Raw genomic sequence first — 288358 nt, 5'->3', positions numbered from 1 at the left:
AAATGATGGGTATGCATCAATTGAACATCACAGTATATTTTCTTCCTAACCAGCCTCTGTGTCAGCATTATGCACTTAGCAGGGTGAAACTTAGATAGGACTTTGAAGTTGGACACCAACAACAGCACAGGAAAGAGAGAATGAGGGAGGGAGAAAGAACGAGTGATAAGTGGGGTGGGCTAAAAGTAGAAGCTCCTGTTCTTTTATTTATTTTCCTTCGCCTTTCAATTTAGGTTATTTGGATGTCTTTGGCTGATGCATTGACTTTTTAATGTTTCTCCTAGTGACTTGAAATTGTCATAGGAAGAGAATATGTTTCCTGTCTTAAGTCTCTAAGAAGATTGAGTAAGGACTTAGGTGCAAAATAGTCACCAGTTTTGTTATTAATGTTGTCAGCGAGGGGAAACGTGTGGAAAAAAAGACAGCCCTGGTGTTCTCTACCATTGTCAATTGGTACTACAAGTAGAGGAGAAAAGGATAGAGAGGGCCAGGAGCAGTGGCTTACACCTGTAATCCCAGCACTTTGGGAGGCTGAGGCAGACAGATCATTTGAGGTCAGTGTTTGAGACCAGCCTGGCCAACACAGTGAAACTCCCTCTCTACTAAAAGTACACTCTAGCATGGATGACAAGAGCGACGATCTGTTTCAAAAAAAAAAAAAAAAGAATAGACAGGAAATAGTGGGAAATCCTATGCATCGTGCATGTGTTTCTGTGAGTGTTGGTGTGTGTGTGTGTGAGCCCATGTGTGCATTTTAGTAAACTCTGTATTTTTTCCTTTCTCAGAGTCTCAGTGATTTTGCGTTTTCTCTTTGAGGCCTGGCCCCTTATATTCCTATGTACAAATTCCTATCTATATTTTCTTGTTTTATGCATGTCAATCTTTTTCTCTTTATGTCTTGTACAATGTCTGGAACTCATGACAAAATAGGGGGAGAGGAAAATTATTGCACAAATAAATGCATTTTTTTTAAGATGAAGTCTTGTTTTGTTGCCCAGGGATCAAGCAATTCTCCTGCCTCAACCTCCTGAGTATCTGGGATTATAGGCACATACCACCACACTGGGCTAATTTTCGTATTTTTAGTAGTGACAGAGTTTCACCATGTTGGTCAGGCTGGTCTCAAACTCCTGACCTCGTGATCCATCTTTCTTGGCCTTCCGAAGTGCTGCGATTACAGGCATGAGCCACTGTCCCCAGCCTTGTCTTATCTATTGTATTCTTCCAATGAAACTTTTATATTTCTATCCTTTATTCATCTATTTTAGTGTTGTAAAAATGATGGGTGCTGCAACTCACTCTGTTATCTCTCATTTAAGGAGATGTTAGTGATATATTAATAAAAAGCTAGGATTCTTTTCTCTTCATAAAATCAATCATCATTATGACTTCTCCCAGGGACAATAAGAGATTTGTGGTTTCATTGAAAATGACTACACTGCCTGAAAGTGTGAGTCAGAGTGTGGACTAAGTGCTCTTATAGAATACAGTGTCAGTAATGCAAGCATGCCCTCAAACAGGAAGGTCCAGCTTGGAACACTAGATGCACGTATTGATTGTATTGCCAAGCGTCTAAATTTATATATGTTAAATTTAAATAGACTTACTATTATTTCAATATTTAATGACAAAATAAAATATTTTGCTCTATTATTTGAATTGGCAGCAAAAGAAATCTTTGTCTCACTAAATCTGTTCTCAATGAAGAAATATACATCCATTGTATATTTCAAGAATAAATAAAAAACAAAGCAGCTTAAAAGAAAATTGTTATCCATAACTCCATGGAAATACTTGTCATCCCTATAATCTTATCTTCTGCTTCATACATTTCAAGCACAGTTGCCCCTCCTAAAATATATACCTTGATGTTCAGTTTTGTAAATATGATAATATAAAAGACAGATAAACTTTTTTCCAATATTTGTGTCAAAATATTTTACAATGAATTCTGTTTTCTCTGGAGGAGTACATTAAATTATAATGTCTTGGCATACTTTGAGGGAAGAAAAATCCTGGCACAAATCTTATTTCTGAAACAAAGAAATATAAAATAACAGGCACATACTTAATATTTGAGACACCACAGTACACCACCCACCAGTGATAGTTAATACATAAGAGCATTACATATTGCACTAGGATTATTGTCTTTGTAGTATAAAGTATCAAAATTTCTCCCTTGCCTTTTAAGGCTATAATGAAAATAGAAGCTATCTGTAGTAGGTAGTAGTTTTAACCTCAAAATCTTTAATTTGTAAAACTTAATCACATTGCTAAATTCAATTCAGCTGATAATTCCTTATTCTTTCAGCTACTGTTGACAATAGCAATTTCATGGTTACCTAATCTAGTTTACAATTACATGCATTCTATGTGAAGGCTTTTCAGACAGGTTATATAGAATCTATTACAAAATTCTCCAACAGCAAGAAAGTATAAATAATCTTTCAGTCTGGTAATAAGAAATTTACTTATTCTATAAGTAGTAATTTGTCAATTTGAAGAAAAAACACATAAAATTTGAAATCAGCTTGTAAAAAGTATTTAATGATGTGTTCCCAAAAAAAAGTTGGCAATATTAAAACATGAGTAAAGCAGATTACAAAACTAATTTACCTCAATTTGTGGATATGATAAAAGGATATATGAACAGAGAAAGACTGTAAGAATAAATATTATCAGTATAACTGTAATAATTTCTGAAAGCTACTATTGTGGTTCATTTTAATAATTATTTATAATTTTCATTGTTTTCAACCTGTATGTAATGAGTATGTATATATTGTGAAATCAAAAAGGAATAACATTACTTTAAAAGCTATTTATAAATGTTGAGTTTGAGCTAAATTTGTCCTTTTAATTTGAAAATTCTTAGAAGTAATAAAAAGTCCACTATCCCTTTACTTTCCTAAATGTAAAATTGAGTTTATTTTGTCTTCATTTATTCTTCACTAAAAAGGCAAGGGAAAAGTAAAAAGAATCCAAATCCATAAGCATTAAATTGCACAGCAAATTATTTACTACTTTTTATACCTTTATTCTTTGTACTTTGTAGTCAGACTTATTCAAGGAAGGCTTAAATGCTTTAAAATATCAAATGAAAGATTGCCTTCTGGAATTATTCAAATTACTTTCAAACTTCCTTTAATATAACAATATGATACCATTTTTTTCTAACCATTTAATAGAGATTTAAGAGATTTCATTCCTACAATCCATGTGAATGAGAATGTTTACATAGCCTTTATTATTATGAACAGAATTTCAAAATTTCTTAAAATAGAAACTCAAATGAAAGTACAGTCTTTAAATAAATCTTAAAGGTACTGCTAGTATTTTTGCAGTTGTAAAATCAATTATTTTCTTGTGGGTTAAAACTAAAGCCACATTATTATCACTAGCTGTGCTATGTGAGGTAAAAATAAAGCTATAGTATAAATATAAATATTTTACTATAATTGTAAGCTTAATTTCTATGTTTGTGTTCGAAATCAAAAGCTAAGAATACATTTAGAATAAGCAGTTAACACTTCATAATTTGAAAAAATATTCGAGTAGGGAAGATGATTATGGTTTTGAATGTATTCTTTTAAACTTACTGAGTGTATTCCAATTCAAAATAGACTTTGAAAATATTAACTAATGCATGGTTTAAAAATCTGAAACATAATGACTTTTATTTTAAACTGTTATAAATATATGTACTAATAGAGAAAAAGTAAGCAAACCTTTTTTTTCTCATTAGAAGTGATTTTGTTTTCTTAAAATCCAGGAAATACTGAACATTGTTTACATTTTAGAAATAATTTAAACTTAAATATCTTAATCCATGCAATCTTGTAAAGAATTACATCAATCACTTTGATTATTTAATCACAGGATATGTTATGTTTAGATTACTTTGACAACATAACTTCATTTACTCTTTTCTACATCTAGAGTAATGACAAAATATGCAATCCAAATTCATTATATTTTGGGTGGTTCACCTCTGGATTTCTGATTCTCAAATTATGCACAGCAAATGTCAAGCATTCCATAAATAGCTGAATTATTGAGTAAATATAATTTATAAAATTTTCATTAAACATAAACTTTGTATATAATCCAATAATTAAATCACTATAACTCACCAAAGGCTTTGAAATAGTTTGCTCACTGAACAAAGTTTTTTTTGTACCTTAAACAATAACTTATTTATCATAAAAACATTAAAAATACTATTTTTGATAAACATTCATTGTCATTTTGGCACAGTCCTTCCAATTTCTGTCCTGTGTAGTATCTAACACAGAGGTTGCAAGTAGACTCTGAATCTGACTTCCTCAGCCTGAATTTTGTTCCTGTTATTTACTAGCTGCGAGAACAAAGATCAGTAAAATGATTTGGTATCTTAAATTTTTTGTCTCTAAAATGGAGATAAAACTTTTGACTACATTACAGGACTCTTAAAGGATTAAAGAGTTAACTCACATTATGAGTATATAGTTGAGAGTCTGTCACAAACTAAGTGATCAATATATAAGTTCTGCATAATTAAGATGATTATGGTGATAATGATGATATTGATATCTATATATCCTCAAAGAACCTGGCTATAAAAGGCATTGGAAAATAGATTGAATCTGAAAACATTAAATACAAGTTTTTAATTTGCCTGAAGAACAAGAACCAAGTTTTAACGTGTAGTTCATACAAGGTACTATCTAAATTCTTCTGAGGATCACAACAAAGGCTGTACTCTGTACTCAGGAAAATGTTTATGTCCATAACAAAAGATACATAAAACTTGTGCTTGTTCACACTATCTCAGTTCAGCCCAACGAACTTTTTCAATTCCTGTTCAAAACCAGTGATCAAATAATTCTGAAGCAATATTCAGGAAGAAGACTGGTATACATTCTCCAGTGCCACATTTGCATTAGGAAGCTGCAACATTTTTCAATCTCAATTTCTCAATTTAAATTATCCATAACTGTATTTTTCTTATGTTTTGAAGGTATGGAAGAATAGATGATAAGACATGTAAAACTAGCCTAGAAAGTTTTAAAAAATATATTAATAGCCTATTGTAATAGACTATATTAATACGCAGTTTAAGAGTTACAGACAACTTGAGCATAAAGTACAGAGATCTCATGTGCTTTTCTGCTCAGTTTCTAGTCATTAACATTTTCCCTTCGTGAGGTACAACTATTACAATTAATAAACCAACATTGATATTATTACAGTTGAACTTTGAACAATTTGAGTTAGAACTGTGCAGGGTCAGTTCTATGAAGATGTTTTTCAACCAAACATGGATCAAAAATATAGTGTTTGTGGGATGTGAAACCCATACATATGGGAGGGCTGAATTTTCCTATAGGTTGCTTCTAAAGGACTGTCTGCAGGACTTCAGTTTATGTGGATTTGAGTATTAGTGCAGGTGGGCCTGCAACCAAACCATGTGTCAAATGAGGGACAACTATATTAACTAAAGTCCATAATTAATTTTGATTTCCCTAGTTTTTACCTAATGTCCTTCTGTGTTCCCGTATTTCATCCAAAATACCATTTGAAACTTAGTTGTTTGTGCCCTTAAGCTCTTCCTGGCATTCTTGTTTTTGATGATGTAGGCAGTTTTGAGGCATCCTATCCAGATATATTAGATATATTACAGCATGCCTCTAAACTGATATTTGTCTCATGTATTACTCCTGAAAATAATTTATGGGTTTGGGAAAGTCTAGAAGAGTTAATTGTAAGATATCAATTACTTCTTCCCTGCTGTTTTGAGAAAGTCAATATTCCTATCATTAATAAAATAATTTTCTATTTTGAAGACATTTTAAAATGATATATTAAGACAATCTTTGGGATCATAGATGATATTTCTAAACTAATTAAAATTAATACTAGCAACTACTATTTTAAGAGATTATGATGAATGTTTCTAATCCACTTAATCCTCACAATGATAAAAAAAAGATAGATGAGCTTATCCCGATCTTCAAAGAAGATGAGAAAATCGGCTTTTCAATTACATAATTTTTCCTTGCTCATAAAGCTCATCAGTAGAGCTGAACCCTAAAGCTCCTTACTTCTTTCAACTACATCACCCAGCACTTTCAATATAAGAAAGGCTTTTTTATTTTCTTTCAAAGTTCTTCTGCTTCTCCAATATTCAAAACTTCATTTAACCCTGCATTTATAAGGATATCCTTCACAGATAATGGGCAATGGTTATCTGATGTAGTTTTCCTCCTAGATAAATGTTTTATTACTCTCTAGAGATGCCCCTCCTCAATTTTTCACTTATGAAGGAGAAAAAAGTAAGTGAAGCCCACTTGTTTGACATCGACTAAAATTAAAATTCATTATTAAGGAGAAATGTAAATATAAGTGTTGAAAATATCCTATCATTGAACTTCTGCAATCTTTGAATGACAGGTTGGAAGTAATGAGGGTGCTTAGTGGATTTTTTTCCTTTCAGCTGATTTTAAAGGATGTAGTCTAAAATGTAGATGCATAGAAAATGAATAAAAATAATATGAAGAATGTCAAAGAATCTACCATACAGTTGATGAATAAAATTACTAAAAAGATATATTTCAATGGCTCTCTACAGCTGCATTATTTTTCCACCCCACAATTTGCCTTACATCATCCAAAGAAATCACTTCCAGTGTTTGTTATCATTTAGATACCTTTATTACTAATTTTGCTTTATACTTAACATATCTTAAAATATTTATTTTTGCATATTTTAAACTTCATAGAACTTTAAATGTTCTAAGTCTGGCACCTTTTCTCTCTTTTCCTCTCTCTCCATATATTCACACACTATAGCTCTAGATTATTAATTTTTATTTGTTGTTTATAACTACATCATAATCTATTTATTGCTCTTTTGGTGAACATTTAGGTTCTTCCAAATTTTTTATATCCTAGACATGTTATAATGAAAAATATTACACGTGTCATCTTGTTTTCAAAGGAGACAGTTGCTCTGGGCCCTAAGATTTACATTAAAGAATGGAATTCCTGGGATATCAATTGCTACATATCTTTGTCTCCAACATATGTAGTGAACCTGCTCTTCAAAATGCTTATGCCAAATCATGCTGCCAATGGAAGTGGAAATTCCTGTTAGTTTCTGATACTATATGCTTTTCCCCAAACATGTAATTATGATATTGTTTTAATCTTATTTTTTATAGACTTGGTTAAAAGTTATTTAAATTAGGCTGGGAGTGGTAGTTCACGCTTATAATCCCAGGACTTTGAAAGGCTGGGTATGAGTTTCATTTGCCTTCATGTCTGCAGCTACAACTTCTATCCAAGACCTTCAGAGTGCTTGAGCTACTGAACAAGATCCTGAACAATACTGCATTACCTTAAGGACGTCGTTTTGTATCTAATTTTTATTGTGTATAAAAACAATCCACAAGCAATTGTTTTAAAACAACTGCAGAATATTTTATTTATAAAAATAATGTGTAATGCCTATGCATACAATTAACATACATTACCAAACTATTTATTTATTAGCATTATACAACTTTTAAGTCAAACACTATAATGACATTATCTAGCATTGCCATAAGTTTGTTTTTAACTTGTTAAAATTACATAGAATATAACTCAAATGACCTAGTAATATCATGTGTTTCTATTCTCAGAATTTCTTTTTCACCAATTCTTAAAATTTTTTTCCATTTTACCTACCTTGAAGAGAAATCGTATTTTAGTATGGATTATAAGGTATTTGTTAGTTTTGTTGTTAACATTTTAATTAATGTGTAATATATGTATAGATTTGTGAAAAAATGTTAGTATAAGCAAATCATCACAAAGTAAAAACACTTGCATAATCCACACACAGGTAATAAAGTAAATAATGTTAACAGTTCCCTAGAAGTCTCCCTTATGTCACCTCCCAGTGCCAACTCTCTATCCAGACTCTATAACCATAGATTTCCTATGAGCTTTCAAATGTAATAACTGTATTTCCTCCTGATTATGGCCCTATATCTCCACCTTACACCTTCCACAGCACTTTTTAAGGCACATCACAGGTGATCAAGTAGGACAAATACCACATCCTGAATAGAACCAAATGGACACAGGGAGGGAAGCATCACAAACTGAGGTTTGTGAGGGGGAAATAAGGGAGGGACAGCAGGGGGTAGGGAGTTGGGGAGGGATAACATGGGGAGAAATGCCAGATATAGGCAATGGGGAGGAAGGCAGCAAACCACACTGCCATGTGTATACCTATACAACAATCTTACATGTTCTTGACATGTATCTCAATACCTAAAATGCAATAAAAAGCATAAAAAAGAACCAAATGTATACCAATATAGTCGATGGGCCTATTATTATTGTAGATTAATAATAATTTTCTATAGTTATTCAAACTTTATATTGAATAATAGCTTTTTAAATTTTTAAAAGAAGTGTTTATAACATTAAAAGAAGTGTTACATTAATATAAGCAAAATACAGTGTAGCAGAATTTTATTTTTAAAGAAGAAGAATATGTGGAGACAATGAGAAACTATTTTCAAAAACAAATCCCATGTGGCCATTATGAATGACAAGTACTATAAGGTTAGCTGCAGAATATTAGCATTTCATATACGAGAAACGAATAAAATTATGTTATAGAGAATAGTATCAGAGCATAATTTGCTTTATCACAAGGAGTAAAGGTAATGAATAGTCTTGTTTTTACTAGTTTTAAAGTAGACTACTGATATCCAAATGTAAAAATTGTGTGCCATGTTAATGCAATACAAATAATTCTCAGTAGAATAAAAGCTACGTTGAATTTTTTTTCATGGATAAGGCTAATTGAACCAAAATTTCTTCCAACAGAATTCAGTCTTACGCATGAAGATGTGAAAGCATGCATCTCCTCTAACACAGCTCTCTTCAGTAATGACATAATTTTCCCTAAGAAAAATATTTTTCAACATTCTGTACAGTTCTCTTTATATAATATTTCATAGTGCCATAAGACTCTTATAAACACTGTATTTCCCAGTGATCACTAAAAATGTCTCCAAATGCCATTGTAAGTAAAAAATAAAGGAGGCAATGATTGTACTCCTCGACTCACAGAGCGCTGTAGGCTATTAAGGGCAAACCATTAATATTCCAGTGCATTTAAGTGTTATATTAAAAGACATTCATGTAACCTTTCTACTCGCCTCTTTCAAATGTTTATAAACAAACATGTCCTATCATTTGTATGATGCCCTGCAACATTTTGAAATCTGAATTAAATTTCTGTAATAATTTAGGCTATTGTGACAGACTCTTAGGTACAGGAAAAATGTCATAGTGTTTTTTCCCTCCGCTAGTAGAGGAAATAATGAAGGAAAAAAATGCAGGAAGATGGCCAGAACACAAAGCAGCACTTAATAGACACAATATTTTACAATCCAGTAATTCTTAGATTGGGAATGCTTGATGTTTTCCTCAACATTGTGGATGGACTTCTCTCTCCCAACAACATCCTTCATACATTTGCACATCAATGAATTTGATTATTTTCCTTCTGTTTTGGTTATCTAACAGTGATTGTCTTAACTGATAGTGAATTAAAATTATCTGTGGAGCTTTAAAAATATATTCCTAAGTAACACACTCAAATTCTGATCCATAATTCTACACTGAAGTTTAGAAAATCCCAGATGATATGACACCATATATCCCAAAGTAAGCATTTTGAAAGCAGTAAAACCTTCACCACTTTTCAAAAGGTAGTGAATTGTCATCTGTAAATCAACGCAGTAATGAAAAAGAGTAATGTCGCCATATAATATAATCTTCAAACTTCCCCTTTTGTTGACATTGTATTACTCACATTTCTACTGTCAAGTCTTGTGACATATCTGCCAATTGTATTCCATTGCCATTAATATATCTTTTTTAGCCAATGATGATAGAATTTTGGGCTAATAGATAAATTCTAATACATAAACATAAATGCTAACATATAAATAAGGGAAACATAGGAAAATAAATAGTAACTTTTGCAAATTTCACAAATTATGTTCAATTTCGCACTTTTAAGTATTAAGAAATATGCCTTCTTTGGTAAAAATTATTTTAAAACAAATTCAATAATTCATTTGAGATACTCTGGGAAGATTATTTAGAAATGCTCTGGAAACAAGAGAGAATATATAATATAAAAATAACTCCAATGTTACTTAGGGAGTAACCTGCAAAATACTTTCACAGAACAAAGGTTAAGAAATTAATCTTTAGAAAGAAATTCAGGTAAAAGTACGTGTCTAAAATGACCTTTGCAAACTGGGAAGTTAACAACTTTTCACATCATTAAACATTTTATATAAACTTACTTGATAATAGCCAGGTTAGGAACATACAGACTACAGTTTTCGAAACTAGATTACTATGAAACCCTTTGATTTTTAGGCAAATCAGTCTATGTTTTTCTACTATCATACAAAACAAAATTTTGTCACCATAAGTGCTTAAGAATTAACTGGAGTAGCTAGGATGTGTTTATCCAAAAGCTGTCAGTATTTAAACTTATGAACATGATAGGACAATAAATAATTTCATGAATGTTAATATTTTTTCAAGTGTCTTAACTATAGTCTTTGAAAGAGTACCATTCTGAAATAGTATGATTTGAGAGATGTCAATAAGATGCTCCTGTTCCCAAATATGCCTCTTAATCCACCTAGTACATAAATAAATTACATGAAGAGAGTACACACGTTTGCCTTAAGACAAACATCTTAACAGGTATATTTTAAGGCAAATTACTTCAAGGAAATACAAGAGTAAACTTGTGGTAAGAGGGGAGGAGCCTGTTTTTCCAAGATGCCAATAACTGACACTTTTATACTTCTTGAATTTGGATTCATTTTGGGGAGAATAGAAAAAAGAAAGTAGCATGGTTAGTAAAATAAGAAAAGAACCCAATACTATTATAATCATAACATCTGCTATTAATAGAGATTGCCCCAGTTTAAAATTAATTTTTCAATTAAGATATTAAACATGATTCTATTATTTTTTAGTCTGGGAGGCAATTCAGGAGACTTTTATTAATAGTCATTAATTGACAAAGCTTCTACCGTTGTGCTTTTTATTTAATATTATAGCACATTAACCACAGACATCCTTTGATTTTCTGTCATTTTTTCAGTGCTCTGTTTCCATACTTGTCTCACACTTGTGAGTAGCAACATTTGTGAATTTATTTTAACAATTCATTATTGTGTCAGCATTTTAAGGGCTTACTGTTCCGAGGGGACATGGTAGCAAAGCGTTGAAGAAGACAGAACTTCAGTTTGGCTGGAAATTAGTATCTGAATACCACTGTTGTCCCATTTAATGATTTATACACTGTTCTTCAGTGAAACTGAAATAAGATTAGCTATTTTATACATTTATTATAAGGATTAATTTGAAAATATTAGAAATATATGTATTTGATAGAAAAACTTGCATGTCTTTTAAAAATATTTATTCATAATAATTTTAAAACTTTTGTTAGCCTAATCTAGAAGCCATTTTCCAGAAAATAAATGTGAAGCATCATGTTCAGTAAAATGTGTAGAATCAAATTGACCTGTATTCAAAACCCAGCTTTGCCACTTAATTGAGAAATGGGTCATATGTTTCTAAACTCCAATGTCCACATAGCATACCTGAGCATATCAAGTTGCTGAAATATGTAATTAAAATATATGAAATCAGTGCTTAGGAGAATTTAGGCACCCAAACTCTAGTAATAAACTATTGATGTGATATTTAGAAGTTAAAATTGAAACAATTTCGCGAGAAATGATATGTGTTGGGAAAAGAAAAGGATATATAATTTCTGGTTTACATAACTGGATGGACAGTGATTGTCATTCATGGAAACATTGTGAAAGTGCCTGGTTTAAAGAATTCTGGAAAGATGTTGGAAAAGCAACCACTAGAAATCTCTTTACACAGAAGTAACAATTATACTGGCAGAATCTCTCTGATACAACTACTTTGGAGTTCTTGAATTTAGTGAAGGTTTACAACTTCCAGGAGAAAATGTGGATAATAAATTTTAGTCAATTTCAGTTGTTAGCTCATCAACGGCTATCCATCCCCAACCCCAACCCCAAGACAGGAGGTTGTGCACATATTCCTGCCGTAGCTTGCTTGCAGCTTGCAGAAACTACCATGAGCAAAAACGACCACATCTTTCAATTATCAAGGATCTGTGCTCTGATGGTTGATTGCCACTTATGATCACCATGGTAGAGACAAAGAGATGGTAGTTTTTGTTGCTGCACCCTCTCCTTTTCTAAAACCCACTCTTTCTGGCTAACGTGACTTCCACGGGATTTGAAAGGCTTTTTGTCCCCTAAATTTTTTTTACCCCTTTGAGAAGTCAAACATTGAAGAAAAGTATATTTCCAAAGCAAACTACACACATAAGGGAAATTAGAAAGTTTCAGTGTATCACCAAGAAATGGTATAGGTTCAAAAATACTAATAAAAGACATCAAGTTTCACCTCAGGCTGATCCTCAGCAGAGACAGCCTGCAAAAATATAAACAAAATAATAACAAAAACAGCAATCCCTAGGGAAAATAGAAAATCTGATTTACCATTTAATTAAATTCAAGTGTTGAGTTTTCAACAAATAATCACAAGGCACACACAAGAACAAGAAAGTGTGGCTCATTTAAAGAAAACACATAAAGGAAAATAAAGTCACTAAGAAAGACCTGATGGTAGATATACTAGATAAATACTTTAAAATAACCACTGTAATGATATTCAAAAAACTAAAGGAAGACATAGAGAAAATCAAGGAAATGATGGATCAACAAAATGGAAATATCAATAGGGATAGGATAAAAAGGAACAAAAAAATTCACAAACTAAAAATTACAACTGAATGAAAATTCCATAACCTATCCTCCAGGGAATATATCAGATATATTCATATACAAACTAAGATAGTACATTAACACTAGACCCAAACTGCTATAAATGCTCAAGGGAATTCTGCAGCTTAGAATAAAAGGACATTAGATAGTAACTCAAAGTTATATGACTAAGTCTATATCTTAGTAAAGGCAAATAAATAGACAATTATAAAAGCTAATATTATTGCAACATTGGTTTGTAACTCCACTTTATATTTACTACAGACTTTAAGAGACTAATACATTAAACAATTATTAGTCTAAAGTTCCCATTATTATAACTTTGGTTTGCATCTCTACATTTTGTTTTCTACATAATGGAGGACACTAAGGTACTAAAAATTATTACTTTATGTTTTTGAATGCACAATGTATGCAGATACAATTCTGTGACATAAATAACTGAAAGAAATGTGAATGAAAATGTTACAGGAAGTGAGTTTTGTATATTATGGAACTTTAGCTGATATACATTCTAGTTAGAGTATTATAATTTTAGAGTGTTAACTGTAATACTCATGGTAACCACAAAGAAAATAATTATAGAATATACATAAAAACATGTAAAAGGAATTTAAATTTTTCACTACAAAATGTAAACTTAATACTAAAAAAGACAGAAGAACTGGATAAAAAGCTATAAGGCATCTAGAAAACAAATAACAAAATGACAGTTACAGTTATCTTCTTATCAACGATTACTTTAATTTTAAATGGCTAAACCCTGTCAAACAAAAGACTGATACTGGCAGATGCCTTATGGCCATGATCCAACTACATACTGTCTAAAAGAGATTTACTCTATATATGAATACACAAACAGGTTGAAAGTGAAAGGATGGAAAAAGATACTCCATATAAATGGTAACAATAAGATTGCAGGGGTGTTTACACTAATACCAGACAAAATAGACTTTAAATAACTGTTAAAAGGTTATAAGAGACAAAGGAGGACGTTATATATTAATAATAGGTTTGATATTCCAAGAGGATATAAATATTAACATGTACATAATAATAGACCATTAGAATACATGTAAGAATATTTGATATAATTGAATGAAAAATAAATAGTTCTACAATAATAATCAGAGATTTCAAAATCTACCCCTGATAATGAATAAAACAATCAGAAAGACGATAAGTAAAAAAATAAACAACAATAGAGGACTTAGAAAACACAATAAACCAACAAAATGTAAGAGATATTTACAGAATATTCAACCACACAACAGAATATGCATTCTTCTCAAGTGCACATGGAACATTTTCCACACAGATTATAGGTTAGGCCACAAATTACCTCTCAATATATTTAAAAGATATTATACAAAGGATCTTCTCCAACTACAACAAAATTAAGTTAGAAATTAGTAAGAAAAGGAAAGAGGAAAATTTTTAAAATTTGTGTAAATTAAACATGTATTTTTAAATTATCAATAGATCAACAAGAAATAACAGGGGAAATACACAAGTATTTAGTGATAAATGAAAACTAAAACATAATATGCCAAAATTTATGAGGCATAGAAAAATAGTGCTAAGAGAAAAATGTATAGCTATAAATGCTTACATTAAAAAGTAAGAAATATTTTCTTTTAATTTAAAAAAGATCTCAAGTCAACCACTTTACAACTTAAGAAACTAGAAAAACAAGCTAATTGAAGACTAGCAGAAGAAAGAAAATGATAAAGACTAGAGCAGAGATAGACAAAATAGATGACAGAAAAGCAATGTAACCAAAAGCTGGTTGTTTGAAAAGATCAACATTAGTAAACTTTTAGCTAGAAGGACTAAGAGAAAAAGAGAGAAGACTCAAATTGCTAAAATGAGAAATGAAAATGGTGACTTTGCTATCAATTCTACAGAAATAAAATGAACTGTAAGAAATAGGTCTCATTGACTCACAGTTCCACATGGCTGGGGAGTCCTCACAATCATGTTGGAAGGTGAAGGAGGAGCAAAGCCACATCTTACATGGTGGCAGGCAAAAAAAGATAGTGTGCAGAGGACCTCTCCTTTAGAAAACCCTCAGATCTTGTGAGACTTATTCAGTATCATGACAACAGTATGGGAAAGATCCACCTCTCCCCCATGATTCAATTACCTCCCACCAATTCCCTCCCATAACATGGGAATTCTGGAAGCTATAATACAAGATGAGATTTGGGTGGAGAGACAGCCAAATCATATCAATGTGAAAATAGAAGAATGTGCACAAGCTCTTGATGTTAGTTCTCAATTTTAAAACATGTTTATTTTTTCAAACTTTAGTGATTTTGAAACGGAAGAGAATCCTTAATACTTTTTAATTTAATAACAGAATCCTCTTGTATAGCATATGTGAACTATAAAGAAATTTGTTTATTCTTTTATATCTAGTTACTGAATTTAGAATTTCAATAGAAATGGTAAATTACACAGAAATATCTGATTGTATTAGTATCATAAATCTCCAATTTGAAATACTTATAGATGAACAACAATAACGTAAAAATACTATAAAATGTACTTTAGATGTTTCAGTAGCTAGATGACACAATTTTCATAGAAGGGAGTGTTTTAAATAATTTCAAAAGCATTACAAGTGAGACACTTCAACCATTAGCTCCTTCAGGAAGTAATTCCTGATTAATTCCATACTCTGCCTTGATTCACCCACTTGTTCAACTCATCGCTGTAACTGTCCTTAGCTACTCATCTCTGTAACTGTCCTTAGATCAGATTTTTGCATGATTTCTTTAAATGACTTTCTGTCCCTCAAGGTTCTAACCAGACATCTGTCTTATGTTTTTTTCTAAGCAACTTTTTTGTACGACCTGGCAAAATTGGGTATTATGGGAAGAAGCAAAATACTATGTAGCTAATACAAGTGAATGATTAAGATCTCAAAAAAAAAGGTATCAAAAATCTTTATGATCAGGGCAGCAAACATTATACTAGGAATTGCAATCAATATTAATCAATGTCCCTTTGCCCTTACTCTCCTCTTATTCATCCATTCACTCATAGATTACTTGAACAATGCATATTGGCTTTTTTGTTGATGTTGCTATTGTTTTTTTGTCTGTTTGTTTTGAGACAAGGTTTCACTCTTGTTGCCAAGGCTGGAGTGCAATGGTGTGATCTCAGGTCACTGCAACCTCCGCCTCCCAGGTTCAAGCAATTCTCCTGCCTAAGCCTCCCAAGTAGCCAGGATTACAGGTGCCTGCCATCAAACCTGGCTAATTTTTAGTAGAGTATTCTAGAGTTCAACATGTTGGCCAAGCTGGTCTCAAACTGCTGACCTCAGGTGATCCACCCACCATGCCCTCACAAAGTGTTGAAATTATAGGAGTGAGCCACTGTGCCCGGCCACATATTGTTGTTTTATATGCACACATGCAAACTTATATAAACAGTATTTTATTATATACTTCATTTGGCTAACTATTTTCACTATATGCGCTATGCTTTTAAGACCCATACATTTTTCTGGGTATTCATATAACATTTTTCCTGATGGTTACATAGTCCTCTATGGTATCTTTGCCATCTATGTTCTATCTACTCTTCCAGTGACAGACAACCAAAATGCTTTCAATTCCCTATCATCACAAATGGTACCCTCATGGGTGTCCTATAAATGTCCTTCTTTGACAATATCCAATGGCTTATTACTATGGCTTTTTGTTTTGTTTTGATTTTTTCAAGACAGAGTCTCATTCTATTGCCCAGTCTGGAGTGCAGTGGCAGGATCTTGGCTTGCTGCAAACTCCAGCTCCTGGGTTCAAAGGATTCTTCTGCCTCAGCCTCCTGAGTAGCTGGGATTACAGTTGTGAGCCACCACACCCAGCTAATTTTTGTATTTTTAATACAGAGAGGGTTTCACCATGTTGGCAAGGCTGGTCTTGAACTCCTGGTCTCAAGTGATTTACCTGCCTTGGCTTCCCAAAGTGCTAGGATTACAGGTGTAAGCCACTGTGCCTGGCCATGTAGGGCAATTTTAACATTCAGAGGTTATTGGGCAAGGTCTAGCAACAATTTTAGCTATCCCAACTGGAAGTTGGGGGATGCTACTGGAGTCCAGTGGGTAGAGGTCAAAGACCCTTTAACCCTGTAATGCACAGGAGCCACACTCCCTACCAAAGAGGCATATAGCCCTAAATATAACAATAGGGCAGAGACTGAGAAACTCTGGTATAAAGAGCTTATTTATTTTCAGTGACTAAAATGTGCTACCTCAAACCTCAGACCTAAATTTTATCATCTTTTTTTTTTTTTTTTTTTGAGATGGAGTTTCGCTCTTGTTACCCAGACCAGAGTGCAATGGCGCGATCTCGGCTCACAGCAACCTCTGCCTCCTGGGTTCATGCAATTCTCCTGCCTCAGCCTCCTGAGTAGCTGGGATTACAGGCACATACCACCATGCCCAGCTAATTTGTATTTTTAATAGAGATGGGGTTTAACCATGTTGACCAGGCTGGTCTCGATCTCCTGACCTCGTGATCCCCCCGCCTCGGCCTCCCAAAGTGCTGGGATTACAGGCTTGAGCCACCGTGCCCGGCCAATTTGATCATCTTATAAGCTCATTACTCACTCAATTTCACATGTGACCCAAATCCAGCTTGTTTGTTTTAATGCTTGACAACACATATTCTTTCCTTATGGAGACATTTGGGAGATCCTGATGACTACCTTTAGCATTCTCTGTCCTGTGACTATGCTAATGATGTGGACACAGAAGCCTCCACCACTTCTCATCCGAGTGATTCCTGAGAAAGTTTCCTGGTTCCATGCACAGGGGGCAAGAATGGCTTCCTCCTCAAAGCCATGTCATACTGTGCAACCAACCTTGAATCTCATAAAGTCTCATCCCTGCCAAGAAGCTCATCCATGAACAACAGTTTTTAAATTCTGGTCTTTGCTTTTCCTTCTTTAATCCTAAAAGTGCTGAGAGAAGAATCTACCATACAATTTATCCTCCTGAGCATTCCTAGCATCACCTTCCCCAACAGAAACTGATCCTTTCTTCTTGAGTTATAAAAGAAAGTTCTGCATGAACATTTCTTAATGTAACCAGATATAGTTTTTATCCTGGAAGAGTAAAGAGGAATTGAGATTATTACATGCCTTACCTTGTACATATCTATGATGGCAGATAAAATATAGGGACATATTTATACCAAAAAAAATAGTGGTTGATCTGAAATTCAAACTGGTTATTCTACACTCTTTTTTTGCTATATTTAATAAACCTAGCCTTAATATGTAATGGAGCCACAGGTCAGCCGACCATAAAAATCTTTATTAAATCTGTAATCATTTGAAAATGAGGCTAAGAGGAATTTATTAATTAAATACATAGTCAGTGGTTATCCCAAAATGGTCACGTTATTAATGTGATTTAAACAGAAAGTCATTGATGAATAATTCACTAATGATCAAAAATCGTATTGAAAATTAAATGCGGATGTCAGATTTTTACAGTTTAAACACATAATATCCATTAATATATTCACAAAAACATTATTAGGCATTTAAAACCCTTTTTACTAAGTCATCATGATGAAACTGTCATAAATAAAGCTATGGATAGCAAATTCCTTCTCCATAAATTTTTGACCATCACTTTCATAATATCAAGATTTATTTACATTTTTCCTACAATCAATCTTTACTTCATTATAAAATGGGGTACACTTCTAATTAAAACACGAATCTCCATGACTGATTAAAATGGAATTATAAAATTTTAACATTCACTCTGATTATTTTGCACATTAATCATGATGCAAACATAATGAGCATAATGGATATTAAAATCAAGTACATGTTTATAGTAAAATAAAAATATTGAGGCTGGAGATTAAAGTTTTCACAGGAAGAACTATGCAAGTACAAAATATTTGTATCTTTAACAAATTCCATTAATTTATACAGCCTCAATTGACTATAACCTGGCTTGTAATGCTTCTTGTTTTGTGTAAGTATATGTTCTACTTGATCTTAACTCTATCTTATTATTATTATTATTATTATTTTTAGGTGGAGTCTCACTCTGCTTCCCAGGCTGGAGTGCTGTGGCATGATATCTGCTCACTACAACCCTTGGGTCTCAGGTTCAAGCGATCCTCCTGCCTCAGCTCCACTAGTAGATGGGATTACAAGAATGCACCACCATGCCTGGCTAATTTTTGTATTTTTGAACAGAGACGGGGTTTTGCCATGTTGGTCAGGCTGGTCTCGAACTTCTGACCTCAGGTGATCCACCTGCCTTGGCCTCCCAAAGTCCTGGGATTACAGGCATGAGCCACCGTGCCTGCCAACACTATCTAATTGACACAGAGAATTCCACAACATCATTACATAAATGCAATCTTTCCACCACTTTTATAAAAAGTACAATATGAAAAGATTCAGAAATTTTTAATAAATATATTTTGAAAAACAATGTTTCATATATATATTTTGTTGTTGTTTGAGACAGCTTCTTGCTTTGCCACCCAGGCTGAACTACAGTGGTGTGATCTTGACTTACTACAGTTTCCATCTCCCAGGCTCATGTGATCCTCCCACCTCAGCCTCTCCAGTAACTGGGACTACAGGGCCATGCCACCATGCTTAACTAATTTTCTTTTTTAATTTTTTTTCAGATATGAGGTCTTGCTATATTGTCCAGGTTGGACAAGAGATTCTCCTCCTTCAGCCTCCCAAAGTGGTGGGCTCTACCATACCTACCTTGTATCATTTTTTTCTAAAAATAAATATGTTTTATCATTTTGGAGGGGGCAGTCTGCCTGATTTTATAACTGTTAGATGTCTTGAAAGTCAAGTTTTATCAGATGAGTGGAAGAAAAACCACATAAGCCAAAATAGTAAATGTAAAAAGTGTCAGCATTGAATTTTAATTCTGAAAGTTTCCATTAAAAAAAAATGAACTAAAATCCCAGGGCTTCAGCTTTCTTATCTCTAAAACAGATATAGCTACCTGGATATACATATAGATAGATATAGATACTATATACTTATTAGAATTTTGTATAATATCAGATTTGGATCTATTTGACATTTGGCAAAATATTAGGCTATAAATACAAAAGCAATTATTGTATTAGCACATACATTATATGTAAATGAATAAATCATAGAAACTTTAAAGTAATATTTTGATTAATATGTAGTTTTTTATCCCTGGAAATTTTTAACATTATTAATTTGTTAAGAAAACCCTTTTTGTTTAGCAAAAGTAAAGTTTTTCATGTTCTATTCGGATAATGGAGAATTACAAATTAATCTGTATTAATACTATCTAAAATTTAATCTCTGTTATGTATATTTATGGAATTATTATAGACATTTTTTCTTCCTTCCTGTAAACAGTCATTTGGTAAGAAGAATAACTCTGCAAATAGCCTAAATATCATGATCCTACAGCCTCACAGGATTACTGGGGATGGTTTTGTTCACTATTCCTGGGGGAAACAACTACAAAATCTCAAAAAAAATTAATGCTTTCTTGGCCTTTCAGGAATCAAATTCTCAGCTATCTCTTTTTTTAAAGACTGAGAACACTATACACACTTTTTCAATAGATGACAAACTTCTGTTATGACACTTCAGTTCTCTTGGGAGGCTGAGTCAGGAGAATCACTTGAACCTTGGAGGCGGAGGTTGCAGTGAGCCAAGATCATGCCACTGCACTCCATCCTGGGTGGCAGAGTGAAACTCCATCTCAAAAAAAAAGAAAGCAGGAAAAAGAAAAAGAACTATTTCAAAAAAGACTGTCCTGTTGATTTTAAATATAATGGAAATATCACAACTCAGGATAATTTGCTTGTCAAATTATACACAGTACTACTGTTCTGTCAGGCAGTTATTGATCCTAATCTGCCATTCTCACCATATGGGGTCTCTATAGAAGATAAATTGCAACATTTTTGGTCTAAGTGTAAAAGACTATCCAGCTCTCACTTATGTGTCTGAATTCAGCCTAATGTGTCTGGAAGTCCTCACCATCATCATCATCAAATTTGACAAATGCTTTCTATTTTCTTAGTTTTGGGCAAAAAGGGTCATTTCATTAAATCTGAACAGATGTTTCATGACATAGGTACTATGATTATTCTTGCCTAATAGATACAGAAACAGATGCCAAAGTAGCTTACTCAAGATACATGACTCATAAGTTTTTTTACTCAAAGCTGGTTTTTCAACTCTCATCTAACTTATTACAAACACCAGAATTCAAATATCATTTCAAATTATATTTTAAATAATAGCATTTGAAATATTTATATAATTTGTAGTTTAAATAATTTGATTAAAGACCAAACACCTTGCCTTCTTTTCTAGAATAAATGCAAGCTACCAGTTCCTGGCACTAGCCTAGGTTAGTCTTGTAAGTGGAACCTACTGGATTCAATATCTATTTCGAGCATTTAACTTTCTTCTGAAAATTCCCTCATCTAAAAAATTGAGGATGATGATAACTGCAAAGATGCCAGGAAAATTTATAATCATTACTGAACTAATCCTTTTGAGAATATAAAGCATCATTATATGTTAATATTACTAATCTTTTTAATTAGATGATGTGGCAAATGTCCAAAAATTCTGTAACTAAATTCATTACTCACATTTATGCAGCCTGACTTAAGTTCTACAGAATGTATGTTTTAAGTTAGCTAAAAATATAGTTGGCTACATTTGTAAATATCCATTACTAACATGCTATACTGGTAAATATATTTTTGCTCTTATGACTAGAAAGTGATGTACTTTAGTGGAAAAAAAACTTCAATAATTATTCCTCTCCTTCTATTTTTATTTTATTTGTAATAGATGTATATTTATTCATGCATTTATATTCTCATTGAATGAAGGATATGAAATGACTTGCATTGAGTACACAGGCACCCCTTTTAACAAATAAAATCCAAATCTAAACTACAGAACCAGGTTAAAGTGGGACCAGAAGTACCATTTCAATAAGGCCCAAAGTTTTGCTAGTGTTTTAATTAAAATTTGTTTTTAAGCTTTCTGAATGTTATCTCAAAGGAAAAGACTTAATCATGTACATACCTTTTTTGTATTGATAACAGGGAAGAAACATATGAATAGGAATGGTACCCCATGCATTATACAAGTTATACAAGAGAAGAAAATTATATATTCAGGATAAACATTTATAATTATAATAATACTTCAATTTAAATATGTTCAAAATGGTAAAGATGCAGGTTGTATAATTTGTCAAGCAAATTCTTCTCAATTATGATGTTTGCATTTTATTTAAAATCAACATCAATGTCAACAATATTCATATTTAAGGATTTTTAATTATTTAAATAGGTTCAAATTTGCTGTATTTAGTATTATTAGCAGTAAAAATAGGTTCTGGTACCAAAAATGTATTTTTTAAGCTCCCTTCTGTCAGTGTTTAAATTAAACGCTATGGTCTCGCAGTTTTAAATGCCTCTCACCACCTCACTGCTCTTGTTGCCTATAATATTTTATTAGTTTAATCCTTCTGAAATAATCCTGGTCATTCAAAACCAATACATCAAAATCTTACAGACTGAACAAAAGAAAAAACATTTGTGAAGATTAAAAGAAATAAGGAGACTTCTCAGATATGATAACTTTAAAGAATACATCTCACAATGGTGGTTTGATATAAAGATAATTTAGATCCATCTACTTTGAAAAGATGCTTTCTTGACAGTTGAAAATTTTTACACTATTTTAAGTGTTTTCTTCAAGAATTTCTTGTTAAGAGGTCATTTGTTAGCTTTCAAGTTCCTTGAGGCCTGGGTCTAAGAGAGAACCTGAACAGTGGGTGCAGGTTTGTTGAATTGAACAGAAAAATGTCAGTTATATCAGAAAAAAGAATAAGGGGAAAAAGGAAAGAAAGCAGAGAAAAAGAACAGCTTTGGTTTTGACACCTGTACAAATGCTGAATCAACGGCATACAGCCAGGTATAAGCTAGGGTGTGACTGGGAAGGTAGAATAATCTGGGCTGATCTTTCCTAATGGACAGAGCAACTTTTTTTTTTTTTTAATTTTTTATTGGATTTTACGTTTTGGGGTACATGAGCAGAGCATGCAAGACAGTTGCGTAGGTACACACATGGCAGTGTGCTTTGCTTTTCTTCTCCCCTTCACCCACATTTGGCATTTCTCCCCAGGCTATCCCTCCCCACCTCCCCCTCCCACTGGCCCTCCCCTTTTCCCCTCAATAGACCCCAGTGTTTAGTACTCCCCTTTCTGTGTCCATGTGTTCTCATTTTTCATCACCCACCTAGGAGTGAGAATATGCGGTGTTTCATTTTCTGTTCTTGTGTCAGTTTGCTGAGGACGATGTTCTCCAAATTCATCCATGTCCCTACAAACGACAGAAACTCATCATTTCTGATTGCTGCATAATATTCCATGGTGTATATGTGCCACATTTTTCCAATCCAGTCTATTATCAATGGGCATTTGGGTTGATTCCAGGTCTTTGCTATTGTAAACAGTGCTGCAGTGAACACTCGTGTACATGTGTCCTTATAGTAGAATGATTTATAGTCTTTTGGATATATACCCAGTAATGGGATTGCTGGGTCAAATGGAATTTCTATTTCTAAGGCCTTGAAGAATCGCCACACTGTCTTCCACAATGGTTGAACTAATTTACACTCCCACCAACAGTGTAAAAGTGTTCCTTTTTCTCCACATCCTCTCCAGCATCTGTTGTCTCCAGATATTTTAATGATCGCCATTCTAACTGGCGTGAGATGGTATCTCAATGTGGTTTTGATTTGCATCTCTCTGATGACCAGTGACGATGAGCATTTTTTCATATGATTGTTGGCCTCATATATGTCTTCTTTCGTAAAGTATCTGTTCATATCCTTTGCCCACTTTTGAATGGGCTTGTTTGTTTTTTTCCTGTAGATCCGTTTGAGTTCTTTGTAAATTCTGGATATCAGCCCTTTGTCAGATGGGTAGACTGCGAAAATTTTTCCCATTCTGTTGGTTGGCGATCCACTCTAGTGACTGTTTCTTTTGCCGTGCAGAAGCTGTGGAGTTTGATTAGGTCCCATTTGTCTATTTTGGCTTTTGTTGCCAATGCTTTTGGTGTTTTGTTCATGAAGTCCTTGCCTACTCCCATGTCCTGGATAGTTTTGCCTAGATTTCCTTCTAGGGTTTTTATGGTGCCAGGTCTTATGTTTAAGTCTTTAATCCATCTGGAGTTAATTTTAGTGTAAGGTGTCAGGAAGGGGTCCAGTTTCTGCTTTCTGCACATGACTAGCCAGTTTTCCCAACACCATTTGTTAAACACTGAATCCTTTCCCCATTGCTTATTTTTGTCAGGTTTATCAAAGATGGTATAGTTGTATGTATGTTGTGTTGCCTCCGGTGCCTCTGTTTTGTTCCATTGGTCTATATCTCTGTTTTGGTACCAGTACCATGCTGTTTTGATTACTGTAGCCTTGTAGTATAGTTTGAAATCTGGTAGTGTGATGCCCCCCGCTGTGTTCTTTTTGCTTAGAATTGACTTGGCTATGCAGGCTCTCTTTTGGTTCCATATGAAGTTCATGGTGGTTTTTTCCAGTTCTGTGAAGAAAGTCAATGGTAGCTTGATGGGGATAGCGTTGATTCTGTAAATTACTTTGGGCAGTATAGCCATTTTCACGATGTTAATTCTTCCTAACCATGAACATGGAATGTTTCTCCATCTGTTTGTGTCCTCTCTGATTTCGTTGAGCAGTGGTTTGTAGTTCTCCTTGAAGAGGTCTCTTACGTTCCTTGTGAGTTGTATTCCAAGGTATTTTATTCTTTTTGTAGCAATTGTGAATGGCAGTTCGCTCTTGATTTGGCTTTCATTAAGTCTGTTATTGGTGTAGAGGAATGCTTGTGATATTTGCACATTGATTTTATATCCTGAGACTTTGCTGAAGTTGCTTATCAGTTTCAGGAGTTTTTGGGCTGAGGCGATGGGGTCTTCTAGGTATACTATCATGTCGTCTGCAAATAGAGACAATTTGGCTTCCTCCTTTCCTATTTGAATACCCTTTATTTCTTTTTCTTGCCTGATTGCTCTGGCTAGAACTTCCAGTACTATATTGAATAGGAGTGGTGAAAGAGGGCATCCTTGTCTAGTGCCAGATTTCAAAGGGAATGCTTCCAGTTTTTGCCCATTCAGTATGATATTGGCTGTTGGTTTGTCATAAATAGCTTTTATTACTTTGAGATACGTTCCATCGATACTGAGTTTATTGAGGGTTTTTAGCATAAAGGGCTGTTGAATTTTGTCAAATGCCTTCTCTGCGTCAATTGAGATAATCATGTGGTTTTTGTTTTTGGTTCTGTTTATGTGGTGAATTACGTTGATAGACTTGCGTATGTTGAACCAGCCTTGCATCCCCGGGATGAATCCTACTTGATCATGATGAATAAGTTTTTTGATTTGCTGTTGCAATTGGCTTGCCAATATTTTATTGAAGATTTTTGCATCTATGTTCATCATGGATATTGGCCTGAAGTTTTCTTTTCTCGTTGGGTCTCTGTCGGATTTTGGTATCAGAATGATGTTGGTCTCATAAAATGATTTGGGAAGGCTTCCCTCTTTTTGGATTGTTTGAAATAGTTTTAGAAGGAATGGTACCAGCTCCTCCTTGTGTGTCTGGTAGAATTCGGCTGTGAACCCGTCTGGACCTGGGCTTTTTTTGTGTGGTAGGCTCTTAATTGCTGCCTCGACTTCAGACCTTGTTATTGGTCTATTCATAGTTTCAGCTTCCTCCTGGTTTAGGCTTGGGAGGACACAGGAGTCCAGGAATTTATCCATTTCTTCCAGGTTTACTAGTTTATGCGCATAGAGTTGTTTATAATATTCTCTGATGATGGTTTGAATTTCTGTGGAATCTGTGGTGATTTCCCCTTTATCATTTTTTATTGCATCTATTTGGTTGTTCTCTCTTTTATTTTTAATCAATCTGGCTAGTGGTCTATTTTGTTGATCTTTTCAAAAAACCAGCTCTTGGATTTATTGATTTTTTGAAGGGTTTTTCGTGTCTCAATCTCCTTCAGCTCAGCTCTGATCTTAGTTATTTCTTGTCTTCTGCTGGGTTTTGAGTTTTTTTGATCTTGCTCCTCTAGCTCTTTCAATTTTGACCAACTTTTTAAAGCACTTAAAACTTTGATGTAAGAGGTGTTATTTATTTGGTCTTGACTTGTCATAGGTCTCTGGCACCTTATTAGCAAATGCAAAACTGGGGCTATATTTTTAGACTATCTGATAGATATTTAAGGCAAAGACAGCAATTAAGAATTCCAGAAAAGAAACTGCTGGCAGCTAAGACCCTTTTACTTGTCTGAATGGTACGAAACCCACAAACTCCCAGATTTGTAAGTTGCCTGCTTCTGAAAATTTTTACTGCTGAAAGCTAACATTAATTCGAGCTACCAAGTATTATAACTAACTCACCAAACTACAAATGGATGGTGGTTTGTATGAAAACAAAAACTAAATAATCTTTAAAAAAAAAAAACCCACACACATAAAGAGCCTGCACAAATGCATAAGATGGTGTGTTTTAGTTCTGGTATGATAATAACTGTTTAATGTCAATTGATAGTTTCATTAGGATGGAATTCATGTGATCATGTGCCATGTGAGGCAGAACGAAGAAGAGAAAAAGATAAAACCTCTCCTATTACCAAAACTTTGCTATGTCATCATTTCTGGAAGAAAAAAAAAAAACATTGCAAAGCTAAGAAAAACTGGGGCATTTTGAAGAAAATGAAGTCAAAAAGGTGAATATAAAATTTTGCTCTAGCAACATTATGAAAAACTGTTAGCAATAAAGGAATGATGTTGCAAAATATCACAGAGGTTCAATGGCCTTAATTTATTTCATAACTATATAATAACATTTACTTTGCCATCAAAAACACAGGAGATACTTGTTTGGCACTCTACGTACATTGCTTCATAAAATATTTAAGGTTACGATAGGCAGTCCTGGTGTGTTGGATGACACCAGTAATCCCAGCTCCTGAATCCAGGAGTTTGAGAGTCTATATAACACAGTTATACCCCATCTTTACCAAAATACAAAAAAATTAACCAAGCATAATGGTGTGTACCTATAGTGCCAGCTACTCAGGAAACTGAGATAGGAGGCTTGCTTGAACCCAGGAGGTGAAGGGTGCAGGGAGTGGAGATCACGCAACTGCACTCCAGCCTGGGTGACAGAGTGAGACTCTCTCTCATTAATAAATAAGTGAAGTTATAATAGGTAGAACATTTTCAGTATAAAAAAAGGCAAGTGGTCATCATCCACATTTTTCAATAAAGAAACATACAAGGGGTCAATAATTAAACCTAATAAAATAAAATCCATGATTTAAAGGAATATTCTATTTAACCATTTTTTTTTTTTGGCTTTCTTTTTCTATGAAAATTTCACCTGAAAATATATGCATATCAGGAGAGGGGTAAGGAGGAATAGGTAGAAAAAGCTAACTAGGAGTAGGAGCCATCAAACTAAACTGTGTGTCATTTCCCATTGTAAACAGTCACATAATACACAGCAAAAAAAAATTTTTTTAAAACAAAAGCAATGTATAAATATTTTTAGTTTACATATTGATTGGTTAGAATAATAGATCTTTAAAATACTAAGATTACATAATGTATTAGATGTGTAACACATACATTATGCCTATGACATATATATGAATACATGCTACACTTGTTTTCACAGATGTTGAGTTCTATGCATGTAAATTAAAGTGATTAGGATGTTCAAGATCTCACTGAAAGTAATATCTCTTAGAGTGAAAATCATAAATGAACTTACATAAAGTATTTCTACTAGAAAAATGAATTCCCCTGTCAGTCTAGAAGTAGTCATGAGAAAAAATAGGAGGAGGAAGATATCTATGGAGATTTCTTATTGCACTGGATAGCTTTCATTTCTAGCCCACCTCCCTACCCCAAATCCAAGCCCTATTCAAATCTGCTCTATGCACCCTGGAAGCTGAAATATGCAATGCACTACTTCCAGGGCTCCCTTACTGTCTGATGCCAGTTGGGTTCAGCCAACAAAAAGAAAGAGCTAAGACACTGGAGGAAGAGAGAAGAATCATGCCAGCGGTTACATTCCTGGCTCCCTCCCGCTTCTAGAATGCCAGCATTAACTACTTCCTTAACCAAAAGTCACAGATCCAGCCAGGCAGCCCTGTCCTCACAAGCTTCTCTGTCTACGGATTTTAGTAAATCATTTGCCTCTCCCCTACAGGACTAGGAATGCTACCAGTGCCCCTTAATTACTAACTGAGAGGATTTAGACTGTCCTTGTGTGGCTTCCCTGTGGGGTACCCAAATCTTTATTCCAAGTTTCTCAAGTTACCACATCAGTTATCTTTTGGAAACCTGAATGTACACCTAAAATATCTAGAAATGTGAGAACTTTGTTTTGTGGCTCTTTTTCAAAATTAGTTTAGGTGCTGACATGATAGGAATTTAGCATAGTACATTTTCAAAAATACCCTTAAAACAATGTCAATTTGTTATTAATGATGTAATGTATTTATTGCTTTATCTAATTAGATTTGCATTTCTTATATATACCATGCATATAAATATATTTGACACAAATTATAATACAAGGCATATAAAAACTAGACCATTACAATAATAGAATATTTTCTAAAGAGGTTTTAAAAGTAAATCAAATGCCTTAATGTAATACTAATTATAGAAATGTATTCTAAAGAAATAATATTGCATGTGTGGTTAAATTTAACTACAGAACATTCCTCGTAACCTTTCTTTAGAAGTGAATATTGAAAACTGAAATAAATCTAAATGTCCAACTTTATAATTGCTAGTTATGGAATACTAACAAATAATATCCATGCTTTTAAAACAGGATTTAGTGACCTAAATATATGTTCAAAATACATATAAAGGAAAAAACTGTATGTTATTAAAGCAGATAGAATAACATTTCTTTTTGAAAATGTATGCTAATAAGAGAGTTTTGATATTTAGGAAAACTAAAATGTTGTTTGGTAACATTTTCACTAAAATAAAATAAATTTTCTGTTAGCTGAGATTATAGATGTTTTTAACAATTTTTCCTGTTGTTTATGTATGCTATAGACACTGAACATGTATAATTTAGATATGAAGAAAAAATCTAAGTTCAATTTTTAAAATCAAAATTAAAAGTCACATAGTAGATCAGAGGAGATAAAGATGAATTACACTTTTTTCTTTAACTGACAAAGAAAGTGCATGGTTTATAGAGAGAGACAATTCTTCCTCTGGTTTCAGCTCTAAGATATAAAAGGAATTTATTGTATACATCTGGAAATATGGGTTACTGAATGTATAATGTATATTAAGGTTCTTTACTGTTTTAGCATTTTGTTTTATAGTATAGAAATGCTGTATGGTAACTTACCTTATCAACCATAGAAGAGTCATTTTCAAAGATTGGTTAAAATTGAAGAGTTCCGTAAACAGTTTTCACAGTAGCACTGAAAACTATCATATAAGATCAAGAAAATACTTTTCTAGGAATTGTTATATGGTCATTAGATCCACCTCATATATGGAATTAGGAGAACCCAAAGATCTGGATGATTGAATTGTCCTTTGGGGATTATTACCATCAGACAGCTCAGTTTATGGTTTTCTATGCATGTATTTAGTATTCATTGAAGGAAACTCATAGGAATTGCATGCTAGACATGAGGATTACATAAATATCTTTAGAGTTCTTAGGTCCTAACCTGAAAAAGTTGTTTTAAGAGTCTGGAATATGAAACCACCTTTTCTCTATTCTTGTCAAATCCATGTCTTCTAACTACTGACATAATTTGCACAATATAAATACAAATAATAACAAATTTATGTGAAAATATGTTTCCAGCTTATAGGTAGTTTTAAACATTCTTTTTAGAGGAAATGTGTGTATGTGTGTGTGTGTGTAAATGTCTTAATTGTTGAAATTATTAAGTTATTCACAAATTTGTTAACAATGCTTTTCCATGTAGAGTGATAATAATTTATATTACAATTTAGAATTTTTTGATTTAAATAAATAAGAACTAAGCCAAAATGTTATTAAGGTTAATCTCCAAGAAGATAAAAGGAAAACTAAAATCACAAAGTAAAATATAATTAAAATGTTTCAACTAAGAAAAAAGTAAAAATTTAAGGTATCTAAGATAATGTTTGAGGTTGATGTTGGTTAATTGCAGTGGAAAAACTGCTAATTACCACAAATAATAAGTTAGAGACATAAATATTATACTGGTGGGACTGTAGGAAATTAACATTAATCAACACATTTGGCGTTTTCAATGTTGCAAAAATTGCAATTGTAAACACCTTCCAATTCAATCAAAGGTTATGTGAATGTTATATGATTCTGAGTAAATCATACTGTATACAAACAGAATTTTTACCATAGATTATAATTGTTAAGGTGTTTCATACCCAAGATTGAAATATAAATCAATTCACTATATTATTTGGTTTGGGAATTTAAGAGGACAATTCACATTTCCCTTGATACACGCTATCTCACTGGACTGGTGATGTGACAAGAAACGTCTTCTGTAGAATTGAACTGCAGTAATATGGAGAGCATAACAAAATTATATATGTACATAAGAATATTGACTTTGAAAGCCTTATTCAGATTGCAACATTGATTGCCAGATCTGTTGGGGACCGGCTGCCTCACTTAATGTAACAGTCTTGGCAATGGTATAATAATATATATCACTCATGGATAATTAATTTTTAATCATTGAAATTCACTGACATGTGTTGAACATGAAAATTATACAAACATAATTTTGTATACTGGGGTAACTTTCAGATTATTTGGAATTTTATTCTAACCATCAATAAAGACTGTATAGTATGAGAAAGATAGAACATGTAATTACAGATACAACATTCAGGAAGTTTATTTTTCTCTTCTTTTTAATTATCTTAAAATAATCTTGATTCCTGCAAAGTATTAGTGAGTATTAGTAATCTAGAAAATTACTAATACTAATGTATTCATATCTGGTGAGTCTGTTTCTTTTAAGCTCATCCTATTAAACAGTTTTATATGACAAAATGTCCCCTAGAAGTAAAGCTTTGAAAATAAGGCCTTATATATATACACCTGGTCTCATTTCTAAAGACTAAAGCAGTTGTTCTCAAATTCAGCTGCACATTAAAATAAACTGGAAATCTGTTTAAGCTCCTGATGACAAAACCTTATGTGAGACGAATTCATCTTGAATCACTGAACCAAGGACCCAGGTATCAGTATTTTTTAAACTATAGAGGAGTAGCCAGGGTTGAGAACCATGGCATAAAATGGTAAATGCAATTTTTACTTAACTTAATTTTGTAAAAGGAAATGATCATTGAATTGATACTGATTTTTTCATACATAGAAAATTCATCATTGCGTTGAGATTATTAAAGAAACTAGAAATTTAAGCATTTTTATTTACCTTTTTCCTGTTAATATTACAGCATGCTAGTGCTCATCCTTATTAGATTAATTTTGGAAAATATATGAAAAACATGAGATTGCATATCAAAAATCTCTAAAATAATTTTAGAAATACAATTCTTCTATGAAATAAGTAAGTCCAATCAAGATACATAATATTAGCATGCTGAAATAGCTCAGTTAGGAGAGCGTTAGACTGAAGATATGTAATATTGTGCCCATTTAAGAAATTTTAGTAATAATATTTGCACTGCTTAAAGATTAGGTTGATAAATTAATTATTGTTGATCCTACTTGCATAATCAACAGATACCTAGAAATGGAGTCTTAATTATAGACACAGGAGTTGAATAGTTTTAAGAACTTTTAAATTGATGTCCTGGTCAACTCTTACTCTAAAACTATATTGAATGGTTGTGATTAGTACATGTGTGATTAGAACCATCTTTCTCAGGTTTTTACTACACCACCATATAGACAAAGCAAAATCATAAAATTAAAAATAGAGCAAGAAAAATAAGGAAACATTTTATTGGCTTCAGGTAATTATTTTGAGATCCTAATCCTACCCAAACATTCTGTTTTTCTTAATTTGAAGCTACTTTTTTTTGTTTGTTTGTTCATTTTAATAAAGGATGAACCAAAATCCTCATAAATTTCCAAGGAGGGTTGACTATGATTCAGTCCCTACATCTTACTATATTTTAGAAAATTGTAAAGTATTTCAAATAATTGGTAAAGTTTCAGATCTGCACCATTGCATCTTGGTAATATGGGGAAAGTTGCTTCACTTCTCTTCCTCTCGGTTTTTTGAAAAATGTAAGGCAGAGAAAATATCTATTTCAGCTATCTCATAGATTGTTATAAAATATAAGAGATAGAAAATCACTTTACAATGTTCAATGTATTATCAAAGTAAGGCCTGATTATGTATAGGATTAACAGCAGTTTGTTATTTACCATTTAATGTATTTTTAATATACATGTTTTTGCTATATTTAAAATTTTTAATTTTTTATATTTTGATTTTTAAATAAAAGAGTAATAGTATATTATACCATTTTATAGTTGATGCCATTATGCCAAACAAAAACATTTTAAACTATTTAGAATATGATAGAAATAAATCTTATAACTATCATAATACAGATTTTTGAGGATTTTTGTACAGCAAAAACAGAAGCAATAAAGACAAAAATAAATAAACACGATTACTTAAAACTATAAAGCTTGTGCAGAGCAAAGGAAACAGGAAGGTGGAGAGGCAACCTACAAATTGGGAGAAATACCTGCAATGAACTAGTGACTATCACCCTATTAGCCAGTCATGGAAGCACTGTCATGCATTTGATATTTTTTTAATTTTCGGGGAGCTGTGACTCACCATGGCAGGAGCCTGATCCTTGCCGAATCAATTGTAGCTGGACTTACCTTGAATATTCGGAGCCAACATACCCAGCCATCAGTTGCTAATTTATCCATGCTTAAATGACATAACAGCTAATCAATCTATGTTCACGCACACACGTTTACACACACACCTACGTTCACGCACATGTATGCTCATGCACCATTTCAAGGACTACTTCCGATTAAATTTGCAAAAACCTGCTCTGACAATCTCGAACTTTATTGTAAAATTAGGTATGAGGTATTCTTGCTTAAAGAAAAACTCTTGCCCAAAGCAAAAGACTTAAACGCAACCTAGTCAGAGCCCTAAAAATCATATTTTAACCATGGACATTACAACACTATCCCCTTGATTAACATAATTTTCTAAAAAAAATCCTAATATTATCCAACCAAGTAAGATCTCTTATTTATATGTTAATTAAATTTCTATCCTAATACTTACATAATACTTCAAGAATCCATCTCTGAAAAGCGTGTATCCCAGGTATTACAGTCGTAAATGAAATATAACACAAACCACAAATAGCCCTTCAGCCAAAACCTCTGCTAATTCAACTTTTTTAAATGTCCTAAACTTCCAGGACTGTAAACGACCACTTTAGATTCATACCAGACAAGATCCTACTCTGACATCCCCCTAATGTTTCAAAATTCCACTCAAAGGTTTTTCATTCAGTTAAAATAGCTTATTTAAAGCAACGCACTGAAAATGCATAGATGGATCTGCTGAACCCCATAAACATAGAGGTTGGTCCTGGCCTTTTTATTAACTCTCAGTAAGATTACACATGCAAGCATCCCCACCCCAGTAATAATGTTCTCCACATCACCTGAATCGAAAGGAGCAGATATCAAGCACGTATAAACACAGCTGAAAACACTTTGCTCAATCACACCCCCACGAGAAACAGCAGTGTTAAATTTTAAGTAATAAATGAAAGTATGACTAAGCTATACTAATATTTGGGGTTGGTAAATTTTGTGTCAGTCACCGTGACCATACAATTAACCCAAGCTAATACATTTTGGTGTAAAGAGTGTTTAAGGTCTACAGTCAATAAAGGTAAGCACCATCTAAGTTGTAAAAACCTGCAGCTGAAATAAAATACACTACAAGAGTGACTTAATGTCCCGAGGACACAATAGCTAAGGTCAAAACTGGGATTAGATACCCGACTATGCTTAGAACTAAACCCAGATGGTTATATTAACAAGACTATTTGCTAGAGTACTACAAGCAACAGCTTAAAACTCAAAGGACTTGCAGTGCTTTATATCCTTCTAGAGGAGCCTGTTCTATAACTGATAAACCCTGATATACGCACCATCTCATCACTCAGCCTATATAGCACCCTAAAAAGCCATAAAGAAAGCACAATGCACATAAAAACTTTAGGTCAAGGTGTAACCCATCGGATAAGAAATGGGCTACATTTGCTACATCCAGAAAATCTCATGATAACTTTCATTAAGTCTAAAAGTTTAAGGAGGATTTAGCAGTAAATCGAGAATACAGTGCTTGACTGAATAATGAATAAGGCCATGAGGCATGCACACAACGCCCATCACCCTCCTTGAGTACTGCTCTAGAAATAACTATTACTAATAATTTTATACACATGTATAGAGGATATAAGTTGTAACAATCAGTGTACTGGAAAGTGCACTTGGATAAACCAAAGCGTTGCTTAACCCAAAGCACTCAGCAAGCACCCAGAAGATTTCATGACGACCTGATCACTTTGAGTCAGCTCTAGCTCCAAACTTCTATAAAAAATATTATTAGAACTACTTAAATCAAACCATTTACCCTAGACAAAAATGTAGGTGATAGAAATTACTTATTCTGGCACAATAGATACAGTACCATAAGGGAAGGATGAAAGAACTGTATCAAGCACCAAAAAGCAAAGACAAACCCTTGTATCTTTTGCATGATGAATTACCTAGAATAAACTTCACACAGAGAACTCTAGCCAAGTCCCCCAAACTCATATGAGCTTCTCAAGAACAGCTAGAAGAGTACACCCAACTATGTGGCAAAATAGGAGATTCATGTGTAGCGGTGACAAGGCTAGTGAGCCTGGTGATAGCTGATTGTCAAAACTAGAATTTTAGTTAAACTTTGAGCTTACCCACAGAATTACTTAATACCCCTGTTAAGTTTAACTGTTAATCTAAAGAGGACAGCTCTTTAGATAGTAGACAATAACCATCCTACAGAGAGTAAAAGATTTTACCACTATAGTTGTCCTAAAAGCAGCCACCAACTAATAAATTGTTTAAGCTCAGTATCAGACTACCTTCAATTCTAATCACCCTGTTGAACACCTAGTATTACATTTAACTAATCTATTATTCAATAGAAGGAAGAATGTTAGTATAAGAAACATGAAGACATTCTCCGCTGCATAAGCTTACCTCAGACAGGAATAATCCAATGAGAGTTAACCTAATATTAACAAATGATTAATAGACATATTATCTTTATTGTTAACCTGACACAGGCATGCTCTAAGGAAAGATTACAAAAAGTAAAAGGAACTTGGCAAATTTCACCCCTCCTGTTTATCAAAAACATCATCTCCAGCATTACTAGTATTAGAGGCAGTGCCTGCTCAGTGATACATGTTTAACAGCTGTGGTATCCTGACCTTGCAAAGGTAGCATAACCACTTGTTCCCTAAATAGGGACTTGTATGAATGGCCACATGAGGGTTTAGCTGTCTCTTACTTTCAATCAGTGAAATTGACTGACACGTGAAGAGGCGATTATAGATGAATAAGAAGAGAAGATCCTATGGAGTTTTAATTCATTAAGCAAATTAAGGCTCAAACAAGCCAACAGGCCTCAGCATATCATCCCTCCATTAAAAATTTTGGTTGGGGTGACCTAGGAGCATAATTCAACCTCCGAAATGACTTAAACTAAGGCTGCACAAGTCTAAGTGAGTTATTACACATTGATCCAATAATATGATCAATGGGATAGGTAACCCTAAAGATAACAGCACAATCCTATTTTAGAGTCCATATCAACAATAGAGTTTATGACCTCAATGTTGGATCAGGATATCCTAATGGTGTAGCTGCTATTAAGGGTTCCTTTGTTCAACAATTAAAGTCCTTCGTGATCTGAGTTCAGACCATAGCATTCCAAGTCGGTTTCTATCTATTTAGCATTTCTCCCAGTATAAAAGGATAAGAGAAGTAGGGCCCACTTCACAAAGTGCCCTTACAAGACTAGGACTTTTACACAATATGCCGTTGGTTATTGAGTGCTATTGCAGAACGAGTGCCGAGGTCTCACAAATTTCAAGTTCTTATGTTTTCCACTAAGCTACATTACCCTTTCTCCATTTGGGCTCCATCCTATAGACTGGGAGTTGTGGTAAAGATATTTTCAGGTTTTTGTTTTTTTTTTTTTTTGTTTGTTTGTTTGTTTGGTAATTTCCCATCTTACCTGAGGTCTGTGGGTAACAGAAAAGTTACCTTTTTTTGCCTTTTCCAAGTCCTATCTCTTCACTAAACTGTACTCAATAAGTGATCTAGGAGATTTTACAGTGCTCCATGTACAAGAACTTCACAAAGGAATTATACACAGTTCCTCATTCCAGAGAGCTCTCAGAATATTAGAAGATCAATTTGGCAAACAGAATTACAATAAAATGCAGAAGGACTGTGAGAGAGGTGTGAATGGAATGGTATGGAAACACATAAATCCATATGTTGAATTATATCCTAAGAAGTTAGGAAAGGTTTTCGGTAGGAGTTGGCATTTGAATTGAATTTTATAGGAAGAAAACTGTAGTAAGATAATAAGAGGAGGATATGATAAAAAAAAAACAAGGTAACCAAAGTTACATTGACAGGTATGAATTTGCTGGAAAGTCACTAGTTGTTAAAGGAGAGAAGTAGACAGGAATAATGAAAGAGACAGGAGCCAGGAGAATTAGATCTAAACTAGATTATGCAGACTTATATACAAGATTAGGATTTTTACACAATATGTTATAAACAAGTAGAAGTAAGTGATGTTAATTAGGTGGATTGAAATAGCAATAGTTAAAAGACAGTCAATAGATAAATTATTATAATAATATATAGAATAAAACTGAGTAGAAAACAAGAGTGAGGAAGCTGCTAAACATATCAGAGAAATTATTAAGGTTGAATTAAGGTAGCAGGAATAAAATGAAAGGATTTCTTTTAAGAAAAATCTTCAGATAGTATGAAAAATGTCAATATACTGACTAGCTACAAGGATAAGAGAGCCAGGAGAAAATAACTCTGAGGTTCCCTGAATGAAAGGCAGATGACAAACTGAATAAGTTAGAAAATAGACACACACACATGCACACACACAGTCTCAGAGAGAATATATAATATTTTAGACTTTACAACTTGAGTCATTTATTAAAATATCCAAGCAAAAGCCCCTACTAACTAAATAAAAAACCTGAGTCTAGATCTTAAAAAATCCTTGGGATTATAGATAAAGATGGGAAAGTCTATGAGTATAGAAACAGTAATGGATTACCCACAGAGTATAAGCTGGACTGGCAAGAAAATAAAAACAATTACAAACTTCACAGAAGAGAAACAGCAAGTGAAGGTAATTTGTAAAACAATCTAGTCACTCCAACATTGGGGGAAAGAAAGGGAGGAGAGAAGGGAGGAAGAAGGGAAATGAAGAAGAAGGGGAGGGCAGGGGAGGGTTCGGCAGAGGAATGGAGGGCAGAGGAGGGGAGGGGAGGGCAGGGGAGGGGAGAGGGGAGGAGAAGGGAGAGAGAATTAAAAATAGCAGGGAGCAGAGACAAAAGAATGATGAGTGTAACCAATATAAATGTATTGCATTATATACAAACCACACTACACCAAATGACAAGAGGACAAATTCAGTGGCAGCTCCAGTGTTACAAGTTGTCTGAAGATGGGCATGCACTATACTTTCAAACCTTGGTCTTTATGTTCATAAATAGCTATAAATATGCCTTCCTTTGCATCTAATAGCTCTCATGGTAATCACTTGATGCCAAATACTGAAAAAAATTTAATAATCTGTAAAGTACAGTTAGGTACTGCCAGGTATTACTAAAACTTGTGGCCACTGTTCAGGTATTTATAGATAGATAGGCCCTGTGTACCTATCTATTAGAATCATATGTCAAAATGAAAGGCATCTTCCTTTATATATAAAGATATTGTGTCATCAAATTCCTAAGTTAATATATACTGTTCATAACATAGTATATGCAAGAAAAATACATATCAAAAATCTGAAAAAAATCATAATCATACTATCTCTTTTTTAAAAGTTAGACATGCTCAAGCATATGCATGAAATGAGAAATAATTCATAAAATGGCAACACTTCATATGGTACATAATCTTGCAATTTCATAGATTTCATGTGGGGAATTGCTTTGAAAAGCACTGCTGTAAAGGTAATATTTAGAAAATAAATATCTGATCATATATCATTAACTAATACAAAAGCAAGTAGGAATACCTCTGTAAACAATATTTAAAGTGTCATGATAAGGAGCAAAAATTGAAGCTGTTTTTAAATGATAGGCAAAATAGAATGCGTTCTTCAAGCCTGGTGCATTTTATACTGAAAAATTCTAGAGATATATATTAGGTAATTATAAGACCAAGCACAGCAACAACAACAAAATCCTAACTCGAATCCATCAGTTGGAGATTTCATGGCTGACTACACCAAGGTAAAGTTGCAAGCTCTAAAAGCAGGAAGGCCAGTCAACATCACGGACTCCCCGGAAATGAAGGAAAAGTAGTTTAAATTTGTTTAGCAAAACCATGTTTTCAAACTAACTTTAATTTATGCATGAGGGCCATTAAATTTGTTCTTTTTAAAAGGAAACTTCTTAATTGGAACTAAATCATTCATTACTCACTGTGATACAGGTTATATACCCTTAGGTTCCGTGTGATTATTCGCATGTTCAGCTGACAGAAAGGAGAAAAAGCTATTCTAATGACTTAGCTTCGCTTTGACTCACTGGTTTTTATCTCACTTTAACTTCCAATCTCGGTTACAGAGAGTGTTAAAGCTGGAAGAAATAACATTTTGGTAGATGGTAAAGGATAAGTACAAGGCATTTCAAGTTGTTGAAGTTTTCATTAAAATAAAGCAGGCTATTTGAAATCTTGAAGCTATTTAAATAAAGGGCTAAGACTTTTCTGTTTTATTTACTTAAGAGCTTAAAATATACTGTTGAAGATCTAACAATCTATTGTAGGGTGTGGTTAGACATTTATTTTGACAGTGCTCACTGAAAACACAATTATACCCCTAGAGTCAAACTTGCCTGTCATCAAAATGTCTAAATATCTGAGCATTTATGGGGTAACAACAAACCCCATACTAAACAGTTTGCCAGAATTCTGTCACTACACCTAAATGGAACACTTGGATGGTTGTCTAAGGCACCTAAACTCAATATGATATTTTAGTTAAAAAGAGTAAAATTATACTTAACCACTTGGTGCAAGTTACCAAAAGAGAAGATATTCTTTAATAAAAAAGCACATTTGCAGAATCAAAGAATCTCAGTGTTGGGAGAAATATTTGAGATCATTTAAGTCAGCCTTTTCTTCTTCTTTTTTTTTCAAACCATGTGTTTTAATCCATATTTTGAAGCTAAAAACGTTGCTCTCACAATAGAGTAGACTGATAATTATTAGGGGCTACGAAAAATCGGAGAGCACAAGATAGGGATACACTGTGTACTAGATACAAACTGACAATTTGATAGAAGGAATAAATTCTGTTGTTCCATAACACTGCAGGGTGACTATAGTTAACTATAATTTATTGTATATTTTCAAATAGCTAGAAGAGAGAATTTTGAATGTTCTGAACACAAAGAAATTAAATTTGAAACTGAGGCTGAGATTAAGCAGTTAACAAAAGACAAATCTGATACATGACTTTGGTTTGGGCAATCATTTCTTAGATATGACCAAAAATCTACATGCAACAAATGAGATTGCATCAAACTAAAAAGCTTCTATACAAAAAATAAAACAATTAACAGAGTGAAGACACACAACTCACAGACTGAGAGAAAATAGATGCAAATCATGTATCTGATAAAGAGCAAATATATAAAATACGCAAGAAACTCAATTCAATAACAAGAAAACAACCCTGTTAAAAAAAAAAAATGGGCAAAGGACCTGAACAGATATTTATCCAAAGAAGACATACAAATGGCCAGTAGGGATACTAAAAGGTGTTCAATATCACCACTGATTAGGGAAATGGAAATTAAAATGAGATTTCACCTTACTCATCTTAGAATGCCTATTAAAAAAAAATGAAAGACAAATGTTGGTGAGGATTTGAATAACAATGTAACAACATGGGGGAGAGAATTTGCTTGTGTCTCTCCAGGTACAAATCAACAACCAGTGTGCAAACCATCCAGATATTTAAAGCCTTATCATAAGCAACAGTTATCACCAAAGCAGTAAGTACACCTAGAGTTGGGGTAAAAGTAAAAGAAAATATTATCAAGCTCAAGAAAAAGGTTGAATATCTGTGTCTCTTAACAAAACTTGGAAGGCTTCTCCCTCTCTATATATTGTCACTAAAGTCCTAAAAGGTATTCTAAACAGGACAAAAAAATTATATTTACTTAATAGCAGTAATAATGGGTCTAATTGCAATAGCTGCTGTGGCAGAAGTGGCTCTGCATTTGTCAATACAAACAACTAAGTTCATTAATGATTAACAAAAAAACTCTACCTTACTGTAAAATTCTCAAACAAAAATAAATCAAAGTATAGCCAATCAAATTAATAATCTCCATCAAACAGTAAACTAAATGGAAAATAAAATAAGTTTAAAGCATAAAATTCAAATACAATGTAATTAAAACACTTCTAATTTTTGTATTATTCCTAGTTCTTACAATGCTACTAAACGCCACTGGAAAATAATTAAGCATCACTTACAAGGAAAAGAAAATAATTTAACATTAGATATAGCTAAACTAAAAAAACAAAATTTTAAGGCATCTCAGGCTCATCTTACCTTGCTACCTGGCACAAATGTTCTTACTGGAATTGCTAACAACCTCTCCAACATTAACTCATTAAAATGGATAAAAACTCTCTGTAAATCAACCATTGCAAATTTTGTGTTGGTTTGTGTCTGTTTATGCTGTTTGTTCCTAGTCTGCAGATGTTGGAGCCAACCTCAAAAAAAAAAAAAAATCCAACACTACAAACCAACAATAATAGCAATAGCAGTTTTCGATAAAAACAAAGGAGGATATGTTGGGAAACACTGCAAAGGAGAAAGGACTTACAAAGTGCCTATATAAATTGATTATGAGTAACATATAAACAAGAAACAACAAACTGCGGAAGCCTGCAAGGAAGCCTCTGAAGAGGAAGGCCTCTCCAGGCCTCATATTCCAGTTCAGGGTGACCTCAGCTCTGTTACCACAAACATTGTGCTCAAGGACATAAAACCCCTTCATAGCACTATAATGTAGCCAGGCTTGTAAGCTCCTTATAAGGCCGAAATTCCATCAGCTATACATAAATAATAAGCTAAAGATAATCACATGTTCTTGTTCTTTAAAACTCTCAGACCACCACTATTATCAATCCTTAGAATAACACACCAGTTCTGGCTCACTAATTCACTTCCAGCTCACTAATTCATTCCACCATCACTCCACCCCTATCCTATAAATCAAAGTAACTGTAATCAATAAATAGAGTAAATAATCCCAGCTCAGTGCCTTCACTGTCACCTCCAGAGTAATAAAGTGATGGCCCCCGGTCCCACTTTTAATCTGTCTTTCTATCATTCCTTTGTCGCCACCAAACTTGGGGTACCCACAGGTAATGTAGGGCTGGCTCCCTACATTCTGTTGCCCAATGTGGGGCTCCTAAATCCCTACATTCTCATGCACCAACATGTGGGGCTCATAAATTCCCTACAGGGAGGTTTTTCAAAAACAAAAAAATATAATTACTTTATAACCCAGCAATTCTACTTCTGGGTGTATATTCAAAGGAGTTAAAATCAGTATGTTGACTAGATATCTGCACTCCCATATTCATTGCAGCCTTATTCCCAAGAGCCAAGATATGGAAACAATCTAAGTGTGTATCAAGGGGTGAATGGATAAAGAAAATTATATATATCCATATATATACAAGGAAAAATCCAGAGGATCTTATGCCAAGTGAAATAAGTCAGGCACAGAAAGACAAATACATCATGATCTCACTTACATGTGAAATCTGAAAACTGTCAGATTCATAGAAGTAAAGAGTAGAATGATGGTTACCAGAGGATGGAGGAGGCACGATAGACAGAAAAAGAAGACACATTTGTTAAATGGTACAAGGTTCAGCTAGATAGGAGATATATGTCCTAATGATCTATTGAGCAATAGGGGAATTATAGTTAATAATAATGCATTATATATTTCAAAATTGCTAAAATAGTGTATTTTAAGTGTTCTCACCATAAAGTAATAAGTATGTGAGTTGAAAGATATGTTAATTCACCTGATGTAAATATTCCACAGTGTATACATGTATAACATCATACTGTATGCTATAAATACATACAGTAATTATCAAATAAAAAATTTTTAAAGATGTAGCTGAGTCAAGAATCCAAGAATCTGAATTTAGATTTTTCATTTTCTATTATGCCAACGTGCTTCCTGAAAATTTAATTTGAATATGGCATGTCCAAAAGAATATGTCATAAAAAGACGTAAATGGGAGGCTGCTTCATATAATTTCACATTTTTAGTCAGTTGTGTGTAGAAGAAGAAAATCAGATATTTTAAGAAAATTCTTATAACTCCAGCAATACTGAAATTTTGTATGGCAAACCTAAAACCTTCAAAATATAGGACTTTATTTAAAGTGAATGATATATATGCAAAGTTTTTATTGAGATCATGAAAGCAAAATTTCTCAAAGTAGCAAAGCATAAGTATATATTTTAGACTGTACTATGCAGAATAGCAGAATGGTGCCAATGGCAAAAAGATATGTGAAAAGAAATCAGAAACCTTGAGGTCTTATCCCAGCTCTACTAATCTATGTCTTAGCCACCTAGTGTAATTCCCACAAATTCTAAGCATTGCTTTTAATGTATCTGCATGGTTCCCATATCATTTCATAAACTTCAAATACTCACACTTTATCAGTGAAACAATAGACAAACTTTATTATTAAATAAGCTATGGGATGATAGTCTCAAGCTACCCTGTAAGGATACTGTCCTCCTGTTAGAAAAGCTGAGACTCTCCAACACATATTTCCTCCCCAGATATTAACTGTAGAATCTCCAGACTGTGTCCAGTCAGTAATCCATGAATAGTTTTGCCTCAGTGTCTTAACTACCTTTATTTTTACCTTTTATCATAAGCCCCAAGTAAAAGTTACTATTCTTGGCTCAATTACCCAAATCCTTTGAAGGGAATTGGTAACACTATTTACCTGCCTTTCTTTACCTGCCACCTTGTGATCCAGTCTTCCTAGGTATCTGTGAATATTCACATCAGGTTATCTGGACTCCATAGAGGCAGCACCAACAAAAAACATAATTGGGATATACACTACTTTTAGACTTTCAATACATGCCCCACCTTATATTATGTGAATAAATTATTCATTTCCAGACATTCAACTTTAAAACAGGTATGCTCTGTATTAATATCAACATCCTCCTTCCCTTTCACTCAAAGAACATGGGAATAACAAAATGATGTAATGCAAAATTCACACATAAGCATAGTTACTTGTGATATGGTGACAGTGATCCCTATTTCTTTTTCTACTATTCCAAATTTGCAAGTGTCCTACAAAGGACAGTGTATTAAATGAATTTATTCAAAATACCCTTCCTTCTGAAACTGATTTCCACATACAATTGCAACATTACTGTGATCTAGATTTAAATGAAATTTTCTATGATGTTAAAAGTTATAATACACAGTTTGTTAAAGTGCTTTGGTCAATGTTTGGGTATGATTGATTTCAAACCATAGGTATTTAAATGAACCAAAGTCTTTGGTTTATTGCTAAGAATCCTCTTATAGGAATTGTAAAGCTTGTTGTCTAATTTGATTTAATAACTAGTATACCAGTCATTCATATATAGTCATAACCGGCCAACCAAGGTTACTTGGTAGGAGAGTGACAAGTTATCCTTTAATATCACCTGATTAAAATGCACAAGATGTTCTATACAAATAACAGCAAATTGTTAATATCTAAGAATGTAATTTTCCTTTTATAGAGAGCCCTCAATATTAATTTGCAGCCACATTTTCATTTTATAATGTAATCATTCAGTAAATGGTCATTAGATATTAATTCTTTGGAAAATTGTAAAAAATCAGACTCCTGACAATGTCTTTTAAAATAGTTAACTCAGCTGGAAACATGTAAAATAAGACTTAAAAATAAATATCATAACATAAATATTCAAATGATTGTAGAGTGCAACAATATTATGCAAATAATTAAAAACAGTGACTATAAAAAAATGTTTAATAGTTTTGACATAAACACTTAAAGAATATAACTTACATATATTAAAATAAGCCATCAAAACTAGAATTGAGGCAGTCAAATTGTGAAAACGAGTAGTAAACAATAAAAATCACTTACTCATTGGAAACATTGCAAAATGTCATGAAATCATTTCAGAAATGAAGATACATTAATGAAAAGTAATCATAGTTTTAAACTCAGTCTCACCTCACCTTTAAAATACACACAATGTAAAACAGCAATAAATGGGATAATATATTACTGCAATAAAATGCAAATATATATATTACATACTGGCACCCTCACTTCAGTGTATACTTTAGCCCAATAACTTTCTATCACTAGTAATTTATCATAAGAAAATAATGCTTACACCTATTACCAGCACTTTGGTAGGCTTAGGTAATAAGAACACCAGCTTAGGAGTTCGAGATCAGCCTGGACAACATAGTGAGATTCTGTCTCTAACAAAAAAAAAAGCCAGTCATAGTGGCTGGCACCTGAATCCTAGCTGCTTGGGAGATTCATATGAACCTAGGCTGATGAGCTATGATCATTCCATCACTACAGCCTAGGCGACAGAGCAAGACCCTGCCACCAAGAGAATAAGAAAATAATTCAGAATGTGCACAAAAATATATATTTCTGAAAGCTGCATTTATACTACTGCAAAAATCAACGCCACGTTGAGCCAGGGGTACCAAGATTAAGGTGGAGTCACCAGTGACAATTGAAATCTGGAGTCAGAATGCTGTATCCAAGTGGGACAACAGTTTTCTGCTGCAGCCCACCATGACCATGCAGCATTGCTCTATTACTTCTGAGTTTGTCATATGTTGAAGAAAAACCAAAAAATCCAGTTTCTAAGAAAATTAAGTTACGAGTATTGACAGAAAAATCACTTTTAAATAATTGTAAACAGTAACAACACATTATAACAGTAAATCTTAGCTTGATACCAGGCTGTACCATTAGATACAATAAAACTGCATAACATTGGTAAAACAATTGTATGGTAGAAATATACTGGCATAAAGATGTCGATAGCAAATTCATAAATGACAAAAGTATTCTGTTTCATTTAAATAAAAAGGAGCTGGATGAATTGCAGACAACTATAAATTAAGTTATACCTTTCAACAGTAGAATTAATGATATATTTTTTCTTTATTTTTTGAGTTTTCATTATTATGATGTATTATGTGGAAGTCAGTAAAATAAGAGTAACTCTCTGAGTGATACAGAAATTTGTAATGAGAAGTAAGGTATGTCCTAACAAGCCCACCTATAAGTCAGTTTGGGAGTAGCAAGAAAATTTTTATCACAGTCAGGAAGAATTGGAACCTGTGATATGTGGCAGTGACATATTGATAACACTGTGCACTTAGGTGACTTGAGAAGTATTTGTGTACCTAATGATTTCCAGTGTCATAAAACATAGGTAAGAACACTGAATATTAGCAATGGTTGGTATTTGGCCCCGCAATAGTAAGTATGGTGGTTAATTTTAGGTGTCAACTTGAATGGACTAAGGGTTGTCTAGATAGATAGTAAAACATATTAAAGTATTATTTAATATAGTATTATATAATATACATTAAATACTTTATATTACATGCATTATAATGTAATACATTATATCATGCATCATTGCATTAATACATTATTTAATATAGTATTATTTAATATGTTAAAATGGTAACTAAGCTTAAGGAATCCCTGAGCAGAAAAAGCCAGTTAGACCTCATAAGCAGCCTCTCAACTTTGCTTGCTTTGCAAACATAAGCAAAACTTCATGTATTTCTTGTAAACACATATGAAAGAGAAACAGAATTTTCTTTTTCTTTCCAACTAGGAGTGTTTACTATAGTTTTTCAGTTCCTGTATCACATTACACACTGTGTGTGTGGGAGAGCAGACAGATTTTATTTAGATCAAGAGAGCATACCCACACCCCAGGTTAAGACTTAGCATTACTGAAACACTACAGAATACTAGTAATACTTGTCTTATGAAAAGGTATACTCTTCACTGTAATTACTGCAAATAGTACAATACTCTAATATAATATGCAGTTTGTTCATGAAAGGCCAATAAAGTGCCATATTTTTGCTATTGAGAAACTACACAAAAGCAAATGACTACGTCACTAGATCAATTGGTATCAGCAGAATTATACCATCAAACATTCCACTGAGCTTCAAGGTAAGATCTGACATAACTGATAATTCCATGGCAGGGCAATCCACTGCATTTACATTCTCTATCTAACAATTACTGAAGCATATCCAGATAAATGATATTGATTCCACATTATTTTAGAGTGAAATCACCTAATAACTTATTTAGTACTCTTTCTTTTAATTTTTATCCTAATTTTCTGTCTGATAATGATCATTTAAACTGGGAAAACTCTGATTATATTACATTCTTCAGTTCAGAGTAGGATTAGGTAAGATATTTTGGCTGCAGACAAATCACTCTTTCATAGTAATCAGCTTTTAGAACATTCTAAGACTTCATTTCCATCTAAACTTTTCAGTTAATTTTATTCTAACTTTTAATTGATGTTACTGAGTAGAAAAGGAGCCCGAAGGAAAAAGCTTTGTTTTGAAAATGAAGAAAGAAAAACATGTAAATTCTATAAATGTAATTCTAATGAAATCAAATGTAGTCTATAAAAAAATTATTTCCAATAATTATACTTTGATTTCAAATAATTTTTAACAAGTTAGTGATGTAGGATAAGTATAATTCTCGAAGAATCTAGGATATTTTTTCTATTGTACTGCTTTTTATTAAATTGTAGCCACTCGAAGACTTTGAAAAACTGAACACCAGTAAAACTGCCCCCCGTTTGTTAATGTTTTGTGTTCTTGTTTCATTTTTAATTCAATTAATCATTCACCATAAAAACTTACTTAGGTAAAACTTTTGGTTAGCCTTTCATAGCATTTAAGACAAGTGTTATTTGTTGTAGTCTTTTGTCTATGAATCTATTAATGCTGGATAACTGAACATTCCTAGAAGTGCCCTAATAAGAAAGATAAATTAACAATTTCCGCTGTATTTTTACTTAAACATTCATATAGTTTGCCTTTCAGGATCATGACAAACACTTGAGTATATAAGAAGGTCTTTGTATATACATCAAACTACCAAGAAGTCTTATCTGATTTTATACTTTTCTGCTACTCTTCCCCCAAACACTTGTTCAAAATGTTTACTTTTAAAGGTTCAGAACTGTGTGTCAAGCACTGCCATCAGCATGTTGCCTGAATTATCTCATTAAAGTCTTATGATACTTAATGCAGTATTAGTAGTGAAGAAACTGAAGCACAGAAGCTTTAAGTAAAATGTCCAGAATTTAGAGCAACTAAACAGTAGAGCCTGGAAGCCCGATTACTGACCTTGTACAATTTTTTTTTTTTTTTTTTTGAGACGGAGTTTCGCTCTTGTTACCCAGGCTGGAGTGCAATGGCGCGACCTTGGCTCACCGTTCCTCCGCCTCCTGCCTCAGCTTCCCGAGCAGCTGGGATTACAGGCACGCGCCACCATGCCCAGCTAATTATTTGTATTTTTAGTAGAGACGGGGTTTCACCATGTTGACCAGGATGGTCTCGATCTGTTGACCTCGTGATCCACCTGCCTCGGCCTCCCAAAGCGCTAGGATTACAGGCTCGAGCCACCACACCCGGCCGACCTTGTACAATTATCCAGTATTGTGTACTGACCTATAAAGGCCTACAGGAGATCAACCATTAGGATCCACGACATAAAGAAAAGATCCCAATTTGGATGAAGACACATAACAAGATTATGCTTAACCATGATGACAAAGGAATAAGAAAGATTTTTGAATGCACTTTACAAAACAGAAAGGAACACAAGGAAGTTTGGAACTGAGTTAAAAGTTAAATACATTCATGTGTACACTACAAAAGCATGATCGTAAATAATTTGTGTCAACACTGAACTGTGCAGGTGAAACTTTCTTTGTGGGATTAGCTAAGCCTTGTATAACTTGTAAAAAAAAAAAAAAATGCACTCAACATATGTTGATGTCCCAAACCCAATAATTCTTTTGACTTAAATACTAAAAACAGGAATTTCTTTCTGTAATGAAGAAAAATACACAGGCATCAAGGAGTGTTAACAAAATTAATGTCTTAGAATGTAGAATATAGAATTGCCAATTAAGTCATTTTTTGACATAATACACATGAAAACTGCATCAGAATTTTAAAAAATCAGTATCGAACCCAATATTTCTTTTGACTTAAATACTAAAACAGGAATTTTTTCCTGTAATGAAGAAAAAAACACAGGCATCAAGGAATAACAAAATTAATGTCTTAGAATGTAAAATATAGATTTGCCATTTTTTTTACATCAGAATTTTTTAAAAAGTCTCTAGAGCATAATAGTTTCTGGCAATAAGCAATCACATTCTGCTGGATATAACTTTAGTAATGTCAAGCAAAAGCCTTAACATTATGACGGGTCGTATTCTTTTAAAATACTCTCAAGAGCCCTTAGAAATCAAGAACACAGTATCTGGACCCTTGATTTGAATCCGCACTCAATCTCTTTCTAACTGGGTAACTTTGGACAATGTTTTAAACTTTCCTAAACATATATTGCCTAGCTAGCAATAAGTTTGGAAAATACCAGGAGTTTATAAAGTTACAAGAATCAAGTGAGTTAATAAATGTAATGTACTTAAAGTAATAAATGGCACAAAATAATATTACATAATTCATTACTATTTTGTTAATATATAAATTCTCTAGCTTGTAGCTATTTTAAACAGAGACTATATATAATTAAAATTTCTAATGTGTTTTTGGTTACTTATCATGTAGAAAAATATAGCTTTCCAGATGAAAAAATAGTATCTAATGTAGAAGTCACATATAATATTTATTAAACTGCAATGTATCAGTTTAAATTATTTTAAAGCTCACTAAAGTAAGTCTGCATTGGTCAACTTTTTATTTATTAATTAAATTTTTGCCTAGCACAGTGAGTTTCCTTTCCTAAGACTTAACTCCCAAATCTATAATCTTTCTTTTCCCATTTGGAGATGGGTAGTGGTACTATTCCTTTTTTGCCCATCCCTTACTCTATTTTCATTATAATAACCAATATGCTCTTACCTAAGTATATGCTTGCAGGTAATAATACAGATTCACTGTACTGCTTCACCAAATTTAACCTGTTATTTTGGAAAATAGGATATTTAAAAATGGGTTTGTTATTCCTTAACACATGTCAAATGTCATCAGTATATTCTGGTTCAGATGTATTCTAATTACCAATTGAATTACATTCCTAAAGCTAATCACTCACAATGTATTTCACAGTGTGAATAACTGTGAGAAGCTTGGGAACTGCGGACATTTTTGAAAAACTACTATATTTGGGGGGGGGGCATGTGTGTTACAGGCATTTGCATAGATTATATGTTTTATAGCTCTGGTTATAAAAATAGAGAATTAAATTATATTTCCTCACATCTGTACAAGGTGGTCAGCAAGAATACACATCTAGAGAAGTTTAAAGTATTTACTTTTCTTTTTAGTTAGTACAAGTTTCAGAACCTTAAAGAGAGCAAATAATAATACCCATTGATTATAATGTCACATTTTAGTTATTACATCATTACATTTTCTTATAATATTTAGAATTTCAGGAGGAAAACAATAATTCCAAGTGTGAAATTTGAATATTTGTACCCTAAAACTTTCCAATTCCATTTTCAATAAGTCAGTAGAATGTTTCTTAGAGAAATAAGAAGACAATTGAAAACATGAAGTACTAGGTTGTCAAGTATATTGCAAAGCCATAAATAATAGATTATCTAACAGTGGTACAATAATTAATGTATTAATTTTCAATTATATTTAAGAACTCAATGCTTCTAAAACTTTTTTTTTTTTTTTTGAGACGAAGTTTCGCTCTTGTTACCCAGGCTGGAGTACAATGATGCGATCTCGGCTCACCACATCCTCCGCCTCCTGGGTTCAGGCAATTCTCCTGCCTCAGCCTCCTGAGTAGCTCGCATTACAGGCACGTGCCACCATGCCCAGCTAATTTTTTTTTTTTTTTTTGTATTTTTAGTAAAGATGGGGTTTCACCATGTTGACCAGGATGGTCTTGATCTCTCGACCTCGTGATCCACCCGCCTTGGCCTCCCAAAGTGCTGGGATTACAGACTTGAGCCACCGTGCCTGACCCTTCTAAAACTTTTAAGTGATACTACATAAAATAAAACTCAAATGATATCAGCTCAAATTATGTATACAATTTTGCAGCTAAAGTCTTTTAAAATTAAAAATAATGTAAAATCTTGTGATACATTTATTAACCCATTTTAAAGAACATAACATGTCATGCAAATGTTAATTTAATACATAATGCATTAGTAAAAACTTTTCTGAAAAATATACATGTTTTTGTTAGAAAACTATTTTAAAATAGCAATTAGATTCTACTGATTCATCAAAGAATTAAATCACAACATTGCTAAACTCAATTTTTATTCTCCTAAGCATATTGGAATCTAGGAGAATATACAGTATAAATAATAATTTGAATAACCTTTAATTTATATGTTTTAGCAAAGAAGAAATAAGAACAGGAATATTATGGGTTTCTAACTTATGCCTATTTGATTGTTAGTTGTCCTTTTAAAAATTTCTTTACAGAAGCACTTTGAGTGAAGCCCACACATTATTCAAAAAGGTCTGTCCTTGGTAGCAATGTAGAGAACACCATAGAGCAGGAGTCCCCCACCCCAGGGGTTGCAGACTGGTTACCTTCCCATGGCCTGGTAGGAACTGGAACGCCCAGCAGGAGGTGACCTGCCAGACAGGTAACTCTGTGCAGCACTACCACCTGAGTTCCACCTCCTGTCAGAGCTCAGAGTGGCATTAGAGTCTCATAGAAGCAAACCCTACTGTTAACTGTGCATGTGAGGGATATAGGTTGTGAACTCCTTATGAGAATCTAATAACTAATGCCTGATGATGTGAAGTGAAACAGTTTTATGTACCCCTTCATCCCCACAACCCACTCACTCAGCCACCCATGGTCTATGGAAAAATTTTCTTCCATGTAACTGGTCCCTGGTGCCAAAAAGTTTGGGAACTGCTGCCTTAAGGTGAAAAGGGGTAGATGTGGTACTTATTAAAAAGTTCAATAAATATAGGGAAACACTCAACATACATATGTATATGTGGACATATATACTTGCATATACATGATTTTATCTGAAGTATGTATAAAAATGAGAAAATGACATTGAGAAAATGACATGAGAAAGCCCTTTTTACATACCATTCATAAATATAAATATACTCTATATATGATATATATACACATATATGTATAGGGAGAGTCTATACATATATATATATGCATCATATATATATAGAGAGAGAGAGAGAGACAATATATTTATATTTAACAGGGTCTCACTCTGTTGCCAAGGCTGGTCTTGAACTCTTGAGCTCAAGAAACCTGCCAGCCTTGGCCTCCCCAAGTGATAGGATTACAGGAGTAAGCCACCACGCCTGGCACATATTTAAGTATCTTAGGTCAAAACTGATAGTTGTACTTCCTTTCTCTCTCTTCACTCTTGAAAGAATTCAACACGGAAAAAAAGGTGGAGATTTAACTGAGTTGTTTACAAATAAGAACGTTAGAAAAGTAAAAAAAAAAAAAAAAAAAACAGTTACATAAATCATTTCTAATGCTTTGTTCATCTTTAAAACATAGGCCAATATTTCTATTTTACCCAACTTTACACAGCTGTAGAATGCTGTCCAGAAACATCTCAGTGTAAGAGTATTTTTGCATAAAATGTAAGATATTTTATTTAAATTATATGGCTTATCAATCATAAGCATTCCACTATAAAGTAACCAAAGAAGTTCAATTCTTAGAAGACAATCATGAAATAGTTTTAAGAATTAAAGAAAAAGTAATCACTTTTTACCAGGAATCAAACTTTTAGTTGGCAGAGCATAAAACAATTTCTCACACTGGCAAAAACCTCCAGAAACCTGCAAGCAAATGTCTCTCCACTCCCACTCCTAAAGAATATATGGGCTGGACTGAGGTATCATGATGTCTCTGCCTCTTTGATTTGCTCTCTGTACCACAGATCTGTGTTCTAGTCTGATCCTACTCATAAAACTGGATCAACAAAACTGGATCAAGAAATGGCATAACAAAACAGAGGATCTAATGTGTGTTTGTCCTTTCTGAAGTATCTCAAGCCCCTGGATTCCACCTCCTGTTCTCCATATTTTCAAACATGTTCTCAAACATGTGTTTGACCTTTCTGAAGTATCTCTAGTTCCTCGATTCCTCCTCCTGCTCTCTATATTTTTTTAATGTTAATGTCCTATTCTCATTGTTTAAACGTGAGTTTCTACACAAGTTCTTGTTTTCTGTTTGTACCACAAGACTTTGAATAGACTCTGGCACTCCCAGACATGAGATATCAAACAGACCTTAACCAAGTTGTAGGACTTAACATACAAGTGGCTTTGGTTTGTGAGAATAGGTTGTAGTGGCTCTTGGTTGTTGATTTTTAGTTTTTTGGGTTTTTTCTTTTTTTTTTTTTTTTTAATCTAAGGACTTGAAAACCTTCAGGGGAGACGAGTTAAGATTTGTCTTCTTCTAGTGATCCTCTTTTAAAACACAAATCAATCCTTTTAAGGAATCCATTAAACTACTATTAGTGTGAATGGATTTTTTTTTAGGTAGCATGGATGAATTTAATGCAAATGCAAATGTAGTATGTGAAAGAACCATTCTCATTCTATGAACATAGGACAGGGATGAGAATATATATAACACTATAATGAAAAATACATATTTCTGATTTATATGAAATTACTTTAAGAGATGATATATATATTCTATAGATATAATATGATTTTCATCAGAGCACAGAGGATGAGGAGAGAGGAGAAAAGATAGGAGTGGTGGCTACTAGATCCTCTAGGAGGATTATTTTGAAAAGGCAGTCTTTGGCAATAATGGGCACTAACACTTAATAAATATCCATTGGTTTGGGAAAAAAAAAAGTGTCAGAAAATTTATCAGTGGAGAAAAGTCAATGTTTCCAATGGTATTAATGTAGCTAAAGATGGCTCAAGGGTAAAATTATTTAAAATACTATGCATAAAAATAGTGCCATCCTGTGGACTACTCTCTCTCTCACCCCATGGGGAAAGGGGCAATGTGGAAGGAAAAAGAAATTCTAGAACAGCAAAACAAAATTCTTTATATTTTTTACATAGAAATTGTGTTTTCTATCAGTGGTATAACTATTTTACAGAGAAGCCCTTGGACTTTGGTAGGAATTTCGGATGCTCTGGTACGATGTGTCAATCTCAATATATTAATGGTAACACCTGTGATTTGGAGTTAACATGAAGCAAAACCAAACTTCTCTTAGGTTAAGTTTATTTTCCAAGACTTAAACTAGTTTCATGATTTTCTTCCCAGGTTTTGTGTAACACCAACCAAATATATAGAGATTATTAGAGTTTCAATAAAAACAAAAATAAATATCAAGAATAAGCTTATAATTCACATTATTCGTACCATGTATTATCAGAGAAGACATTTCATTAAAGCATGTAAGCTGCTTTTTTTCTTAATTTCAACATGTGGCTAGTTTAAAATAGAAGCCAGCCAACACTTTGGTATAGTATAAGACAACTGGAAAATGTCAGATGACTAAAGTGATTTTTTAAAGAAAATAAGCAAATATAATAACCTTTTTGTCTATTGATACATGAGGCTGCTCTGTTACTGTGCAAACTTTTTAATTAATAGAAAACTAATGCTCACGATCACAAAAACATGTCTGGTAAAAGTAGCATTATATATGAAAACAGTATAAAAGGAGAAAATAAGAACTCTGACATCATCGTTTCAAAGAGAATCACACAGATTGAAGATCATAGTAATGAATGACAACAATTTTAGGCTGGGAAGAGTGGGAAAAAATCAAGAATTTCATGGAGATATTATTTTCAAAAATAGACTCAATAACATGACCAAACTCACCATTGGGTTCAGAATGTCATCAATCATTTCTTTCACTTGTATGTTACCTTTGTGAAGTTTTATTAATGGAAATGAAGAAATTTACTACAAAACATCATTGTAGGCACTGTTAAATTTACTTTCTTTTTGTATAATTTCATGAAAGTGACCTGAACTGCTCTGCATTAGTAGGGAAAAAGATAAATACATGAAATTAAAGGCAAGAATAAATAAAAAATAGTTTTTCTCTCTCCAGTGAGAAAATGATAATTGTAATGTTTAGTTAAAGCTATCATCTAACCAAACCTATTAGTATACTGATTTTTTTAACTTAAGATTTTAATAATGCTGAAGCATTTCCATAACCTCAATATTAGTGGTTTCTGGTTTAAATCTCAAAGGGTCACCATCCAAGGCTGCAAATATACAAATAATAAAATTTTCATATTTGAGAATATCCATCTTCTATTACACCAGACATGGCATTGATGGAAGAAAACAAGAAAATTTCAAGAAGATAAATACTAGGGAAAGTTTTTAGATTAACAAGCAAGTATGACACCCTCCCTCACAAATGTAGTTCATTAACACTAAGCCTGCAAATTTCATGGAATACTTCTTGAACTAGGAGAATTGGAATAACTCATGGTGTTAGATACGCAATTAATTTTGGATCCTCTTGAACCAGTATCTTCTGTGTTAGGAGTTATAAATCTCAATTGTTTAGCATCTTCAGGCACTGATATTTGAGAAAAACTGTTCTAGAGCCTGGAACTAAACAGTTTATTTGAAAATCAACAGTTAAAATTAGATCTGTTTTCCCCCCTTGGGATTCTCAAGTCTTTTCATAGCATTTACCAAGCAAAGAATCTGCCCTTTGAGATAAACTTGCTCATGCAGATTTAAGATAAGGTTGATTCCTGCAGAAGATAATCCAGCTTCTAAACACACACACATATACACACACACACACACACACAGGCACACTCTCTCCCACACACCCCCCGCAGATTTTTGCTTTATTTCCTCCTTTTCTACAATGTGCTAATTCTCCTTAAGTACATTCCATCTTCCTAATTTAGTCCCACTCTCACCACTTGGGTGGTACTCTGTTCTCCCTATACTCTCCAGGTCCTCCAACACACCTGGCTCAGCAGGAACCCTGGGCACACTCAATATATATCCAGTAACTGTATAAACTATACCATCAGGGGATTAATTTATTTTAATTCAGGGCAACCCAACTGTGAGCTGCCCTGTGAGGAAGAATACGAGTGACAAAGCCATTGCACAGAGGGAGATTTAGGTTCAGACTGGAAGCCACAAGTGTATAAAAGTAAGAGAGAGAGAATAAAAAATAAATAAAATAAGCAAGCAAAAAACAGCAGCAGCAGTTCAAGTTCCAGATACCACTAGTTGCAGTTTAATGTAAAGGGATCCTTGTAGAGGAGAGATGGTAATGTTATTGAGGCCAGATCTTGGACCTTGCCTCTCACTGCTTTATAGGGTATCATGAAATCTACAGCACACATGTGTGAAAAAGTAGATAAAACCATCTAATATTATTTTATTCCCACAAATGAGATCAGAAATAAAATGTACAGTAGTCTCTCTATGGAACCAAATATTGCAAGATCCAAATACTAACTGGTTCATTTAGTTGGCTGATTACCATATGTAGACATGAAATTCCAGGCACTGATTTTTCACTAAACCACTCTCTTAAGGTGAATTTGCCTCCCTCATTTCACCTGTGAATCTATATTATTGCCACCTACATTGTAGTACTGATTTTTAACATTTCCCACAAAATACTGTTTGCCAAAAATCAAGGGCCTTTTCTAACAATTCATGCAACTCCAGTTATTAGCTAATGTGTAAGAGCAGGGATCAATTAAACGCACAATACCCAAAATCTTACCATGCTGAATTTCACCCAAGATATTAGTTCAGTCTTACTCCAAATTAACTCACAACTAAAAAGAATTAGATACTTAAATAAAAACTTCAGACAAGGTAGGAAAGACGTCTTTTATCATCCCTGTAAATTGCAAAACTGTTCCATTCTCTCTAAATTCACATTATATTTATTAATGAGCAGCACAGGGAAAGAAAGAAAAAGAGAGAGAGAAGAAATGAAGAAAGGAAGGAAGGAAGGGAGGGAGGAAGAAAGGAAAGAAAGAGGGAAGGTAGGTAGGTGGGAGGGAAGGGGAGAAGGAAGAGAAGGAAAGAAATCAGGATGGTAGGAAGGTAAGAGACGGAAACAGAGATAGAGATAGTGATGAGAGACATAGAAGAGAGAAATTCTAATGTCTTTTATATTCCAAATTTTAAAAGAAAAGGATGTGACCCCCCCTCCACCTCGCCCCATTTACATATAATGGAACAAGCCAAGTCTCCATTCACTACATGTGGACATTCAGAAAACTTGCATGGTGAAAACTTTTGGGGGGAAATGAAGGTGATTTCTGAGCTGTTACTGCAGTTGTGTATGACACTGACATTTATTTCCCATAATTCTTGCCTACAGGAAACACATCCTTTAAGAAACTGAATAAAATCAAGTTGGACATTCTCAAAATCTGCAAGGTATCAACTTCCCCGGGAAGCTCACATTTCCCCAACACAAACATATACATGTAAGGAGCAAGGTATCCAGGCGATGAGCTGTGAAAGGGACTTCCACCTTGTGAGGTTGGCAAGGATTTGGTTATTCCTGAACCTGAATCCGAAAAAGCGGGGGTGGGGTGTGCGATGACAAATGAGGGTGAGAAGGATGTCTCCATGAAACCAGACACCCTTGTGGAATCTGGGCTGAGAATCAGGATCCCACCCCCTTGCCTACCTCCAGGCTCCAGTAAGCAACTGCTGGCGTCCTCCCGTCTGGTCCTTCCGCAGCCGCGGACGTAGGGATCCCGAGCAGCCAGGGAGCTCAAGTCCCGCAGAGAGCTCCTGCCAAGCGCTTCTCTCTCGACTAGTTACCACTTGAGAAAAAAGGGACAGAGACACAGAACAACGATGGTGATCAAAATCCAGTGTCAAGCACCAGGGTCCCAGAAGGTTCCGACTCCTCTTCTGCGCCCTTACCCAGCTCTTTCGCCTGGCAAAGGATCACCCAGGGAGCCCCCAGCAGCAGATCCTTCCCTTTCGCTCCTCCTGATAGCGCCAATCTTCGCGGCCGCTGCCACACTGCGCGCCCCGCTATCCACTCACCGCACAGAGAGAAGGCTTGGCGGAGACGGCGCAGGGGGAGGAGGGTGGATTAAAAGGATAGATTTTTGGATGGGTAAGGGAGAAAAACTTTGCTGTTGTAACCATACACAGGACTGAGAAGAAACCAAAACAAGTTGTAGCTTTAGGAGCGGGGAGGAGGACGCTTTCACCAGCTCGAAAAAAAAAATCACCCCCTACTAATATCACGGGGAGCAAGCTCCCTGCTCCTTGAGAGATCACCGAGCGCACCTCTCAATCTCAGATCTTCGAACCCACTGAAACAGCACAGGGCAAGGGAAGTCCTGTTGGTTCACGCCCGGGGTGCGAATACCAAAAGCGCCTCCAGCTGGAGAGGCTGCGGCGATCTCCAGGCAAAGATAGAGGCAAACGCAGCGCTGAGAAGAGCCAGGGGAGTCCGAACTGCAGCCTGCAAAAGCAGAGACGCGTCTCCCTTCGGGCAAAGTGACTGTGACTGCTACAAAGTCTGTTTCCTCCTGCGCAGGGACAGAGACATTTAAAGGCCTGAACGGACGTCAGCTCCAGCAGAGCTCGTTGGGTGAGCGCCAGATCTCCCCGCCCCACGATTGTAGCGCGCATAGGACGATCTCCTGCTCGAGAGGTAGAGAGTGGCTCACTTGGGGAGAAAACAGAACTGGTGGCGCTGAGGAGTGTCAAACCCTGGAGCCCATCGTCAAGACGTTATACCCGTGGCAGTTCTGCCGTGAGTGCACTTGCCGAACTGAACAGAGCCAGAGCTGCGTGGAGAGGGGTCTGGCCACTCTGCGCGCGCGCACCCAATATTGGGTTACTAAGGAGTTCAACACCTGCTTTTTATTTAAAACAAAAACACTTTTCTCTTCAGCTCAGGTTTGAGTCATTATTCTGATTCGCTTCTCAAAGTTAGTTGAAATCCACCCAGATGTCTTTTACAAGAAAGGGATTAGACTTTCCCCGTCTTGAAATTCCATTCAAGATAATAATCTTTCCTTAAGCCCCACTGTCTACCTCCTAGTTCAGAGTCACAATGGATAAAAGTATTAGAATATCTTCAATGACCATTACCCTGTATTCTAAGGCAATCTGCATACTTAGACGCCCATTAGTAACTTTAAGAGTCTTTGCACAGAGTTGTATTTCTTAGAGTAATACCTTTCTATAAGTGGAATTTTCTGAGGATTCTGCAACTATTTCCAGATTGGCAGTGAAGAATTAAATTCTAAAACTCAGAAATATAACGGAAAGTGGGTTTTTTTTTTTTTCTGTGTAAAGTGACCAACTACGTTTCCAACTTATTTTTACATTTTTTTTGCATGGTATATCAGCTATTAAAGCTACGATCAAACAGAGCTGGAAAAAACAAACAGAATTCACATTACTGTGGTCCTTTCCTACAATTCCTTTGAGGGTATATGTCTGGGTATTATGTGTATGTTATATGTACTCATTAAATATTGTCTGAGTTACTAGGAGCTCAGGTTCTGTGCTGGGCACCTTAAGACTTGCTGTGTACAAAGGAGAGAAGAAGGGGTAACAGAATGAAGAACCTCAAGACCAAAGAAACCTGTGGTTGTGAAAGGCAGTTGCGGCTATATGTTTTACCTAACCAAGGGTAGGGTCTCCTTGTTTAGTCACTTGAAACCTTTCAAAAGTGACATCGGTTTAATAATTCCACACTGTATACAAATATCAAAACATCAGAATGTATCCCTTAACTATATAACTCTTATGATTTGTCAAATAAAAATAGTATTTTTAGTGACATGAACACAAATTCCGCCAGAGAGCAGGATCTGTATTTATTCCATTTTGCCCAACCGCCTAGCGGCTCTCCCTCTAGCGGCGGTCTAGGAGTCTCTTTCACTGTGTGTGTGTGGGTGTGTGTGTTTGTGTGTGTGGGTGTGCGCGCGCGCGCGCGCGCGGCCGCGTTTGTGTGTTGGGAAGGTTGGTCACTCAGAGAATTTACTGTATCTCTGAGTATCCGTAGGCTCTCCTCTGTAACCTCCCTTCCTTCCTAGCTAGGGCCATTCACCTAGAGACTCTAATGCGCTACTTCTAGAGCTTCCTCTGATGTTGGTCCTGAACTGGGAGGGTCTAACCAAACTTGACTAAGTACTGCCAAAAGGCGTTGGAACTGGAAACTGGCAACAGTGACAGCATTTTTGCTCTACGTAGAATACAGCCAGAAAGATCAAAAAGAAGTCGGGAGTGGGGATGGAGAGCAAAACATTGAAGTGCTATGGAAAAGCGTCAATAATATAAATTGACTTTAGTTTTTCTTTATAGAAATAAGTTTACGGTGAACGTTTCTAAGAAACCGGGGTACAGTTAATTGTTTTGGTTGACGCTTACCCGCCTTGCTCTCACTAGGTCTCCTGTCTTCCAAGCCTAGCACTCTCCCAAAATGCTTTCGGGTCGAAGGGGAGGGCTTCCTCAGAGTATAGAGAGCAGAGAAGGCCCTGCAAGCCAGGACTTCTGTATTCCGCCACCACAACCCCTCACCCAAAACCCCACTTCCAATGTTCTTGATTTTAGAGACTTTCTGGGAGGGCACGACTTCAGGGAACATCACTCGCGGCCAGCTCAAGGGAGCATAGTCGTAAATCTTCGGTCATATTCCTGACTCAGTATGGGTGCGGAGCGAGCGGGGACGGAAACTGAGACGCAAACGCGGACGCAACCAGCGCATCCGCGGACCGCGCGCGGCGAGAACTCTCTTCTAGCCCCGAGCCTGGAGTGCCGGTGGGCTCAGGAGGCCGGTGAGTGATTGGTTATTCGGGATTATTATCAGATTCTCTCAGGCTTCATGGCCAGCCCCGCAAGGCGCCCTTCACACGTTGGGCAGAGAGGGTACTCCTTGGCAGAGTTGACCCCGCCCTACCCCGCAGGGTCATCCCCGCGCCCACACACATATCCAGTCTCTAGGAACAACACTCAGATCTGGATCCGCACTGACCCATTGACGCGCTTTCCCAAAGCAGGAACGACACTGACAAAGGCCGAATCGTCCGTGGGAGATTTTCTACCAAGAACTGTTACCCTTTCCCCGTGCAATCGGTTCCCACTCAAAACGTTGCGGAAAGGACCTTGCCCTCTGCCGTCCCTTTCGATTGGCCCGGGACTGGACGAAGCCCGGAGCAGCAACGGAGTGTAGCCCCGGCGCCCCAGCCTCTGCGCACCCTCCCCCAGCTCGGCGGCCCTCGGTCCTCGTCACCAAGTCCTAGGTAGAAAAGCGCGCAGCCGGAGCGCACAGGTCTCGGCGTCCTGAAACAACTGTTTTCCGCTCAGTCATGGCGGCTTCCCCAATGGAACGGAGTGAAAGGGCGCTTGGGCGACCCCGCGACTTCCACCAGACCGGGAGCCGGGAGCACCGGCAGGAGGGAGGCCAAACGCTGGCCTAGGGCTCCCCCCCGCGCTTCCGGGCGCGCCGGGAACTGCAGCTGGCGCACCACTGCCAGCCCCGCGCTTTACCCAAGAGCGCCAGTGGAAGGAGGAGGTCGGCACACTTGCTGTTCTTGGTTATCCCCGCTCCCATTTCTTTCCTAGAAGGCCGATCCTCTCCATCTCAACCCGCTCCGAGGCTCCTGCTTGCTCTTTTCCCCCCTCCTCCTCCCCAACCCCACCCCTTCCCGGGTAACGGGCGACCTTAGGGTCACAGCAGGGTGGGTACTAACTAGCAAGCAGTTAGCAACGACTGTGACAATCCAGGGCTCATGATCACGTTTCCAAAAGCTCCAAGGAAAGGAACTTCTCTTGACTATGCCCACAAGGTTCAACTTACTACTCTGTGTTTGTGATCAGAGAAGCTGCCTTATGTAACCTAAGCACGTCCTTGCCTTTGTTTTTGATTTTTTTTTGTTTTTTTTTCATGGCTTGAGAAGTCAAAGAAACAAGATTTGTAGCACTGTGTAGACTAACAATTGTTTCTCTTCTTCAAGATAATTAATATATTTTATCTTCTAAAATAGTGAAAATGGTGTAATACATATAATAAAATACATATTAATATTAATTGATGGATTAAATTTACAAGACAGTACATAGTATTGAATTTCTACTTATTATAATCTGCTTTTGTTTTAAAAATAAAACTCCTTTTCTAAGAGAGAGAGAGATATATACACGCACATATATAAACTTATGGAAACAGTACGTTTCAAATTCATAGTACATGGCAAATTCAGTCAATATTTCTAATGTAAGTTTTAAAATAAAAGAAAAATAATGTCCTTTCTCTCTCTTAAAAACTGTGTTGGAAAACAACTACAGCAATTGATTACAAACCATACTCTACTCAACATATTTATTTACAAGTAAACTCAGAAAAAAAAATGTCTTGGTAGCTGAATAATTTATATTTCCTATAAATCTCATATCTTACAACAACTTTTAAAAGGTGCCTTGACAAGCCAAATATGTTCTTGAATATTTGAACAGATTGTCTTAAAATGTAGATTTTTTTCCTGCCATCATTGGTGATTATCATGAAAAACAGATGCAAATAGCATCTGCTTCCGTGGCAGATGCCAGGGTGGTGCTGGCATTCTTAAAATGTCCACAGAGTCTGTCTGGACAGTGATTAGCATTTTTTGGGCACATCCGTGCTATGTCAAGCTCTGCAGCAGTAGTAGAGATATTGTCTTTTGTGATTATTAATTATGGTGACAGTACTAAAATATAACAATGATCTTAATGTCGCTTCAAATTATATTTAAACATTTCCCAATTACCTTTAAACTAACTATAGTCAATGAACAAGTTAAGAAAATTTAGGAGGAATAGATAAAAATATGTACATTTTCAGTGATTTGTCTCATTCCTCTAGTTGTATTTGTCAGAAATAAAAAAAAAACGTTTATTGACTATTTCTTTTTTTTTTTTTAATTGTACTTTAGGTTCTGGGGTACATGTGCAGATCATGCAAGATTGTAACGTAGGTACACACATGGCAATGCTGTTTGCTGCCTCCATCCCCCTGTCACCTACATCTGGCATTTCTTCCGATGTTATCCCTCCCTGACCTCCCCTCTCCCCGCTTTCCCTCTCTTGGCCCCCCACAACAGGGCCCAGTATGTGATGCTCCCCTCCCTGTGTCCATGCATTATCATTGTTCAACAGCTGCCTATGAGTGAGAACATGCGGTGTTTGATTCTCTGTTCTTGTGTCAGTTTGCTGAGAATGCTGGTTTCCGGATTCATTCATGTCCCTACAAAGGACAGGAACTCATCATTTTTTTATGGCTGCATATTCCATGGTATATATGTGCCATATTTTCCTTGTCCAGTCTATTGTCGATGGACATTTGGGTTGGTTCCAGGTCTTTGCTATTGTAAACAGTGCCACTATGAACATACATGTGCATGTGTCTTTATAACAGAATGATTTATAATCCTTTGGGTATATACCCAGTAATGGGATTGCTGGGTCAAGTGGAATTTCTATTTCTAGGTCATTGAGGAAGCACCACACTGTCTTCCACAATGGTTGAAGTAGTTTACACTCCTACCAACAGTGTAAAAGTGTTCCTATTTCTCCACATCCTCTCCAGCATCTGTTGTCTCCAGATTTTTTTAATGATTGCCATTCTAACAGGCATGAGGTGATATCTTAATGTGGTTTTGATTTGCATTTCTCTAATAATAAGTGATGATGAGCATTTTTTCATTTGTTTGTTGGCCTCATATATGTCTTCTTTTGTAAAGTGTCTGTTCATATTCTTCACCCATTTTTGGATGGGTTTGTTTGTTTGTTTTCTTGTAAATCTGTTTTAGTTCTTTGTAGAGTCTGGATATTGGCCCTTTGTCAGATGGGTAGCTGGCAAAATTTTTTTCCCATTTTGTTGGTTGCCAGTTCGCTCTAATGATTGTTTCTTTTGCTGTGCAGAAGCTCTCCAGTTTAATTAGGTCCCATTTGTCTATTTTGGCTTTTGTTACCAGTGCTTTTGATGTTTTAGTCATGAAGCCCTTGCCTATGCCTATGCCCTGAATAGTTTTGCCTAGGTTTTCTTCTAGGGTTTTTATGGTGTTAGGTCTTATGTTTAAGTCACTAATCCATCTGCAGTTAATTTTAATGTAAGGTGTCAGGAAGGGGTCCAGTTTCTGCTTTCTGCACATGGCTAGCCAGTTTTCCCAATACCATTTATTCAACAGGGAATCCTTTCACCATTGCTTGTTTTTGTCAAGTTTGTCAAAGATCAGATGGTTGTAATGTGTAGCATTGCCTCCAGGGCCTCTGTTCTGTTCCATTGGTCTATATTTCTGTTTTTGTAGAAGTATCATGCTGTTTTGATTGCTGTAGCCTTGTAGTATAGTTTGAAATCAGGTAGTGTGATGCCTCTGGTTATTGACTACTTCTTGTTTATTTCTATATAAAATTTTAATGTACATGGCCACATTATTTCCTAACAGCAAATCTGAAAAGTCAGGATGATTATCCCCACTTTGTAAATAAGGAAACTGAAGCTTTCAAAGTTATAATACTATGGACAGATTCTAAGAGCGGCAGAGGCAGTATGCTGATCTAAGTTTGGAGTTCAGGATGTGATTGTGATCAACAAACTGATGGTCCCTCAGAAACATCTACATTTTAATCCCTAAGACTTGTGAATTTTCAAAGTTATGTTGGCAAAAAACAATCAAGGTTGCTAATAGAATTGAGATTCCCAATCAGCTGACCTTAAAATAGGGAGATTATCCTAGATTATTGGAGCAGGCCTAAAATCTGGAAGAGAGAGGCAGAAGAAGAGGTCAGAATGATGCTATGTGAAGAGGAATCAACCTAGTGTTAATATCTCTGGGTTTGAAGATGGAGGGAGGGGGCATGCATGGGCCAAGGAATGTGAGTGGCCTCTAGAAGCTAGAAAAGGGAAGGTAACAGATTCTCCCTAAGAGAGGGTCAGCAGCTTATGGACAGTTTCAACCCAGTGAGATCTGTGTCACACTTCTGATCTACAGACTAAGAGAAAATATGTGTGGTATAAAGACACTACATTTGTGATAATTCGCCACAGCAGGATTAGGAAAGTAATACAATGACACAGGTCTTTTTGAATCAGAACCTACATTTTAATCTCTGTACTTTTCAGTCAACCATCAACATCTGGATAAGAAGAAGATTATCAACAAAGACCAAATAGGAAGCCCTTGGTGGTCAAAAGAAAATAATGTAGGAGCAGTTTGCCACTGATTCTATTTCTCCTACACTAATAAACAAATTTACATCTTGCCAAGAAACTAGGTAAAAAATATGCTTTTATATGACCTCTACTGTCATTTTATGAAAAAATACATATAAATTCAAATGGTTCATTTATATGCTTATTTTTCTACTTAAGTTATCAGTTTGATTTTTTTTTCTTTAAAAATATACTTAAATACATGCCTTAGCAAGCAAAGAAAAAGTTAAAATAACAGAGCAAGGCCGGGCATGGTGACTCATGCCTATAATCCTAGCACTCTGGGAGGCCAAAACAGCTGGATCACCTGAAGTCAGGAGTTTGAAACCAGCCTGGCCAACATAGTGAATCTTATCTTTACTAAAAATACCAAAAATTAGCTGGGTGTCCTAGTGGGTGCCTTAGTCCAGATACTCAGGAGGCTGAGGCAGGAGAATCCCTTCAACCCAGGAGGCAGAGGTTGCAGTGAGCCGAGATCGCGCCAATGCACTCCAGCCTGGGCGACAGAGCAAGACTTAGTCTCAAAAAAAATAAAATAGTGGTCAAGTGAAAATAAGAACTCAATAGTATGGAGTCTAGAGTGATATTAGTAAATAAAGTGCATGCCACTAAACATTTGGTAGCAGTTCACTATAAATTTTATTCAAGTTTTTTTCTATATAGCAACTTGAATATGGAAATGTGATTACAGTATATAACAAGATTTTTTTGGTTTCTGTAACATAAACCTAAGTCTTTTTCTATTGAAAGGGAAGGAACGGAAGCAAAGAAGGAAGAAAAGAAAATAGCACACACTCTCTAACAACAAATTTGAATCTAGTAGGACAAACTTATGTTCCATTAGACGAAAGCCCCTTTGTAACTTCCAATTATTTTATTTTAATTTAGTTTTATTTTTAATTTCATTTTATTGTTTGAGAGAAAGTCTCACTCTTTCACCCAGGCTAGAGTGCAGTGGCAGGGTCACAGCTCATGCAGCCTTGACTTTCCAAGTTCACGTGATCCTCCCACCGCAGCTCCCCAGTAGCTAGCACTGTTAGTATGTGCCACCGTACCCAGATATTTTTTAATTTTTTATAGATGGGGTCTCACTATGTTTCCCAGGCAGGTCTTGAACCCCTGAGATTAAACAATACTTTTGCCTTGGCCTCCAAAAATAATGGGATTACAGTCATGAACCACAATGTCTGGCCTATGATTATTTTAGACGTCAAACCACTGAGCCACAAATTATGAACCCTTCTTTCTCATGAATAACACAAGGCTGAGAAGTAAAAATCAAAGGATGGATTACATACCTACTGCAACCCATCCTGTGTGACCATTTTTTTCTTTGTCTTGTCTTTTTGCTATTGCAATAACAGCATTCTAATTTTAGACTAGATTGGTATCACTGTATCACATAGACCAAATAGGTATTTGAATGATTGATTCTGATCAATGAGGAAAGAGAAAAAGCAGTTTTTTCTTGAGAGTTTTTTACTTCTCCAACTATTATTTTTGCTAAACCTATGCATGTAGTACAAATAATACTTTTCAAATAGTTCCAAGAGTATCTAATAAAGTGTAAGTTTGTTTTTACATTCAGAACCTCTGTCTCATAACTTTTTACTTTACTTCTACTCAAATCATGTAAAGAGAATAGGTCCTACAATTTTTAATAAATGTCATCAGTCTGAGTCTGGGTCAAACATAGTATTGAGGTGAACTAGTCTAATTGGAGACATTCCATAGGGATATTTAATAAGAGCAGTAAGATCAAAGTACTACTTTTGTTTTCATCCTATTGGGAATGTGAAGGCTTGGAGCCACAAACTATTGTGACATGTAGGAGAGTCTTATTTACAGGAGGTGAAAATGGAGGCAATGGTGGAACCCAGGAGAAACATGAGACTCCTAAGGACATTAGACTTTCTTGTTTAATATATCTCTGAGGCATAATAGTGCCACTTTATATTCTGAAGTTTAATTTAATGAGCTAATAGATAGTATCCATTTGTCTATTTATCTTTGTAGTTTTCTATCATCTTTCTTTTACCCAAACCAATTTAAGTTGAATTTCTGTGATTTTCAACTGAAAGAGACATGACTAATAGAAGAATACCAGTTATATAAGTCCATCCTTCTAAGATACTACCTGGCAAACAAAAGGCTGAGCCTACTGAATCTGGAAAGGGCAAATTGAGGACTAAGCAGTAGAAAGGTCTCTTAGCAAACACATATAAGTAGGGGCACAAATATTGGAATGCATCAGATGGACTGAACCCTAATCCTAATGGCCTGATGGGAAATGAGCATTGTATTCAGTGTGTAAATATTATTTGCTAATTTGTCCATTTTCTTTTATGCATATACAGGATACAATCACAAAATATAAAATACTATATTGGGAAAAATAATAACATATATAATAATATATAAACAAGAGAGAAATGTGGTCATTGAAGCAGATATACAAAGGATCCAGATATTGGAATTACTACATAAGGACTTTAGAATAATGCTGATATATTTATTAGAAGATATTGCTAGAAAAGGGGACAAATATGAGAACATTTTGGGGAATTTTCTAGAACACTGGAAACTCTGAAGAGGAAATATTTAAGTATTCTATAGCAGAAAGATAAACAGAAAAAATAAAAATGCCCTTTCATTTGGGTTTAACTATGGACTGAAGTTAGCTGCAGAACTTACTATAAATACTGATCCATAAAAATTAGTGGAGAAACACTGAGGATAAAATAATAAAAGTGTCTCTGATTTATAATATAGTAGTAAAAGCAAAAGGAAAAACATAGTTCTAATTGGATTTCAGGAAGAAGTAGAGGTGGTGAGTAAACAGGAGACATATTAGATAATACCTGAGAATTTCCCAAACGTGGAATAAGTTCAGCAATTCCCAAATAGAACTGATATAAAGAAAACCACACTGAGGTATATAATAGTCACATTGCTGACAGAAGATAGAGGAAAACAAGAGCAACATCAGGGATAACAACAACAACTTAAAAGCACCTACAAAATATAGGAAAAGAAACATCAAAATAAGATCATTGGTTTCTCCTGTGAAACAACAGAAGGCAGAAGACAAGGGAATTTGTCTTTAAAGTGCTGTTAGAAAAAAAGTCTAATACTATTGTATATCTTTTTCACAAATATTTCTTTACAATGCATATAAAATATTTCCAGAAGAGACAAAATGAGAAAAATTATATATTCCACAGACTTGCACTAGAAAAGTGTACTAAAAGCATCGATGTTAAATGACAGCAAAGGAAACCCAAAACATAGGGGAATGTGAAGACTGCTGGAATGGGGAAAGGTGAATGTATAGGTGACTACGAAAGGGCGTTTTACTATATATTCGCTTTATAATTTATTAATATTTATGGAGTATTTAAAGAAAAAATAAAATGTATCATAAATTCATAAACGAGTAAATTCAGGAGTAAATAGGTATACTTTTACCATTGTAAGGTTTTTATATTCTTATAGTGGTAAGCATTTTTGAACAAGGACTGGGGTAAGTTAAATATGCATATCATATTATTTAGTAACCATTAGAAATTAAGCCAAATTTGTATAAACAATAAGTCCGCAAAAAATGTAAATTTAAATGATAAAAGTATTTAACCCAAACTAAGGTAGGACTAAAGAAACAAACTAAAAAGGTACATAAATAGAGGCACAATAAATTGAAAAACAAATAAGACAATAACCTATTTCTTGCTACACTAAATGTTAAATAACTAAACAATTAAATTAAAAATAGAGATTTTCAGCCGGGTGCGTTGGTTCATGCCTGTAATCCCAGCACTTTGGGAGCACAAGGCTGGTGGATCACAAGATCAAGTTTGAGACCAGATGGCTAGCATGTTGAAACCCCGTCTCTATTAAAAATACAAAAATTAGCCAAGTGTGGTGGGGGGCATCTGTAATCCCAGCTACTCAGGAGGCTGAGGCAAGAGAATTGCTTGAATCAAGAGGAGGGGGTTGTAATGAGCCAAGATTGTGCCAGTGCACTCCAGCCTGGGTGACAGAGCAAGACTCCGTTTCAAACTGGATTTCAAAAAATAACTTTATGTATTCTGTATATAAGCAAAATAGCTTAAGTATAAAGATACAGACAAGAAGAGTGCAGAAGATTGGAAAGAATATACTATGCAAACAGTAAACCCAAGAATATCCATGTGACTATATTAATATTAGATAAGGTAGACATCAAGAAAAAGAGTATTTTATGAGATGAAGAGGAACACTAATAAAAATAAAAGGATCAATATATAAACAAGATATAACTCTCCTATATTGTTATGAACCTCATGGCAGAAATTCAAAAATACATAACGCAAAATTTGATAGAAATAATATAATATAACATACTGAAATGTAGCTGGAATTTTAACACCTTTCTCTGTTAGTAATTGTCAAAGGGAGACAAAACATCATAGAGATATAGAAAATTTGAACATGATCAATCAATTTTAGCTAATTGACATTTATAGAATAATATTACAAACCACTGCATAGTTTGAATTTATTTAAGTTTCTTATGAAACATTACCCATGGTAAGTCATATGCAGAGACATAAAATGTCTCAAAAATTTTTTTAAAAATGGACATGACAAAAGTAAATTTTTAACCACAAGCAATTAAATTATAAATAATTTTAATAAGATATCTAAAAGTTCAAGAAGCATGAAACTACCATGAAGATATTTAAAAATTATCTGACACTCTTCTAAAAATCCGTAAGTCAAAGAACTAATTGCAAGGAAAAAAATACACACACACACAGAGTATATTTTTTAAACACAGTAATACTGAAAACATGATAAATTGAATGATCACATATGCGAGTCTGCCAAAAAATAATTAAGGAGAACGTTATTGATTTTCCCAAAGTTTTTATTCTTTTTCTGATCTCTTTTGCAGTTGTAGTTAGGTTATCTATCCTCAGACTCCACTCTTGGTTTTTGCTTGTTTAATCTCAGACATGTTTCCCATCTTTCCCCTAGTTATTCCCTGGTTTGCAGGGGTTGACTACTGCAAATTACACTTTTTCAAGTTCGTTTGCCAACTGGCTTCTGATCAGATTCAGTCAATGAAAGCTAGAGTGTAGGAAACCGGCAGGTGCCTAGAGAGCAACAGTAGGTTGTTCCTTCTTCTTTGCCTCTGCTATGGGTGGCATCTACACCATTACCTGTCCTCTATATGGCTCTAGCTTCCATCAGGGAACCCTGGATCCTCGTCTTTAGTAGCTTGACCTTCTCTCTTTATACTTTCAACCTGTTTCTGATTATAATTTGTCTTCTCATATAGATTAATCAGAGAAAGACAATCTATGATTACAACCAATTTTATTATCTATGATATATTTTACTTATTTATCACACTGTAAGACTGCATTTTATGTGTGTTTTAAGCATGAGTCAGCCACTCAGAATTTGACAAGAAGCAGCATCGGTGTCTTTGAAGAGGAAGGTCAGATCCTGATATGTGGTAAACTAATTAACATGAGATCTATGACCTACAGGCTTAGGGTTTTACTTTGGTGGTTTTTAGTTTTATAATTCTGAGTATCAGTGTTCAACATATTTGATGGTTGTCCTTATCAAATGATCCTAATTTATTTATTCACTCATTAATGCACTCTTTGGAAAATATGTATTGATATCTTCTGTATCCCTATCCTCATACGTATCTCAATCTTGTTGCAACAGAGGAAAGCTTATGGTAAAACAAGGGCTTGGCCCCTCATTTACAATTTCTGCAGATACAAGTGCTTTGAAAGGGGAAGAGACTGGGAATGTAATTTCCTTAGTGTGGTGAGCGATTCTGCAATATTATAATAGATTCAATATTTAAAGAGCTGAAACTCAACATGAATAAGATAAATTAAAGGGTTGTGATTTAAGTGCAAATTAAACTCTCAAAAACATTAAAATATAGGTTTTGCCTGTAATTAACAAAGTAGAGTATAAATCTTATGTGGTAATTAGATTGGTCTATGATAAAACTGAGGTAGCTGATAATATGTTTTCTATGTCAGGTAAAAAATTAAAAACAAATATGATAAATGTAAGGCCGGTTGTCTCGCTGGGAGGCTGGACACACCCACCTCTGCACTCAGCACCTGACTCTGCACCTGGCATCAGACTCTGCACTAGGCACCTAGCTCTGCTGCATGGCTCCCCCAGAAGGCTCCGGCTAATGAAATCCTTGCCGGCTTTTGTACCGGAAAACCTGCCCAACAACCTGTCAACCAATGGCGGCCCACCCCGTTCCAATCCCACTCCCGTGGAGCCAATCAGAGCACCCAGCTGTTGCTCCTTCCTCATAGCCATAAAAACCTCCTGCCCGAGGAAGTCAGCGTGACTTCTCTGGTCCACTTTCCCGGGACCAGAGAACCTCGCCCAGGAGCTGAATAAATTGGCATTTAATTTTTTTTTTTTTTTTTTTTTAAGAAAGAGAGAAAGAAAGAAAAAGGAATGAAGAAGAGGAAAAACGAGGAAGAAGAGAAGGGAGCGAGAACGGGAGTATTGCTTAATTGCCCAGGCTAGAATGCAGTTAAAAATGGGTATTGAAAACCTCCCTTATACCATCAATCATGCTTACTAATGGCCAACCAATATTTCATTTAAACCTGTGAGTAGGTGTGACGTGGTACTGATAAGAATGCATATCTTGTGTGTTTAAAGTAGAGAGTTCTATAAATGTTTATTAAGTTTACTTGTTCCAGATCTGAGTTCAAGTGCAGGATATCCTTATTAATTTTCTGTCTCATTGATCTATCTAATATTGATGTTGAAATCTCCCACTACTACTGTGTGTCATTTAATTTTCTTATACTGGCCTCAGTTTCCTCATTTTAAACTCAGCAATAACTCTTACAAGTGGTGCCGAAACCCGGAGGAATTCAAGACCCCTCCTGGGGGAAACTGACTCCTCTACCCTAAGCCGAACCAGGGAGCTGCCGCCCCTCTGATCGTCTGCAGCCATCACTTGGTAAGACTCCTATTGCCCATAACCCCATCCTCTGTTTGCTCCAAACCTTGGTGTACCCTGTCTGTAATCGAGGCTGTGTCAGGGACTCCTTTCCGTCTGGAGCTGTGGGTCTTGCAGAGACATCCCGGTGCCCCTGCTTACCCGTCCTGGAAGACAGGAATATTGTGGAGACGTCCCTATACTCCTGTCCTTCCCCATAATCTTCAGTACTCAGGTGTTGAGGTCCACGACGCTGTTCCTCACTCCTGACTACTCCGCGACAGAGAGTAGACTATGGGTAATCAGGAGTCCCACCTAGACCCCAAGTCGCCATTGGGATGTCTAGTCCAAAATTTACCCAAGCTGGGCCTCTCCATAAAAAAGAAAAGGCTGCTTTTCCTCTCCACCGTGGCCTGGCCCCATCCTCTGGACAATGAGTCCAAGTGGCCACTGGAGGGAACTTTCAATCTTGGCATTCTAACCAATTTAGACTATTTCTGTTGAAGAAATGGTAAATGGTCAGAGATCCCCTATGTTTAGGCCTTCTGGTATCTTTGCTCCTGCCCACCTTCTGTTCCTCTTGCACCACTGCTCAGGTGCTCCTGGCCAAAGAAACTCCCTCACCCCCCATGGCCCCTCCACCATCCTCCTCCTTTTCTGACCCTGACCTGCCCAAAGAACTCTCCTTTCCACCCCCCTGACCCACAAACCCTCCACCATATGCAGAACCTCAACTCCCTACAGTTCCTCCTCTTCCTAGTCACAACCTAGCCTCTCCTGTCAGTGCTCACATCCGTTCACACTGTGCTCCTAATGATGAAACCTCCCTCCTTTGCCCCCTTCACGAGGTCGCCTCCCTCCTTTGCCCCCTTCACGAGCGGAAGGTGTTGTTCACGTACACGTTCACTTCTCCCTCTCTGATCTATCAGCCATTAAGAAACACCTAGGGTCATTTTCCACCAATCCTACTGCTTACACCAAAGAATTCTACTACCTCACCCAGGCTTACGACCTCACCTGGCATGATACCTATGTGATTCTGTCCTCCACCCTCACCCCAGATGAGCATGACTGCATCCTTATGGTGGCCCAGGCGCACACTGATCAGTTACATCTCACAGACAATCAAATGCCAGTAGGTGCAGCAGTGGTCCCCAAGGCCAACCCTAATTGGAACTATCAAACTGGTCAAGATGGCCGCCACTGCCGAGACCAAATGCTACAGTGCCTCCTAGTGGGCATGGAAAGCACAGCCCAAAAGGTAGTTAATCATGATAAGTTAAGGGAAAAACTCAGGGTTCTATTGAAAACCCCGCCGCCTTCCTTGACTGATTAACTAATGCTATGATCCTTCATACCCGGCTGGACCCAGCCTCTTTATCAGGGGCTGCAATCCTAGCCACCCATTTCATCTCTCAGTCAGCAGTTAACATTAGAAAGAAACTTAAAAAAAGCTGAGGAGGGCCCCCAAACTCCCATACAAGACTTGGTAAACATGGCATTTAAAGTCGTTAATGGCCAAGAGGAAAAGGCTGAGGCCACCTGCCAGGCCCATCAACAGCAAAAGGTATGCCTCCAAACCCAAGCTCTTGTGGCAGCCCTGAGGCTGGCAGCCCACCAGGCTCCTGGTGGAGGGGTCCATCAAAACCTGCCAAGAACTCTGGAGGTGTTCCACCTGGGTCCTGTTTCAAGTGCGGTCAGGAGGAACACTGGGCACATCAGTGTCTATGCCCCTGGCCACCTACCAAGCCCTGCCCAGACTGCAAGCAGCTTAGACACTGGTGCAGTGAATGCCCGTCCCGGACTACAGGCCCACTCCCCACACCTCTATGTGGAGGGCAGGCCGGTCCACAGGAAGCAATTCTATCACTTGAACGTCTTGGCCTTTTGGAGAACTGATGCAGCCCAGACTCGAAGACCCCCATCACCTTTGCTGAGCCTAGGGTAATGCTGCAGATAGAAGGTAAGTCCATTTCCTTCTTAGTGGATATGGAGGCTACCTATTCTGTTTTGCCTTCCTACTCAGGACCTAGCTTACCTTCCCAGGTTTCAGTCATGGGAATTGATGGAAAGCCTTCCTGTCCTAATCAAACCCATCCTTTAGCCTATGTCCTTGAGGGACACCCCTTTTCCCATTCATTTTTAATTATGCCCTCATGCCCAGTCCCCCTTTTAAGATGAGACATTCTCCAGACTGTGGGGGCCACTCTCCAACTCACTGTCCCCCCACACACAAGCCCATCCCAACAACCCGCCAACCAATGGCAGCCCACCCCATCCCAAACCCACTCCCCTGGAGCCCCAGCTGTTGCTCGTTCATTATAGCTATAAACTCCCCCCGCACCTTCCCGCCAGGAAGTCAGTGCAACTTCTCTGGCCCTGACCAGAGAACCTCACCCAGGAGCTCAATAAATTGGCATTTAATTTGCTTATACTGGCCTCAGTTTCCTCATTTTAAATTTGGCAATAACCCTTACAATAAACAGCAATTAATGTTTTATGATTTGTAAATAAAGTTATATTTTTAAGATTGAGGTGTCATTTATTCTCAAAGAACCATTTCAAGCCTTGAATCTTTCAGGAGTGCTTCAGTCTGAATTATTATAACTTTCTAGTTTGAGAACATTTTTCATTTATTCAACATTTAAATGGTATAAGATTATAGTTTCAGGAACAATTATATTGGTTTTTTTTTTTCTTTTTTTTTGAGATGGAGTTTTGTTCTTGTTACCCAGGCTGGAGTGCAATGGCGCGATCTCGGCTCACCACAACTTCCACCTCCTGGGTTCAGGCAATTCTCCTGCCTCAGCCTCCCAAGTAGCTGGGATTACAGGCATGTGCCACCATGCCCAGCTAATTTTTTGTATTTTTAGTAGAGACGGGGTTTCACCATGTTGACCAGGATGGTCTCGATCTGTTGACCTCTAGATCCACCTGCCTTGGCCTCCCAAAGTGCTGGGATTACAGGAATTGTTTATTTTTTGTATAAAATAAATGTAAACAAAATATTAACTGATAATTTAATAATTTATGATAAAGACATATAATTATGTGTCAATAAAAAGAGAAATACCTGTAAAAATTATAATAATCAAATATCTTAAAGCAAAATGTAAAAAAGGTAGAATGTATATATTTTCAATGGAATGACTGTTTTATAATTAAAAGAAAAAACAATCCCTAGTTTCTATTTGAATGTTTTAGAATGTCTTAAAACATTCAAATAGAAACTAGGGATTTTCAGCTTTTCTCCTGATTCTATTAGAAATATAAAACAAAATAAATTTAAATTCAAAAACATGACAGACCCTTTATAATGAATTCTCTGCCTACTGATTCCACATCATTTCTAATTTCTCCTTCCACACAAAATATGTTGAAATCATACTAAATCTTCATCTTCATGCTTTTATTATAACATACTCTATTATCTTTGCACTTGCAATTTTCTCTGTTCAAATAAATTGCCTTCTTTCTTCCATTTTATGGCTTAGGTTCTTTTTATCTTCCTTGAAACATCTAAGGTTTAGCTTTCTTGTGGAAGTCTACATTAGCTGCACTTCCAAGATATTCCCATTGGGCCTTGATTTCCTCTTACAGCACTTCTTACACTGTGATGTGTTGCCACACTTACTAATATAGCTAACCTGTTACACAGTAAGAACTGTCAGGGGAGAGTTAGGATAAAAACACTAAAGTGGGTAACTTAGGGTTTGGGTTAGAATACTATTTATATCTCAATATTCTAGCATAGCATGCATACTAGTCACCAAATACATATTTATTGAAAATATAAATAAATCAATAACTTTTAAAACATGGACCTTTGGGTTGTATCTCATAAAAAGCTTCCCTAAAATATATGATAGTCCTTATTGACTTTCTGAAATATTTATTGCTGTAATTTCTTTGTTTTCTTAGGCTCTGGTCCTTAATATTTGAGAATGCCTGATAGGACCCATGAATTTTATTTTTAGAAAATGGATATGCTAAAAATTTGCATGCAGTTTGTATGGAATTTGGCAAAGTGTATGGAAATCCTGAAGTCTGGCTTTTTGTTTGTTTGTTCTTTTGAGACAGGGTCTCATTCTGTCACCAAGCTGGAATGCAGAGTGGTTATAGCTTACTATAACCTTGAACTCCTGGGTTCAAGCAATCTTCCAGGCTCAGCCTCTGAGTAGCTAAAATTAAAGGCATGTGACACCGTGCCTAACTTATTATATTTCATTTTTTTCAGAGATAAGATTACATTGTTTCCCAGTCTGGTCTCAAATGCCTGCCCTCAAGTGATCCTCCCATCTAGGCCTCCCAAAGGGCTGGGATTCCAAACATGAGCAATTGTGCCCAGGCCTTGCGTTTCTGGCTATAATCATTATTTATGGTAACAATGGAAGTCTTGATATTACCAGTCATTCTTCTTGAGAGAGTCACCCCACAACACTGAGATTAATATATTTAAGAACTCAAAATGAGGTAATTATAGCAGAAAAGAATTGACAGTGTACATTAAAAGACATTCAGAGTACTATGCAGTCATAGAAAACAATGAGTTCGTGTCCTTTGTAGGGACATTGATGAACCTGGAAACCATCATTCTCAGCAAACTGACACAAGAACAGAAAATCAAACACCACATGTTCTCACTCATAGGTGGGTGTTGAACAATGAGAACATATGGACACAGGGAGGGGAGCATCACACACTGGGGTCTGTTGGGGGGATCTAGGGGGGAAACAGTAGGTTGTGGGGAGTTGGGGAAGGATAACATGGGGAGAAATGCCAGATATAGGTGATGGGGAGGAACGCAGCAAACCACATTACCACGTATGTACCTATTCAACAATCTTGCATATTCTTCACATGTACCCCAAAACCTAAAATGCAATAAAATATATATACATATACATATATATTTTATTTTTTAATTATTTAATTATATATACATATATATTTTTATTTAATTATATATACATATATTTTTTATTTTTAATTATTTAATTATATATACTTATATATATATAAGACATTATAAACTTTGGGTGATTGAACTAAATCATAGTCTGAAATGTAATTACAAAGTGGTAATGTTCAAAGGATCATCTGTTAGTCAAAGTTACAGGAGGGGACATGGTTATGTTGGTAAAAATGGAGGTATCTATGATTATCCATCTTCAAATTATTTGTTAAATGGCTATTAAAATGAAAAACAAAATGTTACATTTCAAAAGCATTTCTATTATTTGTCAATTCCTGCACAACAAATTATCACAAAAATTTAGTGATTTAAAAACAACAACCTACATTATCTCAAAGTTTCTGGTTGGAAGGGGTTGGGGGCAGGAATATGGGCATGACTTAACCGAGTCTTTAATATTCAGAGACTCTCACAAGTTATAATCACTCTCACTCACCTGCTTGTTGGTAGATTTAGTACTTTGACAGCTGTGGTCCAGAATTCCATATAATGTGAACCTCTCCAGCATGGAAGCTTTCTTCATCAAAATGTGCAAAGCCAAAAAAAAAAAAAAAGCCATTGGAAAGAGTCCAAGACAGAAGTCACATCTTTTTTCATGTTATCACAGAATCAACATCTCATCATGTTTGCTGTATTCTTTGTAATTGCAGCAAGGACCATTAGAAACTATATTAATCTGCCTATTATAGTAGTTTGTCAAAGAATCCTGATGTCACAATTCTGGGCTCAAAGTTCTTATGAGGCACTAAGGCAGGACAATAAAGGAAGAGAAAAATAATACCATAATAATTTTAATTATTTACTAATATAAATATACTTGTATAATGTACTAAAATAGTATGCTACATTTTTAATAATTTGTTCAGGAGTACTAGAAATAAATCCAAATATTAAATATCAAAGTATATTATAACTCTATGATAATTAACTCTGTAACTTTAAAAGTCTAATATAGGAATGCACCTAAAGAGAATGTTTTTAAAATATACTTTAATTTATAACTAATATATCAAAATAGAGCCTTCACATATTAAATTAATAAAATATTTTTGACTTAATAATTTTATTTTTAGCTTTTCATTAAGAAGTAATATTGTCTTCAAAAATGTTATGTACCAAGGAGTTTATGAAATGCACTTGTAGTAAGGAAAAATTTGAAATTAAAAATGTGCAATAAATGTGTGTAAAAAAATTATATAGGCATCTAAATAGTCCTAAATAAAAAGGCAAACATAAAATTAAAAATTAGTGTTAACCATAAATATGCTCTGAAGTATGTCCCTTGACTACCTTTACTTAAGTGTCTTCTGGAAAAAAAATTAAAAATTATTATATTTGCCAAGAAGAGAAGGTAGAAGATTATTTGCCAATTTGTTTTCAGAAGTAAAACAAATACAATACTTTCTAAGTATATAGGGTTGAGACAATAAAAAAAAAACAGCAATGAGTCAAAATGTCTATTTACCTGCTTCTACAGAAAACAAGACTCAGATATTTTCTTCCAGAAAAAAAAAAAATCAGAATAAATGTCCCTGTTTTCTAAAAGTAAATGCATTTTACATACTTCTCTCATTATTCTAATCTGGAGTTCAGTTATGGAGATCATATTAGTGAGTGTTTTCCAGAGAAACAGAACTAATAGGAGAGAGAAAGAGGGGGGAGTTGAAATAAGGAATTGGTTAGCATGATTATGGAGGAAAAGAAGTCCCAAGACCTGCAATCAGCAATCTGAAGACCCAGGAGAGATGGGTGCATAGCTTCAGTTTGAAAGCTGGCAGGCAGGTTTGACACTCAAAAAGAGCCAAAGTTTCAGTTTGAGTCCAAGGCAGGAAGAGACCAATGTCCCATCTCAGTGCATTCAGTAAGAGGAAGTTCCTTCTTACTCCTAGGAAAGTCATTCTATTCAGTACTTCCACTGATTGGATGGGAACCATCCACATCATTGAGGCAGTCTACTTTTCTTGGTCTACAGATTCAATATAGAAAAAGATATACATAAGATATCATTTTAAATTCTTTTAATAATTTCTAATCAAAATATAGCATTTTAATTTTGTTTTCAGAGTTTTTTTAATGTCCTTAATTTTTCAGATTTATTCTAAGACATCTAATTTTATTTTATTCAAAATTCCCTTTTGGAAAATATTAAATGATGGCTTATATAATCTTAGCCTTTACATGCTTTTTGATAAACATAACATTAAAAGCAATATGTGTAGTAATTTCAATTACATACATATGATGTACTTAAATTATAATCCTGGGGAAATAAAATCATTAAGAACTCTGATTTAGTCAGGGTTCTTCAGAGAAACAGAACTGATAGATGATGTGTGTGTATGCGTTAATGTGTGTAGATATCCATATACATAAACATGCGTGTGTATAAATATTTAGAGAGTGTATATATGTGGATATTTGTGTGTATATATATATATATACACACATATATATACACATATATATATACACATATATATACACACATATATGTACATATATACACATATATATACACATATATACATATATATGTGTATATATATATACATATATATATGTATGTATATATATATACATATATAGATATATATAGAGAGAGAGAATAGAAGGCATTTATTAGAAGAATTGGCTCATCTGATTTCAGAGGATATGAAGTCCCATAATAGGCCATATGCAACCTGGAAAACCAAGAAATTTGTTAGCGTGGCTCAGTCCAAATCTATAGACCTTTCCAAACTTTACCACTAGTCAACTCACTATATTTAGAAAGGTAGCATAGTAAGTCTCTACTTCAATGTAAAATTCTGTATTTTGGATAACAAATAAAGACAAAGGGGCAAATTTTATAATTATCGTGAAAAGAGATTATCGAGAAAGGGGCTGGGTAATGCAAAAAATAGAAGAAAGAACCATCCATCTGGGACAGAGAACCAGTAGTGATATTTCTTGAAATATGGAAATTGATAATATGTATGGTTTAGTTTAAAATCTAAAACATAAAACATAAAAGTTAAATCAAAATCTAAAATATATTATTTAACTCTAGAATAAATCTCAATTATATGAAATAAGCTGGCTGATTCTTAATACTTTATCAATAATCAAGGTTTTACCAAACAGTATTGAAGAAATGGCAAAGTGCCTAAAAAAAAAAAAAAAAAAAAAAAAAGCTTAGAGCATGAACCATGGAGAAAAAGATAAAGTTTGCCATGAGAAGTGAATAACCTTTTTATTTCCAGCTGTGACGTGTTCATACAAACCATTAGCACTTTCACTTCAGTGAATTATGCCAGTTCTTACCCTACCTTGTCAAATAAGCCAGTTAATATCCTAAATTTAAATGAAACTTTTCTCCCTTACATGAAAATAAAAAAGAAATTTTATCTAATTAAGTTCAGGCAAAATATAGGTCATGCTTTTAAAGATTTTAAAAAGATTAAAATGTCAAGCAAGGTGTTATTCCCAGGATTAGCTCTGGCATATACATCATTCTCCAATGATAGAAACATTTGCATGCTCGCAAGAGAGTGACTACTGTAACAACTAAGCAAATAAAATTTAATTTCCTTTTAATTTTAGCTAATTCAAATTTAAAGAACTGTGAGTGGCTAGTGGCTACCATATTGAATGGAGCAGTTCTAAAAGAATGAAAGTGTTGAATTATTTGTCAATTTTAGTGCCTTTGACTATTAGGGCAGATGGTAACTAGAGCTTTCCTCTTTCATCCTCCAGAGTTACATCTGTTGAAACAACATTCACCTCTGCTGAAGATACTGCAATCTGCTGCATGAAAAGTGCTGTAATCCGACTGGATTACAACTAAATATCATTTACCTCTATTGCTTGAGAGTATGCTCATATTGTTTTCTAAAGTCTTAATTGCATGTGATCTGTATAAACTAGTGTTGAAGAGATAATATGTTTGTGAATGAGGCTTACTTTTGTGAAGTAGTCACAGAAATTCGTCCTGACTCCTCTATTCTTTGCGAAACTGGTTTAGCTTCTTCCACCTCTTAGTTTTCTTTACCTTAAATCAAAAACATTCTTATGTTACATTTCTGGTCCATAGTAACTGTAGTGCTTATTTTCTACAAAGTTTCTATTATGTTGATTATTGTGTTCTTTGCTATAATATTAAGATTTTATAAATGAAAAAGAAAACAGGTAGCACTGAATAAAAGAATTAACTAGAAGACAATTTCTGAAACTTGATGAATTGGCAAATATAAGACATATAACCTAGCTAAACTTAACCACCGAATACAAAGGATACAATTAACATGTTAAAAAGTATTTGTTTGTTTCTTTATTAATTGGTGCATTTGATCTCTTCAGCAAAATAGCATATCCTGAAAAGCTTTTTTTCATATACTATGGGAGGACTAGCACATCCATCCTGAATATATAAAGAGCAAATCTTTCAGAAGATACATGACAAATGTTATTCTTGTGCCAATAATTAAAAAGAAAAAGGAAAGAATTAATAATATAGGATAAAATATTAAATGTATGGCAAGTGCAGATGATAGCAATGTTCTGATACAATTATATATAGCATGAACATTTCTTTAAGAATGCCTTTAAAAAATAATGGATAGTTGGAACATCTGTGCAATACCATTGTATGAAACAAAAAAATCAAGGAATATATATATATATATTTTGAGATGGAGTTTTGCTCTTGTTACCCAGGCTGGAGTGCAATGGCGCATTCTCCGCTCACCGCAACCTCCACCTCCTGGGTTCAGGCAATTCTCCTGCCTCAGCCTCCTGAGTAGCCAGGATTACAGGCATGCGCCACCATGCCCAGCTAATTTTTTGTATTTTTAGTAGAGACGGGGTTTCACCATGTTGACCAGGATGGTCTCAATCTCTTGACCTCGTGTTCCACCCACCTCGGCTTCCCAAAGTGCTGGGATTACAGGCTTGAGCCACCGCGCCTGGCCAATCAAGGAATATTTTTAGAAAAAGTGTTTTAATTATTATATTCATCACCAACTCTCCAATTACTAGATAACTACATAAACACAATGCATTACATTTTAAAATATATTGAAATTTTATATTCTAATTTACATATGTTTCTTGAACATTGCCAGTTTCATTAATCACTACTTTTGCTAACATTCTAGAAATTGAACATTTTTGTGGCTGATATTATTGCTTTACTATCTTCACAAAACTAGACTGGACTCTCCTTTGAAAATATTTGATTGACAAGAGCAGGTTCACCTCCAGATACAGTTTATTTATTGGCATTTCCAAGTTACTTTGAGAGTGGTTATTAGAAAGCTATGGAAGTACCTATCTCTGAATTGTCCATTGCCTTCAGGAATTATTTATGGAATATTAAAGAAAGACAACTTTATCAACTTCTTAATCTACTTTTTATAGATGTGAATACATTGCAAGACAAAGCACAAATAACAACCAGGAAACCAGAAATAGAACATTCCTACATGGTCAGGCATGGAATAAAGTCTAGGATACTGAAAGTCAGGCATGGTGGCTCATGCTTATAATCCCAGCATTTTGGTAGGCCAAGGCAGGAGGATCACTTGAGCTCAGGAGGTCAAGACCAGCCCAGGCAAAATGGTGAAACCCCATCTCTAACAAAAATACAAAGAATTATCTGGGCATGATGGCACACACCTGTGGTCTCAGCTACTTGGGAGGCTGAGGCAAGAGGATTACTTGAGCGGGGGAGGGGAAGGTTGCAGTGAGATGAGACTGCAACCACTGCATTTCAGTCTGGGTGAGAGAGTGAGACTCTCTCTCAAAAAAAGAAAATGTCTAGGATACTGGCAAGTCTCTGCCACTCTTCCCTGTTTCATCTAAGATTTTTTAATACAATTTCCTGAGTCACAAAGGAAATAAAGCGCCACTATTTCTCTTCTGAAAATAAGGATGTAGTGCATATGCTTCCATTTTAAAATAATTCCTCTATTAAGTGACCAATTCATACCTTCTTGAAAGGTTACCTCACTGCTTCAGTATTCATTTATCACTGTGTCTTATAAATATTTTTAGCACTGATTTGAAGTTACATAATTACATGACAAGAGTTAGATGCTTTGTTCTACTTTTAGTATTCATTTAAGCAACTAATATTTAATAAATACTGAGCTGTTTTCATTAAAATAAGAGTTATTTTATAAAAAAAAAAAAGGAAATGGATCCCTCAGCCAGAGGAAGAACTGATTCCTAAATTTTAAAATTGGGGAGTGCATGGCACTATAACTTGATGGTCTTGATAAGATATGAACTTGTATAGACAAGCAACGTTTTTCACACACCTGCTATACACTCAACATTGTGCTTACTGATGACGATGCCAAATTAATTAATTAATTAATAAGTAATCATTTTGTGAAGACTTCCTGAGTTCTTATTAGGAAGATGAAATGAAAATATATAAAATAATTTTAAAACTATAAAGGGCATGATTATATACATATTGTATGGAAGTTTGGAAGGAGAATATTAATGATAATTTTTTTCTTAATATGCCATAAAACTTCAGCCTATTGTAGAAAAACATTATATTATAAATAAACATATAACTATGTATAAATATATACAATCTATGACTTTGTTTTGTATACTTATATAGTTATCTGCATTTCTTGATCCATTAAATCTCTTGCTTTTTTTTTAATGTTACCTTTAACATACAGCTACAGTATCAATATGACAATATTATTTGCTATTGTTCTTAGTTTAATATTTTTCCAATCCAAAGTCTTTATTGGGTCCACATCTAATTTAGTACATTTGGAAAATTCTCTCCAAACACCTCTGGTAAAATGCACAATATTACTTAAAAAATATATGCACAAAAATGACTAAAACCTCTATATAAGTTTGTGTGGGTATTTTTACACTACTATAAAGAAATACCTGAGAGTGGGTAATTTATAAGAAAAAGAGGTTTAATTGACTCACAGTTCAGCATAGCTGGGGAGGCCTCAGGAAGTTTATAATTATGGTGGAAATTGAAGGGGGAGGCAACGACCTTCTTCACATGGCAGCAGAAAGGAGAGAGCTAGCAAGAGCAGGAAAGACTGCCTTATAACACTATAAGATTCCTGAGAACTCATTCACTATCACGAAAATAACACAGGGGAAATGATCTCCAGGATCCAATCATTTTTCCCCTAGTCTCTCCTTTGACACGTGGGGATGATAGTGATTACAATTCAAGATAAGATTTGGGTGGAGACACAGAGCCCAGTAATATCCATGGCCTTGGGTAAAAGTATTGAATATTCTATTAAGATTTTTCATATGTCATAATTTGTAATGTTTGAAATATGTTAATTACAAATACACAGAAAAATTATTGACTATAATGTATTTTTATAAAGTCACATGAAAATTCGTGAATAAAGTGGAAATAAGGTTGTGGATTGAGGATCAAACAATATATTTTGCAAAATTCTGAAACTTTTATTATTTTTCTCTCTGTGAAACATCAACTTAGAAAGACAACAAAGAAAGGAAAATTCAGTGGAACTAAGGGTTGGCTCATGAATTTTAAGTTTAGGTGTACCTTGCAAGGTTAAATTACTGATATTAATGATACAACTCAATAAATACTTTCTGTTTTTAAACACGAGAAGACTTGCAATCTGGTAGCTATTGCTTCTGTACTACAGATAAATTAAAAACAAATAAACAAAATATGAGGTCAGCAAAACTGATAGCCCTTGATAAAATATCCAAAGGTAACTGATATGATTCAATGAATTCTTAACTATATTCTCAAAGACTCCTATAAATTAATCTGAAATAACATTTGTAAACCATTTATCTCAATATCTTTGTTCTTGTGATGTAACAGAGAATGATGGGGAAAAAAGAAAATATTTTTAAAATAGTCTTCAGAGTAATTTTAGAAGACTAAATATAATTTTCTGACTTTTTTCACTTTTTAATGAACATATGGAGATATATACACAAATACAAGTTTCAAATCTATTATTAAATGATAGACTTAATATGGGTTTTGATTATATTCTTTTAAATGAGAATTAAGGAAAGGAAAAATGAGTATTTCTAGCTCTGTGAAGAAGGTCAATGGTAGCTTGATAGGGATACATTGAATGTATAAATTACTTTGGGCAGTATGGCCATTTTCATGATATTGATTCTTCCTAACTATGAGCATGGAATGTTTCTCCATCTGTTTGTGTCCTCTCTTATTTCGTTGAGCAGTGGTTTGTAGTTCTCCTTGAAAAGGACCTTCACGTTCCTTGTTAATTGTATTCCTATGTATTTTATTCTCTTTTTAGCAATTGTGAATGGGAATTTGCTCATGATTTGGCTCTCTGCTTGTCTGTTATTGGTGTATAGGAATGCTTGTGATTTTTGCACATCGATTTTGTATCCTGAGACTTTGCTGAAGTTGCTTATCAGCTTAAGGAGATTTTGGGCTGAGACAATGGGGTCTTATAAATATACAATCTTACCATCTACAAATAGAGACAATTTTACTTTCTCTTTTTCCAACTGAATACCCTTTATTTGTTTTTCTTGTCTGATCGCTCTGGCTAGAACTTCCAAAACTATGTTGAATATGAATGGTGAGAGGGGGCACCCTTGTCTAGTGTCAGTTTTCAGATGGAATGCTTCCAATTTTGCCCATTCAGTAGGATATTGGCTGTGGGTTTGTAATAAATAGCTTTTATTATTTTGAGATACATTCCATTGATACCTAGTTTATTGAGAATTTTTAGCATAAAGGACTGTTGAATTTTGTCAAAGACCTCTGCATGTATTGAGATAATTATGTGGTTTTTGCCTTTGGTTCCATTTATGTGGTGGATTATGTTTATAGATTTGCATATGTTGAACCATCCTAGCATTTCTGGGATAAAGATGACATGATCATGACAGATAAGCTTTTTGATGTGCTGTTGGATTTGGTTTGCCAGTATTTTATTGAACATTTTTGCATCAATGTTTATCATGGATATTGACCTGAAATTTTCTTTTTTATTTGTATCTCTGCCAGGTTTTGGTATCAGGATGATGTTGGTCTCACAAAATAAGTTACAGAGGATTCTCTCTTTTTATATTGTTTGGAATAATTTCAAAAGGAATGGTACCAGCTCCACTTTGTACTTCTGATAGAATTCGTCTGTAAACCCATCTGAACCTGTACTTTTTTTGGTTGGTAGGCTATTAATTGCTGCACCTACTTCAGATCTTGTTATTGATCTATTCAAGGATTCAACTTCTTCCTGGTTTAGTCTTGGGAGGATGTAAGTGTCAAGGAATTTTACCATTTCTTCTAGATTTACTAGTTTATGTACATAGAGTTGTTTGTAGTAATCTCTGATGATAGTTTGTATTGCTAAGCCCACATAGGCAAGACAATCTTAAGCGAAAAGAAAAAAGCTGGAGGCATCACACTACATGACTTCAAACTATACTACAAGGCTACAGTAATCAAAATAGCATGGTACTGGTACCAAAACAGAGATATAGAACAATGTAACAGAACAGAGGCCTCGGAAGTAATGCCACACATCTACAACCATCTGATCTTTGACAAACCTCACAAAAACAAGAAATGGGGAAAGAATTCCCTGTTTAATAAATGGTATTGTTGGGGAAACTGGCTAGCCATGTACAGAAAGCAGAAATTGGACTCATTCCTTACATGTTATATAAAAATTAACTCCTGATGAATTAAAGATTTAAACATAAGACCTAACACCATAAAACTCCTAGAAGAAAACCTAGGCAATACCATTAAGGACATAGGGATAGGTAAGGACTTCATGACTAAAACACCAAAAGCAATGGCAAAAAAGCCAACGTAGAAATGTGGTCTAATTAAACTAAAGAGCTTCTGCAAAACAAAGGGAAAAAATCATTAGAGTGAAACAGCAACCAACAAAATGGGAAAAAAATTTTGCAATCTACCCATCTGACAAAGGGCTAATATCCATAATTTACAAAGAATTAAAACAAATAAAGAAGAGAAAAACAAACAACACCACCAAAAAGTGGTAACAATGTGAACAGACACTTTTCAAAAGAAAACATTTATGTGGCCAAGAAATATATGAAAAAAAGCTCATCATCACTGGTTATTAGAGAAATGCAAATCAAAACCATATTGAGATATCACCTCATGCCAGTTAGAATGACTATCATTACAAAATCTGGAGACAACAGATGCTGGAGAGGATGTGGAGAAATAGGAATACTTTTACACTGTTGGTGGGAATGTAAATTAGTTCAACCACTGTGGAAGACAGTGTCAGGATTTCTCAAGGATCTAAAAATAGAAATACCATTTGACCCAGCAATCCCATTACTGAGTATATACCCAAAGGATTATAAATTGTTCTATTATAAAGACACATGCACACATATGTTCATTGTGGCACTGTTTACAATAGCAAAAACATGGAACCAACCTAAATGCTCATCAAAAATAGACTGGATAAAGAAAATGTGGCACATATACACAATGGAATACTATGCAGCCCTAAGAAAGGATGAGTTTGCAGAGACATGGATGAATCTGGAAACCTTTGCAGAGACATGGATGAATCTAAAAACCATCATTCTCAGCAAACTGAAACAAGAACAGAAAACCAAACACCGCATTTTCTCACTCATAAGTGGGTGTTGAACAATGAGAACACATGGACACAGGAAGGTGAACATCACACAATGGGGTCTATTAGGGGTGGGGGTAGGGGAGGGATAGCAGTGGGTGGAAGATTGGGGAGGGATACATTAGGAGAAATATGTAATGTAGCGGACTGGGAAATGGAGGCAGCAAACCACCATGGTATGTGTATACCTAGGTAACAATTTTGCAAGATCTGTATATGTATCCCAGAACTTAAAGTGAAAGGAAAAAAAACATGAGTATTTTTTAATACCTCTAAGAATGCCTAAAATGAATGAAAAGGAAAATACAGAATGTTGGTGACAATATGGAGCAAGTAGAACTCTCATACACTAATAATGAGAATGTTAATTTGTATGGCTACTTCTGAAAATTGTTGAGTCATATCTACTATAGCTAAATCTACATACTTTCTATAAATCAGACATTTCTTCCATCACCAGCATATACTTAACAGATGGGCACACATGTGTTCAACAACAGCAGCAACAAAAAAGGAACTGGAATAATTGTAACAGCCTTATTTGTAATACCCTAAAATGGAAAACCACTTAAATCTTCATCAAGAACATACAGAAACGGTCTTATTTTCCACCACAGACACACTTTTGAGAAACGGGGACTGATCATGCACCATTGGACACAAAATATGAAGAAACCTTACAAACATATTGTTGAGTGAAATAATTCAGTAACATTATCTCATTTGTGTAAATTTCAAAATGATAAAATTATTCAATAGTAAAATAAATTATAATAGAGGTTATCTTAAGTGGAGGCCACTAGATATGACAGGGAATCATGAAAGCAGCAGTGTGGTTATAGAATATCATTGGTATCTTAATCTAAATATACATAATAGTTTTTCAGAAGTTTTAAGCTATATATTTATAATTTGTTCACATTTCTGTTTTGAAGTAATATTCCACAAAAAGCCAACCATTAAGACCAGATTTTCTACATTTGTCACAGGAATATACAGGTTTGAAACATGTCATTTCAGATAAAACACATTTTAATACATTAACCACTGAATGTGAAAAATTGTTGAAATCTGCTCATTAGTTATATTAATTGTAGATGTCATATGTTGCCTAAATTTTAGGATTTGTTTCAGTAAGTCTACAGAGAGTGCCTTGAAAATGTAAAAAGTAAATATTCTATGGAATATCTTTACCATTTTTCTTCAAAATATAAGTCTGGAAGAAAACCCAATTTGAGTAAGTTTGTGTTCCAGTATTGGCCTTCTCCTCTGAACTCTGTCATCAAGATACCAATTAAAGAACAGATCTACAGAGGAAAAAATACACAAGCAGAATCCTGATATTACATCCTGGCATTACTTATAAGTTTTACAAAAACAGTGTTTCACCATTATATTAGTATGGTTGATTTCTGTGTGAAGAGTTTGTCAATGGAGATAAATTTAAACCTAAATTAACTGTTCCTTTTCTTTAGTTCTTTTGCTACTCTTATTTGAAAAGAAAAACAAATGTGATTTTTTTAATGCTAAAAAGGACTGAATAGCTTTGTGTTTCTTTCATAAGCTAAATCTGTTAGTTTGTCAAGAATATTGCAGTTCTGTACTTACTGTAATTATATATGTAGTTTTGCATATATTAATATAATTATGCACAACTATAACTACATGTATACATATACATGTATGTGTATATGTATGGTTACTAGAGCAAAACCATCAGATTTCAAAACGAAAATCAAGCACCACTGTTGAGTACTAAACATAAAATATCTCTAAAATTATAAATTTTTCTGGATTTGTTTTTTTCTTGACTAATGCTATTCTTCATTATTATAAAATATTTCTAGGATTTGCATATCAGAGGGAAGACAAGCTTTAACAGCTTGTCTTCTTAAGCCAAATCCCAGGGTCTTGCCATCTAGTCAGGGTCCTGGATGGGACAGAGAGTGTGCCCTTTCTCTTAGAATGCAAAAGATTTCCTGCCCTCCATTCTAGGAGAAATTTAACCTTATTGATTTTCGGGCTTTCAGAGACATCTTGCCATTTCTCTTTCTCTTCTAAGACACCTAAAAGCATCTTAGCAGTGGGTACATTTCTTTATTTTGTTTTTCAAAGAGAAGGAGAACAGTTACTTTTAGGCTTTTTATGTTTCATCCCAGAAAAATAAGCTTTGAATCAGGAAAGGACAAATACCTCTGGCTTAATACTTTAAATGATGAGAAGAGAATATATTTTATTAAATTATTGTAGAATATAGGCTTTTTGACACTTTGGGCATTCACAGGTTCATGAGTAACTTGTAATTCATAATAAAGGGTTCAGTGACAAAATAGTGGGAAGTTATAACGTGTTTGTCTTTGAGCTGGAGTACAGCTTAGAGAAAGTTGATTAGTTGGGTATTTTAAAAATCTATTTATTGTGTAATTATACAAATACATTTCAACAAAGAGATTCAACAAAATACATAGTCATCTGAACTTTGGCTTAGAGAGCAATTTGTTTTTTCTTCTTCCTTATCATACTTAAATAATATGTAAGTTTGTTTCCATTTTAGATTTATTGACATTTTGGTCTTGATTTCCTTGAGTCTTAGTTACTGGAATTATAATTGAAAACTTTAGATAGATCCAAAGTTAGTAATTTGATTCATGTCAATTTTTAATTAAGCTTTTTGTTTTGAGAAAACTGTAGAGTCACATATATATGTAAAAATAATGCATTCAGATCATGTGTATCATTTGCTGAATGTTCTCCAACAATATCAGTGGGATAATGATATTGCTACAGTTAAGTTTCAGAAAAATTCCATCACCACAAGGATGCCACGCAAGTTGCAGACATCCTTACCTAATTCCAAATGTTAAGGGCAAAGCACTGTGTCTTTCACCATTAAGTATAATATTGGCTGTAGGTCTTTGTACGTGATTTTACTAAGCTGAGAAAGTTATTCTATTTATGTTTATGACAGTCTTTATCTAAAGTGGTATAGATTTTTGACAGTTTTGTTCTCAATTGATATGATTATATTATTTGCCTTCCTAAGCCAATTAATATTGTGGGTTATATTGATTAATTTTGGAATATTGAATAAATCTTATAATATATATAAGTATATATAACATAAAATATAAACTATATTATATTTAAATTTATAATTTATAAGTATATTATCATTTATATTGATATTGATAATGATATTTAAATTATAAATATAATTATATAAAATTATGGATATTTAATTATAAATTATAAATTAAAATTATATAATTATAAATTATAAAATAGAAATATAATTAAATATATAATTATATTTAAATGCAATAAATATGAAATTATGTTTATATGTAAACATATAAAAATATAAATAGAAAATATTTTGTTAAGAATTTTTTGTCTATATTGGTAATTAGTCTATAATTTTTTTTCTTTGTTTTTATTTTGTGTTTGTTGATTTTTATATTGGTGTACTACTCATTTCACCAAATAAATTGAGAAATGCTTCCTTCTCATATTTTATAGAAGAAATTTTGTAGAATTGATGTTAATTCTTTTTTAAATGTTTAGTATAATTCGCCAGTGAAACGATCAGGGCCTGAAGATTTCTTATCAACTGATTTTTAACTAGAAATTCAATTTCTTTTAGCATTTTTTTTTCTTTTGAAAGGAAGTCTAGTTTTGTCACCCTGACTAGAGTGCAGTGGCACGATCTCAGCTCACTGCAACTTCTGCCTCCCTGGCTCAAGCTATTTTCCTGCCTCAGCCGCTAGAGTATCTGGGATTACTGCACAGGCCACCATGCCTGGCTAATTTTTGTATTTTAGTAGAGACTAGGTTTCACCAGGTTACCCACGCTGGTCTCAAACTCCTGAGCTCAGATGATCCACCAAACTTGGCCTCCTAAAGTGCTGAGATTACAGTCATGAGTCATTACGCCAGGCCTAGAGTTTTAAGACTACCAAAATTATCTATTGTATATTTGATAAATTTAGTAATTAGCATTTTCTGAAGAATTTGTCCATATTATCTACATTATCAAATTTGTGTGTGTAGAGTTGTCCTTTTCATATTTACAGGGTGTATAATGACATCTCCTTTTTCTTTCCTGATATGAATAAATTCTGCTTTCTCTCTTTTAGTTTGTTAGTTTTGCTAGAAGTGTGTAAACTGTATTGGTTTTCTTTTTTCCAAACAGCCGGCCTTTAGCATTTACTTTACTTGATTTTCTGCTTTCAATGTCCATGATTTCTGCTCTTACGTTACTGATTTGAGACTTTCCCTTTCTTAATAAAACTTTTTTTTTTACAGTATTCTCTTTTAGAAATTATTTACATATGTCCCACCAATTTTGATATATTCAATTTGATTATATTTTTGAATTTCACTTAAGACTTTCTCTTTGACCAATAGATAATGTAGAACTATGTGTTTAGCCTTTGGAAATCTGTTTTTCTGTTACTGATTCCTAATATTTTTCCACTGTGGTCACAGGCCACAGAACACACTGTGTATGATATGATTTACTATGAATTTATTGAAATGTTTCATGGCTCAGAGTGTGAGATATGGTCTACCTCAATATGTGTTCCATGTACACATAAAAATAAAAATAAAACTATTTCAATGCTGTATATCAAGATCTGATTTATTATGGCTGTCACTAATATAGGCTAAATTGGGAATTTGGGGAGACAGTAGTTGTGGTAGTAGTCTGGTAGTGTGTGTGTTTTGCCTGTTTGTTAATTTTTCTTCTTTTACTTGGCTTGTCCTTTTTTCTTTCTTTAAAACATTTTATAACTCCTTTTCTATTCTTTCTTGTTCATTCAGTCTTTTTTTTCCACCTTACTTTTATTTTTATCTTGTCATTGTTTTTCTTTTACTAATATCCCTGGAATTTAAATGAAAAAGAAAAGGAGACCAGGACACAGAAAGTACTTGAAGAAACATGACTTGTTAAAAGGTATGAAACTGAGAATATCTAGTCCATTTCCTCCTTTAAATTGAAATGTTATTTCTGTGCCAGGAAAAGCCTTTTCTGAGTAAGTGAATGCTCAAATCAACCAAAGGACACCAGACTACCAAGACAAAGGAAGCTACAGCAGAGTAAAAATTCAGTTCAACATCTGTCTCCAGATACAGCTTCAGCAATATCGCATGCCTGAACATGGAGACCATGTGAGTTTTTGTAAGAACTCTGAGATATAAGCTTTTTAATGTTTTCTTTGGCCTTCCAACTGGAAAATGAGCATATTCAGTAGGGACCTAGCATTGAGTAGTTTTTATATCTAGTCAGGTCACTAAGCGTATCACATTTACAGTTAATTCTACTTTTGTATTTTAAATATGACATAATTTATTTTCTAATAACATTTAAATACAGTAAAAATTTAAAATCTCTTTTACTTTCATATTCTTTTATCCAACTTTCTTCAGAGATATGATCGCTGTTATTGGTTTAGCATTTTGCTCTTATCATTTCTAATATTTGAGATTCCTAATTATGTGCTATTTTTGATAATCATATTTCTCTCACCTATTAAATGATGATAAATGTGAGGAAGTTAGTTCTATTGTTACTGTGAAATTATTATCTCCAAGGGTGTTGTTAATTTATTAAAAATATCATCCCTTGTCTATTATGGTCTAGGCATTGTGCTTGTCGTTGGGGATATAAAAAAGTTCAGGCACATAAATAAGTTTATAAACAGTTGAGGGATATAAGAAAAAAATCAGAAAGTTGTGCACTGAGTATTAGCATACTATAAATACAGAGGGCAGATGACACAAACTTGTGGTTAAAGAAGTATTCTCATGGAAGATGTTGTCAAAGCAAACACATAAAGACACCTAGAAATTATTCACATTTGGGGTATATGAAGAAGATTCAGCAGAAAAACATTGACCTAGAGGCAAAGAAACACGTGATATTCTTTCTGAAAATGAATGTTTTTCATTTTGATTTTATTGTGGATAGGGCATGGGAAGGCGAAATTGACAGAGATGAGGCTGGAAGTAGCTCCAACATTCATTCTAAAGGGTCAGGTCAGTCATATGCAGAATTCTGGATATTATCATGAGAGCAGTGAGAGACAACAAAACAGTTTTAAGTTGAGAAGTAAAATAATCTAATTGAAGTTTTAAAAGTGTGCACTGTCTGCAATGTGAAGAATTGGTTAGAGAAGAGTAATATTGGAGACAGGCAGAAGATCAGGTAAGAGCACCATTGTGATAATCCAAGCAAGCAATACTGAGGGACTCAGTTATGTTTTATTGTAAAATGTAGAAAATGAGTGAGGATGACTTTCAAAGATTTCCATATGTGGGCATTTAAATTACTGTAATTATAAAAATAAATACATATGAGTGTGATAAAAATGAATAGCAGGCTTCTGTCTTAAATAACTTGAACTATTAAACATGAGTTCAAAAGAACGCGGGCAGCCTGTTAAATAACGTACTAAGTTCAATTTGCAGAATGGTAGCTGAGGGGTATACCTGATTAGATGAACTATTAGAGATATCTGATAGGTGCTGGAGAATCAGGTGTAAATTTAGATAAAAGGTCTAGGAGGCATTTATAATAAACTAATATATGGTCAAGAATACAAAAAAAGTCAGAGGAAAAAGATACAAACTGTATAAAAAGAAAATACATGTTGAGGAACAGTGAGCACAGTATTATTAATGTTATACAGTTTACAGAGTAGACTAGATAAAATAATCTGGAAGAAAAAGATTATCACTTTAAAAGCAGATCATAAAAAGAAAGAAAAATATCCCCAAAAAGTCAATGTCAAAATGAATATAAATCTAGTCTTTAAATATAAATCATTTAAATAAATAATTTAGCAGTGTAATAATATACTTTCAAATATAAATAAAAAAGTTTAATTGTTTTTTTTTTAATTTTATTGGATTTTAGGTTTTGGGGTAAATGAGCAGAGCATGCAAGACAGTTGCGTAGGAACACACATGGCAGTGTGCTTTTCTTTCCTTCTCCCCGTCACCCACATTTGGCATTTCTCCCCAGGTTATCCCTCCCCACCGCCCCTCCCACTGGCTCTCCCCTTTTCCCCCCAATAGACCCCAGTGTTTAGTACTCCCCTTTCTGTGTCCATGTGTTCTCATTTTTCATCACCCGCCTATGAGTGAGAATATGCGGTGTTTCATTTTCTGTTCTTGTGTCAGTTTGCTGAGGATGACGTTCTCCAGATTCATCCATGTCCCTACAAACGACAGAAACTCATCATTTCTGATTGCTGCATAATATTCCATGGTGTATATGTGTCACATTTTTCCAATCCATTCTATCATCAATGGGCATTTGGGTTGATTCCAGGTCTTTGCTATTGTAAACAGTGCTGCAATGAACATTCGTGTACATGTGTCCTTATAGTAGAACGATTTATAGTCTTTTGGATATATACCCAGTAATGGGATTGCTGGGTCAAATGGAATTTCTATTTCTAAGGCCTTGAGGAATTGCCACACTGTCTTCCACAATGGTTGAACTAATTTACACTCCCACCAACAGTGTAAAAGTGTTCCTTTTTCTCCACATCCTCTCCAGCATCTGTTGTCTCCAGATTTTTTAATGATCGCCATTCTAACTGGCGTGAGATGGTATCTCAATGTGGTTTTGATTTGCATCTCTCTGATGACCAGTGACGATGAGCATTTTTTCATATGATTGTTGGCCTCATATATGTCTTCTTTCGTAAAGTGTCTGTTCATATCCTTTGCCCACTTTTGAATGGGCTTGTTTGTTTTTTTCCTGTAAATCTGTTTGAGTTCTTTGTAAATTCTGGATATCAGCCCTTTGTCAGATGGATAAACTGCAAAAATTTTTTCCCATTCTGTTGGTTGCCGATCCACTCTAGTGACTGTTTCTTTTGCCGTGCAGAAGCTGTGGAGTTTCATTATGTCCCATTTGTCTATTTTGGCTTTTGTTGCCAATGCTTTTGGTGTTTTGTTCATGAAGTCCTTGCCTACTCCTCTGTCCTGGATAGTTTTGCCTAGATTTCCTTCTAGGGTTTTTATCATGCCAAGTCTTATGTTTAAGTCTTTAATCCATCTGGAGTTAATTTTAGTGTAAGGTGTCAGGAAGGGGTCTAGTTTCTGCTTTCTGCACATGGCTAGCCAGTTTTCCCAACACTATTTGTTAAACAGGGAATCCTTTCCCCCTTGCTTGTTTTTGTCAGGTTTATCAAAGATTGTATAGTTGTAGATATGTTGTGTTGCCTCCGGTGCCTCTGTTTTGTTCCATTGTTCTATATCTCTGTTTTGGTACCAGTACCATGCTGTTTTGATTACGGTAGCCTTGTAGTATAGTTTGAAGTCCGGTAGTGTGATGCCCCCTGCTGTGTTCTTTTTGCTTAGAATTGACTTGGCTATGCGGGCTCTCTTTTGGTTCCATATGAAGTTCATGGTGGTTTTTTCCAGTTCTGTGAAGAAAGTCAATGGTAGCTTGATGGGGATAGCGTTGATTCTGTAAATTACTTTGGGCAGTATAGCCATTTTCACGATGTTAATTCTTCCTAACCATGAACATGGAATGTTTCTCCATCTGTTTGTGTCCTCTCTGATTTCGTTGAGCAGTGGTTTGTAGTTCTCCTTGAAGAGGTACCTTACGTTCCTTGTGAGTTGTATTCCAAGGTATTTTATTCTTTTTGTAGCAATTGCGAATGGCAGTTCGCTCTTGATTTGGCTTTCCTCAAATCTGTTATTGGTGTAGAGGAATGCTTGTGATATTTGCACCTTGATTTTATATCCTGAGACTTTGCTGAAGTTGCTTATCAGTTTCAGGAGTTTTTGGGCTGAGGTGATGGGGTCTTCTAGGTATATTATCATGTCGTCTGCAAATAGAGACAATTTGGCTTCCTCCTTTCCTATTTGAATACGCTTTATTTCTTTTTCTTGCCTGATTGCTCTGGCTAGAACTTCCAGAACTATATTGAATAGGAGTGGTGAAAGAGGGCATCCTTGTCTAGTGCCAGATTTCAAAGGGAATGCTTCCAGTTTTTGCCCATTCAGTATGATATTGGCTGTTGGTTTGTCATAAATAGCTTTTATTACTTTGAGATACGTTCCATCGATACCGAGTTTATTGAGGGTTTTTAGCATAAAGGGCTGTTGAATTTTGTCAAATGCCTTCTCTGCGTCAATTGAGATAATCATGTGGTTTTTGTTTTTGGTTCTGTTTATATGGTGAATTACGTTGATAGACTTGCGTATGTTGAACCAGCGTGCATCCCTGGGATGAATCCTACTTGATCATGGTGAATAAGTTTTTTGATTTGCTGTTGCATTCGGCTTGCCAATATTTTATTGAAGATTTTTGCATCTATGTTCATCATGGATATAGGCCTGAAGTTTTCTTTTCTTGTTGGGTCTCTGCCGGGTTTTGGTATCAGAATGATGTTGGTCTCGTAAAATGATTTGGGAAGTATTCCCTCTTTTAGGATTATTTGAAATAGTTTTAGAAGGAATGGTACCAGCTCCTCTTTGTGTGTCTGGTAGAATTCGACTGTGAACCCGTCTGGACCTGGGCTTTTTCTGTGTGGTAGGCTCTTAATTGCTGCCTCGACTTCTGACCTTGTTATTGGTCTAGTCATAGTTTCAGCTTCCTCCTGGTTTAGGCTTGGGAGGATGCAGGAGTCCAGGAATTTATCCATTTCTTCCAGGTTTACTAGTTTATGTGCATAGAGTTGTTTGTAATACTCTCTGATGATGGTTTGAATTTCTGTGGAATCTGTGGTGATTTCTTCTTTATCATTTTTTATTGCATCTATTTGGTTGTTCTCTCTTTTATTTTTAATCAATCTGGCTAGTGGTCTGTCTATTTTGTTGATCTTTTCAAAAAACCAGCTCTTGGATTTATTGATTTTTTGAAGGGTTTTTCGTGTCTCAATCTCCTTCAGTTCAGCTCTGATCTTAGTTATTTCTTGTCTTCTGCTGGGTTTTGAGTTTTTTTGATCTTGCTCCTCTAGCTCTTTCAATATTGACGATAGGGTGTCAATTTTGGATCTCTCCATTCTCCTCATATGGGCACTTATTGCTATATACTTTCCTCTAGAGACTGCTTTAAATGTGTCCCAGAGGTTCTGGCATGTTGTGTCTTCGTTCTCATTGGTTTTGAAGAACTTCTTTATTTCTGACTTCATTTCGTTGTTTACCCAGTCAACATTCAAGTGCCAGTTGTTCAGTTTCCATGAAGCTGTGCGGTTCTGGGTTGGTTTCTGTATTCTGAGTTCTAACTTGATTGCACTATGGTCTGAGAGGCTGTTTGTTATGATTTCAGTTGTTTTGCATTTGTTGAGCAGTGCTTTACTTCCAATTATGTGGTCAATTTTTGAGTAGGTGTGATGTGGTGCTGAGAAGAATGTATATTCTATGGATTTGGGGTGGAGAGTTCTGTAAATGTCTATCAGGTTTGCTTGCTCCGGGTCTGAGTTCAAGCCCTGGGTATCCTTGTTGATTTTCTGTCTGGTTGATCTGTCTAATATTGACAGTGGAGTGTTAAAGTCTCCCACTATTATTGTGTGGGAGTCTAAGTCTCTTTGTAAGTCATTAAGAACTTGCCTTATATGTCTGGGTGCTCCTGCATTGGGTCCATATATGTTTAGGATCGTTAGCTCTTCTTGTTTTTTTTTTTTTTTTTTTTTTTTTTTTTGAGACGGAGTTTCGCTTTTGTTACCCAGGCTGGAGTGCAATGGCGCAGTCTCGGCTCACCGCAACCTCCGCCTCCTGGGTTCAGGCAATTCTCCTGCCTCAGCCTCCTGAGTAGCTGGGATTACAGGCACGTGCCACCGTGCCCAACTAATTTTTTGTAATTTTTAGTAGAGACGGGGTTTCACCATGTTGACCAGGATGGTCTCGATCTGTTGACCTCGTGATCCACCCGCCTCGGCCTCCCAAAGTGCTGGGATTACAGGCTTGAGCCACCGCGCCCGGCCCTCTTCTTGTTTTATTGATCCTTTTACCATTATGTAATGGCCTTCTTTGTCTCTTTTGATCTTTGTTGCTTTAAAGTCTATTTTATCAAAGATGAGAATTGCAACTCCTGCTTTTTTTTGCTCTCCAATTGCTTGGTAAATCTTCCTCCATCCCTTTATTTTGAGCCTTTGTGTATCCTTGCATGTGCGATGGGTTTCCTGGATACAGCACACTGATGGGTTTTGGATTTTTATCCAATTTGTCAGTCTGTGTCTTTTGATTGGTGCATTTAGTCCATTTACATTTAGGGTTAATATTGTTATGTGTGAATTTGATACTGCCATTTTGATGCTAAGTGGCTGTTTTGCCTGTTAGTTGTTGTAGATTCTTCATTATGTTGATGCTCTTTAGCATTTAGTATGATTTTGGAATGGCTGGTACTGGTTGTTCCTTTCTATGTGTAGTGCCTCTTTTAGGAGCTCTTGTAAAGCAGGCCTGGTGGTGACAAAATCTCTGAGTACTTGCTTGTTCGCAAAGGATTTTATTTTTCCTTCACTTCTGAAACTCAGTTTGGCTGGATATGAAATTCTGGGTTGAAAGTTCTTTTCTTTAAGAATGTTGAATATTGGCCCCCACTCTCTTCTGGCTTGTAGTGTTTCTGCCGAGAGATCTGCTGTGAGTCTGATGGGCTTCCCTTTGTGGGTGACCCGACCTTTCTCTCTGGCTGCCCTTAGTATTTTCTCCTTTATTTCAACCTTGTTGAATCTGACGATTATGTGCCTTGGGGTTGCTCTTCTTGTGGTGTTCTCTGTATTTCCTGCATTTGAGTGTTGGCCTGTCTTGCTAGGTGGGGGAAGTTTTCCTGGATGATGTCCTGAAGAGTATTTTCCAGCTTGGATTCATTCTCTTCGTCCCCTTCTGGTACACCTATCAAACGTAGGTTAGGTCTTTTCACATAGTCCCACATTTCTTGGAGACTTTGTTCATTCCTTTTTGCACTTTTTTCTCTAATCTTGGTTTCTCGTTTAATTTCATTGAGTTGGTCTTCGACTTCAGATATTCTTTCTTCTGCTTGGTCAATTCGGCTATTGAAACTTGTGCATGCTTCGCGAAGTTCTCGTATTGTGTTTTTCAGCTCCTTTAATTCATTCATATTCCTCTCTAAGTTATCCATTCTTGTTATCATTTCCTCATATCTTTTTCTAAGTTCCTTAGTTTCTTTGCATTGATTTAATACATGTTCTTTTAGCTCACAAAAGTTTCTCATTATCCACCTTCTGAAGTCTAATTCCGTCATTTCGTCATAGTCATTCTCCGTCCAGCTTTGCTCCCTTGCTGGTGAGGAGTTTTGGTCCTTTCTAGGAGGCGAGGTATTCTGGTTTTGGGTGTTTTCCTCCTTTTTTTGCTGGTTTCTTCCCATCTTTGTGGGTTTATCCGCTTGTCGTCTGCGTAGTTGCTGACTTTTCGATTGGGTCTCTGAGTGGACACCCAGATTGTTGATGATGAAGTATTTCTGTTACTTGGTTTTCCTTCTACCATCCTAGCCCCTTCGCTGTACGACTGCTGAGGTCCACTCCAGGCCCTGCTTGTTTGGGGTGCACCTCTAGCAGCTGTGGCACAGTGAGGGATGCTACCGTTTCTTTTTCTGCTATCTTTGTCCCAGGATGATGCCTGCCAAATGTCAATCTTTTGGATATAGAGGGGTCAGGGAGCTGCTTGAGGAGACCGTCTGTTATTTTTAGGAGCTCAATTTCTGAGCTGTGAGCTCTGTTGTTCATTCAGGGCTGTTAGGCTGCTATGTTTGATTCTGCTGCAACAGAGCTCATTAAAAAAAACCCTTTTTTTCTCAAATGCTCTGTGTTGGGGGGTTCGGGCTTTATTTTTCGATGTCCTTTGAGTTGTCCTGCCCAGCTAGGAGGCAGACTAGCCACTGTTTGCCTGCCGAGGCTCTGCCCTGCTGTTGTGTGATTTGCCTTGTTCCTGCAGGCTCTGCTATGGTCTCCGCCACGCCCTGCGGCAGAGTCTCTTCGTTGTAGCGTGTTGCCTCGGCAACGGCAGGCTGTGTCAGCAGTGGGCGTGTATCTCAGTAGGGACGGGTTGCCTCGGCAACGGGAGGCTGCGTCCGCAGTGGGTGTGTATCTCAGTAGGGACGGGTTGCCTCGGCAACGGCTGGCTGCGTCAGCAGTGGGTGTGTATCTCAGTTGGGGCGGGTTGCCTCGGTAGTGGTGGACGCCCCTCCCCCACAGAGCGTCTCGGACCGTCTGCTCGGGATAGTTTGAAATCGCAGTTTTGTTCGTCCCACTGGGTATCCCGAACGCTCTGTCCCTGCAATCCCCTGGGCTGGCCTACTGTCCAAGTCTCGTTCAGTCTCAAGTCCAGCCCTCTCAAGTCTCAGGTTGCTGGTTCAATAGGGCACCCGGACAAGCACGCCCTGTGGGGATTGCTGGGTAGGGCCGGCCGCCGCCACCCCGGCTGCCGGCTTCACCAGGCAGACTTACTGCCTGGCTTCCCGTGTCTTTTTTATACTTGGGAGTTTCCCCATTCTGTGGGCAACAAAGATCAGTCTGGAAATGCAGCTCGGACTCACCTCTTTGTGGATTCAACGAGAGCTCCAATCCTGGGTTGTTCTCACAGCGCCATCTTGAGTCCTCCCCCAAGTTTAATTGTTATCTTTGATATAATGTTGTAAAGTAAATGCCTTTTAAGACTGGGTAATGATCTGACAACAGTTTTTATAAAAATGGCCATGACCCACTCTCTGCATATTACCTGTGTCTGTTTATGATTTGCTGTTCAATTATTTGAAATTATGAGGTTCCAATATGTGTTAGCATTAAAGGGTACAGTTCAACTTGTATACATTGGCTGAGCATGTTTCTTACAAAAATTAAATTTTTGTTATGGGTATAAATGATTTTTTTAATATCAATGCCTATGGTAAGGAATATAGAATTTCTCCTTCATAAATGTATGTACAAAAAAATCATTTCAGAAATCATTAATTATAAGATCATTGGCCATAATTATCTTATAGTGATAATTCATAGTAATTTAAAGAAACTAAATACATAAATAGCAGAACACAGTCTTCCTGATATTGTGTAAATTAAACATTCTTAAATTAACTTAAGATATTCAAGTAAGAAACTGAACCTAGTTAACACCAATTTTGAAATTTAATTTTTATACTTAGGGAAAGAGACTTCTAAGTGGAACAAAATTATTATGAGGATGTATTATTTAAACTCTTCAAATGCTCACATGAAAACATATATTGAAAACAGGCAAACAATAAGAACAAAACAGTAGAATACAGACCACCCCAAAATTACTTAAAAATCCTGAGTAAAAGATATTCCTACAAAGTTTAGAATATGAATGGCTTTAGCCATGTAGTCGCCAGTGTAGGTTCAGATTGACTTTATCTTCTCTGTTGAAAATAAGAGAGAAGGAAAGAGAGCTATGATGGTTATATTGTAATAACCTAACAAGTCACTAAAAACACTCACATACACAACTGAAGTACTCCATTCTGAATGAAATACTACATATACACATAACAACATGAATGAAAGACAGTAAACATTAGATATGAGGAAACCAAAAAAAAGGAGGGTTTGGAAACTGAATTTGTTAGAGCTTAGATAATGTTTTGAAATTAATGGAAATACTTGTTTTAGAACTGACAACCACTTTATAAACAATGAATTAATTTCCTCATGAAATGAATAATAAGAAAAATCAAGGCTAAAGAGAGAATATAAAGAGGGAAAATCAAAACAATCAAATCAAAGTTTAACAAAATAAAAAGATCCAAAATTTTCATAGAATATAAGCAAGATATAAAAATGTATGTTTAATTGGAATTTAAATGAAGAAAATCAAATAAAGCAGAACAAACTCTGAAATATACAGTTCTAGAAAACTTCCTTAAAGTAAAAGAACGCAAACATAAATATTGAAATTACACAATGGTGAATTAGAAAAACTAATCTAGATAGAAGTCACTGATACATATTCTAGTCAAATTACTCAAAAATTATACAAGAAAAAGCAAGATAAAAGAAGAGGCTTTCAGGTAAAAATATACAGCCAATTATAAGAGAATAAAAAGTAGATTAACATTGGACATATGGACAATTGATACCTGAAGACAATGAAGCAAACATACTCAAGAAAATATAATGTGAGACACAGATTAATAGCTAGTCAAACAGAATTACAGGAATAAAGTTCACAGACAAGTAGTTTTAAACATGCAGCAATTAAAGGTGTATTGTTTCCATGAGCACTTTCTGGGAAATCTAAGTAATGACCTCATGTAAACAGGAAATGATAGGAGAAGCTTTGACATAATGTCTAGGAGTGGATAAGAATATATTTAAATAGAAATGCTAATGATGGGAATAAAAAGGTCAATATAGTATACAGATGATATGTACTCCAAAATAAAAATTAGAAGGATTTAAAAATGAGGAAAGAACAATAAGATTACATAAAATTATAAGTTTGCTAACATTTTCTTGCATGGAAAGAGAAACAAATATAGGTATCACTCTATAAAATGTGGATGAAAGATCCAACAGAAAGATTTGAAAAATGTACTGGCTTATTTCACTTAGCATAGCATCCTCAAGATTCATGCATGTTGTTGCATGTGACAGATTTCCTTCCTTTTGTGACTGAACAATATACTGTTATATGCATATACTACATTTTCTATGAGGTATCTGATGTATTCAATACACAGAAGCAGAAAGTAGAAAGGTGGTTTACCAGGGACTGGGAGGAGAGCGAAATGGGATTTGCTGTTCAATGGGTATAAAATTTCAGTCATGCAAGATAAAATATTTCTAGAGATATGCTGTCTAGCATTGTGCTTACAGCCAACAACACTGTAACCTCAAAATTTTATTAAATGGGTAGATCTCATGTTAGGTATTTTGTTTTGTTAACCATAATAAAAAATACACTGCATGGTGGAACAAAGTCACTGTGGTTTGGGGGTTGGTTTGTTACAACACGGAATTTAATAAGACATACATTAGAAAATAAATACTGTCATTATCCTACTTCTAAGATACATTAATCAATGTCTTAGCATAATCAACATTTATTTCTCACTCACTCAAAACTTGATTTAGGATATGTAGCCCTTGTCTATCTTTTAACTTACTCTATCTGGAACATAGTGTCTACAAGGTCATTAGTGAAAGTGCATATTAGAATTTTTATGAGGCCGAGCAGTGGAAATGTAATTCACTGCTTTCATCCCACATCTTGTATAGGGCCCAAGTACAAGGACTCAGTATAATTGCAAGAGAGGCTAAGAAATGTCTTCTTATGTGTCTAGGAAGAGAAAGTAATAAACTAAGTATTATATCTGTCACATCAGAAGTAATTACTAATAACAATGTACTGTATTTAATTCTAGTCACAACTATTTTAAGATTTTCTACATAAAACTACAAGTAAATGGAATTGTGTTATTTTGTTTTTCATTTGTACTGCTTAAAACTCTATCCAAGTAATTTTTGTGTACAAGAGACCCCATTATCCATGGTTTCTATTGCCCCTGGTCAACCACATTTAGCAAATATTAAATGAAAAATTCCAGAATTAAACAATTCGTGTTTACTTCTGGAATTTTTATTTTATTTATTTATTTTGAGATGGAGTCTTGCATCAATGCTCAAACTGGAGTGCAGTGGCACAATCTGAGCTCACTGTAGCCTCCACTTCCTGGATTCAAGAGATTCTCCTGCCTCAGCCTCCAGAGTAGCTGGGATTATAGGTATGCAACCCTGCACCTGGATAATTTTTGCATTTTTAGTAGAGATGGGGCTTCCCCATTTTGGCTAGGCTGGTCTCAAACTCCTGACCTCAAGTGAGCCACATGCCTTGGCCTCCCAAAGTCCTGGGATTACAGGCATGAGTCACCACACTTGGCCAACAATTCATGTTTTAAATTGCACGCTTTTCATCAGAAATCTCACTCTGTCTCACTCCCACCCATTAGTCACTTAATGAGTTATCCTTTTGCCCAGCATATCCACCCTGTTCTATCTGCCCATGAATCACTCAGTAGTCCTTTTGGTGATCAGATTGACAGATTAATAGAAGAAGAATGGTGAAGACAGTAGAATAAAATATTTTGAGAGAGACTACATTCATGTAACTTTCATTATTGTATATTGTTATAATTGTTCTATCTTATAATTAGTTATGGTTGTTAATTTCTTACGGTGCCTAATTTATAAATTAAACTTCTTTATAGATATGTATTCTATAAAGAAACATAGTATACATAGAATATATTGAATTTGGTATTATTCTTGGTTTCAGGCAGCTACTAGGGGTCTTGAAATGTGTCCCCCATGCCTAAGTAGGGGCTCTGTATAGAATTTTGTAGGTATATTTCATTTTTAAGTGAAAACAGTTATCTTTTTCAATGTAACTAGTTTACCTAATGTTTGAAATGGGAAAAAGATAAGAATCAAGGAAGACCCTAATATTTTTATTTGGAGTAATCAAGTAGAGAGTTTTGTTATATATCAAAATGGGGAAGGAGAGATTGAAAGAAATTGTGAACTCAGTTTTGAACATGTAATGTTAAGATGCATATTAGAATGGAAATATTAAGTGGACAGTCCAGGATTTCCATCTGGAATTCAGCCAGTACTTTCTATTCAAATTGGCTGATTTATATTCCACAAAGTTGAAATACCACCATATAAATGACTAAATTTCTACATATGTAGGTTGGTTCTGCTTTCTATTTTGTTCTATTAAGTCTTTTTTTTTTCTAGCCCTGTCCATATTCTGATAATTTTATTATTATAATTTTAGGGCATTCTTTATTTTATGATGATATCTTGCATTTTGTTTTTTTAGAGTGATATATTTAATCATAAAATGAATTTCAGAACTAATTCCTCAACTTGTTCCCCTTAGCAATAATACATGCAACATCTTTGACATTATATTGTCTAATAAAAATCATTTATATGTATATAAAAATCATATAGAAGTCCCTTTTTAACCTAAACCCAGTTGAAGGGGCTTCTACTCTTTAAAAACAAATGTACCCTAAGGCACTGAGTTCTAAATAAAGTTGATGTTAAAAGCATAGTACAAAAAACTTTTTTTGAATAAAACTTTTATGTGACTATAACAAAAATGGTCATTTGAATAAAACAAAAAAAAACACTAAAAAACATGGCTGGTAAAAATAAACATTTAAAAAACATATTGTATAAATTGCAACATTTCATCTTCCTAAGCCAATACTGTCACTTAATGAGGTGTTAGTTATGATTCTGTAGTGTACATTATTTATTGCCTACTAAACATCTACTTTTCCATCCTATGTCCTTACAGAATTTCAAAATTCATTCAGATTTGCATTCCCTTTCACTCTGTTGTGTGTTTCACAGAAGAAGCCCTCAGCCCCGTAAGTATGCTATTCTCTTTGCCTGTGCCTGGTTTGCCATGAGCATGTAGCACAGTTATGACCAAACACACATTAGAAGAAATTGTTTACAGGGTTGAGATGAGACTATATAAATACAACATCTCTTTTTCCTCTGGAGATTAAAAAAAAAAATTGACACCATCAGAGTCAATAGATTTGACTGTACTGGGCACCCAGTCACCAGGGTTGTTTTAAACTCTTGTAAAGTGGGTACTGTCACCATCAATAACCCCTTCATTGACCTCAACTACACAGTCTGCATAATCCAGTGTGACTCCACCCATGGCAAATTCTATGGCACAGTCAAAGCTGAGAATGGGAAGCTTATCATCAGTGGAAATCCCATCACCACCTTCCAGGATGCCTCGATATGTCTGAATCTTTTGGAATTATGATGGTGACTATTACATACAAAAAATGACAACATGCAAAATATATCCCTTACTTACAATGGTAAGGACCTACCTCCCAACATTTAAATAATATGAAGAATTTTTTTTCCTCTATTTTGTTTTATTTGCAGTTGAAATTGTTCTTTTTGTCTGTTTGGTGTTTTGTTTTTTTTTTTATTGGCTGAGCACAAGGGACTTTATTGATGGTATACAACAAGATAAGGCTCCCAACGCCCCTCCCTCTTCAAGGGGTCTGCATGAAAACTGTGAGGAGGAAAGATTCTCAGAGTGGTGGGGACTGAGTGTGGCAGGGACTCCCCAGCAGCTGAGGGCCTTTTTTCTCTTCTTGTGCTCTTGCTGGGGGTAGTGGTCTGGGGGTCTCACTCTTTAGAGGCCATGTGGAGCATGAGGTCTATTACCCTGTTGCTGTAGCCAAATTTATTGTCATACCAGGAAATAACCTTGACAAAGTGGTTGTTGAGGGAAATGTCAGCCCTAGGCCCAAAAGTATAAGAATGGGTGTCATTGTTCATCCAAGGGCATTGTAGCCCAGGATACCCTTGAGTGGGCCATCTGATGCCTGACTCATCACCTTCTTGATACCATTGTATTTGGCAGTTTTTTGCAAATGGCAGGTCAGGTCCACGACCAACAGGGTTGGCAGTGGGGACGCAAAAGGCCATGCCAGTGAGCTTCCCATTCCTCTCAGGGATGACATTGCCCAGGGTCTTAGCAGTGCCAGTACATGCAGTGATGATGTTCCTTAGAGCTCTGCAGCCCTCATGCCACAGTTTCCTGGAGGGGCCACCTGCAGTCTTTTGGGTGGAAGTGATTGTGTGAACTGTGGTCATGAGTCCCTCCACAATGCCAATATTTTCATGGATGACCGTGACCAGGGGTGCTAAGTAGTTGGTGGTACAGGAGGCATTGCTGATGATTTTGAAGCTGTTGTCATACTTCTCATGGTTCACACCCACCACAAACATGGGATCGTCAGTAGAGCGGGCAGAGATGATGGTCCTTTTGACTTCCCCACAAGTGAGCCCCAGCCTTCTCCAAGGAGGCAAAGACACTAGTGGACTCCACAGCGTACTCAGTGCCATCTAAGTACTGAGTACCCCATTTGATTTTGGTGGGATCTTGCTCCTAAACGATGGTGATGGGATTACCATTGATGACAGGCTTCCTGTTCTCAGCCTTGACTGTGCCATAGTATTTGTCATGGGTGGAATCATACTGGATTATATAGATTGTGTAGTTGAGATCAATGAAGGGATCACTGATGGCAACAATATCCACTTTACCAAAGTTTAAAGCAGCCCTGGTGACTGGGTGCCCAATACAGTCAAATCCATTGACTTCAGCCTTCACCTTCACCACTTCTGAGGGAAGTAGCAGGTGATGCAAGAGAAGATGCAGCTGGCTGTCAAACCAAAGGAACAGAGAGCCTGAAATTGTTCTTTTTTTCTTTAATTGTACTTTAAGTTCTGGAGTACATGTGCAGATCTTACATGATTGTTGCATAGGTACACACATGCCATGGTGGTTTGCTGTCTCCATCCCCCTGTCACCTATATCAGGCATTTCTCCCAGTGTTATCCCTCCCCAACCTCCCCAATCCCTGCTGTCCCTCCAATAACCCCCCACCCCTCAACAGACCCCAGTGTATGATGCTCCCCTCCTGTGCCCATGTGTTCTCATTGTTCAACACCCACCTATGAGTGAGAACATGCTGTGTCTGGTTTTCTCTTCTTGTGTCAGCTTGCTGAGAATGATGGTTTCCAGATTCGTCCATGTCCCTACAAAGGACATGAACTCAGCCTTTTTTATGGCTGCATAGAATTCCATGGTGTATATATGCCACATTTTTCTTGTCCAGTATATGGTCAATGGGCATTTGGGTTGGTTCCAAGTCTTTGCTATTGTAAACAATACCACAATGAACATACGTGTGCGTGTATCTTTATAATAGAATGATTTACAATTCTTTGGGTATATATCCAGTAATGACATTGCTTCATCAAATGGAATTTCTATTTCTAGGTCACACTGTCTTCCACAATGGTTGAGCTAATTTACACTCCCACCAACAATGTAAAAGTGTTCCTATTTCTCCACATCCTCTCCAGCATCTGTTGTCTCCAGATTTTTTAATAATTGCCATTCTAACTGGCATGAGGTGGCATCTCAATGTGGTTTTGATTTGAATTTATCTAATGACCAGTGATGATGAGCATTTTTTTCATATGTTTGCTGGCCTCATAAATATGTTCTGTTGAAAAGTGTCTGTTAATGATTACAAGTACAAACCAAAATGTCTTAAATGATTTTAAGTTTTCTTGAATTGCTAACAGTTCATTTCATCAAGGGGGCAGGGATCAGCTGGGGGGAATACATGACCATATTGGTATAGTATACCAAAGTGCAGAATGCCTCTCTTACTCTTGCAAATGATTTTAATTGCACTCCTAAATTGTCTGTCTTGGAAAAAATAATTGAGTTGAATAAATTTCCAAATATTCATAATGTTTCTCTAGCAACCCGCTCATAGCAATTCCAAGTTAGTCGATTACATGTGACATTCATCAAAATATTAGAGAAAAAATTAACATTTTAAATTTGGTAATTTGGTATTTTTTATACCTGATGTGGTGTTCGCTTTCAATTTTTTCACAACTGCTTAAACTAACTGCAGTTGATTCTCTTTATTCACAGATTCCATATTTGTAAATTCCCCTATGAGCTAAAATTTATTTATAACCCTCAACGATAATACTTGAGATGCTTTGCCATCATTTGTGAACATTCACAGAGCAGCAAGAACTGGATTTCCCTGATATGCAACACCTAAGGTAGAACAAGGCGACTCTCTGTCTTCTTGTTTCAATTCTCATGTCCTAACCAAGTGACCTTTCTGAGATCTCTTTGTGCAGTGTTCTTTGCACTATTTGCTTTTTACTCATGTCTTTACTCTTTCAAATGCTTCTCTCCCTCAGTGTAGTGCTGAAGTGCTTTCTACTATTCCTGAGTGCAAGAAAACTGTGATCTGCTATATGGACACATTAGGTGAGCTCTGTTCGGGCACAAATGATAGTGCCATTGGCCGTGAGTTCAATGTTAATGAATCAACAATAATTATTTAACAAGGTGTCTTTAGACTGAAAGGTTATTTGTTAATTGGCTGATGAAAATGTATAATTAGAGGTGCACAGGACACTAACCCTGTATTTCCCATAAGAGTTTAGTATTCTCTAATTCATTAGTTTTGATGAATTCATAGAATGTAACTACCATAAATAATGAAATTTGCTTGCATCACCTGCATGTGTGTATATATTACATATAATAGTTATATGCTTTGTGTATATATTACATTTTTCCCTTCTCTCTCTCTCTCTCTCTGTATATATATATAGATATATATCTTTAATAAATTGAGTTACATTTTAGACAAAGGTTGATGTTAGTTTCTAGTAAAGTTTTCTATCTTATGTAGCTTTTTTAAATTTAGTTTTCATTTGGAGTTTTGATTAAACTACTATAATTCTATGGTGTTTCTATATTAAATTATTGCTGTACTGATTTACATTTAAAGATTTTCTGAAATAATAACACATTTGAATTCTTAGGATAAATAATACTTGGAAATAGTCAGAATACATTTTACATAAATATTCATCAATATATAAATGGCAAGAAGAAATATATGCAGATTATTATACAACTGTATTAATCACAATTTTTCTTTACAACAAATACATAATCTACAAATTTAAAGAAATTTGTAGAATTTATCTACTAATTTAAAGAAATTATCTACAAATTTAAAGAAAAGCAATATTAGTAAGACAATCAAAAGCCTTTGACATGCCCCAAGACCCTACTTTACACCCAAAGTAGCTACAGTCGTGTCATTTAAGACCACTGCTTGTGTTTACACTTACATTAATAAAATAATAGGGTATAAACATAAACTTTCAATGCATGTTTTGTTCAGTGGCAGGTAATTTGTGTTTTTAAAATTGTAGCTCATCAGGAAATTCTTGAATCTTCTCTATCAGATAAATAAGGGAAAGTTGCCCAATTATCTATTTCATTCTCTTATTTAACATTAAATCTAATTTAATGAGAATGAATCTTAGTCCACAGATTCAGTTGAGCAAGAACAGCAGCATTAACAAGTAACATTTTATTTAACTCAATTTCTAAATGTCTGCTCTCATTCTTCCTTGTCATTTTTATTGTATTATCCTAGAATAATTCAGCACATTACTAATGAGGAAAGGCTACATCTGAGCTTTAGTCACAGATCAACAAAGGTTGTGGCTCAAATATTCATCATCCCTATTCTATCTTACTCCTGTGCTCATAACCACTTCTAGTCTGAAAATAACCTGCTAGTTCTGTGTCATGTTTAGGGCACAAGAGGAGTTTTCTCCGAGACTACCTGTAATCCTCCATGTTCAATTATGCTACATAGGAATTTTCCTTCTGACCTCATCAATCTCTCATAGTGATGCTAAGCACAACATATGCTACTTTTGCATTAAAGACCTTTAGAATATTTCCTCTTATTTTTCTTTTCTTAACCAGCCAGGATAATATCCTTTCAATTTCATGATCATTGTTTGTCTTTCATGTGTTTTCAAGATGCTGTGCTCTTATATCCTTTTCATTTTGTTGTCTCTACACACCTTTTGAGGCCCTTTTGAACTTAGAAATTTCTTGGGAAAAGCCAGCAAGACATGAAGGCAATTTCATTTTGCTCTCCCACATGCTTCCTCTTAGATAACAAATTGGCGAATTATCTACAAATTTAAATGTGTATACAAAATAAGTAATTAAATATTGTTAATAAGCATACATATTTAAAATCTTGAATGTTTTTTATCAGCCCACTAAATTTTACTGAAGATACAGAAATAATATAAAGACAAAAAATAATTATGAAAAAAAAAAAACATACAAACTTACGAATGCTTTAAATAAAGTTGTGGAGACAACCTTTTGATCTCTTCTGGTAAATTTCCCAAGAAATGATATTTCATCTGGGGAAAAGAGCCTGGACTGAAGAGATGTGAAGGTACTTTCTTACTCCAAACAGTGATTATTCTAAGTATTAAATATCAGTGCATCATCTGAATTACCAAAGCTCTCCAAATCTGAAACATTCTAGTAGATTCAATTGCTCCTTCTGAGAGTACACATATTTATTTTACAGAAGGTGAAGGGGAAAAAAAGAATCAGAGAAGACTTAAGCTAATGTTTTCAGGTAGAACAGAACACTGAGGTTTAAACAGGGTGAATGACAAAACTGTCTAAAATATTAGCATCAATGCTATGTCTCTTTATATATTGACTCATGTTTTGTTCCAAGGCAAAGTATGTTGAAATAATATTACTTGTGTGTAAGTTAACCTTTCAAGAATGTATTCTTAATTCTATGTGTATATTTTTTAAATCATGGTATATTATCTGGAGCTGAAAAACTTATTCTCAAGTAGTTTAAACTTATTTCTCACAGGTAGAAATCTATTCCTTTAATTAACAAAATGTTGAATAATTATTAATAGTTAATAAGATAAAAATAAGTGACTATTAAATATTATAAATATACCAGTTTAATACTATACCTCTAAATAATATATCTCCTGATATTCTAACAAGATTTTTAGAAACAAAAAGAGTATCATATCTTAATTTCTTTATGTCTCAGTTACCAAATTTCTTAGGCAACAACATTATAAATATGTAATTTTAAAACTAACTTCTTTTAAGATACATATGTAAATGATATGGTTGCTAATCAAAGCAGAGTTCATCCATTATATCCTGTTGCATAACAATTTAAACTAAAGCATACTTTTGTTTTATATATCAACAACATTTTCATTCTGGGAAATAGTTTTGTAATATATACTAAGACCATATAAAATGAATTATTATTGCAACTAAGTGTGTACTGTGAAATGGCTTAGCAAAACACTAGCTTGCATACCATATTCTTGTCCTGTTTAAAAATTGCAATAAAATAGAAATGATAAGGCCATAAAGAACAATGTATAATAAGAAACAGAAATCACTGTGCATTACATTGCCATTTGATATGATGAACTGTAGCTTGCCGACAGTAATCTTAATGAGGATTACAGTAGAGATACTGAAATGCATATGTGGCCTTCTATTAACAATAAGATACTCAAATGTATTTTATTGTGTCTTTATTTCCATGCTACTTGTAAATGCTGTTATTTTAATTAACAGGACTTTGAAAATCCATTTGATTAGAAATGTGAATGTCAAGTTAAACCATCAATAAAATTAATCGGAAACAACATACTGAGCAAATGTAGAAAATTTCAATGGCTTTGAAATTTTTATTGTGAAGGAAAATTAAATTTAACTGAAAAGATGTATCATCTTGTACTGACATTCAGAAAACTATGCAAGACTCAGCCATGGGTTCACCAGCTGGATAACTTGCTTTTATGTGCATCTATTCTCACAAGATGAGCAGGACATGTAGTTGTGTTTAAATACTCAAGCAATCATATAATTAATGGTATATATTTTCTGCCTTGCTATTGAGGAATCTAAATGTATCTTTCATTATTTAGGACTCTTCCAGCTAAATGTGTCAGAGATTCTAATCTAACTAGGGCTAAAGTTTGAAGGAAAGAGGTGGAGGTTTGGTGAAAAAAATTCAAGAAATTGAACAAATCAACAAAAATGCAGAAAGAAAGCTGAACCAAAAGTACTTTGAACCTCACATAAGTATTGGTTCAATTCATGTTTTTCACTATTTGTGCTGTGTTTTTTTTTTTTCACATTAATCATGGCTAGGGTTTGGCTGGATAAGAGAAGGATGAAAAAGTTCTCTTTGGGGCAAAACTGTTTGGAGTAGAGCAAGTTTTATAAAGGGGGCTGTTGCTCTGAGAGAAGTGTAGACCACATAATTGTTGCCTGGCATACATTGTTTTAGTTGCATATGGAACTTAGAGACTGTAAACTGGAGTTCTCAGTTTAGGTTGATTAATTTATACAAAATTAGTTATTATTGAGTACATGCTATGTGCTAGAAGCTGTGCTAAACACCTGGGATTCCACAATGAAAGAGACCCACAGCCTTGCATCATGCACATTTCAGTGTGAAGGCAGCTAAACTAAAGGTTAACAAACAAATGCAAAAAACAAATTTTCACAGGTATCATGTTAAATAAACAAGGGACGGCGACAGACAATGGCGCAGGGTGGCTATTTTAAGTAATGCACTCAGTGAAGGACTTTTTGAGGAAGTTATTCTAGTCAGGGATAAAAAGACAGCAGCATGTGCAAAGTGTTTCAGTTGGGAAAGATTGTGGCCTGCTCAAACAAACTAATAGTTCATAATTACTCCTAGTTAGTCCAGTCTGCAGGATACTCCTAATTAAGGCTGGAAAAACAATTAGTTTATCTAGGAACTCAAAGTCCTGGAATGTGAATTTTATTCTAAATGTAATATGAAGTCACTGAAGCAGTTCAAGGTAGGGAGCAAGAAGATTTCATTGGTGTTTTAAAATGATTCATTTTTGCTGTTATAGAGAACCTCTTGGGAAGTAGATGAAAAATTTTATATGGTGACAATAGATTTCAGCACTGAGATAAAGAAAGAATCCAATATAATGAAAAATTTTGGGGGCTTCAGTATTTAGATGCTGCTAGCAAGTACTAAAATGTAGACCTGTGTATGTACAAATAACTGGCAGGAAGAAATTAAGAGTCCATTGTAGTATATGATAATGTTGAAATGATAGAGAGACATTCAAATGAAAGAAAATCGTATAAGCAACCCCCTTGTTGAATGCCTATGCATCTCCCTGTAGAAACATCATATTCTATAATCAGTCATCTCCTTAGATCTCTAAAGATGAACTCCTTTAACTACCACTCTGTTGTTGCTGCTCATGCTAAGTATTGTGTCCATGTGGCTTTTGACATTTAAGTATCACCTCCTAGCCTCTCAGAGTATCAATTCTTCCACAGTATCATCACCTACTTAATAGCCCTAGCCTGCAAAAGAAAGCCACCACTGAGGTTCTCAAAGACAGTGGTGGCCCTGTAACCTGCGCATTCCTTATCACTTTGGTACATGGAGTGTCAGTAGTTTTCTAGCCTTATGTTGAATATGTACTATACAATCCTCATTTCTCTAAGCCTAGGTACCTTACCTTCTTTATCAGTATTTTTGGCATTTCTACTTTATTTAAAATGAGTCACTGCTTCAGCCAAGACTAAAAGACATCACCGTAGCATGATAGTATCATTTCTTAGGATTCTTGTCAGATTACATATCTTTTACATTACTATTGTAAACTTCTATTCCTAGGAGGTCTAAAGTTTCCAATGTCTGTTGTATATTCTGAGGAAATAGAATTAGTGATTTCAGACCTTAAAGCACTGAAAATTCAGTTGACATAGTTTATTGTATCACAGGAGGTTTCTCCCGTATCAACAAACTCTCCCTTCTTCAATTTTACGTTTTCCCTGCTATATAAAATGGCTTCTGACAATACTTATTAACCAGATTCTGAAACTGACTCATTTTATGTGATCTTTTCCCTCTTTAAATGCTCAGCTTCAATTATACTATGCCAGTCTAGCTAGATTGAGGTTTATTTTGGTCTGGTTGCCGAGAAGGGACATAAGGGTGAATCCTAAGGCAGGCAAATTTTATTTTATAAAGCGCCGACATGATTTTCAAACAAAGGAAGAAGAAACTATCTTCTGTCAGGGGTAATGTGCCTCTTTTGCCGGCCCAGTTGGTTCAGTGGAATCTGCAAGTACAGAGTTTTCAATTGTACCTGCTCTATTTTCACCAGACCAATCATTCACTATTAGTAAAGCAATACATTAAATATTCACTGAAAGTCGACAACTTTCTAAAGCATAAGATTGCAGGAATAAAATTCATGTGAAAATATAAAGGTGTCTTAGCAAATATCTGAATGTGTTTCATTTCAAAAGGGAAAAAATAAAATTACTCTACTAGAGCGGTTTTCTCTCCACAGATTGACAACAATATCTTCATTGTCAGCAGACTCCTGTAACTCAGAAAGCAATGGCTTGCACATGTTTAAAGGCTGAAATAAATTGTATAGAAAAGTGATCTCGCTTGGGTATATATAAAGGAAATAGACAAAAGACAAGTGTTTGCCTGATGTGTGGCTAATTTGTACATTATGGGGACATTTAGAAAGTCACTTCAATTCTCTGATTCTTCTTCATTCACTGAATGATAAACAGCAGTTACAAAAGAACACAACTGCATGGCGGTTTGTTAGGAACCTTGGAAATAATATGTATAAGCCTCTCAATATATGTACATAGTAGCTAGGTACTTGTATAAATGTTTCTTGAATAAATTTTACTCATTCCATGCAAGATAACAATTATGTTTATAAGAATTGTGAATGGCATTGTGTTTGTGTCAGACAGATTCTTAGAAAATGCATTATATTATCCTAATGGATAAAAATATGTTAAGAAAAAATACATATCTTTTACATTACTATGGTAAACTTCTATTCCTAGGAGGTCTAAAATTTCCAATGTCTGTTGTATATTCTGAGGAAATAGAATTAGTGACTTCAGACCTTAAAGCCCTGAAAATTCCGTTGACATAGTTTATTAAATTCCATGATAAAAAATAAATCTACAAAGAAATATGCAGCTTTAAATGTAAATTTAAAATATTTTATTTATTTAACAAATTTATCAAATCCTATGCATAAAGATGACTCTTCTTTGCAATAACCTAGGTGTTGCATGTTGTTTTTGCTATACTTTCATTGTTCCATAACATTTTTAAATCCCTTTATGGACATAACTATAGAGCCAATATATGAAGACACACCACATACCACATAGAAAAATACATAGTATTATTTGCCAATCAATTTTTTTTCTTTCTTTTTAAGAGACAGGGTCTTGTTCTTTGGCCCAGGCTGGAGTGGAGTGGCATGATCATAGCTCACTGTATCCTGGAACTCCTATGCTCAAGCAGCTCTCCCACCTCAGCCTCTCAAGTAGCTGTGACTACAGGTGCACATCACCACTCTTGGCTAATTTTCAACTGTTTTTAAAGACAGGGTCCGGGCATGTTGCCCAGGTTGGTCTCAAATTAATGCCCTCAAGCAATCATCCCACCTCAGTCTCTGAAGGTGCTGGAATTACAGGTGTGAGCCACTGGACCAAGCCTCAACCTTTACTTCTTAATTAAAACTTTATTACCCTAGTCATCCTACTCACTTTATTCACAGCCACAGGAAGACTTGACAAGTTTAAGTAGTCTCAAACAAATGTCCTATGAAATGTGAGCACAAATTCAAAGGGAGAGCTCTAAAACTTGCTTTGAGAAAGGTGGTATTACCGGGATAGATATGTGACCAACCAAAGCAATACCTGGAAAGCCATTATGGCTTTGATCGCCGTTGGTCTCAAACTCTTGCCGTAAAGTGCTTATAATCTTAATGCCTGTGCCCTCTCTAATATAAATGTTGAAACAGTTCCCAAGGTAATAGTATTAAAAGGTGGAGCCATGATTACTTGGCCCTCAGAAATGAATCATTGCCTTATAAAAGGGCTAGAGGGAACCAGTTGGCCTCTTCCCTTCCTTTGTCATGTTGAGGACACAGTGTTCATCCCCTCTGGAGGTGCAGCAACAAGGTGCCAAACTGGAAGCAGAGAGCAGCCCATGCCAGGCACCAGACCTGCCAGCACCTTGGTCCTGGACTTTCCAACATCCAGAACCATAAGAAACAAATTTCTGTTGCTGATAATTTGCCCAGTCTCAAGTATGCTGTATGGTAGCACAACATCTAAGACATGAAGAAATTTTTTAGGTTAGTTTATTCAAATATATTATATCATATATGGACCATTTCATTAATTTCCAGCAAGAGGAAGAAACTTTATCTCATGCATTATTTTAATATGCAGTTTCAGTGATCATTGATTTCTTAATGGATATTAATGTATTTCTGAATACAGTATATATTATGAATAATAAATAAACTTGATGTGGTATGTAGTATATTTTATCACTCAAAAGAAAATGAAAATATCCATGCTAAATTAAAATTATATAATTATTTCAATATGGAAGAGAGAAATCCTATCTCAGACATTAAAAACAAAACAAAACAACTAAAGTCAGGACAAAATTATATTATATATACTAAAATTATTTTGGTTTAATATTTCTGAGGGAAAAAAAAAACTCTCATGTATACCAAGTACCATGCTCTGTCTTACCAATTTAGTAAAAGGACTAGAGTTTCCTACATGATAAGATTGGAAAAAATAAGTTGAAGATCTATTGCTAAACAATCTAAGGGGCCTAAAAAAACAATTTAGTTTTTATTTTAATTTATCCTTTTTAACTTTTACACATGCAATTTTTGTAGGTATGATATATTTAGTAATAAAACACTCATTTGCTCACCACCCACCTAAAGAATAGTACATAATAATAATTTTGAAGGCCTTGATATGCCTCTCCTAATTATATTCCTATTTCCTTACCTCAATAATAATCTGTTATGTTTTAATAATCGTGATGCTTTTTAAAATTGAAGACTTTATTTTTAGAGCAGTTTGAGGTTTAAAGAAAAATTGAGAAAAACGTAGAGAATTTCCATATACCTTTTCCATAAGAACACATACACACAGTTTTCTCTGTTATTATCTTGTGTTAGTGTGACGTATTTATCATAGCCGATGAGTCAGTAGTAAAACAATTCTTCTTATTACAAAGTTCATAATCCAAATTAGGGTTCCTCTTAGCTTCTACAGTTTTATGGATTTTGAGAAATCTGTGATGTCATGTATCCAGCATTACAGTATCGTACTAAATAGTTCCACTGCTTTAAATGTTTCCTCTTCAGCTATTCATTCTGTTCCCAACTCTTCATCTGCCCTCATCTCCTGCAGTAACTTTCTGACAACCACCAGTATTTTACTGTGTCTATAGTTTTGCCTTGCCCACAATATCATATATTTGGCTTACACAGTATATAAGCTTTCCACATTGACTTCTTAGACTCAGCAATGTGCAATTTAGATTCGTTGGTGTTTCTTTCATGGAATGATAGCTCATTACTTTATATTATTAAAAAATATTCTATTCTATAAATGTACCATATATTATAATCTATTAGATAGACATCCTGATTGCTCTCAATTTTCAATGATTTTGAATAAAGCTGCTATAAACATTTGTGTCTAGGATTTTTTTTGTCCGTTAAGTTTGTTACTAATTTGCATAAAACAATATTTGAATCATAATGTGAAAGTATGTTTGCTTATATTTTTAAAAATACCAAGCTATCTTCCAAAGAGTGTACCATTTTGCATTCTGGAGAGCAGTCAATGAGTTTATGTGGTCCACGTCCTCACCAGCACTGGACTTTGGCCACTCTACTAGGTATATAATTGCATCTTACATTAATTTGCAATTTCTTACTGACACATGGTGCTTGAGTATTATTTATGTGTTTCTTTGACATCTGTACATAACTTTTTATGTGTCTCTTCAAGTATTTTAGCCACTTTTAAACTGGGTTGTTTCCTTACTGTTGAATTTTAATGTTTTCTTTATATATTTTGGATATGTCTTTATTAGATAAGTGCTTTGCAAATATGCTCTCCCATTATGTGACTTGTCTTTTCATTCTCTAATTTTTGTATCAGAAGCTATGGGGTTCATTTATTACTATAACTTAACTGTCATATATATTTGTACCTGACATTCACTTTCTGGTTTAGACCACCTGACTTTTAAGTTTTATTAATTAATTAATTATTTATTTATTTTAATTGTACTTTAGGTTCTGGGGTACATGTGCACATCATGCAGGACTGTTGCATATGTACATACATGGCAAGGTGGTTTGCTGCCTTCATCCCCCCACCACCTGTATCTGGTATTTCTCCCCTTGTTATCCCTCCCCACCTCGCTGTCCCTCCCCTATCCCCCTGCTACTGACCACAGTGTGTGATGCTCCCCTCCCTGTGTCCACATGTTCTAATTGACTGACAACATGTGGCATTTGGTTTTCTGTTCTTTTTTTTTTTTTTTGAGACGGAGTTTCGCTCTTGTTACCCAGGCTGGAGTGCAATGGCGCGATCTCAGCTCACCGCAACCTCCGCCTCCTGGGTTCAGGCAATTCTCCTGCTCAGCCTCCTGAGTAGCTGGGATTACAGGCACGTACCACCATGCCCAGCTAATTTTTTTGTATTTTTAGTAGAGACGGGGTTTCACCATATTGACCAGGATGGTCTCAATCTCTTGATCTCATGATCCACCCGTCTCGGCCTCCCAAAGTGCTGGGATTACAGGCTTGAGCCACCGCTCCCGGCCGGTTTTCTGTTCTAGTGTCAGTTTGCTGAGAATGATGGTTTCCAGATTCATCCATGTCCCTGTGACAGGAACTCATCGTTTTTTATGGCTGCCTACTACTCCATGGTGTCTATGTGCCACATTTTCTTTATCCAGTCTATTGTTGATAAACATTTGGGTTGGTTCCAGGTCTTTGCTATTGTAAACAGTGCCACAATGAACATACATATACATGTGTCTTTATAATAGAATGATTTATAGTTCTTTGGGTATATATCCAGTAATGCAATTGCTGCATTAATTTTGGTATTTCTATTTCTAGGTACTTGAGGAATCACCACACTGTCTTCCACAATGGTTGCACTAACTTGCACTCACACCAACAGTGTAAAAGTGTTCCTATTTTTTCACATCCTCTCCAGCATATGTTGTCACCAGATTTTTTAATGATTGCCATTCTAACTGGTGTGAGATGGTATCTCAATGTGGCTTTGATTTGCATTTCTCTAATGACCAGTGATGATAAGTATTTTTTCATATGTTTGTTGGTCTCATAGATGTCTTCTTTTGTGAAGTGTATGTTCATATGCTTCTCTCACTTTTGAATAGGTTTCTTTTTTTTTTCTTATAAATCTGTTTTAGTTCTTTGTAGATTCTGGATATTAGCCCTTTGTCAGGTGGGTAGATTGCAAAAATGTTTTCCCATTCTGTTGGCTGCTTGTTCATTCTAATAATTGTTTCCTTTGCTGTACAGAAGCTCTAGAGTAATTAGATCCCATTTGTCTATTTTGGCTTTTGTTCCCACTGCTTTTGGTATTTTAGTCATGAAGTTCTTGCCTATGCCTATGTCCTGAATGGTTTTGCCTAGGTTTTCTTCTTGGGCTTTTATGGTGTTAGGTCTTATATTTAGATCTTTAATCCATCTGGAGTTAATTTTAGTGTAAGGTGTCAGGAAGGGGTCCAGTTCCTGCTTTCTGCACATGGCTAGCCAGTTTTCCCAACACCATTTATTAAACAGGGACTCCTTTTCCATTGCATGTCTTTGTCAGTTTTGTCAAAAATCAGTTGATTGTAGATGTGTAGTGTTGCTTCTGAAGACTTTGTTCTGTTCCGCTGGTCTATGTATCTACCATGCTGTTTTGATTACTGTGGCCCTGTAGTATATTTTGAAGTCAGGCAGCATTATGCCTCAAGCTTTGTTCTTCTTGCTTAGAATTCTTTTGGCTATGCAGACTCTCTTAGATTCCATATTAAGTTTGAAGTGGTTTTTTCCAATTCTGTGAAGAAGGTCATTTGTAGCTTGATGGGGAGAGCATTGAATCTATATATTACTTTGGGCAGTATGGCCATTTTCACGATGTTCATTCTTCCCAACCATGAGCATGCAATGTTTTTCCATCTGTTCATTCTCTTAACAATGGCTTTCACAGAGCAGGAGTTTTTAATTTTATTGAAGTCCAATTTACAAAATTTGGTTTCCAATTTTATCATGTAGGAAACTCTAGCCCTTTTACAAAATTATTTGATATTGTTTCTAAAAATAGATAAACTCAGGTCACCTTAATTTTCTTCTATATTATCTTTCAAATTTATAGTTTTGTGTTTTGCATTTAGATCCAGGATCTATTTTGATTTACTGTTTGTGAAAGGTTTAATAACTGTGTCTGGATTACTTTTCTGCCTGTGGATGTCTTGCTATTCCATCAGCGCTTGTTGAATATACTGTCTTTCTTCTGCTAAATAGCTTTTGCTCCCTTGTCAAAGATCAGTTGACTATGTTTGTTCAATCTATTTCTGGGCTCTCTATTCTGTTCTATTGGTCTAGTTATCTATTCTTTCACTAATATCACACTGTATGAATTGGCGTACTTTTTATTAATTTGATTACTGTAGCTTTATACCTAGTCTTAAAGTTGATTCGTTTCTGTCCTCTAATTTCATTGCTCTTATTTAATATTATGTTGGCTACTCTGGGTGTTTGCCTTTCCATGTAAATTTAAAGTTAGTATGTCTAGATCTGTAAAAGTAACTTGTTGGGATTTTGATTGAGATTGTGTTGAACCTATAAATCAGGTTGAGAAGAACTGACATCTTACAGTGTTGAGTCTTCTTATCCATGAACCTGAAATATCTCTTCATTTGATTAGTTCTTTACATTTTTAATCACAGTTTTACTGTGTTTCTTATAGATGTAAATATTTTCTTTGATATATATGATTTTTACATGAATGTGAATGGGTATTTTGTTTTTGTTCCAAATTTCAATTATTCATTGCTGATATATGGAAAAGCAATTAACTTTGATTTATTTAACTTGTATCCTACAACATTGCTATCATTGCTAATTAGTTCCAGGAGTTTTTTCCTTGATTCTTTGGAAGTTTCTACATAGACAATCATCTCAACTGCAAAGACAATTGTACTCCTTTATCCCCAATCTGTATAATACTTATTCTTATTTTCTTTGCCTTACTGAACTTGCAAGATCTTCCAGTAGTACATGTTGAATAGGAGACCTATGAGAGAATATCGTTGCCTTGTTTCTGACTTTAGAAGAAAACATCTAATTTTTTAGTGTTAAGAATACTGCAGGGTTTTTGTAGATGTTCTTTATCAATTTAAGAAGGTGCCTTTATATTCACAGTTTGCAGAGAGCTTTTATAATAAATTACTGCTAAATTTTGTCATATGTTTCTATCTGCATTTATTGATATGATCATATGATTATTATTTGGGGGAGTATTGATATGGCTACATTAATTGATTTCTAAATTTTGAACTATGGTTGCCTACCTGACCTTATAAAATGAGTTAGATAGTGTTCTCTTCACTGTTTTCCTCTGAAACATACTGTAGAGGATTGGTATAATTTCTTCCTCATGTTCTGTCTGTGATATCTGTTCATTTCCGAAAGAGGGGTGTTAAAATCTCCTGGCATAATCATGGATTTGTCTATTTATTGTTGCTTTTCTATTAGTTTTGCTTTATATATTTTGATTCTCTATTGTTAGCTACAAAAAATTAAAAATATTTATACCTTCTTAGAGTTTTTATCTTTTTGTAATTACATACCTATTTTTATTCCTGATAACTCTCTTTCCTTAGAAGTCTATTCTTTCTAAAACTAATATGGCTACTCCTGCTTGTTTAAACTAGTGTTAGTATAATGTAACTTTCTGCGTTCCTTTTCTTTTACACTATATGTGACTTTATATTCAAAGTAGGGTTTATACATATATATTACATATGTAAATATATATATATGTATATATATATGTGTATATATATATACACACATAGTGGGATATATATAAAAAACATATAGTTGTGTGTTTTTTATAATTTTGAGACAGGTTTTTGCTAAATTGCCCATGCTATAGTGCAGTGGCATGAGCATAGCTCATAGCAGTCTGCAGCTGTAAACTCCTAGTCTCAAGTTATCTTCCCATCTCAGCCTCCCATGTAGCTAGGACTAAAGGCATGTGCCATCATGCCCAGCTACTATTTTTGTAGATTTTTTTTTGTAGATACCAAGTCTCGCTATTTTTCCCCAGGCTGATCTTGAACTCCTGACCTCAAGTGATCCTCCTGTCTCAGACTCCCAAAGTACTGAGATTACAGGCACGAGCTACTGTGTCCATCAGGGTCCTCTTTTTTTTGATACACTTTGAGTCTCTGTCTTTTTTAATGTTTTTATTTTTTATCTTAAGTATAAAGTTTTGTCAGTTACACCATAATAAGATTGATTAAAAATGAACAGTACCTGAAAAGCATCTACCTTCTGGTGAGTGATCAATATGTCTTCTTTTATATTTTATCCATTTTGGGGTTTCTATTGCATTGATTTCTCTGCTCATTTATACATTTTTATAATTTTATATTTTATTTTAGATTCAGGAGTACATGTACAGGTTTGTTGCATGGGTATATTAGGTGATGCTGAGGTTTAGGGTAGTGACCCCATCAATCAAATAGTGAGCATAGGACCCAGTAGGTCATTTTTCAATGCATGAACACAGCCATCTTCCTCTCATTATTAGTATGCAGTATCTATCTATTGTTCTCATCTTTATATCCACAGGTACTCAATGTTTAGCTCCCACTTATATGTGAGAGCATGAAATATTTGGTTTTCTTTTTCTGCAATAATTTGCTTGGAATTATGACTTCCAGCTGCATCCATGTTGCTGTGAAGAACATGACTTCATTCTTTTTATGGTTCTGTAATATTCCATGGTGTATATGTATCACATTTTCTTTACTCAGTCCACTATTGATGAGACCTAGGTTGGCTTAACATCTTCGCTATTATGAATAGCACTGCAATGACTATACAAGTGCTATGTCATTTAGGTAGAGCTATTTATTTTTCTCTGAGTACAAACCCAGTAATGGCATTGTTGGGTTGAATGGTAAATCTACTTTAAGTTCACTGAGAATTCTCCAAACTGCTTTTCAAACAGGCTAAACTAACTTGTATTCCAACCAACAGAGTATAAGAGTTCCCTTCTTTCTGCAGTCTTGGCAACATCTGTTATTTTTTTATTTATTAACAATAGCCATTTTCACTGGTGTGGATCATAGATTTGGCCTTTTTACATAATCCTGTACTTCTCAGAGGTTTTCTTTACTTTTAAAACTTCCTTTTAAAAGGTTTTGTCTGAAAGTTGATTCAAAGAAGTGATCTTCAAGCTCTGAGTCTTCCTTCATCTTGTTCTATTCTGCTGTTAATAATTTTCTTTATTATGAAATTCTTGTAGTGAATTTTTCAGTTCCAGGAATGCAGTTTGGTTCTTTCTTAAAATGGTTATTTCATCTTTTGACTCTTGGATAATTTTATTGGATTTCCTTTATTCCTTGGATTAGGTGACAACTTTCACCTGAACTCAATGAGCTTCTTTCTCATCCAGATTCTGAATTCTGTGTCTGTTATTTCAGTAACTTTATTCTGGTTAAGAAGCATTGTTGGGAAGCTAGTGGGATCACTGGATATAAGGGAAAACTCTGGCCTTTTGAATTGCCAGAGTGTTGCACTAATTATATCTTACCTGAAAGGACTGGTGTCTTTTTTAATGTGGTGTGAGTTAAGTATAGTTCATTGATTTTGTTTCTAAGTGCTTTCAGAGAGCCAAGGATCTGTATCGATTTTTATTTGTGGTTGGATTTTTGAATTTGGTTTCATAGAATATATATTGGTGGAGTATTTTTTTGGTGTTATAGTTTTGGCTTCAGTCCAGTATATGATGCCTAAGAGTACTGGCTGGCTGATATCTTTTGGCAGTGCTGAAATTTTTTTCACAGCCACACCAATTTCCTGGCATTGGTGGCTTTCTTGAGTACTCTCTATGAATATCCCAGTTCTTGTAAGTCAAAGGGTGACACTGGCTACAGCCAAGCCACCTGGGGCCTTCTGGAGAAAAACAGATGGAGTACTGGAGGTGAGATCCTGAGATGTCGGGGTCTCATGGACTCTGAGCTAAGAACCCCATCTCTGTCTTTTAATCATGATGTTTACTCCATTCACATTTAATAACTTTTTTGATAATGGCATTAGATTGATATCTACTATATTTGTATTAATAGATGTTTTCTATTTATGGCCCTTATTGTTTGCTTATCATTCTTTTTCTTTCACTCTCTCTGCCTTGTCTGGTTTTAACTGAGCATTTATTGTGACTAACCCTATTTATCTTTCTATTAGAATATTAACATACTACCATACACTTATTTATGGTTGCCCTTGAACTTGCAATACAGATTTATTACTAATTTATTCCACTTCCAGGTAACACTATACTGTTTCATGGGTAGTGCAAGTACATTATAACAATGTATTTCCAGTTTTTTTCTGTCATCTTTTAGAAGATTGATGTCATACATCACACTTATGCAAAAGTTATATACACCCAGTACATTAATACAATTAATTTGAACATACTGTTCTTTGCTAGATCAATTAACAATATAAAAATAAAAAAATTTATTATACTTTATTTCTATTTCAACATTTTTAATATGGAACCAAATTTTTCTCTATATTATTTTCCTTCCTCCTGAAAAAAAATTAACATTTATTTCAAGTTAGGCCTACTGGCAACAATTTAAATTTATGACTATCTGAAAGGATTTCATCTATGCTTTACTTTTGTAGAATAAATCTTTTTTAAAAAATTATTATTCTTTAAGTTCTGGGGTACATGTGCAGATCATGCAGGATTCTTACATAGGTATACCCATGCCATGGCAGTTTGCTGCATCCATCCCCCCCATCATCTACATTAGGTATTTGTCCTAAAGTTATCCCTCCCCAATCCTCCCACCCTCCCATAGCTCTCCCACTCCACAACAGGCCCCAGGGTGTGATGTTCCCTTTCATATGACCATGTATTCTCATTGTTCAACACCAACTTATGAGTGAGAACATGCGGTGATTGGTTTTCTGTTCTTGTGTTAGTTTGCTGAGAATGATGGTTTCCAGCTTGATCCATGTCCCTGCAAATGCCATGAACTCATCCCTTTTTATGGCTGCATAGTATTTCATGATGCATATGTGCCACATTTTTCTTTATCCAGTCTATTGTTGATGGGCATTTGGATTGGTTCCAGGTCTTTGCTATTGTAAACAGTTCTGCAACAAACATAGTGTATATGTTTCTTTATAACAGAACATTTTATAATCCTTGGGTATATACCCAGTAATGGGATTGCTGGCTCCAATGGTATTTTATTCTAGATCCTGGAGGAATCCCCACACTGTCTCCCACAATAAACTAATTTACACTCCCACCAACAGTATAAAAGTGTTCATATTTCTCCACATCCTCTCCAGCATCTGTTGTCTCCAGATTTTTTAACCATTCTAACTGGTGTAAGATGGTATCCCAATGTGGTTTTGATTTGCATTTCTCTAATGACCAGTGATATGAGCATTTTTTCATATGTTTGTTGGCTGCATAAATGTCTTCTTTTGAAAACTGTCTGTTCATATCCTTTGCCCACTTTTTGACTGGGTTGCTTGCTTTTCTCTTGTAAATTTGTTTAAGTTCTTTGTAGATTCTGGATATTAGCCCTGTGTCAGATGGGTAGATTGCAAAAATTTTTTCCCATTCTGTTGGTGGCCAGTTCACTCAAATGACAGTTTCTTCTTCTGTACAAACTCTTTAGTTTAATTAGATCCCATTTGTCAATTTTGGCTTTTGTTCCCACTGCTTTTGGTGTTTTAGTCATGATGTCCTTGCCTATGTCTATGTTATGAATGGTATTGCCTAGGTATTCTTCTAGGGTTTTTATGGTGTTAGGTCTTATGTTTAAATCTTTAATCTGTCTGGAATTAATTTCTCTAATCTCTGATACACATTTAAAGCAGTGCCTACAGGGAAATTTACAGCACTAAATTCCAACATGAGAAGCAAGGAGAGATCTAAAATTGACACCCTAACATCACAATTAAAAGAACTAGAGGAACACAATCAAACAAATGCAAAATCTAGCTGAAGACAAGAAATAACTAAGATCAGAGCAGAACTGAAGGAGATAGAGACAGAAAAACCCCTTCAAAAAATCAGTGAATGTAGAAGTGGGTTTTTTGCAAAGATGAACAACATAGATAGACCACTACCTAGACTAATAAAAAAGAAAAGATAGAAGAATCAAATAGGTGCAATAAAAAATGACAAAGGGGATAACACCACCAATTCTACAGAAATACAAACTACCATCAGAGATTACCACAAACACCTCTATGCACATAAACCAGTAAATATAGAAGAAATTGATAAATTCCTGGACACTTACACCCTCCCAAGACTAAACCAGGAAGAAGTTGCAATAAGAGACCAGTAACAAGATCTGAAGTTGAGGCAGCAATTAATAGCCTACCAAGCAAAAAAAAAACCCGTCCAGGACCAGATGGGTTCACAGCTGAATTCTATCAGATGTACAAAGAGGAACTGGTATCATTTCTTCAGAAACTATCCCAAACAATAAAAAAAGAGGGAATTCTCCCTAATTCATTTTATGAGACCAACATCATCCCAAAACCTGGCAGAGACACAATTAAAAGGGAGAATTTCAGGCCAATATCTATGATGAACATTAATGCAAACATCTTCAATAAAATGCTGGCAAACTGAATTCAACTGCACATCAGAAAGCTTATCCATCATGATCAAGTCGGCTTCATCCCAGGGATGCAAGTCTGGTTCAACATATGCAAATCTATAAATGTAATCCATCACATAAATAGAATCAAAGATAAGAACCATATGATTATCTCAATAGATGCAGAGAAGGCCTTTGAAAAAATTCAATATCCCTTTATGCTAAAAACTCTCAATAAACTAGGTATCGATGGAATGTATCTCAAAATAATAAAAGCTATTTATGACAACAGCCAATATCATATTGAATGCGCAAAAACTGGAAGCATTCCATTTGAAAACTGGCACTAGAAAAGGGTGCTCCCTCTCACCATTCCTATTCAACATAGTATTAGAAGCTGTGGCAAGAGTAATCAGGCAAGAAAAAGAAATAAAAGGTATTCAATTAGAAAAAGAGAAAATCAAATTGTCTCCATTTGCAGACCACATGATTGTATATTTAGAAGACCCCATCATCTCAGCCCCAAATCTTCTGAAACTGATAAGCAACTTCAGCAAAGTGTCAGGATACACGATCAATGTGCAGAAATAACAAGCATTCCTATACACCAACAACAGATAAAAAGAGAGACAAATCATGAGTGAACTCCCATTCACAATTGCTAAAAAGAGAGAAAAATACCTAGGAATACAACTAAAAGGGATGTGAAGGACCTCTTCAAGGAGAACAACAAACCACTGCTCACGAAAATAAGAGAGGACACAAACAGATAGAAAAACATTCATGATCATGGTTAGGAAGAATCTATATCATAAAAATGGCCATACTGCACAAAGTAATTTATAGATTCAATGTTATCCCCCTCAAGCTACCATTGACTTTCTTCACTGAACTGGAAAAAAACACCTTAAACTTCACATGGAACCAAAAAAAGACCTGCATAGCCAAGACAATCCTAGGCAAAAAAAAATAAAAAAATAAAGAAGGCATCACACTATCACACTACCTGACTTCAAACTGTACTACAAGTCTACAGTAATCAAAACAGCATGGCACTGCTACCAAAACAGAGATATAGACCAATGGAACAGAACAGAGGTCTCAGAAGCAATGCCACACATCTACAATCATCTGATCTTTCACAAACATGACAAAAACAAGTAATGGGAAAAGGATTTTCTGTTTAATAAATGGTGTTGGGAAAACTGGCTAGCCATGTGAAGAAAGCTGAAACTGGACCCATTCCTTATATTTTTGTAGAGTAATTCTACTCTATACTGAATTCTAGGTTGTTGAGGTCATTTTTTCCTCTTCTAATAGTTTACATATTTTAATTCTCTCTTTTCTAGCTTTCATGGTTTCTGAATTAAAGTTCCATGTAATTCTTATTATTTTTCCTATATAGATAAATTGTTTCTCCCCACCCCATAATTTTTTGAAGATTTTCTTTTGATTATTTGTAGCTTGAATATGATACTCAGTTTCTAACATTCCTCCCCCCCTTTTTTTTTGATACAGAGTCTTGCTTCATTGCTAGGCACCAGGCTGGAGTGTGCAGTGGCACGATCTTGGCTCACTGCAACATCTGCCTCCTGGGTTCAAGCAATTCTCCTACCTCAGCCTCCTGAGTAGCTGGGACTACAGGCGTGCACCACCATGCCCAGCTAATTTTTGTATTTTTAGTAGAGACAGGGTTTGACCATGTTGGCCAAGATTGTCTTAACCTCTTGATCTCATGATCCACCCGCCTTGGCCTCCCAAAGTGCTGGGATTATGGGCATGAGCCACTGTGCACGGTCTCTTACATTTTTCTTGTGAGGAAAATAATATCTTCCAAGATTTTATCTGTAATACCAATACCAGAAGACATATTGTCATGATTTTTCTATAGCTGCATTATGTATGCACGTAACACAATTTTTTATGGGTAGGACTATGTGTTTGTGGTTAGTGTGCTCTGTTTGGGTTCTGGTGTTGTTAGTAACCAACCCTATGTAGGATGCATTATTTCTTTTACTGACTTTAAAAAAAAATTTTTATTATTCATGTCTATTCTGACATGAAGCATTCCTTTGAAATGCTGTCTCAGGTTCATTCTATTAATATTTAAACATTAATTTATTTATTTTGTTGCAAAAAATTAAGATTGCTTAAAAATTATAAGTCACTTCTCCCTTAGTCATCCACAGTGGAGTGCAGTAGTGCAATATAGCTAACTTCAACTTCAACCTCCAGAGTTCAAATGATCCTTTCATCTAAGCCTCCCAAAAGATGAAACTACAGTTACATGCCATCAAGTCTGGCTAGTTTTGAATTATTTATTTAGAGACAGGGGGTCTTACTATGTCACTCAAGCTGATCTTGAACTCCTGGCCTCAAGTGATCCTCTCACCTCAGCCTGCTGAGTAGCCTGGATTACAGAAGCCAGCCACCATGCCCAGCTGATTTTTTTCTAATTATAAAGCATTTCATAAAGATTATATCTGTGCATTTCACCAACTGTATATGTTTCTATATGCTATAACCTTAAAATTAAATTTTCGATCTTATAAGCTATGCTTAACAATATAATGCCAATCTATTTTCCAAAGGGATAATAACAATTTTCACTCAAGCTGGTAGTTAATAAAATTCAGTATGATGGATATAAAATGGTATCTTTATGTAAAATACTTTGCATTTCTTTGAATAGTAATAGTATTGCATATGAGGAAATAAAATTGTGCATTTCCTCATTTGTAGATACTATTCTTTTGATCCACATTTAAATAGGATTGCTTTTCATTTTCCTACTTACATGTAGTATTTTCTATATTCTGGAGACTAATCTTCTGTTTATGGTCACTGTACATTTAGTAATATATAATTTTACATTATTTTTTGTCTGAGTTTTGTATCATGACTCTCTTGTTAACATATACCATGTATACCGGGACATAGTCTCCCATTTCCTTGTAAACATCAATCCATAATATCAGAATTTTATTTTAGCTTTCTTGTCTGATATGGTTTGACTGTGTCCCTACTCAGCTTGAATTGTATTTCCCAGAATTCCCACATGTTGCAGTAGAGACCCGGGGGAGTTAACTGAATCATAGAGGCTGCTCTTTCCTGTGCCATTCTCATGATAGTAAATAAGTCTCACGATATCCAATGGGCTTATCAGGGGTTTCCACTTTTGCTTCTTTCTCATTTTCTCTTGCTGTCACCATATAAGAAGTGCCTTTTACCTTTTGTAATGCTCCTGAGGCCTCCCAAGCCATGTGGAACTGGAAATTGTAAGTCCAATTAAACCCCTTCCTTCCTTCCTTCTTTCCTTTTTCTTTTTTTTCTTTCCCCTCTTTCCTTCTTTCCTTCCTTCCTCCCTCCTTCCTTCTTTCCCCTTCCTTCCTTTCTTCTTTCTTTCTTTCTTTTTCTTTCTTTTTCTTTCTTTCTCTCTCCTTCCTTCCTTCCTTCCTTCCTTCCTTCCTTCCTTCCTTCCTTCCTTCCCTTCTTTCTTTCTTTCTTTCTCTCTTTCTTTCTTTCTTTCTTTTTTTCTTTCTCAATGGAATCTTGCTCTGTTGCCTAGGCTGGAGTGTAGTGGTACATTATCAGCTCACTGAAATCTCTTCCTCCCAGGTTCAAACAATTCTCCTGCCTCAGCCTCCTAAGTAGCTAACTACAGCCACATGCCACCACATATGGCTAATTTTTGTAGTTTTAGCAGAGACAGAGTTTCACCATATTGGTCAGGCTGCTCTTCAAATCCTGACCTCAGGTGATCAACCCACCTCGGCCTTCCAAAATGCTGAGATTATAAGCATGAGTCACCACATCTGGCCTAAACCTCTTTTGCTTCCTAGTCTCGGGTATGTGTTTATCATCAGCTTGAAAATGGATTATACAGTAAATTGGTACCAGGAACGAGCTGTTGCTGGAAAGATACCCCAAAATGTGGAAGTTACTTTGGAACTGGGTAACAGACAGAGGTTGGAACAGTTTGGAGGGCTCAAAAGAAGACAGCAAAATGTGGGAAAGTTTGGAACTTCCCAGAGACTTGAATGGCTTTGCCCAAAATGCTGATAGCAATATGGACAATAAGGTCCAGGCTGAGGAGGTCTCAGATGGAGTTGAGGAACTTGTTGAGAACTGGAGTAAAGGTGACCATTGTATTGTTTTAGCAAAGAGACTGGTGGCATTTTGCCCCTCCCCTAGAGGCTTGTAGAACTTTGAACTGGAGAGAGATGATGTAAGGTATCTGGTGTAAGAAATTTCTAAGCAGCAAAGTAAGTATTAAAGAGGTGACTTGGGTACCGTTAAAAGCATTTAGTTTTATAAGGGAAGCAGAACATAAAAGCTTGGAAAATTTGCAGGCTGACTATCTGATATAAAAGAAAAACCCATTATCTGGGGAGAAATGCAAGCCAGCTGTAGAAATTTGCATAATTAGCAAGGAGCCTAATGTTAATCTCCAATACCATAGGGGAAATGTCTCCAGGTCATGTCAGAGACCTTCACAGCAGCTCCTTCAGTCATAGGCCTGGAAGCTCAGGAAGAAAAAGTGGTTTCATGGGCTGGGACCAGGGTCCCATGCTGTATGCAGCCCTGTGTCGCAGGGTAGAAGTCTCAAGACTTGGCAGCTTCCATGTGGTGTTGAGCCTGTAGGTGCACAGAAGTCAAAAATTGAGGATTGGGAACCTCCACCTAGATTTCAGAAGATGTTTGAAAACATCTGGATGCCCAGGCAAATATTTGCTGCAGGGGTAGGCCCCTCATTGGGAACGTCTGCTAGGGCAGAGCAGAAGGGAAATGGGTTGTAGCCCTCACACAGAGTCCCTACTGGGCACTAACTAGTGGAGCTGTTTGAAGAAGGCCACTGTCCTCCTGATCTCAATATGTTAGATCTCCCAACTGCTTGCAATATGTACCTGGAAAAGCCACAGACACTCAACACCAGCCCATGAAAGCAGCCTGGAGGGAGGCTGTACCCTGCAAAGCCACAGAGGTGGAGCTGCCTAAGATAATGGGAACTAACCCCTTGGATCAGTGTGACCTGGATGTGAGACCTGAAGTCAAAGGAGATCATTTTGGAGCTTTGAAATTTGACTGCCCTGCTGGATTTTGGATTGCTTGGGCCCTGCAACTTCTTTGTTTTAACCAATTTGTCCCATTTGAAAAGGCTATATTTACCCAGTACCTGTAACCCCAATTGTATCTATGAAGTAACTAGTTTGCTTTTGATTTTACTGGCTCATTGGCAGAAGGGACTTGCCTTGTCTCAGATGAGACTTTGGAAGGTGGACTTTTGGGTTAATGCTGAAATGAGTAAAGACTTTGGAGAACTGTTGGGAAGGCATGATTCATTTTGAAATGTGAGAACATGAGATTTGTAGAGGCCAGGGGCAGAATGTTATGGTTTGGCTGTGTCCCCACCCAAATCTAACTTGAATTGTATCTCCCAGAAATCCTACATGTTGTGGGAGGGACCCAGAGGAGGTAACTGAATCATGCGGGCTGCTCTTTCCCTTGCTATTATGATAATGAATAAGTTTCATGAGATCTGATGGGTTTATCAGGGGTTTCCTCTTTTGGTTCTTTCTCATTTCCTCTTGCTGCCACCATGTAAGAAGTGCTTTCACCTCCTGCCATGAATCTGAGGCCTCCCCAGCCATGTGGAACTGTAAGTCCAATTAAACCTCTTTTTCTTCCCAGTCTCTGGTATGTCTTTACATGCAGTGTGAAAACGAACTAATACATCCTCCAAGTTATCAACTTCAAAATTTTGCTCATGATCAACTCACCTATACCTTCTCCTATGAGTTTTTTAATACTTTCCTGAGAGCTAATGAATTTAATTGTGTGTGTGTGTGTGTGTGTGTGCATCTTGTGTATCTGGATGTTTGAAAGTAGATAAGGACTTTGAGAATATGTCTTTATACATCTGGAAGAGTAACATATAATACTATGGTGCAAGTTTTATTCACCTAAGTAACATCTTGTGTCAATTATCTATTTTTCTCACATTATTGTTAAATGATCCAAATAATACCCTAGATTTGGCCTGAGTGTACTCCCTCCTTTAATGGTTACTTCCCCTATTCCAGATCACTTTCAATACAGCTTTTGCTGCCCTTGACTCAGACCACAGTAATCTTTTACTGTAGCTGAAGTATTCCCGACTCATGCTTGCCTTAGATAACATGTTTGTAGTCACATCTGATTTTTTCATTGTAGTTATTATTCGTGAGTTTCTGAACTCAAGAATAATACAGTACTAGTCTTGGCTTTGAACAGAAGAAACTTAAAGGTAGCAGAAAAAAGTAACCTTTTGCTTCTTATGTGACAATTTCCTGTTTTCTCAAATCCTATCCACAAGCCTATGGCTGCCACTGTTTATCTTTTTCAGGATGAGTTCAGACTTAATATTAGTGCATTTCCATGCATTTCAGGGTACCACACCTGATTACAGAACTTGTATATGAAGCAAGCAGTTTTTAATTTTTATTTTTGTGATTCATATTATTGAGCATATTTTATTACTGCCTCTGATCAGATTGCACACAATCCTACAAACACAAATGGAAACACATATGCAATCAGTCAGAGTTGGCCATTACCACTCTCCTGGGCTTCAACTCTGAAACATTTCACTCTAAGGCATTATTATTATCACATATTTTCCTGTTGCTGTGAATATTTTATTGAATTTAAAAATCTGTTTAGCCTGGAAATTTTTGATAATGTTTATTTCCATGACATTCACGCTTGTTCTGCTCTTTATGTAGTTTGAAATTTTAGGACATAAAATAATTATTCTTTCTCTCCCTAAATTATGGTATATTTCAAGTTTTATTTCTAATAAATACAATTAGAGAGGAGTTAGGTCTATGGTTAAGGAGACTTCTTAAGACTTCCTCTTAAATTCACCAGGCCATGGCCAAAGTGAAGAACCACAGAGCTGTAGAATAGGGACAGTTTATTTAACATAGGAAATGGAGTCATATGGAGCCTGGGGATATAGTATTTCAAAACAAGAGGAAAAAGGCTGATTTACTTGTTCTCATACTGTTTTTTTCAAAATCTCTAATTAGGTTCATCAATGACTGAGGAGGAATGAACAGAGTTGTTTCTTGCTTTGTTTTTTCATTATTTCTTTCTGGGATATAGAGGAATGTTTATATCACTTATGGAAATTTGGGGTGTTATCCTTTAACAATAGAGTATCTGACAGCTATTAGTATCACTTGTGCAATTACTCTCTCAATTTACATCTTCATGCTTAAGTATAGTATGTGAAGTACTTGAACATGCTAAAATATACAATAGTAATGAATCTACAGCCTCTAGGTAAGTTTTAAGAGCATCTAATATTATGAGTATTTCTAATATTATTAAGGAGAGATTTTTGAGATTGGGCATGGTTCACTTTTTCTGGACTGACAATTTTTAGAGATCCATGAAGATACTTCCTCTTGTTAAATATTCCAGAAAAAAAATTTAATACATAAAACAATTACATTGTCTACTGTATCTAGAACCAAATAACAAATAACTTTATTATTATCATTTAACTAAAGATTTCTTATATGAAAACTCTTATCAAAGATAATTGGACCCATGTTTTCAATGAATGCTGAATGAAATAGGGAAACTGTCACAATGTAATGTTAAAATTTTTAGAAGCCTGTTTGTTAATACTAAGCCAATACACCACATACAAAAACATACACATGCATGCTCACTGAAAAAATTTTAAAGTAAAGGAAGTGTATTTACATGTCAAAAATTACTCTTCTGCATGGTGAAATACAGGTGAATTTTAGTTTTGTGTCATGTCCCAACAGATTTTCCAAATTACTTTATGTGGCTAATGAGTTCAACCTAGGGATTCTGAGGTGATTTTCTGTGTAACTAGCAGTGATTCTCCTAATGGCAAGCAAAACAGTATAATATTTTTTCAAGTGTTAAAATTACCTTTGCAAGTAAGAAATCATGAATGAGAAATTTAATTTTGTAAAGAATTTTAATTTTGTTCCAATCTTTTTGATTAAAGTTAAAATAAAATATCCCTTTTAAATGTGGAATAAAAGCATCCAGCATAGCTGGAGATTAGCTGCAATATTTTCATTTATCCATTAATTGCAACAACCCATTTTTTCACAAATAATTACAAAAGCACTATGAGGAGAGTTTAACAGTACGAATCTGGAGTTAAAAAGAGCCAGGCCAGAATTCTGATATCATAGATTCCAGTAATGTGACTGGACAAATGGCATGATCCCACAAAGTGTTTTGATGAATACTAACTAAATCAATGTATTTAGAATAAGTTCTGAGTCTTATTATTCTATTCCTATTGAAGAAAATTAAAATTTACAATTAAGTACTTAAAAATATTTAAAATAATAATGGTGTTCATTATGTAACAATTTCTGATTTAAATAAAAAAGTTTTCAAATAAATGCATATTTTATAATATTATTTTTCAGGTAGTGTTTATTATGATATATTAAATATTTATTGTTCCACTTTTGAGAACTTGCAATCAATACTTAAAGAGAAGACTGGCCAGGCGGTGGCTCACACCTCTAATCCCAGCACTTTGGAAGGCCAAGGCAAGTGGATCACAAGGTCAAGAGATCGAGACCATCTTGGTCAACATGGTAAAACCCCGTCTCTACTAAAAAATACAAAAATTAGAAGGGCATGGTGGCATGCACCTGTAGTCCCAGCTACTCAGGAGGCTGAGGCAGGAGAATTGCTTGAACTCAGGAGGCGGAGGTTGCACTGAGCCGAGATCATGCCATTGCACTCCAACCTGGGTAACAGGAGCGAAACTCCGTCTCAAAAAAAAAAAGAGAAGACTGATTGCAGCATTTAGAGGTGTATACATGTTCATTTGTCTACAATCACATTTTTTTTAAATTTTTTATTGGATTTTAGGTTTTGGGGTACATGAGCAGAGCATGCAAGACAGTTGCGTAGGTACACACATGGCAGTGTGCTTTGCTTCCCTTCTCCCCTTCACCCACATTTGGCATTTCTCCCCAGGCTATCCCTCCCCACCTCCCCCTCCCACTGGCCCTCCCCTTTTCCCCCCAATAGACCCCAGTGTTTAGTACTCCCCTTTCTGTGTCCATGTGTTCCCATTTTTCATCACCCGCCTATGAGTGAGAATACACCATGGAATATTATGCAGCAATCAGAAATGATGAGTTTGTGTCATTTGTAGGGACATGGATGAATCTGGAGAACATCATCCGCAGCAAACTGACACAAAAACAGAAAATGGAACACCGCATACAATCACATTTTTTTAAATGTTATAGTCAGGTACCAACAATTTTTCTTAATTGTATCAACAAATTATTTTAATATAAGCATTTGGATTTGCACAGTATACAAATGTCATACTCAAATGTTTTCAGAATGTCTTAAAAATAGCATCTACAAAGGAGTTTATGCTGCTGCAAATGCTTAATTTCTTCAAACGTTTTATGTATATGCCTTGATAAATCCACATGTATTATTGATTTAAACTTATGAAGTTCTGTATCTGAATGGCAGAGAAGTAAATATATTTTAGGTACATTATTTAGAAACAGATTAAAATGTGCAGTATTTCAAGGAACCAGGGATAGGAAATATGTTAGTTGAAAACTATTGGATACTAGTAAAATGCCTTATCCTGATGTGTTAAAAAATTATTCAACGTAAATTTTCCATCCAGTTGTCATAATAGCATGTGTATTTTGCCTAATGTGTATATTTGGAGAGGGAAAATAATCTAACTTCTAGATAAGATGTTGTTCTAAGATATATACCAAAAAATTCACAGTTTTAATCAATTTTAAGTAAAATATTACATAAGTCTTATTTGCATTATAGCTTGCCTAACTCATGGAGAAACAGGATTAATTCCAAATTATCAATCCATTAATATGATTGTCTGAGTTTTACATATCAATTAAAAATATATTTCTTTCATATACACAGAAATCACTAAACATTCCAAGAAATAAATTTTTTTAAATCAAATATTTAATTATTAAAACTATTCAACAAACATGAATTTTGTTGTTGAAGTAAATTTTGCCATTCATACATTTTTATTTTAGAATTGAAAGCCAATAGTATGTGAATGTGGTTGAAACTCTTTTGAAAACAGTACATTATTTTATAACATCTTTTACCACTGAGATAAAAACAATTTGTGAAAAAAATTTTATTAATGTAATGCTCTTTGTTAAATACTCAAAAATAGATACAAGTGTTAATTTTCTTTCTTCCAGTCATTGTCACACAATTGATTTTTTTTTTTTTGCTTAATTTTTTCCTAAAAAAATGAGTAGAGTTAGGTTTTGCCTGACTTAAGTTGATTTTTCCTTTCCATTGACTACATATTCCACGATTTTATTATCGTATACAGCTGCTTTCTCCTTATAAAACAGAGGCATAGAGCTATCATCATTTAAGTAATTTCCAGGTTATTACTGATGGAAATGAATGGCATACTAAATTATGAAGCATATACTTGTTAACTGCTTTCATTATTTTCCTAATTCAAGAGTTTTTGTTTGTAACCAATTTATGAGGTACTATGGTAAAAAAATGTGCAAAATGAGTAAGAGGGGAAGTATCCTGAGTATTTCAGACAGAACCTCAAAGAGTGACCACATGCTTCTCATTGTATAGTGTGGGGAATTTAGATGTATAAATACGTTGAGCACAGATTCTGTTCTGGAATAGATTCCTGCTTATTAACTCATAGTAATAACTGATAATATATATAGAAAAATAATGTACACTCACTCCTAAAAATATTATTCGGTTGTAAGTGAAATCAGAATAAGAAAATTTAAATCTTGTTCAAGGAATTAGAAAGAATTGCATTTAAATATATAATGTTTTATACTACTCTGGTGGCTACTTCTAATTTCAACTTCAATCTAAGCAAATTTTTTAAATTATTTGACTTGTCTGGAACCAGTTAATAGGGTTTTGCTGATGATAATGGAGACCATCCGTACCTCTACAGATTAACTATCAGGATAAATAATTAAGATCACCTTTGTCAACATGACTCCACTATTTTATCAAATAAATTCTTCTTAAGAAGATGTGACTTTTAATCATCAAATAATTTCACTATTTGCTTCATGAAATTTCTGAAAATTAATTTATTTGAATAACAGCTTGCTCACCTGAACAACGTGCTTATCAAACAACAGTTAACTTCTGCCCATCTGACAAAGGGCTAATATCCAGAATCTACAAGGAACTTAAACAAATTTACAAGAAAAAAACCCGTCAAAAAGTGGGCAAAGGATATAAACAGACACTTCTCAAAAGAAGGCATTTATGCAGCCAACAACATATGAAAAAAAACTCATCACCACTCGTCATTAGAGAAATGCAAATTAAAACCATATTGAGATACTATCTCACTCCAGTTAGAATGGTGATCATTAAAAAATCCAGAGACAACAGATGCTGGAGAGGATGTGGAGAAATAGGAATGCTTTTACACTGTTGGTGGGAGTGTAAATTAGTTCAACCATTGTGTAACATAGTAAGGCGATTCCTCAAGGATCTAGAAATAGAAATATTATTTGACCCAGCAATCCCATTAATGGGTACATCCCCAGATGATTATAAATCATTCTATGATAAAGACACAGGAACATGTATGTTTACTAAAGCACTGTTCACAATAGTAAAGACTTGGAACCAACCCAAATGCCCATCAATGATAGACTGGTTAAAAAAAGTATGCACATATACACCACGGAATACTATGCAGCCATAAAAAGGGATGAGTTCATGTCCTTTGCAGGGACATGAATGAAGACAGAAACCATGATTCTCAGCAAACGAACACAAGAACAGAAAACCAAGCATCACATGTTCTCACTCATAAGTGAGAGTTGAACAATGAGAAAACACACACAGGGAGGGGAACATCACACACTGGGGCCTGTTGGGGGTTGGGGGCTAGAAAAGAAATAGCAGAGGGGTGGGAGTCTAGGGGAGGGATAGAATGAGAAGAAATACCTAATGTAGATGATGGGGTGATGGATGCAGCAAACCACCATGGCACATGTGTACTATGTAACAAACCTGCATGTTCTGCACATGTATCCTAGAATTTGAAGTATAAAAAAAAGATCCAAAGAAAACGGGCATTTTCTCTTGTTCTACTTCTTCAGGGGAAAGTTTCAACCTTTCCTCTTTAGTGTGATTTTGGTTTTGGCTTTGTCACATATGACTTTTACTATTTTGAGGTATGTTCCTTTGAGACCTAAATTGTTGAGGGTTTTTATAATGAATATATTTTGGATTTTATTGAATGCTTTCTCTGCATCTATTGAGATAATTATATGGTTTTCATTTTAAATTCTGTTTATGTGATGAATCATATTGATTCATTTGCATACATTGTGCTATCCTTGCATCTCTACAATAAAACCCACTTGATCATGATGTCTTATCTTTTTGATGTTTTGTTAGATTTGGTTTGAAAGTGTATTGCTGAGTTTGTTAGTGTTCTGCTGAGTTTTGCATCTGTGTTCATCAGGATTATTGGTTTGTAGTTTTCTTCTTTGTGTGTGTAGTTGCCTGATTTCGTTATTACAGTAGTAAGAGTAATATTGGTTTGGTAAAATAAATTTGGGAATTACTCCATTTTTTGGAATAATTTCAGCAATATTGATAACAGTTCTCCACTGTACATTTGGTAAAAGTTGCCTGTGAACCTGTCTGTTTCTGAGCTTTTTTTGTTTTCAGGGAAAAGAAATAATTTTTTTAAATTACTGATTCAAATTTATTACTCAGTATTTATTTGCTCAGAGTGTCTATTTTTTTCTGGTTCAGTCTTATGAGGCTGGTTTCCAAACAATTATCCATTTACTCTAGGGTTATTAATTTGTTCACAGAGAAATGCCCATAGTAGTTTCTGATTATTTTTTTATTTATGTGGCATCACTTGTAAAGTCACTTTTATCGTCTCTGACTGTGTTTATTTGAATCGTCTCTTTTTTCCCTCTTGGTTAATTTAGCTAGCAGTCTGTCAATTTTTTTATTCTTTCAAACAACCAACTTTTTATTTCACTGGTATATTGTATTGTTTTTACTAAGTCTCATTTAATTCTGCCCTGACCTTTGTCATTTCTTTCCTTCTGCTAAGTTTAGCTTGGGTTTGTTCTTTTCTTTTCTAAGTACTTGAGGTGTGACATTAGGTTGATAATCTGACGTATTTCTATCACTTTGATATAGGCATTTAATTCTATAAACTTTCCTCTTAGTGCCACTTTTGCTGTATCCCAGATGTTTTAATATGTGATGTCTGTATTGTAATTCATTACTTTTTAATTTCTACCTTAATATTGTCATTTACTCAAAGATTATTCAGCAGCAAATTGCTTAGTTTTCATAAATTTGAATAGATTTTTCTTTATTTTTTTAAGAAACAAATCCTCATTCTGTCATCCAGGCTGGAATGCAGTGGCATAATCTTAGCTCCCAGCAGCCTCAATCTTCTATGCTCAAATGATCCCCTTGCCTCAGCCTTCCAAGTCCTTGGCACTACAGTCATCTGGCACTATGCCCAGCTAATTGTTTTTGAATTTTTTTAAACAAAAAAGTCAAGGAAATGTGGTCTTTTAGAAAATCCTGGCCACAAGTGATCCTCCCATCTCAGGCTCCCAAAGCACTGGGGTTACAGGCATGAGTCACCATGCCCAGTCATATTTGCATAGTTTTGAGAGTTTTTCCTGGTATTGATTGCTAACTTTATATCACTATGGTCCAAGGAGATACTGAATATGATTTCAGTTTTTTTGAATGTATTGAAACTTGCTTTATGTCCAAACATAATATCTGTTTGGGAAAATAGTCCATGCACAGATGAGAAAAGTGTATATTCTAAAATTGTTGAGGAGAATGAATTGTAAATGTCTGTTAGGTACATTTTTATCTAGAATCTAGTATAATTTCAGTTTCTTTGTTGATTTTCTGCCTTGTTGATCTGTCTAGCGCTAATACTAGTGTGTTGACGTCTTTGCTATTACGGCATTGCTGTCTATCTCTTTTCTTAGGTCTAGTAGTATTTAAGAATGCGGGTGCTCCAGTATTGGGTGAATATGTATTTTTAGGATAGTAATATCTTGTTGAATTAAAATTGTCATTATTATATATTGACATCATTGTGGTTTTGATGTTGCTGTTGTTACTATTTTTGATTTACAATTTGTTTTACCTATGCATACATGTCCTGCTCACTTTTGTTTTTCATTTGCATGGTGTATCTTTTTCTACTCCTTTACTTTGAATCCATGGGTAACTTCACCTGTTATGTGGGTCTAGGTCTATTGTAAACAGCAAATGATTGAATTATTTTTTAATCTATCTTGCCAGTCTATATTTTCAAATTGGAGTGTTTAGGCCATTTATGTTCAATGCTATTTTTGATATCTAAGATTTTTTGTTTCTGTCATAATGTTGTTTTCTGGTTGTTTTGTAGTCCAAATTGTGCAACTGCTTTATAGGATATGTGATCTTTGTACTTACCTGTTGTTTTTTGATGATTGGTATCATCCTTTTGTTTCTAGGTTTAAAATTCCTACAAGTGTGTATTTTAGGGCTTGTGTAGAGTTATTGAATTCCCATAGCATTTGCTCTCTGGGAAAGACTTTATTCCTTCTTCATTAGAAGAAACATTAGTTTCATAATTTTTCCACTGGCTTTGCTTATTCAGCTCTTTGCACTTCTGTTAGCAGGTTTTGTTTTGGGCTTTGTCATTCAACCTCCAGGCTAGTAGCTGTCAGAATACAAAATTCTTGGCTGTCAATTCTTTAACAAGATGAGCATAAAATCTCAGTCCTTTTTGTCTTGGAAGGTTTCTACTGTGAAATCCTCTGTTAGTCTAACGGAGTTATTTTTCTTAGATGATCAGATGCTTCTTGGTTGCTGGTTTTAGAATTTTTTCTTCACACTGACTTTTATCTCATTGCTATATGCTTTGATAGTGTTAGTCTTGTAAATTATTTTCCTAGTGTCCATTATGTTTCTTGTCCCTGCCTGTCTACATATCTAGCAAGGTCAGGGAAATTTTCCTGTACTACTTCCACAAATAGGTTTTCTTTCTTTCTTTTCTACTTTTTCTTCTTTCTCAGAAATGCCTATAACATGTAAATTTGGTCATTTTACATAATTCCATATTTTTTAAAACTTTTAATTTATTAAATAATTTCTCCTTTATTTTTGTCTGACTTGGTTAGTTCAAAAAAACCTGTCTTCAAGCTCTGAAATGTTTTCTTCTGCGGATTCTTGCCTATTTTTAAATCTTTCAGCTGATTTTTACAACTTTTTAAGTGTAGTTTTCATTTCCATAATTTTTGGTTTTTAAAAGATAACTTTTTTATATTCTATATTGTTTTACTGATTTCTTTGTGTTGGTTTCCATCTTTCTATTAGGTATTATCAAGCTTCATTATAATCCATACTTTGAATCCTTCTCTATAATTTCAGAATTTTTATTTTGGCCAGGATTCATTGCTAGACAGTTAGTGTCATCCTTTAGGGTTGCTGCAACACTCCAATTGTTAGTAGTTTCAGAGTTCTTGTTCTGGCACCTTCTCAACTTGGAGAATTTACTTTCCTTTGGATTGGATTTTTGCTTCCCCTTGAGAGTGTGACTATAGCACATGCTGAGTAGGGTCCTCTGGCTTTGCTTATTTAGTTCTGTGCACTTATTTATTTCTGTGCACTTCTGTCAGCAGGTTCTGTATTAGGTTTTGCAGTTCAACCTCCATGCCAGTAGTTGGCTCTGAGAGATAAGAGCTGCCTATGGCACAATCAGATGAGTATGTGCTTGATCTTTCTTTACTAAAATGTGCTCTCTGGTGCTTCAGGTGTTGGGTTAGTCTGCAGAATGCCTGGTGACCTGAGTTCCCTGTTCAGCCCACAGTCAGGAGGACAAAGCTAGGCAGAGTCAAACCACTGAGCTTTGCCATAAATGTCCTAATGACAAGTGTAGGCACCAGTCCTATTTGTGGTGACTGGGGGAAATTCTGGTAAAATATGCTGAGGTCCCCTTGGAAGGAGGAAGGCAGCACCAATTCCATGTCTTGAGCAGGAAGGAATTCCATCTGTTTCCCTATCACATCCCTGTCCCATGGCTGATGACTCTCAGTTCAGATATAATCATTTATCTTCAGGCAGCAATATAGCTGAGAGCTGTAGAAATTGCCTGTCTCGCAGTTCTCCATGGGAGTGACTATGGAGCCATACCTCTTTCCTTAACCAAATATAGACAGCTTTGTAGCTCACCTGTGCTCCAATGCAGGAATGCTGATGCTTCATGTAGACACAATGAGGGGTTCCACCTTTTTGCATGTGTGGATGAGTGTAAGCTCTGATGCTGTCCACTGATTAGATTGGTCTGTCTCCAGACCCAGGGATAGTGAGCAGGTATTAGTAGTTTTGGACTGGGCTAGGTAATCCCTCAGTCCTGAAGTTTCTAGATGGCCTCCTGCATGATGTCCATTTACTCATGGTAGGACTAGACCAGAAATGTACCGGGGACTTGCCTGCAGTTCTCCAGAGTTCATAAAAACACTTGGGGAATCCAAAATGACTATTCTCTTTAGGAGAGGACACTGGGGAGGAAGGAAACATCAAGAAAGAGGTAGGCAGAGCATAGAAGCTTATGCAAAGGTCCCTAATGAATTTTCGTGTTGGAAATGAGTAGAATAGAAAGAGGAATTTATCAAGGCTTATGATCGAACAACTCATATAGAATCAAAGCAGAACAGAAAAAGTCAAGCACTTGTGGAATATCATAGAAATCTCTCCAAATAAGAACAGAGACACAAAAACTAGGAGTAATAGCAAATATTTTGGCATAACATTAAGAAAAGCATCTATATATCACATGTTATATATATGCAAAACAAAATTTAAACCATTTATAGTAGTTTCTGAAGTCAAAATAGTTATACAATTAACAAAATATGCATGGAGCTTATACAGAGAATACTACATACCAGAATAAAAAATTAAAAGAGGATTTAAAATAATGGAGATGTATACCATATCTAAAGATGACAATTTTTCTTTTAGAGTTCTTAAAAATTGAGATTAGATTTTATAATCTTACACCAACCTGTCAATGAATACATGCTGGTGCTGGAAATTCTTATCTATGGCAAGGCAACGTTCTTTGAATTAGAACAATTGCTTAGAAGGGACTATATTGGGGGTGGAGACAATATTGAACACTCATGGCAGAGAAAGGAATACTTAACACCTGAAGAGAAATCTAAGTGGCACACTGCAGCATCCACGAATGCCACAGGATCCTGCTGCTACATGACAATCATACTATTAGGTGGCTCTGAAGAAGACTGGAAGGGAAATGTTACCAAAAGGCAGAGTTTCAGGCAATGCCCTTGAATATCCACTTTGTTTGGAAAGAGAAATGGTCAGCGATTATAACCATATATGGACACAGAGGTAATGGTGATTAACTTGGTTGGTTGGCTAGAGTTCTGAAATGGGAGAGATTAAAAAATTAGAAGGAGGAGGAGGAATGGGAAAATAGCACATGGCATAGATACATGTATTAAGTTGATAAGAAAACATAAAGATCTTTTTATATTGATACCATCCAGAAAATAATCACCATGAAGAGATACTAAACAATCAGGATGAGTTGGCTAGTAAGTTTAAACTGTCATACCTTACTAGAGTACTAAATGCATGAGTAGTCACTGTGTCAGTAAACATCATGGCTATGTACGGGCCCAACATTATGGATTTCCCTTAACCACGGCCTGGGAAAAACAGCTGCTGATGTCCATTCTTGAGAAAATCAATCATTTACTTAGAGGAAAGTTGATTACATTGAACCTGTTCACATTGTAAGAAGCAGCAATTCATGTTGCCCCCAAATCTGCACAAATTCAGGGTATGGTTTTGTCTTTCCTTCATATAAGATATCAGCTAATACCCATATCTGGGGATTCAACAAAATGTTAATTCCCAGGTTAATAGTTATGTCCTTCTAAGATGTAGCTGAGATAATGACTTGGATGCAATGCCTTGTAAATATTGTAAAACTGATATAAATGACTATCAAGTCCTGTTGTGACTCAAAATAGTAGCACACATGGATTAGAAAATAAAGAAGTTGAAGGTGAAGTGAGTTTATTGATGATTCCTTTCAGTGATCCACCAGTGCAAATCATACTTCCTATCCCTACAGCCGGCCACTGTTCTTACCAAGGTTCAGCAATCTTCTTTTAAATGAACATATGCATGGAGTCAATTTCTAGAAATTTATCTTTTTTCATATTTATAAAGTTTTATCATTGCTGTTTGGAGAGAGAATTTGCCAAGCTCCTCACAGAAATGCTGTTCTGCTTCTACATTTCTGAAGGAAAATTATTATGAAACTATGTTTTTGTAAACTGCCAAACTATAAATCAAACCTGAAGGCAAAATAAAGATTTTTAGAAGAAATATTTTATCCACAAACTCTTTCTAAGCAAATTACTTGATGAATAATTCAATAAACACAAAAGATTACATTTAGAAAAAAGACATAAGGTATGATGAATTCAACTAAAGAGAGTTGTGGGAAGAAATGATGAATCATGAATGAACGAATCTGTGAAACATCTCAGAAAATAACAAATCTAGACCAGAAATGAATGTGAGAGGTGATGGAGAGAAGGATATATGCAGTGAATATAATATGACACATATTTGTTAACTTTAAGAATATGTCAAAGGAAAATAGCCCCAAAACAGAAATGTATGTACAAATTTAAGGATTAACAAAGCTAAACAATAACAGTACAGAATATTATGTATCATTTCACATTAGAAGAAAAAATCTGATCACAATAATGTAAAAAGTTATTGATTTTCAATTTTGACAGTTCAATTATATACAAAATTAGAAAAGATAACCATCTATGCTATGTTTGGGGAAGAAGTATTGCCTAAGAGCTATAATAATTATTAATGAAAATCATAATAGAGACATATTTTATAATTATTAGAATAAAATTAGTGATTCAGGAATACTACTTATCTAAGGGAAGAACTAAAAATAATAGTATTTTGGGAGGAAAATAAATGGAGGTCATGAAGAATATATGTCACCTAACTAAATGTATATTATCATAATTTGTCAACTGGATAGTATCTAACATTCAAAGAACAACCAAAAAAATTAACAACCAAAATAATAATCAAAAAATTAGAGAATTCTATACCAGAATACAAACCTAAAGAACTACATACAATATTCTGGAAAATGGAACTGGGAATCTGGTATAGTGCACAAAGCATTGGTATCTTTTACTATAAGCCTTTTGTATTTGATATTAGAGTATAAAGTTTTCAAAAATGTATACACAAGTTTTAGTAATGAGTGTTGAAAAGCAACCAAAATGAACTAAAGTTAGAAGATTCATGTTTACTAAAAAATATATGAATGAATGTTAAAATTAGGTTTCAGATTTCTGCAGCAGTTAGGAACACAGTGTTTGAAACCATGCTACTTATGATGAATCTAGATTCTGCCATTTATGGGTAGGACTATGTTCACATCATGTTAAGTAAGTTACTGCAGGGAGTGAAGGAAAGAAAAAACAAAATTAGAAAAATAAGGAGAAAGATTTAAAAGCTCTTAAAACAAATTGCTATTGCTAAATAATAATTTTCCTTTCCTTTTCCTGGTCAAGAGTATATCCTTATTTATCCTATTATTCTGTTCCTTTTATTAAGAATTTTTGTGTCTATTTTTATTGAAGAATGTTTTCTAGTGATTTTTTTTTTTTTTTGAGGTGGAGTCTTGCTCTGTTGCCCAGCCTGGAGTGCAGTAGTGCCATCTCCACTCACTGCAACCTCTGCCTTCCAGATTCAAGAGATTCCCTTGCCTGAGCCTCCTGAGTAACTGGGATTACAGGCACCCACCACCATACCTGGATAAATTTTGTATTTTTAGTAGAGACAGGGTTTCACCATGTGTGCCAGGCTGGTCTCAAACTCCTGACCTCAGGTGATCCACTTGTTTGGGCCTCCCAAAGTGCTGGGATTACAGACATGAGCCACCACGCTCAGCTGTTTTGTAGTGATTTTTAAAGATTTCTTTAAGAGCTAATTCATAATAAGCCTAGTCTTTTTGCCACAACTTGCAACAATGTGTGGTTGCTTATACAGTATAAGTCAACAGGAGGTTTGTGGTTTCTGAATTAAAATTCACACACTAATGATTATTATCTTTCAGTTAGGCTTGTTAATAAAATGGCTGTTCAGTAAAGTAGATGCTGTTGTTAAATATACTCTGCTCACTGACAACGGTGCTGTAGGAGTTTCTAAATTAGAGGAATCAACCTAAGAGTACACTGAGATTAAGAAATGGTAGAATAAAATATGAAGAAACAATTAAAATGGAGCTTCTATTATTAACACACTATAAGATTTGGAATAATTTCAGAAATATATTTAGATAATGCTATAAGTGGAGAGGATTAATTTTCTCTTAATAATTTCAATTCAGATAGCTGACTTTCTCAGTTCAACTGACAATGCTTCTAATATTCTGTGATCTCAGCATCTCACAGAGACTTATAAAGACTAAGTTCGTGTCGTTTGTAGGGACATGGATGAATCTGGAGAACATCATCCTCAGCAAACTGACACAAGAACAGAAAATGAAACACTGCATATTCTCACTCATAGGTGGGTGATGAAAAATGAGAACACATGGACACAGAAAGGGGAGTACTAAACACTGGGGTCTATTGGGGGGAAAAGGGGAGGGCCAGTGGGAGGGGGAGGTGGGGAGGGATAGCCTGGGGAGAAATGCCAAATGTGGGTGAAGGGGAGAAGAAAAGCAAAGCACACTGCCAGGTGTGTACCTACGCAACTGTCTTGCATGCTCTGCTCATGTACCCCAAAACCTATAATCCAATAAAAAATTTAAAAAAAAAAGACTAAGTTTAATTATAACATGTTTTTCCTCTGACCTGGACATATTTTGATAAATTCTTATTTGCAATAAAATCTCAGATATAAGTGAAATGCTGTACATTTAAATATTCTACCCCTTTAATCCTGATCCATTGTCCTTAAAATAACCTTGGCAGCTTTTGCTTTTTTTCCTTATATTTTTTCCCCCAGGAGCATCTATGTCCCTTCAGATAGACTTCCCGTGTCTGTTTTTCCTTTGTATCAGACACATCCAGACATACTGTTATTTTGCTGTAGAAACAGGTTACACTTATATTGTTCACATGTTGCAAACATTTATGCTCATGCATCCTATTGTATAGGGTTATCATAAAATTTAAGTGAATAAAATGTGTTAAAGCATTTTAAAGACTATGAACTATGTACACTATGAGGAATTATCATTTAATTAATTAATGTAATTTTGATGCTTTCTGAAACTAATCCATCTTTCCAATACTGATGTTTGAGTATTGGTAAGGGCAGGGCATTACTTGGCTTGTAAGTCACTGGCCAACATTGACAGAGAGATTCCAGATAATTACTTGTGGCAATAATTGTGAAATAGACTGAGACTTTCTTTTCAAGTCATGATAAATATGCATAGGATATTTTGCCCTATCTCTCCTGTCACAGATTGGGAATAACATGGATAAAGTCATATTAATAGGCATCTGTTTAGGCTACAAGGTTGCCAAAAACTGCCAAACAAATCTTGAGAAAATTCTGTCAATTGAGTAATATAAGACTGTCCACATTTCATAAATGTATCTGTAAGGAACTTGTCAACACTGTATGGACGATGGCTGCAGCCACTGCTTCCTTTTACTGTGCAGTGATTTGGACAGTAATGGACAGACTGGTTTGAGGCCTCTAGGTTTTTGGTGGTATGATATACATGAGTGCTTATTAGAATGGCAATCATAAATTGCTCAAAAAGGGCAATATAAAACCAGCTTTCAGATTTCAATAACTGAGGTCAGTTTGACATTTAGAGACAGTGGGCTTGTTGATGGCATGTCTGCATACTTTTGCATGATTTTAAATATTAAATAAGTCATTCAGCAAACAGGTAAGAGTCAAGCAAAAATAAAATTTTCTGTTTGATTGAAGAGGATAAGAGTTTATATTATTATTATTATTGAGATTATTTAAAGATTTGTTTTAATTAAGATGAGGTGAAAGGTAAAACAGACAAAATAACATTTAAAATTGTTTTCAATACTAAGAAAGTGTAGGAGACTTAAAGTCATTTTGTATTGCATTTCTAGTGAATCTCCTCATTTCAGGAAACCATCTCTGTATTATATTGTCTTCAAAACTAGGGGCCTTAAAAATAAGCATTTATACATGTCCTCTCTCCAGTAGGCATCCCTCTTTACTTACTTACTAACAGATAACCTTATTTTTACTTTAGGCCTTAAATGCGTTGCTGGCATGATGCACAATATGCCATGAATCTGACTTCTTGATACCAAATCTTTTGATTTTTCTAGTGTTCTCTCCCTTTAATGTGTTTAGTGCCCCACTAGATGGCTTGACAGTCAGTAAAGTGCCATTACCTCTGTTTTGATCCACCTGGAAATTCCATGTTAGAAACAGAGTTTAAAATTTTAATGAAGTAAAAGGTGAAAATGTTGTAAGATGAAAAGAAATTAATCACTTTGTAGTATCACAAAACAAGAATGAAATTAAGATAACGAAAGGAGGAGTCTGCGCTAAACTAAGAAAGTAACATTTGATCACAGTTACTTCCTCATAATTTATCTCCTTTTCCCCCTTGCCACTTAGAGAAGATAAGGTCTTTGCAGAGGAATGGAGACAAATAGCATTCTTTATATCTGAAATATACGAAATTCTGTTATGTGATTTATTGTTATTGTTTGTTTTTTTATTTTTAATAAGGCAAAGTAGCAATGAAAAACCTAGAATAAGAAAAGCATACCCAAACAAGTGAGAAAGAACACACTCAATGTAAGGAAGATGGTAATTTATGCTTACACAATGAGCTGACCTATTGACTGGCATTACAAAGTAGCAGTATTAAACTGCAGTTCCCTGGTGTTTGCACTAAATTACCAGTACAAATATTTGGGTTCCAGGTCTACCTGTTATTAATTAGCTTGGGGTAACTCACTTAATCACTCTAGAAATTGACACAATACACACATATAACCTGTAAATAGGAAGTTGGAGTGAATAAGTTCCAAAGTTTTTTATAGCTCAGCAAAACTGTTTAATTTTGAAGAATTAGTCTTAAAATACAACTGTCATTAAAACTAAGATCTTTCCAGTTAACTAATCCTGTTATTTTCAAAAAGTCAGATATTAAAACAATATGACTTTTATATCTTTTATGTCCATACAGAAGTTGTATGATTGGGATTAGCTCACAGCCCCTGTCCAGATGCTGTTTTCAGATGAAGGCTTATTCTATTAGGTGGCGCAGGATGTGTTGGAGAAGGCAATGAAGACAGTTAAGGCCCATCTCTCTGGAACAGATGTATAAAATGGCAACCAACCAATTTGGAGATTCTTAGAATCTTTATGGTTGTCTTAGAAATTCTAGCCAGGTGTAAAACTTAGAATTGTCCCTAATTGTATTTTAGAGGAGTATATATATGCTAGTAGGTAGGGTCAAGCAGCAATGATTCTGGACTGATTTGAATTTGCAATTGGATCCACAGACTCTGGGCCAACTATCTGTTACTCCTTCTCTGATCATTTCATTATACTTGTAATTAAACAACTCCAAAGCTTCTGCAAATGAATTTTGATTTCCACTGCTGCAAGATGATAGTTTCACTTTACTCATTTGGAGAGTCATATGTTTTCGATGTGTGTCCCTTCAAAATACAATGTAATGTTAAAAGGTGACCTTCAATGTTGGAGAGGGGCCTAGTCAAAGGTGTTTGGGGCATAGGAGATGACTTTCATGAATGGCTTTGTGCTGTCCCTGCATTAATGAGTGAATTCTTACACTTAGTTCACACAAAAGCTAGTTGTTTAAAAGAGCCTAGAACCACTTCTGCGCTTTCTTGCTCCCTTTCTTGCCATGTGACACACTGGCTCCCCTTTGCCATCTGCCATGATTGTAAACCTCTAGAGACTCTCACCAGAAGCAGATGCTAGGAGCATGCTTCTCATACTGCCTGCGAAACTATGAGCCAAAATAAACCTATTTTCTTTATAAATTACCCGGATACAAGTATTCCTCTATAACAATGCAAAGTGACTAACACAGAGGCGTACAAACTATTTTTCAAGAAACATTAGGTTTGACTTTAATATTGGCAGTGTTGGCAAGAGCAGGTTACTGTGTTACAACAAAGGCTGAATTACTTAACCAAAGTGAAAGAAAAATACAGCCTAGTGAAAGTGTGTAACATTCTGTAGAACTAGAATGCTATGTTTCATTGAAGAATTCAGTAAAAGAAACTTTCTCTATTTCTGACTTTCTTTTTACTGCTTCTAATCTTAACTTTTAATTTATTTATTTTTCTTTTTCAGAGACAGAGTCTTGTTCTGTTACCCAGGCTGGAGTGCAATGGCATGATCTCAGCTCACTGCAACCTCTGCCTCCTGGGTTCAAGAGAAAGCAATTTTCCTGCCTCAGCCTCCCAAGTGGCCTGGATTACAGGCACCCATCACCACACCCAGCTAATTTTTCTACTTTTAGTAGAGACGAGACGGGGTTTCTCATTGTTGGCCAGACTGGTCTTGAACTCCTGACCTCATGTGATCTGCCTACCTTGGCATCCCAAACTGCTGATTACAGAAGTGACCAACATGCCCGGCCCTACTGCTTCTAGTCTTGACCCAAGCATACCTGCAGCTCTCCAAACAAAGTAGTTCTTTATTTGTAGACCTACTAATGAAGAAATTGTGTGCAGAGCAACAGAATGTTTATTTTATACAAGTTTCTCACTGTCTATATTACCCATAAAATTGATAACAACTGCTCATAAAAAAACAGAATTGTGATTTTAATGAAGATTATTTCTGTGTTGAGATTGTTGGTGCTGTGATTTTTACCTATTAAACTTCAATTTTGAACCCTAGAATTATTCCCTACCTTGAGGTCTTCACCCTGTAGAATTTTCACTTTTTTTTTCCTGGTATATAGATACTTTAATGTTTCAGATTTAAAATTAACTATCAATTCTATTTATTTTGTAAGAAAATGTTAAAATAAATACTTTGAAATATTTAGAATAAATTCTTTGATGAAATAAAAATATATAAAATAAAATTATAAAGAAATTGAGTACAACTCATGTTAAATGGAAATTAGGAATAGTAGGAAATCTTTGTAGTTATTCTAATATATATATATTTCTAATATATATATTACTAATCTATATATATATATATATATATTTCATAATTTGGGATACTAAAATGATTGCCAAAAAGCAAATTCCAGTAATGATATACATTATTACCAGATATATTTTTGTCTCTAAATTCCATTCTCAAATATAACAAATTAATGTTCTTTTGAAAAAATGGCTGAAGTCTGAGGAAGGAAAGAAACACACAAACTGGGAACTAGAAACTGAATTTTTGACCAAAAAGCACAATATCAAAGACTAATGCATCATAACCAAAATGATAAGTGGCAGATTTGAAGAGAATCCTATAGGGAAAAGATATGATCATTAGATCAACACAAATTTTTAAAAATTGGTTAAATTTAACCTCTTAATGACTACTGCAATTCATTGAGACATACCAATTATCTAAAAGTCCATTAGTTCAACGTAATTTTTAAAAATAATAATTTGACATTATTTAAAATAACTAGTATACCAAATACCTGCTTTAAATATTGATAAATTAAAGAACAGGAATTTTTCTGATTCAATTTTCTGTAAAAATTCTGATTTTTATAAAGCTAGGAAAATATATTATAAAATTGCTTTTTAAATATGCCTAAATATATAAATGAAACAGTCAACAATTATCAACAGATATTAAAACCATTACTTGAAAACTTGTTTGATGAGTAGATATTCACAAATCATTAATGTATTGCCATGGTAATAATTTGCCCATTATAAGGGGAAAACAAGAAATGTACAGTTGTGGCATCAAGCTGTCACAATTTGAACCTGGTGATCTATCACTAAATGTGGACTTTTAGTGCTTCATGATATAATGTAAAATAAAATATATAGGAGCATCATACTATGGTCTTGCAATAATGCTGAAAAAAAATTACTAGGCCTTGGCTTCTAGTTTTCAGTTCACAGGAAATACAACAAATATGTGTTTTTAAAGAAACCAGGGTTAACATATCCACAAAGAAGCAATAGGATTTGTAGAGGTATGAACATTATGAAAGAAATCTGATTTTATCCCTCCAATAAGGCAATAAAGTTGGAGTAGAAAAGATTCATAATCAGTTAATCTACTCTTAAAAAATCTTATTGTTTAAATTAAACAAATAATAAAAATACTATTTTGTTTTACTTGTCAAAAAAAATTTGAAAGTGTTTTGAGTATTAGATAAAATTAAGAAACTTGCAAATTTCCATGAAAAACAATCCTTTCTTTAAAGAGCTGCATACTGACATCCCATGATGACAGTTCTTGATTCAAAAACTTCAGTAAATCAAAAATACATAAACTAAATTTGGTGCATGTTAAACTTCATACAATCTTGATTATATATTTATTTAAATTCATTAAAATTATCTCTATTTTATACATACGTATATTTTAAATCTTTAAGAAAATTCAATTTAAAAAACATATTTTAAGGCATATTCAGTGATCTTTTCATTACTAAATTTTGGGTAAATTTGGCCTCCTTTTGACTATCTAAATTATAAAGCCAAAATTTTTGCCTACAATTCAGATTTCATTCTTTGCTCTATATTGCTATGGGTTTAACCAACCAATTATAAGCCCCAGTCTACTTTTTATAATTCACAAAAAGTAAGAGTACAATGAAAAATTTAATAAATTTCTCCTGTAATTTCCTTGAATTTCTAGATACCACTGGTTAAGATAGTCACAACATTTGTAGTAGTTGCTATTGCTTGATTTTTTAAGCCTAAATTTTTTACTTATGTCTTTTATTATACTACTGCTTTTTAAATTTTTTATTATGCTAAAATAAAATAATATTTTTTAAATATTTTTAAATAATATAATATTTTATTTTAGCATAATAAAAATAATTATTGCTTTAAAATACATATATAATTTAATACAGATTTCTTATGCTGTTGTAATAATCAAATAATATTCAAAAATTATCTTTATAAATATAAATATTAAAATAACATAGCTATACTTTACAAAACAATATTATTATTTTGAGTATCATCAAAAAAGCCAATAGTCATTCTTTGTAAATCTTCCCATATTATTATCTTTCATAAGTGAACCATTGATATTTATCTGAATAAGTAAGTTTTTCAATATATTGTTATCAGTTTTAATTTTTTCACACAATAAAAACACTTCTTTAAATTTGCACTTTGTGGTCAATATATTTGAAATTGTTGGCAATTTAGTCAACAATTCTTAATTGATCATAATATTTTTTTTGAGCAAATACTCTTTTTTAGGAGCCAAGGTTACTAGGAAGAATAGATCAAATCTGCTAACAAATAGGCATTATCAATCTTATATTATAAATAGAATGCATAAATATTTTATCTCTAATATTTAAATAAGCACTATTCCTTAGACTAAATTGAGTATTTAACAAATAAAAGAAAAACTAGTAAAATTAGTAATTGCATTTCTTAATTAGTGAATTTTAACAAAATTGTAATGGTATGAAATTGCTGGTCTTCTGTTTTCTATTAAAGAATAGAATGTGACTTATCTGATTAAAAGTAAGAGTTCTGATTGTCACTTCAAGAATGGCAATGCGAAGAGCTCTGCAGACAGACATACTCCCTAATGAAACAGACATAAGTTGTGAAAAATAAAGAGAAAAGAATACTTGGAGTCTCTTGAAATGCTCTTAACAGCAAATTGAAAATAAAAAAATTATTCAAGAAAATCTACTAATATTCAGCAAATGCACTGAGAGTCTGTGGCATTTGAACTGGAACCTCCTCCTTTTCTCCTATAGCTCCTCTATCCCAGTATAACAGAATTTAACTCTTAAAACATCCAGAATATAGGATTTCTTCTCCCACCTTACAGGTGAAGGCTATGGTATATTCCTGGGAAGGGTGGGACATCAACATCCTCATCCTCTTCCTACCCCAGCTACCTGATACAGAGGCAATTCAAGGAGAGTTTGGCCAAGAAGTTGGAGGCCCCCTTCTTCCATAGATCCCCCTTATAATGTGGGCTCTGCCACAGAAGCATGCTGATAAGACTTGTACCCAACTGCTCCCACCCTGGCTCATTCATAGAGGAGAGGTTTCATTCTTCTCTACATAAAGATAAAGAGAAATAAAAATTCCCAGAGGTTGCCATTCCTAACCAGAGCTCTTCCAAAAACAAGTCTTTCTCCTGGCCTCAGCTCCAGGTTTATAGCTCAAGACTTTGTCTAAATGAAGATGCAGGTCATATAAACAAACAACTCTAAAGCTCTCCTGAATTTGAACCAGTCTGTGGGAGAAAAGAAGGCAAAGCAGGATGACAGAACAAGCCCCTCCAGTGATGTTCTCCCCACATAAAAGCAATTGGAAAAACTATCCATGCCCCAAAATATCTTCAAAATAGGTAAGAAAATCAGATGGGAGATCAAAGCACCTAATTACAGCATAATGATAAGAAAAGACGCATTGGAGAGGGCAGGAAGGACAGTTTTACATTACCGTACAAACCCCTCCCAACCCCAGAAAGCACAGTGCTGAAAGTGATACCATCCACTTGAGAGAGAAAGAGGAAAGTAAGCATTGAATTTTACCTGAAAATCCCATAATGGGCCCATGATAGTAAAACCTAGGACTAGGCATTACCTCTGGACTCCAAGGTAGTAACCAGAGACTGAGTTTCTAGACCCATTTTAACACCAGACAAGAATATATAACTTCTGTGAGACAAGCTTTAGTTACAGTTCGCAACACTACTGGCTGTCTACATTGGTCTTGGGCTTCAAATAACCCACAGAAACAGGCAGGCCTTGGCAGCCATGAGTTTTGAGTATACCCAAGTGCTGTGCCTGCCTTAGCAGCTAAAATACTGTTCAGTCCAGCATTGTGCCTGATATGATGGTCTTGGGTTTAGGGCTTCCACTAGCACTACAAGAAGTGCAGTGATCAGGGCTTAGGGACCACACCAGATAACCTACTCAGAAAATCAGGATGGGCTTACTACTGAAGGATGTTCCTCAACAAATCAAGAGTGCGAAGATTGGAGCAAGTACCCATTTATTCAATGTGCAAAGATAAACACATGACAAGGATTCAGAACAATCAAGAAAACATGACATCATCAAATGGACAAAATGTACCAGTCACCTTCCTTAAAGATATGGAAATATATAAACTCTGTGACAAAGAATTCAATTCAGAACAATCATGAAAACATGACATCATCAAATGGACAAAATTTACCAGTCACCGACCTTAAAGATATGGAAATATATAAACTCTGTGACAAAGAATTCAAAGTATCTGTCTTAAGAAAGCTAAAAAATCTGAAAAAAATATAAACAATTAGAAAAAAGTATGAAAAATGAGTGATGGGAATAAGAAATTTAAAAGAGATTAAAATAATAATTAAATTGAATAGAAATTATGGAATTGAAAAATAAAATGAACAAAGTGAAAAATGTAACTGTACTAACAGCAAAATTGATCAAGTGGAAAAAATCTATAGGCTCAAAGAAAGGTTATTTGAAAATATAAAGTCAGAGGAAAATAAAATGAAAAAATGAAGAAAGCTTATGGGATTTATGAGATAGCATTCAAGGAGAAAAATGTATGAGTAATTGGTGTGCAAGACTGAACAGAGAAAGATAAAGGGATAGAAAACTTATTTCAAACAATAATAGCACCAAAAATATCAAACCAGAAAAAAGATATAAATATCTGGGTACAGGAAGGTCAAAAGTTTCCAGTGCGATACAACCCATCAGACTACTCCAAGACATATTATAATCAAATTGTCAAAGCTCAAAGAAAAAGAGTGGATCTTGAAAGCACAGGAGAAAATAAGAAAATAAAGGGAATTCTAATATGCCTGTAGCAGACTCCTCAGTAGAAACTTTACAGGCCAGGAGATAGTAGGATGATTTATTCAGAGTGCTGAAAGGAAAAAGAAAAAGAAAAAAGCTATGCCCTTTAAGAATAAGGTATCCAGCAAACTGTCCTGCAGAAGTGAAGGAAAAATAAAGACTTTCCAGGACAAACAAAAGATTATAAAATATGATAAAGGTAGTACTTCAAGCTAAAAGAAAAGGAGGGTAATGAGTAACAAAAAAGCATGTAAAAGTTTAAAAGTAAAGGTAATGACACATTCAAATTCAGAATTCTCTAATACTGTAATGGTGGTGTGTAAATTACTTATATTTTTAGGATGAAGGTTAAAAAACAAACATATTAAAGATAATAAGTAAAATAACTTGCTAAATGCTATGCAATATGAAAAGGGGTAAATTGTGACATCAAAATGAAGGGCCAAGTGAAAACTGAGTTTGTTTTTTTTCTATTAAAGTTAGTTGTTAAGTGCTTTACAAAAGCTTGATATTACTATGTTTTCTGCGAGCATCATGGTAATCCAAATTCCATAGCAGAAACCCTAAAAACAAAAAGAAACAAAATATACTTCTAGAGAAATCACTTAATTATCAAGAAAAATTGCAAACACTCTCTAGTTATAGGAGCCAGAATATAAATGGATCAATCTGCATAGTTGTTTATGTGACAGATCATTGTTGAAAACAATAGAGAAATCAGCATTTAATTAATGGAACTTAATAGTTGAATATAACTAGGAAAGAGACAGAGAGAACCCTGCCAAACCACCATTATCTTAAGGTGGCAGTGTACACACCCAAGGTTGGACCCTCTCATTAAAACAGTCCTGTCAATCACTAAACAAATACACAAGTGAACAATAGTAACAATCTCTGGGGAAGGGTGGAAAGATTATAGAAAGCTGCTACAATATTTTATCAAAAATATCTAAATTTCAACAACAAAACAAAATTAGGATTTATGCAAGAACAAGAAAGTAGAAACCACATGAAAGAAAGGAAATAAACAAAACAGGCAGTAGAGACTCTGAGAGGGACCAGATGTTGGATTTAGCAGACAAAAAAAAAAAAAAAACCTTCAAAGTAGTAATCATAAATATTTTCAAAGAACTAAGCACATCCTTAAGAACATAAAGGAAGTCATGATGCAATATCTCAATAAATAAGCAACATAAATAAATAAATAGAAATCATAATAAATACCAAATAGAAATTCTGGAGTTGAAAATTACAACTGAATTGAATAAACAATTTACGAGGCTTAGTAATGGGTTTGACCTCGCATAAGACAAAAATTAGTCAACAAACGGAACAACAACAACAAAAAGACCATGTGACATTGGAATAGAGTCATTAACAAGGGCTGAGTTTAGCTAAAATTTATTCCAAGCAAATTTTTGACAGACACAAAGCAAAGCAGGGCTGTATATAATGGAGTCAATGTCAGTTCCAAATAACCAAGCAGACACAGGATCTTCCTTCCTTGGGAATTACAAAGTTAAGATAAATGTGTAATATTGCATCAGGAACCCCCTTGTTTGATGTTCTGTAACTATGTTGGAAATTAGACTGCTTTCCTCTGTCAAGGTGACTTAAATCTTCTAGAAGAAAGTAAGATGTATTATCTATGAATATAATTTCAAAATATTATATGCCCTATTTATTATTTTAGACTATGAAATAATTCTTGAGTAATAAAATAGTAATCACTCAAAGAAAAGAGTTGTTGGGATGCTTTACAGCTTCAGAATAATCCATGGAGAAATCTTGTCTCTTATTGACTCTACAGTTGTATTTCTCTGAGTCTGTTAGTCCAGTGTAAAGAATGATTACCTGATTTTCTACTAGATACATCTATTGCCGCTGATGTAAATCAAGTATAATTTCGACATTTGGATTGTTCTTCTGCTAAGGGTGCTAACACATTAAAAGGTTTCATTTTACTTACATTTCTCCACAAGAATGGTCAATTTTTATTTTTATGTCGGTGAAAAGGTAGGCTTCTTATAGTAATAGGTAAACCAGTGTTTTGCAGCCAAATGTGTTTCCACTGTTTTCAAGCACAGTGTTCTAAATATTTGACATTTGGTGTGGATATTTGTGCTTCTTCAGTGGATTTATCTTCTGGTTTTCTTGGTTTCTGTGAAATCACTAGAATCATGAAAACCCCAATCAATGACAGAATTTAAATGTCAATGAAAATTTTATTCAAATTATATTTTAATCACCACATTTTTCAGTATTTAAATTGAAGTACCTAAAGTTTCATTTTAAACTTATTATTAAAAGGATTTATTGTAGAATAAAAACGTGTTCCTAAAAACTAAAACCAAAACACTGCAGCAACTATGCTCAACTGTTCTCTATGAGTTCTATGACAGCCTATTTCTGTTCACATTTCTGAGCTGTTCAGCCTATTTCTGAGTACAGTTCATGTGCACCTAACATACAATTCCCCACATTTATCCTTGACCTGACCTACAAGAGACCTAGTATGTTAGGAAATTTTGAATACCGCAGGATTACCTATGAGAACACTGCCAAATATTTGGCAAATGCCCAGAAGAGTCAGAAAAGCACTGGATGCCTCTCTGGTTGTGCTTCTGAACTCACTTTACAAAACGTACTTTGCAAGGAAGGCGTTAGCTATGCTGTGTCTACAACAGTGGTGGGAAACAACGTTGTTGCAATTAGCTATTGTTCCATATTTAAGCATGGTAAATGACAACCATCTTCACTGAGCATGGTTGCTTAGAAAACAGGAGAAGCTGAAGGTAAAAAGTGAAAGTTTGTGGAATGAATTTCAGTTATTTTCACACACTTTTTAACAATAACATTTACCTAACCATGATGCATTGTTGAAAGATGGAAAACGAGGAGATGCTGAACTGGATGGGATCCAGGACTATAGCTACAATTGAGATTCTAGGAGGTAAACATCTTGTATGGTTACATTAACATTGGTGGAAAAAATGTAAACTCACTCAAGAGAGTTAATAAAAAATGGGTTCTTGAATATAATGATACAGAACCATCTAATATGAAGAGTACTTAAGAAATGGAGTTGTCCTTCCAGAGGAACTGAATCTAAGAGATGCCTTTTCTTTGTATACCTGCTCCTTCTGAGTCTTCCACTGCCTGGTAACTCTCCACTGTCGGACCTTATGGTGGAGAAAGGAAAATCAATGCTAAAAGCTAAGGCTATAGGAAAGGACTGCCAGAGAATGAGGAGCTTTAGAATCACATTAGTGTGTTTAGAATTTATTCTTCAGGCAGTGGGAAAATAATAGGATGTAGGCAAGAAAATATAGTCATATTTATATGTTAGAAAGATGAATGTGACTGAAGGAAAAAATTTCTAAAGACTTCCCAAGAGAAGAAATTGTAAAATCTACTTTTCAAAAATGTCCTATGCCTCATCAACAGGTGTAGGCTTCCAGGAAGTGATTTACTTGCTGATGGAATGTGTCCCAAATGTACAAATTAAACATTCCTTCCTAACCAATCTCATAGGCACAAAAAAAGAATCCTTTGAATCATACTTATATTTCTCATTATGTTCCAGGTGCTCAAATTAGTATGAAATAACTTCCTCCGTGAATAGTATTTTGGTTACTATGCCAAGGGAATGTACCACTGGGTACTAAATGCAGATGTTTTCTGAGTGGGGGCTTCCCATAAAGTAAGACCATATTATAATTTTGAGCAAACTTTTTCATTGCTTTAAATATAAGCAATATCAGAATACAGAGGAAATGGTTTAATATGTATAAATATTAAAATTTAAAGGCCAAAATATTAAGTATAGGTATACCGGTATTGAGTTTTATACTGTATTTTTATATTTTATCTTTTAAATATTTTATTTAGAATATGTATTTCAATATAGCAATTATTAAGTATTTTATCTTTGAGGAATTATAATGATCATGTAGCACTGAGTTCCAAAGTCTTTACAGGTCAGTGGCAGTCTGGCTTTCTGAGATTATTCTCCAGAGCTTATTAAATACAAAATCCATAGCTCTCCTCCTCAAGAATCTGACTCAGTGGACCTGGGAACTATTTACATAAATATTATCAAGATGACTTGGGGAAATTTTCTGTTTTCAAATATTAACAAGTTAGAAATGTTTCATTTCAGCCTTTTATATTCCATTCATCCTGCTCTACAGAAATATATATTCACCATGCCTTCATGCTCATCTGAACCTTCTAAGCAGAAACCTTCCTGCCTATGAGTTTAATTCTGTCCTATTTATTCCTATACATAATATACTTCACAGCACTTTGAATATATAAATTCCTATCAATTTTACCTTCTAAGGAATTCAATGACATCTCCTGGCTTGACTAACACTCTGATCTAAGTTACACTCATCTCTTTCCTAAACTACAGGTGTAACTTCATAATTAGTCTACCTCAATCAGGCTGTACTCCCTCCAATCTATTCCTCATAATATAAATGCAGCCAACTTTTTAAAATGCAGATTGAAACATATTATCACAAGCTCACCTCCCTACACACACACACACACACACACACACACACACACACACAAACTTTACACTTAATTTCATTTCCCTTCAATAGATTTTTATTGCATGTAGGATAAAGTCAGCATTCCTTAGACAACTACATACAGTCTTCATAAACTAGCCATGATCACCTTTCCAATATCACCTCACACCAGGACTTTATTTTCATTCTCTGTTCCAACCATTGCATGGTTGTTGTTGTTGTTGTTGTTGTTGTTGTTGTTGTTTTGATATCTGGACTATGGTTGACAGAATAATGCCATAATTGCCATAATGCTCTCAACCCAAGATGTCCACTTAATAATCCCTGGAACCTAGGAAAACACCATATAATATGGTATAAGGATATTGAGGATACAGATTGAATCAACGTTGCCAATAAGTTAATTGTGATATAAGATGATCCTGAATTGTTTGATTGGGAACAATCTAGTCGCATAATTACTTGAAAGTTGAAGAAGCAAAGGCAGAAATGCGAGTTAGAAAACTGCAAGTTTTCATTTTAACCAAGGAATGTGGTTCCCTCTAGTAGCTGGAAACAGAACAGCTCCTACCTCATCTCCAACACACAAAATATGGGGACTTTAATCTTAAGACCAGGAGCTTAACTACACCAGTAACTTGAATGAGCAAGGCAATCCATTCTTCCCTAGAGCCTCCAGAAGATAATACATTCTGCCAGCACCTTGAGACAGTCAGCCTATGAGACTGGTGTTGTACTGCTAACCTAAAGCACTGCAAGAAAAGCTTTTCAGTTATAGTTTATGCCCCTGAGCTTTTGGAGAATTGCCAGCCCAGAAATGGAAAGCTAATGCATGTACCCAAGATTTTATCATGAGATGTTCCCTGCCTAGAATATCTTTTCTCTCATATTCACAAAACTCATATTTGTTTGTTAGATTTCAAGTTTTAAAAGTCCATTTATCTTCCACTTTTTTAAAAGTTCTATTGCAGTTGGGAACAAATCTCTCCTGCTTCTGAATAATTTGGGCAGTACTATCAATGTGCATTCTTGCATAGCTGTAAATATTTCGGTGCTATCTTTAATAGGAGACTGCAAACCACTAGAGTCAGATATATAACTTAACACTTTTTTGCATTTGTTCCTGAAACAGTATATTTTAATTTTGTTTATTTTGAACTCTTTGCACCCTTTATCCAATAAAAACCAGATAAAAGGCCAGGCACAATGGCTCATGCCTGTAACCCAAGCACTTTGGGAGGCAGAGGTGGGCGGATCACCTGAGGCCAGGAGTTCAAGATCAGCCTGGCCAACATGGTGAAACCCTGTCTCTACTAAAAATTTAAAAATTAGCCAGACATGGTGGGGTGCCTCTGTAACCCCAGCTACTTGGGAGGCTAAGGATGCCCTCTCTCACCACTGCTATTCAATATAGTATTGGAAGTTATAGCCAGAGCAATTAGGCAAGAAAAAAAAAAAGAATATTCAGTTAGGAGAGGAGCAAGTCAAATTGCTTCTATTTGCAGGCAACATGATTCTATATTTAGAAGACCCTATCATCTCAATCCAAAATCTCCTTAAACTGGTAAGCAACTTCAGCAAAGTCTCAGGATACAAAATCAATGAGCAGAAATCACAAGCATTTCTATGCACCAATAGCAGACTAACAGAGAGCCACATCATGAGCAAACTCCAATTCACAGTTGCTGCAAAGATAATAAAATACCTAGGAATACAACTAACAAAGGATGTAAAAGACCTCTTCAAGGAGAACTACAAACCACTGCTCAAGGAAATAAGAGAGGACACAGATGGAGAAACATTCCATGCTCACAGTTAGGAAAAATCAATATCATGAAAATGGCCATACTGCCCAAAGTAATTTGTAGAATCAATGCTATCCCCACCAAGCTAAAAATGAGCTTCTTCAAAGAACTGGGAAAAACTACCTTAAACTTCATATGGAACCAAAAGAGAGCCTACATAGCCAAGACAATTCTAAGCAAAAAGAACAAAGCCGGAGGCATCATGCTACCTGATTTCAAACTATACTACAAGACTATAGTAATCAAAACATCATGGTACTGGTACCAAAACAGAGATATACACCAATGGAACAGAACAGAGGCCTTGGAGAACACACGCAATGGGGAAAGGATTCCCTGTTGAATAAATGCTGTTAGGAAACTGGATAGCCATGTGCAGAAAGCAGAAACTGAACCCCTTCTGACACCTTACACTAACATTAACTCCAGATGGATTAATGACTTAAATGACTTAAACATAAGACCTAACACCATAAAAACCCTAGAAGAAAACCTAGGCAAAACCATTCAGGGCATCAGCATAGGCAAGGACTTCATGACTAAAACACCAAAAGCATTGGCAACAAAAGCCAAAATAGACAAATGGGACCTAATTAACCTCCAGAACTACTGTGCAGCAAAAGAAACAATCATTAGAGTGAACCAGCAAACAACAGAATGGGAAAAAATTTTTGCAATCTACCCAACTAACATTTAATATCCAGAATCTACAAAGTGCTAAAACAGATTTACAAGAAGAAAATAAACCCATCCAAAAGTGAGCAAAGGACATGAACAGACACTTTTCAAAAGAAGACATATATGAGGCCAACAAACATATGAAAAAATGCTCATCATCGCTGGTCATTAGAGAAATGCAAATCAAAACCACATTGAGATACCACCTCACACCTTTTAGAATGATGATCATTAAAAAATCTGGAGACAACAGATGCTGGAGATGATGTAGAGAAATAGAAACACTTTTACACTGTTGGTAGAAGTATAAACTAGTTCAACCATTGTGGAAGACAGTGTGGCACTTCCTCAAGGACCTAGAAATATAAATTCCATTTGACCCAGCAATCCCATTACTATGTATATGCTCAAAGAATTATAAATTATTCTATTATAAAGATACATGCACACATATGTTCAAAGTGGTACTGTTTACAATAGCAAAGACCTGGAACCAACCCAAATGCCCACTGATGATAGACTGGACAAGGAAAATGTGGCACATGTAAACCATGGAATACTATGCAGCCATAAAACATGATGAGTTTTTGTCCTTTGTAGGAACATGGATGAATCTGGAAACCATCATTCTCAGCAAACTGACACAAGAACAGAAAATCAAACACTGAATGTTCTCACTCATAGGCAGATGTTGAACAATGAGAACATGGGGACACAGGAGGGGAGCAACACACACTGGGGTCTGTTGGGGAGGGGCCAAGAGAGGGACAGCGGGTGGGTGGAGAGGTCAGGAGGGATAACATGGAGAGAAATGCCAGATATAGGTGACGGGGGGATGGAGGCAGCAAACTACATTGCCATGTGTAACCTATGCCACAATCCTGCATGATCTGCACAGGTACCCCAGAACCTAAAGTACAATTTCTAAAAAAGAAGTATGTGCCATGTTCTTCCCTTATATAATTGAGTCTCTGCTGCTATATCCAGCCCCAACTCACACTCCTCCTAAATATTACTACTACATTTAGCCATTTTAATGTTTTCAGTTTCCTAAATATAGGCTTTCGGTACTTATGGACATTTGTATATTTTAGCGATATTATAAACTATTTTAAAAGATAAGATTTTTTTTTCAAATATTACAATTATGTTACTATATAAAAGTCTGGAAAATAATAGAGTTGGCTGGCAAGGTGGCTCACACCTGTAATCCCAACACTTTAGAAGTCTGACCTGGTAGATCACGAGGTCAGGATTTCAAGACCAACCTGGCCAACATGGTGAAACCCTGTCGCTACTAAAAATACAAAAATTAACTGGACATGGCGGCATGTGCCTGTAGTCCCAGCTACTTGGGAGGCTGAGGCAGGAGAATTGCTTGAACCGAGAGCCAAGATGCGGAGGTTGCAATGAGCTGAGACTGCACCACTGTACTGCAGCCTGGGCTACTCTGTCTCAAAATAAAATAAAATAAGAGTTAAATTATACTATGCAAGAAAATGGAATAGAATCAAAGACTATTTTACTGTGATATTCCTAGCCATATACCATTTTTTGAGAAAACTTTTTTATATTTTTTCAGCTTTTCACATTACTATAAAACATATGCAAAAGAAAAAAAACTTCATACAAATGTCTTTCCATTGATCTACAGATATTAATAAATATTCCACAGCTTAAAATATATATGACTTCTGAATATAATTTTTTTCCTATATAGAGAGAAATAAGTGAAGTAAAAAATAAAGAAGCAATGTAGCTCTCTCACTTTCTAGCTGTCTGATCTTTGGCAAATTAAAAGCTCTTTAAGCTTCAAGTTTTCGATGTACAAGATGAGATGATAAAAGGGTTGTGAAATGAACACTCAGTGGATGAAACGTCAGATTAAAGTAAGTTGATTAGATTTCTGGCATTCACATAAGATACAGATGTTAATCTGTCCTCATAAGAAAGATTGAAGGCAGAATGACAGATGGGACCCAGAAAGCCATCCCCATGCCGCATGCCTGGGGAAGCAGAACATCAGTCTCTGTGGAAAGACACGAAGGTTCATGCAGATTATATTCTTCTATATTACTTATGTTCAAAAAAAAAAAAGCCTTACCCTGTGGAAAAAAAGAGGAGCAAATGATGTTTCTGTAGGAGAGAATGAAAGAAAATAATGATAAAAGTGGCAATTACCCAAAAAAGCATAACAATGTAAAAATGTCCATACACCAAAAAGTAGAGGCCTAAAATATAAGAAGCAAAACTGAAGAAGTGTAAGGAGAAATAGACAAGTTTACAAGATTTATATCTCAATTTTTCATAGAATTGAAAAATACAGGGGATATTAGTAAGTATAAAGATGTAAACAGCACTGTCAACAAGGCGACTTACCCAACATCCTGAAATGCTCTGTAGAAACAGAGATAATAAATTCTTTTCCAGTGCACATGTGTTATTCACCCAGGTAGATCATATTCTTGGTGACACAGAAAAACAAGCTCAAAATACTGAAACCTCTTAAAACTATATGTTATTAAGATATAATTAAATGGCACACAGTAACAGAAAGACATTTGAAAAAAAAAAACTATTTAGAAATTAAGAACATATATCTTTTTTTTTTTAGACGGAGTTTCGCTCTTGTTACCCAGGCTGGAGTGCAATGGCGCCACCTCGGCTCACCGCAACCTCCACCTCCTGGGTTCAGGCAATTCTCCCGCGTCAGCCTCCTGAGTAGCTGGGACTACAGGCACGCGCCACCATGCCCAGCTAATTTTTTATATTTTTAATAGAGACGGGGTTTCACCATGTTGACCAGGATGGTCTCGATCTCTTGACCTCGTGATTCGCCCACCTCGGCCTCCCAAAGTGCTGGGATTACAGGCTTGAGCCACCACACCCGGCCAAATGTTAACGTTTTTATCCTACTAATAAAAAATTAGAAACTGATCCTAGAAAAAAGTAGCATTATTAATCATGAAATGCTTAAATATAAATCTCCTACAATACATGTAATACATGTATCCTGAAAACTATAAAACATGGATTAAATAAATATAGGAATTAAGTTAATGGAAAAATATAGCATATTTATAGACTTTAAGATTCTATATGATTAAGATCTTAGTTGTATTCATATGGACCTATAGATTTAAGCAATGCCAATGAAAATTTCAAAAGAACATTTGAAGGAATTGACAATATTTACATGAAAAGTCAAAGAAGCCACTAGAGTCATAACTATTTTGAAAAGTAAGAACAAAGCTAGAGGACTCTTGATAGTTGACTTCAAATCTGTAGTAATTAAGACAGTATTTTACTGAATAAAAAAGAGACATATAAAACAATGCGAAATAATAGAATGTCATAAAATACACACATGTGGTCATTTGATTTCTTTTCTAAAGCTAAAGACAATTAAATAGAAAAGGGATATTACATATCAAATATATATCTAGTAATTCTTTCATACTCTCTCCTCCCTCCTTCAGATGGGTGGCTAACTCATCTATCCTTAAGTGTCTGCCCTTAGTAATTCTCTTCCATCAAGTCAAATGCTGTGGACATGAAGGTCTGTACAATCTGTTACGGAATTATATTAGGCATTTGTTTTCTCATTGATCTATCTCTTAGATCATTTGATCTGGGGGATTCCCTTAACATGTGCTGAGGACACTAAAACAGCCCTGTGAAGATTTCCATGTGGGAGAATTGAGACCACATTCCAACATCAATGTGAGAGATTAGAAATGGATCCCTCTCCTCTCAGGCATTTCATGAATGTAGCTGGGGAACACCTTGATTACAACCTCATGAGAAACCCTGAGCTAGAGCCACCCTGCTATCAAGTTCCAAATTCCTAACCAACAGAAATTGTGAAATAATACGTTTTCTCTTTTAAGCTACCTCGTTTTGGTGGTAGTCTTTTACACATCAAGCGATAACTAAATTCCGTATGCAAAACAAACAAACAAAACAAACAAGATTTACAACTCTCCTATAAAGTTAAATACTGTATAAACTTAACCATTTGATCCTTCAGTTCCTTCTCCAGGTACTTACTTAAGTAAAACAAAAACTTTTGTTCATATAAAACCTGTAAGCAAATATTTATAGTGGCTTTATTCATAATTACATAAAACTGTAAAGACCTGAAATGTCTCTCAAGTGTAGAATGGATAAATTAGTATTTATCTTAGCAGTAAAAAGGAATGAACTATTGAAACATGAAACAATATGACTGAATTCCAAATACATTATGCTAAATAAAAAAGGCAGACTCAAAACACTACATATTATTTCACTCACATGTCATCATAGGACATGCAAAAATGTTTAGTTTTGTAACCTACACATTAATCATTAATCTATAAATTAAAAATGAAATAAAAATCAAATGATTAAGTAATGTCTTAATCATCACAAACATTTGATAAAAATGAAATTTTACTATAACTAACTAGAAAATAGTTATATTAACAGGTCAACTTTAGTTAGTCAATCCATTTCCATAATATTTCACCAAGTAGACAAATCACTAAAAAGTATCTCTGCTAAGAATCCAGTAATTGGCTTTCTATTTATCCTACTCCTTCAATTTTTAGCATTTCAAAGATTTTCTTTTGCATCTTTGTCTCATCAAAGAATCATGGTCAGATCAGATATATGTTGGCTCAGGATATTCTGAATCCTACTTTAGCTTTTTTTTCTAACTGTGATTCATTAATTTATAGAATAAATAAAAATAAGTCGTTTATGAGGTTCCAAGCAATGAATAAGGCAGTAAAACTGTCAGCACTTGTGTGTTTGTTAATGTTTATACTTGACACTTTATTTTTTTTCTAGGCATAAATTTAAAGTCATTTTAATTATTACCTATTTGGAATAAGATGCAAAAGTATCTTTACATAACCTATAGAATAAAGGAAGAAGTAGGAAAATAAACCATATCAAATTATTATGTATTACAGTATATAATATGGTATACTATATTTTAACATACTATAATAGAAGAGAATAGAATCAAATATAGTATACTATGGTATATTATACTATATTACATTATACCACAGTATCCCAGAGTATACTATATAGATTATATTCTATTATATGTGTATATATATATATATATACACACAAAAAAAAACATAGTATGATATATTATACTATATTAGCTTATATTTTATAATATATTAATACTGTGTTTATAATATACTACTTAATAACTATACTATAATTAACACTGTATTAATAATTATACTATAATATATAGTATATAGTATACTACATATCCTATATAATAATAAAATATTATGGTACATATATAGCATACTATATCACACTATATTATATTAGAAAGAAAATTATAGTGTATGGATATCTTTTTATGGAAATACACAAAAGAATATGAGAGCACTATGTAGATAGATGCCATGGTGCATTCAGTTGTAGAAATAAATCTGTTTTTATTACTTTAATAGTTTTTTGCTTTATTATAATAATTTCAATAAATGGTTTATACACTTTCTAATGTAATTGCAGATTTAATTGGTTAAAATAGGCTAAGACTTTAAGGTCACTGAAAAATGTCAAAATCACATTAGCCTCACTAGAGCTATTTAATTCAAGTTATTGTAAAATATAAACACGCTTGATAGATCTAAGTTCCATTACCAACTTAATTAGCTAGAATTTTATTCTGTAGTAGAAATGTCTTTAACTTTTCATCTCATAGTAAATAATTCTACATAAATTCAATAGAACAGCTCTCATGAGAAGTAATTGTAGTTTTGATGCTGGTGAATTATTAGAAACTTATTTTGTTATGATGCGACATTGTGAAAGTAAAAGGATGATGAGATTATAGTCAACCATTGAAAATGTCTTAAATGTCTTGGGGAAAAGGTCAGTAGGTAAGCCACAGAGATGCCACATGTGACAGCCAGGAAGTACAATGATGGCACATTTTTGTTAGTGAAGGAAAGGAACCGCTTAGTGTGTGAGTGCCTATTTATCACTTCAGGACACTCTCACCTGTTTCTATGAAAACTAGTCTTGGAAGAGAACTTAAGGAAAATAAAACTGTAAAGAGGTTTTGGAGATGTTTAGCCAAATATTCATATCTGATGAACTGGCTGGGCTACAGAAAACTTGATTCCATGTACAGAAAATCAGGCTTTAGTCTAAAAAAAAACTTTAATATTTCTTGATTATTGTCTGTAGACATAACATTTATATCTAGAAATACATTATGAAAAATCTCGTCATCAAAATTAATACTTGTGTTCTGTTATAAGCTGAATTGTGTCACCACAACATTCATATAGTGAAGTCCTTACTTCATAGTACCTCAGAATATGACTGTATTTGGAAATAGGATCTTTCAAGAAATAATTAAGTTAAATTGGAGTCCCCACAAGGGCATTAATCCAGAATGACTGGTGTCCCTTTAGGGGGAGATTAGGACGTAAGACAACACACAATCTGAGGGGGAAACGTGTGAACACAGGAGAGAAGACAGCCATCTATAAGGCAAAGGAGAGTCCTCAGAAGAAACCGTATCAGCAGACACCTTGATCATGGACTTCCGGGCTTCAGAATTATGAGAAATAATTTTTAGTTGTTTAAACCACCTAATCTGCTGTCTTTTGTTATGGTAGCCAAGAAAACTAAGGCATATTCTCACTCCTCTTTCCTTCCAGACCCCTCTCCCAGTTTCTACCTCATACCCACAAACAATGTTAAAAAGCAAGACCAGATTAGATTTTTTAGAAGAAAAACTTAACTGCTTCCCTTCTCTGACTATGTCAAGGTTAATCAATAAGTAAAAATTATCTAGCATGACATATAAAACGTTTCAGAAATTAGTTCAAATCTATTTTTCTGAGACTTTATAACCTGCTTACCATTCCCCAAATATGTCTTTGCTCTTAATTTTTCCTGCTTCCCTGCATTTGCAGATATTAAACAGTCCCTTAGAATGTTCTTTTCTTCCTTTTCTAGCTCTTAGTTTTTTATCCTGTTCCGAGTTTGCTTACAAACATCTCGTTTTTCAAATATTTGACTATCTGCAGTCAGAAATATCTTCCTCTCTATACTCCACAGAATTATGTACCTATTCATTCATTCTCTACAGTATTCATTGAATACTTACTGAATGCCAGGCAGGCTGCTAGGAAAGGGGGAAAAAACATTAAACCACTGGAGTTTCGTGAACCTACCATTCTATTCAAAGATACGTATTAAATGAAAATGTATACATATTGCTATAATTGGGAAAGCGCATGTATTGCCCTGTTCATGCATCAATCTTTAGGTTATGCACCAATGCATTTGTATCTACTCTTAGGAATTAATTATAAGTAATGAATAAATTAATACACCAATAAGACTCATATATTGTTTATAGGTAGAGTCAGAGGCTTCCTACATCCTATGACACTAAACACCTTATTTACCTAAAATCATAAACATCTGCTTGATGATAATTGTTAATCTATTATAAGGAAAACACAGTTCATTAACAACACAGAGAAGAAAATGCAAATTGCAAATATAATGTGATTTTTGACATATCCATACTAAGATGTGACATACCAGATTCTTTAAAAAAAATCTAGATACTTGTAGATTCACATGCAGTTGTAAGAAGGAGAACAGGAAAGGGAGGGTAAAAGACAAAATGATTAATGGGTACACATACACTCTTAAATAAATAAAGACCTAGTGTCACATAGATCAGTAGGATAACTACAGTTTGCAATAATCTGTTGTATATTTCAAAATAGCTAAAAGAGAAGAACTCAAATGGTTCTAGCATAAAGACAAATATTTAAGATGATGAATATCTGAAGTATACTAATCTTTACAGATTATTCAACTGTAAATGTATCACATATACTCAAAAACTGTGTACATCTATTAATATTATGTCAATAAAATATAAATAAATAATATAGGCAGATCCTTCTAAAATTTACCCATTTTTTCTGATGTTAGCATTTTATAAAACTACACTATAATGCTACAATCAGAATATTAACATTTATGCAATATATCCATTCAGACTTACCCAGTTTTACTTTTACTTATTTGTGTGTGGTTGTGTGTACATGCAAATTCTTTTTGTGCAGTTTTATCCTCTGCATAGGTTCTGCCATCACAGTTAAGATACTTATCAGTTTCAATACCCAAGGGTTCCTTATGTAAACTATTTATATACTCTCCTCAGATTATTTTGAGATATATTTATTATGTATTATATTTTTATTGTTTGTACATGTAGAGAACACAAAGCATCCCAAGAAGAGAAACATTTCAATTAGTATGAAGGTAAGTACAGAAAGGTATGAAAAGTGGTGGGAGACTCATTATTTATTTTGAGTCACTGTCATAATTAGTTGAACTAATACTAGGCACTTATTTTTGTCCAGGAGTTTCACTAAGCACAAAAAAGTTTATAAAGGTAAGTAAATGAGTAACAATTTAATTTTTCCCCCTCAATGTGTAGGAATCAGTCTGAACAAGGTATGTACTGTGAGATCTACAATATGCAATCCTTGGATCATGCAATGGCAAGGAAAAGGAGTAGTGTCACCCATGTTAAACTATGAATTGATTAGCTTTTCATGCATACACAGTACACATTTGTATCCAAACACATTTTACATAAGATTGTCCACTCATAAATAATTCACATATTACAGAATATCTAAATGTACTTTTATCTGAAGACTTTCTCTTAATATCTAAACCTTTCAGTGTTTTATGACATAAACATTTCCAACTATTTATTATATAATATTTGACCACTACTACTCACTGCCCCTCTTTGGATTCTCATAGATTTGTCTCTCCTCTTCAGTAACATTTTCCCATGTGGGGAGAGGAATATTTGTGTGGCAGACTTTTGGATAACTTGTTTATCTGAGTAGTTTTGTTAAGATTTCATAATTGAATGACAACTTACTAGATACAAGATTCTATGTTCTCAGTGCTTTGTATACAATATACTGAAAATGTGATTTCAGACCTTTTTGCCTTAAGATTTCCAAATGCAGGTAAAGCCTGAAACTGCACCATTTTGGTGTCATGAGGGTAATCAGCCTAAAAGGGAATGCCAGCATGCCAAGGATGGTGAACACAATGTTACATAGAAACTGAGTCTTTGATTATGTTGATGAGGTGCTAAAATAACCAACTTTGGGAAAAGAAAAGTGTATTTTATTGTTAACTTTCATGCAATGTTGCTGCTGGAAAATTTGTTATGCCTTTTATAATACATAATTTAGAAAACTAGAACATTCTCTTTCTTTGTAATTAATTAATTAAATTTCTTGTTAAGTACTATAATTGTTTACTCAAAATTCATTTCTGCCTAGTAATTTAACCCAGCATGAATTACAGAGAACTGGAAGTTTGCTAGTGGGGTTCAGTAACATCTTTAGATTTTTAGGGTTAGCAAGCATCTCTAAGAAAATGAGACTACTGATATTGACAATACAACCTCTTCTCAGAATGTGTACTGTCTTCAATTTTATTACAACATCCCTCTCTTTAAAAGTTAACTACATTGTGTGGGAGGTATTGGAAATGGGAAGGATGTGAGTGAGACTCTGAGAAGAATGTTAGAAGAGAAAGAGAAATGTCAACACACCACAATCTTTATGTGACATAAAATCTCCTTGAGTTCTGAAATATTTTGGTTCCTGTATCCCCAGTGGACAGAGCATGCCACTTACCAGAACAGAATAAATATGTAGATATGAATAAATAAGTTAGTCCTTTAAATAGTAGAATCAACTATATCATTAGACAGAGGCTCATATGATGATGGTCTATAAGCAGTGTCTATATCTAAGTTTTAAAATTTGACATTAAATATATTAGTACATTTACATTATTTGTTGAAAATCTGCAATAGTTTTTGTAAAACAATTATTTTTCAGTTTGGTTTAGTAAAACCATATCTATTCTTTTTGGGGTTCTAAGAATTAAAGAAATCTAGCAAGTTTGGGGCTGCTTTTCAACTGCCATGGTCACAAAATAGCTTCCTTTCTATTAGGTAAGAATTTCATTTTCTGCCTTTTTACATGTAGAATGCTCTCCACGTAGAATATAACCTAATTCATTTATACTGTGCTAAGTCTGTTTGTATCATTACATTTTTGAACAAAAACATCAAACCATCAACTTCATGGAAGTTTAGTTTTCAGAACTTCCTTGACTACATTCTTAAAAGATCTAAGTAAAAGTATAAAAACATCTTTTTTGATGTTGAGCTTTTTAATGAATTAATTAAGTCTATTCCAATTAGGTCATTTTTCTTTCAAGAAATAATATCACTTTCTACAATTTCTAATGTTTCATATATAAAATGAGCAATCAAAATTTGGAGTCTCTACTTCCTCAGCTTGCACACTTCCTAACCTGTTAAAATATGGTCCTAACTCTAATTCTTTATTGAAGTTTCTCTCCATCAGTTCATGAATTGTCTCTTACCTAGTTAGTACATTAACAACTTTCAGACCTCCTGCATCACCATTTTAGTGTATTGGCTGTTATAAAGTATGTTCTCAGATTTTTCTTTTCCTCTAAACCCCTTAAATGTATTGTGTAATTCTTTGGCTGATTTTGACTTTTGAAAATGTATATTTAAATATTTGCAAAGTGTGTAATTTCAAATATGTTAAATACTATCTTTTAAAGATAAAAATATTTATTTTTATATAAATGAATGGCATTTAAAAGCTATAGTGATTTAATACCTGTCATCAACAATTTATCATGTATTAATATTCTTTTTCACTATCCGTAAATTGTGTGCTGTTTATATTCATTTGACTTCTCTGATACAATTGATCATTACATAATTTATTTAATTGCTGAAAGCATTGTATCAACCTGTCTATAATTCTGTTATAGAATTCTGTACATGCATTGGAATGTAAGTTTTTACAGGGAACACACATTCTTAAAATTAAAAATCTCTTTCGTTATTAAAAGTGAGTTATCATTTATATGATAATTAATATAAAATCAAATAATATAAACAAATGACTATTTTGCACAAATAATTATTAAATATAAACACCATAATATTAATTAAAATGTACCTATTATTATTTTTCAAATAATTAAATTGTCAGATAGGTGAACTTATGCCTGAAGGTGATTTTAGTTTTTTTTTTAGTGATGAAAACTATCAGGCAAGTAATTACAATTGTTACTTTTCCCAGTGATATATCTGAAATGCTTCTGTCAATTCAACACCCTTTTAGATTCAGCTAATATAATTTTCTAATCTGACTATTATTGTAACAAATTAGATTGTGAAACATATTCTCTCTGTTAGAAACAAGAAATTTGGAAGAATATTCAGTATTTCAAAATACCTAAAATAATAATGGCTATCACTTTCTGAGTGCTTAGTACATGTGAATCACATTTGTGTAATATTTTATCTATTCTTATTATAATCCTATGAAATAAGATTATACCAATATTACATATAAAAGAAGGGTCATATATCAGAGATGTTAAATAAATTTTCAAAAATTTTAATCTATTTAATAGGGAATATTAAATTTGAAAATAGTGATATTTTGTACTGTTCATTGAAATGTAATTAAACAATTTCTCTCTTTTGATTAAACTCACATGGTGGCAACTGGTACAAAGCAAAAGTGTTCATATGTCTTGTGGCCTATCATTTTTCAAATTGAGATTATATATGCATATAAAATTTTTTTTTTCAGACAAAGTCTCGCCCTGTCACCCAGGCTGGAGTGTAGTGAAACAATCTCAGCTCACTGCAACCTCCGCCTCCTAGGTTCAAGAGATTCTCTTGCCTCAGCCTCCCGAGTAGCTGGGATTACAGGTACCCACCACTATGCCTGGCTAATTTTTGTATTTTTAGTAGAGACAGGATTTCATCATGTTGGCCAGGCTGGTCTTGAACTCCTGACCCCAGGTGATCTGCTTGCCTTGGCCTCCCAAAGTTCTGGGATTACAGGCATGAGCCACCACGCCTGGTCTCATATATAAATTTTAATAAAATATACAAGAGTTTTCAAATGTTTTAGTGTCTGTAGTAATGTGGATCCTTAATGTGAACAAATGAGAAAAATAATAAATTAAAACTATTTTCTTAATATATGAGATACTTACATTTCATTTTGTATTTTTGTAATTGTTCATAACTTGGCAAATAAAATTGTAGTAAAATAGAATGCAAATTTACACTGATATTTTGTGATGATGGTATAAATATTCCCATATGCTTTTGGTTATGAAATACAAATGGAATATGTCAATGAAGTCAAAGCCAATGAAAGTTACAAAAAGGAGGAAAGGAATTTACATTTAAATAGGTTGTGACTGAGGCATATGTATGATGCAAAAATAGCCATGTATATGTATTTTGTGAGCTTCTATAATTTGCTCAGCACTAAGTTAAGTTCTAGGGATATGTCTATAAATGAAGATAAATACTAAAATAGATACAGACATCACCAAATCCTCTTGGTGCTTAAATTACTTTGTTGTGAACATCCGGGTTTTCTCCTCATCAACACAATGTCTTTCCCTCCACCCTTGTTTTCCTGACTTATCTAACTCCTCCCCCTGTTTGAGAAATTGGCACTTGTACAGCCCATGTGTTATACACTGGCATAAACCCAAGCCAGATTATGTATCTGGGCAGCTTTGATCTTAAACCAAGTCACATAGGAAAAAAAGTCATTTGAAGTTTAATTATCAGATTTAAGAAACTTAGAGTTAATGTCTTCATTTCTGCAGTTGAGGTTTTGTTAAAGGGTGAGGAAGATCCCAATTTTTTGAAGAAGTCATTCTTAAGGAGGAAAGAATTTGCTTAAATATTTAGGGAAGTAAGAGATGGAGAAATGAACTGTTGGGAAAATGGTGTTATGTATGTGTGTTTGTGTGTGTAGTGGGCGTGTTTATTTGAGCATTCTGTATATAATATGAATACCATTCATACTAGTATTGTTTATGGACTTAATACTGACATGAATCAGTAAAGTACTCTTTTTAATTTAGCTGTCTTGATTTGCATGTTTCTGACATTTACAAACTAAAAAGTTCTGATTAAGATATACACATCATTGATTATTATCATAGTATATGCTATAAAGAAAAATTCAAGTTTATTATTACTGTATATACTCTACAGAAGTATATACAATACATTACTCTAAAGAAAAAGCAAACTTATCTCTACATACTTATGTTTTTTTTTCTCTCTCTCTTCACACACTACTCAATATAACACTCTGACAAACTTCCAGATAAGTGGGAGTTTTTGCTTACAAACCAAGAAATTATCCAGTGGACACAAACTGTGTGTTCTGTAATTCAATTCTGACACTGTCTGTGGAGTTGCAGTGTGTCGCCAGCCCAATACATGGATGTGTTGGCCAACCCAGAGTCTCTCTGAATCCCATAGTTCAAGAATATTTATGGAGGTTTCATCATGTAGGCATGATTGATGATTAACTCAAATTTCAGCTGTTCTTCCCTCTCTGCAGAGTGTGATGTGAGGCAGAAAGCTCCAAGATTCTAATTATTGTTTGGTCTTTCTGGTGACCAGCCCCCAGCTAGGAGATCACCAAGAGTCACCTCATTGGAAGAAAAGATGTTCATATGAGTCTGGAAATTACAAAGAATTTAGAAGCTCTGTGTCTGGAACTGAGGTCAGACCAAATACTAGAAGAGAAGACTTTATTGCACAGTTAGTAAGAAATATCTTGGAAGAAGCAGAAAAAAGATATATGAGGAAGTGAATTTATTCTTAGACCCAAATTACAGCAAGCAGTGATCAGTTATGTATAAGAGGGTACTACACATTTCCCAGAGAGCCTATGTGAAAATTTAAACATTAAAAAAGAAGAAAGAAGAAAGAGGAAGGAAGGAAGGAGGGAGGGAGGGAAGGAAAGAAAGAAGGGAGGGAGGAAGGGAGGAAAGAAATTTCTTTAACATTCCTAGCAGACCAAACTTAACAAAGGATCAGAAGCATTAATTACCTTATTTCTATTCTACCTTTTTCTCTTGTAAGAATAGGAAAGATGGTGTGTGTGAAGTGGGTAATTGATATCATTAATAACAATGTTTAGGCCAATAGAGCATCAGAAACAATTTTTGATACTGAATGGATTGCCTAGTTAGATGAAAATAACTACTTGAAAATCCAATTTCCAGAATACTTAATCTATAAACAGCCTAAGCTAGAGGAGTCAGACAATAAAATTAAGATTCCAGCTATAAAGAAAACTAAGCTAAAATAGCAAAAATGTATCTCAACACTGAGGCAAGAGGAAACTGAAGGCAACTTTGCTGCAATCTATCACTAAGAGGTAGAAGCCCAGTGTGAGATGTTGCCTTCTCTCTCTGCTTCCACAGCAACTTCTTCCTCTGCATATCCTTCTTCCTTTTCTTTCCTCAACAAAGCTGTTGCCACAGTCAACCTTGCCAGAGATTGTTCGTGTGGATTCTGTTTTCAGACTGAAAAGTTTTGGAAATTATTCAACCCTGAAAATACTAGGTCATGGATGAGGTAAGTTAAGTATGTTTAATTTATTAAATGACAACTTTTCCCTGTCTTTTGTTCTATTTTTATCATTTTTCACCTTATACATCAGTGTCCTCAGAATCAAATACTTTATGAAATGGAAAGTTGGCTCATAACCAGAACGCTCTATATTTTTGACAATTCTTAGTTGAAAAATATTACTTTTACAGATCAATGTCCAATGACCAAGCTCCTAAGTGTTGTTTCCTAAAGGTGAAAAAAAAATCAATATTTGTATCCCTTTGGATTTCTTAGTACAGAAACTGACAGCTGAGTTGGTGTAAAGCAGGTGGTTAGAAATTGCAAGTAGGCATTTACAGCCATCAAAATCTCACTGTTAATAACCCCATTGACCAACAACTAAGCAACCCTCCTGTGGATACCAGGAGTAAAGCAACCAGACTTCAGTGAAACAACAGAAAAATACCATCAGTAGGCCAAACTGACTTGTTAACATGCAATCTGGTTTACCTTATGTTAAAAAAAGATTTTCTCTTGTCTGAATACATGCACCCTGTACCCCGTCACATGGAGTAACTGCCAAACTTCTTTACATTGTGTCTAATCGGCTTAATTAGAACATTTGCTTTGTTTCTAAACTCCACATCTATTTTTTTTAATCAAGACATCTGTTTTCATCAATAAAACCATGTTCTTACTTATGCTATGCCCTGTAAACAGATATATGTCCCCAAACACATACAGTTTGAAATGAAAATCAATTGAACCACATATTTGTGCCTGTTAAAAGCACAGCTCATGTTGACTTAAATCACTTATCTATTGATGGTAACTGTTTTCAGACTGAAAAGTTTTGGAAATTATTCAACCCTGCAAATACTAGGTCATGGCTGAGGTAAGTGAAGTATGTTTAATTTATTAAATGACAACTTTTCCCTGTTTTTTGTTCTATTTTTATTATTTTTCACCTCATACATCAGTGTCCTCAGAATCAAATACTTTATGTCAAATACTTTATGTCTTGATAAAAAAATAGATGTGGAGTTTAGAAACAAAGCAAATGTTCTAATTAAGTCGATTAGACATAATGTAAAGAAGTTTGACAGTTAACCCTGCAGTAGCACAAAACATAACTGAAAGGAGGCATCTCATTATCTTTAAGAGAAAAACAAAATATGTTATCTTTACTTATAGGAAAATTACCTACTGAGCTCCTCATACTCAGGAGACCAAAATGTCACCATAAAATAGATCTTAATCAAGACCTGGGAATTATATCGAGAATCACAAAATTTATAGCTCCTACAAAACACCTTGATCCCAAAAGTAGTAGATAGAAAGACAAATTCCATTTCAGTGAATGAAAACCCTAGTCACTTCTAGCATGGAACTCACAGACATCATGCTCCTTTGGTTTCTATAATCTGATGTTTAATAAAAATGTCCCCTTAATTCGTGAACTTTGCTGAGTATACAAGAGCTGTGGAGAAATAGGAAATGCCACCAATATATCCTTTTTGATTAGGTGCCATTCTTTATAGTTTTCCTTGTCTATGAAACTTCAATATTGATCATAACTTTAAGGTTTCTCCTCTATGGGGCATTCTATTAATACATAATTACTTGACAAATTCTAAGGACATTTTCTGTAAAATGACATGGCTGATGTTGTAGTTTAGTATACTCAATTGAATTCTTTTGCCTGAGTATTACTGAAAAGTTTATCTAAATTAGGTATTTACTGCTTCTCAATTTAACAATGCTCTGTGGGATATAGTAGTCAAAAGAAAGAAATAGAATCATTAAAAATAACTTCAATGTATATTTGACTTTTCCTTAATGTTGGAGCAGATACTCTTTAAAAAAAATAACAATAAGAATGCTTCACAGTCAGTACCTGTAGATCATATTAAATAAGGTACACAAGTGTCTTGATCCATTTGTGTTGACAGTAAAGGAATAGTTGAGACTGGGTAATTTACAAAGAAACAATTATTTGGTTCACAATTCTGCAGGCTGTACAAGAAGCATGATAGGAATATTTCCTTCTGGTAAGAGCCTCAGGCTGCTTCCACTCATGGCAGAAGGAGATGGGGATGCAGAAATCACATAGTGACAGAGAAAGCAAGAGCAGAGGGGAGGTGCCAGGATATTTTTAATCAGCTCTTTAGGGAACTAATAGAGCAAGAAATCTCTCATTACTGTGAGGACAACACCAAGGCATTCACGAGGAATCCACCTCCATGACCCAAACACCTTCCGTTAGTTCGCACTCGCAACATGGAGGATCAAATCTCAGCACGAGGGTTTATGGGGGGTGAATATCCAAACTACAGCACCAAGTTTATGCCAAAGATGTGTTAAAATTAAACTCTTCTCGCTAATTTAGCTCAATTTTTACACTTTTGGGTTTACAGTGAATAATAAAGTGTAATCAATTCTATGTGAGGTCAAAGTAATCTTCCTTTATCGGTTGCCTAAAATCAACAAGAAAACCTTTTGTTTAGTTAAGCATACATGATCCTCAAAGATGATCTGTAATGTAGCTCAGTTTTTGACATGAGGATTTAAGGGTTTTTCTTTTTCTGCATACGTGTTTAAAAGATTACAATTCGAAAGTGTCTTCTAAATATTTCTTATCTCCTGTAACCAGTATTGCCTATGTCAGTGGAGTGCCTACCTTATCTGGCAGAGAAGAATAAACAATAGTTTACCTATTTGTATATTTTCCTCCTTTTCATGTAGCAAAATAAATATATTTGCAGGCTGTGAATGGTCTAGAAGTGTGTTATATTATTTAAAAACATAAATTTTCATTCAAACTGAAAATATGTAGATACTGACTCCATTTTTTGGCAATCTCTCTGAGTTTCAGTAATTTATGAAATGGAGGCCATGATAGTACATTCCATCTAGGGCTTACTTTTATGATTGAAGGCATCAGTGTAGATATCTGACACAAAATAAAATTTTTAAATTAAATATGGCAATGCAATAGAAGTTGGAAACACTTAAATAAACCATGAAAGACATACCTCTGTGTCATTATTTACTTGAAACAATAAAAATCTCAATTTAAAATAATCACATGATGGTATATATGTAAACTGGTCTTTTATAAATCTGTTATTTGTTTCTCTTCTGTTGGACAATATACTATTCTGAGTGAACCGAAGCTAATATGCAGAAATTGTATTTCTAATGTTTCTGTGACAAAAATGTTATTGTAATTTAGCCTTTAAGAAAAGGAGAAATTTATATTATGAGGTGAACTGAATCAGCTACTGAACTCCTGGAGCAGGCCATCACTCACAGGCCTGGCAGCATGACGGAAGACCAGGAGTTGTGAGAGCATCAGGAGGCATGGACAGTGATAGCCTAACTCGATGCACTGTCAACAGTGGCAATATGAGATCTTGTCAAGCAACTTGCCACATAGAGAGATGTGGCAAGAATTATATGAAGCAGAGGGGATAATAAAAAATATGAAAACACTGACTAATAACTACCTCAACACCCATACACAGTTTGTGAGCAATGTGAATGCCTTGGGAACCACCCCAAATCATTGGAGGCTTTAGAAAAAACACCTGTAGAAGGGTTGGATGTTTCTAAAACCTGGTTTGAATTCACAGACCTAACACAACTGCCTACATCTTTGCATAGTGGTTATTTACTTCACAAAGGATATTGCAAATGTGAAACAAAAATTTTACAACGTCTGGCAGAGGCAAATGGTAAATTCTCTTCCTGATGCGATGACTTACAATTTTGTTGACCACTGAATTTTCAGGAATAAAGAATATTTGTTTCGCCCATTGATAATTTAAAGTCACGTCTTGGCTAATTTTTTATAAATTCCTAGAACTCAGAAAATGATACTTATTCATTATTAATGTGCACTATTAATCCATATTTTTAAAACTATAAAATGTCATAAAACATATTTATAAGCCACTCATTCACAGATGAATTTTAAAAATGACTTTAAAATAATTTTAAATACTCTCATATTGTCACTATTTCTGTGAAATTTGTTTTCACTCTAGGAATATAGATAACTTCTGGACAATGGGGTATATATTTAATATTCCTTTTCAGTAGTTACATAGTATTTCATAGTGTTGTTATGTTAAAGAATTAAATTGAGCATTTCCCAATTTGTGGATATTTTGGCTCTTCCTAATTTCTTTTAGTCACAATAAGCATTGACAAAATAACTATCCTGGTGTTATGTTTTTATAAACTAGACCTTTTCCTCTAGTCCTTCCCCCGAAAAACAATTGCTAGATCAAAAATAGGTGAATTTTAAATATTAATTAATCTTTCAAATTTTTTTCCTTTGGGGCTTTTTGACACATTAATTTGTAGGAGTTGTTTATTTATTATGGATATTTTATCTTTTGGGACTCTTAGTTACAAGACACACAAGTTGAGTGAGTCAAGCTGAGTTTTAAAGAAATACAGAATACCGGATGGCTCAGCAGACACTTGGGAGTACTAAGCGGTGAGGGAAAATTGCTGGAAATCATTTCACAGCATTATAACTGGTAGGAAACTACTGAGAAAAAAAAGGTGACTACCTGTGCCTTGGATATGATGTAACTAGCTTTGTAGTTGAAGTTTGAAATTTGGTTCGGGTATATCCAGTTGAAAAGCTTACATCACGTGCTTCGGTCATGGTTACTAGAGAGGCTGAAAAACAAGTAGAGAACAATTTCCAGTTCTGACAGTTCCTAAAATGGGATCACATCATGAAGATAGGTGGGAAAGAACGTTTCAGGCTGGAACCACCACCATCGAATGACCTTGAAGAGACAGCCTGCCTGGCATGCTTGTGATACAGCAAGCTGGAACAGACAATGGGGAGGGTAACCAGAAGACCAGGAATGGAATAAAGATCAGGGCAAACGGGACTGAGTAGAACATAGTAGGTACTTTGAATTTTTTCCTTGCGAGGTATAGAAACACTGGATCACTTTGAGCAAAGAAGTGAAACTCAGTTACTCCATGACAAAATGTTTATTCTGACTTTTGTGTTGAAAATAGAGTAAAGGGAACAAGACAGGAGGCAGAGGCGCTGGTACATGAGTCAGAAGATCAGTAAAGCAAGTGAGCGATGCATCTTAGACCAGAGTAGCACCCGTAGTCCTGGTTATAAGTGGGGGGATCGCAATTACAATTGGAAGGTGGAGCCAATGTTATTTCCTAATAAATTAAATGTGGGTGTGAGGGAAGAAACATGAGTTAAAAATAACTTCAAATTTTCTGCCTGAGCAAATGGAAAGTTATAGTTGCCATCATGGGGATAGGTGAAACTATAGGTAGATCACATTTAGGTGTAGACAAGACAGGTAGGAAGAAGCCAGGAATTCTGGTTCTGGAAGTTTTTAAAATTTTGACATGTATATTGAATATTCAAGTGGAATGCAAATAGAAGATGGAAAGTCAGGTAAGTTTTCTGAGATGGAGCTAAAACATGTGAATTACTGGCTTTTCAAGAGTATTTAGAGTGCGGTAACAAAAGAGGTCATCAAAAGCAGTAGCATGAGTATACAAGAGATGTCCAAGGCCTGATACCCGGAATACAGTTTGGGGAGAAGCAGAGAAACTGCCAAAGGAGATTGAGATGGAGTTGCAAATAAAACAGAAGAAAAATTAAAAGCATGTGATACCCAGCTCTAGGAAGCACAAATGACAATTTTGTGCAAATCAAAAAACGTGACCTTTCCTCATGGCACAGTACTGCCATCTGCTGGAAATTGTTTGTAAAAACCATATAAAGATTATATTGCCCCCAAGCTATGTCCCTTAGTGTTTAGCTGTAAGCATTAGAGAAAGTGTATCAAGGTGAAGGAAGTATATCAAATGTTTCTGATCTGTTAAGACTTATAAGTATTGAAAAATGATTAATGGATTTAGCAGCATAAAGTATGTAGTGACATTGACCAATGTTATTTTGAAGTCATAAAAATGAAAGTTTAGTTACTGTTGAGTTAAAAAGAAAATGAAAAAAGTACACATTATTATTTTTATTTTTTTTTAAGCCCACAGTAACTAAACTTTCATTTTCATGACTTCAAAACGACACTGGCCACAGTCACCAAATAATCTGTACAACAAACCCCCATGACACCAGTTTATCTATATAACAAATTTCATATGTGCCCCTGAACTTAAAATAAAAATTTGAAAAAAGAGAAATAAGTGTAGATAGTAACAATGGACCATTCTATCAAGAAATTGTGTTGGAAGAGGATGCTGAGAAATAGTCTGTAGTTGACAAGGAAGTTGCTTAAAAGAAGTAGGGTAGAAAAATTGGTAATGAAGGAGAAATAAGAAAAAATTAAGACCAAAACACTCTGTAGTAGATGAGAGAGAATAAGAACTAAGGCATTAACAAAGGAATTGTCTGGAGAGAGAGGGTAATATATAGTTCATGCATAGAAAGGGTGAAAAACAGAGCATACAAGGTAGAGGAGCTGGAAGGCGGGTAGATACGGTAATTAGAGCCTGTAGACACTTTCTTCGTTTCACAGTATAGTAAGAAGCAAGGTCAGCAAAAGCAAGTGAGGATGAAAAAAAAAGAAAATACTTGAGAACTCTCTAGCTAGTATCTTCTCACTTCTACCATTGCTATGGGAATTGGGAGAATCTCAAAGGTATTTACATACTTCTTGGAGAATACATTTTTCTGATGAATACTTAATAGCACCAGCCCAGACAAGTATTATTTAGTAGAATGTGCTTGTATTTAGTCATCTCCTGTCCTCACAGAGTTATCTCTTCCACTCATGTATTGATGAGTGACCATTTCTTCTGAATATTACCCAACAGGTTTGCATCCTTCTCTGACACTGGACACTGGCCTGTGTTCCTAACCTGATTTCTTTCTCCATTAATGGGACACATTATTATTTAATTTCCCAACTCTGTCAAATAAATGTGTGACAATATATTCATGTGACGAAATAATCATTGATGACTTGCAATATATTTGTAGAAGTGTGACTTGTACTTCATTTGTGTGTTGATGTCTAGTGCAGATCTCAGAGTTAGGCCAACTCTCCAGCGTCCTCACAATCCTACTTGTTGTCTTAGTCTGTTTTCTGATGGTTATAACAGAATATTTTGGACTGGGTCACTTATAATGAAAATACATTTATTTCTAACAGTTATGAGGGCTGAGCATTCCAAGGTTAAGGGCTGCATCTTGTGAGGGCCTTCTTGCTGGTGGGAACGCTGCAGACTTCTGAGCCGGCACAGAGCATCACTTGGTGAGAATGCTACATATGCTAACATGCTGTACTCAAGTTTCTCTCCCTCTTCTGATAAAAACACTAGTTTCATTCCCATGATAACCAATTAATTAATTAACTCTTTAAATACACAAAGCCACAAATGGGCTAATCCTTTCATGAAGGCAGAGCCTTCTTAAAGGCCTCAGGTCTCAATACCGCCACATTAGGGATTAAGTTTCAACATGAGTTTTGGAGGGGACAGATCCTCCTACCACAGTACTTCACTTCCCCATTTTCTGACCAAGACCTTCAGGCTACAAAGTTACTTTTAGGTTTTAAAATTTTCCCATGCCTGACTCACTTTTAGTCCAAGAGGTATATTTTTCATGGTTTCAAACAATGCTAATAGTCCCAACAGTCTTTGCTTTATACGATCAATATGGAAAATTTGATGAAATAAATGAAAAAAACTATATAAATACTAAACTGATTTGAACTACTTAATACAGAATGACTTGTCTCCACTGTTGATGGGGATGACTAACATTTCAGTTGAGTTTCTACCTAATTTCAACTTATATTCTTGAATGGGAGATTTCTTCATTCTGAATACTATTACATTCAAGAAGCCAGTCACATGAAGTATTTAAGGATAATAATGGATATTTTCTTGTCCAAAGTGTATTTTTTGCATCTCCAAGTTTCCAAACTAATTTATATTTTTTCTACCAATTTGTTGCCTGTAATCATATTTTTCGTATTGATGAGAATCTATATCTCATTCCCTGCCATTAAAGATAACTTTTATAGATTTTGTAATTGTTTACAAGTTGGATTATTACTTTAATTCTTTGTTTTCAAAGCATTTTTATTAAAACCAAGTATTAAACTTTTGCTTATCTATTACATTAGCCATATATTCTTATATATTAGTTAACTAATTTGGTGCATTGAAAAAAATAGATTTTATAATGCATAGCTATCTGTACAGTTCTGAAATAAACTGATAATTACGTTATAATTTTATTACTATACCCTGGGATTGGGCTAACCACTGATTCATTTAGTGGGTTAATATGTTCCTTTGCCTCACTTTTAGTCCAAGATGAAATTGGCCTATGATATTGTTTCTACTTTCTTTGCTCAATAATGTTACAAATGTTATCCTAACCTCATAAAACATATAGTGGAAATTTTAGTATCATCAAATGTTGAGAGAATTTGTTTTCTATTTCCTCTTACTCATTGTTTCCAAGATATCTAGCTTCTCTGTAAGGCTAGTTTAGAATGTTATACTTCTTAGAGAATTCCAGCTCCAAATAGGGCATGATTACATAAATAACCAAGGATGAAAATCACTTCAAAGGATAAAACATAAAAAGTGATGTAGAGAAGTGTTAGGCTGTCCAAGACAATGTTTTCTATTTAAAATGTTGCAAATCTGGCCACCTGACTTAAATTCACTTTGAACATCTATAATAAGTGCTTATTTTTTGTTTGAGTAAATATAAGTAAATTGCTTAAGAAAATATGGCATTATTCCCCCAGGGTGCATTTAAACTAGAATAAAAAATTGTTACAAGAGGAAGATGAAGTCATCAAAAGAGCTGAGAATGGGTAAAATAAAGAATGTCAGGCAGAATACTCATAAGGCTGAGCTGGTACTATAATTAGGTATTTGCTAAAAACTTACCAAAGTGCAACCTGGGCTATAACCTCTTCTATAAAGGCAACCAGACTCTATAGAGTGTTAAAAAGTAAAATCTTGACCGGGCGCAGTGGCTCAAGCCTGTAATCCCAGCACTTTGGGAGGCCGAGGGGTGTGGATCATGAGGTCAAGAGATCGAGACCATCCTGGGCAACATGGTGAAACCCCATCTCTACTAAAAATACAAAAAATTAGCTGGGCATGGTGGTGCGTGCCTGTAATCCCAGCTACTCAGGAGGCTGAGGCAGGAGAATTGCCTGAACCCAGGAGGCGGAGGTTGCGGTGAGCTGAGATCATGCCATTGCACTCCAGCCTGGGTAACAAGAGTAAAACTCCGCCTCAAAAAAAAAAAAAAAAAAAAAGTAAAATCTTTGTAAAAATGATGCTAGTAATTAAAAAGGAGAAAACTAAGGATAAAAAGGAAGGGACTAAACACAATTCAGGAAGAAATATTTGAAAGGCATTTGCTATGATAAAGTTTAAGTGACATACAATTAATAAATCAGGAAGCAACAAAAATTAGCAGAAATGGAAAGATATAGAGTGAAAGGGGAAACTCACTTGAATCACAAGATTATAAGTTTGAGTTCAGTACACTGAAATATTTTATTTTACAATATGATAGACATATAATCTAGTGAACTCTAGGCACGTATTTCAATATGCAAGAGCCATTAAAAAGGCACCTCAAGGTGTTAGCAGGACCTATTGCATTACAACCACAGATTGCAGGTTTGCCTTCACTTTGAAAAGAGTTCCCTTTGCAGTTTTATGTGAAAAAAATACAATATCAAAATGACATGTTGAAATATAGAATCTCACTATTAACCAATTGCAATGACCCAATATGAGGCTGCAAGAAGTGAATCTGGTGCATATAAGTAACAAGGAGTGTGAAATTGCTCATTCTGTAAAACTGATGGTCAGTCACTGAAGAGAATTCAGGACTGCATTTCTGGAAAAATAACTAAAACAGTAACATAATTCTGCTTCTACATAATTACAAAGTCTCTCATGAATCACTTGTGAAGAAAAAACCTCTTCTCAAACTTCTGTCCACTAATTTTTAAGGAAAAAAATGTGGTAGATAGGAAATATGATACTGCTAGAGCACAGACATGCAGATAATGAATGCCACATCTTCCTCTAAATTAAGATTTTTAAATATTCATTTTGTTTTTGAATATAGGAAGAGGATTCCTGTTTTCTCCTTTTATATATTTAATGCAGTGTTCACAATTGTCTCTTCAGCTCAAAGTCAATATATTAAGGTCATGTTAGAACTGCAAAAGAAAGAGAAAATGCTGAAAGTTTTAAGCTTTAGTGTATTTATCATCTACAAAAAAAGAATTTCAAAGACCCTATTTTTCACACTGTAATAATCAATTCATACTGTGTCCCATGATCTTTTGGAAAACTAAAATAATCTCAAAGCATTTCATGGGTACTAAATGTCAATGTAATGGGAGTTTAAATGTGATGACCCAATTATTTCAATTAAATTATATAATAGTTATTAGACTATAAGCTGCAAGCTGCTATCATATAACTTATGAATTACAGAAGATAGAAGAGGATGAAATAATACATAGGAGCATAAATTAATTATCTCTCATTCTCTTTTTGGTAGAAACAGATAGTATATGCTCATTATAATATCTGATAATTTAGCTGTCATAATCACAGTTCTATCTTTTCATAATACTGTTTATCCTGTTATAAACCTAAATTCTGTTTGATCAACTGTTGGTCTCAGACTGAAAGAATCAGACTTGTGTATATTAATTGAAGCTTGTGTTATGAAGTACAGCCCAAAGATTAATTTTACAAGAAATATAACTATAAGTAAAACAGATTCTGATACTTCTATACAACACATTAACAAATCTTTGTCATAAACACGATTTGAGACAACTTTAGACTTTTACTTCTCTGTGATTGAAGGTTGGGAGAATTTTTTTTTTATTTTTTACAAAGAAAATCTATTCATATAAAAAATCTGGCATAAGAGAAAGATTTTAACTTTTAAAGAAGTCAGAACTACAGTTAATAACACCATATTGTTTACTTGAAATTTTATGAGAGTAGCCTTAAGTGTAAGACTATGTTATACTGATGTACAAGTGAGTCTTTAATCAAACACCCATGATTTTATTTCTAGCAACTTTGACTTGCTCTCTTTACCACCAGGCTTCTTGAAAGTAATTTTGACTCCCAGTTTTCAATTCCTCATTTAATATTACTTTAAACCATCAATACACTGCTTCATTTAAAGCTCTCCTATTCATAGTCCTAATTGTTCTTGTCTCTACCAGGCAGTTGACATTTATCCAACCATTCAGTTATCGAACAAATATATATTCAGTATTTACCTTCTGCCTATTGCTGGGATATGTCCTGGAAATTCAAGGATGCTTCTATTGTTTTGTCTACCTCCATAAATAGCTCTGCTTCCATTGTTCTCCAGCAATGCTCTTCAATCTCAATCAGTTAGTTATGCAGAAAGTGCTGTAAAACTCATGTGCCAGCATTATAATCTTTCTTTTTACCACAAAAGCAGAGCTTATTGACAATAAGAGTAAAATGTTTCAGTTCAGAGGCAAGAATTATACAAATGAACATTTTTCAAAGTAATGAAAATGTGTGACTATAAAATACTGAGGGCCTTGTAAAGGAAAGTATGGGATGCTCAGGTGCTGAAACGTCATTCATAGTGAAGAAATCAAAGTTATGCCATGTGTGTTTCACAAATCATTAACATACTCAGAATAAATGCTTGAAAATACAAATAGATTTAAGAGGAAAGAGCTTTTCTGTCCTACTATTTGCCTATCTGATAACAAGTGAAAATGGCTACTCCTACCTGTATATACATTCAGTGTAACATTCCTAAAATTAAACTTTCTCTAATATTACCTAGCCATGTCATATGAAAATACACATAAATCTATTGTTTTGTCCTAGCTTTACAGAATTGTTCAGTCAACCATCAGTATTACATTATTTAGTAGTACCCTTGTCTCAGAGCCAATTAATCATAAACATTCCCACAAGTTGAGCCATCTCACCATGGAATGAATTATCATGTGTTTTCTGCACACTCACTCCCCAATTACGTTGCATGCGAGGATCCAGAAGCCACTCCCTTCTGGATCTTAACAAAGGCGTTAAGATTCATATGGGTGAAGGGAGATTTTTCCATCCCTGAAAGGTCTCTGGTTGCTCACTTCTGTAGGTCAGATATGACCATAGAGGAGGCCACAGTGGAGAAGTGCTCACAGATTTCATTAGGAATAATGTGATTCCAGAAAATCAGAGGCAAAGTTACAGCACTTAACCACGAAACAAAATGTAGACATATCTATAATTAAGGCTGATAGGGTTGTACAGGTGATCAGAGTGCCTCGGACCAAAAAATCTTTGGCAGTGCTAAATAATTTTGATATCCTTAGAACAAAATAGAGACTCTTTTAGAATACTGCTTAATTCAAATAACAAGAAATTCTTCAGGTCTGGAGCCAAAAACTTGACTCCAGTCACCACTGTGGTGATACAGCCTCCACCCAGTTTCCATGTTAATTTTCTGACTAAGGGCCCTTTGATTAAATAGGGTGCCTGGAGGACTCCACATTATTACACCACTCACAGCAAATCTTTCCCCATGCCTTCCCCAAAGAGACCTGTGACCTTTTTCATAGCATATCCCCTCTGCAAAACAATTCACTGTGAATAGGTTTTCCTGGCACCTAAGGAGTTTACCTAGACATATAATCGTCTTCATGGATTTCATAGTCTGCCATTACTGGTCACATTCTTCTTTCCAGAATGCTTTTCCATTTGTATTGTTGTTGTTGTCGTTTGTTGTTTTGAGACAGGGCCTCCTTCAGTCCCCCAGGCTATAGGGCAGTGGCACTATCTCTACTCACTGCAACCTCTGCCTCCCTGGCTCAAGTGATTCTCCGACCTCAGCCTCCTGGGTAGCTGAGAGGACAGGTGTGCACCACCATGCCTAGCTAATTTTTATACTTTTGTAAGGCGAGGTTTTGCCATTTTGTCCAGCCTGGTCTTAATTAGTAGGGTCAAACGATCTGCCTGCCTCAGCCTCCCAAAGGGCTGTGGTTATAGACATGAGCCACCATCCTGACCTGCTTTTCCATTTGGATTCATGGAATAGTCTCTCTTGATTATACTATATTTTTAGCTACTTTGGATTATTGGAGCATAATATAGACACAGAAATGGTCCTGAATTATGAGAGTGTAACTCAATGCATTTCCTAAATAGAATATCCTCATATAATCACTACGTCGATCAACAAACAGGGCAGCCCCTCCACCTCAGATATCATCATTTTGACCTCTCCCATGTAGTGACTATCTAGGTTTAGCATTACTTTGACATCTAACACTATGGATTAGTTTTTTCTGTTTTTGAGCTTCATATAAATGAATCATACAGTATGCATTCTTTTATGTATGGCTTCTTTTGCTGAGCATGAACATTGATTTTCTTACCTCTTTTGTATGAGTAAACACAAATACTTTATCCATCTTTTTTTTGTACTTTAGGTTCTGGGGTACATGTGCAGACCATGCAGGATTATTGCTTAGGTACACACATGGCAATGTGGTTTGCTGCCTCCATCCCCCCATCACCTACATCTGGCATTTCTTCCCATGTTATTCCTCCCCAACCTCCCCACCCTCCTCCACTATCCCTCCCTTGCCCCCCCCCCCAAAAAGACCCCAGTGTGTGATGCTCCTCTCCCTGCATCCATGTGTTCTCACTGTTCAAAACCCGATTATGAGTGAGAACATGCAGTGTTTGATTTTCTGTTCCTGTGTCAGTTTGCTGAGAATGATGGTTTCCAGATTCATCCATGTCCCTACAAAGGACACAAACTCATCATTTTTTATGGCTGCACAGTATTCCATGGTGTATATGTGCCACATTTTCCTTATCCAGTCTATGGTCAATGAGCATTTAGGTTGGTTCCAGGTCTTTGCTATTGTAAACAGTGCCTCTCTGAACATACGTGTGCATGTGTCTTTATAATAGAATGATTTGTAATCCTTTGGGTATATACCCAGTAATTGGATTGCTGTGTCAAATGGAATTTCTATTTCTAGGTCCTTGAGGAAGCACCACACTATCTTCCACAATAGTTGAACTAGTTTACACTCCTACCGACAGCGTAAAAGTGTTCCTTTTTCTTCACATCCTCTCCAGCATCTGTTGTCTCCAGATTTTTTAATGATCGCCATTCTAACTGGCATGAGATGGTATCTCAATGTGGTTTGGATATGTATTTATCTAATAAGCAGTGATGATGAGCATTTTTTCATATGTTTGTCGGTCTCATATATGTCTTCTTTTGAAAAGCATCTGTTCATATCCTTCTCCCACTTTTGGATGGGTTTGTTTTTTTCTTGTAAATCTGTTTTAGTTCTTTGAAGATTCTGGATATTAGCCCTTTGTCATATGGGTAGATTGCTGGTTCATTCTGCTGACTGTTTCTTTTGCTGTACAGAAGCGCTGGAGTTTAATTAGGTCCCATTTGTCTATTTTGGCTTTTGTTGCCAATGCTTTTGGTGTTTTATTCATGAAGTCCTTGCCTATGTCCTGAATGGTTTACCTAGGTTTTCTTCTAGGGTTTTTATGGTGTTAGGTCTTATGTTTAAGTCCTTAATCCATCTGGAGTTAATTTTAGTGTAAGGTGTCAGGAAGGCATCCTACTTTTGATAAACATTTGAGTCGTTTGCCAAATATTACTCTATTATAATAAAAACTGTTACGAACATTATTGTACAAGTCTTTGGAGAACATATTATAGATTTTTTGTTGTTTGATTCACTCATCTTTCATCTGAGAACTTCAGAACTTTTAACAGGTACTTCCAATACCTAATGTTTTATTATTTTTCTTATTTAATTTTCCTTTCTATATTAACTTCTCAGATGAATGTATGTAAAACACATATTACAGTTGCTTAAAATATTGCCTTTTTCTTCTTCCTCATTTAGTTATGAAATGAGTCAGTTCTACTTAATTAACAACTCTTATACTTAACCGTCTTCTGCCACTGTCTTAGTTTCTGCCTTCATCTTATTTGAAAGTGTTTGTAAAACTAATTTTGTGACAGCAATGCTGATGTCTAGTGATTTAGAGTAGATGGGCTGTTAAAAATTAGTTACCACGTTCCAAGATAAAAGTTATTATTATCACAAACTCTGAGCAATCCTTATTGTAGCAGTGCAAGAGTGGAAGAGTGAATGTCAATTGAGAAACTGGAAAATAATAAGCAACAAAATGCTTAAAAAAAAAAAAATGTGAGTGTTTGGTGGGTAAGTCCCCTGAGGAATGAATGCCCTGATACTTGTGACTTCATGTAATCAAACAGAAATAAGAAGAGATCTCAATTTTGGCAAGAACAAATTGATCCAACTGATTGGTGGCTGATAAAATGCATCTTTAACTCAAGCTCAAAAAGATCTTGGCTGATCAAGGCAGCAATTCAGAAGATAGCAAAGTCTGGAGAGAATTGAACAACTTTATTGGACTTTATATAAAAGGAGACTGAGAATAAAATGTCAAATTGAGGAGTACAATGCCATAATCATTTTAAAAATTACATTATTGATGATTGCATATATGTGAGGATAAAGCCTTGTAATGAAAATATAATGAAAAATCAAAATTCATTTTTACTAGTAATTTATTCTAAGCCTTATTTCTAATGACTGTGTGTGTGTGTGTGTGTGTGTGTGTGTGTGTGTCTGTTTCTAGGATTAAATGTATATGTGCCTTTCTTCTGGAATTAAATCTTTTCACTCATTTTCTCATTGCTTATTTGATTGTGTCTAAACATTTTATGACAGAGATCTGGCTTTCACTTTATTTTTAAATACTTCTCAATAGCACCTAGATTCCTAGTGTATTAAACTTTGATGTTTTAAATACTACATATACTTTTAGTTTTCTTGGCCTTGGTTCATACAGTTTAATTTTTCTGGAATAGTTTTACCTGACTTGACCGTTTGGAAAACTATTTTTTTCTAAGATCCCGTTCCTGGATCTCAGTATTTTTGAAAGCTTCTCTTAATCTTTGTAAGCAAATCTGTAATGTTACTTGTCGTTGTGCCAATGTTTTTCATAATGTACAGCCTTGGCTCTTCACCTTTAGCATTAAAAAAAAATGCCATTATTTATTTTTTTAATGAACTTCATTAGCCCCAATGCTAAATTTGCTCAGAGTAATTTTTAAAATAAACTCAAAATGCAATAAGAAGATTCTTACACACGTAGTTTGGATATCTTACTTTTGGAACACTGTTTCTTAGCTATTGTCTCTTTTCACATTAATCTTTTCTCATAGTTTCTGTCTTCCTTGGGAGAAGAAAATGAATAATGCTTACTGTCTTAGCACCTTTTACAGGGATGAACAGGTAGCACTAATTTAATCATTGATAATTATTTAATTATACACATATGAAACAATGTAGGTTGGTACAATTTTAAGATTTTTATCAATATTAAACTGATTTAAGTCTCATTATATACCTATGGAGGTGCTACTCTTATTAATTCCTTGTTTTCAGATGAATAAACTCAACAGACAAGTTATTAATTTGCTTAATTTCAGGCAGTTAGAAAGTGCAGCTCTAATTAAAATATATGAAACATGATTTCAGATTAAAGGAATTTATCCACTTCATAAAACTTCTGGAATGTTGATTTTTAAAATATTATTTCAGCATAACACTCACATATATACCAACATCAAATGTATAGCTTGAAAAATTATCCAAAAGTGAGCACAGCCTTATAAAGATGACCCATGTGAAGTAATAAAATCTGAGCAGAATCCTAGGAAATTCCTTCTTGTCCCCACACAGTAGCTACTCTCCGTCTTAGCATTACCCTCACATCTGCTGATACTTTAAAGCTACTTCTTTCATTCAATATGCAGTTTGTGTATAAACATATCACATTGTACTTCTTTATTCTATATTTGATATATATTGTTTCAGTTTGGAGCTAATACAAATAATGCTTCTAGAAAGATTATTATACATATCCTTAGGAGGAAGTATGTGTACACATTTATGTATGTATATATATACATACTACATATATGCACACACTGTATATATGTATATATACACATAAACACACAAACAGGTAGGTGCATATATAGTCAGGATGGATGTGAACAATGAAGTAGAAGGGATACATTCATTACAAGAGCAAGTCGAGTATTTTTCAGACATAGCTAGTTACATTCCCTTCATCAGTGCCTGAAAATTTTATTTGTGCAGCTTCTATAGAAACCCTACATACACTTTATTTTTTAAAATTTAGGTTTTTAGTAAATATAGAGAATTTATTTTTAATTTGTATTTATCTAATAAGTAGCTTGATTCCTTTTTTTTCTTTCTTTAATTTTTTAAAAATTCTGTATTGTAAAGTGCTTCAAAAGTCCTTTGTTAGCGTTTCATTTGGTTGTACTTTTATTTACTATTTATTAAAAAAATTTTTTTGGAGATAGCTTCTTACTCTGTCACCCAGAGCTCATTGCATCCTTGACCTCTCAGACACAATAGTACTCAGAAGTAGCTGGGACTACAGGCCAGACCCACCAGGCCTGGCTAATTTTTAAAAATTTTTTAGAGGCAGAGTTTCCACTATGTTGCCAAGACAGGTCTTAAATTCTTGGGCTGAAGTGGTCCTCCCACTTTGGCCTACCAAAATGCTTGGAATAATTGCATGAGCCATTGCACCTGGCCATATTTTTATTTTTTCAAAAAATTCATTTGTAGAGTTTAAAAAGTATCTTTTGATTAAGAGTTATTATTGTATTTCTGTTTGCAGATTTCATTTCCCATTCTGTTACTTGCCTTTTCACTCTCAATGAGGTATTTTATTATTACAAATCCTTATTTTTTAATGTGATTACTATTTATTCGGCTATTTATCTTATTTATTAGCCTTCAATGGTTAGATTTTGAGTCTTTTTTTATCTTAAGGTCATAGAAGTGTTCTCTATATTACTTTTTAAAAACTGTACTGTTTTATGTTACAAGTAGACTTCCATAGGAAATAATTTTTGTGTATGGTGTGAGGTTGGATATTAATATTCATTTTTCTCTGTACAGATATATAAAACACAACACAATTTATTGAAAAGAAATCTCTTCCTCGCTGTACTGAAGCATTTTTTTTCACAAATCAGCTAAATATGTTGTTGTGTGTTTCTCTTTATGAGCTTTCAATTTTATTTCATTGAAATATCTATACTTGCACCTTTTCCATAATGTCATTATTAAAATGCATTTATAAAAACTTGATATGTAATAGTGTAATCCTTACATTATATGTTTTCTTCTAAGTTATCTATACTCTGCATTTTATTTGCATTTATAGTCAGTTTTTCGGTCACCACCAAATATAATAGAGACACATTATAATACTACTAATCACAGTATTGAGATTTTCCGTGTATTACCATAGATTAATTTAAAATCTGAATCTTCTAATACCAGGAATGACATAGAAACATGGTACATCTCTATTTCTGTTGAGTGTCTTTAATTTCTCTCAGTAAAATTTCACAAGTTTAAGTAAAGAAATTGCATATAATATGTTACATTTTATGTTAGAAATTCAATGTTTTTTCTGGACATTTCAGATTTTTAATATTTTATTTCATTTAGGCTCATTACATTTCTTTTTAATTATAATTTTATGTTTAATAGATATAGAGCTACTTAGATTTGCTATTTATTCCTGTGTCAGTATTAACGATTTTCTAGAAACTTACCTATTTTATCAAATTAATTCAAAAATGTTGACTTATTTATTATATTCTCTTTTACTTTCTTCTGACTGTAGGATCTATGATGACTTCCTAATTAATATTCATAATATTTATAATATATCAATACCTTTTTTAATGTCATGCATAATTATGGCATATTTTTATCAATCCTTTCAAAGTAACTTTGGCTTTTGCTTATTTCATTTATATTTTATGATATTTTTTTCTCCTGCTTCTTATGTATCCTCTTTTCTTATTCTTTGGATTTAATTAGGCATTAAATCTGAAATTTTTGAGATTGATGATTAGATTAATAATTTTCAAGCTTTAACTTTTTAAGTATATTTATGTAAGCATATACATTTATTGCCAAGCTGAAGTTTGCCTGTCTCTGAACTTTTAACATGTAGTATTTTTACTTTTGTTTTTTATTAAATTCAAAATATATTTTAATATTCACTGTAATTACTTTATTAATCCAAGAATAATTTAGAAATATGATGCTTAATTTCCAAACATTTGTTCATTTTCAAAGTCTTGCTACAGATTTCTCGCTTAATAACATTGTACAGAAAACACTGTGAAATATGTCAACTTTTTGGTGTCTATTGATGCTTGTTTTGGGCCTAACCTCAGACTATATCTATTTATCTTATATCTAGATAAATAGAGATATCTGTAGATATCTATGTTAAATTTTGAAACACATTCCAATACATTAGAATAAATTGTGTGTTTTGCTATTTTGGGGTGTAGTCTTTATGTAGAATTATTTAATCCTATGGCTTTAAATTTCTATATTATTATTACTTTGTATCATTTTTGCTATCAGTTATCAAAAAAGGTATATTAAAGTCTTTATAATTAAAGATGTGCCTATTGCTTCTTTCAGTTCTATAAATGGTGCATGTGTGTTAACCTCATGTGCATTAACATATAAGCATACAATTTTGACAATTTCCTCAATAATTGATTCTTTTATATGTATAATGTATTCATCTTTCAAGTAATAATTTTGGCCTGAAAATATCTTTTGTCTGATATTAACATAGCTAAATAAATTTTCATTTAATTATCTTTTATATATATACATGAAAGATTTTTAAATTAAAATGGTTCTATAGATAGATGGAAGATAGAAGATATATCTATAGATGTCTATCCATATTTAAAAATGTATATATGTAGATAGATACATGTGTATCCACATATATATATACATATAAACATCTATATATATATATAAATATCTATATACATACAGATAGATATAGATAGATATGCATGTATATACATCTCTATATAGATATCTATGGAGGATAGAAGAAAGTATATGGAAATTCTCTGTGCCTTGTTAATTTTTTCTATAAACCTAAAATTGCTCTAAAAATGAAATCTATTAATTTAAAAAATGAACTGTTATCAGTATTAACATAGATGATAGTCAGAGTAGTTATGCTGAGTGCAAAAGACAGACAAAAAAGAATAGATTTTATGTGACTCTATTTACATAAAATTCTACCACGTGTATATCATTATGTAGAATCAGAAATAGATTAGTAGTTGCAAGGACATTGAGAAGGGAAGAGTGGAAGACGGGATTCCTAAAGACACAAAGCAACTTTGAGGAAGTGAGTATGTTCATTAACTTCATTGTCCTGGTGTTTTCTCATGTACCAATATGTCAAAACTTTAAAATTAATATATAATGGATATGTTCAGCTTATGTAAATGGTACTTCAATAAAAAAACATTTAAAAATGTTATGTATCTTGATGTTATGTTTATGGAGAGAGATATTATTGTTCAATATCTTCCATATATGCCTTTGGCATAGTGTAAAGATATATGAACATAGTATATAAAGTGCTTGTAATATTCTTATTTATGTAAAATATAGTTTACATTTAATTTTTAACCTTTCTTCTATTTTTATTCTGTATCCTCCAACATTAGCATTGAGAATTTCATATAAAATTACATATTTAAAAATGAGTCATGTCTAGTATAATACAAAATTTCAGCAATGTATGACAGAAACAAAATATAAATGAAGTAGCTTTATAAAGATTCATTTTTCTCATTAAAACATTTCACAGCATAAAACACATATTAAAAAATATTAACATATATTTACATGGACTATGAAAAACAGAATCAAGAAATGGCTACCATATTGATACACACTAAATCATATGTTAAAATTTGTTGAATAATTTTGTAGTTTTTCAAAATTAAGTCATATATGTTTTATATTAATTAATAATGTATATATTCATTTGTAGGAACTCCTTTTAGGTTACTATTAGGTATATAATTTTATGCTGAGTTTTATGAGAAATACAATAGCATTTCATTTTTTGTTAGAAATAGAGAGTATATTTCTCCCTAGGTCATTTTTTATAGCAGTCAAAATATTTCAACATCTTTTAAAACTCAAGAAAATGAGGGAGATATATAGAAATGTTCCAAGGTTAATTGTTTTTATATCTTTGCCTACTTTCTTCTATTCTTAATTATATTAATTCTTCCCAATGACTTATTTAAAAATGAGTCTTTCGTTAAAATTATATGGGGTCTCATTACCTGCATGAAGGTCTTATGTCACATGTATTTTTTCTGTTATGTAAGAGGAAAATAAAGCTCTGAGCTAAAGAAATAACATGTTTTTTTTTATTTTTCCTATTGGGAAGTAGTTGAATATATACATTGCTGTATTCAGCTAAAACATATTAGAATGTGCTTTTATTTACAATAAAAATGAAATAAGGCTGTGTTACATTGGCAAGCTGTAATGAAAAATGTATTTTTCACCCTAGGCAAACTGAAAAGGCAGGTATATTGAATTCAGTAATGCTGAGTAATTAAACCTTCACTCACAACCCTTATATTAGAGAATTCAATTAAATAAGATAAGTCATTTTCCAAGTGTTTGTTAATGTAGCAAAAGGATTTATACATTTCACAAAGGGGGACTAAAGCTAAGCTAAAGATTTATAAACACAACCAATTCACTAGAGAAATAATTTTAAGCTTGTTTTTCTTGTTTTTCCAAATCTCTTTTATGGAAAAACTAAAGGCAATATTACAAAATAGATGAAAGTGCAGGGTAGTTAACCTAATTGATATTGAGAGGCCTAGAGCTCACCTGGTCCACATCCATGTCACTCCTGGTTTACTTGCAGATTTCCCTTAAAGATTGAAGAGCTGTCTGAATACCACTATCTTAGTATACTATGTTTTGTAAGGAAATCTGTCCATTCAAGAACATCTTCTATGAGAGCCAAACCTTTCAGTATGTTAGGAAATTTGCTTCCATGCATGATTCAAGCCCACTGGGTCCAGTGGATTGAATACTGAATGAACATTTGATTTAGATGGAAGTTATCCATGTACTGGTTGGAAATTGATAAGCCTCTTTCACTTGAGAATTTTAATTAAGATGAAAAATATAATAGTGATGCGTACTGGATGAGCAAAGCCATATAGCCTCCATAATGTCATGAAGAACAATATTATTGAGCCACAGGCAAGCAGTGGGTGCTGGTTAAAAAACTAGTGATAAAAAGAATACAAGAGTGCAGGAACAAATGTTGTCCTGGAGTGAGAGAAACTGATAAAAAGCCACTGCCTTGATGTTGGACAGGTTTAGTGCTATGTTCAGCCTTTATTTTCTGCCCTTCAAGTCTACACTGTACATTTCAAGTTTATTTACAAAATGATTCTGACTGCAGAAAAAGCAAGTGTGCCATTATGCCATTTTTTGACATATTTTGGGAGAAATAAAGTAAAAACTTTTTTTTTTTTACTTTTTTTTTGAGACAGAGTTTTACTATGGTTGCCCAAGCTGGAGCACAATGGTGCAATCTTGGCTCACTGCAACCTCTGACCCTGGGTTCAAGCAATTCTCCTGACCCATCCTCCCAAGTAGCTGGGATTACGGGTGCCTGCCACCATGCCCACTTAATTTTTGTATTTTTAGTAATGACAGTGGTTCAACATGTTGGCCAGGCTGGTCTCTAATTCCAGACCTCAGGTGATACACCTGTCTCAGCCTCCATGCTGGGATTACAGGGGTGAGCCATCGTGCCCAGCTGTAAAAACTATTGAGTTTTTCAGAATAGTTTCTGCATTACATATAAAAACAAAATAAAAAATTTAGTAACAGTTCTGCAGCTTTCAGTATTAAGCAGTAAGATTTCTATGTGGCTGAGAATGTCTAGCAGTCTCCTCCATTAGAATTTGCCATGCCCAAAATGTCCCATGCTGTACAATTAAATGATTGAAGTTTGAGTAATATTCAGTTTCAAAGTTGACTTTAAATTTTTCCTCTTGAGGGGAAAACATGCTTAGCATTTTATTAGAAAATTATCTAAGCTTTCCTCTCATTTCTATGTTCAAACTCAATGCATGACTTAAACCATCTTAAGCCTTCCTTATAAGCAATTTATATAATTGCCCTGTGATTTCAACTAGTCCTAATCTCAGGGGATCACTTCACTGGAAAAGTTGTGCAAAAGTAAAATGAAATGGAGATTAACTATACTAAATTGTCATGTTGAACTTGTTGATAAATTTAGTTATAATGGTGTTACTCATATTGGAATTAACTTCAAATTTACCGGGTATATAAATGAAAGTGGAGTAAAATTGCTATACGAACCTAGAATTATGACCATCAAAATAAATGATATAGCAATAAAATAATTTAATGTTGACTTAGAGAGTAATAAATCAGATATTTTATTCAATAAACTGATTTTTAATTATAAGAACTATAAGTTAATATTTAGAAGTAACTGTTTCTTAATAAATGAGTTGATAAGAATAATAGAAAAATTATATAGGATGATTATATTGTGAAAATTTACATTAAAAGTTAATAAATAAATCACCTTTGGAAACTAATTTTATTTAAAACATCAGGAGTACAAAAAATTGCAACTTTTCTTGATCTACATAATCATTTTTATGTGAAACTTTAATTCCAAAAACTTTGTAAAGATTATTATTTTCTTAATAATCATAATATTAAGTATCAAACAGCTTCTGTGAAAGTACAATAGAATACAAACATATACTAGAGGTATTATTTTCTGCATTTATGTGTAAACAGTAAGATTTTTAAATTTTTTGACTTCTCTGTGGAAATATAAGAGACAATTGTAGATGTAGTATAAGGATTATTCATTTCTGCACTTAGATGAGGTTTTCTTTTCTCTTAAACTCTAATTTCACTTTTTTGATACAGTATACACACATATATATACACATGTATATATGTATGCATATATATGTTTCTGTTAACAACCGTAGTAAGATTTTAACAAAATTATTTACCTGCCTTTCTCAAAACTGTCTGTTTATGTCTGTGACCCATAAGGGAAGAAAGGGATATGTTACAAAGGAATGGAAATGATGCAGGAGAGTATGAATACAACCAGATTCTAAGAATGCTGGGCTATTTGGAATATAGATTGGGATAAAAGAGTATACCTCTATTAGAGCACTATCAGTTTCACTATTGATATGGCACAAATACATGATAGGAAGGTTCGTAGCATCAAGGAAAAAGTGATGGCCTCAGGTGAGGTCACAATGTCAAATTTGCCATAGAAGATGACAGAAAATGCACATGTCACAAACAAAATAACATGTAGAATACTTAAAACCCACTCTCAACAATTTTGAAGTTATTTTAAGTTATATAATATTGTTATTAACTATAATCACTATTTCCATAGTCATTATAATTATAGTCACAATATCCATAGCCACTACAGTCATATATAATGTATACTAGATCTCTTAAACTTATTTTCTCCTGTCAACTGATATTTTGTTTCCTTTGACTAACATTGAGATAGCAACTTTTATCACAATTTAAAAATTATAATAACAGAAAACATAATTTTACAACAAGCAAAGGCATTTCTTGAAAGTTAATTCACAAAATTGAATGAATTGCTAAACAAAACAATGATAAGAACCAAAGCAACTCTAGATAGACAGATAAATTCAAAGAAAATGACTGTGCATATTACTTCTCAACATTAGATTCACAATGGAATCACCTGGGGCAATTTTTTAAAGAAATGAATGCATACCTATTATGTTCAGATTCTGATTTATTTGTTATTAGATATGACCTGGACATCACTCTACTCCTGATATCTATGCTCAAGAATCAACTTCCAGGAAGAGACACTGGGATTAACATATTTTGGTGCTATTCAGTTAAATGATGTCCTTACTGAATTTTCACCTGCTGGTTCTATTCATTATTGATAGAGAGATGTTGGCATCTCCAACTATAATAGCGGATTCATCTGTCTGTTCTTGCAGTTCTGTTTTCACCTCACATATTTTGACAGCCTGTTATGTACAAACACATTAAGGATTGTTATGTTTTCTAGGAAAATTAAACCCTTTATTACTGTGTAATACTCTTTTGTATCCCCCATGATTGTTCTTTTTCTGAAGTCTTTTTGCTGGAAATTAATATATTAATCCAGCTTTCTTTTAATTAGTATTATCATGTTATATATTTTTCAAAGTTAACTCTCAGACTTGTCCACAAAAAGCTTCCAGAAATTAATCAAGTACATGTTAAAATTTTCTACTCCATTACTAACTCCTGTGGGGGTGCTTGAGCTTTTACCCCACTAAGCTACAGTTGTTTGCATTTTCCCAGCTCTCTAATTTTCTGGGGATTTAGGGTGGGGGCAGCCGTTTGATCTGTGACCTCAATCTTCTAACTGATCTAAAGTGAGTCATTTATAGTCTGTTTGTGTAGGATTTTTCTTGTTGTGAGGATGGGAGTGATGACTTTCAAGTTTCTTACGTGCTAGATTGAATAACTGACTTATTTTTTTGTTATATATTCACCCCGTGGTGGTAGAAAAATACTAATTTTTGGACACACAGAACTAAACTACTAGGAGAGGAAACTTTTCAGAGGAAAAATAGTTGCTACTGAAAAAAAAAGGGTAAAGTCTTCTCTGCTAACTCTGCTAGATTCTCTAGACTTTCTTCCTGTCTCTGGAGTCCAGATGCACAGGCCTCCCTTTAGTTTTGAGCTTGCACTATCCTCTTATCTTAAAGACTTTGCCTACTATGTCTTTTCTGCAGAGAAAGCACTTTATCCCCTCAATTACCTAGTTAATATCAAATAACAAATCATACTCCTAACTGAAGACCAAGTACGACCTCTAGCAGAAATCTACCCTAAGAAGAGCTACATACAATGAATTGTGTGAGCCCTTTTCTTATAACCTTCCAGTACTCATCCTTTACATTCCTCTTTCTTTACAGCCCTTAGCCAGACAACACATTACAGGAAAACCAGGAGAACATGATTTTGCCATTCACTCTTACCTTTGCCTAGCCCAGTGCCTGGCAAATAATAGATTGTCAATATATGTTTTTTAATGAATTAATAAATCCAGGTAAAGTAGCTGATGTTTTGGAATTACCTAAGATTGTTAAAATCAGTTAAATATAGATAAAGTAAAGCAAAAACTAAACAAAATTAATATATATTTTGATGTTACTATTTTTAGAGAAATCACAATAATTTACAAATTCCTTTCAATAATTCAATTGATGTTTATGAAATTTGATTGAAGACGAATTTATCACACCAATCTGTGAATGCTTTGTTGTAGATAAAAGGTAATCCTTGTAATAAGCAAAAATAAATTAACATAAAAAATGTCAGCTAGGTGCGGTGGTTCATGCCCATAATCCAGCACTTTTGAGGCTGAGCTTGGTGGATCATGAGGTCAAGAGATGAGACCATCCTGGCCATGGTGAAACCCCGGGTCTACGAAAATAATAAAAATTAGTCAGGAGTGGTTGCTGCCAACTATTCAGGAAGCTGAAGCAGGGGAATCACTTGAACCCAGGAAACAGAGGTTACAGTAAGGCGAGATCGCGCCACTGCACTCCAGCCTGGCAACCGAGAAAGACTCTATCTCAAAAAAAGAAAAAAGAAAATGTCAATTTACAGATAGACAAAAACTGATTTTTTTCTAGATGAAAAGATTATTAATAGTTCGCATAAGAAATGCCAGATATAGGTGATAGGGAGGAAGGCAGCAAATCACACTGCCATGTGTGTACCTATGCAACAATCTTGCATGTTCATTACATGTACCCCAAAACCTAAAATGCAATTTTAAAAAAAGGTAATCCTAAATAAATAAATAAATAAATAGTTCAATTCTTATTCAATATGGAAATGTCAAATATTAACATTAATGTGATAAAGAAAACAAGAGTTTCTGTAAATAACGTCCTATCCCTGATGTTAGTCTTTCACATCATTCTATAGTTCAACTAGTTATTAATAACTCAAAAACAGGAAAAATAAAAGCTATCATTTTGTTTTACTACCCAGATCCCTCCTGTAGCTGTCATACAGAATGTGATTTATGACATACAATTTGTGCTATGGAGTTTGACAAGTAAGTCTAATTTCATTTAATATTTTCTTTAAATCATCTTACATCTTTTTCTTTGAGAAGTATTTCATCTATTTATGTTCTCAAAATATAAAATGGGTAACTTAATGAGAACAAAAGTTGTATCCTAAGATATATTTGCATTATCTACACATTTGCAATTAAATCTTAACAGTTCAAATATATCCATTTGTAACAGAATCAAACACTTTTCCTGTTAATTTTTTTAGACACCAGAAATTTTTAATTCTAATACGTAATGTTTAGCTTCCTAGTCACAAACCAAGCAGAAAGTAAATTTCATCAGAATTTAGAATGGTTAAAACCAACATAGCTGCAATATTTTCATTTTTATTTAAAAATTTTTTTAATCGATCAGTTGATCATTATGTAATCCACAGACCTTGAAATAACAGAGATCTATTTCTCTCCAGATAAATATCTATATATAAGTAGAAATCCTCCTGAAGATCATAAAGAAAAGGTATGTCATAAAATATAGGAAATACAAATAATAGTTACTAATTTTTACTGCTTATTATGCTCCAGAATCTGTACTAAGTATTTTAGAGGATTATTTTATTTAATTCACACAATAATCCCTTGAGAAATATACTACAACTATTATCTTTAATTCAAAGTTATTGAAATTGAGGCACAAAGAGCTTAAGAGTTTGTCCAAGGTCAGGCAGCTAGTGTGACTTAGTAAGGGTGCAATTAAGAAAAAAAATGTCTTATCTTAGGGGAAATTTGGAAAAGGAAATATGTAGATTCTCTTTTTAATTAAAAAATATATACAATATGAAATATAAGTCTCTCTTAAAGCAGGGAATCAACTTTAATTAAATTGAAACAATACACAATCCTTCCTTGTTCAGGCTCTGCATTATTGCTATCTCTGCTGACAGCAAAAGCCACGAATAGAAACTATTTCTGACCCAAGTTGGTAAATTATGAATTAACCTCCCAAATAATGAGAATAGAATAACAAGTGGAATTAAATGTAATTTTTTATATCATATAGAAAATTTCTTATTGTTATAATTTTGCTAAGATTCTATGAGTTTTAGCAGAAATATAACATTTTAAATTCAAGCTTAATAAGAGAACTTGGAATAAGATGCTTTCATAGGAAATAATGACAATTCATATTATTTTTAATTAAGTGTAAATGAGATGTATTATTTTTTTCATTTTCCTTTTAAAGGTTATTTTTAAAGTTTTAGTTTTTCTGCAGTTGATAGCCACTACCAACTCTTGGGGGCAAAGTTTTTGAGATATATCAATTTATAAAATTAGGAAGAAACTTAAGTATTTGTGAAAGTTTCTAAAAAGATAATAAAGTAGTTGTCTCTATGTTATAATAGAAAATGAGGATGTGAACACAGATCATTTTGACTCTCAGAGTTTGTGATTTCAGCAAATATTACCTGATTATTGATACATTACCTAGAATACCCCAAAGGAAAACATTTAGAAATGTTAAAATTAATAACATTATTAACGTATATATTTGTCCTTAGTATTATGAAAGTCTCCAGTGGATTCAACAGAGCATCTGCAGTTTTGCTGAACAAAGTTTCTGCAATATAGACTCACGGTGTGAGCTTACTGAGTTACATTCTTTGTTCATTCTTGGAACTTCGGGAGGCATTTATACAAGAGCGGCTACAGCGGAAGGACGGAGTTGCATCACCCTGAGGATTTAGGTTTCTACAGGAGAATCAAATTCACTTTAGTATAGGAATTTAGTAGGTTTCCCTAACCTTATTAACCAAATACTAATATGATAGGAAAAATGCATACTTTGTCTTACAATAATCCTATTAAGACACAATTTTTATAAAGCAAAATTCTTAACTAAACACTAGTTGCAAATCAAGTGAAATTGCACTGACCAGATGTAATCATACTGCTCTACTCTCCTACTTACTCCTGCTTTTTCCTTCTACCTTAGCCAAAAATACTTGCTGCAAATGTGCATTTACAGGAGACTTTGACCCCAGGGTTTAGAAAAGGAAAGAAAAATGTCAGATATATATGTCTTTTCTATAACTTAAATCTAATACCAGCACAAAAGCCTAAAAGGACCAACTTTTAGAGGGCATTGGCAGGAAACTCTGCTCTGCTGTCAACTGTTTTAAGCTACTTTTACATGTTATTTACGTTTTCAGCTTCTACTCTGCTACCATTCAACTGCAAATGCAATTTGTTATATTGTACCATTCAACACCTTGAACAATATCTTAATTATTTTTGCAATGTATTACAAGTTCATAAAGAAAACAGCATTTTGTTTCTTCAGTCATCTACTTTGGATGAAAGAGTTATTTAGGAAAGAAAAATAGGAAAAAATGACATATTAAAAATAAAAACTGCATATTAAATTTTTAGATTAAATAAACCAATTTTAAGCATGTTCATGGATGTTTATAACCAAAATAAATAAATATTTAAAGACAGATTGTTTAATTCAGTATCGTGTTTCTTGAAAATATTGGAATGTGTGTTTTAAATAATGCATAAATTTCTGTTACTGAAAAATAAGCTTTCAATAGTCAGTTGACTTCATAAGTTTCTACAAATAATAATGCCATTTTAAACTTGGTCAAGGATTTGAGGTGTTCTTAAATATTATTTTATGACTTATTTTATTCCCTTAAATATTTATGGCATGTGTTAGCTGCATATTTGTATAATTTGAATAGCAAAGGATTCAGATTGTCCTTTGTAGTATTTTATGGTATTTACATTTGCATTTAATCACACATTTGATATAATTTAGCCAAACCTTGAATACATGTATGAAAAGATCACTACTGAGACTTTATACAATGGAATAAAGTAACAAAACGTGCTGACAGAATTCTTTCAAAGAGGAATGTATTTTTTCATTCTATCTAATTTTTTAACTAATTTTATTTTTTAGTGCCCAACAGTAGGGAAAATTACTAGAAATGTGATTAAGGCTATTATAAGATACATAAACTATATGGCACAAGCATGCTCAACTAAACCTCACACTCCACATTATCTATGAACTTAGTATGCCAACATTTTAGTGTGGTGGGATCTGGTATTCTGCACCTGTGTGTCTCTGAATCCACCCTTGTACTGATGCCAAGATGAACTGAAGCAGGGACGAATTTTTCTCTTATGTGGAAAAATGAATATATTCCAAACTGGAGTGAACTCTAATAAGCAGTTCTCCTATGGTAATGACTTTCTGCCTTGTGATGGATCATGTAGTATCCTCAGAAAGGTGTGCCTGAATCCTAGACCCTCTCCTACCCCAGTACCTATAAATGTTACCTTATTTTGAAATAGGAGCTTTACAGATATAATAAAGTTAAAGATCTCAGGATGAGATCATCCTGAATTTAGAGTGAGTCATGGATATTTGGGTCACAGAAACACAAGCAAGGTCATATGAAGATAGAGACAAAGGTTAGAGTTATGTTGTCACAAGCCAAGGAGCGCCAGGAGCCACCAGAAGCTAGAAGAGGCAAGGAAGAATTCTTCCCTAGAGCCTTCAGAGGAAGGATGGCCCTGCCTCCACCTTGATTTTAGTCTTCTGACCTCTATAATTGAGAGAGAAAAATTTTATCTATTTTAAGCCAAAAATTTTATAGCAGTTTCTTTTGGCAGCACTAGGAAACTAGTTAATGCTTTTATTATTTGGTTAAACAAAGAACACTAGTAAGTATTTTTAAAACAGTGTATAACAGTGTTGATTATGGTAAGCATACAGTTCATAATCAGATACTTTTCTACTTAAAAATTCATGTTATTATATTGATTTTGTTTTGTTTTACACCATGCAAGACTTGCTTAGATGTGGTACCATTGAATACCATCCCCGTTCCCTGCTGTCCCCCAGCTTTTTAAAATTTATGGGGCTTTGTTCTAAATGGAATATTTCTGTTCCCTCAAATTTCATATGTTAAAGCTACTATCCCACATGTGACAGTATTGGGAAGTGAGGTCTTTGAGAAGTAACTAGGTTTAGACAAAGTCATGGGCGTAGGGCCCTCATCAGTGGAATTAGTGTCCTTACAAGAATAGGAAGAGAGTCCTTAGTGTGCACTAGCTCTCTCTCTCTCTCTCTCTCTCTCTCTCTCTCTCTCCCTCCCTCCCTGCACACTCTCTCTCTATCTGTCTGCTCTGGGAAGATACAGCAAACCAGGAAGAGAACCCTCACCAAGAAACAAATCTGCTAGCACCTTAATCTTGCATGTTCCAGTTTCTACAATTGTGAGAAATGAATGTCTGTTGTGTAAGCCATCCAGTCCATGACATTTTGTTATAGAAGCCTGGACTGATTTATATAGGCTGGAACATGCTGGAGAGATTATACAAAAACTAATTTTAGAAAAATATTTTAAGTTGTAAGATCTGAAATGAAATATCACTTAAATACTAACATTTACATTACCAAATTACTCAATTTACAGTATCAAATTAAGGAAATTTATGTTTTATTCAAGCCTTTTAAAATCAGCACACCCGCCTTGCAGAAGTAATTAATAACCCATGATTGTTAATTGTGTTTGCCCAGTTAATTTTCTTCCAGTATTACTTGCAAGGAACGTTTGAAATTGATGAATCATCTTCCTTTTCTGATGTCGCTTACAGAACTAAAGACTACCTATAATTTCTGTAATTGTTACTCTTTAATGCAACTTTAAACTTCTAAGAAAACTATTTCAATACATGGTAAAATTGACTTAAATGACTAAGATTGTGGTAGGGAGGACATTTCCCCAAAATTGCTCTTACTCTGACATTTAGGGGGTCATTTTAACACCTTGCTAGCAACCACCTGCTAGTGATTTTCTCATGGAAGAAGAAGACTAAGGATTTAGGTTTGATGACCTTTTTCAGAGTTTCTGGGAAACCAAAACCTACCTCTCTCTACCACTCACGGTAAACAAGGCTGTTGTCCAAGCTACTGCTGTCAACCAGGTCACATCCATTATAAAGACAATGTGAGGAGAGAGACATTCAAACCTGGATCACTGATAACATCATTTTCATTTTCTGACCCAATCAGTTCTGGGCTTGCAGTTCCTATCTACATGGTCTTATATGTAATAATACATTTTTAAACCACTGAAGTCACATTGAGCTGAAATTTCTCTTAATTACAACTCTTAATATTTTAACTATTTATGCTAAGTTTATTTATTCTAGAGAAAGTACTGTAACTCATTTTCATTTTTGTAGGACTTGAATTGTTTAGGGCAGTTTCAGTTTCATGGAAAAATTAAGAGGAAGACATAGAGATTATACACACACACACACACACACATACACACACATACACACCCTGCCTCCATATGCCTGACCTCCCTCATTATCAATATCTTCCACCAGAGTGGTACAACTGTTACAACTGACGTGCCTACATTAATACAATGTAATCACCCAGTGGTAAATATACATAACATAAAATGTACCATTTAATCATTTTTAATTCTAAAACTCAGTGATATTGAATACATTCACTATGTTGTATAATTAACACTGTTTTCATAACTTTTGTATCACATCAAACAGAAATTCTGTTTAAGCGATAATCCTCCATTCTCCTTGCTCAGCCTCCATGACCTGGAAATATGCAATCTGCATTACCTCTACCTGAATTTGACTATTCATGATCTTTCATATAAGTAGAATCATATACTAGTTGTCCTTTTGTGTCTAGCTTATTTTAGTTAGCATAATGTTTTCAAGGCTTACCCATGTCATAAGCATGTATTAGAACATCCTTCCGTTTTTATGGTTAATATTCCCTTGAATGTACATGGCACATTTTGTTTATCCACACATAAAGATTTGTTTTCAGTTTTTGACTCTTGAGAATAAAAATGAGTGATGGTATCTGGTGTGTACATGCAGCCATTTTCTTAGCTAAAGACCAGTAGCTTCTCCTTCATCAAGCACTCTACTGATGGTTGTTATTTATCTGATTAGGATCCAGAGTTCTGAAAAGGATAATTCTTATTTTTCCCAGTTTAATGGCCATTTTTGCGGAGGGGTTGACTTCTAAAACTTATTCCAATCTTTTAAAATCCACTTTAAAAGAATGGTTTAGGTCGTATGCTTGTAGGATGAAATTGACAAAAAAACACTTTACTAACTTTCAAAATTGCATCACAGCGATAATATCTGTTGATTATTGGGTGTTTACATATTTGGCATGTTATAAATAACTTTCTGGAAGACAAAGACCTTTCATAGCGTACTTAATATTAAGATAAGAACCACTGTGTCAGCAGTGGCTTTTGGGTTTGATGTGATATGTTTATATGCAATGAATTTTTTAAAGGTAGAATTCAAAAATCTGCTCATACAAAACAAAATAGTTTTTACTGTTATGAGAAAGTAGTTATTAATTACTTATAAAACATGCAAGTATCTTTATGATATTTGGTGATTTATCTTTCTCCAGTCATCTTGTGTTGGTGTTAGTGGAGAAAAAAATAGGGATGCTCTTTATTGATGACAATGTGAAAAATATATACACATTTTAAATATATACAGTTACCCTAAAAATTCTTATTTTTTAAAAATCCTCCAAAATGATCACTGATATGTACAAATAAATATTAATGATAGCAACTAGATGATCATTTTTTCTATTATCAGAAGTTGAAAATACTGTAACTGTCCATCAACAGAGAAATGGTTATGTATATTGTGATGCAGGACATACATAGAATATGTCCATATCCATATATAGAATATTTACCAAATGTATGCCACAAAGTGCAATGAATACATGATTATACTAAGATAGGTAGGCATGAATCCACATATTACTCTGTTTGTACATGGTCTTTTCCAAACAGTAGAAAATGCAAGAAAGAAGAAAAGAAAAATAAAGAGAAAGATAATAATAGAGACAAAATAAAATATCAGCCAGGAGGCATAAGCTGATCTCATCTTAGGACTGGAACACCAGTAAAACCTGTCTTCTCTGAAAAAGTTTAGGTCTCTGAAATTTTCTTAGTGCATCATAACTGACAGCAACAGGAATGTAGTTTGGCTAAAGGCAACAGAAAAACAAAACTGTCTCAAGATTGTAATATTAATCCAAAGGTTAAACTTTCTTACTTTAGTGTTGCTGCTTTCTGCATTCACATCCCAAAGGACATAGAAAGATAAATTCTCAGAATGCTTATATGTACATGTATTTTTCTTACTTTTGTAGCGGTTCTGGATTATACAAAAGTCAAGAATTTCAGGGCTCTGTATTAAAAATTGCTCAACATATATTGCTAAGAATCATTTCCTATTTATTTATTTTCCTTTAGCCAAAATTTCTTAAGGTTTCAAGATTATATAAAGATAATGAAAACTAATCTGAATTAGAGTCTTTGTTTAACTAGTAGGATCTTGGAAATTATCTTGAAGAATAAAAGAAGATGTCAGTGAATGATTTTATTTACAAACTCTTGTCCATAACAACATCTTTTTGTAATTCTATCTCCTTCTACTCTCACTTGAATATATAATGTTCAAATAAAATCATTTATAAAAAACACAGAAATATAGGAATGAAATATTTGGCCTTTGGGGAATCATATTTTCTATCTTGTTGCCTATGGCCTCCAAACAAGGATTTATAGATCCCTATTTCCCTGTAATATGATCCATTAGGCTGGGTTATAACTTCTATGTCTATTTAATTTCATAATGGATAAAGAAAATGTGGCACATATACACCGTGGAGTACTGTGCAGCCATAAAAAAAGGATGAGTTCATGTCCTTTGCAGGAACATAGATGAAGCTGGAAACTATCATTCTCAGCCAACTAACACAGGAACAGAAAACAAAACACTGCATTTTCTCACTTATAAATGGGAGTTCAATAATGAGTTCAATACTGGACACAAGTAGAGGAACATCACACATTGGGGCCTGTTGAGGAGTGGGAGGCAAGGAGAAGGATAACATGAGGAGAAATATCTAATGTAGATGATGGGTTGATGGGTAAAGCAAACCACCAAGGCACTTTTATACCTTTGTAACAAACCTGCACATTCTGCACAGGTATCCCAGAACTTAAAGTATTTTTTAAAAACCCATATTTATTTATTTTGATATATACATTATATCAGTATAGTTATATATGTAAATTTTTAAGAGTAAACATATATAAAACATATACTGGTCTTTGATCAGGATTATATTGTCAATATAAATAAAAATATTCTTTAGAATATAAAATTCCTGACTCTTCAAATTATTTCATATTTATTAATATTAACAATACTTATTGAAATGCTTTTAGCTGCCTATGACCATATTAATAATAGGAATAATGACAGCTAATCTTAATTGAATACTCCCTGACTGTGGCCCAGTTACAGTAAAATAAACACTGTTAGATATACCTCATAAATCATTACAGTAGGTCTATAAAACATATTGTATTACTAAGCCAGTGTTAGGAATGAAAAACTGATGGGAAGGATATGTACAACACTTGCTCAAAGTTACCCAGCTAAGAAGTGGCTAGGACAAGATTAAACACCTATGCAGTTTTCCTTCCTGAGCTGAAGTTCCTAAATCCTTGGCTACATGGCCCCTTATTGAAAAGTCATAAATTGGCTAACAGAAAATTCACAGAATCATTTTCATCTACTTTTCCAGTACCAGGCCTGTTTACAGTCCCAAGCCCCATACAAAAGAACAAAAATTTTTTCTACTTGAGATAAGGAAAAAGTATGACAGAAGGTATTCTGCCGATATTAAAATACTTTACCTGAAAAACTGAGAATGGGGGCTGTTAACCTTTGGGGAAATGTAGAGTAACCCCATGTGGTTTTAGAATTCTTAACTATTCACAGACATAGTCATTTGAAGAATGAATAAATCCATGAATGACTACACAAAGCTTATTCCTATATCATTTTCAATATCCTTAAATTATGCATACATCTTTAAATCTGTTGCCTCATTCTCAAAGCACATAGTCTGTAATTAGTTTTTAAAAAAACGTGTCTTCCTTGTGTTTGATGACTCTAGTCCTGAAATGCCTTAACTACCTCATCATGTATCATTTGTTGTGACCTGTTCCATTCTTCACTGGGACTAGCCTCATAAGTCATCTTCCTAATTTTGGACTAACTTAATCCCTTAAGGTCAGTGCTAATATTTCAGCTTTGAACCATTTCCTCTTTTCTGTACCACGTATTGAACCTATTAATGATGCTGTCTTTAATACATCTCACTTGCTTTGAATAGGTTTCTGCACCATTCTACTTGTAGGTTGTTCCAGCCAAACTCCACCTAAAAAGTTCTAAATAATTCATCTAGTATGGGAAAGTGTGAAAAACAGAAAGAAAAAAAAAATTAGAAAGACCAGCAATAATCTCAGTTTTTCATGAATTTGTTGAGCTCCACTTACAGCAAATTTCCCATTATTTCCTGCACACTGTCAATACATAAGGACTCAAATTAAAAATAATATATATGTTTACACTTCAAAATTTTAAAAGAAAAAGGAGAGAGAGAGAAGAAAGTAAAAGAAAAGAAACCCAAAAGGGAAAATATAGCTCACGAGAACTGGTGAGTTTCTACTCAGAATCCTTATTATTGAATATGATGTATTATGTTTTTTTTAATTTATGTATAATAAAAATAGAAGGAAAGAATTATAAAAATACCTTTAGCTGATATCATTAGATGAGAAAGCTGGTATCTATAATTGTGCATAAATCTCCAACCACAAGCAGAGGCTCTAACTTGTATCATAGGTGCTGTAGTCATCCTTTGCACCTTTCTCACAGTTGTAATAATGCCCCCTGCAATGAGGTTTACCAATTGCTGCAGATAAACTTAATCCTGTTAAATGCAGATGATGTCATGAACACTTATCTTACTAATTGCATGCTCCAATTCATCACTTCTTAACAAGCAAGAAGAGCCAAGATAAAGGGCTGCAAGGTGATGTTGACTGGCACCTAAACTACTGAGGGCAGGGCTCAGCCCCAACTCACACACTTCTGTTGCCTTGAATCCCAAATTAAATGCTCTCCTGATCAAAGAACACATATTATTCCTTTATCCATCCATTATCACTTAACTACAAATGCATGTCTCTGAGCTCTTTCCCTCATGATAGAAGAAAAACAACATGAACAATTAGAACATACCACCTGTTCAGTACTTAATGCAGAGAAAAAAAAACATGGCTACAGAGTTTGAAATTAAAAATCCAGTAGCCTATGCTCAGTATAAAATGTAATACTGGCTTAGTAGTACATTACTTATACTACCAATCATGGAAGATTTAAGGTACTGAAGGTATGAACTAGAATACTGCACAACAGACATCTGTTTTCTCTTTGGAAATTTCTGTCTGAAGACTGTCCAAATGAGGAATGTGATTGATAAGGCTACAGTAGGCCTGTCTCTTTAATCAACACTTGCTACTTGGAGCATGATAACAATAGCTGTCATAAATGAATAAAATAAGTAGACAATACAGTACATCAGACAGCCCAAAGGTAGCCTGTTGAAGCCTCATTTGTGGCTGACAGCTTCACCAATGTAAAAAATGAAGGAAAAGATTATTTTCAGCAGGCTTATTTGATGCTAAAGCTCAAAACCCAGAGAATTTCATCTCTAAAAATAAAAGAGAAGACTATAGATCATGTGGTCTCATACTTATATTTTTGAGCAAACACAATCATGGTAGAAAAAGAGGCAGAGAACTACAAGGGGTCAGATAACTCAGTATTGAACTAATATTTGTTCTAACTATTCTCTATCATTTAGCATCCTGCCAAGAACACAAGTGATTTCTCTTATTCAAAATTTCTCACTTTAGGTTCATTTGTAATCCATTTTCTTGTTATCGGTTTTTCCTTTTATGTTTTTTTTTTCAGTTGAAAAAGTAATATTCAATAAAATTGCATTCATATTAATAAGTTTTTTATTTCAATAGAACATAGGATGAAAATTTTGACTATACCTGAATATTTATAATATAAATTTTGAGAGTATACAAGTTTAATATTTTAGGAAAATACAATGTCAAATTCTATCAAGCTCTATCTTCAAACTAAAATAGTAGTTTGCTTTCAGATCTTTTGAATATTATTGTGACATTTCCCCATTCTACGTTTCTGGAACCTCAGATGTAGGAACCATGTAAGGGTAAATAGTCTAGGTCTTCGTTTTGGGACAGGGATGATTTACTACAGTAAATTTAGATTGACACAGGGGCTGAGCCGGGTTTCAAGAGTGAGATAGAGAGCTAATGGTAAAAATAACAATGGAAGCAAATGCCAAAATGTACGAAATATTTATTATGTGTCAGACATTTCACTAAGCATTCTCGTACAATATTTCTTCAGATCTATGAAGCTCTTACTCAATCTTATATGGTAAATGGTTTTATTATAGCCATGCAAAATAGAAACACTAACATAAAAATGTTAAATAATCTATTTAAATTAACTTAGATTATGAACCAATTAGCTGTGTCCTTAGACAGAAGCTGTTAGCACTACACTGAACTACACCACATTTGAAAGCCTGCTGAGGAAGATTCCCTAAGAGAAAACGGTATTTGTGTCTCAATATTTCTTCCCATCCCCTCAGTGACTTAAGATATTTTCACTAAAGGCCAAAGCAGATAGTCCAATAGGAAATACATGTAGCTACATGGCATGGGCAGAGAAGGAAATTCCAAACAAATGACAAAATAGAATCTGACACCCTAGGTCTCAGTAAACGTTTTTGAATGGACAACAAAGGAAGTGACTAGAATATAACCTCTGAAAAAACTGTTGTGAAGCACCAATGGCCTTGAAAAAATATATGGAGCCGATGTAAAGGACATCCAGTTCATACTGACAATTGTTGAATACATTATTTATTGTAGATGGAGTTGTAGACACAATAAGTACTTATCACTCCTTGAAAATATGTTTCTTGTACTCAGGAGAAGAGTCCGGAACTGTGGTTTCAGAAGGATCTTATAAAACAGTAAAAGAAGTGGGGCATACCTTTAAAATGCTAATAATATATTTATAATCATCCTAGTGTGATTATTTACCTTTTGGTAAATCAGGTTCTCAGAAAACTAAAATTAAAAAATCTTAACATTGCATATGCAAGACTTAATCTGAATAATCATAAACTTCCATAAACATAAACATTATTTACATACTACACCATAGTGGCTGTAGGATAGTAATTTGATAACCTTTCTGTACTATGGTGTAGCTCTTTAAGAATATAAAAAGACTCTATTATATCACAGAACTTCTATCTGGATGGTAAAAAAATCCAATCATTTATAATTGAAGAAAATATGGTCATTTTAGTGGGATAAGAAGTAATATATGAAAACAGAAAAATAATTAACTATCTTCAATGTTACTTAAAGAAATGGAACTAACAAAAGTGTAGTCAAGGAAGAGAGGGTAGTTCTGTAAAAACATATAAAATAACTTTTCAAGATGAAACTTTTACATATGTAAAAGTATTTGTCAAAGAAAGTAATAATAATTCCATTTATGCATTTGTTCACATATAACCAATAACTTACTTGTGATGTCACAGAAAAAAATTCAAGCATCAAATGGAAAAGCAAATTTTAATAGGCAAGAAACTAGTGGTCTTTAAACTAAAACTAGTGGTCTTTAAGCTGACAATATACTTGTTTGACCAAAAAATATTATTACATTTTAAAATAATCAACTTAGCAAAATACAACAAAAAACAGAACATTTCACATGAACATCTTAATTTATGGTATGTGTTTAAATATCAGGATATCTCCTCATATTCTTCATAAGTACAGTCATAAGTCTTAGTAGATGCTACCAAGTTTAGGCAGGTTGTCTTATCTAATTATCCTCAGTCCCCACCATTCCATAGTGTCCCCAGTAGAGAAATTACTGACTTTTGCCATTTATTGCCATAACTTAGCTGTTGTTTTTCACAGTCATCTTGCCTTCTTTATTTTAATTTTTATATACTATATAGGCACATCAGTGTTTCAATCTTGCTGTGAGATGGTCATAGATCCCTTTTCACATAGAGTTTTTTATTCTCTTTCTTTTTCAAAATTATTGTCCCTAAAAGAATAAAGCCTATAAGCCTCCAAATAGTGCATTGAAACTCAATCACATTTAGAAAAGAAAGCCAAACAATTCAGAAGGAATAACAGAACTAGGGAGTGCCAACTCTGAAAATAAAATTCTTGATTTTGACTTCCGGCCTAGTGTGCCGAGGAAGTATAATCAGTTGCTCCAAATCAGTTATTTTAATAATTGAAGTAAACTACTTAACAGTCAAACATTACATATTTAAAATACTTAAATAAGTCTAGATATAATCAAATAATTTCACTTTTTAATTCCAAATAATGAAGTGTTTGGTTGCAAGATATTAGATCTTTCATGGAAGAAAGTAGTTCAGTAAGTCGAAGTAGAACTTTGAAAGGTAAAATAAAACTGATCAAGCTAGGGACCAGGTTTGGCAAAAAGTATTACATAATATGACTTGTAAAGTATCAATTATTGTGAGCAATTTTTGAAAGACCTTATCAGAGCATATTACATGTTCTTATAAAGGGGAAAAGAGGTAAGTATCAGCATTATTGAAACCCTAATACTGATTATTACATCAGGCTTTGTAGATTCATTTTACCATTTAATTTTCATGGACATGCTATGGATAGGGTATTGCTATCATCCCTATTCTTTACTGAGAACTGAGATTTACAAAACAATAAGTAAATTTTCCAAAATTAATGACTAATAATGTGTACACAGAACTGTTTCCAAATTCATGAGGTAATTGCTGTTTTCCTTACTTTATGCTGTTACAACAAATTACCATAGACTGGGTGACTTAAAGAGAAAAAACTTTGTTCTCACAGTTCTGGAGGCTGAAAAAAATAAAGATAAAGGTGTCTGCATGGCCAGTGACTGATGAAGGCTGATTTCTTTGTTTGCACATGGCCATTTTCTCATTGTACACTGACATGGCAGAGACTGAGAGAAGGAGATGATCTCTTTGGTGTCTCTTCTTAAAGAGCACTAATCTCATTCACCAACTAATTACCTCTCCAGGGCCCCACTTCTGAATACTGGTAGTTTGGGGATTAGGGTTTCACCATATGAATTTTGAAGGTACACAGACATAGCAGTTTAGCAATTGCTAACAATATTACTCTTACACAACTATTTTTCTTACTTAAATATTTTCAATCAGTTATTTAACACATGGAAGCAGTGAGATTACCTTGGTATGACCATAAGAGTTTATCCTGGAGATGTGTATGTGTGTGTGTGTATGTGTGTGTGTGTGTGTGTGTGTGTGTGTTTGTGAACTAGAAGCAGTGGATTGAGAATCTGGATAACAAAGAAACATTCTACTTATTCTGGTGATTTTAATGCAAGATAGGAGCTGGTTGTTCACTGATTCATTAAGTGACTATTTTTGTATGAGGCATACTTGGTGACTAAGCTTTCACAAGGTAATTTGAGGTTAATATTGACACGGAATTAGAGTTATAATTCACATAAATTCACACAAAAACATTTTTACATTGTCTACTGATTTATATGTGTGTATATATATATATATATATATATATATATACATTGTCTACTGATTTATATGTGTATATATATATATCTGAGATAAAGTATATGGAGGCTACCTTTCTCCAGGGATTTATAGGATAAATAAACAAACTCTTCCAACAATCATAAAATTAAGAACTGAAATAACAAGTGCATATTCTGAATTATAAAAATCATTCAAACTTATGAAAGGCTTATATATTTGATCCCAATAACCTATCTTATATTTCTTCTTAAAATAAAAAGGTTAGAGGCAAAAAAAAAAAGGCCATAACTAAACCAAGTACAGATAAAGGAAATAAGAATGAGAAACAGTGTACGTATGTGTATATGTGTGGACATGCCTATAGGTATAGTGGTGTATGAATGTAAGTGAACACATTTAGTGATTGAATAAAATCTAGTAAGTATATGTGTGTATGCAGGTTTGTGTTGTGTTTTGGAGCTGTTATTTAACTTTTACAAAACATTCAAATATAAAACCAAACAGGATTGTCACCTATATTGCATAAATAACCAAAGAAAAGTTACTTAAATGGCCATAAAAGAAAAGTTGAAAATAAATACAGAGAATTAAATTTAATTCTCTGCCAACCTACAGCCAACTTACAGAATGGGAGAAAACTCTTGCAATCTTTCCACCTGACAAAGTTCTAATATCCAGAATCTACAAGGAACTTAAACAAATTTACATGAGCAAAACAATTCATCAAAAAGCGAGTAAAGGATATGAACAGACACTTATCAGAATAAAACATTTATGGGGCCAAGAAACATACGAAAAAAAACTCATCACTGGTCAGTCATTAGAGAAATGCAAATCAAAACAACATTGAGATACCATCTCACACCAGTTATAATGGCAATCATTAAGAAGTCAGGAAACAGCAGATGCTGGGGAGGATGTGGAGAAATAGGAAGGCTTTTATACTGTTGGTGGGAGTGTAATTTAGTTCAACAATTGTAGAAGACAGTGTGGCGATTCCTCAAGGATCTAGAACTAGAAATACCATTGACCCAGCAATCCCATTACTGGGTATATACCCTAAAGGTTATAAATAGATCTATTACAAAGACATGCACATGTATGTTCACTGTAGCACTATTCACAATAGCAAAGACTTGGAACCACCCAAATGCCCACCATGGAAAGAAGATAAAGAAAATGTGGTATGCATACACCATAGAATACAACCACAAAAAAGAATGAGCTCATGTCCTTTGTAGGGACGTGAGTGAAGCTAGAAACCATCATTCTCAGCAAACTAACACAGGAGTAGAAAACCAAACACCATATGTCCTCAATCATAAGTGGAAGTTGAACAATGAGAACATATGGTCATAGGGAGGGGAACATCACACACTGGGGCCTGTTTGGGGGTAGAGGGCAGGAAGAGGGAGAGCATTAGGAGAAATACTTAATGTAGATGATGGGTTGATGGGTACAGCAAACCACCATGGCACATGTATACCTATGTAACAAATCTTCACATTCTACACATCTATCCTAGAACTTAAGTATAATAATAATAAATAAATATCTTCATTAATAATATTTCTCACCTTTTCTAGAGATAAATTTAATTTACAGTTGGGCAGGGCACAGCAACTCATACCTGTAATCCTAGCACTTTGGGAGGTCAGGAGTTCAAGACTAGCCTGACCAACATGGTGAAACCCCCATCTCTAGCAAAAGTACAAAAATTACTACTCAAGAGACTGAGTTAGGAGAATCGCTTGAACCCAGGAGGCAGAGGTTTCAGTGAGCCAAGATGGCACTACCACACTCCAGCCTGGATTCACAGTTATAAGTAGCCTAAATTAAAAATATTTCTTAAGGAAAAGATTGAGGCCAGGAGTGGTGGCTCACACTTATAATCCCAGCACTTTAGGAAGTAAATGCAGGTGGCTTATGAGGTCAGGAAATAGAGACCATCCTGGCTAACATGGTGAAACCCCATCTGTACTAAAAAAAAAAAAAATACAAAAAATTTGCTGTGTGTGGTGGCAGCCACCTGTGATCCCCGCTACTTGGGAGGCTGAGTCAGGAGAATCGCTTGAACCTGGGAGGTGGAGGTTGCAGTGAGGTGAGATCGCACCACTGTATTCCAGCGTGGGTGACAGAGTGAGACTCTATCTCAAAAAAACATTTTTCTTAAAGATCGAGACACTGTGTTTTAGATAATTGTGTTTGTATGACAAAATATCTATACACATGCGCGCGCGCACACACACACACACACACACACACCCCAACAAACAAAAGAACTTTTTCTGTTATATACCAAATCACACTTTTAATTGTGTGGTTAATTTTATTTTATCTTTCTATGTGTTTCTCTCTCATCAACTTATCTATTATTTATCTCTTCATCAATCTATTCATTCATCTTCCAGTCAATATTCTATTACTTTTAATATTTTAATATAAACAGCCTAGTTGTTTTGATTTGTATTAATGCAGACTGGCACAACATGAAATGACAGAAAGACTGTTATTTGCATGGAATCTCCTGAGATCTGCTAATAATTCTCTTTGGACTCTATTTACTCAGATTAATAACTGTACAGAAATGTCATTATCTGAAGAGCACAAATCTGGGGACAGACAGAATTTTAATCATGGACTGTGTCATTGACTGACTGTGTGATTTTGGTTGTTTAAATAATCCAGACTCTAGCTTCCTTAATTATAAAACAGGAATAATAATAGACTTAACTTTCTTATATGCTAAGCAACATAAATTGCTTTGGGTATTCAAAGAAGATAATTAATTGCCATGGGTTAGGAATCTGAAATAGAAGTTTGAATTCCCAGGAGTGAAACCAATTTAGCAATACTTACATTCCAGAAGCAGGCTACTTAACAGGTATAGATAAGCCTCTCTGACTACCTCCTAGATGTTTTCTGCCATGTCAGCAGTAGGCAGAGGACCAGTTGAATCCATGTCTACATTGTTTACATGTAGAAGCTCAAATTATGTGATGTGAACTATGGAGGGAGATACTTCACACTTAACATCTGTTCTTCAGTTTCCCCCACAGAATACCTCCAAATGTGAAACGAAACTCATCAATAACAAACCAAGGAATGAGTCTAAATGACTGACATTTTGGAATAACATATTTGACCCTTGTAAGGTCCACCAGTTGTGGCTTTATCAAGAAAGCCATTATATATCCACAGTATTCAACTTTTAGATATACACATCTAGAAAACACATTCACTTGTCTTATTTTAAATCAATATTTTAACTTTCAAAATATTATTTCAATGGATATTTTGCCACACATTTATGCTAGTTTTTATTACTTTCTCCCCTAGTGTGTAAAATAACAAGAGAATACAAATTCCTTGGCATGTCAGTCATTTCGAATTTTGTTATTTCCAGAAGTCCTAAGAGAATTCTTCTCTCACAAATGTAACTATAAAACACATTTGATTTACGAACTTTTAGACTTTTACATTTATCATATGATCTGAATTTTTTTAAACCAGTTCCTACCAAAAAAAATGGTGAAGTTCAGACCATATGATAATTTTGATATTAACAGTCTTCCGAAAGACTCAGTGAATGAACTAGTCATCTATATTTGCTGATTAAAAACAAAGTAAGACAAACTTATTCCATAGTGTACTACTTTGGGTTTCTCTAATTAAGAAAAACTGTTTACAAATACTACTTTTGAGGGACAATAGCATTTCTCTAGGATACATCTACATACATGCAACTAAAGAAAATAATTTTTATACTTACTTTATCTCTTATAGGAGTTTTATAGCTAAGTAAGAGTATTGTAACGCAAGAGGTATATTATAAAAATTGCTTTGTTATATGTGTGTCCATGTGTATTTGTGTATTACATATAGACAGTGTACTCACTGTTGTTCAGTAATACATTTTATGGTGAATGGTGGAACCAGTACAAATTATGTGTGAATTTGACTTACGAACCCTTTAAATGCACTACCTCACAGACATTACAAGCCAGAGAATGTAGGGACTTTAATCCAGAACCCACAGATGTCAAGATTAACACATTACATTTTGATTTCTTGAAACCGCCTGTGCAGCTTAATTTGGAGATTTTTTTTAAAGAAAATAAAACTGAGAAGTGCTACAGCAATCATACTTTGTAATTTAAAAGAAAATAAGTACCAGTAGTCCATTCCCAGAAAAAAAAATTATATATATATAATATAATTATATTATATATATATAATATATTATATATATGGGAATTTTATTACTCTTATCTATATTCTCCCACCTGCAAGAAAAAAATCTATGCTTCTCCTCACAATAAATAACACTAGGACGAGGAAATATCTCTGCTTAATTTCAGAAGAAAGAGAAAAAAACATCATGAAACATACATATGCAAATAAGAATCTGAAGGAAAAAGCAATGTGGAGGATAAGGCATGATTTCACCGCTGGGAGGGAAATGTAGCCTGGCAGGAGCACAGCTACTTTTTCATAGTGAGAGCCATCTACCCAAAGGTAGAAACCAAAGGAAGTATAAATCGGAAAAATTATCGTCAGTATATTACATTAAATGTCAAAACATACTTTCACAGACTATGTGAACTACAATCTTATTTTGAGAGTGAATCCAGAATTATGATTATATTTGGAAGCCTGATTCTGTTTGCCTCATTTGGTCCATTTTGGTTGTACATCAAGGCTTGAACCTAAGGTTTGTGATATAACACTGTCTTTAAATAGGCTCCATGACATTTGAAGTTATTGGCTGGGAAATAATCAAGTTTTTCAAATTCATAATAGCCTTGCTTTGGGGAAATTAGTTTTGATTTGATGAGTAAATGGATCACTAAGGATCACTGACATGGGGAGTAGTGGTGGGAAGCAGTTACAGAAACCACTAGTTAACATATGTCAGGGGTAATAGTATCAGGAATGCTGATGCTCGTGTCAATGAGATCCTGCATGCCAGTTAATTTCAAACAAAATTAACAACAGCAAACATCTTGATTGTGTTATAAAACCTGCAGCCATTATTTTTTATTAGCTGTTATCTACCTACCTGTCTGTTTATCCACTGATTGATTCATCGGTGTGTGTATGTGTGTGTGTGCATTTCAGAATGGAATGAGTCATGAAAGTTATATTCGTTCATGCATAGATATTTGTAGAGGGCTGCTGTGTGCCACATATTAAGCAATTGCAATTGAGTAAAATAGTATTTAAAAACTACTCATTGCCTTCAAGGAGCACAGTGTCTAACTAGGGAACTCCGACAAGTAAATAGGCAATTACAGTGTAGAATATTTCTGGGGCTCAGAAAACAAAACCCCCAAACGAAAACCTCAGCAGCAGTTTCAGAAGCTAACGTTTTTCTCTGACATTCTCGTGCCCTCTTGTCTCTCCGTTCTATTCTCGCATGAGGCAAGCCATAGAAATTAGAATCTCTCTTTCACAACTGTCGGTAAACAGATCCCCTTTTCTCCTAAGACAGCCATAAAATCTAATTAAATTATTCTAATTTTTCCTCCATCTTATCTGTGTAAAAACTGGCCGTAAAGAAATTATCTGACTTACCTCGTTTGACTGAACATCTTAAGACCCTCATTCGAAACATGGTGCTGCCCTATACCCAGAAGAAGAAAAAATACGTACTTAAAAATGTCAAGAAAAATCTAGACCGGCAGGCCTTGCTGGGTTTCCCCACCCAGTCTATTAGCATTATTAGATCATACACCTGTCTTCAATAGTATTTCTACACAGCTGTCCATACTTTGTCAATTTCCCCTATATCTTAGGGTCTGCGTTTGAAAGGCTACCGAGTATATTCATTAAATGAATGTGTAAGGCTTTTTTCCTCCTAATCTGCCTTTTGCAACTTGATTTTTAGTAAAACTGCAGTGGGATGAGGGCCTTGGAATCCACAATAGCAAGTCTTATAATATAAGGTTAAGTACAGAATGAACCCACAATGAGAAACCTAAAATTTGAAGAGCTTCATTTAAATTATGGAATTTTCTAATTCTTTCCCAATGAAAACAATAACATACAGCACATATTTTTCTGAAGCTGAGACGATATCTTTTTACACATTAATTTTATCACTGATAAAATGATTCATTTTATCATTAATTTGAAACTGAAACACAATGGTCATTACTTGCCCAAGCTTGAGAAGCTAATTATTATCAGAATTGTGAGTAGAATCCAGGACTCCAAATATGAATTCAATGCTTTGTGCCTAAGTTATGGTACTTCAATTTAAATTTCTTTTTAAAATTAGTAGAAAATAGTGGAAATTGAACATTTGTAAAGTTAACTCTTCTTGCTCATTTTTCCTTTATTTTTTTCTCCAGTTTGCAGTGAAATTGCTATAACAAATAAAAAAAGCAAATAGATAACTAATCAAATTAATGGTTTACGACTGAAGAATAACATCATATAAATGCTATTACTGATTTTAGAAGTTCCATTCATTTCAATGAAACCTATATTTGGAATTTCACAACTCAGTCTACTATAAATAGGAAGGAAGGAAATGGTTTCTGTGTCTGACCAAACTAATATGGCATTTGGGTATATTCTGTTAAATTCTGTACTTTGATATGATGTAATATAATTCAAAATAATACTTTTATGCTACATATAATGTTTCATTAGAGATTTAATGAACAAACACTCTAATCCCCCTCTGTGCCACTATTTTAAAAAGAGACTCAGTATTATGATTAAATGTAACTGCAGGCATAGGTTGCCTAGGTTAATAAACACCAGAAAAATGAATTGGCCATTCTAGAACTGTGTTCTCAGCTGGAGGACAAGTGATAACATCAATAACATTGTAGGCTAACTCTTGGCTCTAAGTGACACTCAGGAAAATAGGATCGAATATAAGTTTGTCTCAACCAAATGGATACGATATTAATGTCTTTATATCTACAACTGATTTACAGGTTAACTGTAAGTCCAGAGCCTTTGTTATGGAGGCAGATCAATTTTATCCAAAACATATGTTTAAACTGATTATCGTTTTGGCTCTGGAATCAGTGAAGCCTGTGAATCTGTTTCAACATTCACTAGCTTGCTGAGTCTTAATTTCTGAAATACTCTGAGTTCTAGTTCTTTTTTAACCATAAAATAGATGTAAAATTGCAAGAAAGAGATCAAGAATTTTTGTTATATACAAAGTGTTAAGTAATAACTGTAAATTCATTAAGTGTGAAGGTAGAATATAAAAACAAAGTGGCTATAAAGGAAGTTATTATTTGAGATTTGTGAAATCTGGACTTTACCAGTCTAGAGTATATGTCAGAATATGTTTTTTCAATGGGCCAGATAATAAATGCTTTAGTTTTATGTAGGCTATGTAATCTTGGTTGAATTTAACTCATTGTAGCAAAACAGCAGCCACAGAGTATATGTAAATAAGTATGAATGCTTCTATTTTCACATACACACACAAAAGTTTACCAAAACAGGTGGGGGTGAGTGACAACTCCAAGCTTATGTCCCTCCGTAGAAAGACTGAAAAATGATTAGAAGCCATCATAATCAACATTGTCAGAACACTGGAAAACAGGTTTATAGCAACACAGTGAACACTAAAGCAATAAAAACTCAATGTAAAAATAACAAAAATGCATTGTGGCAGTTTTACTTTCCCTTTCTATAACCACTCTCCAGCTGAAGAGCAGTATTGCAGACAGTCCACATTCCCAATGTGAGAGAATAGTCCGTTTCCACAGGCAGAAAAGACAAGTTTATTTGCAAATTATTTTTACCCTTTTTCACCTATATAGGGACTACCTTAAGAAATAATGTAAAGTACGTTCATCTGTTTTGTCTATTGCACAGCATATCCAACCTCTAAAAGTGGTGAGGATTTCTTAAAAATATTGTTGGACTCTTAAGAAATCTAAGCTTGAGGCAAAAGACATTTGAGATATATAAATGAACATCCAAGGCCTGGAAACACAATAAGAACAGAGACTTTACTTGGAAAATTAGGGTAATGAAAAACACCTATGAGTTAGGAGAGATTTGAAAAGCCTCACACATGCCAATTATATGGTACATGTTCAAAAAAGTCCTAAGAAGTCCTTACGTTTTATATATTTCGGTAACTTTGTTTTCTCTCATATTGATCCCTAGCCTTTTATTTTTCAGCTTTTAAGTTTTGAGGTACATGTGCAGATATGCAGTTTGTTACACAGGTAAATGTGTGCCATGGTAGTTTGCTGCACAGATCAACTCATCATCTAGTTATTAAGCCCAGCATCCATTAGCTATTCTTCCTGATGCTTTCACTACTGCCACCACCTACCACTCCACGGGGCTCTGTGTGTGTTGTTTCCCCCAATGCATCCGTGTGTTCTCATTGCTCAGTTCCCACTTATAAGTGAGAAGATGCAGTGCTTGTTTTTCTGTTCCTGCATTAGTTTGCTGAGAATAATGGCTTCCAGCCCCATTTATGTCCCTGCAAAAGACATGATCTTGTTCCTTCATATGGCTGCATAATATTCCATTGTATATATGTACCACATGTTCTTCATGTAGTCTACAGATCCATATAAATATCAGGCAAGATAAAGAGATCCACACTGAGACATACAGTTTTGAAATTACTGAAAGCTAACGACAAACCGACAATTTTGCAAATAGCTAGGGGAAATCAATTTATTATTTACAAGGGATTTCCAATAAGATTAAGAGTTGATTTCTCATTATAAATGATAGAGGTCAGAAGGTAGTGGAATAACATATTTTAGTCCTGAAAGAAAGACAAAAACAGCAACAACTGCTTACTGAGAATTCTACACCAAGCAAAACATTTTATCAAAAGTGAGAAAAAAATTAAGACATTTACAGAGAAAACAAAAGATGAGAGGTTTATAACTTGCAGACCTGTCCTATGAAAAATACTGAAGAGATTCCTTCAGGTTGAAATTAAAGAACACTAGACGATAACTTAAAGGTAAATGAAGAAATAAAGGTTTTCTCGAAAAAGTAAGTACATGGGCAACTATAAAACCTAGCATTGGGCCGGGTGTGGTGGCTCATGCCTGTAATCCCAGCACTTTGGGAGGCTGAGGCGGGTGGATCACAAGGTCAAGAGATTGAGTCCATCCCAGTCAACATGGTGAAACCCCATCTCTACTAAAAATACAAAAAATTAGCTGGGAATGGTGGCACACGCCTGTAATCCCAGCTACTCAGGAGGCTGAGGCAGGGGAATTGCCTGAACCCAGGAGGCGGAGGTTGCGGTGAGCTGAGATTGCGCCATTGCACTCCAGCCTGGGTAACAAGAGTGAAACTCTGTCTCAAAAAAAAAAAAAACTAACTAACAACAAAAACCTAGCATTATTTTATTTTTAGTTTATAACTTCATTTTTATTTTCTATAAATGTTGAAAAAAATGTGAAAATAATATAAATTTATGTTATTCAGCACAGAATGTATATGAATGTATCTTGTGAAACAACATGAAATGGGTAAGAGGACTGCACAGAAACAGAGTGTTTCAGGCTAATAAAGTTAGGCTGGCATTAATTAAAACATACATGATTATAAATTTAAGATGTTAAACACAATTCTTATGGCAGTCAAAAACAATATTTTTAAAATGCACACATAAGAAAATGACAAAGGATTTAAAATATTTCACTGTAAAAAATCCACTAATCACAAAAAAGATATTAAGAGAAGAAATGAACAAAAATGTACAAGCTATAAAAAAAGCAAAATGGCAGAAGTAATCATCATTCATAATTTCTATCAATGTAAATGAAATAAACTTTCTAATCAAAAGGCTAAAGTTAGTGTAATGGATTTTTTAAATCATACAGCTACATATTTTCTATAAGAGATTCATTTTAGATCCAAGTCACAAATAAATTGAAAGTGAGAAACAGAAAAATATAACATACAAATGGTAATAAAAGAGAAGTATGGCTCTACTAATATGACATGAATTGACTTTAAACACTGTTACAATTGAAAAATTGTATTAAACACTAGTAAAAGGATCAATTTATCAAGAAGATACAATAAGTATAAATATGCATACACTAAACAACAGAGCCCCCCAAAATATACAAAAGAAAAAAGAAGTATGTCAGAATGTCTCTTGTCCACCAATGACGTGACTGACTTATTTATGAATCAGAGTAGTTCTAGAATTTTGAAAGAAAAGTTTTTGTGTACATTATTCAAAATGTGATTGCTGCAGACACAACATACTTTTGATTTTAATCTGTATTATAAATAATTTTTCCTCATGATAGGCTTAATTCTGAATAAATAACAGCATAGAAAATTAAGCCCCCAGTTATAGTGTTTGCCATTTTGTGTACTGTAAATGCTCTCACTGTTGCCAGTTTCAAACTTCTGATGTTATGTCTCTACATACAGTTGGGAGGTGTAGAATACCATTATATATAGTATTTTCACCATTCAGGTATGATGGCCATAAAAAACTTTAGAAGCATAAATAATTGCAAAACCTAAAATAATTTAAAATAAATAATTTTAAGTATATATTTTATTTTTAATATAATTTATTAAAATATATTTATATAGTATAAATTTAATGACTGGGTTTAAAATCAGTTCATAAAATTTCTAAAAGTTTAACAATTAGCTCTTCTTGAGATGGTGTATGTTAGTTCCAGCACACCAATGGAAACCATTACATATATGTAATTTTAAAAGAGTGAATTCAATTATCATTGAAATATTTACTAATTGTACTATTCAATGGTTAATCTGACAAGTCCCCAAAATACCATTCTTTTTACTTCCAAAAATATGTCATTCCCACGGATGTACCAATTTGAAAAATCTAAATTCTAAAAATTAGAGATTGTTTTTTCCTTCCTCATTTTAGTTTCTTTATTATGATACTTTAAGTTCTGGGGTACATGTGCAGAATGTGCAGATTTGTTACATAGGTATACACGTGCCAGTGTTTATTGCAGCATTTTTTTTACCATAGCCAAAAGGTAGAAAAACCCTAACTAATGAATCTTTAATGAATGAATAGATGAACAAAATGTCATACATAAATACAAAGGATTATTAGTTAGCCATAAAAAGGAATTATGTTTTGATGACACACTACAGCATGAGGAACCTAGAAAACATTTTCTAAGTGAAATAAGCCAGACTCAAAAGGACAAATATCGTATGATTCCAAATATATGAAATATCTAGAATGAGCAAACTCATAGAGACAGAAAATATATTAGTAATTACTAGAATGTAAGGAGAGACCTAAATAGGTGTTGTTTATGAGTATAGTTTTTGTTTGGAGTGATGAACTAATTTTAGAAATAGTTCTGATGGTTATACATTTTGCGTGTAATTACTTCCACAGAATTATACACTTAAAATTTTTTAAATAATGGAAGTATATCACATTAAAATTTAAAAAGCAAACAAATAGGACGTGCCTAAGCTTGACTCATGTTCACTAATTTGCTGACCCCTTGATTATGGCAGTAGTTAATATATTTTGGAATTTAAAATTCACTTAAAGACAATTTAAAACACAAACTGCTGTTTCCTTAAGTCTCTGATTCATTTTTTTCTGGAATGGAACATTTTTTTTCTTTTCTTTCTTTCTTTCTTTCCTTTTTTTTGAGACACAGTCTTGCTCTGTCACCAAGCTGGAGTGCAGTGGCACAAACTAGGCTCACTACATCCTCTGCCTCCGGGGTTCAAGTGATTCTCCTGCCTCAGCCTTCCAAGTAGCTGAGACTACAGGCATGCACAACCACACCCAGCTAATTTTTATATTTTCCATAGAGATGGGATTTCACAATGTTGGTCAGGATGGTCTCCATCTCTTGACCTCATGATTCACCCTCCTCAGCTTCCCAAAATGCTGGGATTACAGGCATGAGCCATTTTGCCCAGCCAAGAATGTGCATTTCTAATAGGTTGGTGTATGATGTGGATGCTGCTGGCCTGCTGATCACACTTTAAAAACTATTAGACTACATTATTCCTAAAATCGCTCCTCTGTCTCATCAATGCTGTTAATTGATTTGTTTTGTGTTTTGTTTTTCTCTAAGTAAAGTGATTAACTTATTCTAATCTAATAATGTTTGGCTCAGTCAGGCAAAATCAATCCTACATATAAAATTATTATCAGCTGAAAAGAAATAGAGACAAAGTTGGGAAGAGATTAAATGTGAGAGCTAATGTCGGATCCCCTGGATGGAACTAAAATCCCAGTTCTATCACATTTCTCCTTCTAACATTGGAACAAGTAATGAACTTCCCTGAGATTTAGATTCCCTTGCCCATAAAGGAGAGTGAATAACAAAAACTCTTCATAGAGTATTTTGAGGATTAAATGGAATACTGCTTATAAAGTTGTTAGCAAAATGTCTGGTACAAAACAAGTCCTAATAAACAGTTACAAATGAAAAAACAAAAAAGACGGGGAATAAAATTAATGATAAATAAATCTGATGTTGGTAGAAAAAATTCTAAAACTCTCAGGATAGCTTCATAAAGTCAGTGTATTAAAATAAATATGGCATAAACCCTCCAATCTGAGCCTTACAAAGAGTGGAGATTTGCTTATTGTGAAAAAGGGAAAGAGTGGAGTATCTATGAGATAATTATTAATAATACAGTTTTATGAAATATTAGCACATTTTATTAAGTATCAGCAACCTCAAACTGGTGTTATTAACTGAACTTGAGGGAGAACATTTAATCTCATCAACTATTCACACTGTTCTAAATCTGAGCTAAGTAAAAAACGTGATAAAGGAGTGAGTGCAGAAGCTAGTTAAAATGTGTTTTCCTTTCTGCTCCTCCTTTATACACACACACACACGTATATGTGTGTGTGTGTGTGTGTATAAAGGTCTGCATAAATGTCTTCTTTTGAAAAGTGTCTCTATATCTATATCTATATGTATCTATATAGATATATATACGTAGAGAGAGATATACATATATCTATATAGATACATATATAGATATATATAGAGATATAGATAGATAGATAGATAGATAGATAGATAGATAGATAGATAGATAGATAGATGATAGATAGAAGACAAGAATAGGATGAATTAAATATACATCTTCCTGTTTGCAGTGACAGTTCTGGCTTAGCATTACAGTTGTCTTGATTTCTCCTACAGATTTAACACACTTTCCTACTTTTTTTTTTCTTTTAGGTTTTATTTTATTTTATTTGAGGTATATCCAAAATGTTTTTATTTTTGTGAATCACTTTTATATTGTCTGTTAAAGACCTTGATGAGTTTGCATCTTGTAAAGTGATTCTTTTTTTTTTTTTAAGTTCTGGGGTACATGTGCAGATAGTGTAGGATTGTTACATAGGTAGACACATGCCATGGTGGTTTGTTGCATCCATCCCCCCATCACCTACGTTAGGTAGTTCTCCTGTTATTCCTCTTCAATACCCCCACCCCTACTATCACTCCTCTACCCTCCCCACCCCCCAACAGGCCCCATTATGGGATGTTCTCCTCCCTGTGTTCATGTTTTCTCATTGTTCAACACCCACTTATGAGTGAGAATATATGGTGTTTTGTTTCCGGTTCTTGTGTCAGTTTGCTGAGACTGATGAGTTCCAGCTTCATCCATGTCCCTGCAAAGGACATGAACTCATCCTTTTTTATGGCTGCATAGTATTTCATGGTGTATATATGCCACATTTTCTTTATCTAGTCTATCATTCATGGGCATTTGGATTGGTTCCAAGTCTTTGCTATTGTAAACAGTGCCACAATAAACATACATCTGCATGTGTCTTTATAATAGAACAATTTATATTCCTTTGGGTATATACCCAGTAATGGGATTGCTGGGTCAAATGGTATTCCTATTTCTAGATCCCTGAGGAATCACCACACTGTCTTCCACAATGATTGAACTAATTTACACTCCCACTGACAGTGTAAAAGTGTTCCTATTTCTCCACATTCTCTCCAGCATCTGTTGTCTTCAGATTTTTTAATGATCTCCATTGTAGCTGGTGTGAGGTGATATCTCCATGTGGCTTTGGTTTGCATTTCTCTAATTACCAGTGAGGATGAGCATTTTCTCATATGTTCGTTGGCTGCATAAATGTCTTCTTTTGAAAAGTGTCTGTTCATATTCTTTGCCCACTTTTTGATGGGGTTGTCCATTTTGTTTTTCTTGTAAAAGCCCAAATAGCAAATCCCCTACAACTGAATCTCTATAATACCTGACATTTTCTACATAAGCCATAAGTGCCAGCAGCTGTGCAGATACTTCTGTCTGGCCAGTAACTAATCCAGAGCAATTATATTATTTAACATAACTTTCACAAGAGAATTTAAAGTCTATGTATAACCATAGCTTTTATAGTAGAATCTGCTATAGAGCCTATCATGAGGAATACATGTTTAATCATTACCCCTTTTATTCCAAACCATGGAAAAAGAACCTAACAAATGATGTCCTTTTAGAAAAGTGAAAGACTCCCAACAATGTTCTCCTTAACCCATGATGGGGGTTAAGAGGAGTGAATCAATGTTCTGTTTCTGACTGATTATGAGGCAATGTATGTACCATTAAAGTTTCTCATCTACACTGGACCTTCGATTTTGTCTATTCAGGTATAAAGTTATTCATGTATAAGGCTGGCTACAAAATCCTTCACAAATAAAAGTATACCACATAAGTGCACACCAGAGACCCCTTTCACTTCTATTGTTCATAGAAGTATAAGCAAGGGAAAAATAATCAAAGACAGGAGTCTCGTGATAGTAGAGAAGTCTTGATCTGTGATCTTGGGAAAACCTGTTTTACATCAAGGATGCCATCTTCTTCTGGGGAAGAAGCTTTAACCATCTCCCCTGGTTAGCTTTACCTTAAAGTTTCCAATGGGTGTACAGTTCCAAGAGTGTAAAGGAAGCCTTCTCAGTTGTGAGATTATGAACCCAAGGTTCAAGGTCCCAAAGTTTTGCTTTAGTGTGGATGCCAGTGACAGTCTCTTTTTAATGTTCTCAGAAGATCCATTTTCACGTTCTACTTTGTGAAGGGGTTGATTGTCCTTAGTGAACCATAAAAACCTTACTTTACCTGGTAAAAATACACCATAGTATAATAATCTACTGTTGCAATGATGGCAGCAGCACCCTGTCTGGAACAGCTGCTGCTATCACCTTGGCTACAGCAGTGAAATATGACTGGAAGCTGGGATAAGTGGGAAGCATGCCCCTTCTGAGGTGGTGGAGTTGGAACTCCTGAGAACAGTTGCAGCAGCCCAAGTAGTGGCTGCAGACCTGGGATTTCCACTCCATGGACCAGGCAGGAGACTTGTCTTTCCAGGCACAGCTACAACTGCCCAAGCCACAGTCACAGATCCAGGCATCTTTACACTCTTAGGGGCCTAGGAAAAACTCCCAGATCCCTGCAGGCTTGGATGTATCTTCTGCTCCCATTGCCTGGCTCCTCCCCACTCTTGACAGGTGCTCTGATCTTGGAGCAAGGTTGTGGCTAGGCCCAGGTGCTGTTGCAGCCCAGTGAGTGTGCACATGCTTGGAGCAGTGCTGACACACCAGTACTATGCTGCCTCTGCCCCCAACCCTACCCAGACGTTGGGCCCTGATGAGCATGGGAGGGAATCTGAGGAGGTGCTGAGGGCAGCTTGGCACTGGCTTGCAGGCTCCCCTTGGCACAAACAGCCTGGGTGCCATGAATGGCAGCAGGAGGCAGACATGCTCCTGCACAGAAGGGAGCAAATCCCTGGTGAGGCCCTACCTTCAGGCCAGGGAGGGCATGAAGGCTGGGGTCTGGGCTGCCAGTCTCATGGACCAGCTATAAACTTGTGATGGCTTTTCTGGGCTCACCCATGGCCTCTCGTGGACTAATCAGTGTGCATTTCCTCCCTTCTGAAGGCCATAAAAGCCCCAGGCTCAGCCACAACTGAGCAGACATTGGGACAGCCAGGTACAGAGAGGATCTACTCACTCCCAGGCCTTGTGTGTTCTGAGAGATGCAGATGTCAGGATGCCCAGCTGCAGAGAGGAGGTGCCCACTCCAGGTTCTCCTCTGAGATATTCTGTCACTCAGTATAGCTCCTCCTTGCTCAATCTCCACTTGTCTGTATATCTCATTTTTCCTGGAGGCAGAACAAGAACTTGAGACCTGCTGAATGGCAGACCTAAAAATGCTATAATAGAAACAGGGCTGAAACACACCCCTTACTCACCATGCTACAGGTGACAATAAGAGAGAAGGAAAAAAGAGCTGTGGCTTTATGGGGAGCTTAGACCTGGGAGCTCTCCAAGCCAGAGCTATGACTCCCCCTATGGGAACTTGCTGTACCAGGAGACTGCAAGCTTCCAGGCACAACTGTGTTCCCTGATACCAGCCTTGGAAGTTGCTTGTGGTGTGTCTGATCCAGCCAAAGCCTTACAGTGAGCTACCACACATGCTGGCACCTGGAGCTGTCTGTTCTGGTGCAGCAGCTGGTGTGCCTAACTGTGTGCAGTGGCTAACACCCACACTCATTGGCTCACACACACCTCACCACTCCACTCTACGTTGGAGTCCAGGCTGGTAGTGAGAGCTGAGCAGGCCCAGTGGGCCTGAGTAAACTCAGGCAAAGGCGAGCCACAGAGGTTTTCAGCCAGGAGAGCAGCACTCTCAAGGGTTTCACAACAATAACAAATCTGTCTCTTGTATTTCTCCCTTTCTTCCTGTAGTTTATTCAAAAAACAAACAAAAATCTTTTATTACTCTTTAATATTACATGAAAATCTTGTCAAAGAGAGAAAGCAAATCTTCCCCTTTGCATTAATGTATTATTAATGTCTATCCAAATTCTAATATAACTTTATAAACAACCTGATTAAATCTTAATCAGTTTGACCATAAGGTGAGATTCTCATAAACCTTTTATAACCCCTTACAAATTTTTCTTAGGAAGCTGATCAGTGCTCTAAGAAAATCCTATTGTGCTTTTATTTCAATGTTCAATTCATGGAAAAACCTAGTAATACCCCTTAATATTTAGTCAATATTTTCACATGCAAAATTTCTTTCACAGGATTAATTTTTTACACACCTTCCATAATTTATCTTATCTAATTTAAAACAATCCTTTAACCCTCTAAACTAGGCAAAAATTTATATTCCCATATCTTCTCGTATTTTACTAAAACATATTTTACTTTCCTTACACACCTTGCATGTAAAACTGTTCTTTTTTCAGTAGTGAGATACATGTCATAATGGTAATGCTTCATAATGTTAAAATCTGAAGAAGGGTCTGGTAAGTTATTTTAATTATGTCCTAGGTGGATCCTAGGGCACCTGATAGAAATGCAGACAGAAAAGGTCTAACTATATCCAGCATAGCTAGGACTGTGGCTGAGGCCATGTAGCTCCAGGCCTTACCTGGCTGCAAATCAGGCAAGCTTAACAATTTTCAAAAGCCAAAGAAACAGTTTATGACCTTAAAGCATTTAGCAAACATAATATTTGACCTGCCAAAGTTAGACCAATGTCTTTATTTTACCAATAATAGTAAAAGTCTTTGTTTCCCAAAGATTACTAAAGTCACATGAACTAAAAGATATTACAGCTTTTTTTTATTCAAAATACTCTAAGTGCTCATTTTTAAAGCCAATTAATTAGAGCTCTTTTCATAAACATCACGCACAACACATATATAATTACACAGACGAACAGAAGAAGATCCAGTAGTTGCAGGATTTTTCATTTGCCAGTTTTTAAGTTTCTTAATTGGATTACTGGCTTTAGGGTGGCGTCCTTGGAGGAACTGTGAAGGGGTAGTTTTAGGGGCTAATAAGCAGGCACAGCTAGAAGACAAAAACATCTCCAAAATTCTGGGTTCCATTTTAATAGCTGATCTTAGATTCTGTAAAAGGAGGGAAATGCTATGGGAGAAGATCGTGCAATGTTTTTACCATGCATTTTAGTTCAAGACAACCCAGGCCAATCAGCCTATTTTGTAATTAGCCCATCTGCCATGGAGAGTCTCACTGCTCAGTGAGGGGTGGTGACCTTGCCATACCATACAGATGGCTAAGAGCATGCTTTTTTGGTCCAAATGTGCAAAGAACTGAGTATCCCCCTATAACTGCCATTTGCCATCCTTAAATGTATATTTAGCCTTGGATTTTGAGAGGGATTTATCCACCTCCCAGTTCTAGGGTTTCTTGAGGAAAATAGATGTTTTTCTCAAAACAGGGTCTGTGGTGCCTCCTCTGTTTTTCCCAACAAGTCCTAGACTGCTAGAGTTTGAATATCTGCTTTTAGTTAAGCTGATTAAACCATAATACTCTTTAAAAAAAAACATTTTATTAAAATCTCTTATTACCTGACTAAAGCCATACCAAGCTGCCAGTATTTCAGGCTTTTAAACTTTACCTAAAGTAATTTCACAGGTAAAACCAAGAAGCCTCAACTGATTACCTCCTCTTTGAAAATACCTTGCACCCTTTTGCAAAGTAGAAACAGAGGCAACAAGCTTTCTTTTGCCTCTTACAATCCCACTGATGAGTACTCTAACCTCAGGACCTAATCATCTCCCAAAAGCTCCACCTCCTAAAATGATCATAGGGGGATTAAGAATTTAACATATTAATTTGAGGGGAGATGTAAGGATTCAGTCCATAACAGAAGACTGTTTTGTCTGATATTAGTATATATATGTATATACATTTCAACTTTCTTATGTAATCACATAATGTATTCTTTTTTATCCCTTTATTTTCATTGTATTTGTATTTTTAAATCTAAAGCGTTTCTCCTGACAGCAGAATATAGTTTGATCTTGTTTTTATTTTTGTTTTGCATTTAGTCCAACAATTTTTGTGACTGGATTGTTTGATCCATTCACAATTAGTTTTCATTGATGTAATTGGATTATGTCTGCCATCGTAGCTTCTGTTTTCTGTATCATAGCATTCTTCTCGCTAAAGCCTCTTGCTGCTTTTTTGTGTGTGTAATAACTTTTTTTCAATTTAACATTTATAGTTATTTTCACTCTATTTTTAGTTATTTTATTATGAGGCTTACATATCCATCCCAAATACTATGTGTGCACACAAGTACACAAACACATATACACATAGGATTTGTTAAGTCAAACTTTTTATTTATTATTTCTCGGTGTTGTTCTTGTGAATAGGAAGTAGCTTTCAGTGTTATTTCTTCAGCGCTGTCTTCTATGTACATTGTGCTGTTATTGCCAAGTATATTACATTTCTTTACCTTATAGAACCTGGAATATTGTTTGCTTTCTTTTTCTAATAATGCTGTCTTGTCCCAGTTTACAAGCCTGTCTGTTTACCTTTTTGAGCAGCTGGTAAAATCCATACCCCAGCAGTGTCTCTTATTGGTATCTCATATTCAAGAGTCATTAGGCGTACTTCCTCATTGCCCCAGTGCCAGGGACTAGACAATAAGGGATAGCCCTTATGCCTCAGAGTCCACCAAAATTATTCTCATTAGCCAATCTACATGGAGCCTGTGAAACCTAACTAATCCTAGCCAACATGCCATACATAAGCTACCTGCTAAAGCTAGTTTGCTGTTATCCTGTCCCTGTATGGTTGTGCCTAACGGCCTTCTCACTTGGAACTGCAAGCAACCAAGAGTTTTGCCTTTCATCTACCTGAGTTGAGCATCAGTGTGTTGTGTCCCACCATCAAAAAAATCTTTACATCACATAAAACAAGTGGTGCTAAAGTAGGAGAGCTGTGCCATCACTATTGACTACTGAGTAACTTCTTTGAGGAATTGCTCATGACTTAATTGGCTTCAAACATCTTCTGGTGCAACATAGGATAGAACCACTGCTTGCTGGCAAAACTGTAGTTAGCACATTATGCTTGTTGTTCTGTTTGCTGATATTTCCTTATCTTAACCTTACCCAAATACTTTGGTAACATAAACCCCACAGTAATAATAATACACGTGGCATAGGTTAATTGAATGACTTTCTGAGAGTAGAAGCTCCCAGATATGAGCACCCTCTTAAGAAACAGAAGCCAGAACCTAAGCCATATCCCCTAGGATGAAGAATTCTGTGTTTTTGTGTCTGCCATATGGCTTTGTTCTGTTTTAAAGTGGAAAAGCATTATCTCCAGTTTGGGTCTGGTGACTGTGCATCAAAGGGACACAAGTATGACTCTAAAATTGAGAGAGATAATGACTTCCTGGCATATGATTTTGCATTGCTCATATAATGGCTGTGCTACTGCTCATCTTCTCTGAGAGCAAATCTTCACAACAATCACTAGAAAACTTTGTGCTCCTTAGACTTTCAAAGATATCTTGGGTTGCACTCGATAAGCTAGTAGCTCAGTTTAATTCAGTAAAATTTCTGCACAGGGATGAATGTCTCATCACATCCTCCAATGCACCTATGTCCTACACTACTCCACCCAGCAACTTTCAAAGTTAGGCAAATGCTTAGATAATTCAAGATCTCTAGCCAGTGTGCTTAAGCCTTAGTAAGTACCACCACATATTATTGATACAACTCTGATGAGTGGAGGAACACCAGGGTCCTTCCTTAGTTTTGTGCCAAATTGGACAAAATGGCACAGACACACATGGAGTAGTCTTAAGGAGCAGAGAGTTTAATAGGCAAGAAGGAAGGAAGAGGAAAACAGCTCTCTCATACAGAGACAGAGGAAGGGGTGGGATTTGAACAAAGAGAAAACCCCCTGTGTGGCAAAGTAGCTGCTTATATGAGGAGGCTAGAAGAGGTGGTATCTGATTTGCATAGGGCTCAGATGATTGGTTTGACCAGGCATATCACTCATGCAGCCCACAAAAGAACTGGCCCTCTCACCCTAGCATTTTAATATGCAAATCCCGGGCACCATGATGTTCTATACACCACATGTTGGGGGCGGCCATGTTGCCAGGCACATGTTGGGGCAAGGGCAAGAAGAAGAGGGTGGGAATCACTGTGTTTGGGTGGACTCAGTTTCTGATGGTGTACATTTACATATCAAAGCTTGCCCACTGGCTCTCAGAGCAGGGGCTTTCCTGCTAGACAAGAAACGTTGCTGAAGCCACTTTAAAATAAACAAAAACTTCTCAAGGACCTCTTTTCCTCTTTATTTGCCTATAATAATTTCTTAATAACTCCTATAACATCATCATACAAAAAAACGAATACTTCAGACAATGGGGCTACCTGTGCTGTTCTGAGAAGAGCTGCTAACTCTGAGTGTAAATCCTGGGAGGGTTCTTCCTTAGAAGTGAGAAATAGGAATCTATGAGGCAGGTTGCTGGAGAACCCAGACTCCTTTCCTTATAACAGCCTAGAAGGTCAACACTATGAATCATAAGTAAGAGACAGAAACTGATAACTATGGCTTGAGTGGACTGGAATCCCCACCAGGAAAGCAATTTCTGTTGCAGTAAAAGCTTAATCCTCAGAGTTAGAGTGGAAAACATCCTTGGCACCCTGTGGCACAGCATAGTGGCAACCCAAGCTCAATATAAGCCTGGGGTTGATAAACCATATAACCGTTGTCATGAGGAAACTTTCTGTTCCTGGCCATGCTGATTTGGGGCTTACTAGAGGAAAAAATCATGGAGTAGAATAAAGAACTTCTCTCATCAAATATATTGAATGATAAAAGGGAAGGCAGGAAGGAAAGAAAAAAGAAAGGATGGGAGGGAGGAAGGGAGGGAGGGAGGGAGGAAAGATAAGACCAATATATAGGAGAAAGCAAAAATAAACAAACATACAAGTAAATAGTGTGTGTGTGTGTGTGTGTCTATTTGTGAGACTTTAAAGCAAAAGTTCATAATTTAACCCCATGAAATCTAAAATATATTAAAATAATTTATATAGCAAAATGATTAAAAGGGTGCTGATTGAATTTTTGTGACTCTATAACAAGGCTCTGAATTAAGTTCAGTACTGGCCCGAGCATAGAAAGTCAACACCAAGACAAAAAAAAGTATGTCAAATTGCAGGGTCTTTATAGCTGGCGGCCACGGAGGACTCACGTCTCTCCAACCTGTGGCCCCGAAAGGAGGGTGCCAAGATCCGTAAAAATTACCTTGGGAGTGAGGGTGAGGGGCGGGGATGGGGGTGAGGGGCTTCAGACATTCCGAGGGCTAGTGGATTCTGCAAATCACCTTCTGGGCACAGATGAGGGTGAGGGGATTCCGGACATTCCAGGGCCAGGGGACTATTTGACATTCTGATTGTTACTTAAGTGGTTCACAAAAGCCAAGATAAGCATTCGTCTACACATTGTCTGGGTAGGGTGGGGATCACAGTCCTTAATTACTTATTCACATTTGGGTTATAGAGAGCAGTTTCAACAGAAAGCTGAGGTATGGTTGAGGTATGCAGTTTTATGGGGCTTTTTACCATGTCACACATTAATGGACAAATTTCATAGACTTAATACCGGGACTCTAATTATAGTGATAGCTGTGGATCTCACTAAATTTAAACACGTCACCCCTTATAATTTAGGAGAATAACTACATATAAATAGAAAAAAAGCAGCTATCACTCACGTGGCTTGCAGTCTTTCCTAAATTTACCATAATCATATTATCTTTTCCCTCAAAAGTATCACATAATAGGCATAGATATTCTGATACAAGTAGTGATAAATTAAAATTGAATTGCCTTTGGTACTTACAAAGTGGCCTGATAAAATGAAACTCCATGAGCACCCAGTTAAAACAGTTAAAATGGCAAAATGTAAGCTTACTTCAAGGATTAAAATGTGTTATATTAGACATAATACACAGGTGACTATTCTCACTAGTACTTCATTTGAGCCCCTGTTGTGAAACCTGAAATGAATAAATTGCGTCTCATCATGGATTAATGCAACCTTAAAGCCATGGTCCCATCTATTAAGCCCTCTTGCCCAATGCCCAACATTACTAAAATTACTAATTTTAGTCCATCAGCAACTGGTAAATATTTGCTATTTTAGATTTGGCTAATGTGTAAGTGCCTTTTTCGACAGCCTGTCATCCAATTTTCCTTCATCTTCAAAGGGACATGACACACCTTTGCTGGATTATCCACGAGGGACCTCAACTGCTTTGCCATCACACATGGTCTTCGCAGACAGTATGTTAACTGTATCCCCCTTTCTCCAGGAATGGAGATAGGACATTACATTGAAGGCATCCTCCTCTGAGGAGATTTGTTTGAAACACTTAAGAACATAAGAACTCAACATTTTTTAGCCCTATTTGGGTACTGGGGGCAACACAGTACTCATTTACAAATTTTACTTAATCTCACTGATGCTACTAAGTTACTAATCAGTATACCTTAAATAGAGCCCCCTCCAGAAACAGCTCTAGAATCTGTCCAAATGAAAATCTGTAGTACTTTTGTTGGTGCCCTTAGAGACTCCTTCACTGCACAGGCTCTAACAACTTCCTCTCATGCTGTAACGAAGTACCCCCATTTTTCTAAGAAATAGTGGGTTTTTTTGTTGTTTGTTTTGTTTTGCTTTTTTATTTCTCTTCTTTTTTTACTTTTTTCCCCTCGGTTTCTCACTTCCTACTTAGACCTTTAGAAATGCAAATATAGCCTTTGCCCTCCCTTCCAACAGAGTATTCCTACAGGGCAGATTCATCCAACTCTGTGCTCCAAGGCCAAAGAGAGTTAACAGTTGATTTACAAGCAAAGCAGGCTGCTAGGGAAGTTTCACCCTCCGTGGGGTTGCCTCCAGATAACAACAGCTTTCCAGGAAGGCACCAGAAGTCTGCAGCTGGATTAGACTGTAGATACAGCATCAGGGCTAGTAGGCACCCTCTGCTCCCTTCCCCTGGCCCCCGTCTTGCTCATTTCCTTTTTTTGTTTTGTTTTGGTTTTTTTTTGAGATAGAGTCTCTTATCTCCCAGGCTTGACTGCAGTGGCATGATCTCAGCTCACTGGAGCCTCCCTGGCTCAAGAGATTCTCCAACTGAGGGACTGCATTAAGGAAAATTGCCTGTGTTTCAAAGGCAAGAATTTCCCAGGTGATACCTCCATCCATCGCCCTCCATCCAGGAATGTAAAGTTCTTTGATATCAGCTTCAGATCCTTCTCCCATGGCAGCGTGGGAGCTCTCTTTCTTTCTCTCTTTCTCTCTCTCTGCCAAATAAATCGCTCTCTGCAAACACTTTGCCTAATAAATCATTTTCTGCTAGACTCTTTGGGTTCGATATTTATTTGAATGGTAAACTCACCGCGCCAACAGGGCCCTTTCCCATTCCTTCGGCAAGTGAGCCCAAGAACCTGGGCACACTGGGCATACCCGTTTACATCTTTGGTGCGCACCGGGAGGGAGCTGAGCCCCTGTCATGCTGCCACCCAGTTATACTGCCTCAAGCCCCTGAGAAGCTGGGACTACAGGTGTGTGCCACCATGCCCAGCTAATTTTTGTATCTTTAGTAAAAATGTGGTTTCACCATGTTGGCCAGGCTGGTCTTGAACTTCTGACCTCAAGGGATCTGCCAGCCTTGGCTTCCCAAATTGCTCCCTTGCATGCTTTCTGCTCCAAACGTGAATCTGTAAGGCAGGACACCTGTGCCTCTCTCTAAGCTAGCTTTGGGATAAACCAATTTCTTTATGTCAGACCTTGCTCTTGTTAATCAGATTCTGCATGTGGTGAGCAACTAACCTTTTGTTTGGTTACAATGCCTCCTGGAGGCTCTGGACCAATTATGATGGCCAAGAGTTGCCCATGAGGTTCTGTTATAATAAAAAATGTCCTTCTCAGTCCCATATTATACATGATTAGAATAAAGTGTCTGGGCACATACTAAGTTATCCTGGATGTAGAGCCCCTAACAGCCCCTTAGCATATGACTCTCCATACTCAGCTTCCTGCTATGCTCATGTGATGAAAGCAGCTCTCCACAAGTTCCACATCGCTACTGAGGCTGCCCCCCCACATACAGGCTTGAGTCAAACCTCTGGCCCTCTGGCGCATGCAAGGGTGGATGACTCCCCTTTTCTCATTTCCTTGACAGATGCCACAATATTAGAGGATAGAGGAGATACCCCTTTGCTAGACCCCTTGGCTAATCAAGGAGCACCTTCTGAATAAATGAGTGAATAACATTTAAAGTTCATAGACTGTACAGTTAACATTGCCACCATTATTCAGTGATGGTGCTCAGTAGAATGTTCCTTCTCTCTCTATTCCTTACCTAGGATTTCACTGATAAAGGACAGGCCAAAGGGTCAGCACAATTAGCTTTCTTATAGCTGGATGCCCTGGCCTATAAGTGGTCTAATTTGCACATTTTTTACAAAATCTTGATCTACTACCTAAGACTTGCTCCTTTTATCCTTGTCTTTCCAGGATAAAGAATTCTTGGATCTCTTCCCTTCCAGATATCTAAAATACAAATTAAGGTCCCATTTTTTTTTTCTATAGATACAAAGATCACAAATGCAGTCTTCACAGGAGACGCCTTACCCTCCTTATTGCTAATATAACCATGGTACACATTTCAAATCTCAAAATACATAGTGTTGGGCCTTACAGAAAGACATTCAGTGCAACTTTTAGGCAGACGGTTTAATTAAAACTGTAGTAGTCACCTTAAACAAGTCGTTTTTAACCTTAGTCCAGCAGACAGACCTGTCAATAGGTCTCTATCTTGCCCCAGGTTTTCATTTCTCTTAATTCAAGGTCACTTGACTATTTATACCTTGTACCAATTTAAAAAAACAAAGCAAAAACAAAACACTTAACAATGTTCCTTTTCTATATTTAAAGTTGGATATGTCTCATCTCTGTATATGAAAATTCATTATGTATGAGTTCCTTTAATAATGTCTCTTCATTTATTTTTAATAGATTTCCTATCATGTCCCTCTTCTTTAGGGCTGAAGGCCAGAGTAAGCATGAATATTCTCTTGAGACCTGTTAACCATAAAATACCCAATGGGCCAGGAACCTGGTCATGTAAAATGAGACCTATTTGAACTTTAACTTCTTCCACTCAAAAGCCTTCAAAATTTAGATGGTAAGTGTTGGATCATTCATCAAGCTCTCCTTCAGGAAATTAAAATTAGTTCCCTAGGACCATTTCTACAAGTCATGAAGAGTACCAAGAAGAGAGAAAAACACAAACAAACAAAAAAGAATACTTAGTAAATGAATGTCACATTCAGAGATAATAGTGAAATCAGTATTGTGTGCCATAATAAAGCCAGAAAACTCCTCCTGGTAATAACACATGCTGGATAAAATTAATATCAGACAACAAAAGCCAGTCAAGTCCACCTGCATACAAGCATGTTGACTGTTGGCTGTATTATTATTATAGGAGTTTTTATTGGTTTGCAATCTAGATGTCCAAACTCTCCAATGGAAAACATCATTTTAACCAAATATAGCAAATACTAAAGCCTATGAGCCATCAACTTTGGCTAATACAAACCCTGAAGCCTAAAGGCCCTGCTGGCTTGCCTGTCATCAACTGAACCACCAAGTGAGGTAAAAGGCCCATAATAATTGGCCAAAGTGGAGGCTCTGTCTAGTGGCTAATTCTGGGCTTCCAATTTCTAGCCTCAGATATTTTTATTGGCAACAACTTGACATCTATCAACAACATGTGCCAAAATTAGGCCATGTAACTTAAATCTTATTCCCAGAAGAGTTTCTCTCATCACCCAGCTGGATAAATCGTTTCACTGTTGAACAATTTTAGATTTGTGTATCCTTAATTGGACTTTAATTGTGCCAGTTAGGTTCTGGCACTTTGGTCCATTACATCACCTTTGCCAGCTGTGCCCATAGACGTCCTTGACTTAAAATATTTTGTCAGTTGAGCTCCCAGGGTCAAGGTGAACTTTCAAATTCTACAATCAGTTAATCTTCATTGCAATACCATTGCAATAGAGTCAAAAAAACCTTATAACTCATATCAACCCTGTTGGGTGTCTGCATGGGAAGGATAGTCCAGTCCCATAGACTAGAGTCTAGATGGACTACTATGGATACTCCATAGACTAGATGATATCATCCTGGCCAAAGAGCTTTTCAGAGATCACATTGCCTTGGCACAATTCCTTGCTATTAGAAAAAACTTTTGTCCTACACAGGACATGACTTCAACTGGGATACTAGACCAAAGTCTCAGAAATGCCCATAGGCTGCCTCCCCTAAAGCACTTACATATGGTACACTGAAGAAAGCATTTATTGCTTTCTACCTTTAGTATTAGAGATTCTGTTATGTTTCCTGATTTAAGCCAATGATCTTGGTGTACCCTGCTTTCTGCCAGGTGTACATCCTTACATTACCATGCCTAAAGGGCAATCTTGTAGAGGTTACTAATAGCTGTGCCATTCTGCAAAATAAAGTCAAATTGCTTTCCCAAGGAGGCAAGTGTTGCTTCCACTACGTACTTAGGCATCATGTGATATTGAGGAATTTACTAATGTTTCCATGGCATAGTTTTCTCATTTATAAAATAGAAATATAAATGATTTATACTGTAAAGATATATTATGAGGGTATGAGGAGTTAATATATTTAAAGTGCTTATCACAAATGACTGGAATTCATGATCACTCAATAAGGTGAGCTATTATCATTGAGAACCAGAAACATAAGAACCTAAACAGCAAAAGACATGTAAAGGCAACAGCTCAAGATATTTTAAGTAAGATATAAGAAAAAAACTAAGTTCAAAACCAGTAATATACCATTTATCAACTTTCACATAAAATGTTTTTAACTCCTACCTAAAATTATAAAATGTTCACTTATACATAACGTTATTAAGAGTGAAGAGCAATGGCCATTTGCATTCATTTTTGATGGGGGGGTGTAAGCAGCTTAGTTTCTGTGGAAAACAAATTGATAAACTGTCAGCATTTAAAATGCACATATCCTTCCACTTAGCAATTCTTCTACTGTGAATTAACCTTATAAATATAGAAAAACAAAAATGTCTTAAATGGAAACACCCTCATATACACATTTTTCCCTTTATGCAATCATTCAAAAATATTTAGTTAATAGTGGTAAGAAATTAAAAAGAGACACCTCCACCTTTTACTTTGTAATATTAGACACAATAAGAATATACACAATGTTAATATATACACGCATATGCATGCACTTACTTGTGTCTAATGTGCAATAATAATTATTATTTAAATTCGCAAATGTTATCTGGGCAGTATAAAATGTATATCTTTTTATTTTTAAAATATTGAAAGGTTGAAATACATTGTAAAATAATGAAAAGGGATATATTTATGTCGTATAAAAAATATACTATGTTGTATAAAAGTGCACACACACACATAAGCACACACACACACACAAACAAACCCTAACCAAAAATGAAGCTGGGATTAATGATAAACATACACTTATTTCATGTAGTGCCTGGTGTATGGTCAGTGCTCTCTACTACTCTTTCAGTTCTTGCTAATAGAGTTGAGTGTTTGTATTGATTTTGGAATATGAGGTGAATAAGGCAGAAAACCGGATGAGTTTTCAGAAGATGCAACACAGACAAAATTTTCAATAATGAAGGAGCCTTTAAAATATCTTTGAATGAAAGTCTAAAGGAAGATGATGCCAGACAGAAGCCTTTACAGATAAGATTCTCTTGCTTTGGCAGAGACAATGAGTTTGCCTATACGTTCTTCAGAAAAAGGAAAAAAAAACCTGTGATCCATAATCTATCATGACTGGATGCTGAATATTTCAAGAAAACACAGGATTATAAAGGCCACAGGGTCAGTTAATTTTCATGATAAATACATGTCCTCCCTGTGAGATACACATATAATACACACATACACACATGCACACATAGTGTTTAAAGCTAACATAGACAAATCCAAAGCAGAAGTTCAAAGTGGACATTTCCCAAGGAAATGAGGTGGAGAGAGATCCTTTTTCAGGAATTAGGTTATTTTAGGAGGAAATGAACCATATGAGCAGCAGGTGTGTATGCTAATAGAATGACTCCACATTTTAATTAAGCAGCATTTCCCTACAGAATAATTACATATGTTGTTTATTCAACTACTTTTTAAAGGCCATTAACACTTCTGTAATGTGGTAATGTACTTTCTTCCCAGGCTACAAGTTAGAAGCTTTAGGAACATTTGCTTTCATTATACATAATAGGAACACTGCTTATTGCAAATAATTGTTCCCTAAAAAATAGTGCATCCAGAAATTAAACATACTGATAGTCTTACTTACATACTTTAAATTTATAAAATTTTCATAGCTTTACTGTAAGAAATTATGCTTTGAAATATATAGAAGAGTAAAAAATTTTGATATCCTCAAATAAATATTATCCACCAATGAAACCTTCCACAGCTCCCATGGTTGCTGCAGGGAAGAGTATTGGGGGACTGCCACTACTTGTTAGGCAGAAAATCACCCTGTTTTATCTTTTGATCTACACAGTTGTCAACTGAATTTAATTCTTCCATGCTGAGACAACCAGAATAGAAGCCATTGTTTCTTTGGAAAAGTCTCTGGAGAAATAACCATAGAATTGTCTTAAAAACAGAAGAAATCCTATACATTTTAAAGGCTTATAGAGGACTTGACAGTTGGGAAAGTATAATTTTCCTATTTGGACTATCATAAATCTACCGAAATTCTGAAAAACAGATTCAGTGGTGCTAAATTTCTCAACAGAGAAAACCAGCTAATTGAATTCTCTGAAAGACGAGCTCATAAAAAGTGTCATAAAAGATGCCTATAATATTATCTTTCAAACTTGAATTTAGCTTCTAAGGTTTCTGTATTCTAGTGCTTCAGATTTTGATTATTTATGCTGGGATAGTGAAATCGTTTGAAGCAGGCTCTATATATTCATTGTCAGCCCAGGAATCCTAAGAAGAGAAAATGCTTTATTAAATTTAATTAGGGGTTTGAAAAGAGAGGTATCCTCCCTTTTTTAACTCAAGCAATTTTATAAATTATTGTCAAAATACTTGTAGACAGGGCTGGAATAAAATGCTTGACAATGAGTATTTTTGACAAAAATAATTCTGAACAAATTGTACTGTTTTTCTAGGAAAGCAATACATGTGAATGACCGTTGACTGGAAATGTCCTGGTTGGCTTAATTCAGGTACCTTCTCAAAATAAAAACATTGGCCCCTGAGGCTACTAAAGTCAGATATCCAAAGAAAACAGCTTTACACCATACAAACAGACATTAATTCAAGATGCATTTAAAATGCATGTGTCAACCATAACAATATGCATTATACACACTTTATTTTGTTTATACCAACCACGTTCTGAATAATATATGCCTGGCTCCTTAGAAGTGAATTTAAAGGACAGTTTAAAAGAAAGAAGGTCTCTAACATAGACAACACAATTGGGTACATTTTTCGATAGATAGGTGTAAGTGTTCTCAAATAACTGTCTGATATTGTAGAGCAGCACCTTCTTTCATGAAGAATAATAAATTCCTTTCTTTTTTTTTTTTTTTTTCAGAGGTTTCAGTGGGACGGGAGAATCACAAGGAATCAGGTGTTCAGAGGAATGTATTGAGTAGAGGTGAGGAACTAGGATGTTAAAAAGTAAAAAAAGGAGAGAAGGAGAGGAAGAAAGAGGAAGAAAAAGAGGGAGAGAGAACAGGAATATTGCTTCATTCTAAAAATGGGTATTAATAATGGCCGATCAATATTTTGTGTATTTAAAATGAAGAACTCTATAAATATTTATTGAGTTTACTTGTTCTGGATCTGAGTTGAAGTCCTGGAGATCCTTATTAATTTTCTGTCTCATTGAGTCTAAATCTCATTATGGGTCTTATGTATCTGGGTATTAAGATCTCTTATTGTTGCATTGATCCTTTTACCACTGTATCTTTGTTGCTTTGAAATCTATTTTATCAAATGTGAGAATTGCAACTCCTGCTTTTTGTTTATTTGTTTATTTTTGCTCTCCATTTGGTTGTTAAATTTTTCTCCAACCCTTTGTTTTGAGTATCTGTGTATCTTTGGATATACTGTTAGGTTTTGGCTGTATCTTCTGATTGGGGGATTTAGTCGACTTAAATTTAGGGTTACTGCCATTTGATGTTAACTGGCTATTTTATCCATTCGTTGATGTAAATTCTTCTTTAAGTTGATGCTCTTTACTTTTTGGTATATTTTTAGAAAGGCTCATACTGGTTGTTCCTTTCTATGTATAATACTTCTTTCAGAAGTTCTTGTAAAGCAGGCCTGGTGGTAATAAAATCTCTGAGTACTTGCTTGTTCATAAAATATTTTATTTTTCCTTCAATTGTGAAGCTTAGTTTGGCAGGATATGAGATTCTAGGCTGAAAGTTCTGTTCTTTGAGGATGTTGAATATTGGCCCCCACTCTCTTCTGGCTTGTAGGGTTCCCGCTGAGAGATCTGCTGTAAGACTAATAGGCTTCCCTTTATGGGTAACCTGGCCTTTCTCTCTGGCTGCCCTTAGTATTTTCTCCTTCGTTTAGATCATGGTGAATCTAATGATTATATGCCTTGGGGTTGCTCTTCTTGAGGAATCTCTTTGTGGTGTTCTCTGTATTTCCTGGGGTTGAATAGTGTCCTGCTTTGCTAGATTGGGAAAATTTTCCTGGATAATATCCTGAAAAGTATTTTCCAGCTTGGATTCATTCTCTCCATCACATTCAGGTACACCAATCAAACATAGATTGGGTCTTTTCACATAGTCCCATATTTCTTGGAGACTTTGCTCATTCCTTTTCATCCTTTTTTCTCTATTCTTGTCTTGCCGTTTCATTTCATTAAGTTGGTCTTCGACCTCTGATATCCTTTCTTCTGCTTGATCCATTCTGCTATTTAAACTTGTGCATATTTCACTAAGTTCTAGTGTTGTATTTTTCAACTCCGTTAGTTCATCCTCCGTTAGTTCTCCGTTAGAGAGATCCAAGATGGCTGATCACTAACAGCTCAGGATTGTAGCTCCCAGTGAAAGCTCAGAGAACGAGTGGACGCCACACTTTCAGACATTTTCGCCACTCACGGACCAGCAGATTTCTAGTGGAGGAGCCCCACAGGTCTCCAGCGCGAACTCTTGTGGCCGGCACAGCAGTATTGCCGGCGCCTTGGTGCAGCAGCTCTTCATGCAGAGTAAACAGGACTGGTTCCCTTACTGACCGGTGTTTGGAGCTCCAGGAAGGCAGAGCCGTTTGTTGCGGACTCAAGAAGGAAGCCAGACCAGAGATTCCTGGGCAGAAGAGCACCATCAGTCTTATCACTGCTATTTTGGCTGGTGCAGTGGGTTGCTTGAATCCCAGCACTGGAAATCAATAAATTGGACATCGACTCAGAAACCTAATTAGAAAGGCGGTAATTGTAAAGACGACAGATGGATGAATTTATAATAAAGGGAAAAAACCAGCCTAAGAAGGCTAAGCATATCCAAAATCAGACCCCCTCTCCCTCTACAGGGGATTGCAGTTCCTCATCTGCAACGGAACAAGCCCTGATGGAAAAGGACTCTGTTCCATTATCTGAAGTAGGCTTCAGAAGGTGGATGATAAGAAACTTCTGGGAATGAAAAGAACTTGTTCTAACCCAATGTAAAGGAACTAAGAACTTTGAAAAAAGGTTTGACCAAATGCTGAAAAGAATAGACAATATAGAGAGGAATATAAATAAATTCCTTTCTTAAGGCTTAAATTCAATTGTCTCTTTTTTTGAAATGGAGCTTCTCTCTTGTTCCCCAGGCTGGAGTGCAATGGCGCGATCTCAGCTCACTGCAACTTCTGCCTCCCAGGTTCAAGCTAGTCTCCTACCTCAGCCTTCTGAGTAGCTGAGATTACAAACATGCACCACCACACGTGGCCAATTTTTTGTATTTTTAGTAGAGATGGGGTTTCTCCATGTTGGTCAGGCTGGTCTCAAACTCTCAACCTCAGCTGATCCCCCCACCGCAGCCTCCAAAAGTGCTGCACCACAGGTATGAGCCACAGCTCCTGGCCTTAGTTGTCATTTTATAAAACAAAGACATACAGCTGAATATTGGGCAGGCCTTTAAAAATTCTTATCTAGTAACTTCATGTAATAAATTATGATCAAATTAGATTAAAATATATTTTCTGCTAGCTAAACTTCTTTTTCAGATGGGTTCTTGCTCTGTTTCTCAGGCTGATCTTGAACTCCTGGCCTCAAGTGATCTCCCATCTTGGCCTACCAATGTGTTGGGATTACATGTGTGAGCCACAGTGCCCAACCTAGCTAAATAATTAAAGTAACTTGTTTTCCACTAAATTTTCAGAAGTGAATAGGAATTATAACATCTATATGGTCATGTGTCTTTTTTTTTTTTTTTTTTTAAATGGGGGCAGAGGGAGTCTTCAGAAGAGGTCATCCCCGTGTTTGGTCCTAAATAATAATAAGGCTTTAATAAGAAAGGTTGGGATAAGGGAGCAGGGGGGGATGGTCATGTTCCAAACACAGAGAGCAGCACCTGAAAAGTTTTAGAAGCAGGAAAGATCTGCTGGGGCATTGCAAGCTCTTGGCTGTGGCTGACCCTCAGAAAAGTAGGAACTGAGTTCTGGGTCTTTCTTTCTTTTTTTTTTTTTTTTAAAGAGAAAAAGAAGGGGAAAAAAAGAAAAAGAGGGAAAAAGGAATATTACTTCATTCCTATAATGGGTTTCAATAATGGCAGATCAATATTTTGAGTGTTTAAAGTGGTTAATGCATATTTTATGTTTAAAATGGAGACCTCTATTGTGTTTATTTGTTCTGGCTCTGAGTTCAAGTCCTGGATATCGCTATCAATTTGTTGTCTCGTTGAATCTAAATCTCATTATGTGTCTTATGTATCTGGGTGTTAAGATCTCTCATTGTTACATTAATCCTTTTACCCTTGCATCCTTGTAGCTTTGAAATCTATTTTATTAAGTGTGAGAATTGCAACTCCTGCTTTTTATTTATTTATTTTTGCTCTACATTTGGTTGGTGAGTTTTTTTTCCATCCCCTTGTTTTGAGTCTTTGTATATCTTTAGATATATCGTTAGATTTTGTGGATAATGTATATTTTGTGTGTTTAAAATGGAGAGCCCTATTGAGTTTATTTGTTCTGGATCTTAGTTCCAGTCCCGGATATTGTTATCAATTTTCTGTCTCGTTGAATCTAAATCTCATTATGGGTCTTATGTATCTGAGTGTTAAGATCTCTTATTATTACATTAATCCTTTTATCCTTGTATCCTTGTAGCTTTGAATTCTATTTTGTCAAATGTGAAAATTGCAACTCCTGCTTTTTATTTATTTATTTTTGCTCTCCATTAGGTTGGTACGTTTTTTTTTCCAACCCTTTATTTTGAGTCTATGTATATCTTTGGATATACCGTTAGATTTTGTCTGTCTCTTTTGATTGGGAGATTTGGTTGATTTAAATTTAGGGTTGCTGCCGTTTGATATTAACTGGCTATTTTGTCCTTTCGTTGATAAAAATTCTTCTTTATGTTAATGCTCTTTACTTTTTGGTGTATTTTTAGAAAGGGTCATACTGGTTGTTCCTTTCTGTGTATAGTGCTTCTTTTAGAAGTTCTTGTAAAGCAGGCCTGGTGGAAATAAAATCTCTGAGTACTTGCTTGTTCCTAAAAAATTTTATTTTTCCTTCAAATGTAAAGCTTAAATTGGCAGGATATGAAATTCTGGGCTGAAAGTTCTGTTGATTAAATATATTGAATATTGGCCCCCACTCTCTTCTAGCTTGTAGGGTTTCCGTTGAGAGATCTGCTGTAAGCCTAATAGGCTTACCTTTATGGGTAACTTGATCCTTCTCCCTGGCTGCCCTTAATATTTTCTCCTTCGTTTCGATCTTGGTGAATCTAACGATTATGTGCCTTGGGGTTGGTCTTCTTGAGGAATATCTTTGTGGTGTTCTCTATATTGCCTGGGGTTGAATAGTGTCCTGCTTTGCTAAATTAGGAAAATTTTCCTGGATAATGTCCTGGAGAGTATTTTCCAGCTTGAATTCATTCTCTCCATCACATTCAGATACACCAATCAAGCGTATATTAGGTCTTTTCACATAGTCCCATGTTGCTTGGAGATTTTGCTCATTCCTTTTTATCCTTTTTTCTCTATTCTTGTCTTGTCGTTTTGTTTCATTAAGTTGATCTTCGACCTCTGATACCCTTTCTTCTGCTTGATCCATTCGGCTGTTTAAGCTTGTACATATTTCACTAAGTTCTCGTGTTGTATTTTTCAACTCCATAAGTTCATTTATATTCCTCTCTATATTGTCTATTCTTTTCAACATTTCATCTAACCTTTTTTCCAAGTTCTTAGTTTCTTTACATTGGGTTAGAACAAGTTCCTTTAACTCCCAGAAGTTTCTTATCATCCACCTTTTAAAGCCTACTTCAGATAATGGAACACAGTCCTTTTCCATCAGGGCTTGTTCCGTTACTGATGAGTCCTTTTCCATCAGGGCTTGTTCGGTTGCTAATGAGTCCTTTTCCATCAGGGCTTGTTCCATTGCTGATGGGTTTTGATTTAGAGTATACTTGGCCTTCTTAAGCTGTTTTTTTCCCTTCATTGTAGATGACCCGCCTTTCTAATTAGTTTTCTGAGTCGACGTCCGACTTATTGATTCCCAGTGCTGGGATCCGAGCAACCCACTGTGGCAGCATAAATAGCAGCGGTAAGACTGATGGTGCTCTTCTGCCCGGGAATCTCTGGTCTGGCTTCCCTCTTGAGTCCGCAACAAGCGGCTCTGAGTTCCCGGAGCTCCAAACTCTGGTCAGTAGGGGAAGCAGTCCCGTTGGCTCTGCATGAAGAGCTGCTGCGCCGAGACACCGGCAAAACCGCTGCGGCGGCCACAAGAGTCGCACTGGCGACCCGTGGGGCTCCTCCACTGGGAATCGGCTGATCGGTGAGTGACGAAAATTTGTCTAAAAGTGTGGCGTCGTCTCGTTCTCTGGGCTTTCACTGGGAGCTACAATCCTGAGCTGTTAGTGGTCGGCCATCTTGGATCTATTGTCATGTTTCTAATGATGTTCTCCTTAACAGAGTATTAAAAAGTAGGCAAAATGAAGCCAAAATTAAACTTTATGTAAAGGAAACCTTAATCATTATAAAGTATGACTTGATACGTGTTTTTTTATTTTCAAAAGAATGAAATAATCATGCATTTACATATGAATGTAAAATATTCTAGAATCAATTTTTATAAAAATATATTGGAAACCCTGTGCATATTTGATGGAATCAGGTATTAGATAACAGTGAGATTCCATCATTTGGATGGAACTCTGTATAGATCTGGAGACTGGAGATCTAGATAAATTTAGTAGGCCTTATATTTTAATGGTGAAGAAGATGAGGAAGAAGAGGAAAATGAATAAGAAGAGGAGAAAGAGGGAGGAGGAGAAGGAATAATGGAAGAGGAGAAATAGAAGTTGTTCATACGTTTTTTTCTCCTATTTTCTGAGGTCTTTCTAAATCTTATAAGATTTTGAGGTCTTATTAATTAGTCCATAATATTAAGCATATGTTAGACATGTAAAACATGTAAATTAATTCTTGTCACATTTTACATGTACATGGAATTGTAACTATGATCATTTCACTTTTGTGAACTTTGTATTAAAAAAAAGAAAAAGACCAGTTACCCTAGGTCTCATCACCTGCATTGCTAAAATATCTTCCACGAAGAGATATGAATGTATTTTCTGGCTACTGTTTGATTATAGAATCTGTTTTTCTTTTTCTTTTTCTTTTTTAATCCTACACTTCACCAGATGGAGGGTAGAAAAAAAATAAGATTTTTTTTGGCCTGCTCTGTATGTATCATATTTGATGGTCACTAAATACTTACTAAATTGAAACAATGACCACCACAGTAGCAATAAAGTGAATTGTATCTTTTTAATTGAAGAATGAAGTTTCATGAAACAGTTTGCTTTTATTTCACTACATCTCTTAGTTCCCAGGGATGCATAACAACATTTATGCCACAATGTGAGTGCCTTAAAATAACATATGTTTATTCTTTTGCAGTTCTGGAGGCTAGAAATCTGAAGTAAAGTTAGAGCCATGCTCCCTTCAAAGCCTCTTGGGGAGGAAGCTTCCCTGACTCTTCAGCTTCTGGCGACCCCAGGTATTCCTTGGTTTATCGGATTATAACTCCAATCTTTGACTTAGTCTTTATATGACAGTCTTTCCTCTGTGTCTCTTTTGTTCTTAGGAGGATACTAGTCATATTGGATTAAGGACCCATCCTCCTTCTGCATGGCCTAATCTTAATGAATTATATATGTGTGATTCTATCCAAAACAAGGTCACATTTGGAGGTACTGGGTGTTAGAACTTCAACATATCTTTTTGGGGGATACAATTCAACCCATAACACTAGGATTGATTTAAAAAATAAATGTATGCATGGCTTACAAATATTGTGATGAATGATATTAGGTCTTTACCATTGTGGAAGGAGAAATAATATCTGAGTATGTTTTCACAGAAAAGATAATATGAGGATGGAGCAACTACCTTATAAATACATGCTATACAGTACTAATCTTGATAATTTAGGTTTTATGTTTGATATTTTACTTGACCTTTACATTCACTTTAATTATATTAAGCCTTGTAGCATGTCAACAGTGTATTGTCTCGCCAATGAAGAAGTGCCAGAATTGTAGTGTTTCCTGTTATATACTGGATATTTAATGTAATTTTGATATAAAACTGATATACTAGCATTAAAACAAGTTTATATAATACTTCTAGTAATGCATCTTTAATATACTAAGTAATGCTACTTACTATTTAGTCTAATCAGGTATATTCCTGCTATTCTGAAATCAAATTAAAAATTATTAGAAAAATCATGTAGTTTAAATAAAATCATATACTTCTTATGCTTCATTTTTTCAAAATAGTATTTCTATTGTGGCTTTTGCTATGGGAAACAAACTGAATTTCACTCAGTGTATTAGTTAATTAAATTAAGGATCCCTGGTAAGACTATAGATTTTTACTTAAAATTTATATCTAAATGCTTTTTATGAGAAAATATTCAAGACCTATATCGTTATGTAAAATTTTAATATTATTGTGAAGTTAAATGTTACTTTGTAGTTTCTGTTGTGTAGTTGCTTTATAGGATCTGTAGACCATGTACTTAAGTGTGGTTTTGTGGTAGCAGGTATTATTCTTCTGTTTCCATGTTTAGGATTCCCTTGATAATCTGTTGCAAGGCTTGCATGGTGGTAATGAATCCCTTAGTAATAGCCTCTCTGAAAATAATTATATTTCAAGCTTAGTTTGGCAGGATATGAAATTCTTGGTTGGAATTTCTTTTTCTTTTTCTTCTTCTTTTTTTTTTTTTTTAATGCTGAAAATAGGGCCCTGATCTCTTCTGACTTGTAAAGTTTCTGCTGAGCAGTCTGCTGTTAGCTGGTTATAAAATGCTTTGATGATCTTTATGGTATCTCACAGGTGTTCTCTGGATTTCTTGTACTTGGATATCTATCTTTCTAGCAAGATTAGGAGAATTTCCTTGGATTATTCCCTCAATTATGTTTTTCAAGTTGTTTGCTTTTTATCCTTTACTCTCAGGAATTCCAGCAATACCTAAGTTTTATCAGTTTACATATTCTAATGGTCAACATCACTGGTCATCAGAGAAATATAAATCAAACCACAATGAGATACCATTTCACAACCGTCAGAATGGCTATTACTAAAATGTCAAAAATAACAGATGCTGGTGAGGTTGAGGGGAAAAGGAGACACTTATGCACTGTTGGTGAGAATGAAAATTAGTTCAGCCACTATAGAAAGCATTTTGAAGATTTCTCAAATAACTTAAAACAGAACTACCATTCAACCCAGCAATCTCATTACTGGGTATCTATCCAAAGAAAAAGAAATCATTTAACAAAAAGACATATACATTTATATGTTTATCCCAGCACTATTCATAATAGCAAAGACATGAAATCAAACTTAGATGCCCATGAATAGTGCACTGCATAAAGAAAATGTGAACATCTATACCATGTGAAATATTGCATAGCTATAAAAAAGTACAAAATCATGTCCTTTGCATCAACATAAGTACAGCTGAAGGCCATCATGCTAAACAAATAAATGCAGGGACAGAAGACCAAATATTGAATGTTCTCACTTATAATAAATAGATAAACATTGGGTACTCATGGACATAATGACAGGAGCAATATATACAAAAATACATAGATTTAAAAAATAGGATTAGAATATTTTCTCTTCTCTGAGTTGTGTCTATTTTTTTTTTTTTTTTTTTTTTTTTGAGACGGAGTTTTGCTCTTGTTATCCAGGCTGGAGTGCAATGGCGCGATCTCGGCTCACTGCAATCTCTGCCTCCTGGGTTCAGGCCATTCTCCTGCCTCAGCCCCCTGAGTAGCTGGGATTACAGGCACGCGCCACCATGCCCAGCTAATTTTTTGTATTTTTAGTAGAGACGGGGTTTCACCATATTGACCAGGATGGTCTTGATTTCTTGACCTTGTGATCCACCGGCCTCGGCCTCCTAAAGTGCTGGGATTACAGGCTTGAGCCACTGCGCCCAGCCTGTTGGGTCTAGTTTTTAATGTCCTGAAATAAATTATATCCTTTAACAAGTTTTTCTTTTTATCTAATTCATCAAGACTTTTTTCAGACTACTGTTTTCTAGGTGTGAAAACATGATGTGAATTAATCAACCCTCTGGAAATCAGGGCACTGAATGTAGAAAGTAGCTAAGAGCACTGCAGAGCGCTCAGGATGTATGTTGGCTGTAATTTAGTTCAAGTAACTTCAAACCCACCTCCACAGCAGGAAACCAATCCTCTATGAAAATTTTCTGGATATAAATGAAACTGAATTTAATTGGAAAAGCCTTGAATTTAGAAGCCAAGCATCCAGAAATGCCAAATTAAATGGAAAATTACTCTGCTCCACCTTGGAGATAGCTTGACACACTAGAAAACTGCCTTGAAAAGCAGCTTCTTTCTACAACCTGCCTTTAAGGCTATACAAGGACCATTACATCCCCAAATAACAATATCAAGTATGAGTCGCATCATTTAATTAAAGAAAACCTAAGATAAACCAGCATCAGACTAGTCTGAGTACATTCAATTGCATATCTCTTAAAATGTTAAGATATAGAAATGTAAAAGTTCTTCCATTTTGGAATGATTAAAAATTACTCCCCAGCTTTTCATTGGTTTGTTATGTTGTTAAGAATTCCTTTGAAGCTCCAAACATGTAGTCATGCATAAATGGGAGGGAAGGACATGACTATAAGCTTTTCACTGTATTGAGCACATGGAATTGGAAGTTGGGGAAAATCTGTAAAATGAATGACTGGCTTGTAATGAAAAATATATTTTCTTCATGACAAAGAACATGCTAAGTATTTGCTCTTCAGGGAGCCTTGAAATAGCACTTCTCTCTGAAGCCCTCTTTGGTCTTAACCACAGTATTTCCTATTCCTTTTCTATTATATTTTTATTACTGGTTCATGAGATTATCAGGACACATATAGTCTTAAAGTAATTTTATTTATTTTTTCCAGTACGAACAAGGTAGGGTGGGAACTGTTCACCTCGATTGTAGGTGATAATGAAGAACATTGTTTGGAAACAGATTTAAAAATTAAATAAAACTATGGTTCAGTCTGCTTTTTATTATCACCATGAACCAAAGATCTGAAAAACTGACACTGATACAAAACTGTTTTCTCTCAGAAGATCATTCCCACACCAGTGACACCCTCCACTCCCCATGCCCCAATCCTTATTACTGGTTAAAACAACACAAGTTATATGGTTACCTACAAAATTGGTGGCCCCAAAAGATAGCTTCCCTGTTTGGTGCCACAGAGCCAGTACATAAAACTGAAAGTGAGCTTCAAGCAGAGCAAGTTGTATTCCACGGCCAAGGAATGGAGAAACAGGAGTGTGACTCGGAAATCAACATCTGGACTCTAAGGGGCAGGGAGGTTAATGTACAAAGATTCTCCAGCAAAGAGTGTGGATACTAAAAGCAAGGGGAAGAATATTTATGTCTTCTCCAGAAATGGAGAGGGAACTTCTCTGAACTGGAAGCGCCACTTTCCTTTTCGTTTTTGTTATTTGAGACGGAGTCTCACTCTGTCACCCAGGCTGGAGTGCAGTGGCGCGCTCTCGGCTCACTGCAACCTCTGCCTCCTGGGTTCAAGCGATTGTCCTGCCTCAGCCTCCTGAGTAGCTGGGATTACAGGAGTACACCACCATGCCCAGCTACTTTTTGTATTTTTAGTACAGATGAGGTTTCGCTATGTTGGCCCGGATTACCTTAATCGCCTGACCTGGCAAGGTGCTAGGATTACAGACTTGAGCCACCAAGCCCTGCACCTTTTTGTCCTTTTAGGATTTCCTCCAGTCATTGTCATGTGGTTGCCATGTTATGGTGCTGGTGGGAGTGTCATTCAGCATGAAAATGAGATTATAAAGTCTGAGGCTGGCTTGGTTCTAACTGGCCTCAGCTGGTCTGATTGCAAAGGGAAATTCTTACAGAAGGTGTCTTCTTTCCTAAAGATAAACAGAGTTACGGCAGAGTAGAAATTCATTTACGTCGCCTATGCATTGCACTGAGTAATAATACCACCTCCCCTTAAGTGTCATATATTTGGAAATAAAACCACTTTAAAAAAATTCATCTTTATACATCTGTGACAACATGGCAGACACTCGGGAAATGTTAGTAGAATATCTTGATAAAATAAAATTTATTTGAGGCAGAAGGCCTCAAATAGAGAGAAAATAAAAAAGCTGGGTTTCTTCCTAAACAGATATGAGAAAATATTCTTTGTATGATGCCAGAGAAAAATAGCACACTAAATTAAATATATTATGGAAAACTTCTACAAAATTATTAAGTTGTGAAAGATAGTTGTCAAATTATATACAAAGAATAAAATAAGCAACTGCTTAAGAATACTTGTCTCATATTTACCCATATGCCTGACTACAACCACCTAAGATGAATGTTAAAATAATGGTTTCTTTTAATTAAATTTCCAAATCTCACAAGCGTAGCCATCATTGAGGAAAACAAATACAGAAACATGAGAAAAACAAATACAGAAACATGAGAAAATGGATTTTGAGAATCATGAATCTTGGCTTCTAATCATGATGTCAGGGAAATTTATACTGGGCAAGTATTGATGCCAGGTTGAAAACAGGGAATGAAGCACAAGAAGCACAATAGATCAGTCTCAAATAATGACTTTGACAAAGTTCACATAGAAGACAAATAGAAGAAGTGGATAAACTTCTTTTAAAAATGAGAAGAAAAGCGTGTCACCCCACCAGATGAGCAACACACAGGAGGAGGCATAGAGATACATTTTTGAGAAGTCAATAAATGTTGGTAGATGAAGTCAAATGAAATGCTATAGAAATATGGATCCCTATGGAATAAAAATTATATAGGTATATGCAAAAATCATTATTCTTTTATTCACTTATTTTTAAGACAAGAGTCTGGCTTTGTTGCCCAGGCTGTAGTACAGTGGTGTGATCGTAGCTCACTGCAACCTTGAACCCCAGGGCTCAAACCATCCTTCTACCTCAGCCTCCCCAGAAGCTAGAACTGCAGGTACAAGCTTCCAGGCCTAGCTACTTTTCTTTTTACTTTTATAAATTTGTGTGTGTGTGTGTGTGTGTGTGTGTGTGTGTGTGTAGATACTGAGTCTTGCTGTATTGCCCAGGCTGATTTGGAATTCCTGGCCTCAAGTGATCTTCCTGCCTCAATATCCCAAAGTTCTACAATTACAGCTGTGACCACCATATATAGCCAAAAATATGGTAAATACTGAATGGTGAAAAACTTGTGGTTTTGAAAACAGGTAATTTAAATGTTATTTTACCTAAGAAACAAGATTTGGTATAAAAAGTGAATTGTTTGACTATAGTGGAATTGAGTCTTGAAAAGTTTATATAGAAAGAACCATGAAAGAGATGTAATAACCTAGCTTGTGCTAGCCTAACTGACTCCATCTTAGCTGTGACCCTGATAAGCTCCATCCTAGCTTCTCCCTCCCTGCCTTGGCCCTCTCAGGTACATTACTGGGTCATGCTGCACTCAAAGATTTAAACCCTTAAGAGTGGTTCGCACTGTTCCCAGTACCTGTAACCACTGTAACTGCATCCTGCTTCGCAAGTCTACCTGCTAGTGTGAATACCTTCCTTGGTAATTGATTTTATGGAAATCAATCAATTACCTTGATAACTGTATGGAAATACCCTTAGCAACCAACAATCCTGGGAACCTCCTGCCCTCTGGTTACCAGCTTCCTTATCTAACTTGCTTGTTCAGCTTCTGTAAAATTCTGCTTCAGCTAGGCTCCCTCTTCCCTACCTAAACCAAGGTATAAAGGGAAATCAAGCCCCTTCCTCGGGGCTGAAAGATTTGAGCTTGAGCTGATTCTCAGTCGCAGGCAAATAAAGGACTCTTAATTTGGAACTCAGAGAGTGGTGCTTCCCTTCTAACTTGCTTGGTTGTAAGAGAGAGAGTTTCATCTTTCATACTAAGAGTAAAGGTATTTGGCATCACCATAAGTATAGGCTGAAAGGAAAAATATTTATTATTGTAAAATGTACTCCCCTGCAAACAAATCAGAGTGGACATATTATTTGAGTGTAAACTTAACTTGTAGCTACTAATATATATTTTATATAGTAATGAATTATGTGTATTATACATATTATGTTAATATACATATGAGTACATATATAAATATATGTATTAGGCTATAAATTTCATATATCGTTAGTGTTATAGACTAATTTGTGTCTCCTCCCAAAATGTATATGTTAAAACCTTAAACCTCCGTTTGGGGATAGGGCCTTTAGGGAAGTAACTAATAATAATTACATCATAAATATGGGACACTAATCCAAGAGGGTTGGCATCTTTATAAAAAGAGGAAGAAGTTGGTGCAGTGGCTCATGCCTGTAATCCCAGCACTTTGGGAGGCTGAGGTAGGTTGATTACCCGAGGTCAGGAGTTCTAGACCAGCCTGACCAATAATGGTGAAACTCCATTTCTATTAAAAATATAAAATATGAAAATAAAAAGTAAGCCAGGCATGGTGGCATGCACCTGTAGTCCTAGCTACCTGGGAGGATGAGACAGGAGAATTGCTTGAACCTGGGAGGCAGAGGTTGCAGTGAGCCAAGATCATGCCATTGCACTCCAGCCTGGGCAACAGAGTGAGACTCTTTCTCAAAGAAAAAGAGAAAGAGACACCAGAAATCTCTCTCTCCTTGCGTGCATACAGAGAAGAGGCCATTGGTACACAGTCAAAAGGTAGCTGTCTACAAAACAGGAAGAGAGAATTCACCAGAAACCAACCCTGATCAAACCTTTATCCTGGTCTTCTAGCCTCCAGAACTGTGAGAAATAAATTTTTGTTTTTAACCCAGTCCGTGGTAGACTGATATTTAGTTATAATTTACTGTTACCTATGAATTACTAGCCTCAAATATACTTAAAAGTTATAACTAAAAATTGAAAAGTTTCGTGTAGAATAACAAATAATTAGTGGCATGTAAGAAGAATGTTACATATTCATTAACCAGTAATCTCCATGAGGAGACACTTTTGTCTTCTTTTCACTGTCTTATTTCAAGCCCCTATTGAATGAAAAGTTGCATGGAAAAGAATAGCTACCAGTAGACACCCTGCAATGTGAAAGAGAAAAAATATTTTGGTATCAAGAAAGAGAAGAATTACTATTGTGTGAGAAAATATATTACTGTTAATCAGTAGAATAATATATATTTGCTTGTTGATAATATAAATGAGAAAATGAAGAATATGATAAAGCTACCACAGAAGGAAACTGCTCTGCAAGTTGACAGTTTTGCTGCAGAATTTTCTGATCCCCAAAGACTGAGATTTCAGTGGATTATGGGGAAAACAGCAGAAAAATGAAGACATGCATCTCCTCAATGAAGAAAAGTGGTATAGATGAGCATAGATGATCTGGTACAGTAGAACACCCCTGAGACAACATTGCTTGTTTCTTTCTAGGCTTATTTTTAGGTACTTCTTCACATTTTTTAACACAGTCTTAATTTGGCTCTCTGCTCTAATGCTGTTAGGACTGTATTTTTATATTGACTTAGCTATATCCTAACATTTATATTGTAGGTTATCAATTTAGATTCCCTAAATGAATGCTGTCAAAACAATTATGCAGTTATTGTCAATTAGTTTCTTATTAGTAACTCTAGGAAAATACAATTTGAAAAACAGTGACAATTGAAAATATTGTAACATATCATCTAAAATGTACTAGTTCTTGTACACACACACACACACACACACACACACACACTCTTAATTTGTCTGGTTTTTCTTTCCTGACTTCCAGTTACTTAATAGTCTCATTCAAGTCTGCTAAATATCGTTTGGTTTGAAAATAGGTAACATTATCAATTTTATTTCAGTGTACTTTTAGATGTGAACACTTTTAATTTCCAATTTGATTCTGAGTTATTTCTCAAGCTGGTATTTCATCATCTCCCTAGTTATGAGAACATATTACCTGACCATCTTTTCATCTTGACTATACAGAAGTTGATCTAAAAAATGTGTGCCCTACTATGGTCTTCCAGAGGGAAATGATATTTCTACCTGGGATTACCTAAAATTCAGCCTCTAAAGACATGGCCCCAACCCTCTGGGTTTCAAAAGGCCCTATATTTGTTTTTCTATAATCTCTCTAATTCTTTGTTAATGTTTATGTCTTAGTTTGGGGGTCAAGATTTTTTTCTAATTTTCTGTGTATTGTGCAGCTTGTAGAATATTAAAAAAAATTCATGTATTTTCTATCAAATTACTACTCTCATTTGGTTGAGACCTAATCAAACTTCTACTCTCGCCATGGGTGATGCTATTTCCTATTCATTGTATGGTTTCCTAACTGCTCCTATTATACTGCACAGCCCCAGCCATGCACATTATACTTTCTTCATTGATCTGTTTTTCTCTTTCTTATTCCTGAAATTTTTATTTGCCAATTTTTGATTTACTGTATCTTTAGGTGAAAATGTTATTTAACTTGCTATTAGTGGGAATCACAGCAATGGTTCTATGGCTGTTAAAGGGGTGACTCACCCACTTAAGAAACAGTACCTAGTTTAGCTTGTTTCCCATGTAAATATATTTCATGAATGGTGGAGAAAATAAAGCTTTACAAGTGTTCTTGAGATTGTTTTTGTTTGTTTTGTTTTAATAAATCACCTAATTTAAGTTTACTTCCAGTTTGTAATGGGAAGTTAAGTTTCTTATTTCAGGAAAGATGTTCAATTGATCTTATATTCTCAATATTGTTCAACTGGATACTTTACACATTTTAGGTGCAGGAAAGGGGGAGAACAGAAAGGGTGAAGATGCCTATGAGTGAATAATACTGCTAGGATAGTAAAACTCTAATTAAGATTGATATGAGGTGAAGAAGAAATTAATTTACTAAGGGAAAATTTTAATGACCTGATAAATCTAAAACTGAACATAGCAGGTTGAAAAGATTTATAGTGATTAACAAAGATTATAAGCCACTTATATTAGTCAATAGTCATTTGAAAATATTCAACTTTACTCAATATAAATTATTAGTATGAGAACCAAAACCAAATATTAATACTTTAAAAATCAAGTTGGCTTAGATAAAGGGTGGTGACAGTTGAGTTTGTATGTGTTGGGGGGTATTGGAAAGACATTGGTCAAAGGATACAAAATTTTAGTTAGAGAGAAAAAATAAATTCAAGGCATCTAGTGTGTAACATGGTGACTAAAGTTAATACAACAATGACTACTGTACTGTTGAAAAATGCCGAGAGTGGATAAGTGTAGTCACCATGAAAATGATAACTATGTGAAGTCATGCATATGTTAATTAGCCTTATTCAGTCTTATTCACAATGTGTACATGCTTCAAAACATCATGCCTTACATGATAAATACATATAATTTTATCTGTTAATTAAAAAATAAAACAATACTAATTAAAGTGGTAATATAGTTTTTAAAAAGGTATTCTTTGGCATGTTTCTAGAGGAACCCTAGACATCTTTGTTATTGTTACCTGTCATAATGCCTACATGATATAGCTGAATTTCTACCCACCCTAACTCTGTGTATCTTTAAGAAAGAGGACGTCTGTGGTTAAAAGTTAATCTTGTAACCAGACCAGCAGAGACTGGTTCGAACTGAGATAGCCACCCAAACAACTTCAGAAAGACCACAGGCTTCATTATAACTTCATTTCCATGCTAAGTGACACTCCCACTAGCACCATGACAGTTGACAGTTACCATGACAGTGACCAGAAGAAGCCTTAAAAAGTCAAAAAGGAAGATGGTACTCTGGTTCCAGGAAGTTCACCACCGATTTTTAGAAAACTATTCCCCTTCTCACTTTTAATGTCAAACCCTATCATTGGAGAAATCCTATGTTTTAACCCCCTCCTCTCTCACTAATCAAAAAGGTGATTTGTGAGTCATTGTCCTTAATTCCATTGTCATTGAATAGAGTGTGCACTACTTGACAGTCAGTTTCAGTTGCATGCATTGGCCTTGTGACGCCCAACAGGGAAAGACTCCATCTTTTGGGGGGCTTTGCTGGTAACATTATAAATGTGTATCTATATTTAAAATTAGCCATATAGTTCCTAATATAAATTTATCTTAAATTTTATAGTACTTTAGTGTCAAAAATATCCAAAAAGAACTTCTGGATACTTCTATTTTGAACATTTCTAAAACATATGAATATATCCATACATTAATTCAAGAGTTGCTGGAAATCTACTATATTCAAAGATACTAGGCACTTTGTGAAAATGACCTGGATTCTTAACTAATGGCTTTTATATCGGTTATCTCTATATACTAGTTTACTTTGGGGTAACATACATTGTTTGCCTACCACAAATAAGGGTTCAGGCTAACATTTACTGTGCAACTATTTTGTGTTTATCATTCTTTCAGGTTCTATATATGAGAAACATGGAATTAGGTTGAAGATCTGAAGTTGAAAGAAAGAAAGCAATTGGCCCAAGACCATGTAGGAGAGCTGAAATTGGAATTCAAGTTTCTGAGTCTATAACCCATCATATTTTCCCACACTACAACAGATTCCTAATATAACATCTAACAAATAAATGATTTTTGATGATTTCCCTAATATTTTTATATAAGAGTTATTGATATTTCACACATATCCTTTCATATTCTTAGGGCTAATATTTAATTCCCTTGTGAAACAATTAAAAAGTAGCACAAACAATTTTAACTTTTTTCAACTTATCGTTATTTTAATTTTTAGACACTTTAAAAATAATCTGTATATTTTAGAATAGTTATCAATTTACAAAAAGGAATGAAAATAGTAGGGTAGCTCCCATATATACTCCACATGCAGTTTCTCCTTCTTTTAGCTTCTTACATTAGTATAATGTTTGTTATAATTAATAAACCAGTGTTGATATACTACTATTAACTAAAGCCAATGGTTTCTTCAAAGTTATTTAGTTTTTTGCCTAATGTTCATTTTGTCCCAGATGCCCATCCAGGATACCACATTACATTTAGTTGTCATGTCTCCCTAGGCTTCCCTTAGCTGTGACATTTTCTCTGGTTTTCTTGACATTTAGTCATCTTGGACATTTTGAGAATTATTGATTTAGTGTTTTGTAGCATGTTCTTCAATTAGGATATTTCTCTTTTACTTTGTTATTATTAAGGTATAATAATGGTTTTGATAGTAGAAAGCCTACAGAGGGAAAGTATAATTCTAATCCAATCAGATGAAGGGCATATGCTGTTTTATTTTAATTTCAAAAGTTTTATCTTTTTTAGAAACAGGCTCTCTAATTGTTGCCCAGGTTGGAGTGCAGTGGGGCAGTCATAGCTCCCTGCAGCCTTGATCTTCTGAGCTCAGACAATCCTCATGCCTCAGCCTCCTGAGTAAAGTAGCTGGGACTACAAGTGCAAGCCACGACAACAAAATTTTTTTTTTCTTTTTTTTTGTTAGGGATGAGATCTTGCACTGTTTCACAGGCTGATTTCAGACTGCTGGGCTCAAGTGATCGATCCTCTCACTTCAGCCTCTAAAACTGCTGGGGTTACAATCATGAGTCACCACACCAGGCCCCATATGCTATGTCACTGACAATGTTATCTTTGTTCACCTGGTCGAGGTAGTGTTTCAGGTTTCTCCAGTGAAATGAATCATTTTTTTCTCCCTTTTCATACAGTATCCTTTGGAAGGTTGTCACTAAGTACAGCCCATATTTAAGAGGTAAGAGTTATGGCCACATTTAAAGGGTAGCTCGTTGAGGGAGAAGTATTGCTATTTTTTTTCTAATTATAAAAATAACAATTGCAGATTATAGAACACTTTATAAAAAGAATAAAAAATGAATAAAACTATCTATAATCAAATAATGCATGTTACATAATATCAGTGATTCCTGTGTGCTAGTTGTGTAACATAGATGACATCTATTAACTTTAAGTTACTTTATGAGAAATTAACTTTTTAAAATGCTCTTTCAAATTTATGAGAAACTTAAAAAGGAAGTTTGGGGTTCATCTGTTATTTGCAACTGTCTAAAATGAAATCATTTTTAGCACAGCTAGAACAACCTCAGGTTCAGGTATTTATAGGCAACTGTTTCTACCTGGATCAAAACTGACAGGATTTTGTTTTCATCATATTTTCAGGAAAATGTTTATTTTTTACAGTAATGCTGACCTTCAAATTTTAATTTTAAAGCATTTGTTTTAAACAGTCTTAATTCATTGTAAAAATGAAATTGTAAAACTAAAATTAAAAACATAAGCAAATAGCAATACAGATTGTATATATAAAGGCAAAAATAGGGATGACAAATATTTAAGAAATATTAATTTAACATAAGAGGTAGCAAACTAGGCTAGGTGTGGTGGTTCATACCTAGAATTCCAGCACTTTGTAGGCTGAGGCTGATGGATCAGTTGAGGGCAGAAGTTCCAAATCAGCCTGACTGACATGGTGAGACCCCGTCTCTACTAAAAATACAAAAATTAGCTGGGCATGGTGGCAGGTTCCTGCAATCCCAGCTCTCAGGAAGTTGATACAGGAGAATCACTTGAACCTAGGAGGTGGAGGTTGCAGCGAACCGATATCATGCAGCAGCACTCCAACCTGGGCAGTAAGAGCGAAACTCCATCTCAAAAAAAAAAAAAAAAAAAGAGGTAGCAAACTATATAAAATAAACTATATAAACTGGGGTGCAGATGTGTCTTAAAGTGTGTGGGCTTCTGTGTAAATATTAATCTTTTCCTCATGCTTGGCTGTAGAAATAATTTTATCAAAAATGTAGTATAAAAGTCATAGTTTTTGGTTTCAAATAGTGATGTGTCGAGGAATCTATAAAACACCTGGTAGAAAGAAACAGTTACACATTTGTTTATTGCCCATTGCGTGCACATTAAATTTCTTCATATTGTTCAAATACCATTTCTTTATTTTTAGGTCTAGAACCCATTTCTTTCTGTTTTCTCTTGCAAAAGAAAGAAAAGAATGATTTCTATGAATTTTGTATGTCACAGTCCAGAAAAAAGACAGTGGTCCTATTACTCACAATGTCATGTCTTTTCAATATGGCTGCTTGTATTTGAGCCATATAGATTTTCTTGTCCCTTAAGTTCCCTAACACTATGTATTTAATACTGGTTACACTATTACACAAGCTGCTGCCTCATTCATTGAAGCGCTTCAGAATGCTACCTACCAATGACTTTTTCTCAGAATTTGTTACTCTGCTATCGTTATTGATGACCATGAAGGCAAATATTATCCAAAGTATACAGGAATATGCAAAATATCATTTAAAAAATAAAATGTCAGGTTAAATGTTCCCTTTGGGTTTTATTGTATAAATATAGAAAGCAACTTCCATCTGTGTTTTTTCTTTAACACTTTAGTTGTTAGCATTCTTAAATGTGATCTCTTTGAATGTTGGCCATACCCTGCTTTTCTGGTACCCACAACCAACAAGGAGGAAAGGTGAGAAATCCATTGCCTCAGTGAGTAGTGGGGTCCTGTTTACGCAAGGAATGTCTATCCTATTATTTTCAGCATAGCTCAAGACCGATCTGTGAGGATTTTATTTCACCTCTACATTAATCAGCAACAAGACAGGACATCAACTGTAAGAGCCTATGGGTTTGAAAAGCTCTCAGAAAAGACAGATCAGCTACCCCATCAGGGCTATTCTGGATTACTGCCTGAGAACATGGTTCAGAGTGTAGGGGTGTGGGGTGATGACTACCCTTGGTGCCAGGGTAGGGAAACACACAGGTGGAGGAAGCCTGCTGCCCCCTACACACTGTCTTGGAGGCTGCACATAGTGAGACAAGGACAAGCAAAAGCCCAAACAAAGGCCCATCCATGCATGTCGCTCAAGCTTGTGATAAATCAACAAACAAAAGGTCTGATCTAATCTGTGTCTGCTGTGTCATTCAAAATCAGAGAGAATGAGAGAATTTGAAGGGCAAATGCAGGAATGGATTTTCAAAAAAGAAATTGTAGAAAAATTTACAGTTGGAGTTCTGTTGCAGTTCATCATCTGCCAGATCATCAGAGGATCTCAGTATACACATAGACTTTTCAAAGCTTTATTACTATCATTATTAATTAGACTTTAAGATCAGGGGTACATGTGCAGATTGTGAAGGATTGTTACATAGGTATACACATGCCATGGTGGTTTGCTGCATCCATCCCCTTGTCATCTACATTAGGTATTTCTCCTAATGTTAGCCCTCCAGCCTCCCATCCACCTACAGGCCACAGTGTGTGATGTTCCCCCGACCCCAGTGTGTCCATGTGTTCTCACTGTTCAACACCCACCATGAGTGAGAATATGCAGTGTTTGGTTTTCTGTTCTTGTGTAAGTTTACTGAAAATGATGGTTTCCAGCTTCATCCATGTCCCTACAAAGGACATGAACTTAGCCTTTTTATGGCTGCATAGTATTCCATGGTGTATCTGTGCCACATTTTCTTTATCCAGTCTATAATTGATGGGCATTTGGGTTGGTTCCAAGTCTTTGCCATCATAAACAGTGCTGCGATGAACATAGGTGTGCATGTGTCCTTACAATAGAAAGATTTATAATCCTTTGGGTATATATCCAATAATGGGATTGCTGGGCCAAATGGTATTTCTAGTTCTAGATCCTTGAGGAATCACTACACTGTCTTCCACAATGGTTGAACTAATTTACACTCCCACCAGCAGTGTAAAATTTATTCCTATTTCTCCACATCCTCTCTAGCATCTGTTGTCTCCTGATTTTTAATGATCACCATTCTAATTGGCATGAGATGGTATCTCAATGTGGTTTTGATTTGCATTTCTCTAATGACTGGTAATGATGAGCTTTTTTTCATGTTTGTTGGATGCATAAATGTCTTCTTTTGAGAAGTGTCTATTTGTAGGCTTTGCCCACTTTTTGTTGGGGTTGCTTGTTTTTTTCTTGTAAATTTGTTTAAGTTCTTTTTAGATTCTGGATACTAGCCCTTTGTCAGATGGGTAGATTGCAAAAATTTTTTTCCCATTCTGTTGGTTGCCGGTTCACTATGACGATAGTTTCTTTTGCTGTGCAGAAGCTCTTACATTTGGATATGAGTTTAATTTCTATTCCATAACATACTGGATTTGCCCTATTTTTAGAACATGTAAGTTCAACTCTATTAGGATCGCTTTTAAGCCAATTTACATTTTTACACTTGTATTCTCATTTATACCCTTAAGAAGGTATTTATAAAATATGGACAAGTTTCAGGATTCAACCCTATCCTTGATACTATTCTGTAATTTACTGATTTTCATATTTTGAACCTTACTGATCCCTTGATTGACAATCAGTCTCAGAGCAATAGTCTTCTAGTTGAGGCAGTACTTCTCAGCACTTTTGGGATCATCGTTTTCTATTGAGGAATGATTATTTAGTCTGTTAGTCTATTCTACTGAGGAATAATTTGGAATATGGCAGGTGTATTATGAATTTTCTTTAGGCTATAATGGTCAATGTCTAATGATTAATAAAGAATACTTTCTTAACTTTATTACAGTTTAATATCACAAATATTACCTTTTAGAATTTTATCCCATTGACCACTTTCACATGAATTTTGTTAGCAGGTCCAACATCATAATGTATAACAGTTTTTTCACTAAAATTAACATATTTGAATTATTTTGTTATAATCATAAAAAGTAGATAACTAGAGCTCATAAGCAAACACTATTGGTTATTAAAGAAATTATTATTGAACAAGAAAATGGATGTATAATTTTGTAATTCAGTTTGCTCTTAATATTACATTGAAAATAATCTGTTTTCACTATGTCGTCTATGAATTACACATATATATGAATCACTTTTTATATTTAAACACAATGTATTTAATAATTTTAACATATGGCATTCCAAGCTTGGGCATAACCAAATGATAGTAAATGGGTTCTGAATTATTGTTTGCTAATAACTAAAAAAGTGAAAACATAAAGTTGAAATAAACATGATGCAAATGCTGTATCAAGAAGTTGGAGAATGGGCCGGGTACGGTGGCTCATGCCTGTAATCCCAGCACTTTGGCTTTGGGAGGCTGAGGCAGGCATATCACAAGGTCAAGAGTTCAAGACCAGCCTGGCCAATATGGTGAAACCCCGTCTGTACTAAAAATACAAAAATTAACCGGGTGTGGTGGTGCACACCTGTAGTCCCTGCTGAGGCAGAAGAATTGCTTGAACCCAAGAGGCGGAGGTTGCTGTGAACCAAGATCATGGCACTGCACCCAAGCCTGGGAGAGAGAGTAAGATTCCATCTCAAAAAAAGAAAAAAAGTTGGAGAATGAATATATGTACATATAGGTTATATACATGTATTTATATATACATGTTAAATACATGTATTTGTATTTGTGTATATGTGTTCCCACAGATATATATATTCATAGTGACTTCATTTAGAGCCATTATAATGTAGTACAAGAAAAACTTAATTTTAATATCTAATGTATACAAGATGAGCAAGATATTTAATTTATATCTTACTTTTGTACTTTGTAATTTTTTATATACTTAAATGACATTTAGGATTCAAAAAATACATTTTCAAAATTCAATTTCTCTTTCTTTTCCAGTTCCAACCCATTTTCAAAGCTTCTCCTTTGACATTGCTTTTTTCCATCTCTCTACTCACATTTGGAGCTAGATATGCCCCACTCACCTCTCCTGGACTAGATTTCATCACATACCTCTTTTCTCATCTATGGCTTCAAACACTATCTACTAATCACATCCTGCAGCATAGACTCATGCCACAGAATGGGAGAAAATATTTGCAAAATACATATCTGATAAAGTACTTTTACCCAAAATACACAAAGAAATCTTAAATTTTAACGATACAAAACTAGCAACCTTATTAAAAGTAGTCAAAAGACCTGAACAGATACCTCACCAAAAATTTACAGATGGCAAAGAAGTATGTGAAAAGACACTCAACATCATATGGCATTAGGGCATTGTAACTTAAAACAATAGTGAAATACATACACATATACACTCTTGTGCATATACATACAACCTGAGAGACTTTTATATGCTTACAATTTAGGAATACTGAATTGGAGTTCAAAAGTTTATGGGAAATATTATGAGCTTTGCAATTTGGTGAATAGAAACTCTTCCCCGTTACTAATTGGAGGACTGTTTGGTCAAACTATTCAATGCCTTTAAGACTGAGTCTTCTCCTAACAAATAGGTATAATAATTTATATCCTGCAAACTGTCAGAATAATATAAGCTTTATGTATATTTTGTAGTGAAAGGAGTTAGTCAGTTTGCTTTAGGCAGACACTAAGGGAAGGGTCCCTGGAGAACCTCAGACCCACCCCACTGTGCTTTACAACAGTGTTTTGTGCAGATAAGGGAACTTGTATAGGGGTCTTGCCTAAGTCTGCCTGCAGTGCACTAAGGACCTGTATGCAGACTGGGGAATAGGGTGAAGCCACCAGGAATTTGTGCCCTATATAAATAGGGAACCTAGCCCCATCAGCTTATATATCAAAGTTCTGGTATTTAACTGTGAAAGGGGAAAGCAGAAACATGCTTTCAGGACCCCTCTCTTTGCTGAGAGCTTTCCTTTTGCTTTTTATATTCTAGTCTGCTCACTCTCTGGTGTCCCCTCACCTAATTTTTCCTGGATGTGAGCATCCAGGAAACATGGATCTAACTGAGCTAAAAGAACAAAAATCCTGCATCAGTAATGCATAATAGGGATCTCGCAAGTGGAAGTTTCTACCAAATATATAAAGATTTATGCATTGTTGATAATATATATATGTGTGTGTATATATACACATTTATGTTCACATATGAATATAAATACATGCATGTATATATACACATATACATATGTATGCCTAACATAAATGATAATCTTAAATCCTAAAATCAACTCATCTGGCAGATTCTGTTTCCTTTATTTTGCAAGAGAGAAAGAGTTTCAGAATTATTGAATGACCTGCCTTGGGCTGCACCACTGGGTACTAGAGTTGGGATTCAAATCCCATCCAAATGGCCCCAGAACCAGAGCTTCTTAGTTTATACTCTCCTGCCTTCTGTTGTCTCTCTTCTCTGATCATCTCTGTATGACAGGTGAAACACTAAGGCAAAACTTGGCCTAAATTGAGCTCAGTTAGGAACATGCCTTTGGAAATATGATCAAATGTACACATCCTTAAATGACCTTGAGAACACTCTAAGTATTAATTTTGAAGTTACACAAAAATCTTAGCAAGTAAGTGATTAACAAATCTGGAATCTCTCTACATATGCACGCACGTGCGCGCGCGCACACACACACATCTATATCTACTTTTATATTTATACCTTTATTCCTATATCTGTATGGTTATAGACAGTTAATACTTCTCATTCATGAAGTCTTTTATCTGTGCTTTAAAAATGTAAGGAATGATACCTAATAGTCACCACCCTAGAATCTGTTCTCATATTTGAAACATATGGAAAGGATCACACTAAGAAAAAAATTCAAATTAAAGTTAAAATAGTTACTACAGCTTAACCTTCTGTCAGATATTATTAATTTTGTCACTCCCCAATAGTGTAGAGCATGTAGTAGATTTTTTAGTTTTTAATGGATGAAGCTAAAATATTTGTTTAAGCCCTTGTCACTAAGAAGTAGATGAACTAGAGTACTTTTAAGGGCAGATTTAAGCTTCTTTTCTAATTATCCCCTAACTTTCCTTATTTAGCTACAAAATTGGGTCAGATTCAAGGGTAAAGTGATTTACCACCAGGAAAGACTGAAGCACTACAAATTTGAGGACCCAGATAAGGTCAAATTTGTTAAGGATAAGAATTTCAAAGAGGTTGAAAAGATCTGCACATATAGATCCAATGTGGTTGTTTGTCTCTACCAACTAAATCAAGAAAATACAAACCAATACTTAATCTCCACATCTCTAATACATCATGAAAATGCTAACAAACAAACAAAATGAAACAAAATAATATAGCATCTTAAATAGATAAATATTTGCATCTGAGATTCATTTCTGACTTAAGAAGTCCTTGGATCTGTTTCCTGGGACAGCAGGCTCTGGGACTTAAGAAAGTAATACTTTCCCTTACTTTCTCTTTCTTGTATTTTCTAGACAACTTGCTCATCTTTGATTATGTATTTCCTAGAACTACAGTGGCAAGATTCATAGTCCTGGGTGTTGGATATTTGTGGTAGGAGCAAACAGCTACAGTCATAAAAGCTTGCAACACATTCCCCATGGAAGGGGGTGATGGGCGAAGGACTCTAGTCCAGCCTAGTTCACTAAAATGCTCTTTTAACATTTGGGGCCAAACCTTAGAATAATTACAGAGGACTGTCATCTCCCATTTCCACTTGTTATTGATATGCATATATATTTCCCTCAGGATATGGGAAGAAATGCTTGATCAGGTATATCATTTGGTTGTTCCAGGATCCACTGATGAACTTGCCATTTCTAGGTGCCATTTATATGTATATTCATATTCATATTAAAATTACATCTTAGCATTCACATTGAGCCTGTGTGCATTTGATTTTTTTTCTATGATTTTCTTTCTTCAGAATTATTAGTAGTCTTTTGAGATCTTATATTAGCAGTCCTCCACTCTCTTCTCAGGATATTAATTTAAAGCTTTTACATTCTAATTACTTCTTTTCTATAGTCAAAATGTGTTCTGGGATAAGGGGATCTCAGCCTAATGTTAATATAATTCTTTAGCTATGGCATAAGAGATTCATAGATCTAAATACTATCTAAAATGTTGTCAAATCTGTGTTTTTTTGTATGTATGTGCATTTAATATTACTTTGTAATAGAATCCTCAGATTTTATGATATTATTAACAATTACCATGAACCCTCCTAAGAATTTTCAGTATCAGGGCTTTATAAAAAGTATAGCAATGAAAAATAATAAAACTGTAATATAACAAAAAAATAATAATCTCTACCATTTATTGTGTTCTTAACATATTTTAAGTAGTATGCTGGGGGCATTATATGCATAATCTGATTAATTATTATAATAAACTAGTGAAGGTTTTAAAGGAAGATTAAGAAACTGATTCTCAGAAAGATTAAGTATCTCCCTTAAAGCTTCATGCTAATTAGTGTCAGTGACATAATTACACAAAGTTCTACCTGCCTAGTGCCTATTTTCTCAGGATATCATACTAATAACCTCATTCATGCATTGGCTATATGTTCTCTTTTCTAGGACAGGTGACAGTTATGTGTATTAGGCCTAGGACAAAAGTTTTATTTAGCTATTTAGGGAGTGGGCATTGATTATAGTCTTCAGTTTTACCGCTCTCCTCCAAGTTGACTCAGACTAAATAGCAGTATACACATAAAGTGTTGGTCAAATGTCAACATTATTCCAAATTAAATACCCATGACCTCTTTATAATTAGAAAATTATATATGTCATTTTTAAGAGTAGCTTGTATTAGGAAGACATATGAATGTATGTGCAATAGTTGAGACTGTTAAAAATTCATGCAATGAATTAACTTGGTCATCTTTTCCATGTTGGCTACTTTACGGGTCATTGGATTATTTCAGAAGAACGAAAATATATTCCAGGTTTAGCCACTAGCTGCATTACTTTGTATATTATACTAAAGTATTTTTTGATACTCAATTTTTTCAACTATAAAGAATAAAATTATTGAACCAGGTAATCATTTTTGTCCCTTTTCTTTCCAATGAAAATGAGTTGTCCCAACTTTTGTAATCTCTCTCTCTTGCTCGATCTCTCTGTGACCAAATTACTTACTGCAGCAAGAACATTGTAAAAATCACCCTTTATTCTTTTAGCATCTGAATAGAAGCTTACACTGAATGCATATCATCTTTCTCTTAAACTATCTGTGTCTGAATATATATGACAAGTAAAATAAGCACTAAGCACTTTGGAGGCACATTTTGCCTATTTAGCCTGATAAATGACATCCATAGTAAGTGCTTGCTGCCCTTCACAGTTTTCTCCTCTAAGATAAGACCTATAAAATAATAGACTACATAAATAATTTGAAGTTTTAGTATAATTTCTAGATAAATTGTGAAATATTGTATAGTCTATTTACATTAGAAAAAATAAAATCAGGCAAAATAATGTCTTAGAACTTTACTAAGATAACAAAATGAAATGTATAACTTGGGTCACTTTATCCACAAATCCTTCAAGGATGAATTAAAATGCTATACAATTTTAACTTAAGGTCCTAAATTTGGAAAAAGGTCTTTAACAATTATTAATAAAATTAACGCAGAATTGAAAATTATTCATATATATGCAAATATCCTAAATTATCTGAGATATTTTTTTAAACATAGTGTTAGGTCCAGCGATTATTTAGATATGTGAAATGAATTTGAAGAAAAACAAGTGGCTTTTGAAATTCACATGTTCTGGTGTATATGTACATGCACATAAGAATATCCTTATGTGTATCACATGATTTCTTGAATTTTTCTGTTTGCTATAAAATTTCATATCATTTTGCATAGTGTCATGCAAAATATTGTAGGATTCATTCAGGGCAGGGTTACATTCTGAAGAAAGGCAATAATCATCGTATTGACTAAGGAGATAATGATTGTTAATATGATTGAGAACTAGAAAAAAATGATAAAAAGTGTTATTTGGTAAGATATAAAACAAACATGCCAGCAAATAACAGTAACTTTTCCTTCTAGTGAATATTTATTGAGGACCTCTTGTCAGATCTTGTGCAGGCAGACATCATTTGACCGTGGAGACAACAGCTGAAGCGCTATTCATCTGTAGCAGTGGCAGAGGAATGTCAATTTCTGTAATTATTCTGGAAAATTCAAAAAGCATTGGTTCTATCTGTCTATGCTAAGATGTAATTTATGATATCCATTACATGTAATACTTTGCATCAGCAGTACAAAGAGCGAGATTACTCACTCAGGGCTGTAAATAGTGAAGACATTGACATCAAGTGCATTGGGGAATAGAGTTTGTCATTGAAAGTGAGGGTCAGGAGAGGATCTAGGCAAGGGCAAATAGATTAGAAAAGAAAGTATGATCACCAAGATAGATGAAGTGTCTTTATAAGAAACTCTAATCTACTAGAGACTCCACAGTTAATGTATCATTTATAGCAAACACAAGGAAGAGAAAATTAGCAAGGGAAAATGATACTGAAATATTCATAGCCAAATTTCTAGCTGTGCTTTATCACCCACATTTGTGGATGAGAGTTAATTTTATGCATTGTTATTAACCAAATTACCTCATGGTTAATCATAAATATATGACTATATCTTAAATTGTTAATATATTATCTGAATTTTATAGAGGTCATATTTAGATGAATTTAACTTAGTATAGAGGCTTTCCTGAGATAATTTATTTCTATTATATTTGAGTAAATTAATAATCTTCCCGATTTATATTTTCTTAAAATAAATGTGCGCCTACGGAGAAGTAAAGGTTGTAAACTTGTAATCTTCATTATTTAGAAATGTAGCTAGAGCATGTAACATGATTATGTATTTTTTTTTCCAAAAAATTAAGAGTTAAGCCTTGGCTACACATGACAGAAAATTTCTATCATCCATGCAATTAAATAAAAATATAGTTAAGTAATTTTATCTGATGTTTAAAACTATTTAAGTTGCTTAAATATATATCATATGCTAAGTTTATGAATGTATTTTTGAGGCTTTATGGCCAAAGCTAATATTTGAGCAAGTAAGTTCTTCCATAAAGATGTTACTTATTTTTCCATTGTCTAATTTTTCAGAATTTGCTAGGTGGTTACATGGATAGAGGTATTCAGATGGAACATTGAAATTAATTTTTGATTCTATAATTCTGCCTGAAATATTGTCCTATTAAATAATCATTACATAATTAAAACATGCCATATAGCTTTATTCTTTGTCAGGTTTTAATCTAATAATCATATAATTATGTTATGAACAGATTCTATCCCTATGTTCTATCAAAAAATTTTCACATTATACAGAGGAAATAATAGTACACTGGGACACTTAGGTAATCTTGATGTTTTCTAACTGTTAAGTTGTTGGAGTTGACAGTTTCACACTTTGTGAACTTTCAAATAATTATTAATTCTTGGAGCTTAGACATCATTCCCCAGGCTTGGAATTCACTGATAGCTTTATTGGAGTTTAACATGGTCCCATGGCTTAGAGATTTATAATTGATAGGTCAACATACTCCAGCAGGTTGTGCAAAGATCACTCTGTAGGTAAAACTTAAAATAAGTGTTTGATCATGTTCATACAAGGAACAAATTAAGATGAACATGAAGGATATTCTCTTGTGTCCTAATTCTTAGTGTTTGGAGAAAAATAATATAAACATTGTGAAATTCAACAATGAGTTTCACAAGACAATAGAACTTGGTAAAAATAACATAGTGTAACTTGTGTTTACATGTATGCCTTCAGCATAAAACAGTGCAACTCTTATAATAATCTACAAAGTGTAGCAGAAAGTGTACTTTTACAATAAAAAAGTACAGCATTTAGACTTAATAGTGCAAGACACAAGGTCTTATTACTGGATTTAATTCCAGACTCAACTGATTTACACCTACGTAAATTTAGTCAATATTTGCAAACTCCCTATAAACCTGCTCACTTAGAAAAAAATCTGTGTTATGGATTACTATTCTTCCTTCTGGAACTGTGACCCTAAAATAAGTCAAAAAATTTGCCCAGATCTCATTATTTCTTCTGTAAGATGGTATATCATCAATATTTTAGTGGTGTGAGAAGGCTAAAGTAAATTATTATAAATAGAAGGGTTTTGAATTGTGCGATCACTTCGCAATTTTTTTATTCCAGACAATAAGTGAAAATTCAAATTGACTGGCCCCAGGGGTGCCATTAGTAGCCTTGAGTCAAGGAAAGTTAATTGACCCAATTGGGAATTTAAACCCATTTTCTGGCTTCATTTGCACAATTCTCTTTACTGCTGGGTTAACTGGTCATAGACCCGAGCTGACAAAAACAGACGTGCTATGTACTGTAGCAATAAACTGACATATTTAAAATCATTTCTGTAAGAAGCAGTTTTAAAGTATTTTACTTCCATATTACCTATCTCATAAACTAAAATCTATAGTGATTATTGTCACTTATGATTAAGTCACCAAGTAAACAACAGAGTCTTGTAGCCTTGACTATTCTTGTACACAGTTTTTTGTTTTTTTTTTTAAGTCAAAGTCGCACGCTGTCACCTGGGCTGAAGTGCAATGGCACGATTGGCTCACTGCAATCTCTGAACCTCTGTCTTCTGGGTTCAAGTGATTTTCCTGCCTCAGCCTCCTGAATAGCTGGGATTATAGGCACCTGCCACCATGCCTGGCTAATTTTTGTAGTTTTAGTGGAGATGGGGTTTCACCATGTTGGTTAGGCTGTTCTTGAACTCTTGACCACAAGATCCACCAGCCTCAGTCTCCTAAAGTGCTGGGATTACAAGCGTGAGCCACTGCACCTGGCTGTATATAGTTTTAAATAGTTATTAATAATATATTTTTAGAAAACATCAACACACACATTGAAGCACAAAGCACAAGTCTTCTCAAGGAAAGAATTAAAAAAAACTGATTGAAAAATTTCCAAGTTGAAAGAATTTTTTGTTTACCCTCTCAAAATTTAAAATTGGATAAACAAAAATAAATTTAATATTCCAACAGTTCACTCCATTGATGGAGATCCATCATATAGAATTGAGCATAAAGAATATATTTTACATTTCATAAATATTTTATTAAAGAAAAAATAAAATTTCTGAATTATTGCTATAAATAAAATTAGTGATAGCAACAATATATTATCTAAAAAATGGAAGAATTCTTTAAATTGAGATTTTGGTGTCTTTTTTATCATTTAGATTTGTTTGAAAGTCTGTACTGAAGAAGACAATCAACTCTGATTTTATTTCTTACATCAAAAATTCTGAAGAAAATGAAAGATGATGACATAAAATAGAAGTGTAACATCATCAATTTAAACAGTATGCATTAATTTCTATCATAGTAAATATACATCTTTCAATTTGCTAAGTTGTTTTGAGTATGTTAATATTTCCAATGAATGATTTATTTCTGGTTCTGACAATATGATGAACAGGTTAAACTTTAATGGGCTATGCATGAGGAAAAATCTAAGGTTTCTACTATGGAAGAGTGAAGCAAAGAACTCAACAAATCTGTGTTTCCTAAAAGACAATGCCTTAAGTGGACAAACTAAGTATGAAAAGAAGAAACATTTTATAGAGGAAGAGAAAATAAGTCTATTTTCTAACAGTTCCTAACTACAAGCTGAATTTCATACAGCATTGCAACCAATGTTTGCAACACTGGTGTCCAACTAAAAATACACAGATAAAAATTAAAATAAAACTTGTCTTAGATTTGTAAGATACAGGAAGCTGACATAAGCAACTACAAATAATTTCTTGGGAAATGAGGATTAAATTTATAACAAATTCCTACCAATAATGTGCAAATATTATAAACTCATTACTAAAGATCACAAAATTATATGTAAAAGTCATTCTTTGTGATTGAGAGTTGTAAGAAACAAGAAACTGCAAAATGGTACTGTAGGTATTGGAATTACCATATTCAGAATAAAAATATATTAACATAATTTGAGATATAAAATAAGGTATACAAATATTAAATATGAAATAGAGTGTCAATATGTCCAGTAAAGGTTTATAAAAGATAATAAAATGTTTTCTAAAAATTTATATAAGTATACACATAGTGTCTGAAAGTGAAATTCAATCCAGAATTAAAGAGTATATTATGTTCTATAAAATATAGAATTGGCATCCTTTTGAATAAATAAACTATGTAGAATGTAGCATAGAGAGACAACAAGATAGTAAACATGGATGTGTTGAGACATGATTGATGGAGTAAGACCAATCAGATTAAAAACTGAGGTTAGATGCATGATAATAGTGAGAATGGAGAAAGGGAAACTTTCAGAAATACAATCGTGTCGTTTCCTTTTGGCACCCTTCTCTTGTACATTGTCCCTTCTTCAGCCTTCTCTTTAAACTTATGAAATACCAAACTACTAAAGTGCTAATACTAAAGTACAAATGAAGTCGGCATCTCCAGCTGATTGGAACATAAAGAATGTCCACATTGGGTGTGTGGGGAGGAAACAAACCAAACTTTAGAATCCTGAGTGATGTGAGGAAAGCAACAACAGGGGGGGATGGTAATATAGAGAAATATTTATTAAATAGATGCATGAAATGCATGAACTGTATTTAGAGCATTCCTGGCTCTTAAAAAGAGAGTTAGAAACAGGGAAAGGAAGAAAACTAGAATGAGCTCTATGGTACTAGATTAGATTTGGCTATATCTATGTGCATTTGTGATTTTGATGACAGATAGATAATAGACAAATTAGATAAGACTGACAGATAATCATATATGCAGATATGAATGCTATCAAATATAAATTTCCAAAACCTTTCACCAAGAGAGCTAGGAGAAGCACCACACCAGTAGCAAGAAGCTTACCAAATATTTGAATTTTGGCTTCTAAGTACCATCCTCTGTTAAAAGGAACCAAGGCTTCTTAGATAAATGGCTGACACAGAAATCGGCACATAAACATGCACAATAATCCAGGAGCAACTTCTTGTGCCAGATAGAACCCACTCAAAGAAAAATATAAGGTCAAAAGCATACAGAAGATGAAGATATTTCTATCAGCCAAATCTGGGGATATCTGAGAAACAAAATAATAATTACAGTAATGGATTATAATACATCAAGTAAAATAGAGACATCTGAATCTAAAGTTACATAAATAGAAAGTTTTAAAAAGAACCACATATTCACATAGTTTCAAAGCAACCCCTCAAAAAACACTTATTATTTACAAAGGAAAAACTTTTATGACATCTGAGTGGTCATTAGGCAGAAAACACCTTATTATAGTTATTGAAGTGACCATAGCTACTAATGGGACAAATCTAAATTGTGCACCACCAAATAAGATGCAATGAGAAGAACACAGCATCAATTCTGTAATATTGCTGTTGAAGAGACATGAACCTACATCATATCATGAAAACAACATTGAACAAATCTAAGCTGAGAAACATTCAATAAAAATAACTGTCCTGGATGGGGAAATCCACGATGGCCAAATAGGAACAGCTCTGGAGTGTACTTCCCCATGAGAACAAAGCAGAGGTTGAGTGATCACCACATTTCCAAACGAGCTTTTACTGCCTACAGACCAGGATATTCCTGGGCTGAAAAGCACCACAAGATTCCAGCATGGCTGTTTCAGCCAGAGCCATGGGTTTCTGCACAGAAATTTACACAAATCCAAGTGGCTGATTCAACTGGTGCCTGGAATGCCTGGAAGACAGAGCCACCCATTCAACTGAAAAAGAGGGGCTGAAACAAGGAGCCAGGCAATCTGGCTTGGTGGGTCCCACCCCCACAAAGACCAGCAATCTGAAATGCTCTGGATTGAGAGTATTGCAGCAAGCACAGCTGCACCCAGGATGGTCCAGCTTGGTGGGGGCGGCGGGGGGGAAGGGCATCCATCATTACCGAGGCAATCCACCACTACCGAGGCAGTCCGCCATAACCAAGGAAGTCTGCCATTACCAAGACAGTCCACCATTACCCAGGCAATCCTCCATTACTGAGGCAGTCCGCCATTAATGAGGCAGTCTGCCATTACTGAGGCAGTTCTAACTGTACCTTTTTAAACAAAATGCAAGGAAGTTTACACAGCAGCTGGGCAGAGTCTGTGGCAGCTCAACAATGCCTCTGCTGACAGACTGTGACTAGACTACCTCGTTGCTGGGCAGGGCATCTCTTAAAAAGGCAGCAGCATATCAGGAACTTATAAATAAAGCCCCACCTTCCCCGGACAGAGGACCTGGGGGAAGAGGTGGTTATTAGTTCTGCTGCAGCAGACTTAAAGATACCTGCTCAGCAGCTCTGAATGGAACAACGGAGATCCCAGCACAGCATTTGAGCTCCTATAAGGAACAGACTCTTCTCAAGCAGCTCCCCAGCCCCCATATATCAAACGAGACACCTTATAAAGGAGAGTTCAGGCTGACACCTGGTAGATACACTTCTGGGATGAAGAGAAGAAGAAACAGACAGCAAGCCTTACTATTCTTCAGCCCCCATGACTGATCCCCAGGCAAGCAGGATCTGGATTTCTTGGACCTCCAGCCCTCCTGCAGCAGAGGGGCCTAACTGTTAGAAAGAAAACTAGAAAACAGAAAGAAATAGCTTCAACATCAACAAAAAGGATGTCCACTAAGAGACTCCATCCGAAAATCACCAACTACAAAGACCACAGTTAGATAAATCCACAAAGATGGGAAGAAAGCAGCACAAAAAGGATAAAAACACCAAAAACCAGAATGCCTCTCTTCCTCAAGAGATCACAACTCCTCACCAGAAAGGGAACAAAGCTGTATGGAGAATGAATCTGATGAATTGACAGAAACAGGCTTCAGAAGGTGGGTAATAACAAATGTCTCTGAGCTAAAAGAATATGTTTTAACACAATGCAAAGAAACTAAGAACCTTGAAAAAAGGTGAGATGAAATGCTAATGAGAATAAACAGCTTGGAGAAGAAAATAAATGATCTGATGGAGCTGAAAAACACAACACAAGAACTTCGCTAAGCATACACAATTTCAATAGCTGAATTGACCAAGCAGAAGAAAGGATATCAGAGATTGAAGATCAACTCAATGAAATAAAATGAGAAGGAAGATTAGAGAAAAAAGAGTGAAAAGAAATGAGCAAAGCCTCCAAGAAATATGGGATTATGTGAAAAGACCTAATCTACACTTGATCAGTGTAACTGAATGTGAGGGAGAGCATGAATCCAAGCTGGAAAACAATCTTCAGGATATTATCTAGGATAACTTCCCCAACCTAGCAAGGCAGGCCAACATTCACGTCCAGGAAATAGAGAACACCATAAAGATATTCCTCAAGAAGAGCAACTTCAAGGCACATAATCCTCAGATTCATTAGGGTTAAAATGAAGGAAGAAAATGCTAAGAGCAGCCAGAGAGAAAGGTCGGGTGTGCACAAAGGGAAGCTCATCAGATTCACAGAGGATCTCTCAGCAGAACTCTACAAGCCAGAAGAGAGTGGGGGCCAATATTCAACATCCTTAAGGAAAAGAACTTTCAACCTAGAATTTCATATCCAGCCAAACTAAGCTTCATAAGGGAAGGAAAAATAAAATCCTTTATGGACAAGCAACTGCTGAGAGACTTCATCACAACTAGGCCTGCCTTATAAGAGCTCCTGAAAGAAGCA

General features: G+C 34.8%; 2 protein-coding genes and 1 pseudogene across 3 annotated transcripts in view; 1 reads left to right on the top strand and 2 right to left on the bottom strand.

Moving 5' to 3' along the window:
- Positions 1-57488, bottom strand: part of PCDH15 (protocadherin related 15) — a 1854109-nt gene extending 1796621 nt beyond the window's left edge. For both annotated transcript variants that reach the window (XM_054243050.2, XM_054243053.2), the window contains exon 1: positions 57358-57488. The gene's annotated coding sequence lies outside the window, so the exon portion shown is untranslated. The remainder of the gene's footprint in view (positions 1-57357) is intronic.
- Positions 57489-60157: 2669 nt separating this feature from the next.
- Positions 60158-62585, top strand: LOC144578501 (uncharacterized). The gene is made up of 2 exons (XM_078344012.1): positions 60158-60481; positions 60704-62585. The coding sequence occupies exons 1-2, from the start codon at positions 60352-60354 to the stop codon at positions 60874-60876; spliced, it is 303 nt and encodes a 100-aa protein (XP_078200138.1). The 5' UTR covers positions 60158-60351; the 3' UTR covers positions 60877-62585.
- Positions 62586-106677: 44092 nt separating this feature from the next.
- LOC100400570 (glyceraldehyde-3-phosphate dehydrogenase pseudogene) lies at positions 106678-236719 on the bottom strand (annotated as a pseudogene).
- Positions 236720-288358: the final 51639 nt, after the last annotated feature.

The sequence above is a fragment of the Callithrix jacchus genome, chromosome 12 (genome assembly GCF_049354715.1).
Source record: "Callithrix jacchus isolate 240 chromosome 12, calJac240_pri, whole genome shotgun sequence".
Taxonomy (NCBI): Eukaryota; Metazoa; Chordata; class Mammalia; order Primates; family Cebidae; genus Callithrix; species Callithrix jacchus.
The sequence above is the reverse complement of the archived record's forward strand: the minus strand, read 5'-3'. Positions and strand labels throughout refer to the sequence as shown.

Coding starts and splice junctions, on each gene's coding strand:
- LOC144578501 (XM_078344012.1), top strand. CDS start 60,352: ATGGGTGCGGAGCGAGCGGGGACGGAAACTGAGACGCAAACGCGGACG. Junction 60,482..60,703: donor CCGGTGGGCTCAGGAGGCCG/GTGAGTGATTGG, acceptor TTCCCAAAGCAG/GAACGACACTGACAAAGGCC.